This window comes from Cupressus sempervirens, chromosome 2, assembly GCF_028749045.1.
Source record: "Cupressus sempervirens isolate cs-2001-9-10 chromosome 2, ASM2874904v1, whole genome shotgun sequence".
Classification (NCBI taxonomy): domain Eukaryota; kingdom Viridiplantae; phylum Streptophyta; class Pinopsida; order Cupressales; family Cupressaceae; genus Cupressus; species Cupressus sempervirens.
Window position 1 is genome coordinate 622,480,893 of NC_143119.1, and position 288,358 is coordinate 622,769,250.

The following is a 288,358-nucleotide window of genomic DNA, read 5'->3' on the forward strand; positions in this document are numbered from 1 at the left end:
TCCAAAGCCATAAAGAAAAGAACATAATAATATGATATTTGTTTTTATATTAACGTTAAAAATTAAAATAATTAATGTTTACCTCCACTGAAGGTGTGTGACATGGTGCATCCATGTCACCCTGTGAAAAAGATTAGAAAGTCTTAGAAATTAGTAGCAAAATTAAAGTAATAGACTTACCAAAAAAAAAATAATAATAAAGCAGATTGTATATGTAAATCATTTGTCTTTAGTTAGCCACAAATTTGGTTTAACTAATGTGTATATCTAAAAATATATTTGAAATGTTCTATTTAATGTTTATATCTACACATATGGTTTGGAAAGAAAAATTTGGTCATACATGACCCCATCATAGTTGACATTGATCCTACTTGGAAATTTCATTGATCATCATGATCTTCATCCATGTCATCATCATCATCATCACCATCATCATACTTGTCACTTTGATCATTTTTGTCACCACCACCATCTTCATCGCCATTATCATCATCTTCATCACCATCATTGCCATGATCATCACCATGATCATGATCTTCATCAACATCATCTTCATTATTATCACCATTATCGTCAACATGACCAAAATTATCACTATCTTCTTCTTCATTACTAGGTAACAGCCATTCCTGATAATAATTTACTTTATCTTGTGCTTTTTCAATATCTTCTTCATCCATCATATTATACTTTACTGGCCTTCCTCTAGGTCATATCTAACAAAAAATTACCAACTTGGTTTGTGTGGAACACCAAAGTAAAACACTTGCTCACATTGGCTTGGAAGAACATAGGGCTCATCTCCAACTGGCTCAAATGACCTTGTATTAATCATAGTAAATCCACTATCATGTTCAATAATAGTCCTATCAGGATCATTTTGATTCAGTTGTAGCCTATACCATTTGATAGAAAATAGAACTATTTTTAATAAATTAAAGTCGAACTCAAGTACATCATCTAAAATGCCATAGTATCAATTTTCATATTGTTGAGGATGTATGTCAATTCTAGATGAAATATTAGTGACCGTGAAGAAAACACTTATCCTGATATCACACATTTTCTTCATTTCATCTTACTTTTTTGTGCAAAATTTATAGCCATGGTAGTACATAGCTTTGTGGTGTTTGACTTACAATTATTCAAACATTTCAAGATTATTTACATCCATCTATGAGTTGATATTAAACTTATGTCTCATGATTAGTAATCTTATGTGTACCTTTGTATCTCTTAAGCCATATACTAGATCAAGTACCATTGGCATAACATTGGGATCTCCATTACGATGAGCTTCTTTAACCAACGATTCAACACCATCCCATGTTAATGAGTGACCATTTTCTTGAGACTTTTCAATCCATACCATCATCTAATAAAGATTGTTTGCAATATACAAATGTAGTGCATCCCACCCATGACCAACTATAAAGAAGACAATTACACCAGTTAGAAACAACTTATATATATTGATGATGGATAAGAATTATTAAACTAAAAAAAAAAAACTTATAATTACCTCTCACTTTCCTCAATCTACCTTTCCCCATCAGGTACTCCCCTTCAAATTTGTCATTAGAGTTGGTATCTCAAATGCGATCTACATGGATATTTGTTGTAAACTTTGGAAGATATTCACTAATGTACACCATGGTCTGGTATACCATATATCCCTCTACCATAGAACCCTCAGGATGTTCTCTTTGTTAAACCAAGCCCTTCATAAATTTCAAGTGTCTCTCAACCATCCACATTGACTTAGTTTGTATAGGTCCACACAATTCAATCTCCTCAACTTGATGTATGACGTAGTGTTCTTGAGCTTTGAAAAAGGTTGGAGGTAAACACTTTTGCATTTCACACATAAGCTGTGGAATTTTTCTCTTCCAATATTTTATATATATTTTTTATCAATTTCTTTAGATGATAACCACCTAAAAGAGATTCAACACGCAAAAACACATAAATGAGATTTCAAATAAAAAACTACAAATCAAAGAAAAAAAACCTCTAACCTCATGTATTTTCCAAGATCACATATAACTTCTTTAATACTATTGTCAAACTAGTGTGGAAGGGATAGAGGTAGGACGTAATGCAATCATTAAAAAATGATCATTTCAATATACTATTAAATAATGCAATCAAAAGTACATTCAATTTTACAAATATATTGTAAATAGAGAACATGACTTACCTTGATGAAGGTATGCCAATCGTGTGTTTTCAACCCTAGCCCAAAATCACCTTTCTTTGATAGAAGAGTGCTTATATTTATAGCAAATCCTGTTGAAAATTTTTCTTTTTTATGACTTCTTTTAATGCATCACTTTGTTGCTTTGTTAATAACCAAGAAAGGGAAGTTGTATTTATGAGGTCTCTATTGTTATTTGATTCAATGGAATCTTTTAGTGCATGATTGGATTCATGACTGTTAGTTCAAATTTTGGAAATTTGTTCTCTATCATGCCTTCCATCCAACATTTTCCATAGTGTCTCTGTTACATTCTTTCCAATATGCATAGCATCAAACAAATGCATGATTGGGAGATCCTTGTAATATGTTAACTTACTAAATTGAGTAGGATAACTTTTCATTCCTCTAGGGAGTTGGTAATTGATGCCTTGACAACCTTCATGAGAATCAATTACAACATTAGTAAATATAAGACAATATCAAAATACAAATTTTAAACTTCGGATGACAAATTGGAGATTACGTTGATGATTTAGTCAATCATATTCCAACTTCCATAGATGAGGTTTCATACTTCATGGCCTTGATGGTGTCTCTTCTTTCCCCTTGAAAAGATTTTTTTGGCAATTCAATACCTATGATTATTGTGGAGAAAGTGCCTAAACTCATCAAACACCTTCTTTCCTAAACTTCTTGAATGATGAGATTTCATCTTCGAACCACAAATTGGACATGCAAATTTTTTCTTTGTCTAAAGACCTAAAATATCATGTACAATTGGATCATGTGCAACTTAAGCATACAATAGTAATGTGTAAGCACTATAACAGACCAAAAATATGTGATTTTAACAATATAACATAATGCAAAAATGAGTTAGCCTAAAGGCATCATGTATTGTTCATACAAGAATTGCATGAAATTGAAATTGTTGATGTCCTATCGATCTAAAAATTTCATACATAGTGATGCCATTCTATAAATTCAAAAATGCACCAATTAGGGGCTCGATATACATGTTCATATCTTTGACTTGGTACTTACCTAGTAATTGAATGAACATAAACATTACATAATTATTATGAACATTTTCATGCATTGTTTATAAATTAATTTAGATAACTATAAAATGAAAAAATACCTAGCACAATCATTGACAACATTATGTGCTCCCTCTTTATGAACATTCAAGGAGGAATGATATTGTTAATAACAAAAATAGTCCACACTAAGTAAATAGATCTCATATCTCCATATCTTCTTTAAAGTGTGACCATGTTTCTTCTCTCTTTAAATGTAGAACCATTAATTTCATCTTGACTTCTATTGCATGCATGGTAATCCATAAATTGTGCCAAGCTAGCACACCTAAATAATTTTTGAAGATGTGGAATAATGGGAATGTACTAAAGAACCTTGTGAGGCACCTTTTTTGTTATTTGATCTGACTGATATCTACTAATATGATAATCAGGGCATTTTGTTGTAAATTCATGTTGTTTATTATATAGAATGTGATCATTGGGACATGCATGTATTTTCTGATACTTCATTCTAATTTAATTCATAATGGTAGATAATTCTTGGTACAAACAAGGCAAAATGTTTGATGGTGGTAACAAAAACTCACCTATCAACCTACAACAAAAAATATGCATTATTAATATAATGAATAGTAATTGTATGTTAACATTGAAGATGACAAAAATGGCATACCTTAGCATACATGACATTGCTACATTGGATATACCATTCATAACCTTTAAGTTCACCAACAACACTATAGCCAAGAGTAGAGTTGTTTGGGAGCCTTCGTATAAGGGTTTGTGTGCCTTCTTAAGTAAAGGTATATCAAGACCATCTTCATCATCATTATCAAATTTGCTAGTACCATCATTGTGAGCCTCTTCATCACTTGCCTGAATAACATCTTCTTCAATCATGTCCTCTGGCACATTATCATCTTCTTTCATGGGAGTGTTATCCTTAGCTTGGATATTCACACCTCCATGTTCCTCCCGTAGGAAATCCACATTCAGCAATGGACTAAAATCATGGCCCCCTTCAACATGACCATGTTGTCTACAATGACTCTGGGCTATTGTGATTAGAATTCTTTGATTCTTTAAGCTCTTACACTTTTCATGAGGACAATAAAATTTATTAGGTTTTCTTTGGAACTGAGACCATAATGCAGCCATTGTCTCATTATTTTGTTATGGGTTCATATTTTTAGGTATGGGCTTTCTTCATAGGAAAATGTATCTGCAAATAAATTGGACATGTTGCAGTTAATGTTTATATCTGCACACATGAAAATTGTTGATTAATGTTTTCAAATGTATCTAAAATGATCCTATAATTTCTAGAAGGCCTAGATGTTTGCAAAATGTGGAGTTATAGACAAAGTATCTTGATTATTTGCAAAATGTCTCAAAGAGATGTCACAAGGTGAAAGTTACTTAGGTGCTATTAGCAACATGCCTTGACTAATCCTGATAGCAATGAAAAATGTGATTAATGCATCAACTAATGAAGATGACTAAAAGATTGAAACATATTAATGTATAGCAATATTTTTCTCAAGGAAATATATGCTCTTTAGTAAGATATAAAAGGAAATATGAATTAGATGTGATCTATTTGTGCTCTAGGTAGATGGACATTACCTTTTGAAAATTGTTCAATAGGGGCATCATATTTTCATCAATTTATTAAAAAGTTTGTGCAATTTGAGACTGGAGTAAGAGACAGTTATCATTGTTGTTGAAGATTATTATCCTAAGGACTACAGACTAAGTGTAATCAAACATTTCATTGTCTATGGTTTTACCAATCCTGGGAAGCTAGCTAGGAATATGAACTACTCTAGGAACATATGTGGACAAGCTTTTGGAATGAGACAATTCAATATGCTTGGCATTTACATACAACAATCTATTGTGATACTTTCAACAACTATAGTTCTCTTGTTTATACAAAACATTTTTTTAGAGCCTATATTCAAATTTTTGGGACAATCCACCATCATTGCTACTAAGTCTGCAGTTCTCTTAAACTGGATGCTTCCTCAACCATTTTCATTTGCCACAAATTTATTTGTGCAATTTTTTTTACATGAACAGGATTTAATTTACCAATAGTTTGAATTTCTAGAAAAGTGCTAATCTTCCATTTTGTGGTTTGTTGGATAACTTCTTCCACATATATATTAAGTCTCCCTAGTACTTTTATTGCAAAGAATATATCATGCTGATCAAAACATGAGAGAAAAACTTGAGTAAGCAACAACATGATATACTTCATATCTTAATAATCCTCTATTGTGGCACACTACGTGATGCTTTGAAACCATCTATGGAACTCTAGTGCATAAAGATGAAATTTGCAATTGGATCTCTTAATGACTATGGCACAACCCATAATATAACTATTCCTATATAAAATCATGTGTAGCCTTGGCATGCCATCTTAGCATCCTTATTTCATAGTTGACTCCATTGCTAGTTTCTGTGCAAAATTGTTGTTTCATAGGGTTTCATCTACCACTATAGTCAATTCAATTACTAATTAAATTAGTAAACTGTCAAATACTATTAGCCAAACTATCAGTCATATTTCAATATTATATAGGAATGGGATGCCAAGAAAATACCTTATGATGAAGTGATCCTAGAGAATATATTTTTCAGTGAAAAAAATCAAATACAAAGCTTAGTTCAAGTCCTATTAAAAATGATAAACTTTAATATTACCATTAGTCAAAATGCACACTGTCATATTTTGGATCATATAGTGTCATCTAAAACATTACCATTGTACAATGAAACCTACAAAAAATAATTCATTGATTTGAATTATGGAAATCTAATATTGCTAAATGAGAAATCTATTTAAAAATAGAATGCCAATGTGAAAGCAATCGCAGAGAATATATATTTGTCAATGCTAACAATCAGCTATAAGCATGAGGTTTTCAATTGAAACTAAACTATAAGCATGATACTCCAAACAAAATGTGTGATTGTGTGATGAAACGGTATGTGGAATTATAACTGAAGTGACATCTAGTGGTTCTATCTTGCAATTGTAAACATGATTCACCAAAATATTTTGGGCGTGAGAGCCTCAAACATAAATTCTATCATGGAAATGGTTCTATCTTGCAACCATAAACATAACAAGAGTATCACCTAATAGCTCTATCTCACAACTATTGTGGTGTCCACAACACACACCCCATTCCGCACTAGGAATGGGGACCCCCCCCAACTTTTTTTTTCTTTTTCTTTTTTAACTCCTGGACTCATAGTTTGAGAGTTGGGAGACAGGTGTTAGAGTTAAAAGTATTTGATTCATCAAAAATTTGAAAAAACACAAAAAAAATTTAAAAAGTTGAAAAAAAAATCTAACTCTAGAAAATTTTGAAGTTGGAAAAAAATCTAACTCTGGAGAATTCTGAAGTTGAAAAAAAAAACTAACTCTGAAAAATTTTGAAGTTGAAAAAAATCTTTTGGAAGATTCTGAAGTTGAAGAAAAAATCTAACTCTAGAAAATTTTGAAGTTGGAAAAAAATCTAACTCTGGAAAATTTTGAAGTTGAAAGAAAAAACTAACTCTGGAAAATTCTGAAGTTGGAAAAATGTCCAACTCTGGAAAATTTTGAAGTTGAAAAAAATCTTCTGGAAGATTCTAAAGTTGAAGAAAAAATCTAACTCTAGAAAATTCTGAAGTTGGAAAAAAATCTAACTCTAGAAAATTTGGAAGTTGGAAAAAAATCTAACTCTAGAAAATTTTGAAGTTGAAAGAAAAAACTAACTCTGGAAAATTTTGAAGTTGGAAAAAAGTCTAACTCTAGAAAATTCTGAAGTTGAAAAAAAATCTTCTAGAAGATTCTCAAGTTGAAGAAAAAATCTAACTCTAGAAAATTCTAAAGTTGGAAAAAAATCCAACTCCGAAAAATTCTGAAGTTGAAAGAAAAAACTAACTCTGAAAAATTCTAAAGTTGGAAAAAAAATCTAACTCTAGAAAATTTTGAAGTTGAAATAAAATCTAACTCTAGAAAATTTTGAAGTTGAAAAAAAAATCCAACTCTAGAAAATTCTGAAGTTGAAAAAACTTCTAACTCTGGAAGATTCTGAAGTTGAAGATAAATTCTAACTCTGGAAAATTGTCACTTAGAAGAATTTTTGGATTTTTGGGTCTTGTCACCAAGGTAAAAAAAGGCATCCTCAACTTGTCAGGGTCATAACTTTTGACCTAGAGCTCAAAATGCACAACCATTTACACCACTAGAAAGAAGAACTAAAGATCTAATTTCACTCCCTAAAACAGTGAACCTTTAGCTGCCCAATTTTAGGGATCGACAAAGGTTGCAACTTGAAATTTTGAGCAAAAGACCTCAAAAAAAGCCATTTAAAAATACTTAAAAAAAACTTGTGAAAAAATATGGAAAATTTTCAAACATTTGATCAATTTCGATGATTCGGTCTCTAACTGGGAAGGATCAGGTAGCTAGAGAGAAGATAAAGATCAAAGATACAGAGGTTGGACACATGAAGCAAAATAGGTTCCTCATCTTATGTAGCTATTAATGACAAGATTCAATGTAGGTGCCTTGGTATTTTAGATTAAAGAAGTAGGAGTTCAAGTTTATGAAAGTGATTAGCTATAAAGAGGGTATAAATCATCAAAAAGGGGCAAAGTATATACACAAAAAGTGATCTAAAACCCCATTTAAGAAAAATCAAAAAACTATTTTCAAAATTGAGAACTTTAATTTTTTGACTAATTAAGCTTCTGAGTTGCACAGCTTCGCATGTGCATAAGTCTGCATTTTTAGGAGGTGCACATTTTTTAGGTGTGTAGCTCCACATTTTCAAAAAAGTTCCATTGATAGTAAACTACTTGTTGCAAAAATAGTGCTTTCCATGCATCGAGAATGCATTCTTACGGTAGTTTAACTTTGACACACACTTAGTAAAGGACCATCTTCTATTGTTGGCACCTTCAAATGCTCCTACTTCTACTAAAGGCTTCCTCCTACTTTCTCTCTCATAATTTCTTTGTTTTTTACATGTAAGGGGCTCATGCATCCAATTAATGAATAAAATATGGATGGAGTCCCTCTAAGCACCAAATTAACTATTAGTCTGTATATATTTAGTTTGTTTTAATTTTTTAAAAGCATTTTATTACATGAAGATATCTCTCACTCTCAATACAAATTGAGGAGATGATTTCTTATAAATACCCCATTGTAATATGTAATAAGGGTCACCATTAATATGCAATAAAGTTATGTTTTTGGTGTTCACATTCGGAGTGTAGTGATTCTTGCCTGAATGTGTCATTGTTTTGTGAATTTTATTCATGAGATTGTGATTGAGCCAAAGGTTTATTGCATTGTTTATGGTTGTGCAATCTTTTAGTTCTGGTGTTTGTTAGAGATTTACAAATTTTGCTGACGTAACGAGCTTGAGAAGGGATCATCAAATTGTGCCTGCATAACTTTTTGTCTCACATGAGTGCACTTTTCATGGCCTTGAAATTTGATGAAAGGTGAAATATCATATGATAGTTAAATTTTCTCATGGACAATTGCATCAATGGATTCTAGGAAGCGGTCCTCCTGTTTTATTGGTTTCCTACCAATTTCTTCAAAAGTTTAACTCACAGTGTGTTGTTTTTTGTAGCTTATGTTCGTTTAGGATTTCAATTTCAAGTTATTTCAATTTTATGTTATTTTCTTTCAGCTTCATTATTTGCTTTGATAACCCCTTGTTAGAATAGGAACTCATTTTAGTTGCACTGTTAGAATTGCATTCATCGATAAACTAGAAAATACAAAAAAATATTTTTTTTGTATGTTATTTTGAGATAGAAAATAGATTTACTTCATTTTGAAATCATAATCAAAACCAAAAAAGGTCTCCTTGTGAATAATCACATTTATCTTCAACTAAGTAGATTTTGGTACATCACAAGACAAATACTGAACCTTGGAGTTGATCCCCAAAAGATTATCTTTTCAAGAGAGGAATTGCACAATGGATTCCGGCCATTGACCTTGTGCAAAATGACTACCCAAAAAAAGTGGTGCTAGAAGGAGGGCCCCTTTTGACTCCCAAAAAGGAAGAAAATTTGTTAAAGTTTTAGAATTTTTCACTTCTACAATAATTTGTGCTTTACAAAAGTTGAAAAAAATTTCTTAAGTTTTTGACAAATTTAGGTCCATATGTCTGCAGCTTCGTAGGTGTGCAGGTGCACAAAATTTAGAGAGGTGAGAAAGTGTACTTCTGCAGAGGTGCACTTTGTCCAAAATTGATGCAAGATGGAGGATATTGATCCAAAATCTCTATTTCAATGAGCATTAAGGTCTACACCAAGTGCACACGAGTTTCTCAAGCTTTCCCACTTCCACAAACCCTGCAGTGATAAAGGGATACCAAGAACTCCACCCATTCACATTACACATTCTAGCATTATCATCCACTTTACATTCTACTTCACACATTTCCATCATTATGCACCATGTCTTTCTTCAATTCCCAAAGTTCACCTTTGAACCTAATTGGATCATTACATGAATTGCCCAAAAATCCTGAAAAGTTTTGCCCATAGTTCATCTATGGAGAATCACAAAAAATAGAAGATCATATTAAAAATTTCAAGGAGATTTGTAATTGAAACTAGATTCAGCATATGGACATGGTATGCTACCTTTTTCTTTACACTTTGGAGAAAATGGCATTCAATTGGTACCTCAATCTGCCACCAGCATCAATAAGGGATTGGAACTCTTTTGAGAGAAATTTTTTGGAACAATTCAAGATCTATGTTGATCCATCTCTCCTATATCATCAATTCATCTCAATTAAGAGGGATCCTCATGAGACTATTTCACAATTTAATCATCGCTTCTATAGGGTGTATCAAAGAATGGAGTTTCCTTACATTATACCACAAGAGGCTATCATCCAGATCTATTTTGGAACAATGGATTCTTTAACTTCTATTTTTCTAAGAAGGCTCCCACCCAGAGACATTGATACCATTGAAAAGGTCTTCAAAGAGGTTGTTACATTCATGAAGTAGGTTAGTGTTGCTCGAATGTCAACAATTACATATTCAGGGTATGAGCCCCAAAAGACTATATTCTTTGAGCAAAAGACTTCTCCACCTTCTAAACTCAAGAACAATATGGCTACAAAATTTAAGGCCATGAAGGAGATGATGCCTCTTTTGTCCAATGAACTCATCAAAATAAAGTCAAATTCCTCAAGAAATCAAGGCGATCATCCAAGGCAACTTGCTACCCAAAACAATTATTCTCAAAATCAAAGAAATTTTTTTGGCCTTTACAATAATATCAACAATGAGAATAATGGTATTAGAGGTATGAGACTAAGTGAAAATGGGTATGGGCACAATGATGTTTTGGATTAGCCTCACCAAATCATGGAGGAACAACCCTTGCAGTTTAGTGCAATGGTGTTTAAATCACATGATAAATATGTAAGAGAAAACATTGATGAAGGTGATCAAGAGGAGTTTTTGTTTCCATTCAATAAAGAAATTCTTCCAAATTTTGATGTTTCAATAAGTCTAGATATGCCAAGAAATTTTGAGGATAGGGGAAATTTTGAAGTTCCAAAACTCCATGAAGTTGCAAAAAGTGATGGAAATGCAGAAGATCTTGAGGTTCGTGAGATTTTTAAATTACAAAGTAATCAAGAAGAAGACACCAATTCTTCCTACTATGATATTGATTCCCCATTGGATAATGATAAGTTGCCTCCTTCAAAGCAAGATATGTAATTAGAAGAGATGGATAGAGTGTTCAATTTGGACTCAAGCTTGACTAAGGAAATGTCTATTTGTGGGTATTCCACACACATATCAAACCATGAAATAAATGAGTCATGTAGAATCCATCCATTTGGGTTCCATTTAGAAGAAAGTTGCCCCAATTTCTTGTTAGCTTGGGAGATTGCAATGGAGGTAAAGTATGATTTTGAACAAGCTTCTTTAGGATATGAGGCAGAAAACATCTTGGTCAAGGATAGTGATGAATCTTGTAATTTGAAAGGAAGGTTGGTGATTGATTTTTTTAGTCTAAAGGAACCTAAAGTGTTTCCATGTGAGCTTGAAGTGGTGTACCATGAGACAAGACTACCAAAAAGAGAAATTGCAATGTGTGAGTGTACCCCTATGCAAGGGGACTCACTAGATCAAGTGATATATTTCCATTATCCCTCTTAATTTGATGATTTTCAATTTGAATATGATGCTAAAGGTAAGAGAACTTTCTTGTGGATTAATCATGGCCATAAAGAGTTACCACAACTTCTAATTTTGTGTGATTTGTGCTTGGTATTTGAACCAAGATGGCCCAAACTTTATTTTTCTGAGTAGAAAGACAAGTTAGCATTTTTTAGAACTATATGGGGTGGTTCATTACTATTGCACATAATGAGAAATCTACTAACAACCACTCCATATTCTTATTATTCAAGGTTTTATGTGGATAAGTTTTTGTTTTTTGTTTTTGTTTTTGTTTCTCCTAGTCTTTTTTAGTCATTCTAGTTAGGTGTTAGTTTGCTTTGAGTTGATTCTTTTGTTTCTTCTTTTCTTTTTTAGTCATATCAGTCTAGGGGTTAGGTGCAATCCAGATTTTATCTTGAACTATCTCATTAACTACTTTTTTGGTTCTGATTTCAGGAAGAGGTATTTCTTTGTCAAAACATTTGGACAATTGTGTGTTTTATAATAACTGAACAACCGACATTCCTTGTGGAATTAGGGGATTTTCAGTCTAGAAATTAGGATTCTAGACCAACAAGTTCTCAACACTTTGAAAATTTAAAATTTGATTATTTTAGGTGTTTTTAAATTGAAGTCAAAGATGACAAGGGATGATCCAAAGTTCAACTAGTTCAAATAGGAGGGGTCTTCTCGAAAGGTTGCTAAGATCATTGTTTGGCATGAGATTTTCTAAAAAGTTTTAAAAGAGGAATACAAAGGATGTTCATAAAAGATTGAATCCAAGAAATTACACCGATGTCTTGACTACATAGTCTAAGCATAGTTAGGATACAGAAGAAAAAAAAGATAAAAAAAAATACGGTGTTAAGGCTGAAGGATTCTAAAGATCTAAAATGGAAAAAAATATGTTTTCAAAACAAAGTATATTGTATTCAAAGTATTGCTTCATCAAAAGTAACATTCTGAATGACATGGAGAAATTATTCAAATAGCCAAAAATTTAAAAGAATGTGGCATCCTATGAAGAGCCCTCGAACTGATTCTCTCATCTGGTCAAGCAATTGATCGATGAATAGCCTTTGTAGAGATTCTGAATGAATGAGCCAGGAGGAATGGAAGATCATTTCAAGTTGTCAGAAAACTTTGATAGACTGCATCCTAAGATGTCAAAGGGAATGAATACACAACACACACATTGAGTTTGAAGGTTTTGAATTTTGAGATTTTGATTGTAAAGTCATCTGAAAGATGCTCGAGATGTTCAAAGTTTGGTTGGTGTTTGACACACGTTGGAAGAATGTTTGTTGATGAAGAAATGCCTTGGTCATTTCTTCCTTTTTTTGGGGCTATTTTTTGTGGTGTCCACAACACACACCCCATTTTGCACTAGGAATGGGGATCCCCCTACTTCTTTTCTTAACTCTCGGACTCATAGTTCGAGAGTCAAGAGAAAGTTGTTAGAGTTAAAAGTATTTGAGTTGTCAAAAATTTGAAAAAACACAAAAAAAATTAGAAAAAAATTTTAAAAGTTGAAAAAAAATCTAACTCTAGAAAATTTTGAAGTTGGAACAAAACCTAACTCTGGAAAATTCTGAAGTTGAAAAAAAACTAACTCTAGAAAATTTTGAAGTTGAAAAAAATCTAGCTCTAGAAGATTTTGAAGTTGAAGAAAAAAACTAACTCTGGAAAATTTTTAAGTTGGAAAAAAATCTAACTCTAGAAAATTTTGAAGTTGAATAAAAAAACTAACTCTGGAAAATTCTGAAGGTGGAAAAAAATCTAGCTCTGGAAAATTCTGAAGTTGAAAAAAAAATCTAACTCTGGAAAATTCTAAGTTGAAAAAATAATCTAACTCTGGAAAATTCTGAAGTTGAAAAAAAATCTAACTCTAGAAGATTTTGAAGTTGAAGAAAAAATCTAACTCTGGAAAATTTTGAAGTTGGAAAAAAATCTAACTCTAGAAAATTTTGAAGTTAGAAAAAAAATCTAACTTTGAAAAATTTTGAAGTTGAAAAAAAAACTAACTCTAAAAAATTCTGAAGTTGGAAAAAAATCTAACTCTAGAAAATTCTGAAATTGAAAAAAAAATCTAACTCTAGAAAATTCTAAAGTTGAAAAAATAATCCGACTCTGGAAAATTTTGAAGTTGAAAAAAAATCTAACTCTAGAAGATTCTGAAGTTGAAGAAAAATTCTAACTCTAGAAAATTGTCACTTAGAAGAATTTTTAGTTTGTTTAAAGTTTTAAAAGCATTTTATTGCATGAAGATATCTCTCACTCTCAACACAAATTGAGGAGATGATTTCTTATAAATACCTCATTGTAATATGTAACAAGGGCCACCATTATTACGCAATAAAATTATGCTTTTGGTGCTCGCATTCGGAGTGTAGTGATTCTTTCCTGAATGTGTCATTGTTTTGTGAATTTTGTTCATGAGTCAAAGGTTTATTACATTGTTTCTGGTTGTACAATCTTTTAGTTTTGGTGTTTGTTACAAATTTACAAATTCTGCTGATGTAATGAGCTTCAGAAGAGATCATCAAATTGTGCCTACATAACTTTTTGTCTCACATGAGCACACTTTCCATGGCCTTGCGATTTGATGAAAGGTGAAATATCATATGATAGTTAAAGTTTCTCACCGATGATTGCATCAATGGATTCTAGGAAGCGCTACTCCTATTTTCATTAGTTTCCTACTGATTTCTTTGAAATTTTAACTTGTAGTGTGTTATTTTCTATAGCTTATGTCCATTTAGGATTTCAATTTCATGTTATTTTCTTTCAGCTTCGTTATTTTCTTTGATAACCCCTTGTTAGAATAGGAACTCATTTTAGTTGCACTATTAGAATTGCATTCATTGAAAAACCAGAAAATACAAAAAAATATTGTTCTTTTGTGTGTTATTTTGAGACAAAAAATAGATTTGCTTCATTCTAAGATCATAATCAAAACCAACAAAGGCCTCCTCATGAAAAATCACATTAATCTTCAACTGAGTAGATTTTGGTACGTCGCAAGATAAATACTGAACCTTGGAGTTGATCCCCAAAAGATTAGCTTTTCAAGAGAGGAATTGCACAATGGATTTTTGTCGTTGACCTCGTCCAAAATGACCACCCAACGACAACCAGACACATGATGCTCCAAAATCTTTAAAGAGTTCAAATCCATACATTCTATCTTATGAAAATCTTGGTTGGTATGACAAGGGCCATGATCTAAGTAATCCAAGTGAACCCTTTAGTATTTTCCTTTTCAAATAGCCATGAGCCTTAGTGGCATGCATCTTCATAGCACATGGATCCTATAGTTTGCTACTAGTTAGAACATTTATTTCATTGGTTCCCATCAAATGATTTGGTTGCTAAAAAGTGCATACAATCCTGCAATTCATATAATCAAGAATGGCCATGGCATGCATTAACTCTTACTATATGTATTGTAATACTTGTTTTAAGGCCCTTTATCTTAGGAACCACACTTCTCTTTGATGGATTTGCTAAGCAAGATAAAAAAAACTTACACAAGATTTGTTGAATAAATGTACCATCAAATAGCAAGACATGTGAACTTTGAGAAACAAAAGTTTGTATCAAATAGCTAGCAGAAATGTAAAATTTGTATCAATACCATGCTATTTTGAGAAACAAAGGTAGAAGATTCTATGTATATGCAATTTTATACCACAGTAAATGTAGAGAGGAGGTGACAAAAGAATTCCCAAACCTAGAATTTGTGATCCCTGATATTTTTGTAGTAAACATTCTCACATTCCCAGAATTCCAAAACTGATAGGAAAATATCAAAATTTTCTCTGATGTCCTTATTCTCAATGGCTATGCTACAAAGGCTCTAAAATATCACTTTGCATATAGTGTAAAAGATAACTTCTTCAAGACCACAAATGTTGGTTTCATATATGATTTGAAAAAAGACTATATAAGAAATGTGTTAAGAAAGAGACTACAAAACTAAACAAGCAGAAGCTAGTGCGTAAATATAGGTTTGGCAAATAGGAAACATTGAACTTATAATCGGATCAACATGACTATGTACACAAGTCCAAACCCTCACCTATCCTACAGTTTAACAAATCTCCAAAAAATGAAGAGACAAGTAAATTGATTCATAGAGCTGACACATCCACCTAAAAGGGTATTTTTATTGGCAAAGCTATTCAAAATCCAAAAAATCATATCCAAATCTTAATTGTGGATAGAAAGGAATGTTTGCAAGCAGTTGCCTATTCTAATCCCTAGATTCTTGTCTCAAAACACACAATGATAGACATGTAGAACATGGATAGGAAAAATAATATAGGTCACAACTAGAAAGGAGTTTAGAGATGGTAAAGTTGATAGTCAACCAAACAACAAATAACGTGAAATCATAATGGAAAAGTGAACAATGGGTAATGCATAGTATGTGAAAAGGGAGATTGGAAAACTTGGAAGACAATGACCAGAAAGGAAATTCAAGACTAGTGAATAGCAAAATCAAATTTCTTATAATAGTCATGAGTGGCATTACAAGACTAACTAGAAAAATTTGTTTGCAAATGGCTATTACTTCCATTTATATTTCATGAAGGTAAATATTTATAGCTCTTGTGTTTTCTGATCTGGTATGGTCTACATAGGTCTGAAGCTATAGGGTTCTCAACCAACATACTAGTTCACATTAAGGGTTCCACTTTCCATCTTCACAAGGTACATGAATTTATCTTGGCTCCCTTAAATTTTTCATATTCTGTATTAGTTATGAATGCATTTCAACTTTTGTACATGTCTACATGCAGTTACCTTTGGTTTCCATTAGTGGATACTTGAATCGGAAGCTAAAGGAAGTCAATGAAATACATTTGAATTCTTGTCTAGGTGGGGTAGAGACTTTTGAGCTCATAGTAGCCCATTTCTATGGTTGGATGATACACATGGAGCCATCCACCATCTCAAAAATTAGGTGTTCATCAAAGTTTTTTGAAATGGCAGAGGACTACTCTAGAGGAAATATTTGCAAATGAAGCGACCGATATTTCAAAGATACAATATTAAAGGACTGGTACCATGCCATTGAATCCCTCTGATGTTTTGAGGAGCTTAATCCCATAGCCCAAGGGCTTAGGATAATTAGCACTTGTATTGAAGCAATATCACTCTTAACTTTCTTTGCAATTGAAAAACAAGCTCCTGTACTATTTCCATTGGCACCCATGGAGATCACATTTGGGGGCAACAACATGGAGAATCTGATCAATGACCTAATAACCCTTCCTTTGGACTATTTTAAGTAGATAGAAGAGTCAATCAAAAGGAATGGAATTTATGAGAAATTTATCTGCAGAGCACTATTTCTGTACACTGACAAGTGGGTGATCTTGTTGTTTTAAGGAAGCTATATGGGCTCTTGTTGTTCAAGGAAGCTATATGGGAAATAAGTCCTTCATGGATTACATTTCCACATTGCTTCTTTGAAATGAGAGAAAATTTGTTAAAAATAATTCAATGGAAATTTATAACACTAAAAAATACACTTAAAATGAAATTTGAATAGAGCTTTATAGTCCTTTGATGATTTGAGCTGATTTACATTTAGATTCATTTTCCTAGATTCTAATCAATCCTTTATCATTACAGATGTATATTTGATAGGGTGAACTTTCAAGGTTTAAACATGATAAAGGACTATACTAGGGAGCTTCTAGATCATAGCCTCCAACATATTTTCTAACATGAGGAAAATTTGTTATCTTGAAATCTAATTTCCAGTACCTTGTGAATGATATATCAATTCACCAAACTCTCTATTTGTATTTTCATGACTTTTACTCTATCTCACCTATTCATTGATTTTACTCCTAGCTCTATAGTAGATGGATTTGTTCTATTGGAATATATTGTGGAAGGTGTCACTTGTATCAAATGTCTTGATTTTGAAAAGCAATCAAACCCATAGAGAAGGAAATCCATAACTGGAGTATCGTCTTGTTTTAGAGAAGATGATGGACTATTAAAGACAATGTCATTATTCATGTAAACTAGTCACATTATATATAAGAATTTCCAAGGAAATTTATAAATTATGATCATCTAATAAATAGGTAGGTTAAAAGTAAAACTGCTGCAGTGCATATCATCCAATTTAGTATTTGAAAAAGTAGATTGTAACTTTTAGAACATTCATCATTGATGGAACTACCCAATTATTTGATAATCATATGAAAAGCCTCTTTGCAAATGCATTGCAGTGAAAGGGAAAATCATAAAATATTTTTGTCTAAAGCAACAAAATAATGTGCTTGATTACAAAGGTGATTGAACTTGATGAATGCCTATTGATTTACCATAATTCTATTTCAAGTACAATCATTGAGATTCATATGTTGTTTCAAGAAATTATGAATAGACAAGAGTCATCTACATTTAGGTCAACAAAGAAGAGTTTTTTACATACCTACATATTTTAAGATTTTGCTTATATCTATATGAATGATTTGCATGTAGTTCTTGAAAGAAGGTTCTATGTGTATGAACTAGTGGTTTCAATATATTTCCTTTGATGATGGAAACTATATGTTGCATGTAGTCCTTTCATTACTTGGCTTGGATATCATTTATGGAGCAACCCACTAGAAACTATAGGATTTACAAAGAAAACTGAAGCAATAGTGTAAGGAAACTCAGGTGCAAAAACAGCTTCCTACACTAATCTCATAAGGAAAGTATGATGCAACTCCTATTAAAATCTTCTACACTTATAGATTCAATATCATTTAAACAACAATATTGCAGCCAACCATGCATACAGAAAATAGACAGAGAAAGGAACACATAACACAAGGATTTGCTAGTGGGGACAAACCTTTCGGTAAAACAACCCCACCCCTTCAGAACCTGCACAATGTAATGTCCCCTCTTTAGTTCGACATGGCATTGATCATGGATTTGCCTATTCCAGACTCTCGTAGGCAAATGGTGTGGAAAGAGAGTCAATTCTGCGGATCAGATAGCCATATCTTGCTCTTGAAGAAGTGTTAAGAGGTTATATTTTATCATTATGTGATATTGGGGCCCACATGTTATAATTTTAATTTGAGTTGCACTTTTTATTTTATAAAATTACTTTATTATAAAAAGTGCATTATAATGAGAATTTATAAAGGATGTTTCTAGAAGTTCTAGCAACTTCTTAGAAAAGTGAATAAATAGAGGGTTGGGCCTCTCATTTGGACATGCTTGGATTTGAGAACTCTTCTACTTCTTCATTGTGAAGACATTTGTGGACTTTGGATCTGCAAATTATTATTCGATCTTTGGGAACGAATCACTCCCTTGGATTGGCGAATTTGAGGGTGTGAAATATCACCTGAATTGTTGCATAATTGGAGTTGGTATTCAGCCATCTCATTGGAGCTTATTGAGAATTCGTTGTTAGGGTTTTTTCGTGGTTGGAATAAGGGCTCGAATTCATCATAGCATTGGTGGATCATTTTGGCAAGGGTTTGAAGTCATAATTGGCACATTTTCAGAATTGCAACTCCAGGGTTTGGAATCAAATATTTGCTCATATCTCCTCAACCTATTGGGGAACTACTCTGTGCTTTTGGAAGGGCACAATATGACCCTAGGCGACCCCAATTAGGGCATTTTCGTCAGCAGTAAAAAAAACAAAAAATCAGAAATTGAATCGCAGTCTCCCAGCTACCTGGTACGGCCAAAATAGGGTTGCAGATTTGTCATAGTTGGAGGGCAGTTTGGGCAGATTTAGGGTGTCGACTTCATCAGCCGTCATCAGCAAATTAGGGCAGCGATCCAGGTTCTTTTACATTGCAATTGAGTTGATAGTTGATGGCAAAAAAATGTAAAAGTTGCATTGTATTCACTGCTGAAACAGTCATATATATTCCAATCTGAACAGTGATATCATAGCATTGTATTGTCTTATCAAGGATTTGGTAGATTACAATCAAAATTGCATAGTTAGACAGTTCATTAATATCTGCTATTTAATTTAGTCAATTTGTGTGTTCAAATCAGCCCTTTGTTGTAATCAGATTAGGACTGCATTTATAAGGGTTACATATGGTCTTCCATCTATAATCATATGCATTTGCACCACATTCCATAAATGTTGGTAATAGCAAGCTGAAATTTACCATAATCTGAATATTGTTGGTACTGTTATTATTCATTGGCATTGTACTTTGTGGTTTCGTTGCACAACAATTAGCCTTATTCGCAGCTTTATTCAGTTACATGCCAAGTGTTTGACAAAATTCCTTAGTTCAATTTGAGGGTTTCAGTGGCTCTTATAGAGAGGGCCATTACAGTGGTATCAGAGCCAAAGTCCTGCCATCCTGTAGGGAATTTGGAACAGCTGGGGAAGTGTTTGACGAAATGTCAAAACAGTAAAATCAGAGCATGCGACAGAGGCCTTATAATCTCCGCAATACCAAAGCAAGACAAGATAGGATTTCAGACTTGCAGAGCGAACAGTCTAGCTCATCTATCCAGGTGGACATAGAATCCAGTCATACAGACACAGGGGAGGTATTCTTTGATCAAGACTATGACTACAATATGGATAGTGGTGGGAATATTGGTCCAGATCAGCGAGAGGAAATATTTTTACAGTTATTAGACACTTTGGCACAGGGACAGCGATTAGCAGAACAGAGAGCACAGGAACAGAACCAGAGAATGGAGCTTATGATGCAGATGATGGCATGACAAATGGGGTTGAACGCTAACATAGGTGGAGGAAATAATCAGAATGGTCACAATCAGAATGGGAATAATCAGGATGAGATACATAATAGAGGCGAACAAATTGGGAACAATTTTGGTCATGCCCCCCAGCAAGCTAGGACAGTGAGTTCGAGGCCTATGATTCCTACGTTCCTTCCTAGAGCTCTCGAGCAGCTAGTACCAGAACCCCAGATCACTGACATACAGGATCAGCTGAGGAGAGATTGGGAAGCAGGAGGTCCAGATTTTACAGCTGCAATCACCTTTAGAGAGTATATGGATGTGCGGATGAAGCATATGCCCCGTGGACAAGACAGGACTCAGAGCTATGAGCTACGAAAGAAAGTAGGAAAACTACAGTTACCATATTATGATGGCTCGGGGAAGTCTATAGCAAGAGCTTGGGTTCAAAAGCTTGACACATACTTTCAATTGAACCCTATGTTTGAGGAAGAAGCTATTAAGTATGCAGCAATTCACCTGGATGGGTTAGCACACGAGTGGTGGCATCATGGTATGATCACTATGGGTCATGCACACATTACCTCATATGTGGAGTTTACGAAGAGACTGATTGAACATTTTGATAAGAAAGATCCAGAACTCCATTTCAAGGAATTAGCCCAGCTTAAACAGTGGGGATCATTGGAAACATACATTTCAGAGTTTTAAAAACTTGCAGTGTTAGTAACAGATGTATCTGAACGAAGGCTATTGGTTTTATTTATGGATGGGTTAGTTGATCCATTGAGAGGGTGGATTAAAGCTCTCAACCCTCCCACTTTGCAGGAAGCCATTAAGAAAGCTCGTGACATGGATTCCTCTTCAGCTTCTAAAAATAAATTTCAGGCAAAGAGTTTCCCTTCAGGAAAAGATAAGGACAGGAAACCCTTTCATAGAGAGGCACAACTACCTAAGGAAGAAAGTAAGAGGCTGGACAAGGAGACACTTAATGACTTGCGTAGGAAGAAGCTATGCTTCTATTGCAAAGGCCCGTATGAGTACGACCATGACTGTCCTATGAGGCCAAAAGGGAAGGCCAACCGGGCAATGTGGGCTTATTACGAAGGCTCAGATTCAGATGGTTCAGAACATCATGATGAGGATCCTGATGAAGCAGAGGGAGAGCAGGAGATAGATAGTGCAGGGCAAAGGCAGGAAACAGAGCTACATTTACAGGAAGCACGACTGTCTAGTATCCAGAGAGAGGGATCTTTCAGACTTCGGGGAGTCTTGGCTGGGCAGAAGGTTATTTCATTGTTGAACACAGATGCCACGCATAATTTCATTGATGCGCGATTCGTAGAGAAGCGTGGACTCATTACTGAGGAATTTGAGGGACTAAGAGTCAAGGTAGCTGATGGATACACTCTTCATTGTGACAGGATGGTACGAGACTTACCTTTGCACTTGAACAACTATGAGTTTAAGGCGGACTATCATGTGGTCAACATGGGTGACATGGACATAGTACTTGGAATGCAATGGCTACATTCATTGAAGGTGGTTACCCTAAGATTAGAGGATATGGAGATACAATTCGAAATGAATGGTAGGACTCATGTGCTAAAGGCTATCCATAATGGAGACATCAGGACTATCTCATTTAGGCGGCTGGAGAGATTAACTAGGCATAATGATGTAGAGTGGGCAGCAGTTTGTACTTTGATACCTACACAAGAGGAGCAACATAAGGCGGAATATCATCCTGATATTCAGAAGTTGAGGATTAAGTACGAAAAGGTATTCAGTGAGATTCCACCAGGCAGGCCACCGGACAGAGGCATTGAGCATATTATTGAGCTAGAGGAAGGTGCTAAACCTATCATGGTCACACCATATCGACATCCAAAGTGACTCAAGGATGAGATCAAAAGGACCATTGAGGAGTTGCTAGCGATGGGGCACATCCGACCCAGTAAGTCACCTTTTGCATCTTCTGTTGTTTTGGTAAAAAAGAAGGATGGAACGCTTCGGATGTGTATTGATTACAAGGCATTAAATAAGAGAACCATTAAGAACAGGTATCCTATTCCTCGCATTGATGAGTTGATAGATGAATTGCATGGGGCTTGTTATTTCACGAAAATTGATTTGAGATCAGGATATCACCAGATCAGAGTCCGTGAACAGGATATTGAGAAAACTGCTTTCAGATGTCATTGTGGGCACTTTGAGTTTGTAGTCATGCCTTTCGGCCTGACCAATGCACCTGCCACTTAGCAGCGAGCTCTGGTCAGATGGATATATCTCTGCGAGTATTGTTACAATACTACATATCATATGACTATACAGATGACACCCTTCATGGCACTTTACAGTTATGAAGCACCTAGTTTCTTGGATTTGTTGTTGAGTGATAGCAGGGTACCCAGTGCAGGTGAATTATTACAGGAGAGTAAGGATATAGTTGCTACCCTCAAAGACAATATTGCAAGAGCTCAGAACCAGCAGAAGTAGTATGCAGACCAGAAGAGAACTGAGCGTAGTTTTGAGGTAGATGATATGGTTTACCTCATGTTGCAGCCATACATGCAATCTACTCTTAAGAAGAGTGGTGCAGAGAAACTTAAGCCACGCTATTATGGACCATTCAGGATTATCATGCGAGTTGGTGAAGTGGCTTATGAGTTGGAGCTTCCCGCAGACAGCAGAGTGCACAATGTGTTTCATGTGTCACACCTCAAGAAGGCGTTGGGTCAGAATGTGGTGCCTTCTACAGTATTACCTCCTTTAGATGATGAGGGAAAATTGATTTTAGTACCAAAATCCATCCTGGAGAGCAGAGAAAAGCAGCTTCGTAGAAGGGTGATCAGAGAATACTTGGTTAAGTGGAAAGATTTACCTATTGAGGATGCTACTTGGGAGGGGGAGGCTATTTTGCAGCACCCGGCGTTGAGATTGCTTGAGGCCAAGCAATTTCAGGAGGGGCGGACTGTAATGTCCCCTCTTTAGTTTGACATGGCATTGATCATGGATTTGCCTATTCCAGACTCTCGTAGGCAAATGGTGTGGAAAGAGAGTCAATTCTGCGGATCAAATAGCCATATCTTGCTCTTGAAGAAGTGTTAAGAGGTTATATTTTATCATTATGTGATATTGGGGCCCACATGTTATAATTTTAATTTGAGTTGCACTTTTTATTTTATAAAATTACTTTATTATAAAAAGTGCATTATAATGAGAATTTATAAAGGATGTTTCTAGAAGTTCTAGAAACTTCTTAGAAAAGTGAATAAATAGAGGGCTGGGCCTCTCATTTGGACATGCTTGGATTTGAGAACTCTTCTACTTCTTCATTGTGAAGACATTTGTGGACTTTGGATCTGCAAATTATTATTCGATCTTTGGGAACGAATCACTCCCTTGGATTGGCAACTTTGAGGGTGTGAAATATCACCTGAATTGTTGCATAATTGGAGTTGGTATTCAGCCATCTCATTGGAGCTTATTGAGAATTTGTTGTTAGGGTTTTTTCGTGGTTGAAATAAGGGCTCGAATTCATCATAGCATTGGTGGATCATTTTGGCAAGGGTTTGAAGTCATAATTGGCACATTTTCAGAATTGCAACTCCAGGGTTTGGAATCAAATATTTGCTCATATCTCCTCAACCTATTGGGGAACTACTCTGTGCTTTTGGAAGGGCACAATATGACCCTAGGCGACCCCAATTAGGGCATTTTCATCCGCAGTAAAAAAAACAAAAAAATCAGAAATTGAATCGCAGTCTCCCAGCTACCTGGTACGGCCAAAACAGGGTTGCAGATTTGTCATAGTTGGAGGGCGGTTTGGGCAGATTTAGGGTGTCGACTTCATCAGCCGTCATTAGAAAATTAGGGCAGCGATCCAGGTTCTTTTACATTGCAATTGAGTTGATAGTTGATGGAAAAAAAATGTAAAAGTTGCATTGTATTCACTGCTGAAACAGTCATATATATTCCAATCTGAACAGTGATATCATAGCATTGTATTGTCTTATCAAGGATTTGGTAGATTACAATCAAAATTGCATAGTTAGACAGTTCATTAATATCTGCTATTTAATTCAGTCAATTTGTGTGTTCAAATCAGCCCTTTGTTGTAATCAGATTAGGACTGCATTTATAAGGGTTACATATGGTCTTCCATCTATAATCATATGCATTTGCACCACATTCCATAAATTTTGGTAATAGCAAGCTGAAATTTGCCATAATCTGAATATTGTTGGTACTGTTATTATTCATTGGCATTGTACTTTGTGGTTTCGTTGCACAACAATTAGCCTTATTCGCAGCTTTATTCAGTTACATGCCAAGTGTTTGACAAAATTCCTTAGTTCAATTTGAGGGTTTCAGTGGCTCTTATAGAGAGGGCCATTACACACAATGTATTATCTTCAACACTAGGTTACAATACACTTGTAATGCAAGTTCAACATCAACAACCGAAGACTCTAGTAGCTACTCACAGTACCAAAAATACACCTTTTTTGCATCGCATCTCTTCACAACCCTAAAAATGCTTATAACATGCGCTTCACTTTAGGGCTACTCCCAAAAGGTAAACCATATTAGGGTTGTACCATTCTCCAAGAAAATAGGAACCCCAAAAAAAAATTCAGGGCGATGCCCCGAACCCCACTATTGGGATAGAGTGTATAGTACTCAAATATCTTAGTTGCCACATGTCTTCACCTGTCATATAATATTCCTAACATAGCTCTTACGTGTCATAGGAATCTGTCATAACCATTTTAGTCATGATCTCCTTACACACAATTCAGGATGTCGACACATCAACATTATTTGCAAGAAATATATTTTACAAAACAAATAATAAGAATAAGAATTATACAAGGTTGATACGCCTTATTCCTAACATTCTCCCACTTGTTAGACACCTTGTAAGAGCAACAAGAACATAAGAGGAACTAACCGCTATAGGCCAAAAGGCCCATAGACTCCGAACACTATCTGAACTTCTTAGTGCCCACTGGTTTCATTAATGCATCTCCAACATTCTTCACAGTATCTACCTTTTCCAAATTTACCTTTCCATCTTCCACCATATCTCTCACAAAGTGATATTGCACATCAATGTGCTTCGCTCTGGCATGGAAAGTTGGATTCTTCGCAAGGCAAATAGCACTCTGACTGTCACACCAAATAGTAATCTGTTCTACATCAACACCAATATCAGAACACAATCTCTTAAGCCAAATGGCTTCCTTATAAGCATGAGTAGCAGCCATGTACTCAGGTTCTATAGTGGACAAAGCAACCATAGGTTGTCGCTTGCTCATCCAACTGATGGCACCACCAAACATAGTGAACACATAAGCACTGGTGGATCTCCTGCAGTCAATATCACCTGCCCAATCTGAATCCGCAAACCCATGAATACAAAATGAATGCTGAGATCCAAAAGCATTACCATGATAACATATGGAGTAATCTAATGTACCCCTCAAATATCTGAATACTCGCTTAACTACATCCCAATGTATCCGTCCAAGATTAGCCATAAATTAACTCAGGACTCCCACTGCTTGGGCAATGTTTGGTATACTACAAACCATAGCATACATAAGACTACCAACTGCACTAGCATAAGGTACTCTACTCATGTCCTCCATCTCACTAGGAGATTTTGGACAATCATCTACATATAACTTTGTTCCCACAGGAATAGGAACACATAGTGGTCTACAATCTGCCATGATGAACCTGTCCAACATAGACTTCACATACTTACTCTAACTCAACCAAAGTTTTCTATTAGACCCATCTCTATTGACTTCCATACCCAAGATGTACCTAGCTGCCTCAAGATCTTTCATCTCAAAATATTCTAACAACTAAGATTTAAGATTAGAAATCATACCCTTACCCTTCCCAAACAGCAACATATCATCAACATATAATGCAACAATAAGAAGGTGATCATTTTCAATTCTAAAATAAACAAAATGATCTGATTTTGATCTTACAAATCCAATTGATAACACAAAAGCATCAAACTTAAGGTACCACATCCTAGGAGATTGCTTCAAACCATATAGAGATTTCTTTAATCTGCAAACTAAGTATTCTTTACCTTTAACAATGTAGTGCTCAGGCTGTGACATATAAATCTCTTCCTCCAAATCACCATGAAGGAAAGTTGTCTTCGCATCCATCTGTTCTATCTCTAAATCATATGATGCAACAAGAGATAATAGAAATCTAATGGATGTCAACTTTGCAACAGGAGAGAATATTTCACCATAATCTATTCCCTCTACCTGTGAATACCCCTTTGCAACCAATCTAGCTTTGTACCTTTCAACACTACCATCTGCATAGAATTTCTTCTTGAACACCCATTTACAGCCAACAGATTTTCTCCCTTTAGGAAAAGGTACAAAGTCCCATGTTTTGTTTTTCTCTAATGAAGCCATCTCATCATCCATAGCCTCAATCCAGGAACCTGCATCTTCCATGCCCAAAGCCTCTTTCATAGATCTAGGCTCATCAGTGTTAGTAATCAAAGCAAAAGCACAACAGGAACTAAGCTTGAGGTTGTTCTTCCTCTTCTTTTGAACTATTAGAGCTGCAAGAGCTCTCCTCATCATTAGACCCAACATGGTCTCTTTGTTCAGTCTTCTCAGAGATAGGAGGTAACTGAACAACATCTTTTTCCTTTTTTTTTTCATCTGGTTGTAGCACAATAGGAGAAGATGTTAGCTCTCTAAAAATAACATTTCTACTATACAACACCTTACTAGTCACAGGATCCCAAAGTTTGTATCCTTTCACACCAGCACTATACCCGATGAAAATACATTTAACAGCTTTGTTTTCCAACTTAGATCTTTTCTCCATTGGAACATGTGCATAAGCTTCACAACCAAAAACATGAAGATGTCTAATTGAAGGCTTCTTACCAAACCACACCTCCATGGGTGTCTTACCAACAAGGGCTGATGTAGGAGATTTGTTAACCAGATAACAAGTAGTGGCCATAGCTTTGGCCCAAAACCTTTGTTCTAAACCAGATCCACTAAGCATACTCCTAGCCTTCTCCATTAGTGTCATGTTCATTCTCTCTGCAACTCCATTTTTCTGTGGGGTATATGGAGTTGTCTTATGCCTCTCGATACCTTGTCCTTTACAGAACTGTTCAAACTCTGCTGAGCAAAACTCACCACCATTGTCAGTTCTCACACACTTAATATTCTTACTAGTTTGATTCTCTACAAGGGCTTTAAATTCCTTGAATTGACTAAAGACTTGTGTCTTACTTTTAAGGAAAGAAATCCATGTCCTTCTACTATAATCATCTATGAAAGATACAAAAAATAAAGACTTGGATATTGAAGGAACTTTTATAAGACCAAATACATCAGAATGAATAAGATCCAAAACATCAGAAGATTTGTGAGAACTAGAGTAAAACTGAACACGATTTTGTTTACCATATACACAGTGTTCACAGAAGTCAAACTTGAGATTGCAGTCATTTAACCCCTCAAAGAGATTTTTATTTTTCAGGGTTCTAAGACCCTTCTCACCAATGTGACCAAATCTCAAATGCCACAACATTGTCTTTTCTGCAGGAAGCTTTCCTTCCAAAGTGTTTGCACCCTTAGGTACACTTGTTGCACTACCATCAAAACCACTAACTATAGTCTTCTTTACTGCTCGTTCAGATGGTGGGGATGACGTGATAGCTACTCTCTTCTTTGAAACAAAAGAGCTATTACACTGAGAAATGTGTGCATCAAGCTGAAACAAAGTACCTCTCCTAGTACCCTTAGTAAGCACCATAGCTCCTCTCATCATCTTACATCCATCTTTAGAAAAAACAACTTACACACCTACATCATTCAGCATACTTATAGATAATAGGCTTCGTGTCAAACCTAGAATGTGCATAACTCCATTGATTCCCTTTACTCATCCATCGGGTAATTTGATAGTGACCCTTCCACGTCCAACTATCTTTAGGTGAGAATCATCACCCAAGTACACCTTTCCACCATCATACTCTTCATATCTTGAGAACCATTTTTGATGAGAGGTCATGTGAAAAGATGCACCCGAGTCAACCAACCACACATCATCAAATACATGGGCTGCCAAAGCTACGATGAATGCATCACCATCTTCTTGAGATTTTTCAGAACCAGAATCTGAGGCTTTCTTCTTCTTCTTAGGCTCTTTATAGTCTTTACAAAAGTGCCCAATCTTATCACAATTCCAACATTTTTCCTTGGACTTATTGAAAGTCTTTGACTTCCCACGGGATTTGAATCTACCCTTATTGTCATTTTTCTTCCCTCTTTTTGTGGATCTCCCATGAACAGCAAGGGCTTCTTTTTTCAAAATAGAAGCCTTTCTCTGCATCTCCTCTGATAGCAGTGAAGACACCACATCATCCATTTTGAAGGTGACTAATGTGCTTCCGAGAGCCATCACAAGATGGTCCCATGAATCCAGTAAAGAACACAAAAGTGTGTAGCAATGATCCTCCTCCTCTAACTTGACACCAGCTGATGTCAACTGTGCAGCCAGTAGATTAAATGCATTTAAATGATCCATTAAGGATCCACCTTCCTCCATTCACAAAGAATACAAATTCTTCCTCAGGAACAACTTGTTCACCAAAGATTTAGCCTGATACACGGCCCCAAGTCTCTCCCACAAACTATATGCGATTTTCTCATCTAGAACATTCAGAAGGACTGCATTGGTTAAACAGAGTCCTATGAGACCCTTAGCTTTATGGTCTTTGATATCCCATTCTACTTGAGCTATAGTTGTTGGTCTTGTAGCACTTGTAGTCACTTCCCATAGGTAAAGATCTTCCAACATGTCTTCCATCTTGAGTTTCCACAACTCGAAGTTATTGCCATTAAATTTCTCCACCTCCATTCTTCCATATGATGAACTTGTCATCTCAATCTGCAAATAAGATTCAAGATGCTCTGCACAAGACTCCCACTCAACTTGAGATTAGCTCAAAAAACCCTACCCAACAACTAGGATCAAAAGTTGATCAAGCTCTGATACCACTTGTAAGGAAACTCAGATGTGAAAATAGCTTCCTACACTAATCTCATAAGGAAAGCATGATGAAAATCCTATTAAAATCTTCTACACTTATAGATTCAATATCATGTAAACAACAATATTGCAGCCAACCATGCATACAGAAAATAGACAGAGAAAGGAACACATAACACAAGGATTTGCTAGTGGGGAAAAACCTTTTGGTAAAACAACCCCACCCCTTTAGAACCTACACAATGTATTATCTTCAACACGAGGTTACAATCACTAGTAAATTTAGGCCTAATTTGTAACGTGAAAAGGTCTCAATTTTGACACAAGTTGGTCGCTAAAGCCACCAAAGTCATCGTCGGACAAATTTGGTCAATTTTTCACCACATTCATTGCATGTCAGAATTTTGACTACATAAACGTTGATTTACTGACACTAATTTCATCCATTTCTCTATCCATCCTAAACTGTTATTTTCCCAATTTTGACGTAAACTTGCCCACTTTTGAGTCAAAATTTTGACAACAAACCCTTAGCTTTCGATGCCAGAGCCATACTCACGACATAAATGTTGCCAGTTTGGTGTCTCAATTGCGATGAAGATTGGTCGCAATTGAGACGCGCTGTCCCATTTTTTTAAAAAGATTTTCTCTCATAGGAGCGTTCAAAATTGCACAAAACTTGATTATAAAGCGTAATTTCTTGATGCATGAGAGTCAAGGTATCATGCACATTTCTTCCTCCACACCATTATTTCGTTTGTCAAATGATTTATTTTATACAAAACAATGGGAAGGAGGAAGAAATGTGCACGATATCCTGTTTCCACCAAGCAATTATGCTTTACAACTCAAATTTTGTAGATTTTAGAAGGCTCCTATGAGAGCAAAGGATTTGCAATAATTGGCACAGTGCATCTAAATTTTGGTTCCTACAGGGAAGAATAAAATTAGGAAATAATTATTTATCAGGAATGAAAGCCAATAATTTTATCTATTTTTCAAACAGATAAACGTGACAAAAAAACTTATAGTCCCAATCACATCATCATAAGAGCACATATATAACTATAACTATAACTGTCTAAAACCAACATAATTTACAAATATCCACAATTCAAATATTATCCCTTGATGGTTTCTTTAATAATGCTCCAATGCCTAAGAGCATTTAGTTAGAAACTTCAAAATTAATGCTATCAAGTTAGATGTCATTTCATAGCCACCAAGGATAAGGTCCATAATAAGATTCAATATCTCTTCATCCATAATGTATATTAATGCTATCAAGTTAGTTGTTATATTAATAAGATTCGATATCTCTTCATCAATATACCTTTGGTTCTCAATGGAGACGTGCTCCAATCAATAGGAAATGTCATCATGAAGTAGGAGGTGAGGTTGAATGATTTTATGGAGGCATTCAAAAGTTAATTACAGAGGAAGAGATTTTAGCCTGGAAGAAGTTGTGGCCAAAAGAATTGCTAGAATGATTGATTGTTACATTAGAATTATCTTCATTTAACATTAAAGCTGCATGCATATTGGAATGGCTGACATCATCATTAAGTGCATTTGATGATAGCACATTTGTTTAGGATATACATAGAGAATGTCAAGAGTGTTGTTGACAACTTTTGTATTTCTTTTGGCTTTAACATTGATGATTGTGTTCCAACTATTTTGGGCTAATATTTGCTTCACAAATGGCTGATGTATATGAATCTTGTGCCAATAGAATGACTTTTGTTGAAGTTAACCATAATGTATACATATATTTGTAATCATTATAGTCAGGATGACAACTGTTGCAGTTCACTTGCCCATTGAAGAGTTGATTTTTTATGATGGCACAACAAAATGTTCTGAACCATAGATTGCTTATCCTAAAAATCTTTCATCATCCTTTGAAATTGATCAATAATAATGCAATATATTGTAGTATTAACTATTTAAATTATTCCTGCAAATGAGGAACTTAATATAATTTGATTGAGCAACCTTACATTTTGTACGTCGCCATTTTGTATTATACCTCAAACAAAAAAATGATGGTTCCATGTGATCAAGACAGCAAAAATCTCTATGGAATGTACAAACCTTGGCACTAGACTTCTTCTCCATCTACGAGGCATTCAATGCTGGAGACAGAACCTTGTATCTACTCCACAAACAATGTGCTTACTAAAGTTTCTGTGGCAAAAAGTTCTCATAGGTTAGTTCTAATCAGGTCTGGTGAATAATATGTGAAAACATCAATATAGCCAAGGCACTAATTTTGCCGCATTTTCCTCATGTATGAGAGCCTTGAAGAGAAGCTCAGATAAAAAGAAATTAGTCGTATGGATTAATTTAATAGTAGCAAAACTGAAGAGAAAAATTGTTGGCGGTGAACTACTTAAGCTGCAAATACAAGAAAAAAATTGATCACAATGTATGGGCTATCCTAAGTGGTAGAAATGGTCATAGTATAGTGAAGTTCACAGTTTCAATTAATCTAATTTGTAATTAAAAAGAAATTTCACTGTATGGAAATATGAGGGCTTCTTTTACAAACTTTTTTTCATTTATAAGGATTTTAAGAAACTTTTTTTGTCAAATTTTAAACCAAAAGGATTGCATTGAGCTAATGTTTGAAACTCTGCCAAGAGGAAATTGAACTAACGCATCCAAATCTTAACACAATATATTATAACAATTTCATAGTTAAGAGTTGTGCTTGTAGACAACATCCAAATCTTATCTGGTGGGTGCCTCTCATATTAAATTTTAAAATTATTTTTTTCTAGTTCAACATGGAATGACCTTTCATGTTGGTTAGTCTACTAACCCTAACTCATCTCATCTAGGTCATATCAGATCTTGATAAAGGCTAGTTTGCAAAAATTTAACTTCTAATAGCTAGTTTGTAAAGGTAATTAAAATAACTTGTTAGTAATACAATTATCTTCATAAGGAGGTCTAATTTGTATTCTCAGTACAACACTCACCCAAATATGCTTTCAAAAGGTATTTAAACAACAATTAGATCTTGACAAAATTAGATATGAAAGTGGAAATGATAATCAGGTCATGTACCTCTTCTTCATCTCGTTTGCGCTTGTTTTCCTTAACCTTTTCGTGAAGATTTGCAATGTACTTATCAAATATCTCCTGACAGAAGCTTTCATCACTAATTGCCCTGAATATTCATATCCAATATATTTATAGCTACTACTAGTGTAAGGTACATGATAACTACCTTTAATTACTCACAATAAGATTAATTCTTGATAGTGGCTCTTTTACCTATATGCTTCCGCATCTTTGAGAAAAGGTATGCAATCCTCCCATTCTGAGGAAGCAACAATTTCTTGAAATGGAAAAACAATATATAACTAATTTATCGTTACATAGATAGAATTTTGTTTATGATAAGAATAGAAATTCATTTATATTCAGGATTTTTAATGTACAAAACTCTGTGAAATTTTACTCCAAGTGTAAAAGTAGTAGAGGAAAAAGAGACTGCATTAGAAGGATTTTTTCCAAAATGAATAATGTAAACCTTCAGAGAATAAAGCAAAGCCATGAAATCATCTGCCAGCCTTTCCCTCCTTTTTGCTTCTTTCTCTTTCTTTTCCTTTACTTGTTCAATCACTTCTTCAAACACAAGCTACAAGCAATACACGGGATGTCAGTAAGACCTAACAAAATCATATATCCCAGAACAACTTGCATTACTTTCAACATTTGCAATTGTTTCAGTTTAACCTAATAAAAATCCATTATCCACTAATGAGAATAGACTAATGCATTTGTGATAGTGATTCACTTCCAACAACTACTTACTAGCGCAAATGAGTCAAAACATAATATAGCTGATGCAATGATCGAATCAGTTAGGAACCAGAGTCATATGGAACATAAGGATAAGATCCTTGTTTGTATATATAGTAGTTACTAGGAACATAAAAATATGTGACAACATTGTTCAAAGGAAAATACCAAATACTTTTATTGTGAAGTCTTTTGTAGCTGAGACAAAAAATCTAGAAATGTAACCAGAACAAACCTTAAGATTTGTTTCAGATGCAGCAGCCAAATCATATAGTTCCCCAATGGAGGCTTTGAACTTGTCAAGAGTCCATGCTAATGTTACTGTGAGCTACAATCATTACATCAAAAATATTACAATATATTTTACATCCAATGGAAAATCTTAAAGCACAAAAGGCACACCTTTCTTGACTCCATAGCATCTTTTATGTTTGATTTGTCCTCCTGGTACTGCCAAAGATACATATTCAAAAAATGGTTACATCAAAGGAATCAAACATACATTTCCTTGAGTAGTAATGATTGCAAGCCTGATTGTGAAAGTGCAATTAAATCCTGCAATCAAATCATTAAAATATATGCAACTTTCTTACATACTTCTTCATCCCTTCTGCAACATCTTCAAACAAATCCTTGGGTGGTGAACCAAATGTATTTGAAGCAGGCTCTTTGCTTTATGATCCTCTAGTTATTTGCTTTATCAAAGAACTGGAGGATCATAAAGCAAAGAGCCTGCTTCAAATGAAGTGTGTCTTTGCTGTAAGCAGGCCAGTTGCTTTATGATCCTCTAGCAATCTTTGAAATTCATCCCGATTTTTACGTTCTTTTTGGCATAGTTCTTCCTGCATTTAAAAATATTCAAGTCATTCCAATATACAAAAATAAGATAGATGAAAACTATGGAAGCACACTACTCTCTCATTCTAGACAACCTTTTGAATTGTTTGTACTTCTTCCTCCTCCAAATCAAATATAACATGTCAAAATTTTAGGATGTTCTTAGGTCATTAGGTATGAAAGCTTTTGGAAAGATAAGATGCTCGTAACCGAAGCCATTATCCACATAATGACAGAAAACTATTCATCAATCAAGATAAAAACCAAACAACTTTCCAAACATAGGCATTTCACATCTATGCCATCTCCAGTGCGCCTTCCAAATTTGAGTACAACAATATGGGTTCTAAGATTACACCAAAAGCAAGTCCAAAGAGAAAGTCAGATAAATTCACAGGTTAACATGTGTATTCAACACAAGATCACAATTTCCTACAGGCAAGACTTTAAGATAGAAAAAAAAGAATGTGAATTTGAGATTTGTTGGGATACCTTGCAAAGTCATTACAATTTTAGAGATTCTTGACTTTAGAATTCATAAAAGAAATGGAATAATGTTTTAAGGAAGATCAACTGGGGTTATAAAACCCAAGCATGAAATTGAGGAATAGGACAAAGAATGAAATGTCATTAGTTTATCAATCTAATTTTGTGTTCATGTTTTCTGCTCACCATAACCTTCCTACCCATCTCAAATATTATAATGTGAGAAAATGCCAAAAACTCACCTTGGTTGAGCAACTTGTCCACCCTTTTGATTCCCTCCACTATTGAAAGAACTAAAATATATCAACAAATTAAGTGTTAGTGAAACTACTTGAACAAATGAAAGGGAAAAGTTAACAAATTTTGTACAATCTAAGGGATTTATTGTGAATTAAGTAGACTTCAACATCATTTGATTTCTAACATATTATAATAGATCACACTATTAAAACATTGATATAACAAGCATACAATATATTGAAAAATAACAACAAAAAGCATTACATATTGTAAAAACAATAATATGTACCAGAGATGCAAGGGGTGAGGATGCCATCTCCTATAACCATACAAGTCCCCACAAGGACTAGTATTAACAAACATCTCTTGGAAAAGTTACTTTTTTCAAGAGCTTCCTTTATCCTAATGGCTCTATTGGGCTGTCTACCTACAACTTCAAGTGTATATGAGGAGAGTTTCATGTCTTCTTCCTGGTGATTGGGTATCATGCTAACATTTGCATGGCGACAAATCAAAGAATAAAGAGAAAACATTCCACCTGCAAAAGAAACTATCCCTTTAAACTTAGAACACATATTTTGACATCAAAAAGATCAAACTTTGACCTAAAAACAAAGTGAAACTAGAGCTGTTATAATCTTACCATCTCCATTATCATTGGCCCACAATACAATGAAGACGTATTTGATGAGGGGCAAAAGAGTGTGAGAATATATAATCAAAGACAAAGCCCCAAGAACGTCATTAGGATGTTTGATGCCATCTAGAAAAGTACTTGCATACACATAAAGTGGTGATGTTCCTATGTCCCCATAAACCACACCAATACTCTGAAACACCAATTGCACAACTGCAGCCATGCTCAACATCTGAGAAACATGATTTGTCATAAAGAGATGTTAGAATAGTTACTAAAATGGTCATAAATTATGTTGTTATAGTAAATGAATACTTTAAGAAAAAAACTATACAATATCAAAACATGATATCGTGCTTTAAAAGCTAAAAAGGTACCTGTAATGAAGAACTTCATTTTGACTTGCTAATTGGTTGTCACTATTAACTATAAGCTTATCTTTAAAGTTTGAGCTTCACTTGGTTTTGAGAATAGATAAATATTCTCTACTTAACAAGGCCAACCATGTGAAGGTGGAAGCTCATTTGGCCCCTCCCCCCTCCACCCTAACATCACTCTAAATTCCCCATTAACATTTAATAACATTCAATTCATCCATTTTTTAAATAGAACATTCAATCATTATAATCACATGATAACATTCATTAACACATAAAATTCATAAACACACAAGATTCACGAATAATTCATTAACACACAACATTCAAGAGTAAGTCATTCATGAATAATTCATTAACACAATATTCATTAACACAATATTCAAGAGTAAGTCATTCATGAATAATCATCTCTTTTTTTCTTTCTTGCCATTTCTTTTTTTCATAAAATTTCTAAGAGGAATATCAATGTCCTCATTAGGATCCCCCTCCTCTACTAGTTCTAACACATGTCTCCTCCTCATCCATTCAAGAACACCATGAGGCCGCTACACCAAAGGGGGATCTGTTGCAATAACCCACCATTTTATATTAGTGAATTACGATTTTTTATTTAAGTAAAAGAACTATAAATCAAAAAAATAATTTAAAAGAACAAAACATAGATTTTATTTACCTAAATGTGCCACATGATCTACTTGTTGATCAGTCTGAACATCCTCTAGCACTCGTTCAGCACGACATGATTCTATATCCTCAACACAAAAAGGTTACACCAAGTTCAATTAAAGATGTTAAATTGTATTAATAATTACATAATTAGTTTTAAATAAAAAATGAGAACCTCCATCGACTATACGATGCACATCAGGGGCTTCATGATGTTGCGTATGATCTATGTCAGGATTAATAGGCTGCATTGCAATGTCATGCACATTATTATCAAATAAATTGTTGCTCAAGTATTCAGTTTCTAATATATTTTTTGGCATATTTACCTATGCACATGATGTAGGAGACTGTTCGGTTGGGGCAATGGAAGCTTTCCATAGGCGTTCAGCCACCGCTGCATAGCCTTGCTTGAAGGCAATTTTTTTGTGTTATTCTGTGGCCTCCAGATTAAAATCAACACCCTGCATTTTTTTATTAATTAACAAAATTATTTTCATTTTATAAATAATATTTCTTTGCAATTCATTTATTGCTACTTACAACGCGTGCTTTGATTTTCGAATATCCCCCAGAGCCAAGTTTGTGCTGCCCAACCTTTTCCAGCCTCGCCTTTGTTTCCTTTGATGTGTCTTTCAACCTATGAAAAGTTTGGAATATGTTAGATGATATAAAGAGAATACTAGAATCATTGTGGAAACATTTACTTCACTTGGGTTTGATGTCTTTGGAGGAAAAAATGCACCATATGTATGGGTTCAATTTCCTGGTCAAAATTCATGGGATATTTTTATTGAGATCCTTGAGAAAGCACATATAGTTACAACTCCAAGAAGCGGGTTTGGACCTGCAGGTGAAGGTTTTATAAGGGTGAGTGCCTTTGGTCATAGAGAGAACATATTAGAAGCTTCATTTGTCAATATATCTTATGTAGGATTTATGCCCAGATTGAGATTGAGATTTATAAGTAATTGTGTCAGCATGTGAATTACATACCTTTCATATTTACAATAACAAAATTTAAATACCAAAATTGAGGATCATGCGTGGTAGTATGTTGGAGAAATAACTCCTATTTTAGGGATTTTGACAAAACAACATAGCGAGAAATACTAAATTCAAAAGGATGATAATGTGAAGGAACAAGAGGTGTAGGTGAAGGTTCAAATCACATGAAAAGTCATTTGTACACATTGTGAATTTTGTTGTACATTATGTTGTATTTTAAGAGTGCTCCCCCAAGGTAGATGTGTTAGGCTTGGTACTTTGTCTCTTTACTTCACTGATATATGTGTTTGAATTAGTCTACACACAAATAATTAACATGTTACCAAAGCTAATATGCCTTTTGTGAGCTTGCAAAGAGCTAAGGAACGGAAGAGAAAGATTGGAAGCAGGGTGATATCAAGAAAAATCTCTTAATGAGTTTCCATCTTTACAGTTTCCATAGGAGAAAAAGCAGGGATTCCCTAAAAAGGATAATCTATTAGTTGGGTATAGACACATAATCCATGTGATCAAAGCTTCAGCAACAACAAAAAATACTAAAAAAGAAGAAAGGATTTTAGATGTGGTGGAAATGCTCAGCTTTAAATTCTTTAGGATTCTCATACTACATTGTTATTTGAAGATAGAGATTAGATTTTGTGATGCTTCACACTTAAATCTAATGTATAGTGTATATGCACTTCTTTTTTGATATGCAACAAAGCACAAAATGGAATTGATGACAGTATAAAATAACAATCACTACTGACAACATTATATACTATTATCATAGTTAACAAAATACTACAGAATATGGGATTTGATATCTTCAATGATGGATTTCATCAGGGTTTACATGCAGATTAAGTACAGATTTGATGCACACATGACCCAAAAGAAAACAAGGGATAGGAAACTCAAGATAGCGAGCAATTATTGTAAAAGAAAGGGAAAGTCAACAAGTATAGTGGTCAAGGCATTGCCTATTTTTATGACTCAAAATCTAACATGGTACATCATATCACAAGATTCGGTTGTCACAACTTTGAGTAGGAATTTCTTAGTTGAATTAGAGTTTGAGTTCAGCGAAGATAAAATTTGAGAAAAGAACCCATAGGAGACATAGGCTCTAAAATTTGTCACTAAATATGAATAAAGGGCTTCATTTTGTCAATATATTTATGTAGGATTTATGCCCAAATTGAGATTGAGATTTATAAGCAATTGTGTCAGCATATGACTTACATACCTTTCATCAATAGATAGATTAAATTGAGCTAGTTGAAATCGTTGATACTGAAGTTGAACCCTAAATTTTCTCATTAATGTACTAGTAATTAATACTATTGCATACCTTTTTGGATTTTCTGGTGCACTTTCTTTTGGCAAATGTTGCCCTTTCTCCTTTGCATCCAAAATGAACTCATTCTAGTCCCTCACTGAAACAAAGGGAGGACGCTCGTACTTTGGGTTGTGGACGAGGCTCTTTCTATATGTGTCTGTCACAACCTTAAGATGTCTGGCAGCTTTTTGTAAAAATTTCTTATGATAAAAAATATTACTACCAAACTCATGCTCTATATCTTTGATGAGCTCATCTTTTAATTTTTGAGATTGGTAGTTCCACCTTTTAAGAAAAAACACAAAATTGTTAGATATAGCTAGTATAAGAAAAGACTCGAATGAAAGGAAAAATGTTGCACCAACTAATGATATGAAAAAAATTGTGGGATAAAATTAGTTCAGTTATGATGTACAACAACCTAGTACGTATGGTGGGCCCAAATCTTTGTAGCATGAGGTCATAAAGCCTCCTATAAAATGTATTGTTTCCTGCAAAAATGTAATGGGATAATTAATAGTAAAAACCATTAAAATGAATCATATGAAAGAAGACTCCCACTTTTGGTTCTCTGTAGAAAAATTAGTTAGTATCTTCTACTCAAAGCATGAAATTGCAATGTACCAAATTACTAAACTAGAGAATTACTGGTATAGAAAAAAGGTCATTGATAATTCAGATGATCCTACCAAACCCCTAATAAAAAGGAATTCCAGAATAATTAAACAACTTGCACAATACAACACACTAAAGGTCATGAGGCATCACTCCACATCAAAAGCCCTTGCATTCACCACTTCCTATCATGTTTACATCTTGCAAGAAAATCCTTATTACAATATAAAAAATAATTATTTAAAGTACCTGGAAGCTTAGGACATTTCAAAGGCATTAATTCATTATGGTTAATCAACAATGATGTCTCCATATATCTCGTACTAGAAACACGAGTAGCTCTAGGAAATGACGGTGAATTATCACCAATAGATGTACTATGATCCACATTTGGCAGCGTACCAGACGGTGCATCTCCTACCACAAAAAAAACAATACACTAGGTGATGCATCCCAAGATTAAAGTACATATTATCAACTCATAATTAACACAAAACCAAATATAGAAAAACAAGGATTTACTAGCTGGATGTCCCCTTGTTTCTGACATTATAGTCGGCAATCTCGTACGGGCATCCATCAACCTCGTAGGAGTCTCCTGCACTAGATGACTAGAACAATACATTGTTAGCAAAGATATTCTGAAATAATAAAAGTAAGAGTTAAGAAGTTTTGAATGTTCAAAATAAAAAATTCCTTCCAACTTGTCAACTAAAAGATTATTTTACCAGTGGCAGCCAGAACTCTACTACTACCGCCCTCACCGCATTGTCCTTGACCACGTTTTGGATCAATTCCCAAAAATTCCTGTATAACAAGAATTTAGTAGTTAAAGTTTCTTACAACTCTTTAAAAAAATTGCATCAATAAAGTATTTTTACACATATTACATATTTTACTTCACAACATAAAAGATTATAAAATATAAATCTTTATTGAACTTTTGTTATAACTAAATATTCATTGGAGCTTACTTCATAACATTGAGCTTGAGCTTTCAATTCTGATAGCCTCTTCCTCATCTCCTCGGGTTCCATATTTGCCTCATCCAAAATTTTCATTGCTTCTAAATTAATTTGCCTAATTTTTTTTTTCAACATTTTTATAAAATTGGGAGTATCAGCAATATCTGCCTCATCAGAATGCATAGCTAGTGGCTCAGTGGTCACTGCTACTGCTTTACCCTTATCCTGAACATCAAATTGTGAGAGGAATATCAGTAAAACTATCATAAAAACTCAAAAATTGTAAATAAAATAACGTAATAATATAACATTTTTCAACTATCTAATTTGTACAATTTCAAAAAGGTTTACCCTCACTGAAGAAGGGGTGGAAGTAGCATCCTACTAACCTCTATCATTTGTCAGATCCATATCATCCTGTCACAAAGATTAAACATAAAAAATTCAGCTAACTGAAAGCAATAGATAGCAAAAAAAACTTATTAACAAAATGGTAAATAGTAGTTACAGCCCTCATGATAGTAACATTGTTTGTATTTGTGCAATTTAAATGGTAATCAATTAGCAGTTCTTCCCCTACACTTATTCATTTTATTGCACAAACAAAAACTTCATTCCCCTCACGCACCTCAAATATGCAATTGGGTTGCTTACTAGTTGAAGCAGGTCACGTACTATTTATAAAACCTACAATATTACCTATTGCTTTTGGTCTCCCATCAATGTACATAGCAAATCTTTTACTTTGATCATTTTCTTTCTATTGTATATAATTAGTTGATACCCCATACCTATGCATACTTTTTTTATATCAAACAATCCACATCCAATCATTGTAATTATAACATGGACCGACATACTTGAACAATTCGACAACTTTTTTGTAACATACCTTTATCCCATCCATGGAAAATAGGCCTAAACCATGTAATGAGGATGGAGTAATGCGATATATCCTCTCATTAACACAAAAATCTGTGTTAATTGGAGGTAGCTCATTGGGTATCCATTCTTTCTTAATGTGTGAGTACTAAAAGGGCACCTTGATGTCACCTTTGGTCTCATCATTATAAGAACATGACCCCCCATTAGCAAGGAAAAATTGCATGCATTTATTAAATTTTTTTCTATTCTTTTAACCTCTAGTTGATCTCCCTCTGTTAGTCATACTACATGTAGAGCTTTCATCTACCATTTCCTCATTTCCCTCATTCGATGTAGATAGATCTGACAAGTACCTATTTGGTGGGTCCTGCAATCCATCAAATGGAAAGTGAAAGTGACATATATAAAATGTAGTAAGTTGAAAGTGATTATACAATTATATTTCTATATGGACCTTCTTTGTCTATATATACATTATATGATTATATAATGTCTATAAACAAGAAGAATATAAGAAAATTATGTCTATTTATTGACTTATACCTGCTGATCCATTCACTATGCACAATCCACGCCAAATGGGTCAAATCTCCTGTAGTCAATTGACTGTTTGCAAAAAGGGTGACAATCAGACACAATATAAACATTGTTAATTATAAATAACCTATGTTGTAATCATTAGAAATGAACACAATAAATATGTAGTCAAATTTCCTGAATGTGTTAATCATTTACCTTAAGTTAGCTAAAAATTACATGATACACGTTTGCTACAAATAACTTAGAAGATAAAATGAACAATAAGCAACATCGCAAACATGTCAACAGAAGGGGTGATGATGTACCTTTAGTCAATTGATTGTTTGCAAAAAGGGTCATAATCATACACAACATAAACATTGGTAACTATAAATAACATATGTTGTAATCATTAGAAATGAACACAATAAATATATAATCAAATTTCTTGCATATGTTAATAATTTATCTTAAGTTCGCTAAAAATTACATGATATGTGTATGCTACAAATAACTTAGAAGACAACATGAACAATATGCAACATCATAAACATGAACAAATTTACCTTATATATGGAATGCAAGATCATCAACAGAAGGGGTGATGACGTTTGTAGTCATTGATTATCTTCTTCTTGATCATCATCATCATCATCATCATCATCATCATCGCCATCATCATCATCATCATCGCCATCATCACCATCATCATCGCCATCATCATTGCCATCATAACCATCATCATCACCATCATCACCATCGCCATCATCATCATCATCACCATCATCATCATCATCATCACCATCACCATCACCATCATTGTCATCACCATCATCTTGATCTTCATCATCTGCTTCTTCATCATCTTCAATATCTTCTTCTTCCATAACATTATACTTTATCGGCCTTCCTCTTGGATCATGTCTAACAAAAAATGACCAACCCTATTTATTTGGAACCTCTGAGTAAAACACTTGCTCACATTGGCTTGGAAGAACATAGGGCTCATCTCCAACTGGCTCAAACGACCTTGTATTGATCATTGTAAATCCATTATCATGTTGAATAACCATTCTATTTGGATCATTTTGATTTAGTCGTAACCTGTATCATTTGACGACGAATAGAACTACTTTGAAGGTGTTAAATTCACACTCAATTATATCATCCAAGATGCCATAGTATTGCTTTTGAGATTGTTGAGGATGTATGTCACTTCTAGATGATATATTGGTGACCTCAAAAATTGTAGTTATCCCAGAATCACAAGTTTTCTTTGTGTCATCCAACCTTTTTATGTGAAATTTGTGGCCATGATAGTACATAGCTTTGTGGTGCTTGACCTGTAATTTTTTAAGTCTGTGTAAATTATTTTCATCATGAGTTGATATGAAACATACGTCGAGTTATGATCATTAATAAATTTATACGTACCTCTCCACCTCTTAAACCATTTACTAGATCAACTACCATCGGCATAACATTGGAATCTCCATTACATTGAGCTTCTATAACCAATGAAGCAACACCTTCCCATGTTAATGAGAAACCATTTTGTTGACATCATTTAATCCATTCTGTCATCCAATCAAGATTGTTCACAATATACAAATGTATTACATCCCACTCTCGACCACCTATTTCAAATAAATACGCCAATTAAAAATAACTTATATTGAAGATTTATATGAATTAATTAACTACAATAAAATCTTAGATTTACCTCTCACTTTCCTCGATCTACCTTTTCCCATCAAGTACTCCCCTTCAAATTTTTTAATTGAGTTGGGATCCCAAATATGATCTACATGGATGTTTACTGCAAACTTAGGAAGATATTCAGTAATGTACACCATGGTCTGGTATACCATATATCCCTCCTCCATAGAACCCTCAGGATGTGCTCTCTGTCGAACCAAGCCTTTTAAAAATTTCAAGTGCCTCTCAACCATCCACATTGACCTAGTTGGTACAAGTCCACACAATTCAATCTCCTCAACTTGATGTATGAGGTAGTGTTCTTGTGCATTGAAAAAACTTAGAGGTAGACACTTTTGCATTTCACACATCAGAAGAGGAATTCTTCTCTTCCAATATTTTATATCTTCTTTATTGATTTCTTTAGATGACAACCACCTCATGTTTTTTCCAAGATCATATATAACCTGTTTGACATTGTTGGCAAAGTGGTGTGGGAGAGATAGAAGTAGAACGTACTGCAATATTTGTAAAATGATCTTGTCAATATTTTATAAAAGAATGCAATTGAAACTACATGCAGTAAATAAATATATAGTGAATACAAAATAACATGAATTACCTTAATAAATGTATGCCAATCCTATGTTTTCAACCCTGGCCCAAATTCACTTTTATTTGATATGACATTGTTTATGTTCACAGCAAACCCTGTGGGAAATCGTATTTTTTTTTATTACTTCTTTTATAGCATTGCTCTGCTGCTCTGACAATAACCAACTAAGGGCACTTGTATCAATCCAGTCTCCATTGTTATTTGTTCAAATACCATTTTTCATTGCATGGTTGGATTCTTCAATGTCACTACAAGTTTTGACAATTTGATCTTTGTCACGCCTTCCATCCAAGATTTTCCATAATGTCTCTGCTACATTCTTTCCAATATGCATAGGATCAAACAAATGCACAATTGGGAGTTTCTAGTAGTATGGCAACCTATTAAATTGTGTAGGATAAATTTTTAGTCCTTTTGGAAGTTGGACATTGATGTCTTGACGACCTTCACAACCATCAATCACATCATTAGTAAACACAACACAATATCAAAATATAAATTTGAAACAAAAAGCATCAAATGGAATGACATGACCTCGACAATTTATTTTATTGTATGCCAACTTCCATAGGTGAGGTGTCATTCTCTGTGGCTCTGATGTAGTCTCTTCTAGACCATTGAAAAGATGTTTTTCGATAATTCGGTACTTATGATTTCTGTGCAGAAAGTGTCTATTCTCATCAAACACCTACTTTCTTAAACTTTTTGAATGATGAGATTTCATCTTTGGACCACAAACTGGACATGCAAATTTACCCTTTGTATGAAGACCTACAAGACCGTGTATAATTGAATTAAATGTGTTAACTTTGACATACCAAAAAAGAGGTGTCAAGAAGAGAACATACCACAAAAATGTGTTTGCCTAGGGGCATCATGTATTGTCCATACAAGCATTGCATGAAATTGAAATTTTCTTTGTCCTATTGGTCTACAAATGTCATACAGAGTAACTCCATTCCATAACACCACCAACTCGTTGATAAGGGGTTCAATATATACGTTGATATCTTTGACTTGGAACTTACCTAGTTGAACAAGCAAAAACATTACATAATTATTTTGATCATTTGATGGATTAGTAATAATAAATTAATTTAGATGACCACTAAATCAAAAAATACCTGGAACAATCAATGTCAACATTATGTGCTCTCTCTTTATGGACAACCAAGGAGGTATGTTATTGCTGATAAAAAAAATAGGCCACAGTGAGTAAGTAGATCTCATCTCTCCATAAGGATTGACACCGTCTGTTGCTAATGAAAGCTTGAGATTACAAGGTTCTTCTTTAAAGTGTGGCCATTTTTCCTCTATTTCCTTAAATGTTGAACCATCTGTAGGCATTCACATAATGTCATCTTGACTTCTATTGTGTGCATGGTAATGCATAAATTGTGCCAAGCTATTACACTTGAATAATCGTTTGAGACATGGAATAATGGGAATATGTCAAAGAACCTTGCGAGGCACCTTTTTTGTTAATTGATTTGATTGATATCTACTGATATGACAAGTAGAGCATTGTGTTGCAAATTCATGCTATTTATAATATATAATATGATCGTTTAGACATGCATCTATTGTTTGATACTCCATTCCAATATCTTTCATGATGGCAGATAATTCTTGGTACGAGCGAGGTAGAATGTTTGATGGTGGTAACAAACACTCACCTATCAACCTACGACCAAAAATATAATTTCTTAATTTAAAGAATATTAATTGCTACATAAATCCAATGTTAATTGTGAGGGAACTATGAGTAAAATAATGAAAGAAGATGGCATACCTTAACATACGTGTCATTGCTACATTGGATAAACCATTCATTACCTTCAAGTTCATCAATAGCAATACATTGGCAAGAAGAGTTGTTTTGGAGCCTTCATATAGGGGCTACTCTACCTTCTCAAGTAAAGGTACATCAAACTCTACATCATCATCACCATCATCATCATCATCATTATCATCTTGATCATCGTGATCTTCATCATCCTAATCTTCTTCCATGGTATCATTACCTTCTACTTCAATATTCACACCTCCATGTTCCCTCGTTTTGAAAACCGCATTCTCTGAATTGTCATGGTCCATAATACAAAACTCAGGGATGTTGACCTATATGAAAATGATGACCTTATATTAACCATGACCATGATGTCATCATCAAATCATGTCTCATGTAATTTATAAACTATTAAAATACATACCAATGGGCGATACTCGTTTCCTCCTTCAATGTGACCATGTTACCTACAATGTTGCTCAGTTGTTGTGATTAGATATCTTCGAGTCTTTAAGCCCTTACACATTTTGCAAGGACAATAACATTTTCCATCACCTTTTCTTTTTAAGTTAGACCGCAGTCTAACAATTGCCTCCCTATTTTTTTGTGCATTGATATCGTCAGACATGGTCTTTCTTGAATGGAATGACTCATTGGTGGAAGAAGGATGATTTGTTTGCAACTTGCAGATGGAGTAGTAAGAGGAAGACACATATAAAAAGGAGTTAGGTCTCTGAACCAAGTAGGAGTTAGGACATGCTGGAGTGGGGTCAGCCCAAGATATTTTGGAATCTTGAAGAACCTAGTAAAGGGTATTTGGAAAGGTGAAAATAAACAAGTATTTTTACAGTTACAAAGGAGGAATCGAGAGCATTATAAATAATGAAGAAGAAACTTAAATCCATACAACTTCACCTCTATTTACAATTTGACCTTTCTGCAAGTGAAATATGATAATATACAAAATTTCCAGTCATATTTTCACTTAAAAAAGAACACCAAATATACCTTTGCTACAATATCTTCTTCAAATTCTTCACTATTAGATTCTTCAGAATTGTAAGCTCCTATGCAAAAAAAAGATGAGATGTACTAAGTAATTTTTGATGGGAAATATTTAAACAAATCGACTATCAAAAAAACAATTTATGAAATTTAGTTGCTTTATTATGTACTGAAGACTTGGCAAGATGTTCCCAAGTCTATCTATAGAATGCCTATCTGCATGGTTGTTTGCAAATAGTCTAGTATGGTGCCACTTTTGAACAACAACAAATGTCACTCGGGTTGGTAATTTGGCTCAAGAGATGCACAAGCCTGTTGACACCACAAAAATTTTAGTTCATCATATAGCATTCAGCTGTCTTCTTTAACAAAATCCAAAGAGAATACAAACAAACTAATGAGCCGTGTCTATCTCAATTGAATAGAAAGTACTATAGTGAGTATTAGGAAACTGATCTTGCAAATAGCATCCAGTTCATAAAGTATTAGGAAAGTGACCTTGCTGATTAGTTTAACATAGATTGGTGAATAGAAAATTCATAATAAAAATCTGATTTTTTTCCACACTTGTTCAAACCATATAATGAAATGACAAAAAATGAATTATATACAAAGACCATATTGTAGGCTATCCAAGTTGAAAGTGAATAGATGACCTTTATGGGGTGTTGTACCAAGTGGAGCAAGTATGTGAGAGCTTGAAGATGAAGGGATCCTATTTTGGGGCCAATATTTGGTGGTTTCGAGGTGCCTAGGGAGAACCTTTGATGCTAAGTCTTAGTTATGTAGACTTTCACAAATCTGGTGAGCTTTCTACAAGTTTGTTCCTACTGTATCAGCAGCCACTATGCCCTATTCCAGACCTTCAGTATTCTAATTGAAATCAATTATAAGTGTGCATCCAGATGTTAGCTACAATTGATTGGGGTGTCTTTTAGTGTGTATCAGTCTAATTTGACATGTGTGATGGTAGTATCAACATGTTATCAGTATCTTACATTATTTAGAAGAGGTGTAGTTCAGTGGGTAAATGTTCGGTCATTGTGGGAATGGTATTCTATGCTTTCTATTAGGTTAATTTGTGTTGTTGTAGCAGTCTGACTTTATAATCTGAATGTTGTATCAGTTTGTTTCAATAATGTTCTTGTTATTTTGCTATATTGTAATGCATCTCACTATAATAATAAAAATAAAAAGTAAAAATATAAAAAATTAAAATAACATGTAATATAATTATAATTTAATTAAGTTTAGTGAATGATCAAAATGAATGCAATAAAGAGTTATGAGTATTGAAGGATTAAGATATAAAGGAGAGACCATTCAATATTTAAATTTATATTGGAAAAGGTAGAAACGAATACTTATTGATTTAACTCAATTTATAATTGTTATTTAAATATTTCTTAAAATAACATAATCCTTAATCTTTTTTTTAATTCTCTTCCAATTATCTCTATTTAGTGCCTACCATGTTTATGTGCATGTTTTTTATGTGTTTTGGATAATAAGTCTAATTTAATTTGTCTATGGACTAAGACCTTAAATTATTGAGTTTCTCTTTGTTTTGTGAAAACTATAGCATTCTCTACTTAACAGGGCCAACCACATGAAGGTGGAAGCTCATCATGGCCCCTCCTAGGAGTCTCTTATGACCCTTTATGACATTTTAAGAGCTCTAAGATTTATTCTTAGGGATCGTAAAAGGTTGTAAAGGGTCATAAGGGATCTTAGGACACAACAACTAAGAAATATAATTGTAAGCATCATGGTCACATTTTTTTGGAATCAATGTAATTGAGTTGTATACCCAAGCGACGAAGTGCATCTAGAAAATGAAACTACAACCTATTGGGATTGAGACAAACCTTATAAAACAAAAGTAGCTAGGAATGATCACTTGCCAATATCTGTTAAATAGATTTGTTGGAGGACCTTGTATTCATGAGCTAGGAATGATCGCTTTCCAACAGTTGTTGAATACATTTGTTGGAGGACCTTGTATTCATGAGCTACAGATGTATTCAGCAACTGTTGGCAAGCGATCATTCTTACAGATGAATTCAAGTTGGAATCGAAGGTGTGGAAGTTGCTTTGCATTGCTTGGGTACACAACCCAATTACGTTTCCAAAAAAATGTGACCATGATGCCTACAATTATGTTTCTTAGCTATTGCAAAATCTACATATTTGATAGGAGAAGCATTTGAATTTTATGTTGTGAATCCACTAAATAGGGTCAAGATTTGATTTGGGAATGTTGGTCAAATGATCTGAGAGAAAGAATGGACAGACAGATGGAGAGAGAGATAATACAAGTGGTAGAAAGAGCCATGCCATTTGTAGGATGCCACCATCCTTTTGGTAGATCAAAGGAAAACATGGTAAGGACTATAATGCACATTAACCTCAAGAATATTATCTAGGAGTCTTTCTATCACTTGTATTATCTCTCTCTCCATCTGTCTCTCAACTCTTTCTCTCAAATCATTTCTCTCAAATCATTAGACCATCATTCTCAAATCAAATCTATTAAATCAACAAAAATAAGTTTGACCCTATTTAGTGAATTCATAGTTTCTTTTGCATTCAAGACTAGGATTAATGCATACATAGTAGCTTGACACCAATCACCCATTACATGTCAACTATTAAAGCTTGTCAAACAGTTGCTGAGTTGTACATCATAAGAGTTAGGTGCTCCTACACCATAGACGAAGATGTTGATGCAAGGTATGATGTTACTGACTTACCTCTTAGCCCCCTCGTCCACCAACTCATACATGAAACCATGCAACAAAAAAGAAAAATGTTGGATTTAAAAGCTTTTTTGATCGATTATTAGGAGTATGAACGAGGTCTCCATGTCAGATTCGAATGAAGCCCTAAGATTCATTCAAAGCCCCCACACCAATATCAGCATGGAGGCTTCAAGTGAAGCCCCTTGGGACCTTCATTCAAAGATTTGGCTTCATTTGAAGCCCCTAAAATTTAGCTTCCCCACTTTCCATGATAGAAGCCAATTGTTTTACAAGAGTCAAAAATAGTTTGTCCTCCATTGTAGAAGCCACTTGTAATACGCAGTTGTTTCATGCAAATCAGAGTCCACAGAATTTACCATCAATCTCTTTCAATAGTTTAGTCCATCTTATCCACTGCACAATAATTTAGAGGACTATGCCAAGGCATTCCAAATCTTTGCCAATGTATAGACATGTGTCTTAAAATGGACCCACATATAGGATAAGATTCAATGTATATCTACACGAAATGAAGCTGAATTCTGAAACCATTTAGCTTTCATTTATTTCAGTATGGCCCATTTAATTTGCTATATAAATGTCAAAATGCAAGAGATATTGAATTGAGTAAAATAAAGTAGAGAGGAACAACGAATGTCTTTGGTAAATGCAGTGAAATTGAAGTGTGTAGCATTTGTTGGACTGCCATTATTACCAACACAAGTATCTCAGTGTGAAAGGAAGAGAAGGCAATCAAGAGGTCAGGTGAGGTATGCATTCAATGTGAGTTCAAGTAAAAGTGTGGAAGTGGAAAGAGAGGAGAGGATTGAGATTGTGGAAGAAATTATGTCTGGAGAGTGGCTTGAAAGTCTTTCTATACTCAATTTTGAGGATTTGTCTGTTTACTATGAACCACTTGTCTTCAAAGCTTAGGTAGATTTTGTTATAAATGTTTTTTTTATTATGTATTAAGTTTCAATAGATTCAAATCTAAGATTTCCAAGATGAAAATTTTACAATTTAATTTGATTGTCTCAAATTGCTTTTATCAATTTTTGAAATCACACCCATCATCAGAATTATATAGATCTCAGAAAGTAGAAAAAAATTATGAACTATAATTAATTTTCATGATTCTTAATTCAGATATATATATCAGAATTGAGGTGTCTGTAAGTGTAAGGAAGCCAAAACTTATGGACAAGAGATTTTTCTATTGAATGTTTATGGCAGAAATGATCAAAGGCCCTATATTTGACAGTCACAGGTTTTTGACAATTTGTATAAAGTTTTCCCTTTTATCTAATACAAGCTTATTAATTTTGAATCTATTTTAGTAAAAAGAACAGCAATACGAGCATCCACTTTGGCTTCCAATAGAATCCTAGGTGGATCCATTTACCACTCAAATTTATGTTTGCTCACTCCTTAGCTTTTTCCTTGGAGTCGAGATAAATTTTAAAGAAAATATTAATAGATTATATAAATAAATCTTTTAAATTCACATATGTGCTACTTTTAACATCTGAAAAATTTAGTTAATTTTTTTTACATTTACACTAGCCTATATCTTTTTCATAAGAAATATTTTGGTATTAATTTTTTTTTGTAAAGATTTATTTTTTTCTTATAATATATTACTATAATAAAAATATATTAAAGTAAATATTAATTGACATTATGGTGATCTATTTAGAGTTGGGTCAAAATAGATAGGTGAGGCTGTCATCAAGGTTCAAATTTTCACTGGTCCATTGTACTTATAGATTTGTGTCTATGTTGGGTGGCTATACTAAGGAACTCGAATAATTGAAGTGTTTGGCAGTCTTAAATTGAAAAAACAAATGAGTAGTCTAAAGTCTTAAAATTAAAAAATAAACACAATTGAATCTATAAAATTGGCATTGAAAAATGTTACCATAGTGACCTTACTTTCTTTTAAGAATTTTGTTTTGTCCTAATTGGCATGTAGTTACAAATTCTGAATAGGTGGTGGAATTAAAGATTTCTCTAGATAAAATGACAAGAATTAGATGGCAGGTTTCAAGGATTAATACAGGCCACCCACGTTGCAGCCCTATATGATTGCTTTCACAACCTACCATCTCCGTGCATTTTTTCTATATGTATGCTAATTTGATTTAAGGAACTGTCAAGCTATGTAATTGTATGATTTGACCATGAGCAAAACTTTGTGGAATAATGAAATATGATCAAGAAACAAGGAATATGCACTATGTTTCAATGAATTTTTTAAAATGTCAAGGTTGATTTTGCAAGATGAGCATCATAGAACTTTACAAAATTATGAAGACAAGGAAGATTTTGTGTTGTTGAACAAGAAAGCATATTTCTAACTGAATTATTGACATAAAAAGTTTAGTAACCATCCTAGAAAGTAATCTTGACAAAAGAGAGCATATTTTTAAAGTAGTGACTGGGTAGAAATCCATTAAAAGTATCCATTAAAAAACACAATACAGCCTGAATATGTCAGTATATCATAAAAAGGATGCCCCAAAAAAGAGTTACAGACTACAATCCTTATCCCTAATTATGTAATCTAATCTATGTCGGAAGCTAATCATGTCACTAAACATCTCTTTGACTCCCTAAAATCTCTACCCTTAGTTTCACCATTTTAAGATTTATGTATTCACCCATGTTTTATACAATTTTTTACATTTTTCTGTGCAATTTTCCAATCATTCCCTCAATAGACATACCTGTAGTATACAGTAATAAGTTGAAAGATTGACCACATGATGACCATTTTGACTTTGATGTTAAACAATGTCTTGCATGGGCTATATAATTGAGATATTGAATAAGTTTCAGGAAGGCCCATTTTTATTATGGTGTATGATGTGGTCTTGTTGAATAAAAGATTTGGAAAAAGATGTGCAGTGTAAATGGCATTCAACTATGAGTGTTGTGGCCTACCACCCAACTCATTTGTTCCCCAATACTATGAGAAGCAAGCTCTTCAAAGATTTATGTAATGTTGTTTGGCTTCCTATAAATGCCTATGCAACCATCTAATTCAAGTAAAATATCAGAATTTCAGAGATAAAAGTTGTTTCTTTGAAATGCAAACATATTAGTTCCTATCGTAGGCAGGATACTAATGGAATCACATGGAACTCCTCAAAATTTTAGACGTGCCCTCAAAATTTCTATAATCAAATGCACCAGATCAGAAGTGCCCTCGCACTAATGTTGATGGAGACCCTCACGCCAATGTTGATGACCCTCGCACCAATTTTGATGGAGACCCTCGCACCAAAGCCAGATGAAAATGATCTGTAGCAGAGCCAATAATCTATAGCAGAGCCAATGTTGATGGAGACCCTCGCTTGCGGCAAAGCCAAATGAAATGTTTTGCCCTTTTTTTTGCTTTACGCTTCCTTGTGTGTTGAAATTCTGACAAAACTAATTGGTCGCAATTGCAACCAACACGGGCTAGTTATTAAAAGAAAACAAAAATTTGCCCATTTAAAAAACTTGGTCACAATTTTTGGTCACAAAATGACCTCAAATGCTTAAGTGAATACACTTGCAATGCAAGTTCAACATCAACAATCGAAGACTCCAGTAGCTACTCGCAGTACCAACAATACACCTTTTTTGCATCGCATTTCTTCGCAACCCTAAAAATTCTTATAACATGCACTTCACTTTAGGGCTACTCCCAAAAGGTAAACCGTATTAGGGTTTTACCATTCTCCAAGAAAATAGGAACCCCAAAAAAAATTTTACCGAACCCCACTATTGGGGTAGAGTGTACAGTACTCAAATATCTTAGTTGCCACATGTCTTCACCTGTCTTGAATCTTCCTAACATAGCTCCTACATGTCATAGGAATCCATCATAACTATTTTAGTCATGATCTCCTTACACACAATTCAAGATTTTGACACATCAACATTATTTGCAAGAAATATATTTTACAAAACAAATAATAAGAATAAGAATTATACAAGGTTGAGACACCTTATTCCTAACAAATAGAAACAAAATTTAATTGATATATGTTCCTCCCTTGTAATATCTAAGTTGATATATATATTATATATATACCACTAAAGAGCATGTTCTTCTTAATCTATCCATAGAGGAAACATTTGAGTAATATATCTAGTTTTGATTCCTTTGTGCAAATACATTCACAGATATTAGAGACTGAGAGGACAAACATATGAAAAATGTTCAACTACCAAAGGCTGTTAGAAGAATTTTTCTTTAAGCCATAAGTAAATGAGTGGTCATGACCTATTCCTAAAATATATGTTATAAAATTCCATACAACTAAGTTACATCATAAAATTCCACATGAAATTGATATTTCAAATGTAATATAATTATGTTGTGGGATGTGTGTGCACCTATGCAATAATTTGATACTATTGACAATCAAGAAAATGACAAAAAACAAAATCAACATAAAAATAACTCTCCTACTACTCACACCTTTTTACTAGCTTCCTCCTAGCCTCCTTGTTTTCTATCCTGGCAGTTCCTTGGCTTCCCCCTTGCAATCACCATTTAAACATGATGAAATCATTCAAATAAATACTAAAAATAGTAGAAATTATTTAAATTTCAAATTTTACAAGGAAACTCGCATTTATTATAATTTTCTAGTTAATATGAGCTGGAACAAGAAATCACACTTTTAGAGGTAATAATGATGAATTCAATCTAAAATACGACAAAAATAATTTTCAGACTTTGCAATAAAATAATTTATTTATTTTCAAAAAGCTACATGCACATAGATTATATCATTGCAAAATAATGTAGAGTTGATAGGCAAACATCAGAAGTGAAAAAATTCCAAGCCCTGGAGAGAAAGGTTGTGTCAAATTATTGTCATGACTAAATGAGGAAAGGTATAGTTCAAGGTGACATTGACATAGGATTGTCAATCCATTGGAAATTCCTTAGGCACTTTGAAGAAAAAAGCCAACTTAATGACCTACTAATATGCAAGCTTTGTGAAGAACTGACTTGATATGGTTCCCAGTGAGAGGTGCATAGGTTGTGGTTAGGTGTTATACTAGTTTTTAAATGTCATACACAATTGGTTGAGAGAATAAACCAAAGTTGATAATATTCATGAGTAGGTGCAAGCCTGATAAAAAATCACCTTGGGAAAATGAGGGCTTTAAACCCTAGACAAGGATGACAACTAAACATACCAATTTAATGTCATCAAGAGCAATCACATCTGAATCTATTAAAAATGAAAAATGAATGAGCAGTGTGGAAGCTTGCATATACGACCATGGATCTTTAGTACCTTGAAAAACTTTGGCCCAAAATGGCATAGTAAGAGCCAAGTACAAAGTAGTTTATCTATTAGAGTACATGAACAAGCCAGATAAGCTAATCAAGTTTTCTAGGGTGCATCAAATTGAGATACCTAGGAGAAATTAGTAGCAACCACCTCTTCTAATGCTCTTACTAAGAATCAACTCAAAAGTCGGTGTGCCAATTCATATTGAATACCGCCAAAAGTATTCCTTATCTCTCATTTTTTAACTATCTATTGTGATGGGTACTCACTACTTTGCTACATGTTGGAAGAATGTGGGGGCCACATTTAGAGTGACAAAACCTTCTGTCACATCACATGAAAATAACACAATAAGTTGAGCACAAGGCCAAGCCTAATGGGTTCCATTGGGGTTAGCTCCACCATATAACATATAAAAAAATGTTGCATCTTCCCTCACATCTCAATCAATACTAATAATCTCTTTACATCACAAGATAGCAAGCAAGGCATGGGATCTGCATTTCTCTAATACCATATTGAGTATTGGTAGAGAAATTGAATGACTTAGTTTGCATAATGAGATATATTTATACATGAAAGTAGTGATATTTAACCATATTAGTTTGCATAATGAGATATATTTATACATGGAAGTAGTAATTAACCATGTATTCATGGGTATAAGAAATAAGTAGAATAAGTTAACAAATAACAACAAGCTAAAAGTAAACACTGACAAGCCCTATCACACAACATGCAGAGATAATGATGGAATATGCATGAATTTGTGCATCATTTGTGGTAGTTTAAATAGTTTAATAAAACAAATATTAGATTCCTCCTCTAAAGATATTGGTAGCAAAAAATTAACTCTCTTTATCAAACTCCTTATGCATAAAATTCAAACAATATTTTTTATTGCAGAAATTCTTACTTAATGATTTCAAAAAGTAATAATTTTCTTTGAACTTAATATTCTATTCGATGGGATTTAAAGTTCACCGTTGTTTCCTACTGCATCATGTTTGAGTGAGGTATGTCTCTGGTAACTTATTGAGAGTCTAAGATATTCATATTGATGTTTATGATCATTGATAAAAATTCTTTTGAAATATTGTGAGATTGGAAAACTTGAAGTTCCTTGTGGAGAAATGTTTTGCTAGGGAAATGTGGGATATCTTTTATGTGAATCTTGCAATAAATTAACAACAAAAATGGCAGAAAAATGTGATTAGTACAAAAGAAGCCATAAGTTGGGGAAACCATAAACCCTAGAGATAGAGAGGTAGTCAGATTGCAAATCATATTATTAAAATACCTAGAGAATGCATACAGGATGCTGAGGATGCCCTTAATCTTCTGGGTTGCTCACTCTATAGTCTCCTTAGCTTCCACAAGTATAGTTTTTTTTTTAAATACTCAACCCGTGACCTTCATAATCTCTCAAGCAGCTACCAAAATAAAAAAAGGTAATGATTTAAGGGTAACTTAGCACATAGCTCCCCTGCATGTGGAGAGAACATGTAAAGAAGCTAACTATTAATGCCATTTGTGCTGACGAGAACCTAGATGCCCTCTACAAAAAAGCTGGTGGTTTTGATCATTCCATGGGAATAGAGGGCCCAAGATGTCAATATCCAGAAAAAGTCTCAAATAATCCTAAGATCAAGGCCTCTTCCTTGATTACCACCTCTTCTCCTACCTTGATATTGTTAAAGTGTTAAATTGATCATGTTGTGAGTAATAGTTGATCACATTCACTAATTCTCGTGCTTGTGCTTGTGCAGCTCTCAACGCACTCCATGTTAAACATAACAATGAAATAGACTGAAAGCTAGCACAATGATAGTATTTATCAAACTATTTATAAATATTTCAACTAGATGGAAAATTCATAAACTTACCATAAATTGGTGCTTGAACATTTCAAAGAAGAGCAGTGACAACTTACCTGGACACTTGAGGAACAATGTTGCAATGATGAGATGTTTTAGGGGCAGGATCTTGGGGTTCAAAGTCAGGACCATGTGCGAATGACAATTATGAAGGAGTATAGAATTAGGAAAAATGAGAACAACTGATGTAGAATGTGGAATAGCATAAATGACCTAAACAAAATGCTCAAAGATGGGGACAAGACAAGGAAAGATCCCCTTTTTCATTTTAACATGTTAAGCTTGTGTTGGTCAAAATTTTGACCAACACGGGCATGGATTTTTTAAAAAAGATATTTTTCCTTCCATATTCCAACCAATCTAAAACATTTTAATAGATGGTCTAAAAATGGGGTCAAATGTACTAGTGAAACATTACATTTATATTAGAAAAACATTAGAAAATATTTTTAAAAACATTAGTCTAGAAAATATTAGAAAAATATTACAATGTATTAAAAAAATATTTAAAAATATTTTTAAAAGTGTAGAATATTAGAAAAATATTAGAAAATATTTTTAAAAACATTAGTCTAGAAAATATTAGAAAAATATTAGTTTTATTAGAAAAACATTAGAATAAAACATTACATTTAAATATTAGAAAAATATTAGAAAATATATTTAAAAATATTAGTCTAGAAAATATTAGAAAAGTATAAGAAAAAATTAGAAAAAACATTAGAAAATATTAGAAAAGTATTAGAAAATATTTTTAAAAATATGAGTCTAGAAAATTGGAAAATATTAGAAAAATATTACAAAATATTAAAAAAATAATAGTGTAGAATATTAGAAAAGTATTACTTGAAATATTGAAAAAATGTTAATCTACAATATTAGAAAAATAAATTAGTATAACATTAGGAAATATTAGTATAACATTAAAGAAAATAAATTAGTATGACATTAGAAAATATTAGGAAAAACATTACAAAATATTAGAAAAACATTATAAAATATTTGAAAAAAAATTACAAAATATTAGAAAAAAGTACTAAAAAAAATATTAGGAAAACATTAGAAAAAACAAAAAAAAAAATTAGTGTAGAAAATTAGAAAATATTAAAACTCTATCTCCAACCCTAACCCTAACCTTGAACCTAACTTTAACTCAAACTCTAATCTAACCTTAACTCAAACTCTAACCCTAATTTCTAACCTTAACTAAAACTCTAACCCTTATCCAACCCTAATTTGAAAACTCTAACCCTAATCTAATCCTAGAGTTCCATAACTAAAACCCTAGTCTAACCCTAGAACCATAACCCTAATCTAACTAGATAACCCTAACCTAACCCTAACTATAACTGAAACCCTAATCTAACCCTAGAACTCAACCCCTAATCTAACCTTAACTCAAATGCAAACCCTAATTTAATATTAACCCTACATAAAGTTACCCTAATCTAACCCTAGAACCTTAACTATAATCTAACCCTAAATTGAAAACTCTAGTTCCCTAGAATCTAACCCCAACTAAAACCCTAATCTAATCATAACCCTAGAATTCAAACCCTAAACAAACCCTAATTTAACTCAAACAATACTCTAAATAAAATCCTAATCATGTATTCTAATCTAACTTAAACCCTAATCTAAATCAAATCATAATCTAACCTGAATCTAACTCAAACCCTAATCTAATTCTAACTAAAAATTAAAACCCTAATCTAATGCAAACCCTAGTTTAAATCAAACCCTAATCATGAACCCTAATATAATTCAAATCCTAATCTAATTGCAACCCGAGAAATCAAACCCTCAAAACCTAATCTAACTCAAACCCTAATCTAAATGTGACCCTAGAAATAAAACCCTAATCTAATCATAACCCTAATCTAACTAGATAACCCTAACCTAACCCTAACCCTAACTGAAACCCTAATCTAACTCTAACTCAAACTAAAACCCTAATCTAACTCAAACCCTAATATAATCCTAAATGAAAACTAAAACCCTAATCTAACTCAAATAGTAATCTCATCCTAATGAAAAACTCAAACCCTAATCTAACTTGAACTGTAATGTAATCCTAATTGAAAACTCAAACCCTAATCTAAATTAAACCCTAATCTAACCCTAATCTAACTCAAACTCTAATGTAATCCTAAATGAAAAATCAAACCCTACTATAAATGAAACCCTAACCAAACTGTAATCTAACTATAACCCTAGAAATCAAACCCTAACCAAACCCTAACCCAAACCCTAATCTAACCTTAACTAAAAACTCAAACCCTAATCTAACCCTAACTAAAAACTTAAACCCTAATCTAATTCAAACCCTAATCTAAATGAAATCCTAATCAAACCCTAATCTAACTCAAACCCTACTCTAATTGTAACCCTAGAAATCAAACCCTAATCTAACTCAAAACCTAATCTAAATCAAAGTGTAATCAAACCCTAATCATTAACCCCAATCTAACTCAAACCCTAATCTAATCATAAACCTAGAAATCAAACCCTAATCTAACTCAAACTCTAATGTAATCCTAACTGAAAACTCAAATCCTAATCTAACTCGAAATCTAATGTAATCCTAACCAAAAACTCAAACCCTAATCTAAGTGAAGTCCTAATCAAACCCTAATCTTACTGTAACCCTTTTAATCAAACCCTAATCAAACCCTAATCTAACTCAAACCCTATTCTAATCCTAACTAAAAACTCAAACCCTAACTCTAACTCTAACTCCCATGTATGATATATTGATGTATAGATTAGGTTATGTATGACTACATATCTTTTAAATAAAAATTTGTGTACTAGACTACATGTATATGTATATGTGTATTTACAATATATATTAGCTCCATCATTGTAGATATGACTTCACATGATCAGGTTGCTCATCATCCCGAGGGTGATAAGGCTCTTGTTGTGACTCCTACTATTTTGGCTTTTGTTGCAGTTCCTACTATAGATCTTGCTATGGCTCATGGTGGCACTTGTGGTGGGGCTTCTATTGTGGCTCATGGTGGGGCTCATGTTGCATCTCATGGCAAGGCTCGTGTTGTGGCTCTTGGTATAGTTCCTTATGTAGCTCATGGTGTGGCTCCTGGTGTGGCTCTTGGTGTGGCTCCTACTGGGGGTCCTATTGCGAATCTTGCTAGAGGTCCTACTGTGGCTCTTGCTATGCCATGTCCATGCATCGATATTGATGCATTATTTGCATTTTCAGAGTAGGAGGTTATTAGATTATAGTAGTCTATATTGTCCTTTGATGATGGTTTATACAAATACATATGTGCGACCATATGTAGGAGTTTATATGATCTCATTTCTAGATTTAGAGCTCATCCTTCTTTTACCCCTAATGTATTAGTTGTCATATCTAGGGAACTTAGAGCTAAGATTTCAAGAGATGCATATTTTGATGACATCAAGAGGGTGGCCCCCAAAGATTTCATCAAATGAGATTTGTTTCCATTATATGAGGCTACACAGGGTAGGGTGAGAGGCTATCAAGTGACATGGTGCAGAGATCCTGTTATCACCAGTATGATCTATCCTCATTTTTTAGCCGCAAATGGTCATTATCCTAATAACGAAAAAATACCTCTTTATTTTGCATAGCAGTTGTACATTGAGTTTTGCATGGGGCTCAACATCAACTACTTAGATATTCCAAATTATTACAGACAAGGGCATGGTTGGATTGTAGACTGTGACTAGTATCGCAGTGTACAACATCTGCCACCTCTAGATGTGAGATAGTTTGTTAGATAGAGACTTCCTCTAGTGACTCCAGCACTAGCACCTATTTCAGATAGAGTTGTCATTGCTTTCCAAAGGGGAGCAATTGATAGTATTGAACACATTGCATCTACAGCTACTAGTATCACATCTAACTCTCTTGGTCACTATATTCACACTCAACGGAGTCATCCAGGTCAACCATCTTCAAAGGAATTGAGTAGCACTTTAGGCACCTCCCCTGATGAGGCATATACAACTACTAGACTACCGGTACTAGGCAATGTTCATGCTCTTTTTGGATAGTACATACATATGGATTTAGCATTGTATTTTTTGGAGGATCTATTATAGAGTATCAATTATATTAATGATACACAGGGGATGCTAGTTCACTCGGTGATGGACGCTATTAGACACCATCAAAGCCCCATAATTCCATAAGCACAAAGCACACCAGTGATAGTTGCCACATAACATAACTCACAACATTCTACACCAGGCTCACAATACTCTACAGATAACTTAGGCATACGAGTTGGAGATGTCAAGATCACAGTTGAGGGCCTTGATGAGTTTGGTGAGCAATAACAAGGGCTATCTGAGTTTGATACTAGTCTGAGCATGGGATTTTCATCATACATGGACATGTTATTCTGACCTGGCACTAATTCTACACCATTACCTAGTCAGTTACACACTCATCATTACTAGCAGTTGGATATTGTGGTGCTAAGGGTGGTTCAGTAGGTGTTGGAGTTTCAAGAGATGATGCTAGTGTATTAGGACGGGATGTTGACACTAGAGGTGCATTGATAGATGATACAATGGAGTCTAATGATCATCCTCCAACTCCTGAGACCTAGGTACATATATATAATATTTTTAAATTTAAATATATGAAATTAACAAATTTAGTTCAGATAGATATTTAAAAGTTATAATAAATCATGCAGGCATAGGTCACCGAGCACATGATTACATCTAGTGTTAGGTCAAGGCACATACGTCGAAGAGAGGAGTCTACTAAGACACCCAATAGTGCTTAGGTAGAAATTTTAAATAATTTGTAAAGTTATTGATGTTTCAAACTATATGCACTCATATTCATGTATAAATGTGTGTGTGTGTGTGTGTGTGTGTGTGTGTGTGTGTGTGTGTGTGTGTGTGTGTGTGTGTGTGTGTGTGTGTGTGTGTGTGTGTTTAGATAGTTCTAATGTCTATATATTTGCAAGGCTTAATTGTTGTGCCTCAGCCACTGGATGTACAAAAGACTCGACTAGAGGGCCATTCTGTTTGTATGCATCTTGAGGGGTCCCTCTAGTAGTAGTGGATTTATATTTTTTTTGATGCATTTATATAGTGGAGACTATATATATTCTGGAGACTTACATACATGTGTATTTTGATACCTCGATGACATGTACATTTCACTATTTATTTGACTATTCAGTAATTTAGTAGTTGGATGACATATATTTGACTTTTTATATTTTACTACATACATGTTTATTGGAGACTTACAATTTTCCTATGTATGCATTTCAATAGAGATATTAGATGTAGATGTTTATTCTTGAGACGTACATGTATGTGTTTATTTTTGTACTTTAATAGAACGTTCTTCATGAATTAGATTATAAATTTTAAACTTTTGATTTGTTTGTGATCATTATAAAATAATCAAATTAACTTCTCTACGAACCTAATTTATAAATTTGAAAATTAATAATGATATAAGGTGATTGAATTGAATTAATATAGGTGCTTAAAACTACTAAATTAACCCAAATGATTCATATTACAAATTTAAAACATTATATTTAGTTCTAATCATTATAAAATAATCAATTAGTAGGACTAAAGATACATATTTTGTAAATCAATTAGTAGGACTAAAGATACATATTTGATAAATCAATTAGTAGGGCTAAAAATAAATATTTTTTTTATGTGGATAAAAATATGCTAACTAGGTAAGCCAATACATTATTTTTAAAAACTTTTACAAAATATAATATTCTTAATAACCTTCATCCATAGTAATTAATATTATTGAAATGTATACATTTAAAAACACATTAATAAACTAATAAATTAAGAGTATGATCCTACAATAAACTAACATTAATATATAGCTTTTTAATAAACTAATGATAACTAGATAAAAATATGTTAGTAGGTAAGCCAATACACTATTTTTAAAAAAATTTATAAAATATAATATTCTTAATAACCTTTATCCATAGTAATTAATATTATTAAAATGTATACGTTTAAAGGTCCTAAAATTTGATATATCAAGGCAAACAACTTTAAATTAATTCAAATTATTATAAAATAAATCTTAAAAAGAAGAAGTAATATCTAGTTAAGATAATACTATTAAATTAATATAACATTCATCCCTTCTAATTGTCTACATTTAAAGGTCCTAAAATTTGATATATCAATGCAAACAACTTCAAACTAATTCAACTTATTATAAAATAAATCTTAAGAAGAAGTAATATCTAGAAAAGATAATATTATTAATTTAATATAACATTCATCCCTTCTAATTGTCTACATTTAAAGGTCTTAAAATTTGATTTAAATTAAATTATCTACCATCTCAGTGGTCAGTTCAACCATGATGTACACTTATAATATGTAATATCTTCTCATGATCTTCATTGTCTCATCTCCACTTGCGGCATACACACTTAAATTTGACTACATGTAGACAAAGCCTGGTAGCAATGACTAGGTGGTTGCATTGTAAAACATTTTTGTTAGGTTGATAATCAACAAAGTGTATTCCATGTTGGACTATTTTTTCTTGCTTCAAATATGTTCCCTATATCACAATAAAACCTGCACCATAAATTTAAATATTTTAAAATGTGATAGATATAAAGTTACCTATATATATATATATATATATATATATATATATATATATATACATGCACATGTATGTATAATACCTATGGGGAACAACATTTCATCACTTTATTTAGGATCATATAACTTTGTCCTCTCTAAAGTACATTGCAATAAATAATAACTAACACCTTCATGATTTTCAAGATCAGCAATCATTACAAAGACATCTCTTGCAGAACAAGTATACATACATGTGTACAATATATATAAGATAGTTCATTGATAATTAAATAACAAGTTGAGATTAATTTTTATGGTACTTACCCACTTTTACCAATCCAGAGATATGATTATAATCATTAGAAATCAATGGAATATCATCAAAATTTTCATCATCTTTACCAAATGTATCAATATCATCAAATGTTACCAAAATCCATGCACCTATATACCCATGTGTTTGATTGATGCATTTTTTATAGTCTTCATCAATGCAACTGTCATAAAAATATGAGTATTCTCTTGTCTTCAATGTCCAATTGTAATTATCTATAGTCATGATTGAATGTAAGGAATGTTTCTTTTCTATCCTCTTGCAACCATGCATGTTTTTTCTATTAAAACCTAAAAGTTCATTACATTGAAAATATGGACAAATTAAATTTAAACTTCAATGAATTGAAAGATAAAACTAAAAAATGAAAATGAAAATTTTAATTGCATAAAATTTAAACAAATGTACACATCTATACTTGTTATCTCCAAAAGACTATATGGTACCTATCAACTTGTTGTCGATGATGTCTCGACCTCATCTAATACAAAATGTGTCTTAGACCATTCAACAACATCATGTGCATCATTTATATGAACTCCCTAATAATTCATTTGATACTTTCATAGAGCGTGTTTGATGCAAGCGCCAACACCATCATGTTCAACTTTTCCATGCCCAATCTTGAAGAAATTCCATACATGTTTTATATTCTCATTATGATGACATCTACATAATGAATAAAATAGTCTAGACGATTTGAACTTTGTGGCACATCCATCAAAATGAACATAATGTTTATTAACATTTATGTCTCTTTCTTTCAAATAAGAAAATAACATATTGAAGCAATGTTCTATATAGTGAATGCCATGCTCTTTATCATCACTTATATAAAAGTGATATTTCTTTTTAATGACTCATGCTTTAACTGTACTCTAAACACCATCCAAATCTAACTATGCATGTCTATAACAAACATGTATCATAATATTGACCTTCTTAGAAAATAAATAATCTGATTGAATTTCTTTTAGATGAACAAAGGAATTTAGTTCTCTACAAAATCAATGATTGATACAATCATTCCAAGAAAAAAATTATCTCTCAAAGTTTGAAACTATTGTGCTTGCCAATTTGCAAAAAATGCGTGACAAATATAAGGTTGAATCAAATTCTTAAATATGTCCATAAATGTTACAATAGGTAAATTCTCTTCAACATATTCCAACCTTTTTGTCTCTTTCCCCCACTTTGTTTCATTCTTCACATACATGTAACTTTTGCAATTCAATTTTTTTATTAGATCAATATTTCCAATTTCCAAAGAAAATAGAGTCAATTCACAACATGTTTCACATAATCCTTTGATGCAATTTATTCAACTAGTTGGATCATCTATTTTGTCACATAGAATGGATGATATAAACTCACTTCTCCTACTAGGAGGAGCAAAATGAAAACCAGATGTGTCTTCTACAAACTTTCAAAATACATGATAGTGGAGATCAAACTCAATATGATGACAATAACAACACATCTCAAACACTTTGTTTGACCTCACAAAGTATGGTTTCAATTTTTCAAACAATGTTTGCCCAATTTTTACATTAGGATGTTCACTACAAAATGACACATATAACTCATGTTGTGTTCTGTCCAACCAATATTTTGTATGATGTTCATATTGATTAGATGTAATCCTATGCCTGATAACATCTCTACTATTTAATGAAGGATGAGTCTTATCAATCCGAAATGATATCACTAAATTTTTTAATCCCTCGTCAATCCTATCAAAATGAGGTGCTCTACACATGATTGTCCAATTGCATTCCACAGTACTATCATCCATAATTAATCTTCTCTTAACATATTCTCTCATTGTTTTCCTACTAAAACCCATTTCAAACAAAATTGAAGATATTTGTCTATTTTGGGTCATATTCTTATTTACAATAGACATCAGCATCACTTTCTTTCCATGGACCTATCTTTAGTTCAAGACTATTTTCCTATGTTTCTCAAACCTTGTTTAACATTTTTAATCACATCAGTTTGCGTGTTAGAAAATCTTCTCTTCTTTAATGTTGTGTCTACACCTAAAAAATTTAATGCCTCTTGCAACTTATTTTGTGTAAGAAAAAGTGAAAGCAATTGAGCTTGTTCAAGTGTTTCAATGTTACCAAATTTAGTCATTATTTCTCTTATCTTCTTATTCATTGACCTTTTCTTAGACAAGTTGAATAGTAGCTGCAAGTGTTCTCAATTTATCCACATCCATTTTAAGTAAATGATCTAATTTTTTATGACAAATTCCATTCTTTATAGATTGGACAATATTTATGAGTTCATCCATACTAGTTCTTGCACCTGATGCTGATCCTTCTCTGACTTTTGTTACTAGAATTTCTACAGGGAGCAATCTTGAGCCTTCTCCAAAATTCATTTTTTGAGATTCTACAAGGAATATTATTTGAACCTTTGTAGAGAGTGATCTGGAACCTTCTTCAATGTTCATTTTTTGAGATTCTATAGGGAGTGTTTGTGACCCTTCTCCCATATGCACTTCTACTTCTGTTGATCCTCCTTCAACATTTTCTTCACCTTCACCTTGTTGATTTTCTGCAACAAATTTATAAATAAATCAAATTAGATTAAAAATAATATTGATACATAATTAAATTCAAGACCATAAAAATAAATTAATTAAATATATATATAATTACAAACTTTTTTTTATTCGATGATAATGTGTCAAAGTCTACTAAAGATTTCTTTGTTTTTCTTCATGAGATCTCTTCCTTATATTTTTATTTTGTCTTCCTTTTTTCTTTCCAATCAAAAAATCATAAAAATCAAAAATTGGCCCTTGCCTTAATAATTTTGTAGTAACTTTATAAAATTTTCGTAGTAACTTTACAACTTTCAGCTTCACTATCAAACTTTTGTCCTCACTGTAGCTGACGTTAGCATTTTGTTTTTTGGCATGCTCACGTGAACACAATATTTTACATGTTCACGCAAACACAAAATATTTTACATGTTCACATGAACGCATTAAATTAAATTTCTAGTCGCCAAATTATTTATGCTTGTACGTTTGTGTGAACATATGTTTGTGCAAACATATAAATTATGTTCCTGTGAAAATAGTATTCGCACGAACACATTAATTTATAAAATTTTTGTGTTATTTTCTTTTAAAAATGAAATTAGTTTTTTTGACCCCCAAAATTGAGATTGAATGATCTCCTACTATAAAATACAAATTTCAACTTGTGCTACTCGGAGAAAGCTTTCCAATGACTATAATTGTAATACATATTATATTCATGAAGACTTTCAAATATGAGTTTAACTCATTATAGGTTTATTAAGAAATGAACATCAACTGAATTAGACACTTCAAAAAAAATTGTAAATTAGGTCAAAAAATTTTGGAAAATATCCAAGAAATAGGATGTTGAGATAGCTTTCTATTAAAAAAAAAAAAAAAGACTTATGATAAATTGAGTTTAAAATATCTGTGTCAAAATGAACGTATGTCTGAATTACAATTGATGTCAATAAAAAACTTCATAAACTATACAATATTCAACTGAATTGAATCAAACCAAATACATCCTCTAGATATTGATGTTATAAATCCAATACTGAAAGAATTACCTCATTATCATTTCTAAAAAAAAAATTATGCATGTCAAGCAGACTGTCACTCTTTAAAAATATTAATTTTTCATATGTGCCACTTTTCAGAGGAGATGATAAAATTTGACTCAAATAAGTATTTCTATTGATGAAGTTGTATCACTATCATTCTTATTCTTATCCTGGATATTTCTATTTAGATGTTGTATCTATGTATTATATATATTGCATTCTAAGATCCTACAGGATGATGTATTGTATTCTTGTACTTTTATTATTGTTACATACCCTATGAAATGTGCAATGGATATTGTTATTTGGATGTATTTAATTATATCAATTTTATTTATGTATTTATCATGAGACCGTGTATTTTTTATTCAGTTATGATATGGGTATTGTACTTAAGATTAAAACTAGTTAATGTAACTTTCTTAAACATGACTCAATGTCAAGGAATCTTGGAGGAATGGAAACTTTAATTTTAATAGATTATGTGTATTTGTATATTTCATCAACATTGTTTAAAGTTTAAAAAAATTAGTTTAGTGAAATTTCTAACATGTTAATTTTTTTTCTTTTGGATTACTAAGTGGGGCATTACAATATTCTTTCTAAGTTGTTCTCAAATCTATACATTGTTACTTCGTCTCTTTCTCTTTTTTATGCATAATTACATATGTTAAGTCTAATACGTGGGTAATGCATAATTTTTTTCTAAATCCCATATGTGGGTAATGCATCTAGAAATATATGCTAAATCTTATATATGGGTAATACACAACAACTTGCTAAGTCCCAATATAATTAACACATTCAAGAACAACATACTAAGTCCCATACATGGGTAACACATTCTTACACAAGGTCATGCCATGGTGATACGAACTACATATTTATGGATGGAACCTCAATGGGTTGACTAGTGGGTTACCATCCTATTATACTATTCAATGTCATCATTTGCAACAACTCTTCCTATGATTCACAATAAGGTGGCCATCTTACCAAGTGAGTTAATCACTTTTTCTCTCACTTCTCTCTCTTTTTCTTTCATAATAGTAGATATAGACCCAAAAGCTATGTTTTAATGGAATTTCTCTTTTATTTCCTATGTCATCATTTATACTCTTGCAATAGCTTTCCAAATATGATATTAGAGGGTGAGATATTTCTTCAACTAAGGTCTTTGTCACTAGTTGAATTGAATTTGTTTTAGTACTAACCCTTTTTTATGTCTTTTCCTTTTTAGATTTATTTATTTTATTTTTATGTATAAGCTAGTTCATGTATGTGAAGTTAGGACCCTTGATATTGGGGTCTTATTCCCTTTGACTAAGTGATGTTCTATCACATTGTGATTCATCATATTATTCTCTTCTTTTTTCTACTTTACCACAAGTAAGGGTTGACCCACACTCTCACTAAAGCAGGGGATAAATGTACATCTTAAATATGAAGAACCTCAATTTAGTGATGATTCAACACTCATTTAAGGCAAGATCATCATTTATTTGCACATTTCCTTCTTTCTTCCTTTTTCTATCCTTTTTCCTAGGTAGAATTGGGATAAAACCCAATAGATCCTCTTTAAAGATCCTATTTTCATGGTGTTAAGCTTGAGCTAGGATCTATCCTCCCAAGTCCTCCCTTACTTTTATTCAACCACTTAGAATCTTCTCTCTACATCAAAATGGCTATTTCTTAAACTTTGTGCTTGATTTCTGACACTTTCCTAGAGGGATCTTAGAGGTTTTGGGCCATAGTTGTTAGCGGTGCAGTGCACATTTTATCAATCAAGGATATAGTATGACCCCAATGTACCAATCAGGGCCACAATGCACCCCTGGTTGGGCCTTATTTTGGGTCCCATATTCATATAGCTTTAGGGTGTTAATTTCTAGGCATGTTAGCTTGCAAGATTTAGTCAATCCTAAGCTCTATATAAGCCTTTCCATTTTCTCCATTTCATCAATCTAGGAATCAATCTCATATATCACATCTACAAGCATTCAAGTTCTCATGTGTTCAAGAACTCTTCAATAATTCAAGATGTTTAAGAAATCTCTCCATTAAAGATAAAGGACTCATGCATTTAAGATATTCAAGGAGTTTATTTCATTTTTGACAATTAAGATCTCCTTTCATAAATTCAAGATCTATTATTAAATCTTGTACATTCATCCTCTCAAGGTCTACACTCATCTACACTCACTCATAAGGAAAATTTCAAGCACATTCATTCATGAAGGTTCTGATTTCATCTTCATTTTCTTTCAAGATTTGTAATGTTGAGTCAAGGCTATTTCATTTACATACTTGATTACATTCAAAATTCAAGAGCATATTCATATATTTACATTGCTTCATGTTAGATCTATCACTACTACTTGCTAGTACTCTATTTCTAGCTCAATTCAAGATTAATTCCTAAACTGGGGTTTGAATGAGGCACATCCCAATAAAAAACAAATAAATCCTTCATTTTGTAGGTTTTGGATCTTAGATTGGTGAACAAGTTGTTAATCTAAATACCTTTTTTTAACTTTCTATGGAACTGTGAAATTAAAATCAACATTGTACTCATTCCATCAAGGTCAATTGAGTCAACCCTAACACATCAAGGTTGACTAGGTCACCCCTAATCATGTAGTTTGGCCCAAACATATCACTAAATAATTTATGGGTTTTGTTCATCGCATAGTTTTCAGGCTAGATCCTAGATTACAATAGTTTCTTGCATAGTTTGATAGTCCATTTTAGGTTTGTATTTATAATGTATTCATCTTCCTCTCTTTGATTTCTATATACTTTATCATTTTTTCATATCTTTATATCCTAGGATTGTATTGTATATCTTCTTGTTTAAGTCCTCTTAAGGTGGAGGTGAGAGAAAAATAAACTTGAGTTATTTCTAATATGAATGGATTTCTCATCAATTCTAGTTAAAAGTAAGAACAAAACCATAGCCATTGGCTTGTGAGATCTATACAATATCTTGTTCTCCTTCATGTGACTATGTGTCTATTTTTTATTCAACTATTATATTGATCATTTTTACTTGATGTTTTCTTGTTTACATAAAAAGTAGTGAGTACATTCACCTTGAATCAAATATTTCAATTTGTACCTATATCCTCCATAGTGGGTGTTAGAGTAATAAGGCAATCTCTTATTAATTAAATCATTATGATTTAATTATTAAGTTACTTATTATCTCTAGTTTACTTAAGATAAACATTAGGCATATATGTAATGCCTCACTTGGGAGCCCAAGAGAAATTAACCTAATATGTCACAATCTTTACTGGACCATTTTTTTCTTCTAAAGTTTGCACAATATCAAAGTAACAATACAAAATCAATATATGCATACACATTAATTATATATGAGCCATTACAATTACAATTTTTGTTCCTCCAAAGTTCCTTCACATTGAGTCACATTTAAGAAAGTTTTACTAACTAGTTTTAATCTCAACTACAATGTTCATATTATAACTAAACAAAAAATATATGGTCTCATGAAAAAATACATAAATAAAATTGATATAGTGAAACACATCCACTGCACATGGCATGAGCTATGTAATAATAATACAAGTAAAAGAATGAAATGCATCATGTCGTAGGATCTTAGAATACAATATCTATACACATAGATACAACATCTGAATATAAATCTCTAGGATAAGAATAAAAATGATACTGATAAAATTACACCAATGAACATTCAACATCTTCCAATTTTAGGGGGGGCCAAATAGTAAGATGACTAACTTATGACTACGTGGTTACCTAATCAGGATCCCACTCCCAATATGTAAGGGAGATAATGTACAATCCACATATAGATATCAAATCATAAAATCAATCATTGTAGATGAATCCTTATAAGAAAATCTACCTCAAGGGTACACAAACTATTGATAAAGATAACCAAAGTTGAATAGACACTCAACCAATTCCAACACCACATACCAATTTCTACAATAGCTATCAAGTATCAATCAACTATTGAAATAAAGAGATACAAACACTAAAAGCATATAACTCCCCAATCAAAAGTCAAATGGAAAAAGTATAATAACTAATAGATAAACATTTGTCATTAATGAGAGTAAGTAACCAATCAATAACTTCAACAATAAATTTCACCACCCACAATAAATAAGATTCAATAATGAGTATCAACTCACAATAAATACATCCAATAAGTACGTGGCTAGAGGCAAATATAAAAATCACAATGGAGACTCAGGCTACATACTAAGGAGTGTCATCACATGAGCCAACTCTAAGGTTATCCTAATAGTCTCTCTAGACTCCAACCCTCTAGTGACTCTATGCAAAACCATATACCCTCTCATGAAAATGAAGAAACTAGTCATACCTCTCACTAGGTATCATCTCATTCCCATTCTTAGCCTATATAAGCACTCAATGCATGGACAATAAAATATCTCTAACATAACATTTTAGTGTGAATCTAAATATTTTAATAACTATTTTGTCACTTATTACACAACTTATAATGAGTTATCTTGGCAGCCACTTTGGGTTTCGACGCCCGTTGAAAGCCACTCTCATATAGTGCACCTAGACTACCTTACCAAAACTCATAAATCACAATTGTGTCCCATACCACAAAATATCGATAATCGAATTTGGTTCCATTATAGGAAACTCAAAATACATTAGTTCTCAAGATTCAAGTCATCATAAATGCTCATCAAAATAAATCTCATAAACATAAATCTCAATTTGAATCATAATATACATCATGACATCTAGTCAAATAATCATCATAAAAGAAATCTCAAACGCCTCTGGTGTACATCCTAGTGTGGCCAACTATACAAGTCACATAAAACCATCATGAAATAAATATCACAAGGCTTTAAACAAAACATAAAGAAATGCATAGTTTTTAGACATATGGTTTAACTTTGTCATTTTCTATGTTTAGATTGAGCCACGAGGATGTGTTTAGCAATAAACTAAGGATATACTTGTTTATATAAATTGTTAGGCTAATATACTTATTTAAATGTCAAACCTCTTTGTGCATATAAAATGTCATGCAACATTACCATGTTATTAATTTAAATAATTTTAAATCATAAATGACTTAATTAATAATATAAATGTATATTGTTAGATTAAATATTAATATCAATTTCATTTCTAAAATATTAATTTGACTTCTATTTAAGTCCAATATTAATATTTATCTTTTCTTTAATTCATAATGTAGTTACAAATTTAACTCAAATATGGAATTATAATTATAATTAAATTATTTATAATTTTTATCATACTATTAAATATTCATAACTAAATAGTTATATATTAACTCCACTATAACTTCTTTTAAAATATAACTAAATCACAAATATATATTTATTAACTTATAACTCCATTTACATTAGTAAATATATAATAAGTTATAACCAAGAGTTTTTTTAAAATATTAATATTAGAAATTCACTTATAAGAAAATAAGTAGTGTTTATTTATTTAATTAATTTAAAAAATAAATAAATACTATTTTTAATGCTTTTTAAATAATTTCTTTAATTATTGAAATTAATAATTAATAAATATTTTTTCAATAATAAATCTCAAAATTAAATTATATTTTTATAAAATAAAAATAAGTATGCAATTAGTGTTTCCACATGCCTTTGATTTTTCAAAAATATGCAAGCATAATATACTTTGTTCTCTATCTTGAACATATCTTTTTCCTCCAATTTTCTATTATTGAAATTCTCATATTAAAAGGGTTTTGAGATGAATATAAAAACCATAGTTTTTCAAATTCTCTAAATTTCAATGTGAATTTCTTACCGATTCATCAAATCTAGATTTTCCAATACAAATTTGAGCAACATGATTCTATTATTTACATCTCACAAGTTTCCCAAATAATACACAAATCAAATTCTATTTTTCAAAGGCAAACTATAATTATTCTAAAGATATCATCCTATAAATTTTAACAAATAAATTCCACCAACATGGCAGATATGAGGTAGATAGATTTTCCAAAATAATTTTCTTAGAAAGATTCTCAAACCCTACCTCAACATGACAACTGAAATTTTGGATAATCTAGTGAACACATGCAAATCAAATATTCTCAATATTTCAAAAATTCTTTAACTTCAATTCTATGTACTCAAATGACCAAAGTAACCTCTAAGAAATAGCCCTAACCCTACTTAGTAGAAACCTGTAATTTTGTAAAAGTCATTTTCTTTATTAAAATATAAGTATTTTGATTTTTTAATTCTTTCATGTACACTTAACGCATTCTTAATTAAAATAAAATTACAAGTAATTTTCTTTATTAAAATATAAGTATTTTAATTGTTTAATTCTTTCACGTACACTTAAAGCATTTTTAATTAAAATATTAATTTTATTTTCCTCATTTAAGTGATTAGTGCAAACACTTTTAAAAGTATAACTTATTATTTTAATTAATAATAAAAGTTTAAGCCCACCATTTCAGTGCAACTAATTATTATTAATTAAATAATTATAATGAATCAATATTAAATCTTTAATATTTTAATTTCTCTTTACCCAATTTTCCAAGTTAGACTTTAAAATCAAGTTTTATAAAATTAAAGTACATATTTAATTAATTTATAATTAATCATCATATTTTAATAGTTTCTTTTTAGTCAAATAATATTTAATAAATCTAATATTAATGATTAATCTAAGCATGATAATTAAATTATTTACACAGTAAATTACATAGTCAAATCCACATAAAAGCAACATAAGGAAAATTACACACAACCAAAATTAAATATTACACATAAAAGATAAACTCCAAAGTTTAAAATGGTAAGCATTCAAATACATGCCCTCCTTCGCATGACATGTAATTAGGCTATGTCTAGGATTAAACTTGAACAATATCTACCTATTCTTAACAATGAGTTATTGCAATTCAAGAAAGTTGATACCCAATACCTACAACCTACATTAAATATGAGCATGTGTATATATAACTATACTAAACATGCAATGACATGAGTGGTGCATCGTGTAGATTCTAACTTATAGGTGAATATGACTCCCTCCCTCAACCACATCAATCATGTCAAATAAAAATGTAAATAGACTCACACACTCATCATAGACATACAAGTATGGGGTAATTATAATAATAAATCGTGAATATAAATGATCATATTCTAACATAAACACATCATCATCACGAGGATATAATAAATATCTTTTGAAGACAAGTCATACGACATCATCATGAAGGTAATTTCATTAACTAACTAAGAGAAATTAAAGCATCATAAATGCAAGTACATAATCACCACTAACTAATATAAATTAGTTACTCTACAATCAAGATATTGCATTTTAAATATTCCTAAGTATTGCCAAGTTCATAGAAAAGCTGATAGGACTTAAACAATGAAATCTACAATGATATTAAAGGAGGGGTATTACATCCTCCTCCCCTTAAAATAGGCTTACTCTAATTTAAATAATCTTAAATCATAAATGACTTAATTAATAATATTAATATATATTATTAGATTAACTATTAATATCAATTTCATTTTTAAGATATTAATTTGACGTCTATTTAAGTCCAATATTAATACTTACTTTTCATTTAATTCATAATGCAACTACAAATAACTCAAACTTGATATTATAGTTTTAATTAATTTATATATAATTTCTTGTTTAATATTAAATATTTATAACTAGATGATTATATAGTGAACTCCACTTTAACTTCTTTTAAAATATAACTAAATCACAAATATATATTTATTAACTTATAACACTATTTATATTAATAGATATATAATAAATTATATCAAACTAAGAGTTTTAAAAAACATTAATATTAAAAATCCACTTATAAGAAATAAGTAGTATTTATTTATTTAATTCATAAAATGAATAAAAAATATTTTATTTTATATTTTTTTATTGGCAAAAAGCATATTGCCCTATATATTAATTTATTGAAAGTATTTTACAAATATTTTGCCCATGTTAGAAGTGCATGCATTGGGGAGAAAGAACAGGAAACAAAACCCCCAATGTAACCTAGGACATTATTATGTCTTGTATATGAAATGATACATTTTCCTTTGACTTTTATCAAAGGACTATGGGAGGGAATACCCTCCCTTACAGCATTACTATCCTTAGTTTGGAACAATTAGGAATGCATACCTTGTTACAAATGTAAATGGCGGAATACTTGAATGAATTAATCAGAGATCAAACTGATCTATATAAACAAAGAGGGGAGTCGAATAGAATAGAAACATTCTATTCTAGACTACACCTAAATATTAGAAACATTATAATATTTACAGAGATATAATAAGATATAATAGTGAGCATTAAAAAGAAACATGAAGGTTATTTTAATACCCCCCCTTAATGCTCAATCTATTTACCACACCAATAGATCCCCTGAATTTAACAAACTTGTCAGGACCAAGGGGTTTAGTGAAAATATCTGTTGATTGCTCTGAGGTAGGAACATAGCGTAACTGAATAGATCTATCTTCTACTAATTGTCGAATGTAATGGCAATGAAGCTCTATGTGCTTGGTTCGTTCATGAAACACTGGGTTCTTGGCAAGTTTGAGTACGCCTTGATTGTCTGAAAACAAAGAAGTCGAACCTGCTTGAGGAATATGCATATCTGCAAGCATCTACCGGAGCCAAATTGCTTCACAAGCTGCCTTGACAGCTCCTCTATGTTTTGCTTCTGTAGAGGAGAGTGCATGTGCTTGTTGCTTCTTACTGGTCCAAGTAACTGCTGCAGATCTGATACTAAACACATAGCCAGAAGTAGATTTCCTATCATCAACTGAGCCGGCCCAATCGAAATTAGTGAATCCACTGAGCTGAGGATTAGTACTCCTTGTGTAAAGAAGACCATAATCTAAAGTACCATGTACATAGCGTAACACATGTTTCGCTGCAATCCAATTATCAGTCTTAAGGTTTGTCATGAACCGTGAGATGTAGCTGACTGCAAAACTGAGATCAGGTCTAGTAGTAGTAAGGTAGATGAGACTACCTACTAGCTGACTGAAGAGTGTTTCATCTACAGGAGGAGAAACAGATTGTGCAGACAATTTTAGACCAGTCTCCATTGGAGTGGAGGCAGATTTGCAATCCTGCATTCGAAACCTATCAAGCAAACTTCTGGCATACTTGGACTGAGACAAAAAAATACTATTGTCAGTTTGCCAAACCTCAATACCTAAACAATAATGAAGCAATCCGAGATCTGTCATATCAAAAGTTCTGCATAGATCCTGTTTGATTTCTAAAATCAAATGTTCTGAATTTCCAGTAATGATCAAATCATCCACATAGACAACAAGAAAAAGAATAGCATTACCAGAGTGTTTAATATATAGATTACTGTCTGATGAACTACGCTGAAATCCTTGAGCAACCAAGTAATGATCAATCTTTATGTACCAAGCCCTAGGGGCCTGTTTAAGACCATAGAGGGCCATCTGGAGTCTACATACTTTGTGTTCTAAATTGGCAACCTTAAAACCTAGGGACTGCGTCATGTAGACTTCTTCCTGTAATTCACCATTGAGAAAGGCACTCTTCACATCCATCTGATGAACTTTCCAACCATACTGAGCTGCAATTGCAAGAAGAATGCAAATAGTGCTCATCTTGGCTGTCGGTGCAAATGTCTCCTCATAATCAATGCCTTCGCGCTGAGTGAATCCTCGAGCAACAAGTCTAGCTTTGTATTTGTCCAAGGTACCATCTGCATGGTACTTGACCTTATAGACCCATTTACAGCTAATGGGTTTCTTCCCAGGAGGGAGATCTGAAAGAACCCAAGTGTGGTTCTTTTGAAGACTTTGAAGCTCAGAATCCATTGCTTGTTCCCATTCTGAAATTCCTTTGGCCTTTGCATATATCTGGGGCTCAGGGATACTATGGATGTTGGCCATAAGAGCTATATTAACTATGTTGTGTTGAAGGCTCTTATTTTTGGAGGTTCTACCCTCAATGAGTTCATTAGGATGAAGATCACTAATCGTTTGAGCCCACCATTTTGGCCGAAGAGTCGAGGAGCCAATATCAGATGCTGACGGAATAGCTGGATGAGAAGCAGGAGCAGGAGTTGTATTATCTGGAAGTGAAAGAGGTGGTGTATCAGTAGCATCAGATGACTCATATAAAATAGAAGAACCCAAGTTAGAGATTGCTGAAGACTGAATCTCGAAATGTGGTGGGGAGTCAGAGAGCGAAAATGGTCCAAATTCCTCATCAAACACAACATCACGACTGAAGATTAAATGATCAGTATTTACATCAATCAGTCTATAGGCCTTATGTGTGTGACTGTATCCTATAAACATAAGTTTTTGGCTTTTGGAATCCAACTTAGTGCGTTTGGCATCAGGAATCCATACATATGCCAGAGAGCCAAAAACTTTCAAATGGTTGATCCTAGGTTTGCGACCAGACCAGGCTTCCTCAGGAGTCTTATGATTAACTGCAAGGGTGGGTGACCAGTTAAGAAGGTAGACAATTGTGGATACTGCTTCTGCCCAATATTTTTTGGGAACATTTCTATGTTCTAGCATAGTCCTAGCCATTTCTGTGATGGTACGGTTTCGACGCTCTACAACACCATTTTGCTAAGGGGTGTGAGGTGTGGTGAACTGACATCTAATGCCATGAGTAGTACAGAAGGTAGAGAAAGCAGAAAAACAGAATTCCCCCCCATTATCAGTCCTAAGAGTACGGATGGAGGAACCAGACTCTTTTTCTACTAGAGCTTTAAACTGCTGAAATACAAGAAAGGCATATGATTTTTGCTTAAGAAAATATACCCACATTTTGCGACTGAAATCATCCACAAAGAGTAAAAAATACCTGTTCCCAGTAATAGAAGGAGTATTCATAGGACCACATACATCAGCATGGACTAGCTAGAGTACTCTGTATGCCCGCCATGATTCACCATTCTTAAATGGTGTCCTATGTTGCTTCCCTGCTTGGCAAGCTCCGCAAACGCGATGGTTCTGGGTCTGAATATTAGGTAGGCCATGGACTAAATTATCTCGAGCAAGTTGTGCTAGATATTGAATGTTCAGATGACTGTATCGTTAATGCCAGAGACTGCTGAGAGCAGATGATTCGGCGATGAAGGCATGCTCAAGGGAATCGCCTGAATCTACAAGCCTATAAATACCATGATCCTCAAGATCGAAAGCAAGGGTAGTGCGAGAAACACGATCAATAATTGAACACTTATTTCCACTGAAAACGACATCCAACTGAGGAGAGTGCTTCATAATCTGACTAACAGAAAGAAGATTATGTTTCATGCCAGGAACATAACATACATTGAGAAACATGAGTTTTCTTCCTCCAGACTGAATCTGAACATTGCCCTTGCCGACAATATTGTATTCTTCACCGCCTCCAAAGATTACTAAGTCAGAATAGGGAGTGAATTTAACAAACCAATCACGCCTATGAGTGAAATGTCGGGAGGCACCAAAATCGATGTACCAAGCAGAAGATTTCACATGATTTGCAGGTATGCTGGCCATAAAGGCATGGTAGATAGATTCTTTCTGCTCTGAGTGTTGGGTAGCATTGGCGTGCTGTTTAATTGAGTCCAACTTTTGATGCTGCTGATACAGATGCTTATAATATGTGAATATTTCAAATGGCACAAACTTTGAGGTGAGAAAATGAAAGACCCAGAAAAATTGGAGAAGTAACCAGAAAAGAGCTCGAAAATCCCAGAAATAAAATGTTGTCGAAATTCAGATCCGCTGGCTCAAAAATTGAGGCACAAAAACGAGGCACCCACAAAAATCTGATGAAGACCCATTTGAAATTTCAAAAAACCCACCAAGAATATGTGCTCAGAAAATTTTTTCGAAGTCAAAAACTAGGGTTTCGAGCAAAATAATAGTCGGCGGCCAAAAAGGTAAAAAGGCAGAAAAAAGATGTTTGCAGGTGAAAAAAACAACAAAACCCAGCAGCTGAAACGCGAGCAGAATATCCAACAGGGATAGACAGACCCGTTTTTGAAAAAAACAACCAAAAAATCCCACTTTTTGAGATCTGGATGTGAACAGATTTGAAAAAATGACCTCCAGATTTGAAAAAATGACCTTCAGATTTGTGACTTATAGACTAAGCTACGGGTTTCCAAGAACGCCAGTAGCTGAAGACACAATTTTTCAATTGATTTGCACAGAGGGTTTAAACCCTAGCTCTGATACCATGTTACAAATGTAAATGGCGGAATACTTGAATGAATTAATTAGAGATCAAACTGATCTATATATACAAAGAGGGGAGTCGAATAGAATAGAAACATTCTATTCTAGACTACACCTAAATATTAGAAACATTCTAATATTTACAGAGATATAATAAGATATAATAGTGAGCATTAAAAAGAAACATGAAGGTTATTTTAATATACCTTCCTTTACAAGATATGTACATTACAAAATGTTGATCTTTGCTTTATCCTTTCTTGATATTCTTATAATTACATATAGAGATCACTTCATTAGATTTCATAGTAACTTCTCTTACAATTTTTTATTGCCTTTTTATTAGGGAGATCTAGGTAAGTTATCCTTCCTTTATTGCAATGGCTTTCAGTTTATGTGTTGTCCTTTATCGATGTTGCTGCAATATATTATTGTGATTTTTAGTTTTCTTATCTACTTGTTTCCTTGGCATAAGTGTTTAGAAGTGTTAGCTAGTGATTCCTTTCTTTTTTTGGTTCGAAAGTAGCTACGAAAAGAATGACTTATCTTGGTCAAGATCATAGTTAGTAATAAACCTTATCATAAATAATTGTAAAAGAATTGTCAAAATTAGTTATCAATCTTATCCTACACCATATCTTATACATTAGCTTATCAATTTTATGATTTAAGTCTCTTTCCTAATCATGGCTTTTTTTATATTTTAATTATGTTCAGGTTGATAATTGGCATAATTTAATGGATTTTGACATTTTGAAGTGGACTTTCCAAGTTGTTTGGCCTTGTATGTTGGAGAATAGTGTTGCTGAAGTTCTTGTATTTTGTCCAATTTTTTCTTGAATTCTTGTCATAGAAATGCTATTTGGAATTTCCATGACATACAAACTTGGGTTAGGATTCCTAATCTTAAATTTGTTTAATAAGATTCTTTTATTTTCTTAGTGACCTCTTTATTTATTTTTAACATATGATCTTAAGAGGGTTTTATTTAGTTGTCATTAGATTTTCAACCTAATACCTTAACTTGATATCAAAATAGAAAATGATTAACACATTCATATGGACATATTTTTTTACATTCTCATAATATTGCTTTTATTACATTTTCATTTTTCTTCTTTCTACAATTTGTTACACACTATTACATAGTACACAGGGAGCCTTAAACGTATGGCTACAAAAAACTATAAATAGATGGTTCCAGACTTTGGAAGGTTTACCTTGCCTAATTTAGGTGAAATATGATTTGATTGTTGTGGGTCTTTAGAGATTTTTAGAATATCAATGGACTTTTACTAACTTAGTTAGAAATGCCTTCCTTCTCTATCTTTTATGTGAATTTGATACGTCTAGGTTTGGATGTTTTGATTTGTATTTGTGGATTACAAGTTTTTTTTTCTTCTTATTCATGACTCAGGCCATCTTTGTCTCTTTATTCAACAATTTAGTTTGAGTATTTGCATTTGATCCTTTCTCTACCATATTGTTGTGCTTTTTTAGTATTTTGAAAGATGTTATGTCAAGTTTGTTTAAGGACACATATTTGATTCTGTCAGATTGGGTGTTTGATCCACTCTAAATAGAATTATGTTTTGGTTGCATTATTGTTTTTTTCCATTTACGATTTCCATTTAGTATTATGTTGTCATGGATTTAACTTTGGACCATTTCTAATTATGTTATTTCTGAATTCTAATTGGATATATGAGTTATATGATATTCTTTCTAATGGAATGGATAAATAACTAACAAAATTTTAATAGAGTGATTTTTGAGTGCTTCCTCAATTTGGTGTATCAATTAGTTCTTAACTTTATTTCTTCTTAATTGTTACAATTACTAGTTTTTTATGAATTTCTAGGTAGCTGAGATCCTCATTTAGTACTGCCTTGTCCATGTAATAGGTTATATATGTCCATATTTCCATAGTAGCTACTTTACATTTTATGCAAAGTTTTGGTTGAACTGTAGTTTATAATCTCAACTTCCAACTCTTATTATGGATGAATAGATAAGATAGATCTTATTTCACCATAATTAATTGTCTAGGTTTTATTGAATTTATTTCTTGTCTTTACATTTAGTCAGTTGTGTTCATGTTCAGGCTGGTTCGATATTAAGAACTCTCGGCTTTTAAAGGATTCTTTGAATGTTAAACAAACTCCTTATTTATTTTGTGTTTAGATTTTGTGTATCTTTTAGATTGTATCTTTATTAATTTCTTCATTATTGATACTTCTTAATTGATTTACAAGCCTTTAAACCATGCATTAAAAAATATATTATGTTTATTAATTCCCATGAAATTATTTTGGAATTGAACTCCTTGAAGAATTTAATAAAATTTCATGGCCCATAATTTTGTAGGTGTCTAAGATAACAAAACTCCATAATTTCTACTTAAAATACCATACTTTATATTATAGAGTCAATATTTAAATTTCCATAGTCTTGATCAAACTTGTGACTTGATATTTTTCTATTCTAATTTACAACTCTATACATGAGAAAGCTAAGAACTAATTGTCTACTACTTATAAGAATCTATCTACCAAGTTCAAAACTCATAGTGCCTACCCCTAGTTTACTTTTCATATGTTATTGGAAAATTATTTTAGGCTAGTTTAATAGTTATGTTTTATGATTTAGTGGTACTTGGTTACCTTATTTGATTGGATGTTATTTCATACTCAATGTATATATTTGATGAACTACTTGATACTTGGTTGTTTCGGGTGTTTATGTTTATCCTTTTGATGTTGATGTTTCATATGTTCATATAGTAATTTTAGTTATCTCATGATGATAGTTAGATGGATGATCTATATACAAGTTTTCTATGGTTACTTACCCCATACTTGTATGTGTATGGTGTACTTGTATGTTTTACTTTATGTTTGATGTTTTTGATGTGGTTGAGGAAGGGATTCATAGTCACTCGCTAGTCGGGATCTACACAATGCACCACTCCCCACCATTGCCTATTTAGTTTGGATTTATATGTATATGTACATGCTTGGCCTTTATGTAGATTGCAGGTACTGAACATCCACTTCGTTGAATTGCCAAGATGAGCATGTCCTATCACAGTATCTCAATGGTAAAGAGGGGAGATAGTTCCCGAGTCCAAATCCTAAATTTACCCTTCTAAATTTGTCAAGTGATGTGTATTCGAGATTTGACCCTTGAGTTTGATTTAGTACTTTCTCTTTATAATAGATTTTCTTATTTAGATTTGTGGGTTTGTTGTGATTTTTAGTTATAACCAAGTCTAATTAAGAGAATATTAAATGATTTATTTTAACAAAAAAAAAAAAAATTTAAATCATTTTAAATTAAATTTAATTAATTAAAAAATTAATTAAACAAAATAATTAAATTTAAAATATTTAATTAAAGTTCTTATTGTGGTGTAATTATATTTATTTTAATATAATAATAAATTTAGGAGTTTCATTTTTATAATAAACTCTAAATCTTATTATTATTTAAATTAATAAATATACTATTAAAGACGTCTTGTGATTTAATAAAAGAGAGAGTACACAAATTTAATAAAGTTTATTTTAATTAAAATGCAAAAAATTTACACATGAAATTAAAACAAATTAAAATAATAAAGAAAAGGATTTGCGTGTTTGCAAAATTGAAAACCTAAAAGGAGAAAGCTCTTTATTAAGAAATTAAAGCTCATTTCTCTACACATAGGTTTGGAGGAGCAAAATTTGAGAAAGATGTTTTCAAGAAGACATAATTTTTTGTGAGTTTTGAGCATTCATCTGGTTAGCATCATATTGAGGTAGGATCTTGTTGAGATTTGCAAAGTAATTTCCCTTCAAAATTCCTCTGTCTTCTCTGTATTTGCTATGGATCTATTTCAAAATTGATTCGGGTTGAAATCCTTGTTGTTAAAAATTATTGTTCTTCATTATTGAAAACCTCCGTGAATGAAATCAATTCAAAACCCATGTTTGAGAAACTCTTTTAGAAAATTGGATTGTTTTAGAGATTTTGAATCAGGATAGGGTTAGGAAAAGAAAACTAGTTTTTACTTTAATAAATTTGATTATTTGTAGTTATTTCTTTTATCAAATCCATGGTTGGAAAAGTATTATATATATATATATATATATATATATATATATATATATATATATATATATATATATATATATATATACACACACACACACACTAGTTTTTTGGTTTTTGGGAATCATTATTTTGTGGAATAAGAATCTTATTTTTTTTAAATGTATTTTAAAAATATATAATAATAGTGGGTGAGGGCCACCCCCCCTTCCTTCATTCTCCCTCCCAGCTGACAGCTCATGGTTGCCTAAGCAGACCATAACTTCCTAAGCAGTCTGCGACTACCAAAGGTAGCCCATGGCTGCATTGTGTGGACCGCGTCCCTTCATGGGTAGGTAAAGTAATTATTTTATTTAGTTTTTTTAAATTTTTTTTTTATATATTATTAAATATATTAATTGTTAAATTTTTTTATAGAATTTAATATTAATTATTATTAATAATAAATATTATTTATTGTTACTTATTATTATTAGATTTTAATAATGGTTAAATTATATATTTTTATTTTTGGTTATTATTAAAATATACATATATTAAATTGATAGTTGTAAATTCTAATTTTTAATTAAGAGTATTTGTTTTGAAAAGGTATTTCTCTGTTTATGAAATGAAATTTATACTATGGTGATTTTAATGGATCGTTGAGTCTTTTGAGATACTTGTAACTCGAAAACCTTAAGCAAAAGTGATACTTTGAAAATGAAAAACTTGAACCCAATTGTGAAAATTGAACTTGTAGTGCCTACCCTCGTTCACATCTTTTCTGGACATTGATGCTATTGTTATCAAAATATTATAGACTAGTTTTATGTTGATGGTTTAGTGGTATTGTTTTGACACTATTAGATATTATGATATGGATTTAGTTGATATATGATGAGATCATTTAGACTTTACATTTCATGTATGTATGATGATCATTACATTGTTTTCAGTTATTAATGATGATTAGTTAGATGGTATATTATCTCATGTGTTTTATTATGGATACTTACCCCATACTTGCATGTGTATGGTGTGTGTATTTTCATATTGTATGGCATTTCTGATGTGGTTAAGGAAGGGAGTCGTAGTCACCTGCTTAGTCGGGATCTACATGATGCACCACTTCTTGCCATTGTCTGTTTAGCTTAGCATTATATATATTATATGTACATGCATGGTTTTTTGCAAGTTGCAAGTACCGGGTATTGACTTCCCTGAATTGCTAGGATGAGCGTACCCTATTATACTATCTCAATGATAAGAGAAGGGAGATAAATTCTCAACTCCAAATCCCAAACCCTTAAACCATTTGTCCTAGTGAGTTAGGAAAAGTATCAGAGTTGAGTACCCACCGAATGTGTCGGATGACATATTTCGTGATTTTTAACCCTTTAGACTGATTTTGTATGATTTGTTCTATGATGGGTTTTCATATTTTTATATTGGAGGTCTATGGTGAATTTTCTATTAATTAAGTCTTAATAAATGGATTTAATTAATAAATTAATTATTTTGGAGAAAATTAATAAAATATCATGATCTTTGATATTTTGAGTATAATTAATTAAATGTGAATTATTGAAGAAAATGAATTAAATAAAAGAAAATTGGAAATTAAAATTAATAATAATAATAAAATCATAATAAAGTAATAAATAAATAATAATAATAAAAGTTACAAAAATTAAAATAAAAGTTATAAATATTTAAATAGAAATTATATAAAAAGTGGATTGGAGTTATAAGCTTGCATGGGAGTTAACGCACTTCTCTATTTCTCATGTGTCAACAACATGGGGGTTAGTGCATTAATTAAGCACATGGTGTCTACAACCCTATGGCTCATCTTGAAGGTTGGAAAAGACCCATGCTTAGTTGGTGACATCTTCCAGCTATTTCTAAAAAAATTCTAAAGGTTTCCTGGGAGCTCTTTATATTCAGGCATCCCTAGAAGCTTAGACATAGCGTTTGGAGTGCAATTGGAGCATTGGAGGATTCGAGTATTCTGAAGAAGGGAGCTTGCTCTGTGACTTTTCTGAGGAAGAGCGAATTAGCATTAGAATTCGAGTAGATTCTTGTGATTTTACTTATGCTATTTCTGCATCTTGCATTCCCTGTCTTCTTCGTGTCTTCCATATGTCTTCTGAGGAATTTCATATTTTTATTGTATGCATTCTCAATATGGGCAATTGAATTTATGTGGAAATCTTTATATGCATAGATCTAAAAGAAAATGGGGCTAGGGTTTAAATTCATAGCCAAAGCCATTAGATTATTTATTGGATAAATTTGAAGATCAAAGATTTAAAGGAAAATTTTGAAAATTAGAATTTCCAAGTAAACTGTGTAAATTCTTGAATCTGCATACACATATACATATATATCATTATATACATATATATATATGTATGTGCTGTGATGGTGATAAACTCTCTGTGTGTATGTATATATACACACACATATATATATATACATATATATACCCATATATATATATACATACATATGTATATATACATATATAGTAATCGAATGTCAAATCGCGATAGAGTTTCATGTTAATAGTATTTCATATCGCATGGGAACGTTTTTATAAAAAAAATGTTATTGAAAATCACGTTAAAAAAATATATATATATGATGTTGGGCTGGTATTATATACCTCACCCACCGTAGGCCTGCGAGATCGCAAGGTACCTGCGACCGCAGTGTACCTACGATCCGTAGTGTACCTGCGGTGCGGATGTATTGGGCTGCACGATTTTAAAATCGCATTGTGATTTGAGTTTGGTTTTAAATTATATAAAATTTTATTTGCAACGTTATTTCATATGAGATTTGGATATGAATCTCGATTTTGTTGCAATATCATTAATTATTAAATGTTATTATATATATATATATATATATATATATTTATTTATTTATGTATGTATGTATATATATATATGTATATAATTATATATGTATATATAATTAATTATAAATGAATATTATAAAGTTCTAAATTAATGGATCACTCTTTTAATGATTTTAAATATTTGATATTGAGCTTGTCAATTATGAAGAGATATTAATAATTAATTTAATTAAACTTAGTTTAATTAAGATTAGTTATTAGAATATATAATCAAAGTTTTGATTCATTGAGAGTGTCAATTTTCAAACAATGTTATATAAACAAAATATTATTAGATCAATTAGAAAATTGAGTCTAATAGTTTTGGGGAGAAACTTTTATCTATCAAACAAATACATGGGTTAGGAAAAACGTGAAATTTCTCCACTTAATATAACTTGGAAAAATGTAAACTGAGACTTTTAAATTCAAATTTGAGAACTTAGCAAAACCAAATCATGTGTTTACATTGTGTATTCTTTATGCCATTGTTTTGGGTTTTGGGTTGACTAGTGTTGACCAATATAGGACATCTACCAGAGGCTTGTGGGTTATGTGATTATGATGTCATGATGATGTTTTAATCTCAATCTTTATAAACCCAACCATGGTTTGTGATGGAATGCTCTATGTATTGGATGTGATTACTTATTGTTATAGTTGAGATTCTTGTGTATGAGAATCTTGACCTAACCATTATTTTGGTCATCGATCAGTTATCCTTGATTATTTTCTAGTCGCCATGATGGGACTGAGATGTGGATTTATTTTTGATGATGTCATGTTGTGACATGTTTGACTCAACCATTTTTGGAGTCTTCAATCAGTATGATTGAGATATATATTTTGGTTATTGAGAACCATTGGATAAATGATTATCAGTGATACTTCAGGTTGCCAATAGAGAGTTGTTGTGTTCATGATTTTCTATGGATGTTTTCTCATGGAGATTTGATGCTTTTATGCATATTTGATGATTTTATAGATTATCTTTTTTGATTTTGAGATTTATGAGTCCATGAGCATTAGGGTAGGATATCTACATGTAGTGACGGGAAGTGGCTTGCAATGGGGGCCGGGGCCCTAAGAGGCTACCAAGGTAACTCATTGTAAGTTGGATTAATAAGTGATAACATTCACACCTAATACTAACTGAATGAACTTAAAAAGATAAGATTTTTGTTCTCACCCATGCCTTGAGCGCTTGTACAGGCTAGGATGGGAGTAGTGAGATGCATGGTTGCGACCTTGCATTTCGTAGTATGCCTCGTTAGTATGAGAGGATACTAGTGGTTGCATGAAATCAGTATGGACCCATGGAGTTTAGCTAACTGTCAGGGTAACTTGTACGCGATAATTGCGATGACACTTTCCCGCTTGCATAGTAGGTTCCTACATGTCATTGTGTGCCTCTAGGATTAGATGTCAGATTTTTTGTTTGGAACCTTTGAGTTCGTATACTTTTAGGATTCTTGGACTTATAGAGATATGTGCTATGTGATTTTGATAGCTTTTTTGGGACTTGAGATTATCTCCTTAGCATGGTGGGAGTGGACCACTTTGGTACCACGCGATCGGGTGGTAGTGTATTTTCCACTCTTATCATTTTGAGATTTATTGAGACATCGTGGTTGATGCGTCCTTCATGATGGTGGATGTGTATCCTTTTTCATTGATGATTAGCATATGTTAGATGATGTTATCTTATTCTTTTATTTGCATGTTAGATTACTTCTACATATGTTGTATTTATTAGGAGTGACATTCCTACTATGTAATATCGATGATCTCTTCGGTGATTTGGAATGTTACGCACGGAGGGATGGCTAGGATCCACGATGGTCTAATGATGCTATTAATGGTTGGGAGGAACCGTGCACTTAGTTTATTATGTTTGATCTTTATGATGGATGTATATGTCTTCTATGATGATGTATCATGTGTATCATGTGATTATCTCTACTTTGATGTATCATGGATTAGAATAGGATGATGTACCTTATTCTACGTATGTATATTCTTTTGAGCTTGTCATACCCTGTGACATGTATAGTGGATGATTAAGTATTTGAAATTTAATGTATAAACATTGGACTTATCATTATTATTTCATGTGGATGTTGTACTAGATGGATTCATGTATGTAATTCAATGTTAAGGGATCTTAAAGAATGTAATCTTTTATTTATGTTATGTTTACTTTTAGATGGACATTGCTATTTCTTCCGTTAATGTGCATAAGTTATATGTGATGTTTACTTCTATAAAAAAAAAAATGTTAGTGAAATTCTAGGTTAATTCTTTGGATCCCTTGGCGGGGCATTACAAAACTTTTATGTTTTCAAAACCAAACAAATTATGAAACTACACTTGTTATATACTTGATGTGATGTATGTTTTACCTTGTGTTGGGTTTAGGTTTGACTTAGTACATTGACCAATTTTAGATGTTTTCCAATGGCCTAGGAGTGCTTATTTTATGATGGTGTATGTGATGTCATGGTTAGTACTTGATTTATGATGATCATTTGTTTATTATTTTGATCACGGTCATTTATTCTCAACCATTGTGATGCATTCGCATGTTTAAGTGATGAGTTTCATTTAGTTATCTTTTGGTAGTTTTTCATGTAGGAGCATCCTAGGTGTAAGAGCAATCTTGCATCACCCAAAAATATTTGTATTTTAGTCTTTTCTATTTTCATAAGGACTAGTAGACAAGTTGGTTACTATTTATGGGAACTTGCTAATTTTAGTAAGCTTTTTAGACAAGCTTAGAATGTTCTCATTTTCTACATGAAAGTTCAATTTAGAGTTGTAAGCCTACTATAAAAAAATTATTTCTCTAGCATAAGTATCAAAGAAGTTATTGTGGATTTTCGGTGGAAAAAATTACACAAAAATCTTCAAGCTCATCGTTGGAGGCTTTAGAGTTCCTGAATGAGGTCCAAAAACTTGATAGAAGGGCAATAACATGATTCTAAGCCAATAGATTAGGATTTTTTGTTTTTTAAAAATGGTTATAATAGCCAATCATAGCAATTGTTCAAGAGTTATGACCTTCCAAAGTTGGGCTACACGAAATATCTAAAATAATAGTCAAAGATGTATTTGGTAGACTCTATATGTACTGTTAGGGTCTATTGACCCTAGGTATTAAGTTTCAATGTCTTGAATCTTCCTAGGCGGCATAAAATTATATGTTTAAGAAAGGCCTGAACATTGTTTAGGACAGCTCTAGGTAGTAGTTCACAGCTTAGTCTTACAGATTACTATAATGAAGGCACTCGTGTGGGTTAGCATATTGTACTTGTGAATTCTATGATTCCACATTTGTGATGCAAATAAGAAGTCCATATTTTGTTCTTGAATTTTTTTTTGTTTCTTTGGTTTTGTTATGAGTTTATGGTTTTAAGGGGAGCACCCTTCATCTGCTTTCCAGTTGCTTGTATAGGACTAAGGTGATTATTGTGATTTTCTTATTGTAACCTTCAAGTTTGAATCGGTTTTCTTTTGGCGCTTTATAGTTTCTTGTATAGGGCTTAGGTGAATATTTTGATTTTATGTGTTGTAATTTTTATGAGCATAGGTTAGGATATCTATGTGTATGTTGGGAAGTGGCTTGCAAAGGAGGTCAGAGCCCTAAAGAGGCTACCTAGGTAACCCATTGTAGGTTGTTTTAATAAGTGATAATATTTCATTAAATGGGTTTAAAATGAATTAACAAGATTTAGTATTTTACCTCACTCATGGCTAGAGTGCTAGTATAGGCTAGGATGGGAGTAGAGAGGATGCTTGGTTGTGATCTTTCCTTATTAGTATGCCTTGTCTATGTGAGGCCTCACCCCAACCCATCGTAGCATAATGATACATTATTATTTTGATACTTATGACTTGATATGTCGAGACACTATTGGATACTATGAACATATTATATTATTTCATGTTGTGTGGAGTTTTACTTTCAGATATTTGGTTTCGTCACTTAACGTTTTATGAACATGTGTATCAAAGTAAGTGAATGAAAAATTAACTCTTTGAGTATGCAATTTTAATGATTGAGAATATGAGTAGAATGAGAGAAACCCTGATTAATTGAAAGATGTATGTTTTAATTTATGGATTTTATGGAGCTACTAATGTGTGCAATGAGTTTGTAGGATATTTTAGCCAAGAAACTCGGCAGAGGAATGAAACTAAACCCTATGTGCCATTTTTGGAAACCCTGTTGTTCATATTTTATTCGTATTGTGAGATGTATGAATGTATTATTTTGTATTAAGTAAATGTTAATGTTTTGTAACAATATTTTTATAGTGTCGCTTGACACTTGTGAATTGTATGTGTATTCTAGCATGCTAGTTAGGGTTAACTAAGTAACCTATGGACCTAAGTCAAACTAAGTTAGTGACCTTTTTCACTAGTCAGTTTATTATCGAGTTTAGTTACCCCTAATCCAGATTATATTTCATTAAATGGGTTTAAAATGAATTAACAAGATTCGGTATTTTACCTTGCTCATGGCTAGAGTGCTAGTATAGGCTAGGATGGGAGTAGAGAGGATGCTTGGTTGTGACATTTCCTTGTTAGTATGCCTTGTCTGTGTGAGGCCTCACCCTGACCCATCGTAGCATAGTGATACATTATTATTTTGATACTTATGACTTGATATGTCGAGACACTATCAGATACTTTGAACATATTATATTATTTCATGTTGTGTGGAGTTTTACTTTCAGATATTTGGTTTCGTCACTTAACACTTTATGAACATGTGTATTGAAGTAAGTGAATGCAAAATTAACTCTTTGAGTATGCAATTTTAATGATTGAGAATATGAGTAGAATGAGAGAAACCCTGATTAATTGAAAGATGTATGTTTTAATTTATGTGATTTTCTTGACACGTATATACATATGTGCATGTGATTTTATGGAGCTACTGATGTGTGCAATGAGTGTGCAGGATATTTTAGCCGAGAAACTTAGCGAAGGAATTAAATTGAAGCCTATGTGCCATTTGTGGAAACCCTATTGTTTGTATTTTATTCGTATCGCGAGATGTATGAATGTATTGTTCTGTATTCAGTAAATGTTAATGTTTTGTAACAATATTTTTATAGTGTCGCTTGACACTTATGAATTGTATGTGCATTCCAGCATGCTAGTTAGGGTTAGCTGAGTAACCTATGGACCTAAGTTGAACTAAGTTAGTGACCTTTTTCACTAGTCAGTTTATTATCAAGTTTAGTTACCCCTAATCCGGATTAGCGTTTAATCTACATTTTGGAGTTGTTTGTTAGTCCAAAAATTTCTAGCATTTTTTTGGTCCCAAATCAATCCCTAAGGCCTTAAATCATGAAATCTTAATACCCAAGGGGTATGGGTTTGGGTTGGGGGCATTTTCCACCCCCCTAGCCCCTTTTGTTGACTTTTATGGTCACTAAAAAAATCTATTTTGGCCTTAGTGCGAAAATTGAATGTTGTTACCATGGGTTGAATAACCTCAACTCCACTTAAAGGTTAACCTTAGGTTTAGTTGAGTTAGAAACTTCTAGATTTTAGGCAAGTGGGGGAAGTTATTGCCCTTTTTAGGTGGTTAATTTTGGATCTTATTTAGAGGCATTTTTGAGAAATTTTGGTTGTTACCCAATCTCTAGTTTTATAGTAAAGTTTTGGAAGATTGAAGGCAAGGAAAGAAAAGTTCTTCTCAACTTGTTCATTTTACCATAACCTTTTGTGAAGGTAGGAGTTCTTCATCTCCTTTGTTCATATTGTTCATATTATTTTTTCATGTTGCTCATGTTGTGTTCATGCTTGGTTCATGCTTATGTTATTGTGTTGTTCATTGGTATGCTTTAATGTATGTTGGGTATGCTTGGGAAGGATTGAAACATGTTTTCTTGATTGCTTTTTCTTTATGTTTTGCTTGAATTTTGAAGTTTTTTTTGTATGGGTGTTTTGGGATTACTCGCCCTCGGATAGGGTAGAAGTGGCCATTTTTGAAGAAAGGTCTTTAGTTGGACCCTAATAGTGTAGAGTCTCTTCTCAGGACGAGAAGAGGGAGAGAGGGTAGGGTGTTATGGGCCCCTACCTATCAGCACAAACCATGTATGAGTTTTGGCATGTAAGAATGGAAGAACGAAAGTTCTTGAATTATAGCCCCAATAAGGCATTTATTTTGGTGTTGTGCCTGACGTCTCCTATTGAAAAAATCCACCTTCTCCCTAGTTTTGACTCGATGTTGAATCTTGTTGTGAAAATCCAGTATGGAAATGAATGTCTAATTTTGTTCCTTGTTATGTTTGTTTGTCACTTGCCTAGTTTTCGTTTCCTCCACAATCTCAATGATGCATTGTAGAAAATGAAAAGGGATCCCTTGTTAAGGGCCATGAAAGAAATTTAAATTTATTGTTCAAATTCAATTATGTTTAGGATTTAAATCCTATGTAAATTGGTTTTGAACGTTTTGTTGTAGTGGCAACAATGTCGGCTTTTCTTCCTGTTCTTTCCCAACGGAGCCTTTCAATCAGGTTGTCAATAAAATAGTGTTTAAGTGATATCATTCTTATGAGGTTTTCATATTTTCTTTTTAGTTATAGGAATGAATATCAAGATAAGATAGAATGATGATGTTCAATTTTGCGAAATTTCAAGTGCAAATATGTTAAGGAAAATTAACAAATAAATGATATTATGTTATGTATGGAATGTTGATTCAATTTCATAGTAATAGGAAAAAAGATCAATCTTGCAATGTTGTTTAAAAGAATTATCCAATTTCTTGGCTTAACTATGTTTTAGCAAAATCCAATAGTATTAAAATGACATATAACTCCCTTGTTAGAAAAGCACATTTGTTTGAAAAATCATCACTTAGGCAAAATGACACTTAAAAAAATCCATCTCCTAGAGCAAATATGCTCTCTGGATTTTGTATGAAAAGATGAATTAATCCCTTGCTGATAATAGAGAATATTTCGATCAGATTCTCTTAGAAAATTGATTTGCTAAATTTAATTAATATCAAAAGGATTTTCAAACTAATAAATAAATGTATAAATTGAAATATCCTAAGTCTATCCTAAGTTTTCACCTAACAAACTTTTTAGCTTTATTACCCATTCCCCCTAAAGTCTTATCTATGTTGCCCCCACTTGTATCTTGTCTTAACTTTGGCATTGAATGAGATATTATCATTGATGTCATAGATGACATCACCCCACCTTTTACCCTTGCTAAAATGGGCACATGGCATCAAAATATCTTTAGGATGGGATTTGGTTTGATGGCTTTTGGAAGAATCTGTTTGAATAAACTTTCGCCTTATTCCTTTAGTGCCTAGACTATGATAGGCTTTGCCATGCATAGGAGGGGGGACAGACCTACCAAGGGTATGTCAGGACAGCACTTGGGCAGCATGTATGTCCTTGGGAAGTGCTTGGGTTAGGATGGGGGTGGGTAGTGGGGAAGGGTTGAGGATGGTTAGTAAACTTTTTTTTAAAAAAGTTTTAAGTTTTAGTTTAAGATATATGTTAAGTAGATTAATTTATTTATGTTTTTAGATATTAGTTTATTTTAGTAAGATATTTGTAGTATAAGTTAAATTTATTATTATTTCATGTTAGTAATTTTGAAATTATCATAATTAATGTTAGATGTTAGTTTGTTTATTATTTTATTTAGTTAGTATAGTTTGGTATATATGTTGTTTAGCTAGTTTAATTTTAAATATTTTTATAATAGTATATTTAAGTGTTTTACTTAAATTATAAAATTTAATAAATTAAGTTAGTAGAGTGAGCTAATTATTAGTTTTTAGTTAAATGTATTATTTATTAATTAGATAACTTAAGTTTAATATATTATTGTTTTATGTTATCATTTGTTTGTGATTTATTTATGCTGTAAGTACAAACATAATAAATTTGGTTTAAAGTAATGCTAAAAATTTTAGTTTATGTTTTGGTTAACTATAATTATTAGTTAATTATAGTTTTGATCGAAAAGATGTTTTGCTTATGTTAGATTTAATAAAGTTTAGTTATTTTAATGTTAGATGACCACATTATTTAGTTAGTCCTTTGGGTTTTCAATGTTCTAAAGGAGATCGATTTATCTTAATCTTTAAATCATTATTTGAATAATGTTAATTATACTATTTTAAAAATTATGCGATAACAAAACAAATGTCAAAATCAATATAATAATGAATGTTCAAATTTAATGAATTATTCATACTCATAGATTATAAACCTAAATGGAAATGTTAGGGCACTGTTGGGGGAACCTTGTTGTCATCTAGTAATGTACCTTTATCATAATTGTTTTAAACATATCAAACTTAGTAGTGTGATTAACCTTATTTAAAAAAAAATTCATGTGTTTTTGCCCTCATATTTTGGGCATGATAGTCTGTACAAAAGGATACTAATGCCACATAGATTCACTAAGGGGTTAGAGTCTAGAGAGGCTACTAAGGTAACCTTAGAGTCAAATCATGCAATGACATTTGCCCACTTACATAGTAGATTTCCTATGTGTGTTTGTTGCCTTTGGGATTAGTTTTTATTTGTGTCTTGGTAACTTTGAGATAGATTTTTATTAGGTGTTTCCTTGACTTAGAAATTAATTATGACTTTTGGGAATGATATCCATATGGGACTTCAGATTATCTCATCGACATAATAGGAGTGGGCCATTTAGATTCCACAAGGTTAGGTGGTAGTGTTTCTTATACCATTGAGATCTGACAGCTATATGTCATAGCTAGATGTACTTGTGTAGTTGTTCCTTTCATTCTAATCTTATGTTTCTATTGGATGGTTATATTATGTTGTATTATACTTGATTATCAAAGATCTTATGAGTGTTGTATTTATTCATGATGTATAGTCTTTGAGATTTTCATACCCTATGACTTCTGCAATGGATGATTATGCATTCAAGTTATGGCATGTGACATCTTATGTAATGGTTGTAGTGCCTGCCCCTGGTTCACATTTTGTTATCGTTGTTGAACTCTTTTAGAACTAATTTTATGTTGTTGGTTAGCAGCATTCTTTTGAGATTATCAGATATTGTGCTCTGGATTCAATTTATTATGTGATGTGATTATTTAGACTTTACATTTGATGTATATATGATGATTATTTTTAGTGTTCACAATTATTGATGATGATTATTACATTGCTTTCAATTATTAATGATTATTAGTAAGATGATTTATTATCATATGTGTTTTCTTATGGATACTTACCCCATACTTGCATGTGTATGGTGTGTGTGTTTGCCTTGCGTTTTTGCTTTTGTATGGCATGTCTGATGTGGTTAAGGAAGGGAGTCGTAGTCACCTGCTAGTCAGGATCTACACGATGCACCACTTCCTACCATTGTCTGTTTAGTTTAGTATATATTGTGTTTGTACATACATAATTTTTTATGCAGGTTGCAAGTACCGGGTATTGACTTCCCTGAATTGCTAAGATGAGCGTACCCTATCACATTATCTCAATGATAAGAGAGGAGAGATAAATTCTCAAGTCCAAATCCCAACCCTTTGAGCCATTTGTCCTAATTGGAAAATTAGGACAAGTATCTGAGTTGAATACCCACCGAATGTGTCGGATGACATATTTCGTGATTTTTAACCCTTTAGATTTATTTTGTATGATTTGTTCTATGATGGGTTTTCATATTTTATCTTGGAGGTCTATGGTGAATTTTCCATTAATTAAGTCTTAATAAATAGATTTAATTAATAAATTATTTATTTGAAAAAATTAATAAAATATCATGATCTTTGATATTTTGATTGTAATTAATTAAATGTGAATTATTGGGGAAAAGGAATTAAATAAAAGAAAACTAGAAATTAAAATTAATAATAATTATAAAATAATAATAAAGTAATAAACAAAATAATAATAATAAAAGTTATAAAAACTAAAAAAAAAGTTATAAAATTTAAATAGAAGTTATTTAAAAAGTAAATTGGAGTTATAAGCTTGCATGGGAATTAACATGTGTCAACACAGGGGTTAGTGCATCAATTAAGCACAAGGTGTCTACAATTCTATGACTCATCAAAAAGAATTGGAAAAGACCCATGCTTAATTGGTAACACCTTTCAGTGGTTTCAAGAAGCATTCCAAAAGTTTCTTGAGAGCTCTTGATATTTAGGCATTCATAGAAGCTTAAATGAAAAGCTTAATGAAAGCTACAAGCTTAATGGAAGCCTCGAGCTACAAGCTAAAAAAAAATTAGAAGCTTCAAAGCTTACATGCATGGGAGAAGATTCATATGCTCATATATTTTTTACTTGCTTCTATGCTCATTCTAGCACTTCTAATCACTTGGAGGATTCGATTGGCTTGGATTATTGGAAAAATTGTGAATGATGGAGAAGGAAGGGATTTTCCATGGACTTCTGAGGCATGGCAAATTAGCATCAGTGTCTAGGTGCACTCGTGATATTCTCATATTTCTTTTGCACTCTTTCTCTTCATGTCTTCATCATATCTGTTTTATGTGTCTAAATACTCTGTATTTGAAATTGGAATCTAGATATTTTATTTGGATGAGAAGAAAACAATAGAAAAACCCTAGTTCGAAATGAGAAAGAAATTAGATTTTAATCGGGTTTGGGTTTGAATTTATATTAAATTAGAAAGACAATGTGAGGCCTTGCCCCGACCCATCGTAGCATAGTGATACATTACCCTATTTTGTTATTCACGACTCGAGATGTCGAGACATTATCTGATGCTTAGAACATATTGTATTATTTCATGTTGTGTGATGTTATTTTCAGATATATTTGATGATTGTCATTTAATGTTTCATGTATATGTATGTTGATGAAATCAATAAAGGTAGGATCGAGACTTTGATTTAAGAGATTTTAAATGATTAAGAATTAAGTAGGATAAAGAAACTCTTATTGATGTATGTTTTAATTTATGGGAATTTCTGAATATGTATACATTTATGTACATATGATTTTACAGGATTACTAATGTGTGCAATGAGTGTGCAGATAATTAGCCAAGTAACCCTACGGAGGAACAGAACTGATCTCTTTGTGCTAATTTTTGGAAGCTTTGTTGTTCGTAATTCACGTATTGTATTGTGAGATATATGTATGTATCTTCTTTGTTCAGTGAATGTTAATGTTCGTAATTATGTTCTTTCAGTGTCGCTTGACACTCGTAAAATGGTTATGTGCTGCAGTGGCTGTTTAGGGTTAATTGTTTAACCTTTGGACCAAGTTGGTTTAAGTTAGTGTCATTTTTCCTATTAGGTTCTTAATAAAGGTTAGTCATCCCTTAATCCAGATTAGTGCTTATTTGCAAGTTAGAGTAGTTAGTTGGACCTATTTTATTCCTAGATTATTTTTTTGGCTCTAAAACCTCTTTCCTAAGGCTTAAATCATGAAATTATTATACCCAAAGGGTATGGGTATGGGTTAGGGGTCTTTTCCAACCCCTAAGCCCCTTGCTTTGACTTTTGAGGACACTCAAAAAGTCCCTTTTTGCCTTTGTGCAGAAATTGATCATGGGTATCTTGAGTTACCTCACCTCATCTCCACTTGGGGTTTAACCATAGTGTAGGTTGAGTTGGGAGTTTCTAGGGTGGCTAGTGGGTGAAAATAGTTATTGCTCCTTTTGGGTGGTTGAGTTGGAGGCTTATTTGGAGGCCTTCCTTGGACTAGTGTTTTTGTTACCCAATCTCTACTTTTAGAGAAGATTTTCTTGAAGCTTGAAGAAGGAAAGGGATACTCTACTCAAACTGGTTCATTTCCATTACCTCTTTGTGAAGGTAGAAAATTCTCATCTCCGTTATTCAGATTTTATGTTTGGTTTCATGTTCATGTTATCTTGTTGTTGCTTCACTGTTGTATGGTTGTGGGTATTTGGGAAGATTTGAAAACCATGTCTTTTTGGTTGTTTTCCTTCCTTGTTTATGTTTGCATTTTTTTTTGAGTTTTCCTTACATGGGTGTTTTGGTATTACTCACCCTTGGAGAGGGTAGAAGTGACCAATTTTGGGAAAGGTCTATTTAGTTGGACTCCAACCTATGTAGAGTCTCTTCTCAGGATGAGAAGAGGGATAAAGGGTAGGGTGTTATGGGCCTTTACCCATCAGCACAAACCTAGTATGAGTATGGCAAGTTTAAATGGAAGAACGGAAGTTCTTGGTTATTAGCCCCGATTGGGCATCTAAATGGGTGTTGTGCTTGACTTCTCCTGTTGGAAGAATCCACCTTTCCCTAGTCTTGATTCATTGTGAATCATATTGTGAAACCATGTATGATTATGCATGCTTGATGTTCTTTTGGTTCTGCTTGGTTGTCACCCGATCAGCTATTGGTTTCCTCCATGGTTCTTGAAATGAGATTCAGAAAACATTACAAACTCCTTGATTATGATCATGAGGAAAATTTGATAAAATTGTTAAATTTGGGATTAAGATCCTATTGTAAATTGTATTTTAAAACCTTATTGTTAATGGCAACAAAGCCGAGTTTTCTTCTTGATTCTTTCCCGGCTGAGCCTTGAATCAGGTTTGCCAATAAAATTGTCGTTATGTATAATTGCTTGTCATGTGATTTAATCATAAATTCTAATTTTGGATGGATGCATATCTAAATAGGATGGAGTTATGATGATGGATTAATCAAGCAAAATTTTCTAGTTCCTTTTATCTTCAAAATGAAAATTATGATTAAGGAAAGAATACAATGGCTATGGTTGATTTATTGCAATTCAAGTTATTTAGGAGATCAAATTTACCATACATTATTGTGACCGCCACCTTTGTGTAGTATAAGAACATCAAGGAAGAGAAGTCTGTTGCCATAATTTGGTTGTCTCATTGTCTTGGATAGAAACATCTCTCAAGAATTTAGAATACTTGATGTTTGAGAGATAAACAAAAGTATTTCCCAAACTAAATTTGATATCATAGCAGAGATAGTATTCATAGAAATGATTATCCTTGTTGATTATTATTATCATTTTGGATCTAGTGTATAGTAGCTGTGAATGTACATTCAAATTTAAATATGCATGAGATTATAATGTCAATCTTTGAGAAAGTGGTTTTTAAACTTCTTAATGCATAGATAGGAACAATTCAGATAGTTTCATATCAAGCCTTGTCATGGAATGTATATCCATTGTATTAAGTTTAATGTTTGAATGTTAAGTAAATCACCATTTTAAAGACTATACTTAATTTATAAATATCTCCAAATTATCCTTGCACTAACTTATCTTGAGTATCCTAGATTACAAAAGAAGAAAATCAAGTGAATATCATAAAATGAATAAGGGCAAAGAATAACTTGCTGTAGGTGTCCATTTAACTCTCTGAAAAATACATGAGGAGAAAATTACATTCCTTCCCAAACCACAGAGCATATTCTTGAAAGGATTCCTTCCTAAGAAAATAAATAAATTAAAGAAATTAATATCTATATTATCACCTACAAAACTTTATTGTCTTTAATGCTTGACCACCTTCCTTGGGCGTCAGTTTGGGTTGCTGTGTAAAAAGATTTTCCTTGTTTTAAAAAAAAAATGCCAACTGCCATCATAGAAGATGACATCAGCTGCTCAACATCCCATCACTCTGCTCTCCCTTAACTCTCACTGACCTTGTGCATAATTCTTTACCTTCCTTGGGATGCGATTTGTTCTTAAAGGCATTTGCACTAAATTCGATTTGTTTAAGGCAAACACCTTGCCTCTTTTCCATCGCCACCTTTCATGGAAGATTGGGATGGGACGGCACCGTTTTCCTTCCCTCGTGTTGCGCTCAGTCCTTCCTATGGGACGCTTGGGAAGCGCTTACGTGGCGGCTAGGGAAACCAAAGGGGGGGGGGGGTTGGTACAGTTAGTAGGTGTGTAGGGGGAGCTTAGAATAGGGGGCTAGTTGTAGGTAGTTTCATATTTAAGTTTCTTTTTAGCTTGTAATTAGTATGATTAGTTAGTTTATTAATTATTTTAAGTTGTGTTTTATTAAAATGTTATAAAATATGTTAGAGTATTAAGAGTTTAGTTAAGTTGTAGTTAGATTAGGATATAGGGTTTAGTTAGTTTTTAAACTTTAAGTTTAGTCTTAGATTAGTTAGTTATTTAATTATTTGATTTTAGTTTCGTTATTAATATTATTTTATATATATCTAGTTAGTTTAAAATGAAACTTTAAATTGTTAAAGAATAATTAGTTGAATTAATAAAGTTTAAGGTTATCTTATGTTTGATTAAGGACTTTTGTTGTAATTGTTAATAATTTTTAGTTACTTAGTTATGTTTAAATACTAATTTAGCTAGTTTTAATTTAAATGTACTCTAATTGTTTTAACCATTAAGTAGATTAAAATTATCGATTAATTGGCTATTTAAATAAATTTTAATGTAGGTTTGATTGATTTGTTATTGCAAGAAATTTTAGATCCGAATTCATGTACATTGTTATTTAAGTAAGTTTTATTGCATATCTTTATAAGTTGATGTAATATCATGATTTTAGCGGTATTAATCTTATAACGAAAGTTTTAAAATTTTAATGATGTTATCATCTTCATGTTTAAAATCTTAGGATTGCAATGAAAGAACCTATACTAAAACTTCTATCTCAATCATATCAGACTTAGAGCATGTTGAATTTTTAAATCAAAAAAATTTGTTGTGTTCTTGCCCTCATAGTTTGGGCATGACAAACAAGATTTGGAATTAAAATAGAAATTTTATGGTGAAAATTCAAATGATTAGATGTAATCTTTCTATCAATTATATTTTTAGATGCATATGAAAAAACTCTTTTATGGTTAAATTTAGAGAACAATTATTTTAACAGGAAATTCTTAATTCATCACAAATTGACCTGTCGCTGCCCCTTGGATAGACCCAAACTCAGTCATTCATAACTTTTTATCGAGATCGAATTTATTTGATCGCTCTAGTCAAAATTGGCACAACTTGGCTCTCTCCAACAAATTTAAATTTCAGCCCGATCCAACGGTTCATTAGGGCGATATGGCCATCGTACTGGGACTATTTTATTCAAGGACAGATATTTCTCTATTTCCCATAACCAAGAGTTATTTATGCTTAAACTTCACAAAAATAATATATCAAAGCATGGAATGAATTAAAGATATTATTGAAATCTTCCCTTATTAGAATCTTATTAATATGCATTAGTTTTATATGGTTTATTATCTAATCTAATTAAATCAAATTTAATTAAAATTAATTAATAGTAGAAGAAGTGTAATTAATTACTAGTCAATCTAAGTAAATGGATGACAGAAAATTAAAAGAAACAAGATACTAATGATTTAGTTGTTATTCATTGATTGGTTCGAATATCAATCATTATAATTGAATATTCAAATTATTAATGAGTTATTATTTATTAATAATTGTTAAGTTTAACAAATTATTAATGAAAGATAGTATATATAAGTTTATATAATTATTAATTGATTCAATTAAGTTCAATCTAATTGAGATTAGTTAATAATTGAAGTATAGTATTAAGAATTTAGTTAAGATCAAATTAAGGGGGGGGAAAATACAATGAAAATGAATTCATGTTATCATGAATGAAATTGTGATTAATGAAGTTGGTGATCATTATACTTAGAATCATCAAAGATTATTTTGGACAAATGATTACCTATTGATTATTGCTAAATCTTATCCGAGGAACGATTTTTAAGGAAGTTATATTTAATTTACTAGTGACATCATTGTTAGCAAAAATAATAAAGAATCTAGATTTATTTTAACTTGTTATTAGTTATTAAACTATTACTAATCCTAGTGTTAATGAAATGGAATATAGTTGATTGATAATTAGTTGAATCAAATGAGGTTTAACTAAATGATTATCAATAATACGGGTTTGTCAAAGAAAATTTAGTTTTCATTGATAGATGACGAATGTGGTCATTATAGATTTATTAATAAAATCTCCAATATAGCTTGTTATTAAATATTAACAAGTTATTATTATTGAACTATGAATATGAATATTTGTGTACTAAATTATAGATGACTTTTAACTTACAAAATTGTAGTTAGTTATTAGTCAACTGATATTAATTGGAACGTTGCTATGATTATGTAATTATTAATTAAATCAATCAATAAGAGTTAATTAGATTTAATTAACAATTAAGTTAAGTAATGAAGATTTAATTGATATAATTCTTTTAATAAGATTGTAGAAACATTGATATCAAGTTGATAGGTCTTATTTTTATGACTTGAATGATGACCTTAGATATTTAATGGTGAAGACTTAGTAATATTTAATTGAGGACTATTAAAATATGGACCTATGTTAATTGATTGATGTAATTGATCATTTTAAAAAAGTTATAATCTCTTATTCAAAGAATGATAATTGGTCCTCTTATAATATAATGAATAATGATCCTTGATTTATGTTAAAAGTTGAAGTAACATTAAAAAAGAGTTAATCAATTAGAATATGGATCATGGTTAAATATAAAGAGAAATTTAATTAAAGTCAATGATGATCAGTTTAGTGAATATTTATCCTTAAGTTATTCTTAGAATGTAATTCTTAATAATGGAAGGGTAATGCTATCAAGGAACAATTGAGTTGACTTGTAGGTCAAATGATGAAACTTAAAACACTTGAAGTATAATTGCAAACAAAAAATTGAAAACCCCTACACATTATTCAACTATGTGAATTTAGTAAACCAAAACATGTGTTTGCATCGTGTATTCTATATGCTTCTTGTTTTAGGTTTTTGGGTTGATTAGTGTTGACTAGTCCTAGGTTGTTACTAGAGGCTCGGAGGTTATGAGATGTGATGGCATGTTGATTTTATTTGGTCTTGATCTTTATAAGCCCAACCATGGTTATGTGATCGTATGCTCTATGAAATGTTTGTATTTGTTCTTTAGCCTTCATGTGTGAAGCTGAGATGTATATATATCTGAAATGCTTGAGCTAATCATTTTTGAGTCATCGATCAGTTATCCTTGGATTACTTTCTAGTCACCATGATGAGACTGAAATGTGATGATGTCATTTTGTGACATGTTTGACTCAACCATTTTGGAGTCTTCGATCAGTATGATTTTGAGATATTCTTGGTTGCTTGATGAGAACCATTTATATTGAGATATATTTTGGTTATTGAGAACCAATTGATACTTATGATTATCAGTGATGCCTTCAGTTGCCAATAGAGAATTGTTATGATCATGATTTTCTATGGATGCTTTTTCAGATGCTCATGGAGATTTGATGATTCTTATCTTGGAGATTTGATGATTCTTATTATGGATATTTGATGCTTTTATGCATATTTGATGATTTTATTATGGATTATCTTTTATGATTTTGAGATTTATGATTCCATGAGCTTAGGGTAGGTAATCTACTTGTAGTGTCGGGAAGTGGCTTGCAATGGGGGCCGGGGCCTTAAGTGGCTGCCAGGGTAACTCATTGTAAGTTTGGTTAATAAGTGATAACATTTACACACTAAATGGGGATTAAATGAACCTAAAAAGATAATTGTTTTGATGTTCTCGCCCATGTCTTGAGTGCTTGTACAGGCTAGGATGGGAGTAGTGAGAATACATGGTTGTGATTGTGCATTCCGTAGTATGCCTCATCAATATGAGAAGATACTAGTGGCCGCATGAGATCAGTATGGACCCGTGGAGTTTAGCTAACTGCCAGGGTAACTTGTACGTGATAATTGCAATGACACTTTCCTGCTTGCAGAGTAGGTTTCCTACATGTCATTATGTGCTTGTGGAAATTAGATGTCAGTTTTGTGTGATGGAACCTTTGAGTTAGTATACTTTTAGGATTCCTGGACTTATAGAGTTTTGTGCTTCATGAATTGATATCTTGTTTGAGACTTGAGATTATCTCCTCGGCACGGTGGGAGTGGACCACTTAGGTTCCACCGGGTCGGGTGGTAGTGTATTTTCACTCTTATCATTTGAGATCCGTCTGAGACACCGTGGCTGGAGTATCCTTGGTTGGTATTTATCTTCATTATGTTCTTGGATCATTATGATTGATGATATACTTTATGATGGATGTATTTACTGGTATGTTTCTTATATTGATGATTTGCATATGTTAGATGATGTTATCTTATGATTTACTTTGCATGTTAGTAGGATATTTTAGGAGTGACATTCCTACTATGTTTATATCGATGATCTCTTCGATGCTTTGGAATGTTACGCATAGAGGGATGGTTAAGATCCACGATGGTCTAATGATGCTATTTACAGTTGGGAGGAACCATGCACTTAGTTATTTATGTTTGTGATATATGGTTATCTTTTGTGATGGATGTTTATATCTTTTACGATGATGTATCATGTATGATATGTGGTTTCATTTATTTTATTGCATCATGGATTAATATTAGATGATGATGATGTACTTTATTTACTTGGATGTTTATTCTTTTAAACATTTCATATCCTGTGATATGTACAGTGGATGATTGAGCTAAACTAAAATATAATTACAAAAGGACACTTGTATATTGTTTAAGTACATTGGATGTATCATTGTTATTTAATAAGGATGAGATGTTAGATGAATAGGTAATTTAGATGTGATACAATGTTAAGGGATCTTTAAAGAATGTAGCTTGTTATGTATATATGTTATGTTTATTTTCATTTGAATTGTTGCTATTGCTTTTGCAAATGTTATGAATGGTTTTATCTTTCATGTAAAAAAAAATTGTTTGGCAAACTTAGTAAAATTCTTTGGATTCCTTGGTGGGGCATTACATTTGGTATCAGAGCCCGAGTTTCAACATTGGGAGCTCTAGGTATATTGGAATGCTACTAGTTATTAACTAGTTGAATAAAATGAAAACTTAAAACTATCATGTGTATCTTTTTCAAATTGAAAACTTGAAACTAGGTGAACTGAAACAGAACTTAAAACTGTTACTTGCATATTTTTTTATATTTCAACACTTAGCTTTCAAAACTAAAAATTTTACTAAAAATCTAAACGAAGGAAAAACTAAAAATTGAAACTCATTTTAGCTGCAAAACATGTATCTTTTATCTATGTTGTAAGGTAGTAAACCTCTGTTTATCTTTGCAATCATTAAGTTGCTCTTGTTTAGAATGAATTAAAGGATCTATTTTAGTAGTTGTTAAAAGAATGAATGTTGGATCGATATGGTTTTCGGTTTACCATTAAACCAGAATCATATTGCTCTAAAGGTGTTGTAATATCCTCAATAGAAACATGTTTCCCTACAGAGGGAAAGGGTTCAATGGGACCCACATAGTGAGTATCTTAGTATTTCATTCCTGTAGGCTTCCAGGAGTAAGCCTAATCCCAGAGGGGGTGGATGTAGTGCCTGCCCCTAGTTCACATTTTGTTATCGTTGCTGAACTCTTTTAGAACTAGTTTTATGTTGTTGGTTAGCAACATTCTTTTGAGATTATCAGATATTGTGCTATGGATTCAGTTTATTATGTGATGTGATTATTTAGACTCTACATTTCATGTATGTATGATGATTATTTTTAGTGTTCACAATTATTGATGATAATTATTACATTGCTTTCAATTATTAATGATGATTAGTAAGATGATTTATTATCATATGTGCTTTCTTATGGATACTTACCCCATACTTGCATGTGTATGGTGTGCGTGTTTGCCTTGCATATTTGCTTTTGTATGGCATGTCTGATGTGGTTAAGGAAGGGAGTCATAGTCACCTACTATTCGGGATCTACACGATGCACCACTTCCTACCATTGTATGTTTAGTTTAGTATATATTGTGTTTGTACATGCATGATTTTTTATGCAGGTTGTAGGTACCGGGTATCGACTTCCCTGAATTGCCAAGATGAGCGTACCCTATCACATTATCTCAATGATAAGAGAGGGAAGATAAATTCTCAAGTCCAAATCCCAACCTTTTGAGCCATTTGTCCTAATTGGAAAATTAGGACAAGTATTTAAGTTGAATACCCACCGAATGTGTCGGATGACATATTTCGTGATTTTTAACCCTTTAGATTTATTTTGTATGATTTGTTCTATGATGGGTTTTCATATTTTATCTTGAAGGTCTATGGTGAATTTTTCATTAATTAAGTCTTAATAAATAGATTTAATTAATAAATTATTTAATTAAAAAAATTAATAAAATATCATGATCTTTGATATTTTGATTGTAATTAATTAAATGTGAATTATTGGGAAAAAGAACTAAATAAAATAAAACTAGAAATTAAAATTAATAATAATTATAAAATAATAATAAAGTAATAAATAAAATAATAATAATAAAAGTTATAAAAATTTAAATGAAAGTTATAAAATTTAAATAGAAGTTATTTAAAAATTAAATTGGAGTTATAAGCTTGCATGGGAATTAACATGTGTCAACACGGGGGTTAGTGCATCAATTAAGCATAGGGTGTCTACAATTTTATGACTCATCAAAAAGAATTGGAAAAGACTCATGCTTAATTGGTGACACCTTTCAGTGGTTTCAAGAAGCATTCCAAAGGTTTCTTGAGAGCTCTTGATATTCAGGCATTCATAGAAGCTTAAATGAAAAGCTTAATGGAAGCTACAAGCTTAATGGAAGCCTCGACCTACAAGCTAAAAAAAAAATAGAAGCTCCAAAGCTTACATGCATGAGAAAAGATTCATATGCTCATATATTTTCTACTTGCTTCTATGCTCCTTCTAGCACTTCTAATCACTTGGAGGATTTGATCGGCTTAGATTATTGAAAGAATTGCGAATGATGGAAAAGGAAGGGATTTTCCATGGACTTCTGAGGCATGGAAAATTAGCATCAGTGTCTAGGTGCACTCGTGATATTCTCATATTTTCTTTGCACTCTTTCTCTTCCTATCTTCATCATATCTGTTTTATGTGTATGAATACTCTCTGTATTTGAAATTGGAATCTAGATATTTTATTTGGATGAGAAGAAAACAATAAAAAAACCCTAGTTCGAAATGAGAAAGAAATTAGATTTTAATCGGGTTTGGGTTCGAATTTATATTAAATTAGAAAGACAAGATTTGGAATTAAAATAGAAATTTTATAGTGAAAATTCGAATGATTAGATGTAATCTTTCTATCAATTATATTTTTAGATGCATATGAACAAACCCTTTTATGGTTAAATTTAGAGAACAATTATTTTAACAGGAAATTCTTAATTCATCATAAATTGACCTGTCGCTGCCCCTTGGATAGACCCGAACTCAGTCATTCATAACTCTTTATCAAAATTGAATTTATTCGATCGCTCCAGTCAGAATTGGCGGGACTTGGCACTCTCCAACATATTTAAATTTCAGCCTGATCCAACGGTTCATTAGGGAGATATGGCCGTCGTACTGAGACTATTTTATTCAAGGATAGATATTCTCCATTTCCCATAACCAAGAGTTATTGATGCTTAAACTTCACAAAAATAATATATCAAAGCATGGAATGAATTAAAGATATTATTGAAATCTTCCCTTATTAGAATCTTATTAATATGCATTAGTTTTATATGGTTTATTATCTAATCTAATTAAATCAAATTTAATTAAAATTAATTAATAGTAGAAGAAGTGTAATTAATTACTAGTCAATCTAAGTAAATGGATGACAGAAAATTAAAAGAAAAGAGATACTAATGATTTAGTTGTTATTCATTGATTGGTTCGAATATCAATCATTATAATTGAATATTGAAATTATTAGTGAGTTATTATTTACTAATAATTGTTAAGTTTAACAAATTATTAATGAAAGATAGTATATATAAGTTTATATAATTATTAATTGATTCAATTAAGTTCAATCTAATTGAGATTAGTTAATAATTGAAGTATAGTATTAAGAATTTAGTTGAGATCAAATTAAGGGGGGGGGAATACAACGAAAATGAATTCATGTTATCATGAATGAAATTGTGATTAATGAAGTTGGTGATCATTATACTTAGAATCATCAAAAATTATTTTGGACAAATGATTACCTATTGATTATTGCTAAATCTTATCCGGGGAACGATTCTTAAGGAAGTTATATTTAATTTACTAGTGACATCATTGTTAGCAAAAATAATAAAGAATCTGTTATTGTAGATTTATTTTAACTTGTTATTAGTTATTAGACTATTACTAATCCTAATGTTAATGAAATGGAATATAGTTTATTGATAATTAGTTGAATCAAATGAGGTTTAACTAAATGATTATCAATAATATGGGTTTGTCAAAGAAAAGTTAGTTTTCATTGATAGATGACGAATGTGGTCATTATAGATTTATTAATAAGATTTCCAATATAGCTTGTTATTAAATATTAACAAGTTATTATTATTGAACTATGAATATGAATATTTGTGTACTAAATTATAGATGACTTTTAACTTACAAAATTATAGTTAGTTATTAGTCAACTGATATTAATTGGAACGTTGCTATGATTATGTAATTATTAATTAAATCAATCAATGAGAGTTAATTAGATTTAATTAACAATTAAATTAAGTAATGAAGATTTAATTGATATAATTTTTTTAATAAGATTGTAGAAATATTGATATCAAGTTGATAGGTCTTATTCTTATGACTTGAATGATGACCTTAGATATTTAATGGTGAAGACTTAGTAATATTTAATTGAGGACTATTAGAATATGGACCTATGTTAATTGATTGATGTAATTTATCATTTTAATAAATTTATAATCTCTTATTCGAAGAATGATAATTGGTCCTCTTATAATATAATGAATAATAATTTTTTATTTATGTTAAAAGTTGAAGTAACATTAAAGAAGAGTTAATCAATTAGAATATGGATCATGGTTAAATATAAAGGGCAATTTAATTAAGGTCAATGATGATCAGTTTAGTGAATGCTTATCCTTAAGTTATTCTTAGAATCTAATTCTTAATAATGGAAGGGTAATGCTATCGGGGAACAATTGGGTTGACTTGTAGGTCAAATGATGAAACTTAAAACACTTGAAGTATACTTGCAAATAGAAAACTGGAAACCCCTATACATTATTCAACTATGTGAATTTAGTAAACCAAAACATGTGTTTGCATCGTGTATTCTATATGCTTCTTGTTTTGAGTTTTTGGGTTGATTAGTGTTGACCAGTCCTAAGTTGTTACCAGAGGCTCGGGGGTTATGAGATGTGATGCCATGTTGATCTTATTTGGTCTTGATCTTTATAAGCCCAACCATGGTTATGTGATTGTATGTTCTATGAAATGTTTGTATTTGTTCTTCAGTCTTCATGTGTGAAGCTGAGATGTATATATATCTGAGATACTTGAGCTAATTATTTTTGAGTCATCAATCAATTATCCTTGGATTACTTTCTAGTTGCCATGATGGGACTGAAATGTGATGATGTCATGTTGTGACATGTTTGACTCAACCATTTTGGAGTCTTCGATCAATATGATTTTGAGATATTCTTAGTTGCTTGATGAGAACCATTTATCTTGAGATATATTTTTCTTATTGAGAACCAATTGATACTTATGATTATCAGTGATGCCTTCAGTTGCCAATAGAGAACTATTGTGATCATGATTTTCTATGGATACTTTTTCAAATGCTCATGGAGATTTGATGATTCTTATTATGGATATTTGATGCTTTTATGCATATTTGATGATTTTATTATGGATTATCTTTTATGATTTTGAGATTTATGATTCCATGAGTTTAGGGTAGGTAATCTACTTGTAGTGTCGAAAAGTGGCTTGCAATGGGGGCTGAGGCCCTAAATGGTTGCCAGGGTAACTCATTGTAAGTTTGGTTAATAAGTGATAAAATTTACACACTAAATGGGGATTAAATGAACCTAAAAAGATAATTGTTTTGATGTTCTCACCCATGCCTTGAGTGCTTGTATAGGCTAGGATGGGTGTAGTGAGAATGCATGGTTGCGACTGTGCATTTCATAGTATGCCTCGTCAGTATGAGAGGATACTAGTGGTTGCATGAGATCAGTATGGGCCCATAGATTTTAGCTAACTATTAGGGTAACTTGTATGTAATAATTGCGATGACACTTTTCCGCTTGCAGAGTAGGTTTCCTACATGTCATTGTGTGCCTCTGGGAATTAGATGTCGGTTTTGTGTGATGGAACCTTTGAGTTAGTATACTTTTAGGATTCCTGGACTTATAGAGTTTTGTGCTTTGTGAATTGATATCCTATTTGAGACTTGAGATTATCTCCTCAGCACGGTGGGAGTGGACCACTTAGGTTCCCCGGGGTCGGTTGGTAGTGTATTTTCACTCTTATCATTTGAGATTCGTCTGAGACACCGTGGCTGGAGTATCCTTGGTTGGTATTTATCTTCATTCTGTTCTTGGATCATTATGATTGATGATATACCTTATGATGGATGTATTTACTGGTATGTTTCTTATATTGATGATTTGCATATGTTAGATAATGTTATCTTATGATTTACTTTGCATGTTAGTAGGATGTTTTAGGAGTGACATTCCTACTATGTTTATACCGATGATCTCTTCGATGCTTTGGAATGTTACGCACGGAGGGATGGCTAAGATCCACAATGGTTTAATGATGCTATTTACGGTTGGGAGGAACCGTGCACTTAGTAATTTATGTTTTTGATATATGGTTATCTTTTGTGATGGATGTTTACATCTTTTGTGATGATGTATCATGTATGATATGTGGTTTCATTTATGTTATTGCATCATGGATTAATATTAGATGATGATGATGTACTTTATTTACTTGGATGTTTAATCTTTTAAGCTTTTCATACCCTGTGATATGTACAGTGGATGATTGAGCTAAACTAAAATATAATTACAAAAGGACACTTGTATATTGTTTAAGTACATTGGATGTATCATTGTTATTTCATAAGGATGGGATGTTAGATGAATAGTTAATTTAGATGTGATACAACATTAAGGGATCTTTAAAGAATGTAGCCTGTTATGTATATATGTTATGTTTATTTTCATTTGAATTGTTTCTATTGCTTCCGCAAATGTTATGAATGGTTTTATCTTTCATGTAAAAAAAAATTGTTTGGCAAACTTAGTAAAATTCTTTGGATTCCTTAGCGGGGCATTACAATTGTATTTTATTTCATTTGATTTGTACTTATGGTTATTCTATGATGTGGATTTTTTTAAGTATTAGATTTAATATTAATAAAACTTATGTATGTGATTCAATGTCATGGATCCCTTAAGAGATATAATTTTTTTATGGATTATTTGTATGTATGTGAGTTATTGCTTCTACTATATTACCTCTTGTTGTTTTTAGTCTTTAAAAATAATGTTTGGCAAACTTAGTGAAATTTTGGGTTAATTTATTTTGTGTTCCTTGGTGGGGTAGTACACCTAGGAGTTCCTATACTATAACATTTTTATATGGTGAAAAATAGAAAAGAGGAACCATACAAACTGAATAAGAATGCTAAACAGGCATATGGATAGCTAAATAAAACTAAGAGAGACTAGATAGATCTACTATTATAGAATTACCAGGGTAGAATTGGTCTTCAGCAACAATATCATATCTCCTCCCAAGTAAACACCAAGATGTAGCCCTCTGCCTCATCCTCATCCTCATCAACGTCAAGTTAACCTGGCATATGGATTATTGCATTTTTCCTCTTCTTGATCTATTAAAGTTAGGGAAAACAAATTATAGCTTGTCCAGGTCACCATAATCTACTATAGGTGAAGGGTTGTAGTTGAATATTTGCAAAGAAATTAAGAACCACTCTTGGTTCCTATCTTGAATAATACTACTCCATATAAGTAGGAACTGGATGTTGGCTAGAATCTTGGGCAACTCTACATCAAAATGGGCAATATCCCTAATATAAAGAGTGGGACAACTATTTACAATAGCAATCAGAAAGCTTCTAGGAGGATTGTTCATATAGGTCTCTGAGTAAGATATTTATAAACCCCTATTAATACTTAACACTACATGCTCAAGACCTTTCAACCAAGTTTCCTCAAATATATTATTACAAAGGTGGATGATATCCTAATAATCTATCTTCATTCTAGCCATACATGTTATAAAATCTCCTACTACCTTGTTGATCATTCTCCAAGTAAATTCACAATCAAAGAACTTATCACCTAAGGCTTGAATAAGGGCTAATCTTGGCATGACATCAATAGGTCTAAGTATCATATTCCACCTCTTAGGTTTGACATACCCCTTAAAATCCATAGTCTAGTCTTCATAGGTATGAAACAAAATGACCATTGACTCCATATCAAACTAGGAAACATATAAAGAAAGATAGACTACAAACTGGCAACTCCAAACAAGACTAAAGGCAACCAAAACTAGAGCATAAATTTAAAAACTCCATAAAAAATGGACAATATATATAGACTAGGACTTGTTCTAGAAGACTCTCGAAGATAAAAGTGATTTATGGAGGAAAAAAAACAATTAATGATGGAAAGAGGGATCTAAAGATACTCTATAATCTACATTAATATTCCTAAGTAGATATGGAAGGCCTAAGTCCAAATCATGCTCTATCCAACTATCAAAACTTAAGAGAGTGCATCTCAATGATAAAACATAGACATGCCTCAAAATAATTGATTCTAAGAAGAGGTGAGAAAGGCTTAAGATCAAGCTGCACATTTGAAAGATAAATTCAATAAACTTAGATTATAAGCACCATTAAGTGTTCTTCAAGTTATGGCTATTAGGTTTATATTATATTACAATTATAATCTTTCCACAAATATACTCTATATTATAAGAATGCCTATTAATATTGATTTTGATTACTATACCCTACTTCTCTATTGTTTGGTAAATGCATGGTTTCCTATAAGATTGTCTGAAATTTCCTAGATGCTTATCTGAGTAATGATCTAGAATTTAGAAGATTATTATATGACCTCATTGTGAAGTTCTAAGATTTAAAAAGCTTCAATTATATACTCTACTAATGGTTGAAGGGTGGTTTAAAGAGTAGCTAAGCCAATGTTAGAAAGAATATAACTTTGGCTTAAGACTTGTGCTTTTTTTATCTTACTATAAGTTATTGTCTATTTACTCTTTTTTTGGATTGATTTTATGTGTCTCTTTTTTAGCCTTGTTTGAGCATGCTAGAGATCTCTAACAATCCTAATAATATGTTTAAATTGGGTATCAATCTATTATATCCCACAAATAGATTATAGTTTATATTTCCTTTTATTGGAAAGCAGATTTTCACCTTGATTTGGGTATTTACTTCTTAATGTATATATTTGATGATTTAAGTATTGTTTATATCCAGAGTCAAAATCTTAAAGGCTTAGGTTATTTAGTTAGTTTTTTAACATAACTCTATAGATTTTATTTTTTAATAAAGATGATTTAATTTAATGTTTTATGTTTATATAAATGAAAAAGGGTTGCCAATTTGTTCGATAAAGAGAAGTATTTATGCTCTTGAGTAATTATTGTAATAAAATTTCTATTGTTTATAAAGTTCAAAGAATCCTATCTTAATGAGGATATTCTTTTAGATGGATCAATTTGATATTTATTTTTCGTAATCCCCTTTTGATATATTGGTTTGGGATCTTTGCCTTAGTTGTCTATTCTCGAGAAGATATTGTATAGCTTGGGAAGTTTTAAGCTCATATCTTGGATGATTATGTTTAATTGTCATACTTATGTTAGAATATTTAGAATAAATGAGAGGGGGGGTGAATCAATTATCCAAGGTCCAGATGTACCAATTGAACAAACAAATACTAAAAAAAATTTAGATCTTATCATTATGTTGCTTAGCCTCTACTATAAACTATTTGCAACATTAGCTAGTTGTCCATTGTTCTAAAAATAAGAGACTCATAGAATGTAAACTTAAATCAATAAAGCATCATAATAACATTCACACAATTTTGACACTAAGATTTAACATGGAAACCCAATTTGGAAAAAACCATGAGCAACATGTCACCAATTTTCACTCTTCTGAAGTGAGCCATGTTATTAGCCAACCCTATTAAAGGTTACAATGCACATTGTTAAATGTGACCTTGTTAAAGGATTTAATCATCTTGTTAGGAGTGGCCTTGTTAGAGAACTTTAGAACATTCCATTAGAATGACACTTGGTTAAAGGATTTACATAGATTTTTAAGCCCTTATGATTGTTAAATCAACCCTAATTAAAGGATTTTAAATATTTTTCATGATGGTTAGAAAGTAAAAGCGAGTTTGATCTGTTAAGTACAACTCACTTGGTATGTTTAGATCTCTATTAATCTCCTAGTACAGATTCACTATTTGACCTCCATTATCATCTCAATCTTAGATTCACTTGGCAACTCTTCAAGCAATCACCTTTCACTTATTTTTACTTTAATTAAGCCTTCTACTTATATTTTCTAGTTAACAACATCAGTAATAGCTCCAACTCTTTGGAACTCCTTCTCACACACACTTCTCTACACTCTACACTCTCCCACATAGAAATTTTTCCTATGTTCCTCTTTAAATAGGTAGTTCTAATTTTTTTCCACTTAATCAACACCATAAATCTTAGATAATGATTCGATCTATCAGATATAGTGTATCTAATCACTGTTCTATTATCTCTTCTTTTATAGAAACTTCTTTGGATTCATCTCTTAGATCATTTTCCTAATCCTAAAATGAAATGATCTAACTCATCAATCCTTATCTTCAACATGTTTTCCATATCTTGAGATTAAGCTTAGTTGGCTAGAAATCAAGATTCCTCACAAATAATTAAAATGTTGTTCCTCTGCCAACACTAAGTTCTGACATTCATTCATCACTAAATTACTTAGTCACTGTAAGACTTCATACTTGGGATCAACACTGTCACTTGTTTGATACTAATGCTTGGTCAACACTAAATTTTTTTAGCACTTATTGTGGCTCTATTGATACTAGCATCACTCATCATGGTCATCAAAATTCCTTAGCCTTTTACTCTATTACTCATTCAAGGCTACACATGTGATCTATCTTTTATCACACTTTTAAGACATGAACATTACTATCTTCTCCTAAATCAACATGATTTAAAAAATCACTATCTTTCCAAAGTCTAACTAATCAAATGTCCATTTGTAGTTTCTTGTTCATAATTCAACCTTTCCTCTAGATGCTTTTGTTATGAACAAGTTCTCAAATCCTCTTCATGAATCAAATAGATATGACATTTAGATCATATGGTAGATTTTTTTACTAATAGATTTGACATCAATGATAACACAATAATTGTTTCAATTATAGTTTCCAATCGTCTCCCTCTTTGACATTGATGGCAACACCTTAACAAAATTATTTGCAGACACACTTCAAGTTACCATACAATCCAAAATTTGTATAGACTTCAAGTAACATGCTCAATGTGTCAGATCTTTTATTATTATTAATATCCTTAGTTTTATTATGATGCACATCTCTGATCTAGTAACACTTCTTAAAATTTAATGAAATCCCTCTAAGTAATCACTCCCTCTTACTTAGCATGTCTCTACCAACTTCCAATTTCTCCCTTTTTGAAGATAATCTCTCCCTCTAATATTTTATGCAATCTATGCAATCTCTTCCTCTTTGAAAAAAATACCAAAGACACTATCTCTTGCTCATACATCTTGATTATGTAGATAAAGTCTAAATTCTTCATTTATCATCTTCATATGACTAATCTGTTATATTTTCCTTCTTCACTACTACCTTAGGCAACTCCTAAAGTAGAATTATCTACATCAATGTGTAAGATAGTCTAATCATCACATTTGATGCAATGCATCTCTGTAGCTTAAGTAGCTTTGTCTAGGGGAATCACCCCCATTTTACCTCTAAGATATTCATGAGCATCCTTAGGTAAAGCTTTAGTGAATATGTCAGCAATTTTCTCTTTTGTGTTTACATAGTCCACTTCCACTTCTTTGTCTTGAACTAGCTCTCTCAAGTAATGATACTTGGTAGCAATGTGCTTTTTCTTTGTGTGCATAACAAGGTTCTTTGATATTTTAATAGCACTTGTGTTATCACAATAGATAACCACTTGATCAATAACCTCTTCCTTCATTCCTTTCAACAATTGTTTGATCCAGATGATATTTGAACAATTTATTGTTATTGCCACATACTCGGCTTCATCTATTGATGGGAAATGCAGTTCTACTTCTTTCTTGTCCACGATTAGTCTCTTTCCTAGAAAGAATGCACCACCACTTGTGCTCTTACTATCATCAACATTCCCTTCCCAATCAAAGTTAGTAAACACCTTTAGTTTAAACTTATCATTCTTCTTGTTGTACAATCCATAATCTTTTGTTCCTTTCAGATATCTCAGTATTCTCTTTACTACCATCATATGATTGCTGAAGGTCTAGCAACTATTCTAAGAACTAATACAATATCTAGTCTACTATAAATAATATATTTTATTTTACCAATCATTGATCTATATTGTGTTTGGTTCACATCAGCAAAATTGTCATTCTTAGGTAGTTTGTGTTCAATAACCATAAGTGTTCCTACTGGTTTGGAATCTTCCATCCCAAAATAATTTAGTATCTCCTCGATATATTTGGACTAAGTAATAAAGATACCTTGCTTCATTTGATATATTGGTAAGCCAATAAAGAATTTGATCTCGCCAAACATTGACATTTCAAATTCCTTCTTCATTTCATCAGAAATTGATTTGCATAATGATTCTTTTCCTCCAAATATGATATCATCAAAAAAAAAATCAGATAACAATACCTCATTATTATTTCCAATGTTCAAATATAGATTGTTTTTATCATTTTTCCTTGCAAAACCAATCTTCACCAAATAATAATGTAGTCTTTCAAACTATGCTCTAGGGGCTCGTTTCAATAAAGCTTTGTGCAACTTGCATACCATGTTCTTTTTTTCAAGTTCCACAAATCCTTCAGGATGATCTATGTATACTTCTTCTTCTACTATCTCATTTAGAAATGTAGATTTGACACCATTTAGAAGTAGAATATGCAAGTACTATTCTTACTCCTAATCTTTTTGCAAGGGAAAATGGTTCCTCATAATTAACACCTTGCTCTTATGCATATCCTTTGTATACCAATCTAGCTTTATTCCTCATTAATTCACCTTTCTCATTTATTTTGTTCCTAAATACGCACTTTTTTCCAATAACATTTTGTTCTTGACCATATTTTGTTCTTTTCAATATGCTCAACTTCTTCATTCACAGCTTGTATCCAATCTTCATTCTTCAGAGCATCTTTCAAAGATTTGAGCTCAAACTCACAAAGTAAACATGTATCACTTCTAAGTCTTTTTCTTGTCATAACAATATATTTTTTATCTCCAATAATTTATTTAGGTGCATAACATCTTCTCACACATTTTTCTAGCACGGGCTCTTTTCTTCTTTGTTCTTTGACAAGTTCATCTTGAACAATAATTTCAAGCTCATTATCTACTTCTTGTTTAGGTACTAGTTCAGGTTCTACATGCTCAGCATTGTCTTCCTTTTGTTTGGCTTACTCTATTTGTGACTTGACATCATTTATCTATTGATCAGGATCCATAATCTACTACTCAGCAACTGGTTGTTGTAACTTGGCCTTCCTAGTTTGTTGAGGATCTACAACTTTGATTTCTTGTTCAAGTGGAGTTCCTAGAGCACTATCAATCACATATATGAATGAATTTTAATCTTTAGGTTTTGTCTTGCATTCAACTTCATTTTCTCTCTATATATTCATCAACCTTCACATTTGCACTTTCCACAACTTTGTTAATGTTATGTTTCAAATACTTATAAAATTTTCTCTTGGTGGAATGCCCTAGGAATATACCTTCATCACTTTTAGCATGAAATTTTTCATTCATATTGTCTTTAAGTATGTAACATTTTCTTCCAAAAACTTTGAAATATTTAACATTAGGTGCATAACCATACCTTAATTCAAAAGGTGTAGCATTTGTACCTTTCTTGACTTTCACTCTATTCAAAGTAAAAATAGTTATACTTATAGCTTCTCTCTAGTATTTTGTGACATATTCTTCTCCATCATTAGTGTTCTAGAAAAATCCATAATTGATCTATTTCTCCTTTTAGCTATTCCATTCTGAGGAGGGGTCCTAGGTGCAAACATGTGCCTTTTGATTCCTATGTCATTGAAAAATATATTGAACTCATTGGAAATGAATTCACCACCTCTGTCAGATCTCAAGCACTTAAAACTCTCCCTTGTCTCCTTTTCAACTCTAGCCAAATACCACTTAAACAAATAAAAAGCATCAATTTTTTCTTCAAGAAACATCAAAATCATCATTCTAGAGTAGTCATCAACAAATAGAATGAAATATTTGTCTTCATAGTATTTTTTAACTCCAATGGGTCCACATAAGTCAGTTTGAACCAATTCCAAAATGTCATCAGATGATTATGTTTTGCTCTTGAAATTAGACTTCATCTTATTTTCCAATTGACATTGTTTATACATAGAATTTTCAAGTTTCTTCAATTTAGGAAAACCTCTTACTTTTTTTTATTTTACTAATGCTAACCAAATTATCAAAGTTTACATGACATAACCTCTTGTGCTATAACCAAATATCTTTATGTTGTGCAAACAAACATGTCTCACCAAATAAATCTGGGTAGAATCAGTTACCTCTTGTTTGATCACCACTTCCAATGAGTTTACCATCAGCATCAAATATTTTGGCCTTTCTATGATGGAATTCAACTCTATAACCTGATTTGTTTAACTATGAAACACTCAACACATTATAGTTAAGTCCTTCAACCCAATAAATATTATCACATTAATCAATTAGTTGAATTATCCCTTTACCTTTCACAAGACATGGAACATCATTACCAAATTTAATACAACCACCCTTGTATTGTCCAATATCATCAAATTTACTTCTACCCCTAGTCATGTGATTAGAGAAACCACTATCAATTATCCAACTCTCACTTTTGTTCACATAAGATATTAAAGCAGATTTATCATCCTCATCAAAATCTTCTTTCATAGCAAAATAGACTACGTCTTCATCATTACTTTCAAATTTAGTATCAATTTCTTCTTTATCAATATAAAAATATTTCTTACCTTTGTCTTTGCATTCCTTATTCTTCTTGAAGTCTTGGTCATCTCTTCTTCCTTTGTACTTGCTCTCTTTTATTTTATCCTTGTCCTCTCTATCAGAGCACCTTACAATAATATGACCAACCATTTTGCATGAGAAATATATTATGGAAATTCTACCTTTGTATTTTCCTTTACCTCTTCAAAATCTCCTAGCTATCAGTGCCTCAAGTTCACCTTAGTTCATGTATTGTAAAAAGCCTAATAGCATAAATAGGAAGTACAATTCTCAGTACCTTGTTGATTCTTGTTTCATCTTAAATCTGTCCACTGACTCCTTTAAGAGAATTGAAAACTTCTTTGATTCTTGTGCAATATTACACTATGTTCTCACCTTCTATCATTCATGTTCCATCAAACTTACCTCTCAAACTTTTTGATTTGGCTCTCAAGACATTGTCATCTCCTCCATAAATGGTCTTTATTTTATCCCATATTTGCTTTGAAATCTTTCATTCCTTTAGGTAATCAAACTTAGCATAGCTTAGGGTTGAAGCAATCTCCAACATTGACTTATTATGTTCTTATTTTTCTTTTAGTTGTTGAGCAGTCAAAGGGACTATTGTTATATCCACATATGCACCATCGAGAAAATTGAATGCAACATCACCAATAGTAGCTATATGTAGCCTCATCAACTTTTGTCATGTAAGAAATTTTTCTTTGTTCAACTTTGGTACCTCTCTCTTGTACATCATGATCTTTAGCTTTGAGTACCTTCAAACTTCTCTCAATAAGAATCAACATTGTGATATCAATTGTTAGAATATATATAATAAATAAGAGGGGGGTGAATCAGTTATCCAAGGTCCAGATGTACCAATTGAAAAAAACAAATACTTAAATAATTTCAAATCTTATCATTCCATTTCTTGTCCTCTAATATAGACTATTTGCAACATTAGCTAGTTGTCCATAGCTCTAAAAATATAAAACTTGAAGAATATAAACTTAAATCAATAAAGCATCATAATAAAATCCACACATGTTTGACATTAGGATTTAACATGGAAACCCAAGTTGGGAAAAACCACCGACAACATATCACCAATTTTCACTATTCTAAAGTGAGCCCTGTTAAGAGCCAACCCTATTAGAGGTTATAATACACATTGTTAAATGTGACATTGTTAAAGGATTTAATCACCCTATTAGGAGTGTCCTTGTTAGAGGACTTTAGAACATTCCTTTAGAATGTCACTCAGTTAAAGGAATTACATAGACTATTAAGTTCTTATGACTTTGCGTGAGAAATGTGGATCATCATGTATTTGCAAAACCAACACACTTCAATAAGACATTATATCATAGGGTTAGCACATATAATGAAAAAAAAATTAAGAATAAAACCCTATAGAACCATCATATTGTTCTCTAACTAAGGAATGAGTATATAAATGGAATTAATTGCTCTCAGAATTAAGACCAAATCAGTGGCAATAACACCCCTAGAATGAGAGATTCAAGCTAGCATGAATGCAAAAATTCAAACTTAGAATTGAAATATTAAGCTAGCATAGAGTACAATCAAGCTAAGAAACAAAGAAATTAAGCTAGAATTGAATTAGAAAAGAAGTGAAATGAATTAGAATTGAAAGAAAGAATGCTTAATTTAACATAGTTTCTTTGCTCTAAAATTGCCTCCCTTAGCTCTTAAAATGCCTTGTATTTATAGATTTTTCCAAGGGCTTGGGGTAGAGTTTGATCCAACCATGGTGAGATTGGGGGTTGATAATTTTATTCATGGTGGAGATCCCACTAGAATAAATAATGCAGAGTGGAGATCCCACTCAAAATAAACAATTTGAAGTGGAGATCCCACTCAAAATTGTTTAAGAATATCCTTGGACCCCATAAAGAATAAAATATTCATTTATGGATAGGGGGTTCCTTATCAATATTAAATTGATATCTAGAATAATGACTCATTAATTCTTATACTAAAATTAATATTCATGTGTCACAATTAAATAGGTTCAAATTGATTTGACTTGTTTGATTTATTTGAACCTATTCCATTCCAAGATGTAATTCTTTGTTTAAGGATGTGAGCAATTTTGGGTGATGACATTTGCCCCTCTTTGAATTGATGTGTGAGCAATGCATTGATTCAAAGAATAGTTTGATTTGAAGTGTAGAATAAGAATTGAGATTGGTTCCAATTTTGATTGTATGAAGACCGATTGATAAGATTTTTAGGACTATCTCAAGAACAAAGCTTAGTCCTCTAGAGTCAGGGTTAGAATGCCCCAATACCAGTCCATAAAATAGATGACAAGACCTATCATGAGTCATAAGAATATCCCTAGAACAAGGCTTAATCCTCAAGAGTCAGGGTTAGAATGTCCTGATACTTGTCCATCAAGATATGATTTGAGTTGTTATAATTTTGATTGAGATAATAGACAAAAAGTTAGTTGGTAGATCGATTGATAGCATAGATAGAAGATGGTGTGAGATATGGAGTGCAGATGCCCCTAGCAATGAGGACTTTGACTTTAGATCAGGTTGGCTTTAAAGCAAGAACTGATTGAAGAAGCAAGATATGATTGAAGAAAGATATTGAAGAAAATGTTGAGGAAAGATTTGAAGTAGAATTTTGAAATAGAATTTGAAGTAGAATTATGAGGTAAGATTCAATAATGTAATCATCTTGCCCCCTTGGGAGCAAAATCAAAAGATGATACTTCAAAAAAAAAGTGATGTAGAGTAATAGATGTAGATATGATGAGTGATTCAAAAGAATGTAGGTCATATTAGAATAGATTGTAGAAAGTTTTGAGTCCATTCAAAGTGATGTAAGCGTCCATATGACCAAGTTTGACCAAGTTTGACAATTGTTGTTTCAAAGTCAAAGAATATTAGATTTTGATTTTGATCTTGAAAATGGACTCATGATTATTAAATTGAAAAGGGGATGATGAAATGTAATCTATGTTGAATATTCTACCCCTTGTGTTGTCAAAGGCTAGTAAAAAAGCTATGGGAGACATATTGTAGTGCAAAGTTGAGCTGAATTGTAAACCTAAAATGAATGCAACCCTAGGACTTAGTCACTGAATCAGTATGGTTTAATTTTCATCATTGAGCAGTTAAAATATGATATAGTACAATCACCACTAGGTCAACCATGGAAATATGAATACTTTATCATTCTAAGCCAATATGTAGATGAAAAGAAAAATATTTATAATAATTAACAATATGTACAATAATTAAAAAATTGTCACAGTAAAACACCACAGTCAAAAAATGAAGAAAAAGTATATGTTTTTCATCCTGGCTTCTCTAGTCTCAGACATCATCGATTTGCTAGAAAAATCATGACTAAAAAAAATAAAAATTGTGTAATCTTCATGTGCATGTTTATTTGAAGAAAAATTATAAACAATAGTATGAAATTTGTCACCTTGCAAAAAATAAAGCCAGTGATAAAACCGTGTGCATTTCTCGGCAAGCATAAATAACAAACCCATTGTAGCAAATAGTTGAAGGTTTGTCTATTGTGATAATATTTTTGGCTTCTCATAGGATTCGAACAAGTAAAGATCGGATAAATCATTGTTGTAAAGAATCTTACAATTTTCGTTGCATGTGATGTCAAAGTGTGTTAGTTTTGGCTTGTTTGGAGGACAAGCATGAGCACACATGGGAAGCATTTTTTGGAAGAAACAAGAGTGCAATCGAACTATCAAAAGGCATTATGTTTAATGTATTGGCAAGATGAGGTTGGTTTTTGTGCAATTATTATGTGTCGTGAGATGTGCAAAAATCAATCAAAGTGGCATTATTGCGTGTCATTTTGAAAAAGATGGTGGACAACTCTCTTACTCCTAAGAAGTTGGTAGTGTATAGCAGAAGGTATTGAGAGTTTGTTGCCATAAATAGGTGAGAAAATCTTAATGATTTGATTCATAGTGTGTCAAAAGCATCAAAAGACTCCAAAAATTCATAAGAAGATAGTTGTATCTATTTGTGTGCAAAAATAGCCATGGCAGGATCACAAGAAAAATCACAACAAGAGTATCAGATGGGAGAAGCAAAGCTTGGAGGATGGGTGGACGATGATAGTGATAGTGTGGCAAATAGAATGTAGTGGAGAAGACACAAAAGAGTAAAGTGTAGCCGATTAGAAGCAAGTAGAGAATCCTCTCATAAAAATGTGTGTCAGTGTGAATGGGAAGCCATAGATGCAAGTAAAGGTGAACTACCCCAAGATACAACAAAACAAAATGAGGAGGATCTTACCCTACTATAGATGTTAGCTGAAAGTGCGATGCAGATTGTAGGGAAAAATGAGAAAGTGGAGGAGATTGAATCCCTAGGTGATGGGAAGCAACTAGAAGATAGCAACATGCGTGTCTACTTTACTAATAGCCAAACAAAAGATCAAATGCCTATAGAAAAGGCTACCCTAGTCATTGAGCAAGGAACTATGGTAAAGCTAGTAGCATCACCATTTGGGCATGGAAAGGACATCTTGGGGTGAATGATTGACTTATATATAGAGAAGGCAAGTAGTTTTGTTATGTCTTCATTTTGTCCTTTCAAAGAAGCACAGCCTGGTATTGTCTTGCAACCAGATCATGATGTAGTTGTGGTAGTGGAAGCAAAGCTAAAGAAAGTGTTGGTGATAGAGATAGAGTAGGCCAATAAAATAGAGAAAGATTCAAAGTTCTTTCAAGGTTTGATTGAGAGATCCCAAGAAGATGGAGCATGCGAGGAAGTGAAATAGACAGAAGCAATATTAGCAACAAAATGAGCACAAACAGAGACTATAGAGGCATCTCTAGCAGTAGAGTGGGCATTAGTGGAACAAATTTAAAATGAGATGGTGTTGTTATGACCTCAGGTGGAAGCATTTAGAGAAACTATGGCAAAGACTAATGCTATAGTGTATTGTTCACAAGATCAATTAAATGTTGCCAATGCAAGGATCACCCACTTCATGAATCAAATGCATGAAGTGAAGCATGAGCAGGAGTCCTAGAAAATGACTATGAATATATATAAGGTAGAAGAAGACATCTCTTAGTAGGCAACAATGCTACCTAGGGCAGTGATGCTGCGATTAGATATGAATGAAGTTCGAGAGCAATTAGAGAAGCTTGCACAAGAGGAGGTATACTATATAGGATTGTATCATCAGGAAGTCCCTCAAGAGCATATGAGAGGAATATCCTTCTCAAATAGAATGTTTATAACACAAATGAACACTATGGTGAGACATGGCCATATCCTAATTCCTATGGATATAATTTGGGAAGGTGCAAGATTGACACCAGAAGCTTCATCATCTAGAACTGTGGAAACAGGATTGGGAATGCCACCTATTGGGAATCCAAATATCCAACCTCCATGAGGAGGAGCTCAATGAGCATTTGTTTTATGTTTTGTCTTTTTGTGCTTGTAATTGATGCTTGTTATTAATAAAATCCATTTTTTTAAATTTTCCAAACATTGTCTCATATGTCTAGCATATTGTGAAAGTGTTTTTAACTTTAAAATGTAATTAGTTAAGAATATCAACTTGAGACCTCACCAATGTTTTCATATGAACCCAGTCAAGTTATGCAAACCTATCCTAAAGGAGAAGCAATTATAGATGGACACCAGATGGGTATGAAAACATTGGATCATCATATTTAATATTTTTAGCATTTTAAATTTAATGATAATAAAATGAATGTTTAGAAATTTTTGGAATTTTGTGAATGTTTTTGGGATTTTTAAAAAAATTTAATTTTTATTTTTATTTTTTTAATATATAGATGTTTTTGGTAGTTTTCAAAAGTAAAGCTCAGCATAGCTTAAACAATTTTAGTTTTTAGTTTTCAAGTTTAGTATAAGTGAATTGATGTCATGTTTGAAAGTCATAGTGTGAGTGTGAGAAATCTTTGTAGTAAAGCAACAGTAGACAATCGCAGTTAGAACAACTGGTGATTGTTGTGAGAGAGAGACTTTCTAAGAACACTAAAGGAATCTCATTGTAGTAGAGTGACAGTAAATAGACTCAATTAGAACAACTGGTGACTAACGCAAGAGAGACTTTCAGAAAGTATAGGACATTTCCCCATAGAATATGTAGGTTGCCCCGTAGACTTATGACCGATTTCAATCCATGTAGGTATGAGCAATATTTTGAAGTTAACTAAGAGTTTATGCACAAGTGAAGATAAAAAAGCTAAAGCATAAAACTTGCAAAGAGAAAATCACTCAAAGCAGGAAAGAAAAAAGACAATTGTATAGGAATGTTGAACATTTTTTTGGAATTTTTTTTTTTTGAAGTTTTAGATTTTTTTAATTTATTTTTTGGTATTATAAAGATGGTTATTGCTAGGTTTTCACCAAGATAATGATTTTTTAGGACATTTTGAAATTTCTAGACTTTTTGAACATCATATATGATTTTTTTTTTTTTGGATTTTTAAGAAACATTAAGAGATCACTAGTTCTCAAGCAAGATCACATCATTTTGTTCCATTGTCAAGCAAGGTGTAGGACATGATGCAAAAATGAGTTGGTGGATAAGCAGAGATGGATAGGGAAGGAATATGAAGAAAATGAAAGTGATCCTCACAGATTGACTCCTCAAGAGTACCCAAGCTAGGTAAAAGGATAAAGCAATATGGTGTAATGGAAGGTAGCATGTAGGATATTGACATAATGTCATGAAATGTAAGTTATCCAAGAGAATGGACATGTCAAGAGGTTTCTAAGAACCAATTTTTATTATTATTATTTATTTATTTTATCAAGACCAAAGGGTAAAGTGAATAGGATAGCAAAGTTTGGTATAGAGGCAATGAGATCTGGGATACACAAGATCATCATAGGGAAACCAATAGATAAGATAGCCAATGCTCATAGGTAGATCAACATTGTCAAAATCAAAGGGGAAAGAGCGAATAGATAGGTGATGGAAGATTATACATGATGCTTGTTTGCCAAGTTTCATCATGGTACTTGTCCAAAGTGCCACATGAAGTGGTTTTCACTATAGGACATTATATATATATATATATATATTGCTACCAAGGTGCCACAAGAAGTGGTTTTCACCAAGGCACTTTTTTTTTTTTTGAATTTTTTTGAATTTTTTAGAAAGAGTCCAAGCCTTTTTCAATTTTAATAACTTGCTCCTTTTAGAAGGATAAGTCATTATAGGCCAAGACCATAGAAATGTATGCTCAAAGATACTGATAGGGTAATGTAAGGGACATTGTAGGAAAAGGAGAGATAGATGGATGATAAGTTTGTAGGTTTTGGATAGATAGATGGAGGATGGATAATAGGGAAGTGTAGGCTTCAAAATATTGTAGAAGGGTAGGTTTGAAAGTGGGAAAGATCAACAAAGACACACACCTTGAAGGGTAGTGGAATGATTGAGGAATCATGGATGAGATAGCTAGAGGTTTTAATGTAGGAGATGGTAGAATAGTTTTAGAAAAAGATGGAGCAGAAGATATTGAAACCTTTTTAGGAAGATGTTTGGAAGAAGATGGAGTGGAAGCCTTTGGAAGCTTGAATATCAACTTTGATTTTTTTTCAATATTCAAGTCCTTCAAAATAGACTTGGGAATCTATATAGCTTTAGGCTTTTCTTCACTTTTGAATGCTTTAGATTGTATTTCTTTCATAATGGATTTAGGAACCCGTATTTGCTTTGATTTTGCAACAATGGACCTTTGTGGTCTCTTTTGTGTATTTCATTTCTTAACATTTACATGTCGATTACAAGATACATAGTGATTATTTTTAAATGGATTCTTGTGTTTATTTTTAAGTTGATCATCATCCAACTTTCTTCCAAAAGACTTGGGACTTATGGATGAAGAAGGCAGATATGGCTGGTTTAGATGGAAAGCTTTATGTGAAGGACTCAAGGATTTGTATCTTTGTTGATCTTGAGGTAGGGTAGGAGAAGTAAGTAATGAGCTAAGAGTGGAATTAGGATATGGAAGAACATAAGGTCCCAAAACAGATGGAAGGTTTGAAGTCTTTAGCTTAGATGGATAAGGACCAAAAATAGATTTAGAAGATACAAAGGGATAGTGGATAGGGATATCAGCATCCTTAGAGTGAGCAACATGACCTAGGCCATTAATAGACTCATAAATAACTTTAATAGGAGCAACACCTTTTATATGAGCACTTATACCTTGAGTGTATATTTGAAGTGGATGTAGAGAAGTAGAACAAGAGGGTGAGGGAATACTTTGATCTTCATAAGGAATTTTAGTTATCATAGGAAAAGTATCCTTCTCTTGATCTTTACTAATCTCATTAGGGATGGTGGAAGGAATATCATGATCTTTCCTAGTAGAGAGGCATGATATGGGAGATGGAGGACTATGTGGTTTTTGAGATGGAGGGATGGCATCTTCATGGAGATGAGAGGGTTCTTGATTTGTATCTTTAGCTTTTTTAGAATCCTCTTGACATGGATCCACTTCTAAGGATAAGGTAGAATGTGTAGTTTGCATGGTAGGCTCTTGAAGAGATAGTGAAGGACTAGCTGGAGTGGGAATAATAGGAGTAACAACACATGAAGGTTTTGGATCTTTAGTAAGAGTAGTATGGAAGAGGTTTGCAGCTAGGTCAAGATTAGCTTGGGTTTCTTTTAGAGGCAGCCCTTGAGGGTACACATAGTCAATAGTGAAAGTAGTGGGTTCTTTATTTGATAAAAGTATGTTGGAAAGCTTAGGTGCTTTAGAAGGTGATGGTATGTTGGAAGAAGTAGAAGTCACATTTGAACCATTTCTAGACATGGTTTCATGATGTTGATCAAGCTTGAGAGTAGTATCTTTGAAAGATAAGTTCTTAGGTTTTGGAATTATGCCCTCATCAAATAAATCTTGGATTTTATTTTTCAACTCCATGCGATGTGAAGTTTTATGTAGATTATGTCTATGATAGGCACAATAGTTACTCATAAAGCAGACTCCAGCCAAACTGACTTTAGGTAAAACAATGAGTTTTTTTTCAAGAAGTTCTTCCAAAGTTGATTCATAATATTTTCCCAAAGGGGTGAAATCATGCTTTGGTTTAGGTCCCCAAGGTTTTCCTTCAAAGATAATTCTAGATTTCTTGGGTGTTTGTGCATTGTTCTTAGATGGCTTGGATTCAACATCATAAGAAGTTAATGGTTTGCTATCATTGGTGCAAGGAGAATAATCTTGCCATGAGAATTTGTTTGATGATGTGTCATCTTCTTCCTTTAGGCCCCATTTGGTTGCTGGAAGATGAGGGCCAAAACCGGGTTATCAGGGGTAAAACCAGGTTTTGCAAAAAAACTTTGGTGTTTGGTTGGTTAAAATCATAACCTGGTTTTCAATTTCATCTTCCAATTTTGGTCAAAAATTGGAAGAAGTCTCTTCCAACAAAAAGGTGGAATTCAAAATTAAAACCAGGTTTTGAATTTTATGACAGTTTTTTTAATAATATTGTGGGGTCCATGGTATATTCATCTTCCATGTCAACCAAACGGACCATTGGCTTTCCAAACCACAAAACCAGGTTTTCGAAAACCTGGTTATAAGATAACCTGGTTATGGCACAAATTTATCTTCCCCAACCAAACGGGGCCTTAGTCTTTGAAGTTGAGTGCTCATTGATTGGATTTGTTTCTTCATGTCTGCAATAAGTATGGCTTCTTCCTCAGTAGGAATGTTGGATTTAGTGCATTTGTTGTTATCCATTGTGATATCTTGCTTAATGTGAAGCAAGAAAACTCTCTTCCACCCTTAGTTGCAATAGTCACAGGTAGAAAAAATTTGATAGGTTTAGACCAAGATCTTGAAGGGGTCAAAGTACAATAACCCAAGGTGCAAACAAGCTTCTAACAATGGGGTAAGTTTCCTAATATGAACTGGATCAACCTAAGAAGACTAGAAATAACAGGATAGAAAAGTAGTTTGATCATAAAGTCTTGATTTAGGAACTAAAATTTTATTCGTTTTAAATATCCAACTAGCTGTGATAAATTTTCAATCATAAACCAAGTATGCAAGACAACAATTAGGGATTTCAAGCAAACATCTTCAAACAATGAGCAAAGGACAAAGTAACCTTGCACATAAACAAGAATAGTGCCATAGTACCAATCTAATCCCTAGAACCACCATTGTGTATGTTCTTAAAATATTTTCCAATTACACACATAGTCCTAGAAAATAAAATTTGGTAGCACTATGGTTCTTAGTAATGTTCAACTCTACAACTTTTGCAATCTAGAGTGGGCAAAATCCAATCCTAGTGCACTAGGGTTTTGACATATTTTGAGAATTTAATCAATCATAGATACTAAGGAGAACTGAAAACCCAACAAAAGACTACACTTGTGAGGATTTCCCCCACAAGGACATTTATATAGCGGTTGCTACTACCACATTAAAAATGGCTATTACCGCTTGAGCTTTCGTCCACATGGTTGACCCAATAAAGGGAATGTCCACTATGGTTAACCCTCTCTAATCAAGGAAGACTCACAAAGTTGTACCACATGGAACATGGTTTGGATTCAAGGGTTCCAAGTTTCTGATGTACCTAGAAGGAAATAGAGTATAATCCTCTAGCTTCTTCACCTTACCCAAACATAGCAAACAAGATTCTTTGACACGCTAATTCAAAATCACCTCACCAATTTTTTTGGAAAAGCTAATAACAAACACCACCAATCTCAAAATAGAAAGTAGTAATGGATGTTGAGGACAAACCCAAGTAGAAATGTGAGATAATAACAAATATCTTTCCCTACCTATAGGGGGATCTATCATTGAGAAGAGCTTCCCATGTAAGGCAAGAAAATGAAGCAAATTCCCTCAAGAACTTCACAAATAGTGTTCATAGGGCATAATTACTATGTGAAACACATATTCATGAAAGTAAATCTAGATCCAATTTTAGAGCAACAAATGAAGTGTGAGTCTATGAAAGCATGTAAAAGCACTGAAGCCAAACACATGAGAGGGTTCATTTCCTTTCCAAATCCAAATTTTATAGAGATCCCAAAAAATACCTGATAATCCTTGTAATGCATATTTTCTCTATTGTACCTTTCGTTTACGCTTGAACACTTGCTCACAACAAACAAAGCAACAAGCAAAACAAGCGAACACAAGATATGCAATATATATCCAACTTATGCAAAACTAGAGTTAGATCTAAAAATATTATTTTAAACAATGATAATAACCAACAAATAACCAAATAAAAGCTCACATCATGCATTGATCCATGTAAAAATTAAATGCAAGCTATTCATCAAATGCCCTTTTTTTAATATTGATTTTTGACCTAGTCAACAAGATTTGATTTATTTCTTATGATTTTGGGTTCAAAAATAGAAGTAAAAAGAAGAATTCCCTACTAAAAATTAGAGAGGTTTCTAAAAAAGTACGAATTTTGGTCGTATCTGCCCATTTTCTCTTATGGGACCCACTTTGTCAAAATAGACTAATTTTGGTAAATTGACTATTTGAGCATTGATATAACATGTAAACTAAAAATACAAAGAACAAACCCCCTCTACAATTTTTAGCCATATTCAAAAATGCTTAGTTGATTGAAAAATTCACTCATTTGCACCCAAAACCCTATTTTAATGAAAACAAATGAAATTGTTACAAATCATGAAAATGAATTCGAATAAGTTTGAATTTTGGATTGAAGACTCTCTAGACTATCACCACCTGACAAAAAATAATTCAGATCTGTATCCCAAACGGTTTGGAAGATATGAGTAAATATTTCAAAATGTAGAGTTGTAGCCTTCAAACCAATCTACATATGGGTTAGCCTTAAAACCAAAGCAAGAAACCTTCAAAACTACTTGGTTAGATGCAATAGGTTGCTACAAAAAAACAAAAATGAGAATACAACTAAAATACTAGCAAGAAAATAGTGCTAGAAACTTGGTTCTTTCCCCACGGTGGGTTCCAAAAATGTGTGTGAGAAATGTGGATCATGTATCTGCAAACCAACACACTTCAATAAGACATTATATCATAGGGTTAGCACATATAATGAAACAAAATTAAGAATAAAACCCTATAAAACTATTGTATTTCTCTCTAACTAAGGAATGAGTATGTAAATTGAATTAATTGCTCTCAGAATTAAGACCAAATCAGTGACAATAACAACCCTAGAATGAGAGATTCAAGCTAGCACGAATGCAAAAATTCAAACTTGGAATTGAAATATTGAGCTAGCATGGAGTACAATCAAGCTAAGAAACAAAACAATTAAGCTAGAATTAAATTAGAAAATAAATGAAATGAATTAGAATTGAAAGAAAGAATGCTTAATTTAATAGAGTTTCTTTGCTCTAAAATGGCCTCCCTTAGCTCTTAAAATTCCTTGTATTTATAGATTTTTCCAAGGGCTTGGGGTAGACTTTGATCCAACCATGGTGGGGTTGGGAATTGATTATTTTATTCATGGTGGAGATCCCACTAGAATAAATAATGTAGAGTAGAGATCCCACTTAGAATAAACAATCTGAAGTGGAGATCCCACTCAGAATAAATAATCTAAAGTGGAGATCCCACTCAGAATTGTTTAAGAATATCCTTGGACCCCATAAAGAATAAAATATTCATTTATGGATAGGGGGTCCCTTATCAATATTAAATTTATTTCTAGAATAATGACTCATTAATGCTTATTCTAAAAATAATATTTATGTGTCACAATTGAATGGGTTCAAATTGATTTGACTTGTTTGATTTATTTGAACATGTTCCATTCCAAGATGTAATTTTTCATTTAAGGATGTGACCAATTTTGGGTGATTACAATGATTTTTAGGTCAACCTTGATTAAAGGATTTCAAATACTACTCGCAATAGTTAGAAAGTAACATTAGGTTTGATCTATTATGTACAACTCACTTTGTATGTTCAAATCTTTGTTTAGTTCCTAGTATTGATTTTCTACCTGGCCTCCATTTTCATCTTAATCTTAGGTTCACTTGGTAACCCTTCAAGAAATCACTCTTCACTTCTTTTCACTTCAATTATGCCTTATTCTTAGATTCACTAGTCAACAACATCAGTAACAACTCCAACTCTCTGGAACTCCTTCTCACACTCATAGCTTCTCTACACTCTATACTCTCCCACATAGAAATTCTTCCTTTGTACCTCTTTAAATAGGTAGCTCATATCTTTCCCCTCTTAATAAACACTGTAGATCTTAGGGTTCATGATTTGATCCATTAGATACAATGTATCTAATTGTCATTTTGATTATCTCCTCTTTTCTAGAAACTTCTCCTTGAATTCATCTCTTAGATTGTTTAGCTAACCCTAAAATTAAATGATCCAACTAATCGATCCTTATCTTCAACACATTTTCCATATGCCAAGAAATCAACTTGGTTAGTTGGAAATTATGATTCCTTGCAAACAATTAAAATGTTGTTCCTCTGCCAACACGTAGTTCTAACACTCGATCATCACCGAATTACTCATTCGCTATAGGACTTCTTATTTAGCATCAACACTATCACTTTTTTTATACTGATGCTCGATCAACATTGAATTTTCTTGGCACTTTATGTGGCTCAGTTGATACTAGCATCACTCGGTATGTTTGTCAAAATTCCTTAGTCTTTTACTCTATTACTCGTTCAAGGATACATAAGTGATCTATGTTTTCTCACACTTTCAAGACTTGAATATTATTGTCTTCTCCTTTATCAACATGATTTAAACAATCACTTTGTCTTGTCAAATTCTAACTAATCAAATATCCATTTGTAGTTTCCTCTTCATAACTCAACCTTTCCTCTATATGCTTTTGTTATGAACAACTTATCAAATCCTCTTCATCGATCAAATAGATGTGACATTTAGTTTAGATAGAAAATTACTTTACCAATAGATTTGACATAAATGACAACACAAAAATTATTCGAATTGTAGTTTCCAACAACTTTTTTTATTACAATTTGCCTGTCATTTTAACTAGGCTATCTTGTTGAAACGTATGTTCCAAATAGAACTTTGAAGTTGAATTTTTTTTTTTATAAAGCTTGTTTAAAGAATACTATAAAACATCTATATCAATACAAACTAAATGAAATAATGAAGGAAGGTCTATCTCAATACAATATTAACTAAGGAAGCAAGGTTAGCCTCTAGAATACTAAGAAAACCAAGATAAATAGGGAAAGACTTTAGCTAAGGGTAGACCTAACTGAGATAATAAGGAAAGGTATAAATAGCTATCATCTAAAAATGAAATACCTTTTACCAAGTTTGTTTGACTAAATGAAGGCTATGTGGTCTCAACTCCATGGAGTATTTCTAAAGAGATCTAAGGTTGAGGTAAATTATACTGTAAACTAGTGTCTTTTTGTTGTATTTAAGGTGGTAAGTTGTCTACCTTTAATCAAAAATGGTATAGTTTTTCTAGAACTAAGATATATTAGAAGAATAAATAGAGAGAGATGATGGTAAGTTCTAATGTTGATATCTATTGCCTATGTAGATGAGCACTTTAAGTATTCTAATATTTTGTTAGAGATTTTATCTTGTTGTAGAGGCTCTATTAGATTTTTTGTTTTATTCTTATTTAAGGTTTTTTGTAGCTTATTTTTACTATTGTTTAGTTTATTATTAATTTATCCTCCCCATCTGCTCCTAAATTGGGCAATTTATCAATTTCTTTATTTTCTTCCCAAAAAATGTGTTTTATCATAATTTCTTCAAATGATTTAAGAATTTTTAGTGCATATTCTATTTTAGACTACAATTACCAGTTAAGTTGCTTTCTTTTCTGATAGCATTTAAGATAATTTGTGATTTTTTGTCTATTATTAATTTTGCTATCCTCAAGTCCTTGCAAATGTCGATTCCTTCAATTAGGGATTCCATTTCTACTAGGTTACTAGAAATATCCCCTAGAGGTTTTGCTCAAGATGTAAGGCATGAACCTTTATCTGAATATAGGGTACATCCTAATCCTGCTTTGCCCAAAATTCCTCTTAAGGTGCCATCAAAGTTTATTTAACCCATCCTAGGGGTAGTGAGACCCATTTGCATTATGTTCTAACCAATTTATTTTCTTTAGAATATAATAATGATGGTTTAATGAGGTTATTCCAATTATTACTCATCTCTACATCCTAATCTATGAATCCTTCTTCTTTGTAAGAATTTCTTAAATTATTGTTTGTGACTTCTATAATGCTTGCCTCCACTTTGTTGAGGAAGGAAGGGATCTCCATGGGTGTGTTACAAAATATTTTTTTGTCTCTTTCTTTCTAGATTTCCCAAAGTAATATTGAAGGGGATATGAGCCAAAGATAATTATAAACTCTCTTCTTTCCATTTTTGGGCCAACTTTTAAGGTGCTCTATTAGTGTATTTGGAAGATTTTTTTGCCAATTTAAATTTTGGTGTAGCCAAGACCAACATTCTTTTGTGTAAGGAAAGTTAAATAATAAGTTTTCTATGGATTCTAATGTGTCTTAATATAAGGGGTACCTGGATGGTCCTTTAAACCCCATTTTGGTAAAATGATACATTGTTAATATTCTCTTCTAAAGCTTTTCCCATAAGAATATACCTACACTTTAGGGAGGCATGCCTTATCCTAGCATAAGTTTAATGGAATCTCAATTTCATGCCATTTTTGGGAGTTAATGCTCCTAGCATAACCTTTTTTAACAGTGTAATTACTATCTTTTGATGCCCTCCATATTAACCTATCTTTCCTTTCTTTATAACTTGTTTTTCTTTGCTTTATAATTTTTCCAAAGATATTGTTTTCTTGTTGAGTTAATTGAGTTTCTCCAAGTGATTTTCATTACTAACATCTTTAAGATGTTATCATTTATTTTGGTTTTATAATCACTTACTTTTTTCCCCCATAGGTTAGTGATTGTTTCTTGGATATTTTTAGGTAGATTCAAAGAGACCAAGGGGGGGAGTCCATCCCACAAATCTTCCCAAAATAAGGCATCCTCTCCTATTCCTATATCCCAAGTAAGATCATTTGTTATTAATGGTCAGGAATTCATCATGAAATTCCATACTCTTGATCATTTAGGGGGGTTAAATGTCCTAAAAATAATAGAGGTTCAAAAAATTCTAGGTATTTGGAGTATAAGATTTTATTCCATTTTATTCCTTGATCTTGGTACATCCTCCATACCAGTTTAGCTCCTAATGCTTCATTTTTCCAATTTAGATTTTTAATTTTGAGACCTCCATATTCTTTGGGTTTACAAATATTATCCCATTTTATAAATGCTTTTTTCTTTTTCTCTTCCATCTCATGCCAAAAGAAATTCCTTAGCTTGATTTCTAATTTTTTTTGATACCTACTAGAAGAGGAAGACAACGCATTTGGTGTGTAGAGATTGGTGATAATACAAATTTTATCATTGTAGTTCTTCCTGCCTTTTTAAGCCACTTGCCTTTCCAACTTTCTATTTTCCTATTTAGTTTTTTTAGTTATTGGTTTCCATGCATTTCCTTCCCTAGTCCCTTTTTCTAATAAAATATCTAAATATTTACAAGGAAAGTACCTTTCTTGTGTTGGAATTACAATAGGAAATGTGAACTTCTGAGGGGGAGAGGGGTTGGTGAATCAGTGCTTTAAAATTTAACCCATAAAATATTCACCACACATCTATCTCACATATTCAATAAGTAAACTAAAATACCATGTAAAGCATATACATCTAAAATATTTAAACAAGTAAAAATTCACACATACATGACACTACACATGATTACCCAGAAACCCTTTGATGAGAAGGTAAAATTGGGGTGGGGATGAGACCCACAAATCTTCACAACTACAGTAGTAAAGTGTATCCAATGAAGGTTACAATGTTTGATCATGAAACATGATCTACCCTATGAAAGGTCTACCTTTTTAAAGTCTTACAAAGACTATTAGGTCTCAGCCTGTTAGAGGATTTCAACATGCTATTAGAAGTGTTCTTGGTTAAAGGAATTTAACTCACAATTAAGTAAGCCCCTTGTTAGAGGATTTCAATACAACATGTTAGGACTACTTTGTTAAGAGATTTAACTGATTCACCTATTATAATGTCTCAACAATGATCCTATTATTAGCACTTTGATGCTTGATGATAGATCACCTCTATTTTGATGTATACTTGATCCTTCTTGATCAGATGTCTCTCTGATGTTCATTGTTTCCTTCCTTTGTTTTCCTTTAATTGATTCTTCAATTCAATTCAGATCATAATACCTTCATCACCATGAATGTCCTTGTTTATGCATGAAAAAATCTCCTTGATCATTCATTCATTCCCTTCCACACACATTATAAGTTTAGGGTCTATCCTCCTTAAGAGTACCTAGGTGACTTAGGGTTAGGTATGAATCAACAGCTATGATTCATCCATATTGCTGCTTAAACCTTCCCTTTACCTAATTGGGTGCATGTAATACATAGGGATTCCCAATTAAGATTCATCCTTATCACCAAAATATCATAATTCAATATTTAAGTTGGCCCAAAAATGGTTTACATAGTAGTTTGTGCCAATACAAACAACTATGACAAAACTATGTTACTCAACATCTAAAGTCCCTAGTGCTTGGCACATATTGTGACTTCAATGTTGTCACTTGGCATCTAAATGACTTAGCATGCACTACTTACTCAGCTCTTGAATCACTTAGCACATACTATTTTCTTAGCACTTGAGTGACTTAGCATATGAGTGACTCAACACTCACTGTTTACTTGACATGCTCTAACTTATATGTTGTGCTTGACATATGTTACTAGTTTGACATGAACTAAGTAAATGACATAAGTCTATAGACACTCACTTGTCAAAATCAATTTGAGATTAACAATCTCTACCTTTGACATGAGTTTCAAAAATACTTGGTCATACATTAATACTCTTTTTCATATGAGCATAACATAAATGACTATTTGGCTTCTATAAAAAATTTCAAAATATCAAAAATTTGCAACATGACTTATACCTCAAAATCTTATAACTCCCCCTAAGTTGTTTGATCTATTCTTTTTGTATTCTATATCAAAATCTCTCTCCTACTGAGAAGGTTTGCCTCAATTGATACTCTTTCTCTATTTTCTACTTGCTTTCTCTTACTCCCCCATTCTTGCTCCCTCTTAGCTCTTACTCCCCCATTTGACACTGATGTCAATGGGTTATACACTAATATTGTATTTGTCCAAAAAATATTTATGGACCTCAAGAATAATCTTCAGAGCTACATCATAATTATCATATGCTACCTCCAAAAACTAAATTTGGATGGCCAGATCGGTAGCAAGGTGTAATAAGCCATCTAATGTAGAAAAATTGGGGTCTTTCTTCATAAGTGCTTCTTCATAGCCTAGCTCCTTGTATAAAAGATCCATGTGAGGAGTCAATGTAGACTAGATGCTAATTAGTTTATCCCTTATGTTGGCTTCATCTGCTTGTAGTATTGCTAACTGACTTTGGGTTTGCAGCAAGGTCCTAAAGTGTTTCTCACTTTGAGTTGGAGTCATGGACAATTTAGCTCCAGATGAGTACATTTGACTTTCCAAGCTCAAGATTTATTTCCTTATCTCCTATGTGAAGAGTGTAGGATTACACAGTTTGGTGTATAGAGAGAAAATGTTCTCTAGTACCTTCTTTACAATTTCTATCTTAGCTACCAATGCAACTTGTGTTAGTGCTATATCACTAGATATCTTCTCATTCACTTCATTTTGAAACTTCTTCTCAAACCATTCTAATAATTTGGCATAGTATACAAGTCTGTATCACTTACTCTCTCTACTATATTGGTCAATTGTTCAATGATTGGCTTTGTTTCATTTGGAATAGGTAGACTGAATGCATCTAAGAAAATTTCTTTGATCTCAATCAAAGCTTGCTTCTGCCTATGCTCCCTTTTGAGTAGTTCTTGATGTTTCTTCCTTGCTAGGGCCTCTTGTAGTATAACCATCTACTCAATTGTTATTATTACATAATCAAACTTAGGAAATACAATTTCTTCATCTAGGCTAACATTTCCATAAGTTATTACCTCTTATGCCTTAGATAGCTAGGACTTGGCACTAAGAATTGCAATGGTGTTGCATCTATGCTCGGCCTCTGAAGAGTTTGATTAGAAGGATTTCTTGATTCTAGTAATGTCGCCAGTGCTTGAATTTCTACTAGCTCCTTAGGCTTGGGTTTCAAATCTATCTCTTTAGGTTTGTCCTTTTCCACCTCTTTGATTTTAGTTGCACCTTGAACTTGTGTTGGAGGTGCAGGTACATCTACCTGGCCTATTTGACTTGGGGTCCCATCATTGACTGGTGTTTCCATCTTATCTTCTCCAATTGTCTCAACCTTGTCTTTTTCAGGTTCTTGAACATTTTCTAAGACTAGAGTGTTTTCCATGGGTGTACTAACAGTGCATCCTATTGTCTCCTTCCTATGATATAAAACTAAGTGTGGTGAAGGTTGTACACTTGTGACTTGAGGAGAGATTGAAGATGTGTCTTGTATTTTCACTTCCTCCCTTGCTGTCATAGACTTTGACTTTTGAATTTCATCAATATTTACCAATATAGGGTTGTCACATAATTTGGCCTGTAGTGTGGATTGGACAAGTATTCTTTTCAAATCTTCCTCTATTAGGGGATTTATGCTCTAATCAATAGGATTAGAAACATCCTTTACTATCATAGTTTTAGTACTTACACTTATTACTTGTGGAGGGTTGGCACTCGACATTTGTGTAACTTGTACACTTTGATCTAGTTGTTGCTCTTCCTTTGTTGTTGCCTAATCATCAATATTCATATCAGTGCCTCCCTAAACTATGTCTTCTTCATTTTTATCCTCTTCATAATCTTTGGTTGTGGCTAGTCCATATGTAAGTTTTTGTATCTGTTTGGACTTCTTTACAACATCCTTTATGTTGTTCTGTAATATGCTAAATGCCCTATACTCAAGTACACATCTCATAGCATATTTATTTATGTCTTTATACATTTGTGCCTTGCTAATTTCTAGCATAGCTTGAGCAAGGGTTATCTCCCTAATTTTCTTCTCTTTGTCAAAACAATAATGTCATTTCTACTCAAATCTATCATATAAGCTCTTAGGTATGGAGTTGGTAGTTTCTAGAAGAGACTTCTTAAACATAGCCATCATGGCATATATTACCTCCTCTACTTGATTTTTCTCAATCTTTCCAAGGTTATCAAATTCAATGTGAGAGAAACCTAACAAATTAACATTGTTTCTAATGTTCTCACATAAATTATCTAGGACTATGACTCACCACTTGGAATTGGTTGTTGTCATCAGATTCAATCTTCTCTTCATCAAATTCAACCTGAGCAACATACTTTCTTCTTGGTCTTTTTTGTGTTCCACCTTCCTTATCTTTAGGCTTGGCTACCTCTTTAGCCTTTTGTGTAGTGACTCTTGTACTAGCCCTTGTAGTAGGTGTTGTTGGTTTAGGCTAACTTGGTTTTGTAACCTTCTTTGGTTTTGTCACTGCTTGTGTCTTTGCTTTTGTTTTCTTCTTGTTAGTAGGAATAGGTTCTTCCTCGGCTTCTTCTTCCCTGGTACCTTCTTCAATTTCTATCTCCTCTTCTTGTTGATCCTCTCCTTGACCTTCTATTAGATCCAATGGTGCTTGAACATGTGTATCCTTGTCTTCTTCTTCAGCTTTCTCTTCTTCCTCTTCCTCAGCTCCTTCACCAAATTTTTCTTTTAGTTTCTTCACCAACTTTTTCTTCTTCTTGATCATAGAAGAAGTCTTCAACTCTATAGTGATTTTTGATTTAGCCAATTCATAGTTACCAAATACCTTGGCTTCTTTGTCCACTTATTTTGCAAGTAATGTTGTGATTGTTGTAGAGGCCTCATCAACATTTATCTCATATCCTAATGGCCTTAGCCATCTCACTCTAGGAATTTTTGCTTGAACATATGTGTGATCAATGTCAACTAGGAAGCAAACATCATCATAATGTTTCTCCACTAGTGAGACTAGTATCATTAATCTCTTCTTCATAGATTGTTTGAAATCTTCAAAATAATTAGTCAGTCCTGACTCAAAGTTATTACCTGATTGTTCAATGAATTCTCCTATCTTTACTGCAATTGATCTATTTGTCTTCCATTCAACCTTACCAAATGTAGTAAATGTGTTCTGCACATAGAAGAAAATACATACCAAAATAGATCCAAATTTGTGCTGAGCACTCTTTTTTTTCCTTATTGCTCCTAGATTTTCAATCAATTTCTACAACTGCAACTCAGCAAGATCATAAGTATGATCTTTCTTCACAATTTTATAGCCCATGTCCACTGCAATGCAAGGTACACTATTTAATCTTCTTTATTCATAAAACTTATGTTCTATTACCCTCACTACAAAAGCTATCAGGGGATTTTTGATTGTGTCAATGTTCATTCCCCTTTTGTTCCATACAACCCCTATGTTCTTTTCAATGACTTCCTTTGACTCACTTCTCATAGTCTTTGGCTGATCTAGGGTTGGATACTTTGTTACCCTATGAAAAAAATTCTTTGAAATTTTAACTAGCCGATTCTCTAACCATACTAAGCTATCATAAATTATTCTTAACATAGTCTTAATCCACTCAATTTTGAAGACATTTGGAAAATCTAGGGCACAAGTTAACCCTTTCTTCTCAACAATGTTGTATTCCTCCTTCAATACTCCATTTTCACATAATCTTCCATACTCTTCTCTAATTTCCATGTCACCTATACTTCCAATCTTACAAGTATAACAATTCTTGACATCTTGAATCATCAAGACTCATGGTGGTATCATAGACAAGGCATCGAAGGGATCCTTCTTATATGTTATATCTGGAATAGCCTTGAAAGTATGTTCTTTAATATAATTGTGGATTAACTAAGCTTTTAAAACCTCTTTTCCCTCTACACCTTTTTGTTTAGAAGAATTAGATGCCTTTACATATATCTAGGGTTTGTGAAATTTGAAACTGCATAGCTCAGCACATGGTAAATAGCTTACAAATCCTAATGAAATGATGTCAAACAGCCATTCAAATCTCCTACAAATGCTCAAATGAAATTCTCTAGATTTCTCTTAGCTAGTTGTCTTCTTTCTTGAATTCAAATGATATTTAATGAGCAAAAATTGATCAAATAGCCCTTAAAATATTGTAATTAATGCTAAGTGCTTACACAACTATAAGCTCAGCATTAACTGATTTATGGCTCACTCAGCATCCACATGTCTTTCCGTTCACTCAAAAACCATTATGAGCTTAGCCTCAACTAACCAATTTTATTAGCTCGGCATCCACTAATAATTTACTCAAAAACTATAAGAAACTTTTCATGCTCGACAGTAACATGAAAAAGCTGACAAAAATTTAAAGATTTTTCCTTGATTTCTAATAACACTTTGCATCTTTATTCATGCATATGTAATCTTTTCATAATTAGATCCTTGGAACTATTGGATGGTATAACTTTTAAATATCATTCACACATACCTCTTGATTTCTTAGTTTGATGAAGCGTGATCACCTAACCCATTAGGTGAAGTGATCCCATCTACACTTGATGTGATGCAATCCTCCTTTCTCTTCCATGTCTTGTTCATCTCATCTTTGATATTTTCAATATCTACCTTGCCTTTGGCTTTTTTGAACTCACAACTTGGTGCCTTTGACCTTGTTGGACAATATCAACTATTGTGATCTGTCTTCAAATAGCTAAAGCATGTGGTTTGACTCAACCACCTTTTGTAGTTGCTTCTAAAGTGTGTTCTAATATAGTTCTTAGGAACATGTCCATATTCTTCATAGTAGTGACAATTATACCTTGTATTATAATCCCAATTATAAAACTTTCCATTTTTCTTTACCCTTTTTTGCTTTTTTGATGACCACATGAGTTTCGATCTGCACTCAAAAGCTCTATGTCCATACTTTTGGTAGTTATAACAATATCCTTCAAATCTTTGAGTGTGCATGGTCTTGGTTCTACATTCATGTGCCTGATGATCTTGTTTGTTGCACTTATGGCAGCGACCCATGCTCTTTTACTTAACATTTTGAGTTTACAGTCTTTCTCCTACACACATTAGCAATATGTCCTTTCTTAGCATAATTATCACAACTAGGTTTTGAGTTCTTACCTTTGTTACTTCTTTCTTCAAAACTTTTGAATTATTCTCCTTCTTTAGTACTTGTGTATCCCAGTCTAGATGTGTCATTGTTAGATCTAGGAGATATCATCAATTGTTCAAAGTACTTGATAGCATCATTTAGTTTATTGAAACTTTTAGCAAACTCTTTTTCCCTTTTCAGGTCATTGCTCAACTATTCATTTTGTAGCTTTAGTGTTGTTATCTCAATTTCCTTGGCATTTAGTTCATGGTTTACACTCATTATTTGACCAAAAGTTTCTAATTGCATGTTGGAAATCCTAGTTACCTCTGATGATTTATCTTCCAGTCTGCTAGTCAAAACTCTTTTTTCATCTTCAATCATGACTTTGTCTTCCAAAGATTTCTTTTTATGATCGATCACCTCACATAGTAATATGACTTGTGATTCTTGTAGATCTAATGGAAAAGAATAGAGTACTAGCTGAAGAGATCAAAAATCTTAAGATAGAACAAGAATCACAAGTCATTGGAGTTTCCATTTGTAAGTAGATTAGTAGTGTCCATCTCTTAGTATTTATGTCATTCTCCTCAATAGAAATTTCCTTCCTTCTTCTCAATGATTTCTTTAGATCATCTCTTATTTTATTCAACTAATATAGAATGAGTTGTATTTTAATCTCTTGGTTCGCAATGATCTTTCCCAACTTGTAAACTTTCATTTCCAAGATCTTTCCTCAAAGCTACAAAGCTTCACTTTTAGAGAACTTTTCTCTGATACCAATTGTTAGAATGATAATAGGAAAGGTAAACTTCTAGGGGGGTGAATCAGTGCTTTAAACATCAACCCATAAAATATTCACCACATATCCATCTCACATATTCAATAAGTAAACTGAAATACCACATAAATCATATACATCTAAAGTATGTAAACAAGTAATGATGCAGGAGCATCTAGAGGTATAAGGGCAATCCTGTGTCACCCAAAAAAAATGTACTTAGACTTAGTTTCTGTTTCATGTCTTTACATTTTTGGATACCCATTTGGCTCAAATAAAGGTTCCAACTCTCATAGTTCAACTATCAGTGCATTTGAAAATCCTAAAAAAAAGGAGCATGTATTTGGGCCATCATTTCAGTAAACTAGAAGTTGTGAATTGGCTAGATGAATGTAATCATGATTTAGAGCATTCCAAAAAAAGAATCAGGTCAATAGGCCGCATGGTTTGAAAGTTATTGCAGTTTTTTGAGTTTTGGAGACCTCCTAAGAATGCTTCAAAGTTAGGTTTGGGGCATTAAATGACCTTGAAAAGGGTTGAAAAATGGGGGACAAGCAAAGCTGGTCCATAGGGCTATAGAGCACTTCGAGAGCTTTCTAAAAATGTAAATGGTTCGTCAATCAGAGCTACGATTCAAAAGTTATGCCTCCCGAAAGTTCGGTTACCATTTCTGGATTCTTCTAGATTTGCACCGACTTCTAACACAGCTTTCGAAACCTTCTATTTCGTCAGTGGATGCCTACTAGCACTTTCTAGAATGTACTCCTAGTCCTTAACCCTCTGGGGTCTATTTAAGGAGATTTTTGGCATTGTAAAAGGTAGTTCGGAGTGGAGTTTGAGAGGAGGTGCTAAAAGGAGAAATATTCTCCAGATTTATGCTATTGTAAGCCCTTAGGGCATGTTCTAAATTTTATTTTCTCTGTACTATTTGTACTAGCTTATTTTCTCAGTTAATATAATTTCCCTTTTCTGTTGTGTCCATTCTGTTCTTGAGTTGTGTCCCCATCAAGTAAGCATTCACACATACATGACACTAGATATAATTACCCAAAAACCCTCCAATGAGAAGGTAAAATTTGGGTGGGGTTAACACCCACAAATCTTCACTACTGCAATAATAAAGTGTATCTAATGAAGGTTACAATGTTTGATCATGAAACATGATCTACCTTGTGAAAGATGCACCCTATTAAAGGCTTACAAAGACTCTTAGGTATCACCCTGTTAGAAGTGTGCCTAGTTAAAGGACTTCAACTCATAATTAAGTAAGCACCTTGTTAGAGGATTTCAATATAGCCTATTAGGACTACTCTGTTAAGAGATTTAACTGATTCACCTATTAAAATGTCTCAACAATGATCTTGTGATTAGTACCCTGATTCTTGATGATAGATCACCTCTATTTTGTTGTGTACTTGATCCTTCTTGATCAGATGTCTCTCTGCTATTCACTGTTTCCTTCCTCTAATCTCCTTTAACTGATTTTGCACTTTAATTTAGATCATAATGGCTTGATCACCATGAATTTCTTGGTTTGCACATGCAAAACTCTCCTTGATCATTCATTCATTTCCTTCCACACACATTAGAATTTTAGGGTTTTTCCTCCTTAAGAAGACTTAGGTGACTTTGGGTTGCATATGAATCAATAGTTGTGATTCATCTATATTGCCACTTAACCTTCCCTTTACCTAATTGGGTGCACGTAATACATAGGGATTCTCAATTAAGATTCTTCCTTATCACCAAAATATCATAATTCAATCTTTAAGTCGGCCCAAAAATGGTTTACATAGTAGTTTGTGCCAATACAAACAACTCTGACAAAATTGTGTTACTTGGCATCCGAAGTCCTTGGTTCTTGACATATACTATGACTTCAATGATGTCATTCAACATCTAAATGACTTGGCATGCATTGCTTGCTTGGCTCTTGAATCACTTGACACATATTTTCTGCTCGCAACTTGAGTGACTCGGCATATGAGTGACTTAACACTCATTGTTTACTTGGCATGCTCAAACTTATATGTTGTGCTCAGCATATGTTACTTGTTTGGCATGAACTAAGTAAATGACTTAAGTGTATAGACACTCACTTATCAAAACCAATATGAGATTAACATCTTGTAGCCCATTAGGTTACATGTGTTATTCTCTATGTTTGTGCTTGTATTTAGGGAGAATGTTTCTGATTTGTTGGCATTAAATTTTTGTGACATAGTACAAGGAAGGAGAATCCCCAAAGGAGATGTCCTAGCCCCTAGCAAATAGCCACATAACGAAAACAAACAATAATGCAAGATCTGATATCACATCAGAACTCTTTATTCATAAAATAACTGATTACATGCAATGTGACAAGTTGTAAGGCCTTCGATGTTATGGCCAAATACAAAGCAAGTAATAGTTTTGCATGATCCCTCAATATCCAATCCAAACTCTAGCTATTCTAGATGCACACTCTATTAGAAACCTCCAAGGAAGATCTAAACTTGTGCTTGTAAGCCCACCAAGAAATCTCCTTGTTTCATAACCCTTAACTACTATCCCTTCTCAAGATTTATCCAAGATATAGGTGTAAACTGTCTGACATTCAGCTCTCTATCCACACACTTAGGAAAACTCACTCACTCAGCTACTCCATCTTCTCCAAGTTTCTACTAAGAAGAGATTGCATCTTGATAACTTGATTACAAATGCTCATATGCCTTGCTTAAATAGCCACTTACCACCCAAGATTTTACAAACACAACCAATGTGGGATAAAATGTAAATAAAAATACCTTACAACAAATATTTAGTTCCAACCCAGATACAACTAAGCACCACCATGTGGCCCAAAAAATATTAAATGCACAATTTAAGGAACTTTCCACAAACTTTTAGAATTCCACCTACATACCTCAATAAATGGAATGACAACCATTTTTATTTACCCCACCTATGCACCTTGAAAATATAAATTCCTCTTTTTCTCCTTTTTCATTTTTTAAAACTATTTTTCCTCTAATTTTTGTCACTTTCTCTCTCCTCTAGTCTTTTTTCACACCCCCTTTTATTTTGTGATGCAAGATGCTCTTGCGTTATTTTTTTCCTTATAATATCATTAAGGTTCTTATTGTTGAAAAAAATTATTCAATTATATATTGTCATTGATATTACACAAATGTTACATTCTAACAGAATATTGTTAGTAGTAACCAAGTTTAGTAATCAAGAGTTAACTGAGCTAGGTTACTCATTGAAGGATTCTTGTGTAAATTGAGTCAGGTCAGTTACCAAAGGGGTTGTTATGATTCTTTAGAATAACTGAGAGGGGGGGGTGAATCAGTTATTCAAGGTCCAAATTCCTAATAATTTTTTTTCTATTTTCTCTACACATCCTTAATGGTGCATAATTGAACTTATCATGCATGCAATTTAAATATTGAAACAACTAAGAAAAGTAAACATGCATCACACCATAACACTAGGAATTTGATAACCCAGAAACCCTCTAGGAATAAAAAGGTAAAATTAGAGTGGGGATGATACCCACAAAATAACTGCACAATTGATTTTAACCACTTCTGATGGTCTGCCCTATGAAAAGCCTGCCCTATTAAAGGCTAAAACACATTATTAAATGTGACCTTGTTAGAGGATTTCACCAAACTGTTAGGAATGGGCATGGTTAAAGGACTTTGAAACATTCACTTGGAATGTCACCCTATTAAAGGATTTACAACATGGCTATTAAACCAACCTAAGTCTATAGGTTTTATCTTAACTATTACAATTGCTAGAAAGTAACAACAATAGCTTTGATCTGATTCAACTTACAACATAACTTGCAGATTACATATCACACTTTAGTTCAATCCTTTGCTTGGCTTTTAATCACTTCGGTTTTGTTAGCTTATCTTCCTCTCAAGCTTTGTTTCCTTGAGTCTTTTTTACTCATCAAACCAATGCAATCATATCTGTGGTCATCCAGTGAAACAAAGTATTCTTTGTTCTCTTACTCCTCGGCACTTTTCTTTAGCAGCTCATGATTTCATACTTTCTCACCACCACTCTTCTACTTCGTGACCTTATGACTTCTTAAATAGAAATCTCAAATATCTTTCCTGCTCAATTCTCCCTCTCCAATTTTAGGGTTTCAATGGATTAGGTAGGATACAATGTATCTACCCCATATTTCTTCTTCATCTAGAAACCTTGTCTAGCATCTAGAAACCTTGTCTAGAAACCTTGTCTAGCATCCAGTTGTATTCACTAAAACCCTTTTACATGGTGTTCTGTGCCACCAACTCATCACTCTTATCTTCTATTTGGTTTACAAACTTCTAGGTAACAACCTTGCCAGCTCAAATCTAGCGAATCTTTGATTTCAAAATAATGCAGCAACTCGACATTATTGGTTTACTGATACTCGGCTTGTTCTGTGTTACTTGGCACTTGTATCCTACTCAACATCTATATCTTTACTCAGCACCTATTTCATGCTCGACACTTGATGTTTACTCGGCACTTTTTTTTTATTCGGCATCTATATCTTTACTCGGCACCTGTTTCATGCTCGGCACTTGATGTTTACTCGACACTTGTTTTCTATTCAGCACTTGATATTTACTCAGTAGACTCTAAAATTGAACTTTCTCGGCTTCAACTCAAAATCTACTTGGCACTTACTTGCTTGCTCGGCTCTCTCGCTCTAATGAACTTAGTTAGACTTAACAAATGACTTAGCTAAAACTTTACATCTTTGATATGTTTCAATGTGCCCATTCTCTGTGTCTTAGAGTATGTCATCAATACACTTTTTCATCAATGGCTTAGTTAATCCTTGTATTTCATTAAAACATCATAACTTCAACCTTTCTCTAGGTACTCTAGTTACATCTTATTGATTGCCTTCTCTTTGTCAATCAACCAATTGATAGTATTTGGATTACTAAAGCAATTGTCATTCCTGCAAGTAGCAAGTTTGACATCAATGAAAAAACAATGATTGAGAACATCTTTTATCAGTTCCATTACTTTTTATGTATAATCTCTTCAGTTGTTTGAAACAATCTCCCTTATGATCTTTTTCAATCATTTCCAACAATCTCCCTCTTTGGCATTGATGGCAAACCAAACTGATCATTTGATCGACTTAGTTACCATCAAAATTACATACATTTTCCTGCCACTTTCTATTTCTCCCTCTTTTGTTGTAGTTTTACTACTCATCATATATCTTTACTTTCAGTTTCTCATAAGTCTCCCTCTTTCATATATATCTCCCTCATGAGTATCTTTCTCTTATTTTGTTTATTTTGATCAGTTTCTTCATATCTCCCTCTTTGACATAAATGCCAAAGATGTAGAATCTTTAACATGTGAAATATAGGATTTGCATCTCATATTTTCTCCCTTTGTCACCATGCTTGTGACTGATTTGGAGTTTCTACTCCTACTATCATCCTATGCATCATTCTTCTGATATTTCAATGGTTTTTTCCTGTTGATGCAGGGCAGCTTCCTTGTTATTTTTTATACTGCTTGAGTTAGGGGTATTACCCCCAACTTTCCTCTAAGATATTCATAATCATCCTTGGGTAATGGTTTGGTGAAGATATCTACAGTTTGTTCCTTTGTGTGAATATACTCCATCTTCACTTGTTTGTCTTCTACCAATTCTCTGACATAGTGATACTTGATTGCAATATGCTTTGTTTTTGCATGCATTACTGGATTCTTGGATATGTTTATAGCACTTGTGTTATCACAATACAATATCACAGGTTTGGTTACCTCTTCTTTCATTCCTTTCAATAAATGTGTGAGCCACACAATGTTTGTGCAATTGACTACTGCTGCCACGTATTCTGATTCTATAGTGGACTAAGATGTGCATGTTTGCTTCTTGCTGGTCCAAGTAACTAATCTTTTTCCTAAAAATAGTGCTCCTCCACTTGTGCTTTTTCTGTCATCAATGTTACCTCCCCAATCTGCATCAGTGGATGCATTGAGCTCAAACTTTTCATTCTTTTTATAATATAGACCAAAGTTATTAGTTCCTTTGAGATACCTCATTATTATTTTTACTATTATGAGATGATTTTCTTTGGGATTAGTAGAGAATCTAGCCACTATTCCAACTGCTAATGCTATGTCTAGTTTGCTATGTACAACATATTGTAGTTTTTCAATCATGGATCTGTACATTTTTTGATTAACTTTGGCTGATACATCATTTTTGGATAGCTTATTTCCTATTTTTGTTGGTGTGCTAACATGTTTGGAATCTTCTAATCCTAATTTTTTAAGTATCTCTTTGATGTACTTTGATTGTTTCATAAATATACCATATTTTAGTTGATGTACTTGCAATCCAACAAAGAATTTGATTTCTCCAAACATAAACATTTCAAATTCATGTTTCATTTTTTTAGCAAAACTTTTGCAAAGTACTTCCTTTCCTCCAAACACTATGTCATCTACAAATATTTTAGATACAATAATGTCCTTACCTTCTTCTGATTTGATATACATGTTGTTGTTGTCATCAGTTCTTTCAAATCCAATTTGCACTAGATACTTGTGAAGTCTCTCATACCATGCTCTAGGTGCTTGTTTTAGACCATAGAGTGCTTTATGTAGTTTATAGACCATATCTTTGTTGTTTTCATCAACAAAACCATCTAGTTGTTCAATGTCGACTTCCTCTTCCAATATACCATTCAGAAAAGCAAACTTTACATCCATCTGATAGACTTTAAAACCTTTATATGTAGCATATGCAAGTAAAGTTCTTACTCCTTCCATTCTTGCAACAGGGGCAAATGTTTCCCCATAGTCTAATCTTTCTTCTTGAGCATAACCTTTACATACTAATCTAGCTTTGTTTCTGGTAATTTCTCCATTCTCATCTAGCTTGTTTCTAAATACCCATTTGGTACCAATCACATTTTTGTCAACTGGTCTGGGAACTAAATTCCAAGCTTTTTTCTTCTTAATTTGATCAATTTCTTCTTCCATAGCTTTATACCAGTAACCATCTTGTAATGCATCATACACTATCTTAGGTTCAATTTTTCTTAGTAGACATGATTCATTTCTTAGTCTATTCCTTGTCATTGGTCTTGCATCTTTGTCACCAATTATCTATTCAGCAAGGTGATGCCTCTTTACATATTTGGACAATCTTGGTTCTATCCTTGTTTCCATATTTGATCTTTCAGATTCAGGATCACTATGCACTTCATTTTCAGGTAGCTCTACATCTCTGTCATGTGTATTGACTTTAGAGTCAAAATGAGCATTTTCTTCATTCTGCAACTTGGCTTTTGAATGCAACTCGGCATTCATTGGTTGTGAGTTGGCTGACACTGAAACTTTTTGTTGAATCCCAGTTTGATTGATGGTATCTTTTTCAATGGGCATTCCTTCATAAGAATACATGAAGGTTTTGTAGTCATCCATTTTCTTTGGTTTTTCAACTTGGACATCTGCATGCTCATCAAAGTTTACATTTGCACTTTTCACAATTTTGTCAGTGTTAGTATTTAAACACTTGTATGCTTTACTTCTAGTTGAGTATCCAAGGAATATGCCTTCATCACTTTTTGCATAAAATTTTCCATTTCTATCATCTTTAAGGATAAAATATTTGCAGCCAAATACTTTGAAATGCTTTACATTGGGTGAATGACCATACCATAATTCAAAAGGTGTTGCATTTGTTCCTTTCTTGACTTGTACTCGGTTTAGTATATGAACAGCCACACTTACAGCTTCTCTCCAATATTTTAGAGCAACAATCTTTTCCATCATTAATGTTCTGGCACAGTTAATCATAGATCTATTTCTTCTTTCAGCAATTCCATTTTGTGGGGGAGTTCTTGGGGCTGATGTTTGTCTCTTGATTCTTTTTTCATTGCAAAATATCTCAAATTCATTTGATTTAAATTCACCACCTCTGTCTGATCTCAAGCATTTCATACTTTTTCCTATTTCCTTTTCAACTCTAGCCACATACCACTTAAACATTTGAAAAGCATCAGATTTTTGCTTTAAAAACATAATAGTCATCATCCTAGAATAATCATCAACAAACAACATTATATATTTGTCTCCTTTGTAGCTTTGTACTTCCATTGTACCACATAAGTCAGTATGGACTAACTCAAGTACTTCTTTAGATGTATAGTTTACTTTTAAAACTTGACTGGGTCATCTTTCCTAGCTGACATTGTTTGCACATGATATTGTCAGGTTTCTTCAGTTTAGGTAAACCTCTAACTTTCTTCATTTTACTGATATTGACCAAATTATCAAAGTTGACATGATATAACCTTCTATGCCATAACCACACATCATCAAATTTTACAACAAAACAAGAGGTATTTTCTAGATCAAGATAAAACAAATTACTTCTTGTTTGATCCCATTTTCCTATCAGTCTATCATTAGTATCATAGATTTTTGTACTTTTATTTCCAAATTCTACTTTGTAAGCTACATTGCCTAACTATGAGACACTTAGCAAATTGTAGTTTAGTCCTTCAACATAGTATGCATTATCACATGAAATTTGTTTAGTAAGATTAATGGTACATTTTCCTTTGACTTGACATGGAGCATCATTACCAAATCTAACACAATTTCCATCATCTTGAGTAAAGTTAACAAACTTACTTTTGTCTCCTGTCATGTGATGTGAGCATCCGCTGTCTATGATCCATTTATCATTATTGTTCATGCATGTTACCAGTGTTGTTGGCTCTTCTTCATTAGATTGGTCCTTCATGGCCACATAAACAACTTTATCATCATTATCATCAGAATCCTCTTCAGCAATATAGCACTTCTTGCCTTTGTCTTTGTAATCTCTCTTATCGTCTTCTCTTCTATTTTTGTACTTGTTGCCTTCCTTGTATTCCTTTTTTTGTGTACACCTTGCAGCAATATGTCCTACTTCATTACAATTAAAACAAATGATAGGCATCTTACCTTTGAATCTTCCTTTGCCTTTGTGAAATCTTCTAGCTAGTAGTGCTTCCAATTGTTCCACATCTTCCTCATCAGTGCTACTGTCACTAGATACATGTTTCATCTTTCTTCTTTCTTTCTTTGATTTCACTTGATCAGCATCCTTTAATGATAGCTTGGCTTTGAAAGTAGATTCAACATTCTCAGGTTTGTAGTTATCAAAGTTAGATAACTCAAATTGAGTGAGTCTATCTACTATGCCTTCAAAACTTAGATTGTTTCCTGGCACACATCTTAGCTCTCGTATAGCTAATACTCTAATAGCATAGATAGGGAGAAAGGTTCTTAAAAGCTTAATATCAATAGTATCATCATCTAATTGACCATTCAAGCACCTTATTGCACTTACCACTTCCTTTATTCTAGCAGCATACTGAACAGCATTCTCACCTTCTTCCATTTTCATATCATCAAACTTTCCTCTGAGACTTTCTCTTTTTTCTCTTTGGACATTCTAATCTCCTCCATAAATGTCAGATAGGGCTTTCCACATTTTGAATGCAGTGTCACATCCTTTGATGTCATCAAATTCAGCATAGTTGAGTGCATAAGCAATTTCTAGCATTGTTTGATTGTGTTCATGTTTGTTTTTTAAATCTTCTGCAGTAGGAGCACCAATTGGATCAACATGTTCAGTATCAATTGAGTTTCAGGCATAATATCCTATAGATCCAAGATGTAGCTTCATCAAGCTTTTCCAAGTAACAAAGTTGTCTTTTTTGAGCTTGGGAGCTTCTCTCTTAGGCATTTTGATCTTTTCTGCTTTTGGTCTTTTAAACTAAATCAACAGTCGAGACGCTGATACCAATTGTTATATTTCTTTAGAATAACTGAGAAGGGGGGTGAATCAATTATTCAAGGTCCAAATGCCTAATAAAACTTTTTCTGTTTTTTCTACACATCCTTAATGGTGCATAACTAAACTTATCATGCATGCAATTTAAATATTGAAACAACTAAGAAAAGTAAACATGCATCACACCATAACACTAGGAATTTGATAACCCAGAAACCCTTCAAGAATAAGAAGGTAAAATTGGGGTGGGGATGATACCCACAAAATAACTATGCAATTGATTTTAACCACTTCTGATGGTCTACCCTGTGAAAAGCCTGCCCTATTAAAGGCTACAACACATTGTTAAACGTGACCTTGTTAGAGGAGTTCACCAAACTGTTAGGAATGGGCTTGGTTAAAGGACTTTGGAACATTCACTTGGAATGTCACCTTAGGATTTACAACATGGCTATTAAACCAACCTAAGTCCATAGGTTTTATCTTAATTGTTACAATTGCTAGAAAGTAACAACAATAGCTTTGATCTGATTCAACTTACAACATAACTTGTAGATTACAGATCACACTTCAGTTCAATCATTTGCTTGTCTTTTAATCACTTTAGTTTTGTTAGCTTATCTTCCTCTCAAGCTTTGTTTCCTTGAGTGTTATTTACTCATCAAACCAATGCAATCATATTTGTGGTCATCCAGGAAAATAGAGTATTCTTTGTTCTCTTACTCCTCAACACTTTTCTTCAGCAGCTCATGATTTCATACTTTCTCACCACCACTCTTTTGCTTCATGACCTTATGTCTTCTTAAATAGAAATCTGAAATATCTTTCCCGCTCAATTCTCCCTCTCTAATTTTAGGGTTTCAATGGATTAGGTAGGATACAATGTATCTACCCCATATTTCTTCTTCATCTAGAAACCTTGTCTAGCATCCAGTTGTATTCGCTAAAAACCCTTTTACATGTTGTTCTGTGCCACTAGCTCATCACTCTTATCTTCTATCTAGTTTACAAACTTCTAGGTAACAACCTTGTCAGCTCAGATCTAGTGAATCTTTGATTTCAAAATAATGCAGCAACTCAGCATTATTGGTTTACTGATACTCGGCTTGTTCTGTGATACTTGACACTTATATCTTTCTCAGCGTCTATATCTTTACTCAGCACCTATTTCATGCTCGGTACTTGATGTTTACTCGGCACTTGTTTTTTGTTCGGCATCTATATCTTTACTCGGCACCTGTTTCATGCTCAGCACTTGATGTTTACTCGACACTTATTTTCTGTTCAACACTTGATATTTACTTGGCACGCTGTAAAAGTGAACTTGGTCAGCTTCAACTAAGAATTTTCTCAGCACCTACTTGCTTGCTTGGCTCTCTCTCTCTAATGAACTTAGTTAGATTTACAAATGACTTAGTTAAAACCTTACATCTTTGATATGTTTCAATGTGCCCATTCTCTGTGTCTTAGAGTATGTCATCAATACACTTTTTCATCAATGGCTTAGCTGATCCTTGTATTTCATTACAACATCATAACTTCAACCTTTCTCTAGGTACTCTAGTTACATCTTATTGATTTCCTCCTCCTTGTCAATCAACCAATTGATAGTATTTGGATTACTAAAGCAATTGTCATTCTTGCAAGTAGCAAGTTTGACATCAATGACAAAAAAATGATTGAGAACATTCTTTATCAGTTCCATTACTTTTTATGTATAATCTCTTTAGTTATTTCCAACAATCTCCCTTATGATCTTTTTCAATCATTTCCAATAGGGTTTTAGTGTAAACTGAGTTAGTTTGGTTACCAAAGAACTTAGTGGTAACTGAGTGACCTAGTTTTAGTGTCAGACGATCTGTCATAGAACAATTTTGTTTATACAAGCTGACTTGGTGGATGTTAATTATTTATTTGTAAGGGTATTCAAGATGGCTTTACATTGGTTTTTGTGTATATGAAAGGTCAATTTGTGGATTTAAATAATAAGGTGTGGAAAAGAATTAGATGAAAATAAAGAAGGATATATGATTAAGGATCAAACATCCAAGGAGCTACAAAGAATATTCTAATCAAGAAGGATCCAAAGGATAAGCCAGAATAGTGATCTAAATCTACAAATTAGTTACTTCAATAATTAGTTCAATCATTGTTGCTCTCTAACAATTTTAGTAGTGAAGAAATCTCTTAACAGAGTTGACTTAACAGTCATTTTTCTAAATCCTCTAACAAGATGGCATTTCTAGATTGATGTTTTGTAAGACCTCTAACAAGGCCACTCCTAATATGGTGATTCAAATCTTTTAATAGGGTCGCTCCTAATAGTTTATTTTGTAACTTTTAATAGAGTTGGCTCCTAATAGGGCTCACTTTAGAAGAGTAAGAAGTTGTAACTAGTTGTATTGGTGGTTTTCCCAAATTGGGTTTCCACATTAAATCTTGATGTCTTATGTGTTCATGTTATTTTCTTATGACTTTATCTTTCTACAATTAAATTACTAAAGGTTAATACACATTAATATCTCAAGATTTCTTTTTTAACTAAGTTACAATGAATATCTAGTTATAACCAAGTTGTGCAAGGATTTGAGCTAATAAGAAGTTTGTATTGACATCTAAGGGATTTGTAATTTTTTTAGTGGTAATTGATTCACCCCTCCCCTCTCAGATACTCCTCTTATATTTTTAATAATTGGTATCAAAGTTGTTGGTGCTTGCAAAATAGGTTTCAAGGACCTAAGCTAAAGATAAAGATGTCTTATAGAAGAGAGAATCCTAAGTTGAGCGGAGAAAACTTCAAAGCATGGAAGGAATTCATGAAGCTACACTTGGGAACCACTGGAGATACAAGCCTACACTTCTTGGAAAACTAGTATGTGGCACCTCCTAATCCTTTGACTATGTATCAGATGGTAGATAAAAGAAATTACAACACTATTATTATTGACTTTGCTACCTCTCTCAACTATTCCAAATTAGATGAAGTCCAAGAATATCATACTACCTTTGATATGTGAAATAAACTAGAAAAGATCTATGGAGGAGATGATAATGTGAAAAGATCCAAAGCAAAAAGTCTAAGAGGCCAATTTGATCAGATGAGAATGAAAGAAGATGAAAACATTGTTAAATAAAGTGAAAGAATCAAAACAAGCATGAGTGCAATCAAAGCTATAGGAGGAACAATAGATGATGTGATAGTAGTTAACAAGGTATTAAGAACTCTTCTTCCTATTTATACAATTAGAGTTTTAGCTATTCAAGATATCAGATGTGATCCCAAAAATGATATAAATTTGGATACACGAGTGGGAAGGTTAACATATTTGGAGATGGATAACTTTGATAACTATCTTCTTGCATCTTGCAACATAGAATCAAAATTCAAAGAAAAATTGACTCTTGGTAAAAAGGGAGGAAACTCAAAAGGCAAATAGACTGACAGTGAAGAAGAAGAAGAATTGAATGATGACCTTGAAGCTATTGAAGCCTTGCTTTCAATAAGGTTACCAAAAGGAAAAGGTAAATATAAAGAAAAAAATTCCATTAATTTGTTTCTCTTGTGAAGAATTTGGTCACATTATTGCAAGGTGTCCAAACAAGGAAAACAAAGATGATAGAAAATTCAGCAAGTTCAAAGGAAAGAAAGATTTCAAAAGCTACAAAAACTACAAAGACAAAGGTAAGAAATCTTGTTATATTGCTAAATATTTGGATAATGAGGATGAAGATGAAATGGTATATATTGATATTAAAGATGAGTCAGATGATGAGGATAATAAAAAGATGGCACTTATTCCTCATGTTAGCAAAAATGAAACATGGATAATAGATAGTGTCTATTATAATCACATGACTGGTGATAAAACTAAGTTTGAACACTTGGAGCACTATGATGGTGGAAGTGTTAAATTTGGAAACAATGAACCATGTTATGTGAAGGGAAAAGGATGTGTTGCATTGATTGATGAACTCAAATGTGACAATGCTTACTAGGTTGAAGGACTAAGACACAATCTTCTAAGTGTGGCATAGCTAAAAAATATTGGATACAAGGTAGAATTCATGAGTGGGAAGGCTAGGCTACTAGATGGTAAAGGAAATCTAGTTGGAACTAGAAATAAGACAAAAGGTAATCTATTCTATTTAGATATCACTTAAAGTTCATGCTTTTTGACACAAGTAGAGGAAAGTTGACTATGGAATAAAGGCATGTGCCATGTAAAATTTGATAATATAGTTACTATAAGTAAGAACATAAGAGTAAGAGGTATCCCAAATTTGAAGAAACCTTAAATGGCCATATGCAAACAATGTCAGATTGGAAAGATGGGTAAAACTATCTTCAAAAGTAAGAATTACAATACTGAAGACGTCTTGGAACTAGTTTGTATGGATCTTTATGGACCAATAGGCGTAGAAAAATATAGTGGAGATAAATATTTCATTTTATGTGTTGATGATTATTCTAGGATGATGACAATAACATACTTAAAAGAAAAATTTGAAGCTTTTCAAAAGTTCAAGTCATATTTGGCTAGAGTTGAAAATGAAACAGGAAAGAATTTAAAATGCCTAAGGTCAAATAGAGGATGAGAATTCATCTCTAATTAATTCAACGAATTCTACAATGAAAGAGGAATCAAAAGATAGGTATCTGTACTTAGTACACCTCAACAAAATGGCATTGAAGAAAGAATAAATAGATCCATCATGGATTGTGCAAGAGCACTGATGATAGAGAAAAATGTTTCATCCAAATATTAGAAAGAAGCAATTAGCATAGCAATTCATACCTTGTACTGAGTTCAACTAAAATAAGTTACAGACCAAACACCTTGTGAACTATGGTATGGCTATAAACTTAATGTCTGTTATTTCAAAGTATTTGTAAGCAAGTGTTATTTCTTAAAAGAGATAAGGAAGGGAAAGTTTGATGTAAAATGTGATGAAGGCATATTCCTAGGGTACTCCAACAAGAGAAAATCATATAAATGTTTGAATCTTGTTAATCACAAGGTTATAGAAAGTGTTCATGTAAAAATTGATGAGTTTCCAAAAAAGAGTGAAGAACAAAGTAACAAGGAACTTGAAGACTACAGAAATTTTGTTTGCTTTGAACTTGATGCTTTACCAAAGGTACAAGAAAATTTGATTGGGCAATGGCATATACAATCACTCCAGCAATCAACACCACCCAAGTCACCTAAGTCTACTGTGAAACCAAAGTTGCAACCAGAGAAAATTGAGTAATTGTCAGTGCAAACTTAGTTGCAATTAGCAAAAAAGGAATCTGAGTCACAATCAAAGGAAACTCGGTCTCAAATAGTGGGAACCAAGTATAGTTTAGATTTTCACAAAACCTTTGAGTGTGGTGAACCAAGTGAAACAAGTCTAGAATATAGAAGTAAGGAAACTATACTTGCTAGATCTTTCAAAAGCCGTCATGCACCTAAAAAAATAATTGGAGATCAGACAAAAGTGTTGAGTTGTCATTTTGCATGGTTCTTAACAACAAGAATCCTTTTGAACTCCTCTCTTGAAAAGCTAATCTGGGATCAACTCCAAGGTTCTAGGTGATCTTGTGACCTACTATAATCTACTCAATTGAAGATAAATGTATTTTCTCATAGGGAGGCCTTTGCTGGTTTTGACCAATTTCAAATAAGATTTAAACCTACTTGCTGTCTCAAAAGAAAAACCACACAAAAAAGAATTATATTTTTGTATTTTTACATTTTTTAATGAATGTAATCTAACAATGCACCTATATGAATTCTTAATTTAACCAAGGGTTAGTAAATAAAATAATAAAGATAGGGTAACATGAAGTTTAAGAAAATAACTTGAAAAGTAAATTCCTAATGGACATAAGCTATGGAAACAACACATCTACGAGTTAAGCCTTTAAAAAGATCAGTAGGTAACCAATGAAAATAAGAGTAGCACTTCCTCAAATCCACTGATGCAATCATCAATGGGAATTTAGTAACCATAAGATGTTTCACTTTTCATTAGATCGCAAGGCCATAGAAAGTGCACTCATGCGAAACAAAAAGCTATGCAAGAACAATAAGGTGATCTCTTCTCGAACTACGCACTTCAGTAGAATTTGTAAACCCATAACAAACACCATAATTAAAAGATTGCTCAATCAAAATAACACAATAAAACTATTGGCTCCATTATATTCCATGAACATACATTCACAAAATATAACACACTCAAGCAAGAATAACTACACTCCGAATGAGAGCACCAATAACATATATTATTGCATCAAAATAATGGCCCAAAATACATGTTACATTCTTGAATTTATAAGAAATCTTCTCCTCAATTTGTGTTGAGAGTGAGAGATCTCTTTATGCAAACATATGCTTCTAAACTAATAAAACAAGTCTATTTATATACAAACTGACTCTCTAATTGGTGCAAAGTAAGACTCCATCCATATTTATATTATTAACTAGATGTATGATCCTTTACATGTCTTAAAAAAAAGAAAGCATGAGAAAATAATAAGAAAAAAGCCATTAGATGATGTAGGAGTCTTTGGATATACCAAAAATAGAAGCTCCATCTTCACTAGGTGTTTTTAGGAGTTAAACTGTCATCAAAATGTGTTTTTGATGCATGGAAAGCTCTAAATTTGGAACTGGTAGTTAACTGTTGGTGCACCTTTGACTTGCTCAAAAAATTTGGTGCACCTTCAGAGAAGCGCACTTGAAAGTCGTTCACCTAGTGCACCTGAACACCTCAAAAGCTAGCACACCTTAGAACCAAGTCTAAAAAATGCAAAATTTTACCAATTGTCAACTAAAATTCTAGCTATTGGGTTTTGTTTTGCTTTATTCCATAGCTATGTCTGGGTATTTTCTCTTGAATTTCTCTATAATCTCAGTGACTTGGGTCACATCCATAAAATCTAAAGCTTCATATTTTTCCTTCACTTTTTTCCTATAGTTTTCCACCTTGATGTGAGTCTCTGCAAAATCTCCTGATTTTACATCCAAATCTAATAATACCTCTTCGGTTCTAGATGCATGTCTAATAACATCATTAGTGGAGGCTTCTTCAAAAGTCTTCCGAAATTGTTCAACAACTACTTATACAGTCATCAATTTCTCCCTTGAATCATCTTCAAAAATGTCTAAGCATGCATCATTGTAATTTTTCTCTGCCTCCAAAATTTTCTCTTGGGTTTGATCCTCGAGCTTATGAATATCTGCATGTAATGTTTCCATTACTTTATTGCCATCTTCAATCTTCTCTATCCAATAATCAATTTTATCTAACTCATTCACCGTGTATAGATCTATTAACATTTGATACATTTGACCCTTTATTGATTGCAACACTTGCAGGTCTTTACCCCAAGTATGCACTTCGTCCATTAACCCAAAATCTTGGTTCAATATAGCCACTAGCTTATTTGCATTTTTCTACATATGGTGTAGTAGTTTAAGATTTCATTGTATGATCTGCACACCTTTCTCCTCAAAACTTTCTCACCATTATTGACAAGCCTTCAAAAATGGATCTAACTACACATTCTCCTTACCCCTCTTCTCAAGTGTTGCATTTAGTTTGTCTTCAAGATTTTTTGGATCCAATGGACCAACTACTTCATTCAAATATCCCCTTAGGATCTCATTCTACTTCTCTCAGCCTGCTCTGAGTGCCTAAACACTTCTTTGATTCCTATTGTCACCATTAATTTAGCAGCATCCACGGTGGGTTTCCCAAGCACGACCTCCCTAATTTGATAATATTTTAGAGCCAAGTCCTCAATTTCTACATGTGGAGGAGGGATAGCAACATGGGCAAAAAAGTCTTGATTCTGATCACTCATTACAAAGGCCAATGTGCGTGCATCTTTTACAGGTGACTCAAGCTTCGAGAGAGCTTCAATTAATTCTTACATTCCCTCTTCCTCAATGGAATATTGCTACCTTTTGTTTCTAATCATCACCTCTTTCCTCAATCATCTTGGGTTATGTTCCATCAAAGGTTTACTTTTTGAAGAAGAGTGAGTTTGTTCTGCTAGGCCTTTTTCCTTATCACTCCTCTCTAGAGTCTTCTCCTTTTGTGAGAGATCCACTTCGAGAGTCTCTATATCTTTCAAGTCCATAGTTCTCACCTCTATGTCTTGGGAAGTCTACTAGGTTGCCCACATATTTATTCTTCCTCTGACACTTCATCGGTAGGTATTTTTTGTGGCTCCTCTCCACATTCAACTTTAACTTGTTCTTCATTACCTAGAAGGAGAGGAGTTAATGAACCTTTGTCCACACAAAATGACTCCAAATTTGGTGATGGTGAACCTATTTTGGGTCCTTGTGGCTGAGGTGGAAATTGAATCCAATCCTCTTGGTGAGGTTTATTAATTAGAGTATCCCTTATCTTATCTCCCACCAACTCAGTGCTAACTAGCATAAAATCAAAATCTAACATCTGAAATACATCAACCCCTTCATCCTCCTGCTCAACAATCCATTTTTGTAACTCATCCTTTAAATTCATAGACCAAATAGGCTATGTGGGAATGGATGGTAGTGTAATGGTGGAACTTATTCTCCATTCTAACTTATTTTCCCTCCCAAGACAAGTCCTCTAACTCAAGGGAAGGTTATCTTCTTTGTCTTCATCGTCGTCTTCTTTCTTCTTCTAGAATAACTTTTAGAACTGATGGCAAAAGGATAACATTTCTAATCACCTTTTGTCTCTTCTTGACTAGATTTTATATCTTTCTTCTCTTAGGAGTGGATGGGGAGGTTTGTATCTCTTGTTTAGGTGGAGATACTTCTTGTATTTTTTCTTTAGCTCCTCCTTTGCCTTGTTCTGTTGGTGGCACTTGAGGATTATCCTAGGTTTGTGTAACTTCAACAATCTCTACCCCATGTTGTTCTGGTGCTTGAGTTGTTCCTTCTTCTAGCTCAGCTTCTTCAGGAAAATTTATTTTCCTCTTGCCTTTACCCTTCCAATACCTATATTATCCAACTTCTCTATCAAGTTGATGCACTATTTTTGGCCTTACTAGGGACTAAGTTGTGAATGTAGGCACTGTCACCTTTGCTCCTCTTCCTTTTATTGGGTAGGTTGTAGCTTGAAAAACTATAGTTTGAGAAATTGGACCTAGCTTGAAGGGTCTTTTGATCCAAGCCTTGGTCATTTGGATGACGTGCCTTGCCCAATGATTAATATCTGAATTTTCATCTTTATCAATACCCACATTCATGATAGGTCTATCAGATATCTTATCTTTGTTGTAAAAGGGATCTAGGACATCTTCAGTGTCTTGTTGCACTATCTTTAAAGGAACCTTTATCTTCAATGCACTACCTACCAAATAGAGAGTCATCCTACAATAATCTCTTATTCAAATATTGTAGTCATCCACTGCATTCATCCAATGGTCCTCAATGGAATCTTTATGTTGAAATTATTTCACCACCAAGTACTACACTCTGCCAATGTTATCAAAGAATGGATGAGGAGAATTATATTCATCCAAGGGATACTGATCCCACTCAGACTTGAAAATCAAAATGTCTTATTTCTATACCACACTAAATGTTCCTATTGTAATGGGCCATAGGTCCAATTTTTCTTGTGTTGCTTCCTTACCCTCTCATACACAGACAAGAGTTGACATGTAATCTCCAGTAGTATGAGTCTATCACATGGATACCTAGGGAGCTTCTTTGGATTGATAGTTGTACCTGCTACCCTCAAATAAGTGAATGTTTTAAATTGGATGTAATAGGCACTTATTTCTATAATATTTGTTGCTACCTCATCAGACATCCTTTTCGCATAATCCCCTTTAATGAACTAGATAATTACAAAAATAAGGGCATCATTCTCTATTTGGTATTCCTTATTGTGCTCTAAAAGCTTTTTCTTAACCAACTCGAAGTATACTATATAAGGCCATGCATTTCCATCTTCCATGCTACCCCTTTTGAACAATCCCAAATAGTATTTTGCTCTTGTAGCTAACAAGTACACCAAATAGGATGTCATATAGAACTTCTAATTGTTCTTTACTACCACTATTTTCTCATCCAAGTTCTCATTGAGAACCAAAGTGCAATCAATTGGCATCTTCACTATTCTAATGGTCTCAATTAAATGCACCATCCATATGGTCAGGTGTCCTAATGCTGGTAACCCCATGACTCTCCTCAAAAGTACTATAGAATATCTGATATCATCTTTCATATAGCCCCTTCTCCTGTCCACTTTACCTATTTTGTGTCTAAGAGGAGTCTTCTCAATGAGATATGAGGATTGAATGATTTTAGATGCTTCCTCTCCATGTTTACTGTACCATCTTTCTGCCTACTGATATGTCAATCTAATATATTGATCTTCTCTTGGAAGATGGAATACCTTTTCTATGTTCTTAGGTCTCAAATCTAGCATGATCTCTCCAATTATTCTTTTCATGACCCTTTCTTCTAAGACATAGTTTTCTACCAGTGCCATGATCAATTTTGAAGACTATACCAATATCAGGTGTGATGTTGCATTGACTAGCCTTGATTTGATAAGAGAAGATATCATCAAGGACCTCTTAGTAGGTTTGTTGCATAGAATTAGGAAAGTGTTCCAATCAATTTGGCTGATTTCAATATCTTGGATCTCTGGATATTCATCTTGGAAGCGTGATTTTGCTAGAACACCTTGAAACTTGAAAAAAAAGGTTTTTAGAAGCATCTTTACAGGGAGGGAGGATGATGAAGAAGCCATTAAATCTACACAAAATCACATCCATTCATCTAGAAGTGAAGAAAAATCAATCTACATAAACCCTAATAACAACCAAAATATGACCCAAAAATCCTAATCTTCAAAACTAACTAAAAACATCAAAAAACCCTATTTCTAACCCTAAAAGACAAAAAAGAGCACACCTTGTGCACCTCAGAGGTGTGCTAGGTGCACTTTTTTCTATGCAATACTTTAAAGAATAAGGGTGTCCATCTTGTGCATCTCATGGGGTGTGCAAGGTGCTCACCCTTACAATGCAAAGGGTAAGATAATAAAAATTAAAGGGTGCACACTTAACGCACCCAATGGGCTGCACTAAGTGTGCACCCTTTGATTTTATGGATGTTTGAATCTTAGTAAAGGTGTGCAATTGCACACCTTAGATAGGTGTATGACTATGCACCTTTATCTTTGGAAATTTTTTTAGTTTATATTTTTAAGTGTTAAGTAAATGTAATGGTGCGCACCTTGTGCATCTTTTCCTTAGCTTATTTAAAGTGGGTTGTGTGTGCAAGTGGTGGAGTGAAGCAACACACATCAAGTGGTGCGGAAATGTGGGAGAGTGGATCTAGGAGGGAATGAAATAAAGGTGAGGATAAGGGTAGGGGTCCTGGGCTTTATAGGCTTGGGACCTAGCGCAACTCTTGGAGGTGCACAACTGCACTGTTGCACACTTCCAAGAGGGAAGTGCTTTCCTCAGTATCTTAGTGCACTAGCACACCTAGTGAGGTGTGCTAGTTGTGCTAATGCACCTCCTTATATGCAAAAAAATGACTTTCTATTTTGGAATCCTGGTTTCTAGAATCTAGATATTTAGGCAAAACCCTAAAAAAGACTCAAACCTCAGACTAGGGATCTAGAAAACTAAAAAATAAAGTAGGTGGTCCCCATTTCTAGGTGTAATAGGGTGTGCATTGTGAAACCTCAACAAGAAAAAATAATGACAAGGAATGAACTAAAAGGTACATGTTTGATTACTGAATTTGAACCTAGAACTATTAAAGATGCTATGAATAATTAAAGTTGAATAGAGACAATGAATGAAGAGATTGACCAAATTGAAAGGAACAATACCTGGACACTTGTTCCTAGACCCAAGGACAAAAATGTAATTGGTACAAAGTGGGTATTTAGAAATAAATTGAATGAAAATGGTGAAGTATCAAGGAATAAGACAAGGCTAGTGTGTAAAGGAAATGCTCAAGAAGAAGGTATAGACTATGGAGAAACATTTTCTCCTATTGCTAGACTTGAAGGGGTCAAAGCACTACTTGTATATGCTACATTTAAAGGATTCAAAGTGTATCAAATAAAATTTAAAATCATCTTTCTTGAATGGAATTATAGAGGAATTTTATATTGATTAGCCTGAAGCTTTCAATGATCCAAATCAAAGAGACATGGTTTGTAAGTTACAAAAGGCTTTATATGGTCTAAAACAAGCTTCTAGAGAATGGTATGAGAGGCTACATGGATACATGGTAAAGATTGTTTTTCAAATAACCAATTGTAATAGTAGTCTATATATTGACAAAGGACCACAAAATAAGATATTGTTAACAGAAATATTTGTGGATGATATAATATTCATAGGTCATTATGACTTGTGTTAATTGTTCTCTAAATAAATGAGCAAAGAATTTGAAATTTTAATATTTGGATAGATAAAATTCTTTGTTAATTTACAAGTTCATCAAATGAAGGATGGAATTTATCTTACTTAGTCAAAATGTATCGAGGAGATATTGAAGATCTTTGGAACGGAAGATTACAAACCAGTTGGAACACCTATGTGTTTTGGACACAAATTTTCTAAGGATGGTGATTAAAAAGAAGTAAACCAGACTACCTATAGATCTATGATTGGAAAACTTCAATATGTTGTTCACACAAGGCCTAATATTGCATTAGCACTTGGTATAGTTGCAAGGTTTTATGCAAATCCCAGAGAAAATCATATGGTGATAGTCAAAAGAATTATGAGATATCTAAAAGATACTCAAGATTATGTTCTATGGTACAAGAAAGGAGGAAACCTTCAGTTGAAAGTGTTTACTAATGTAGATTGGGATGGAATCATTTATGATAGAAAAAAAACCAATAGAGGAGCATTCTTTCTTGGAAAGAGGATAGTGTCATGGACTAGTAAGAAGAAGAATTGCATCTCTTAGTCTCAAACAGAGGCAAAATATGTTGTTGTAGCAGTTAATTGTTCCAACATAGTCTAGATCAAGTAATTATTGTCAAAAATAAATAAAGAAATCAAGGACTAAGTGGTTATCTACTATGGTAACACAACTTCAATCAACATATCCAAAAATCCAGTGATGCACTCTAAGACAAAACATATTGCAATCAAGTATCATTTTTTGAGAGAATTAGTTCAAGATAAATAGGTTAGATTGGAATATGTGAAGACAAAGGAGTAGGTTGCTAACATATTTACCAAACCATTACCTAAGGATGCATTTTTATATCTTAGAGAAAAGCTAAGGGTTATTCCCCTATCAGATACTCACTAGAGTATAGATTAGTGATGCATCAACCTAACTAAATTGAAGATCTATCTAGTTGATGCAAAGAAGTCAAAGCTCATTGCATATGAATCAGTACATTAGGTACATTATAAATTTATTGTAAAAGTCTTTGGGATTTGATGTCAAAGAGGGAGAGATTGAATATGCCATGTTCATATCAAAAGAATTGAGGGAGATTGATTTCATGAATCAGAGGAAGAAACTTGTATATCAACAAGAGGGAGAACTTGATCGGATGGAGTCTAAAGATAAGATGTCATAGGGAGAATATTAGAGGGAGTTCTCATGGATGAAGAATCAGAATGAAACTAAGGATATTATAAAATCTTATGAATCATTTATATTTCTCTAAGTTTCCTTTTCTTATGACATGTTGTGTTGCCATCAATGTCAAAGAGGGAGATTGTTTAAAATAATTATTCAATTATATATTGGCATTGATGTTAAACAAGTGTTACATTCTAACATAACACTACTAGTAGTAACGAGCTCGAATGACTCCAGTATCAACCAAGAAGAAGTTCATACTAAGCCAAGTCTAGTGATTAAGTGTTAATTGAGATAGGTCAATCATTGAAGGATTTGTGTGCAAACTAAGTCAAGTCAATTACCATAGGGGTTCAGTGTAAACTGTGTCAGCTTGGTTACCAAGGAATACAGTGGTAACCAAGTGACCTAGTTTCAATGTTAGCCAACCTATAGCAGAACAATTTTGTTTATGCAAGCCAACTTAGTGGATGATAATTGTTTATTTGTAAGGGTATTCAAGCCTACTTGAAATTGGGTTTCATATATATGAAAGGTCAAGCTGTAGATTTAAATAGGAAGATGTGGAAGAGAATAAGATGTGAATAAAGAAGGATATCTGATTAAGGGCAGAGCATCTTGTTGGGCATTCATTTTGCACGAGATCAATGGCAGGAATCCATAGTGTAATTCCTCTCTTGAAAAGCAAATCTTTTTAAGGACTTACTCCAAGGTTTAGTGTTTGTCTTGAGACGTACCAAAATCCACTCAGTAGAAGATAAATGTGAATGTTCATGAGGAGGCCTTTGCTGGTTCCAAAAAATCTTTTACCTTGGAATCAAGTAAAATCTATTCGCTATCCCAAAATATCACACCAAAAGAACAATATTTTTGTATTTTCTATTTTTCAATGATGCAACTCTAACAATGCAGCTACTATGAGGTCCTATTCTAATAGGGGGGTTAGCAAAAAAAATAATGAAACTGAAAGCAAATAACATGAAATCAAATAACTTGAAATTAAAATTCCTAAATGGACATAAGCTACAGAACACAACATGCTGCGAGTCAAACCTTTGAAGAAATCGGTAGGAAACCAATAAAAATAGGAGCAGTGTTTCCTAGATTCCACTAATGCAATCATCGGTGAGAATGTTTGACAAATCAAATGATGTTTCACTCTTCATCAAATCGCAAGGCCACGAAAAGTGCGCTCATGCGAGACAAAAAGCTATGTAGACATAATTGGGTGATCTCTTCTCAAGCTCGTTACGTCAATGGAATTCATATATCTATAGCAAACACCAGAACTAAAAGATTTCACAACCAAAAACAACGCAATAAACCTTTGGCTCAATCACAATCTCATGAATAAAATCCACAAAATGATGACACATTCAAGCAAGAATAACTACACTATGAATGCTAGCACCAAAAGCATAACTTTGTTGCATAATAATGGCGGCCCTTTTTAAATTTTACAATGGGGTATTTATAAGAAATCATCTCCTCAATTTGTGTTGAGAGTGAGAGATATCTTGATGCAGTAAAATGCTTTTAAAATATTAAAAGAAACTAAATATATACAAACTGGTAATCTAATTGGTGCTTAGAGGGACTCCATCCATATTTTATTCATTAATTGGATGCATGAGCCCTTTACATGTCAAAAATAATGAAAGCATGAGAGAGAAAGTAGGAGGAAGCCATCAGTCAAAGTAGAAGTGCATGGAGACACCAAAAATAGAAGTTGGCCCTTCACTTGATGTGTGTCAAAGTTAACTTTCCATCAAAATGCATTTCTAATGCATGAAAAGTGCTATTTTTGGAACTGGCAATCAACTTTCAGTGCACCTCTGAATTGCGAAGCTACGGACCTACGAACCTGTGGAACTACAGAGCTGTGGACCTTGACTGGTTCAAAATCTCAAAATTTTACTGAGTGTCAAAATTGAAATTCTGCCATCTGGGTTTTACTCATCTTCATCCTAAAGATATGTTTGGATGTTTGCCCTTGAATTTCTCTATAATCTCAGTAATATTAGAAGCATCAAGAAGATCCAAATCCTCATACCTATCTTTGACATTTTGTCTGTAGTTGTCCACCTCAATTTGAGTTTCTACAAAATCTCCAAGTTTCATATCCAACTCTAACAATGCTTCTTCTGTCCTGAAGGCTTGTTTGATGTGAAGGCTTGTTTGATGTCTTCATCACTGGATGCTTCCTCTAAAGTTTTTTTGAAGTTTTCCACAACTACCTCAACTGGTAAAAGCTTATCTCGTTCTTCATCTTCAAAAAAATCCAAGTATGAATCACTATATAACTTTTATGCTTCCAAAATTTGCTCTCGAGCTTGGCCCTTGAGCCTATGTATCTCATCATGCAATGTTTCCATCACCTTATTTCCCTTTTCAATCTTTTCTATCCAATCATCTATCATTTCTAGCTCTTCTTCAGTATATACATCAATCAGAATGCGGCACCTTTGTCCTTTTATGGCCTGTAGAATTTGCAAATCCTTGCTCCAAACCCATACCTCATCCATAATACTAAAGTCCTACCTTGAAATTGCCATGATCTTATCAACATTGTCTTGTGTAGCATGTAAGAATTTCAGACTTCCTATAATTATAGTGAAACCCCTATCCTCAAGGTTGTCTCGCCAATCCTAACAAGCTCTCAAGAATGGACTGAGCGGTACACCTTCCCCTTCTTTAAGAATGGTAGTCAAAGTCTCCTCAGGGTGTTCAGAATCAAGAGGATCAATAATTTCAGCTAGATATCCTTTCAAGATCTCAACTTGCCTTCAAAGTGCTCTGATTTCAATCTCATCACATTCCATATGGTTAAGAACCTCTTTGACTCCCATAGTCATCATCTGTCAAGAAGTATCCCATGTAGGCTTCCCTAAAATGACATCCTTCACTTCATAGTCCTGAAGGCTAACAGCTTTTTCATCTGTACCTTTCAAAGGGTGAGCCACTTGTGCAAATAAGTCCTGGTTCTGAGTAGTAGTAATGAATGCAAATGGTGTTGCATCCTATAATGGAGAGTCGGACTTGTTCAAAATCTCTACAATGTCACAAATATCATCCTCTGAAGCAAGGATTTGATGCTTAGCACTTCTCATTATTTCCTTTCGAAACCATCTCAAAATATGTCTTTCTATAACCTTGGCTCTAGATGATGAAGGGATGTGTTCAACTACCTCCTTATTTCTATCACTCTTTCTTGGAGTCTCTTGTTGTGAGGGTTCTTCTTCTATAGTCTCAGTTTCTATAGATCTCGTAGTTTGATCCTTAACTTCCTAGGAAGGCTATTGTATACATTCCATAACCTGTGCCTCTTTTGATGGCTCACTAGTAGTCCTTGGTTCTAGTTCTCCTTGTAATGATGATTCCTTCTAAATATTTTCCTTTGAACTCAGAGGTGGAGGTGTCATTGAAACCTTATCTACCATCATAGCCTCAGGTGAAGATGGGGGTGTTGGATGAGGACCTTGTGTCTCAGGTGGCATCTACATCCAATCTTGCTGTTGAAATTCACTTGTAGGAGTATCTCTAATCTTATCTCCAACCAATTTTGTACCCACTGGCATAAAATCAAAATCTAGAATGGAGAGAATATCATCACCTAACTCCCTTTGCTCATTCACCCATCATTGTACTTCATCTTCCAAAGAAGAGAGCTCTACTATTTCAGCTTGGGTGGGTGGTGGGGTATTTGTGACATTCTTCTTTCTTTCCAATTCTATGGCTTTGGCCAGTTGGGTTCTCCCTTGTAGAGGCACTTGCTCTTCCTCCCCATCTGACTCTGTTTCATTCTCATTTGATTCTTCCTCGAGAATGGTTTCAAGAACAGATGGATTAGGCACTAATCTTTTACAAACTCTATGCCTCTTGTTCATTCTAACCTTAACCCTCCTTTGCTTTTGTGGAACCATAGGAGAATCAAGCTCTTCATGCATCAGATGAATGGATGTCTTTGGAATCTCTCCCTCTTCTTGTTGGCTTGAAAAAATAGGAGGTAATGGAAAATCAGCCTAGATATGAGAAATTCTAGGTCTCGAGGGTCTTGGGGAGTAGATTCATGTTGCTGCAAAGGGGCCTGTTCTTCAACATGCTCTGTCTAGATCCTCTCAGGAGAAGCTCTATTCCTCTTTTCTTTCTTCTTCTCTAAAGGATGGTAGTATCCTACTGGGTGATCAAGCTAGTAGACTATTTCTAGCCTGATAGGAGACTAGAGCACAAAGATAAGAACTGTGACTTTCCTCCCCTTTACCCTTTCTGGGTGAGCATGTGCATGGAATATCACTGTGTCTAGAATTGAATCAAGTGGAAAGGGTTTCTTGATCCAACTCTTTGTCATTCTGATGACATGTCTTGCTTGATGATTAATATCATCTCCTTCCTCTCTATCAGCTTCTACATTCAAAATGGATCTCTCACCAACTTTATCTATATTGAATAAGGGATCTACTAGCTCCTGTGAATCCTGTAACCTTATCTCATCTAGGATGGTCAAATGGAGAGCCTTCTCCACTAAATACAAAGTCATTCTATAATAGTTCTTGATACGAACATCATAGTCATTTTTGGCATTCATCCAATGATCTTCAATGGCGTCTTCATGGTAGAACTCTTTTTCTGCTAGATTTTCCACTTTACCAAAATTGTTAAAGAATGGCCAAGGAGAGTTATATTCTTCAAGAGGATAATTTTCCCATTCCCATTCAAAAGTCAGGATATCCTGCTTTCTCTTTATCTTGTATGCTACTATTACAAAAGGCCAATCCCAACAAGGCCTTCATTGTTTCTTGATCCTCTCATAAGCTGACTCAATATGTTGAGAAATTTCCATTAGAACCAACTTGTTACTTGGGTACCTTGGGAGCTTCTTTGGATGGATAGATGCACCACCAACCTGAATGTATGTGAATGTTCAAAACTAGATGAAATATGCACCAAGAGCTATGATCTGTGCCTTAGCTTCATCAGACAATCTTTTCCCATAATCTCCTTCAATGAATCGAATGATGGCAAAGATGAAGTCATCATTGACAATCCTGTACTCTTTGTTTTGTGATGAGAGCTTCTTCTTAACTAGCTGAGGATAAACTATATACAGCCATGCATTAGGATCTTGCATACTACCCTTCTTGTATAAATTGAGATAGTCAGTGGCTCTTGCTACAAGTAGATATACCACATAAGAAGTCATATAGAACTTCTTCTTGTCCTTTACTGTCCACAACTGATCACACAAGTTCTCACTAAGTGTGGTGGCCCAATCTAGTGGCATCTTGGCATATCTGATGGTCTCAGTAAATTTAACCATAAATAGAGAGAGATGACCCACTGCAGGCAATCCCATAACTCTGCTCAGGAGAATGATTGAATATCCAATGTCATCCTTCATGTATCCTCTAGCCATATATACTTTACTGATTGTCTTTCCTTGAGATGGATTCTTAATGAAGTATGAGGAATATATGATGTCGATGGCCTCTTGGTGTTTATCCTTATGCCACCTCTCAGCTGCTTCATATGAAAGCCTGATAAACTGATCAGCTCTAGGTAAGTGAAAAACTCTCTCGATATTATCAGGTCATAGATCTAAGACCACTTTCCTAATGACACTCTTTACCACCCTTTCCTCAGGAACAAAATGTCAAGATAAGGTCATAATCAATTTAGCTAACTGAACAGTCCTAGGATGTGATGCTGCATTTACCAATCCAGATCAGATTAAGGCAAATATCAAAGAAGACCTTTCAGTTGGGTTGTTACAAACCCTCAAAAACTCTCCCAAGTTCGTGTGTCCAAGTTCTATGTCTTTGATCTCAGAGTGTTCATCATACAATCATGACTTCAGGGTTATGCCTTAGAATTTTTACACAACTAGCTTTGTTGTTGATCCGAATGTGGATGACATTTGATTATATTACCTACACGTCACAAAGAAAAAGAATGATTAATTACTAGATGCGATACCTATAAAACATTAAAAAATGATATTCTAGAACTTATTTTATTTTTTGTGATTTTTTAATTTTTTTTTCTTTTTGGGTTTTTGAATTTACACAAAAAAAAATAAAAAAATTAAATAAAAATTGTTTTTTAAAACAAAAAAAAAAGGCGGGTTAAAACGAGGCAGCGGTGGCCCAAAGGGCATGGCGACGGCCATGGCGGTGTGCTCGCACATCCAGAAGGGCACCGCAGTAGCGGTGGCACCACATGCCCAAAAAGGTGCGACGATAGTGCCACGTGCCCACATCTAGAAGGCACGCACAGGGGCAACGTTGTGCCAAACACACAGAAGGGCACGGTGGTAGCAGTGGTGCCGTGCACCCAAAAAGGTGCGGCGACAATGTCGCACTGTGCACACTCCCAAAAAGGGCATGAAAGCAGCACCGTGTGCATGCCCAAAAAGGTGCCACGGCAACGCAGCATCGCGGGCGGCCCAGAAAGGCACCATGGTAGCGTGCGCACATCTTCTCCTAGTCGCGCACGCACACATGCGTGAGAAGACTACATGGACATAGAGGGGTGGCGTGGGGAGGTTTCATACCTTTCCCTCTCAACACTCTTAAAAAAAATGAAGTGAAGGAAAAAAAAAAAGGGAGGAAGGGGGTTTTATAACCTCCCTTCCTTCCTTGACTTTGCAAAGCACACGCCCGAGATTTTTATTTTTATTTTATTTATTTTTTTTGGACTTTTTGATTTTTTGACTCTAACTTATTTAACTAAGATTTCTTCTCCTTACTCCTGAACTATGAGTTCGAGAGTCAAAAAAAGTAGGGGGACCCCATTCCTAGTGAGGAATGGGGCATGTGTTGTGGATACCACAACACATCCAAGGAGTTGCAAAGAATATTTTGATCAAGAAGGATATAGAGGATAACCTAGAATAGTGATCTAAATTTTCAAATCAGTTGCTTTAGTAATCAGGTCAATCATTGTTACTCTCTAACAATTGTAGTAGTGAAGAAATCTCTTAACAAAGTTTATTTAATAGTCATTTTTCTAAATCCTCTAACAATGTGAAATTTCTAGATTGAAGTGTCCTATAACCTCTAGCAAGGCCACTCCTAAGAGGGTGATTCAAATCTTTTAACAGGGTCACACCTAACAATGTATTCTGTAACCTTTAACAAGGTGGGCTCCTAATAGGGCTGACTTTAGAAGAGTGAAAAGTTGTAACAAGTTGCATTGGTGGTTTCCCCAAATTAGGTTTACACATTAAATCTTGGTGTCTCATGTGTTCATGTTATTTTCTTACTACTTTATCTTTTTGCAACTAAGTTACTAAAGATTAATACACATTAATATCTCAATATTGCTTTGTTAACTAAGTTACAATGAATATCTAGATCTAACCGAACTATACAAGGATTTGAGTTAATAATAAGTTTGTATTGACATCTAAGTGATTTGGAATTATTTTAGTGGTAACTGATTTAACCCTCCCCTCTTAGTTACTCCTCTTATATTTCCAACACTTATAATGTTTTTGAATTTTCATGATTCCTATATTGTACTTTTTCTAGGGAAAATTATATCATCCACATATTTTTGGTGGGTTACATTAGGGGTATCTTGAGTTGCTTGTATCACTTTAATCATATCAACCCTTTGTGCTTCTTTAATTTCTTTACCAAAGGCTTCATCCATAATAATAAAAAGAAATGGTGAGATGGGATCCCATTGCCTTATTCCTCTTGATATTTTAAAGAATCCTTTTAGTGTTCTATTAACTAATACAGATATTTTGGGTGAGGAGACGTAGTTGAATATTAGGTTTATATATTGATGGGAAAAGCCAAATTCTTTAAGTATTTTCTATAAGAATCAAAAATCAAATTTTTCATACACCTTATTAATTTTCTAACTTCATTATCATATATGGTTCTTTGTTAGTATGAGATGAATGAATTACTTCCTAAATAATGATAATTCCATCTAGAATTGATCTTTTCACAATAAAACATGTTTGATCTTTTGAATTATTTTTAGGTAATAATTTCTTAAGTCTATTAGCCAAATCTTTTGATAAGATTTTGTAAATAGTGTTATAGAGAGCTATTGGTCTAAAATCTCCTAGTTCCTTGTGGGTGGTTTTCTTTGAAATAAGTGTCAAGAACATGTTATTGCTTTCAGCCAATAATAATCTAGAGCTTCTATTCGCCTCAATTTCTTCCCAAAGTTCCTAACCTAATATGTTCCAACTTTTTTTTAGGAAAGCTTGGAAGCTATTAGGACCTAGTGATTTATCTAGGTTGAATTGAAAGAGTGCTTCTTTAATCTCTCCTTTGGAGAATTTTTTATGTAGACGTTGATTTTCTTCATCTGTTATAATTTTCTGGATGTTTTCTAACATCTTATTTTGAGCTATTAAACTTGAAGATTCATATTTATTATAAATCTCATTATAATAGTTTACTAACACTTCTACTATTTTATTAGGTTCTTCTATTATGTTATGATTGATGTCCTTGATCTTAGATACTCTATTGATGTTTGGATTATTCATCATACTATTATGATATGATTTTGTGTTCCTATCTCCTTTCACTAGCCAAGTTTCTTGAGACTCCTGCCTCCTTAAAACTTCTTCTTTAGTGAGTATGTCTTCTTGGATTGCCAACAATTCTTTTTCTTTTTGGTATTTGGTGTTGTTTGTACCTTCTCAAATTACTTCTTCATTAAGAGATTTGAATTATTGTTCACTTTCTATTTTAAATTTGAAATATATTATTTAAATGATCTTTGTTCCATTTCAATATCTCATCTTTTACTACCTTAAGTTTTGATATAAATTGAAACATTCTTGAACCTTCAAACTCTTCTTCTAGCCACCATTTCTTTAGATTTTTAATGAACACTTCATCTAAGAACCACATTTTTTCACACTTAAATGGATTTCTAGGTGGGTTTTATATTTCTACTATGTTTAATCTAATGGAGAAGTGATATGATTCTAAGTGAGGTAAAATTGATGTATTAAAGGAAAAGTTAAAAGAGGTGAGATCTCCTTTGAATATGAATCTATCCAACCTTTTAGCTATATTATAGAAACCTTTTATTATATTGTTCCATTTAAATATTCCATTACTAGTAGGAATGTTGATAAAAAATTTCTCTCTAAACCAATTTTTGAAGTCTACCATAGCTTGTTTGATTTTTGATACCCTTCATGCTTTTTCTTGAAGATTTAGTAAGGCATTGAAATATCCTCCTAGAAACAATTTTGATTTTGATTTGTTTCAAAAACTCTACTAATCTCTTTCCATAATTTTTTCTTATCTCCATTAGGTATAGGTCCATAAACATTTATGAGACTAAAACTTAGTTTGCTTTTTAATTTTCTTACCTTGCCTCCCATCCAATTGTTATGAGATTCTTGTCATTCTAATTTGACTTTTCTAGGATCCCATAAAATTCCTAGGCCTCTCAAAGCACCATCTAACTTATGTAATGCCAAATTCCATAAGTCTGTTCTCCTTCTGAATTTCTCTCCTTCTTTATTTGATTTCATTTCTTTTACTAAAATAATTTATGATTCAAAAAATTTAAGGTTAAGCTTTAGTAAGTGTTTCTTGTTAGGGGAATTTAAGCCCCTAACATTCCATGTGGTTAACCTCATGTCTCTGAGGAAAGGAACTTTCCCTTTCCTACATTAGGAAAGTCATTGATCTTCTTTTGGTTTCCTGCCTGGCCTATTTTACTTTTGAGTTCACCTATCGATTTCCTTCCACACTTTTTGTTTTTTTTACCACATTTAGGGTACTTGATGCCTTATGTATTTGTTTTATGACTAATTTTCCTCAATTTATACTTGCATTCTGAGTTCTTTCTAAAATAGTTTAATCTTCCCTCTCAATTTCTTTTGTTAATTCTTGCATTATTCTATCATTGATTTCATCATCTTGTTTTCCATCTCCTCTTCCAATCCTAAATATTCTATAAATTCCTTCTTTGTATCTTCTTGCAGTCCAAATTTATCCCAAGACTATTTTATAGCAACTTCATTTCCATTTATTTTTCCCAATTCAAGTTTCACTTCTACCTTGTGACATAATAAAAGTCTCTACTTTCAGAGGTATTTGGCTATAGCTTAGGCTTCCCTCTCTATTTTTTTCTTTTTTATGCTATTCTATTATATCTTCTTCAATCGATTTTTTCCCATCGCTAGGTGTTTGCCAAAACTTAGTTATCTTTTTTCTTTGTTGGCATGATTTTTTTTTCTATTTCCTCTATTGTTTCTACTAATTGACTATCTATATTCCTTTTAGGAGTTTTATCTATCTAGTCTAGTTTTTCTAGGTACTTTGTATGCTTGCCACTATTTTCATTCAAGTTTAAGGGATTATGTGTTACCTCAATGTCTTCTTTTAGATAATTAGTTCCTTCTAGTGATTGATACACCTTTCTTCCAGTTGTAAGATCTTTTCTGCTAAATTTAGGAATCAATTCATCTTTATCTAAACAAATATGTTCTTGAAGAGAACATAAAAGGTATTCAATATCTATCTCATCATTTTTTTTATTAGTTTTTTTCTTCTATGATCTGATGTCCTTTAATATCCTTTTTTTTTTTTGTAGCTACTTCTAAGTAACACCTTGTTGATCTCTCAACCTATGTTGTCGATCAGTGTCCCAACACTTAGTTATTTCCAAGTCATTTACTAGGCAAGGTTACAAGGTCATCATTGGGACTAAGTTATCTAGTAATGGTTGAACATACAACACTTATACCAAGTGAGATAGTGATTTTTTAGTATTTATTAAAGGCTAAGCAGATATGTGAGTTGTGGAATATAGAATGAGCTGAGCATATTTAAATGTTATTAAGAGCCACTTGAAAATAGACATATAGGAGCTGAAAAAATAGACATATAAATGTTGAGTAATAGCATAAATTTTTATGCATGACCAAGCATCAGAACATTCAATTATCAAGTTTTGGGTGACATATCTATGAAACTTAATATTTTTAGAGCTAAAACAAATGTCGATTATGTGTCATTACAGAAGGTAATGATCCCTAAGCATACAATTCAACCAATTAGAGAAAGGGATGTAAATGAAAAAACATGATAAATTTTAATTTGTTGATAAAGATCTAGAAACTTCACATAATGTCTATTTAAGGATGATTCTAACCCTAGAATCATATACTATATAATACAATGACAATGTGTAAGGGATATGTACAAGTGAATGAGTAAAGTGAAGTTTCATAGGACGGATCCAACAGAGAGAAATAAAAGTAGTAAAGGACTGAATAGACTTATTAGATTAGGAGAATCAGATCATAGATAAAGGAAATAGGAGACCCAAGATCAACTATAGAGAAAATTGAGAGTCGGGTATTGAATCAGTTATTTTATAATTGAGACAGGGTAAATCTCTTAATAGAGTGGTCCTAATAGGCCTATGTAAATCTTCTAACAGATTCCTTACTTTATTATGAGTCTAAAATCCTCTAACAAGGTGAGACATAATAGTCTCTTAAGCTTTTAATAGGGTAGACCCCTCATAGGTTAGATCGTGTCTTATGGTCAAACATTGTAACCTTAATTGGTTAACTTTATTGTTAGAATAGTGAAGATTTGTGGGTTTTATCCCCACCCCAATTTTAGCTTCATCTTGAAGTGTTTCTAGTAACCAAATCATTGTTTTATGTGCTGAACTTTTATGGATGTGATGTATTACATTTACGTTTTAGTATTACAATTTCATTGATAGATTTGTGAAATGATTTTGATATGAATTAAATGAATTTTTTTTATGACAAAAGTTAAAGATTATGATTCATCCACCCCACCCCACCCCCCTCTTAGTATCTTATTTCCCATATACATATTAAAACAATTGGTATCAAAGGTAGTTCTCTTATCAAGAAGCCTAATAGCTTGAGAGGATAATATCATGGAGATGGAAGTGTATAAGTTGGGAAAGGTCATTGAGAATCAAATGATTAAAATCCAGATTAGGTTGCAACAATTAGAAATAACAAGATAAGAGTTAAATAAATCCCTAAGGAGAAGAAGAGAGATGGTTATATAGCTTAATGATAATCAATATAGAGAAGTTGATACAGAAGGACTATTGGACAATGGAAAGACTGGTAACAAAGATGGAACAATGATAGAATTGCTCAAAAAGAATAGTGCCCTAGTGAAGGAAGTAAAAGATCTCACAACAGAACAAGAAATTCAATTAGTTTACACTTTGTGAAGCTATTGAACAAAGGAAGAAAGGAATGGAAGATTAGCTCATGGCTTAGTAAGAGATAAGATGGATAGCTAGCATACTTGAAGAAACATGATTTGGAGTTTAGAAGCTTATAAACAATTAGGTTAACATGATAAATCAAAAGGTAATTGCAAATCAAGAAGAAAATAGAAAGGATGTGGAGATCACAAATCTAAAGTTATAGATTAAGAAATTGAAAAATGAGTTTAAGGCATGAAAAAGAACTCGTGGAGAGGATGAACAAACCAAATGAAGCAATCAAGAATTTTGAAGATATGATGAAGTCACCCTAGAAAGGTATCTATATTCCAACGACATTGCTACAACTATCAAAAATATGGACATAAAGCTGATAAGTGTAGACTTAAGAAAAAGTCACACTAGTCACCTGAGAAACAAACTCATACAGAAAAGAAAGAAAACTCCTACAATTGGGATTATAACACATGATACAGTTATCACTAGTGTGGAGAGTAAGGGAACATTCTAGAGAATTGCATCAAGATGCACTTTGGAGGAAACTACAAGAAGTGGCTAAATGTAGAGATAATATACTTCAGTTGTCTCAAAATTGGACACACTAGTAAGAACTACAAAGCCAAGACACTAGCACCAGCACCAAGCAATGGAAATGACAAACCAGAAGGAAAGAAGACATGGATAGAGATAGTAAGAATTGGAAGTAGAAAAGTAGAAGACACTATGATCAATTCCTAGAATAGAAGTAATGCAAATCCATGTCTTCATAAATCAAGATGCATTGAGTAAGAAATTAGTAAGTATCAAGCATCAATGGTATAGTCTATATTGACCAAACCTTGTGGTATAAACTAAGTGATCAAGAAGGTTTTCTTATTACCGAGTGAATAACCTTGGTCAAACTAAAAGTATAGACTAAATTAGCTATCATACTTTATCTAAGTATGAAGACATGAATTACATACCTAAAATGAAAAATCAAAGGTATTTATTGAATTTGGACATTCATTTTCACTCACCAAGTGATCAGAGATCTCACGAGAAGATTTAAAGGCAGTAGAAGTGATTTCAGTGACTAGAGCAAATCATCTCAGTAAGATATTATAAAATTTGTGAAGTGAAGTATTACTCTCATTACTGAGCAAGGTATTTAGTGAAGGTATTTTGTGAAAAGATTTTATTGAAAACCCTAGGTCATAATGGCATCTGGTAGTAAAATGGTAAAGGATATCAGTGTATAAATCATTAGGAATGATCAGGAAACTCCACCAAATTTTAGAAATTTAGTTAACATTGAAATGCCTATTGATGATATTGGAATATTCTCACCAATTCCACCCAAAGTCTTGACTGTTCAGGATATTAGATCATGTTATCAATGTAAGTTTGGAGATATAGGAGATTATGAAATAAGAGCAGCATATGACAAGCTATGTGTTGATGGAGTTTTGAAAGATGACTTCAACATTGTTGCTGACAAAGGGCTTACCTATGCCCTAGGTTTTCCTAAAGTTTTTAAGATCTAATGGAACAAGATTGTGCTCAGCCAAGTGCATAAAATGAAAATATGGTTGGAAGCGGGACCCATAAATATAAATAAGGAAATCATTCAAAGGGTAACTAGTTACCCTTTATTGGATCAACTAAATAGCATAGGGAGAGGAACCATGAATTAGATTGAAAACTTGACCAAGGCGAAGTAGAATGGTCATGGAATGTCAATCAATAGTATTGAGGATCCACTAATTAAATTTTTTGTTCATGTGATTACACACAAGTTCCATCAATCGAGAAAATTGAACAAGATACCTTGCATAGTAGTTGATTTGGGCTACAAAATTGTGAAGCAAGATTATTCGTAGGACCTTGCTAAGTTGCAGTTGCATAAACTCATAGACAACCTAGAAGCAATAAGGAAAGTGAAGAACTCATCTTGTAAGTTTGGCTCCATATTAGTTTGTATATTTTTCTATGTACAAGATTATTTCCTACCATTGGAAGGATTGGATGGGGTAGAAATAGAACTATTGTGGAACAATTAAATTAACTAATAGATAGGTTGGCAAAAAAAAATTGAGATAGTGATGGGAAATTATTTCAAAGATTTTAAAGCTAAGATGAAGAATTGGATGAGGATTCCAAAGTCTATTGTAGACAAATATTATGATGAAATATGTTTCATGGTACATAGATTTTGTGTATGCACAGGAAGTATTGTTGAGGGTATCATGGCTAAGGTCAATGTACTATGAGGTATGTAAATGATTTTATGACTGTAGTTACTACACTATTGGAAGGAGATTGATGCTAGTGCCAAGCAGTTTGGCACATATGAGACTATTATTTTTGAGATAACTGCAAATGCCAGCACACCTAAGGTGAGAAAGAAAAGTTGTCAAGGCTAGTAGGATGGAACAAGCAGAAGGGTCTGGAAAACCCTTAGAGGCTGAGGAAGGCAAAGGAAAAAAAATTTGTAGTTGTGAAGCCTAAGGCCACTAGGAAGAAAAAGGTTGTAATAATTGAACCTAAGGTGAAGCAAGATCTTCAGAAAAACATGCAAGAAATGGTGACACCATCGAGGCCAAAAGGAAAGGTGATCATCACCAGAAGAAGGTTGACACAACCTACTATCGAGCTATTACCAAGAATTTAATCAAATAAAAGGAAGCAAGCATATATGCAAGTCAAACTAGCAAGGAAACTAATTGTTGCACAAGAGGAGGAGGGAGATAAAGAAAAGGCAAAGTTTGATGAGGCCAACAAACTACTAGTTGTAAAGTGACTCCCTCCAATGACTATAGATCACTCCCTCCAATGACTATAGATTAGGTACATGAAAAAATTGACAAAATCAAAAAATATTTTGGCACTAAAAAACTTATAGTACGATTCTTTGGGAAGTGATGATCAAGTCAAACTTGAAGGTGCAATAATTGATATATTAATTAAGTTCAAGTGTATACCCATGGAATTGGGAACTCGAGTTCCAATAGGATTGTACAATAGAGTGGATGCCAAGTGGAAATGGGCATTGACACTAAAAAGAAAATAAGAGAAACAACATTGGCACAAGTTATGCCACACTTGGGAAAGACATACATGTTTATAGCCCTTAAATATTTTGTTAAGAAGTTTATGCCAAGGGACGGGGAATATAAAATCTTGAAGAATAAAGCTCCTAAAATTGAGCAAGACACTAAAAGAGTATGGAAAGAAGCCCTTGGAGTGATTACTCCAATAGTACAGGAGAGGGAAGGCCAAAATGCTATAGAATTTGAAGATGATTATAAGAAAGAAGTAGCCAAGCTAATAGCAAAAATTGAAGAAATTATCAGTGGATATGAACTAAAGAACACTATCACAATTGAGGATGACACTGACACCTCTCTACCTAATCTTAATATATTGACAGAAGAGGACATTCAAATTTTAATGAAGGAATAAAAAAAACTCTGTATAAACCCAATTTTTTTATAGATAGTTGAATATCCAATGCTTGAAGTCAAGAAGACTAATGATATTGTAGTCACACCAATTATTGAGGTTATAAGTGCTAAGCAAATTGGTAAGGTATTAATTGTATATATGCTACCAATCTATATGAAAACTTTGAATAAGGATATAAATTTTGAGAAATATTCATGCACCCAAATGGCAAAGGACAAAGTCATATTGAAAGAGCAAGAGGCCACTCAAGATCTTATTCAATTTCTAAGTGCAAAGGTTGTTGAACCAACACATGTGACACCTATGTAATAGGTGATATCTACACAAATGTATCAGCCAAAGAAGAGATAAAATGAAAAGAAGAAACAATTGTGACTATCACTACCAAGTGATACACCCTTCAGATCTTAGGATACGACTCATGTAGAGCAGGAAGATGATGAATTAGTGGATCTTGACGAGGTAATTACATTGCCTAAATATATTTTGAATAATCTTACACTAGATAAAATGCAAGAATTAAAAGTCTTGTTGAGTCGTAAGGAAAAACAAGAACATCTAAAAATACATTAGAAGAGAAGAGAGGTATTACATACTATCAAAGATGTATTTGGAATTGTATATGTAAACAATCAGCATCCAATTTTGGACTAGCTGGTATATGTGGTTGACAAAATTCAGATAGATGATATAGAGACAAATGAGAAATTGTTATATGATCTGAAAGGAGAATGAAGCATAAAGTATTATAGAAAGTCTCGCATGAACTAAAATAGAAACAAGTCAAGCTTTCTACATCTATTACATAGTTGGAAACAATTTCACACATTATCAATTCTTTATATGTAAAATCATGTGATATATATTTCTTTACAGTGGATACTTCATGCTCATTAGAGCTATTACATGCAAGTATGAAAGGTAATGTTCATTCATTGGGAAAGAACAAGATTTCAAGATCATCTTCTTACAATGAACTTATATTCAATCAAACAAGGTTAGCCAAGGTCACCACTAAAGATGTAGTGATAAGGCATAAGTTGCCATTAATTCAACTTCAACTATTTTATAGCTAGAGCTATTTTGAAGAAAGAGACAAATTTTTTAGAGATTGCAGGATTTATTCAGCTTGTTGCAGTGCTCGAGGTTCAATTTCAAATTTTGGATTAGGTAAAAGAACAATGGAATACTAGTTATGCCAATATTGTGGCTACTAATAAATAGTTTTTTTAGGAATATCAACTCACCCCAATAGCCCCAAGTTCCATCACTGAAAAAAACAAGGTGGAATGATGAGAAATGAGGAATGATGAGAAAGGATGAATAAAAAATGGGGGAGATATCCAATAATATGAAAGGGGGAGATAACAATAGATTGAACATAAACAATTTTTTTGTCTCAAAGAGGAGAATACATTTTGAATGAAATAATTTTATGACATGGTGTTTTGTCCACTAATGTCAAAGGGGGAGATTATTTATCTCTAAGCCTATGTTGTAGATTAGTGTACCAAGACTTTGTCATTTGCAAGTCATTATTTAGGCAATATTACAAGGTCATTACTATGAACAAGTTATCTAGTAATGGCTAAGCATACAACACTTATACTGAGTGAGATAGTGATTGTAAAGCATTCAGTAGAAATTGAGCAAATATGTGAACCAAAGAATATAGTATGAGTTGAGCATATTGAAATGTTATTAAGAGCTAAGAAAATAGACATATAGAAACTGATCAAATAGACATATAGAAGTTGAGTAACAGCATGAAGGTTTATGCATGACTGAATGTTAGAATGTTCAGGTGTCGAGTAATTCAATTTTGATATACGAGTTTGTAATGGCACAAAATCATATATAAACTATTTTGGTTGACATATCTATGACATCTAATATTTGTAGAGCTAGGTCAGATGTTGGTTACGTATTATTATAGAAGGTAATGATCCCTAGCCATACCATAAAACCAATTAGAAAAGGGGATGTAAATGACAAAAGATGATGAAGTTTAAGCCTTCGAACAAGAGCTAGAAAATTCACATGAAATCTATTTAAGGAGGATCCTAACCCTAGAATCATACACTATACAATACAATGACAATGTGTAAAAGGGATATATGCAAGAGAAGAAGTAAAGAAAATTTTCAAAAGGTAGATCTAGTAGAGAGAAATCAGAGCAGTAAAGGATTGAACAGACTTATCAGATTAGGAAAATCAAATCAGAGATAAAGGAAAGAGGAGACCCAAGATCAGCTTTTAGAGAAAACTAAGGGTCAACTACAAAATCAGTTATTTTGTAATTAAGACAGAGTAAATCTCTAAATAGAGTGGTCCTAATAGGCCTATGTAAATATTCTAATAGAGTCCTTACTTTATTATGAGTGTAAAATCCTTTAACAAGGTGATACCTAATAGTCTCTTAATCTTGTAACACAGAAAACTCCTCACAAGGTAGATCATATCTAATGGTCAAACATTGTAACCTTAACCGGTTAACTTTATTGTTGCAATAGTGAAGATTTGTGGATTTCATACCCACCCTAGTTTTACCTTCATCTTGAAGTGTATCTAGATAACCAAGTCATTGTGTTATGTGTTGAACTATTATGGATGTGATGTATTACATTTATGTTTGAATATTAAAGTTTTATTGATAGATCTATGAAATGATTTGGATATGAATTAAAGGAATTTTTTTATGAAAAAAGTTTAAGAACATGATTCACCCCCCCCCCCCCTCCCCCCCCCCCCCCCGGTGCCCGGTATCTTTTTTGCCATATACTTATTCCAACACACCTTTCTCATCTAGTGATTGTTTCCTTCTCCTTTCCTAAGTTTTCTTCTCCCTCTCTAATTGTTTCTTAGCTATGTTCTTATTTTACTTTACCATTTGTCTACTTAGGATGATGTTCAAATGCTCTTTGTGAGCTACATCCCATAGAATAATTTGATCCCCTATATCATTATGGATCAATAGAAATTCACTTATGAGATGATAATATTTCTTTAGATTTTCTTTTATATCACCTACAAAAATATTTTTCTTTATGCATTGCTCACATTGTTGTAAGTTTCTAAATCTTCCTCATATATATTTATGCTCTCCATGATTCCTTCTACCATGGTTTTTTCCATAGCCCCTATTTGTGGTTGCTCCTAGCTACTATATTTACCTATATTTTTGTTAACTTGCTCTTCATTGTTTTCCTTGTTGTCTGACTAAAGATTTTCCTTCACCCTAATAATTGTGCCTTCCTCTCTGTCATCTCCTTTGCTTTTACTTTCATGTTGAGTATATATTTGATTCTTTGTTGACACAAAATTGTCATGTTTCATCCTTTTGTGCTTATCAAAATCTCTCTTAATCAAACTCGGGAGCATTTTACTTGGATTAGAATATCAATGTACTAGTTTAAATCTAAAATAATTGAGTCCTTTACTATTTTCCTTGTCTAAAATTGAATTGTTCTTAAGATATCCTTCAAACTTTGAATATTGTAGCTAATAAAGTGAAATGTTTGTGATCATTTCAATATTATTTTATGGCATGATGCCAAGGTTCAAATTTATTAATAAATTAATTTCTTTTTTGTCTTTTTTTTCTATGTCCACTCCAATAAATTCTCCTAATGATGAACCAATCCTTTCCAAAATGTGGGAATGACTAATTTCTATAGGGATGAATTTTATAACTATCCAAGTTGGGAATCTTAAGAGACTAGTTTCTTGCTCATTAATGTTAGAACTCCATTGAAAAAAAAATTAGTATAGACTTTATAAAAAGATGTGCAATTGATAAAATTTCACTTCTAAGTATTTTATTTTTACAGTGTAAAAAAATAAACAACTAGAGGGTATGTGCAAGATCATGGTGTGCCAAAAAGTAGCAATGTGAAAAATATGTAGTTTTGAAATGTCTATAAGAATTTCAAAATGTTCTTTGACTTTTTCCCTACCCATCTCGATACCAAACCAAAAATGCAATACCTTGCCTTATCGGGTACGTGATTTGAGAATGGGCACCTGATTTGAGAATGGGTATCCGATTTGAGAATGGGTATTCAATTTGAAAGTGGGTGCCAGGTTCCATAATAGGTAACTGATCTATGTGCCCAAATCATAGTGCCAAATTCAAATTTAAAGGGAATGGGGACCAATGTTTAAGATAAATATCAATTTTTAATTACCAAACTCAAGGGAGGGGACCAATTTTTAAGTTATATTATCCTAGTATAATATAGTTATAACATAATTGTGGGGGTTGGAGCGGCAATTATTATATATAGTTACAAAAATTTATTATATAGTATTAATTATAATTATCATTTACTATATAATAATTTTATATATAAATATTACTTATTATATATTATTATATTATTATATATCATATATATTATATATATTAGTAACCTAAGTTAATAAACTATATGATGATGTATGTTCCTAGGGGTCACCCTAGGGACATACATGTGTTCTGATGAATCCAAATGGGTCATGGGATATTCTATGACCCCTTTCAACCCATTCTATGGTAACATATGTTTGTAGGGGCCATAAGATGCTTAGGGATATACATCTTGTGCTTCAATGGGTAGAAATGGGTTATAGAGTATCTTATGACCCCTTTCAGCCTATTACATGATAACATATATTCCTAACATATATTCCTAGGGGTCTTAGGACCCCTATAGACATACATGTTGTGTTCCAATGGGTCGAAATGGGTCATAGAGTATCCTATGACCCTTTTAATCCATTAAATGACAACATACATTCCTAGGGGTCATAAGGTCCCTTGAAAAATATGTTGTCATGTAATGGGCCAAAAGGGGTCATAAGGTATCTGATGACCCCTTTTGATCCATTGGAACACAACATGTATGGCCTAGGAACATATTTTATCTTATAATGGGTTGAAATGGGTCATAGGATTTTGACCCATTGGAACACAACACACATGATGATAAGTGTCCCAGGACCCCTAGGAACTTATGTTCTCATATAATGGGTCAAAAGGGGTCATAGGGCACCATATGACCCCTCCCTACCCATTGGAATATAAAAGGTATGTACCTAGGGGTCCTACGATCCCTAGGAACATATGTTTTCATACAATGGGTCCAAAGGGGTCATAGAATACCCTATGATATCTTTCTACCCATTGGAACACAACATGTATGTCCCTAGGGGGCCTAGGACCTATAGGAACATAAGTCATCATTTATTTGATTAAAATGGGTTATAGGTTATCCTATGATCCCTTTCAACCCATTTGCACACAATATGTTTGTCCCTAGGAGTCTTAGGACCCACAAGAACATATTTTTTCATGTAATGGGTCGAAAGGGGTCATACAATATCCTTCAACCTCATTCAACCCATTAGAACAAAACATGTATGTCCCTAGGGGTCCTAGGAAACTTAGGAACATATTTTATCATGTAATGGGTCGAAATATGCCATGGCATTCCCTTTGACCCCTTTCTACAAATTTGAACACAACATGTATGTCCCTAGGGATCCTAAGACCCCTAAGAACATATGTTGTCATGTAATGGGTTGAAAGGGGTCATAGAGTATCTTATGACCCATTTTGACCCATTACAACATATTATATATGTCCCTAGGACCTTGAGGACATACATCATGTGTTTGAGTAGGTCAAAAGGGGTCATAGGGTTCCCTATGACTCCTTTGACCCATTAAATGATAACATATGTTCAAAGGGATCTTATGACTTCTAAGAAAATATATCATGTGTAAAAATGATTTGAAAGGGGTCATAGAGTACCCCATGACCCCTTTCAACACTTTATATGAGAGCATATGTTCCTAGGACATAAATCATGTGTTTAAATAGGTCAAAATGGATCATAGGATAACTATCCTATGACCCCTTTTGACCCATTAAATGATAACATATGTTCCTAAGGGTCCTAGGACCCCTAGGAACATATATCATTTATTTGAATGCATCAAAAGGGATCATAGAGTACCCTATGACCCCTTTTGACATAGTTCATGATAACATATGTCTTCAGGGGTATTAGGACCCCTAGGGACCTATTTTATTTGTTCGAATGGGTTAAAAGGGGTCATAGATCATAAAATAACCTATCACTCCTTTTAACACATTTCATGACAACATGTGTACTTAGGGGTTCTAGGACCCCTAAGGACCTATTTCATTTTATTTGAATGGGTTAAAAGGGGTCATAGAATAACCTATGATCCCTTTTGATGCATTTCATTGCAACATATGTCCCTAGGGGTCCTAGGTCCTCTAGGGACTTATTTAATTTGTTCAAATGGGTTGAAAGGGGTCCTAGGATAGCCTATGACCACTTTCAACACATTTCATTACAACATATGTCCTTGGGGGTCCTAGGACCTCTAGGGACCTAATTAATTTGTTTGAATGGGTTGAAAGGGATCATAAGTTAACCTATAACCCCTTTTGACACATTTCATGAAAACATATGTTTCTAGGGGTCTTGGACCCCTAAGGACCTATTTTATTTGTTTTAGTGGGTCAAAAAGGGTCATAGGATAACTTATACCCTTTTCAACATATTTCATGACAACAAATGTCTCTAGAGGTCCTAGAACCCCTAGAGACATATTATAATTATTTAAATTGGTCAAAATGGCTCATAGGATAACCTATGACCCCTTTTAGAATATTTCATGACAACATATGTCACTAGGGATCTTGGGACCACTAGGGACATATCTCATTTGTTTTAATGAGTTAAAAGGGGTCATATGATAACCTATGACCCCTTTGGACACTTTTCATGACAACATATGTTCCTAGGGGCCCTAAGACCCCTAGGGACTTATTTTATTTTTCCCAATGGGTCAAAAGGGGTCATAGGATAACCTATGATCCCTTTCAACACATTTCATGATAAAACATAACCCTAATTGTTCATATGAGTCGAAAGGGGTCATGGAGTACTCTAGGATCACTTTAGACCATTAAATAAGAACATATGTTCCTAGGGGTCATAGAGTAATCTAGGCCCCCTTTCGACCCATTATATGACAACATATGTTCCTAGGGGTACTAGGACCCCTAGTGGCATACATGGTGTGCTTGAATGAGTTAAAAGAGGTCATAGGGTATACTATGACCCCTCTTGATCTAGTATATGACAACATATGTTCTTAGGGGTCCTAGGACACCTAGGGACATACATCATGTATTTGAATGGGTTGAATGGGGTCATAGGATACCCTATGAGCCCTTCTGGTCCATTAAATGAGAATGTATGTTCCTAAGGGTCTTAGGACCCCTTGAACATATATCATGTGTTCAAATGAGTCAAAAAGGATCGTAGAGTACCCTAGGACCCCTTTTGACCCATTATATGACAACAAATGTTCTTAGGGGTACTAGGACCCCTAGGGACATACATCATGTGTCTAAATGTATCTAAACGGGTCTTATGGCATGCTTTGACCCCTCTCGACCCATGATATGACAACATATCTTCCTAGGGACATACATCATATGTTTTATGGGTCGAATGGGGTCATAGGGCTCATTATGACCCCTTTTAACTTATTAAATGAGAACATATGTTCCTAGGGGTCCAAGATATTTCATGTGTTTGAATGAGTCAAAAAGGGTTATAGAGTACCCTATAACCTGTTTCAAGCCATTATATGATAACATATGTTCTTAGGGCCCATAGGACCCCTAAGGACATACATTATGTATTGGAATGGGTCAAAAGGGGTCATAGAGTACCCTATGACCCTGTTCAACCCATTATATGACAAAATATATTCATAGGTGTACTAGGACCCCTAGGGACATACATCATGTGTACATCATGTGTTTGAATGGATTAAAAGGGATTATAAGGTACCCTATGATCCTTTTCAACCCATTATATGACAACTTATGCTCCTATGGGTGCTAAGACCCCTAGGGACATAAATCATGTGTTTAAATGGATTAAAATGGGTTATAAAGTACACTATGACCCCTCTCAACCCATTATATGACAATGTATGCTCCTAGGGATCCTAGGACCCCTAGGGAGATACATCATGTGTTTGAATGGGTCAAATGTGGTCATAGGTTGTCCTATGACCCCTTTTGACCTATTAAATGATATCATATGTTGGAACACTTATCATGTGTTCAAATGAGTCAAAGGGGACCGTAGAATACCCTATGACCCCTTTCGATTCATTATGTATCAACATATATTCCTAGGGGTATTAAAGCCCCTAGTGACATATATCATGTGTCTAAAATGGTCTAATGGGGTCATAGGGTGCCCTATGACCCCTTTTGACCCATTCAATGAGAACATATGTTACTAGGGGTCTTAGGATCCTTCTAAACACATATCATGTGTTTGAATGAATCAAAAGGAGTCATAGAGTACCTTATGACATTTTTGAACATATTATGTGACAACATATGCCCCTAGAGGTCCTAGGTCCCTAGGGACATAAATTATGTGTCTTAATGGGTTGAATGGGGTTATAAAGTTCCCTATGACCCATTAAACAAGAAAATACATTCCTAGGGGTCCTAGGAACATATATCATGTGTTCAAGTCAGTCGAAAGGGGTAATGGAGTACCCTATGACCCCTAAGCACACTTAATGTCATTGAAAAGGTCAAAAGGGGTCATAGGGTATTCTAGGACCCCTTTTGAACCATTAGATCATATCATTTTTGTGGCTAGGGGTTCTAGGACCTATAAGCATACATATTGTGATTGAATGGTTCAAAGAGTGTCAAAGGGTACCCTATGATTCCTTTTGATCCTTTAGAACCATTATTTGTATGGTTAAGGGTCCTAAAGCCTTTAAAAATATATACTAAGGATCCTAAAAAAGGGTCATACTATTATATTAAAATTTTGAAAAAAAAAACTATTTTTTTATTTTTTATTTTTTAAAAATAAATTAAGAATTAAATTTGAAATTTGAAAAAGTTTTAGGAAAATCAGGTATCTAATTTGTGAATGGGTATCCAATATTATTGGGTACCAGATTAGACTTGGTTTTTCTTCGGATGCCATGCCTTCATGGTCAACAACAAAATAATCCCAAAAACATGTTTTTGGCTTGTTATTGTCTATTTTTTACTTTGACCATTTAGCTAGCATCTTTTTTTAATCCAAATTTGATGAAACAAAAAGGGTTTCTTGAGAACATTCTCAGCTTTTCATCAATATAATTTATATTAAATTATTACTTATTTTCTATGTAATTATTAATTATTTTCTATGTAATTATTACTTATTTTCTAATGGAATTAGCTACAAAGTGTTGATTGACATATTGATTGAAAAATAGCTATAACTTTCAAACCGTATAATATTTTTGAAATCCAAAAGATGTGTCACATTCTATGCTTTGACTACTATAAGGAAGAAAAAAAGAAAAAATAATTTTGAATTTTTTGAATTAGTTAAGATGGTCAGACACGAGAGTTTTTTTATCCTAAAAAATGGTATAGTAGAAAATTCATAATTAACTATTTTTTTTGAATAAAAATACCCAAAAATGTGTGTCATATTCGGGTATGAGTGTACTTCTTATATCTAAAATCTTGTTAAAAATATATATATCATTTGATTTTGATTAAGGTGGTCAGACATATGCCTACTTCTTATTTTTGTCTTGAAACTTTTGTACTACTGCATTAAAGTCCAAAATTTTGACCAACCAAATTTATTTTTCTTTAGATAACACCTAGTAGTTTAGAAACTACATTTAATTTCCTACATATTATTTTCTTACAATTTTTTGATATAAAGTCCATAATTACTTTTAAATTATGTGTCAAGTTGACATAACCCTGAATTGTTGGTTTTTCACTACCACTTAAGGGCATAGTCTGGTTGACCATGATCCCACATAGACCTAGAGAGGGTTAAAAACTTACTTGTTCCATATTGAATGATCCTAGTCATTCCCCTAGATTGGGATTTCTAGTTTGAGGCCTATTCCAATATGCATAGATGCCACAATCTTGACATTTACAACATCTTTTATTGTTAATTTTGTTGCTTATGATGATGAAATTCTTATGATCAATTAGTTGATGATCTTGAGAATTTGGGGGTTTTTTTACTACTATATTCTTAGAGTTGACTACTTCTTTAGTCTTGGGATTAGAAAATGCCCTTGTTTTTTTTTTAATGATCTAAGATCTTATACCTTTGGCATTTTTTTGCTCTGATTGTGATTTTTTTGTCCTTATATTCTTTTTTCTCTCCTATCACCCTTTTTGATACTTTGTTTAGGTTGCAAATCCATGGATCTGATGTTGAAAGATTGATCGTGAATGAAGGTTTTTTCCAATGTTAAGCCTACGATCCAAACAACTTTTCTATAGGGTGGAATGTAGATATTTTTTCAAGGGTTGCTAGAGGAAGGGGTTTGATTTCCTTCTACATTAAAGAGGTAGGGGGGGAATCTGATTGTGCAGGATAGAAAAAATTATTTTGGTTCGAGCCGAGAGGGATCCTATTGGCTACAAAGATTTGATTAGGTTTTATGGGGGGTAAGCCTAGCTTGCTAGTATTTTGGGTAGGATAGATGGATCGATGATTTTTGTTAGTTACTAGGATTCACTCCTCTTCATCACACTTCTCTATTGATTTACTGGGTTTAGCATTTGTAACTAGAAAATTGTCCTTCTTCCTATGATTTGAGATGTCAATTTTACCTATGGCTTTTGTCTTCCATGACTTTGTTGTTGGCCTTGCCTTGACTGATGCCTCTTGCATTGATAAGAAGTATTTCATTTTCACATAGTATCGCTGTTGATTTTCCACATCTTCATTATGAGGGGCTTGCAGACTATTTATTTCACTGCTACATGGTTTGGGTCGATCGCTTCCCTTTTGTGGGGTTTTACCCATTGTAGAATTTTGCAATATTTCAAACTTGTTATTAGTCAAGAAAGAATATTTGAATGCATATTTTGTTTTAGCAAAGTGAGCGCCATTGTAGTTTACATATGAATTCACAAGTTGGAGTAGAGCCTTTTTTTGACACAGTTATAATATTATAACATACTACTATAATATATATATATATAATTCTTTAATTTTGAAATTAATAATTAATTATATTTTTTAAAAATAAATTCAAAAATTATATTATATTTTTATAAAATAAAATAAGTGTGCAATTAGTACTTTTTTATACCTTTGATCTCCTAAAAAATGCAAGCATAATATACTTTATTCTCTATCTTCAATGTATTTGTTTTTGTCCAATTTTCAATAGTTGAAATTCTCATATTAAAAGGGTTTTGAGATGAATATAAAAATCATAGTTTTCTAATTTTTCTAAATTTCAATGTGATATTCCTACTAGTTTCTTAGATCTAGATTTTCCAATACAAATTTTAGTAGCATGATTCTATTATTTACTTCTCATAGAGATTTCCAAACAAGACATGAATTAGATTCCATTTTCAAAGAAAAACTAGAATTATTCTAGAGATGTCATCATATAAATTTTAACAAATAAATTCTAGCAATTTTGTAGACATGAGGTAGACAAATTTTTAAAATAATTCTCGTAGAGGGATTCTCAAACCCTACCTCAATCTAACAGCTCAAATTATGGACAATCTAGTGAACACATGCAATTCAAATATTCTCAATCCTTTAATAATTCTTTAGCTTTAATAATCCTTACCTCAACTTATGCCTTTTGCATTGATAAGAAGTATTTCATTTTAACATAGTATCGTTGTTGATTTTCCACAACTTCATTATGAGGGGCTTGCAGAGTATTTATTTCACTGCTACATGGTTTGGGTCGATCACTTCCTTTTTGTGGGGTTCTACCCATTGTAGAATTCCACAAGATTCCAAACTTGTTATTAGTCAAGAAAGAGTATTTGAATGCATATTTTTTTTTAGCAAATTGAGTACCATTGTAGTTTGCAGATGAATTCACAAGTTGGAGTAGAGCCTTTTTTTGACACAGTTATAATATTATAACATACTATAATATATATAAATAATTCTTTAATTTTGAAATTAATAATTAATTATATTTTTGAAAAATAAATTCAAAAATTATATTATATTTTTATAAAATAAAATAAGTATGCAATTAGTACTTTTCCATACCTTTGATCTTCTGAAAATATGCAAGCATAATATACTTTATTCTCTATCTTGAATGTATTTGTTTTTCTCCAATTTTCAATAGTTGAAATTCTCATATTAAAAGGGTTTTGAGATGAATATAAAAATCATAGTTTTCTAATTTTTCTAAATTCCAATGTGAAATTCCTACTAGTTTCTCAAATCTAGATTTTCCAATACAAATTTTAGTAGCATAATTCTATTATTTACTTCTCACAAAGATTTCCAAACAATACATGAATCAGATTCCATTTTCAAAGACAAACTAGAATTATTCTAGAGATATCATCCTATAAATTTTAACAAATAAATTCTAACAACATAATAGACACATTTTTAAAATAAATTTTGTAGAGGGATTCTCAAACCCTACCTCAATCTGACAGTTCAAATTATGGACAATCTGGTGAACACATACAATCCAAATATTCTTAATCCTTTAATAATTCTTTAGCTTGAATTCCCAAATCACTCTCCTAAAACCCATGTGCACTCAAATGACCAGAGAAAACCTCTAATCAAGATCCCTAAACCTATTTAGGGTTTCTAACCTCTAATTTTTTAAAAGCCTTTTGGTTTATTAAAATTTAAGTATTTTAATTGTTTGATTCTTTTATGCACACTTAGAGCATTTTTAATTAAAATGTTTTTTTTCTTTTCTTAATTTAATTAATTAGCACAAGCACTTTTAAAAGAATAATTTATTATAAAACCCATAAGCTAAGAAAGGAAATCATCAAATAATAAAAGTCCATAAATATTAATATTTTAGCAAGATTAATAGGTGTAGCAAAAAAAGGCATCCACAAATCAAAAGAGATTAGTAGGGATTGGAAGAATCAACCAATTGGACAAATAAAAAGGGGTGATTGTGGGAGATCAAGTATTTGTAATCATAGTTGTACAAACAATTTATGGCATGTGTGTAGCTTAACAAATGTGTCAGCACCTTGTTTAGTCTACTGGCACGTAATCACATAAATTTTAGAAGATCATTGAGTCATCATTCACCACTTTGGTCATTTTCAAATTTCTCAAGCTTTAAAAATTGACTTGTTTACACCTGGTGCAATACAGGGGTGAATGTGAAGTGAATGTGATTGACTCAGAATGAAGGTGAACGAATATTGAAATTAAAATGAATGTGAATGAAATTATGAGAGAGATTAAAGTAAATGAAAATTGAATTTAGACAATGATTTCAAGCAAACAGCTAATATAGTCAAGGAGCATAAATTTATATTCCCATGATATCAATTATTTTAACCAAAGAAGCATTTGTTTATGAAATATCATTTTTGGTGGATTTTGGTTGGGAGTAATCAATTGGAAGTGTTTGTGCATTTTTAATATCCCACAAATCATAACCACAATTTACTTGGTGGTAGAAATATTGCTTGGAATTTTTCAGGCATATTGTTGCGATAACAAATTGGCTTCAAGTTATAGTTTTCTAATTATGATTGCAAATGGCTCTACAAAAAGTGAAATACCAACACGTGCATATGCTTCTTACTTTGTTAAAATGAAATATGTGATATTGAAACCCTTATCTACATTCAACAGATATAAAATATTGTGAAAGCTAGAAGAATTTTCAAAGGTTGGAAGAGGAAAAGGGAATAATCAAATCAAGGTCAACAACTCTTGTCAATCAAATAAAAAACTAACATTGACATCCATTGAAAAGAAGAAAGGAAATTTTGAAAAAACCAAATATCATCATAAGGAGAAGAAGGAGATGAAAATTGTAAACAATCACAAAGCATCACAAGTTTCAAAAGGGATATGCGAGATCTAGCAATATCAAGAGAGAAGAACCCTAGAAAATCATAAACAAAGTAATAGAGACTTGATCACAATAAACAAAAGAAGAAACAACAAAAGGAAGGATTTTTAAATCTTAAGGATCAAATCCTTTGAGTGCACAAATTATGTCTTAGAAGCAAATAGGGTTCCTATAGAAACAACTCACAAAAGAAGCAATGTGAAGGATCTAAAGAGTTGACAATCGTAGATCCCACATAAGACAATTCTTTTAACCATAGAGAGGGGTGAAATTATAATGTGTATATTCTACCTCACAAAAAAATTGTAAAAGATGTAGTTAGGGAAAAATGTACATTCAATCATAAAATGGAAGGATGCCCAAAGAATCAAGAAAACATATCAGGATTAATAGATCAACCAAAATCAAACTCGACAAATAACAAAGAGAATGAAAATATCTTGATGATCAATGACAACTACAGTGAAACTAGATGGTCCAAATGTCAAGATTTGGGGCTATCTACATATTGGAATGGGCCAAAAGCAAAAAATATGAATTTATCTAGATGGTTGAAAGATCATTGTGCTAAATAGGTAAGTATATCCTCCCTATCTAACAAATTAGTACACAATCAATGTAAAGAAAAAATAATTAGAGATTGTCTCCTTTCAAGTTCTATCTATTTCTATCAAGGTTATTTTGTGAAATTCATAAAATGGATCCCAAAGGTTAGTGATTGCAATGCTTAAAAACTATGAATCCCCACTTGGGTATCTATTAAAGTATTACCAACTAGGCTTTTTCATATTTAGATATAAAAATGTTCTAGTCAATCTTTAGGAGAACTGGTAGGGTTTGAAGAAAATTATAAGAATTCAAATGATATCAAAATCCTAATAATATGGAAACAAACCTATAAAATTCAACCCATTAAAAGTAATAACAAACAAATCAATTTATAACATCAACTATTCCAAATACTGTGGCTACATTCATGACATTATCATTTTAGATCCTACCCAAAACCCTACAATAGCTAATTTTAAGTTTTATGAAAGAAGCTCTAACTTGAAATAAGTATTTCCCTTTTTAATCAAATGGAATAAAAAACAAAATAGAGATCTAACCCCATTAAATTAGGAGAATATATTGATAGAAAGTATAAAAAGGAACTGAGAAGAGCTTAAATACATCAAGTGTTAAACTAGCTAGTAAGATATGCCAACACATAAAGGAAACAAAGGAAGGAGACATAGAGGAGGAAGGAAAGAAATTAGGAGAAACTCTTAGTTTAACCAAAAAACAGTCAGATAAGGATACAGGGGACCAAGAGAATGGAGAATAGTCTATGGATCTAGGAAACTTATTTCCAAACTACAAAAAAGACATGGTATAGTATGTAGATGAGGAAAATATTAATAGTTTACAATAATCTAAGATATGTGTAAAGAAAAATATATCCATACAAGATATTAGAAACAACTTGAAGGTGCATGAAAGATTGGTTCATGACTTGTTATTAGTTTTGTATCATCTTAAAATGAAATTACTTCCATGTTAAGAGTGTTTAGCCCTCTAGGTAAGTGGTCTAAGGTCATGTCAAGCATCTTGAATGGGTCTTTGCATGGATTTGGCTATGTTCCCCCTATTCTACTTCTCTCTCTCTATTTTTAGCCTATTTCTGATAACTTTCTTTGTGAAATTGAGGACTTTGACTTTTTGGGCCAATGATGACCTTTTAGGTCAAGGTTGACCTCGACCTTGACCCAAGTCCATTTTTCAATTTCTGGGAGTCTCAAGATATCGATCTTCAGAAAGTTTCATTTTCCCAATTCCAAGTTGGCTATTTTAGATTTTGAAATGGAAGACTCTTAAATTACATTTAATTTAGGTCCATTTCTAGGGGTTAAGGTTAATCTATATTCAGTGCTCCAATTTTGGCCTTCTCTAGAAGTTTTTCCCTAGATCTCTATATAAGGAAGCCTTCTTCCCTCATTTTGACATCTAAAATCTATCTACTATCCATGATTCATAAGCACATCCATGATCTATTGCAAAGTTATTATCTACTTTTTTATCAAGAGCATCTACAATCCATTATCAAGCATTCAATTTTCCATTGATGACTAAGGATTGAAGCATTCAAGCCTTTGAGGGGATTTGGTTCAATCATTCAAAATTCATCATTTAAACCCTAGATCTAACCATCATGGCACTACGATCTTCCTTCAAGATCCTTTGTTCATCTTCAAAGATCTATTTTTTCTTCTAACTAAGGTGGATTCTAAATATACAATCATGGAGGCTTTGAGTTACATTTTCCAATGTTATGTTCAAGCTTTCATATCAATATAATTATTTACATCTTGAATACAATTGCATAGCTATTGAATATCATAGCTTCATTGTTGGATTTATTTATACTACTTGCTAGCATTCCTTATTCCAATTCCATTATTAAGGTTGATTCCAAACTAGGCTTTGACCAAGAAAAACCCCTCATCCAAACAACAAAACCATTGTTCTTGTAGATACAGGTGTGGAACAATGAATTAAAGAGAAGATTTGGATATCCTTTTCATCAAACTTATAAGATCCACAAACAAAAACTTTGTCAGAGCAGTGTAGGTCAAGGTTGACTTTTCAAGGTACAATTGTGCCCCAAGGTAAGATTTTCCTTTGTTATTAGGTTCAAGATTGACCTCCCCTCAAAAGGACAATTTTTTTATGGGATTCATCTATCCTGACATTCCCAGTCTGAAATAGGTTGCAGAGATACCCAAAACTATAAATAGACTCCAGAAATCAACATTTTCCAAATTTATCCTACTTCAAGGTAAGTATTTCTCTTTTATCTATTCAATATTTAACCACATACTTCTCAAATAGAAATACCATATGATATGCTTTCTCCCTCTTCTCCATTGCATTATCAATTTGTGCATTGATCACTTTCTTGTGCTTAATCAATTTGGATCATTCCTCTTGGGAATTCAGGTTGAGGATAGGTCATATTTTCTTCCTATTTAGGTTCAAAGTGAGTTAAGTGATTAACTAACCCTTTGGGATGAAGTACATAGAGGTCATTTATTTATCCAAGGTGATGGTTAAGGTAAGAGTCATAAACAAAATAATGAAAAGAATAGTGTGAGTGTAGCGCCCCTACAACTAGAACCTATTCAAGGAAATGAGAAAACATATACAGAAAATAGATCATTATCAGACTTAGAGAACACACCAACCAAGGATTTAGAAAGTGGAAAATAAATATTAAATATAAATAAATCTAAAAAAGATCTTAATAAGAACTCAAAAGAAGGAGAAGATTTTGAATAGACCAGCAATCGGGAAGAGATAAAGTCACCAGAGACAAAGATGGGAAAAAAAGAAAAAATCAATATAGATAGTGATACATAAAATAATCCCATAGAAAATATTAAACTTCAAGTTATAGGATAGAAATAGTAGAAGAAGAAAAAAGAGACTATAATGATATAAGAAATAGAGCTAAGGAGTCCAAGAAAAAGTTCTACAAATTTTGGCAAACACCTATCAATGGAAAAAAAACTTTTAAAGATTTGGATAGAATAACTCCAAATATGACCCTTAAATCTATCTTGGATAGAGTTGGCTCAAATAAAGAAGATAATCTTGAGGAAATTGAGCCTAATTTAGAAAATGGGGAAAATGAAGAAGTGTTAAAGGAAAAAATATTGTTAACTGAAAGAATTATGGAAAATGATAAGGAAGATTTTGAAGATGAAGACCTAAAGACTAATACAGAAACTCTCAATCCTATTAAGGGTATTAGTGAGTCAAAGTTAGATATAGTTATAATGATAGGAGAAGATATTCATTTAATACCATTAAAAGAACAATATAAACTCAAGCAAAAGGATTCATACTCTATTTTAGATTATAGAGGAAATGCAGAAGTATGAACTAATAGTTGTAATTGTATTCCTATAGAGGTTGAGATGTTTTTAAGATAATATAAATTATTAAATCAAGAAGAAGACTTAGATAATGGGAGTTTGGATATATTAGAAAATTATAAATTTAGAAGTCAAAATTGGGAAGAGTTTGGGATTACAACAAGAGAAGGACAGTATAAACGAAGTAAATTGTTAAACTTCAAAACCAATAATCAAAGAAGTGGTAAAAAATAAAGAAATAAGTAAAAAAATTATGAACGAATTAGAAAAATATTATTTAGATAAAGATGAAGATGATTTTATTGTTAAAAGTGTGCAGAATACAAGTAATAATCTAGATAACCTAGGTATTAAAGCTAACATACAAGGATTGGTTCAACCCAAATGTCATAATCAAAGTAGGAAATGAGGTAAAAAATCCTTAGCTAAACTTAGAGTAGCTACAAGTCTGGCTGGCAACCAAAAAAAAATTAACATGTTGAATGTAGGAAAGGGGAAACTCCCTTCTACTTAATCGTGACATTGACAACTTGGAACATAAGAGTTATTAATGCCCCTAATAAAAAGAATTTAGTAAAATGTGACTAGTCATTATTTGGATCTGATATAAGTTTAATTCAAGAAATAAAACTTCATAAAGAAGAAGGAGAGAAACTCAAAAGAGAATTAGGGTTTTTGAAAATAGAATTGGTTGAATCAGCTAGGGCATCTGGGGGATAGGTATTGTATGGGATCCTAGGAAGGTAGAATTTAATCCACTCATTTCAAGAAGTAATTAGATTGGGGGAAAGATAAAAGCTTTAAAAATGAAACTCAATTTATTCTAATAAATGTATATGGATCAGCTCTAGCATAGTATAAGAACGAAATATGGAATGAAATATGTAATTATCTAGAAATACATCCCTTAGAAAATATTTTTATTCAAGGAGATTTCAATGCTATCCTACACTTTGGAGAAAAAATAGGGGGAACCTCAACCATTTCCCAAGTTATGTTAGACTTCAAAGATTGGTTTATGAAAGAAAATGTTATAAATATCCCAACAACTAATAGAACTTTCACTTGGAACAATAGACAAGCATGTTTTTGTAATATGGTAGAAAGATTGGATAGATTTATATTCAAAAGAAACTTAATTTCCTTTAATCAACCTTTCGGTACAGTCATTCTTCCTAATAAAGGATCTAATCATTAGCTAGTTAGGCTAGAAATAGGTGAACCACATAAACTATTAAGAAATCTTTTTAAATGTGAAAATGTAGTTTTAAGACAAATATATTCTCAATAACATTAGACAATGGTGGATTGAAGAGGATTTTGATGGATAGTGAATGATCTATTTTATATCAAAACTAAAATATTTAAAATTAAAAAATTAAAAATGGAATAAAGATCACTTTATGACATTTTTAAAGATAAATTTGAGAATGAAGAGGAACTAAGAAATTTAAATGAAGAAGTTATCAAGGGAGGACTGGATAATGATAAATTTATCAAAGAAAAAAAACTTTTGGCTAAACAAGAAGTTATTGTAATGAAAGATGGAATATGTTGGAAACAAAAATCAAGAGAGTCCTAGTTGTTAGATGAAGATGAGAATATAAAATAAAATCATAATAGTACTATCAATGGAAGGAATATAAATAGAATAGTAAAAATCAAGGATCATGTACGTAGGGTAATAGAAACCCCTAATGAGATAGCAAAAAATTTTGTTAAATATTATATTAAAATTCTTAATAATTATGAATCCTCAAAATTAATAGCTTAGAATAAGATGTTAGGATTGATCCCTAAATAATAACTTTAGAAGATAATAAGACCTTAAATAAGAAATTTATTAAAGAATAAATTAAAGATGCTCTTTTTCAACTTAATCCTAATAAATCTTTAGGACCAGATGGTTTTCAAGCCTTTTTTCTTTCTAAAGTGTTGGGATATCCTAGGAGATGATCTCTAGAAATTAATTGAGGCAACTAAGAATTATGGATCTCTTTTGACAAAAATTAATAACACCTTCTTAGCTTTAATTCCAAATAAGTTAGAATATGAGGATCTAAGAGATTTTTGGTCCATAGCTTTATGTAATACAATTTACATGGTCCTCTCAAAAGAGTTAGCCAATAGACTTAAAAGCATTCTTCCAAAACTCATTTAAGAGAAACACATAGGTTTTACTCCTAATAAGTCAATCTTTGATGGTATTGTTATTATTCATGAATTAATTCACTCAGTACAATCAAATAAGGAATCTTGTATGCTAATGGAATTAGATATTCGAAAGGCTTATGATAAAGTAGATTGGAGATTTCTCTATAAAAACTCTTGAAGTTTTTGCATTCTCTCATCAATAGATCAACTTAATATACATTTGTATTTTGACTCCAAAAATATCCCTTCTTATAATTGGCACAGCTAATATTTTCTACAAGGATTAAACAAGGGGACCCTATTTCAACTTTTCTCTTTATAATTATGGCAAAAAAATTGGTAGAGCAATAACAAAGGCTCAAGCTGAAAGGAAAATAAGAGGTATTATATTTACTTAAGATGTTCCTAAAATAACCAACCAAAAATTTATGGATGATACTATTTTACCAAGAGAAAGTACTAAGGGAGAAGCTCAAAATTTTAAATAGATAATAAAAAGTTACATGGAAGCTTCAAGACAAAACATAAATGAAAATAAGTTAGAAATTTTCTTCATTAATACAAAAGAGGAAGTGGAAAGAGACATCTGTAGAATTATGGGATATAGAAAATGAACCTTCCCTCGTAAATATCTTGGGATTCAACTTGAAAATAGTATTAGAGAAGGTAAAGATTGGGACTCAATTATAGAAAATTAGATTTAATAATGGGAAGCTGGAAAGGCAAATGGTTAACTAAAGCTAGAAGAATGTCTTGTTGGAAACTACAATTGGATCAATTATTATATTGCCATTGATTTCAAACTTATTGGTAAGACAGAATGTCAAACCAAGTGGAGAGATATTTACTAATAGTGTAGAGTGTCATATCATTTGATTGGTGAAGAGGATTTGAAAAGAAGAGATAGCAAGCTAAGCTAGTGGTGTTGAAGTGATGAGAAGTTAAGTATCATGGAAATAAAATGGCACTTGATAAGTTAATCCTTGACAAGATAATGTATTGTTCAATAAATACATGAAATGAAGAAGATAGTTGGATGAAGCTTAGATTTGGAACAAGTCAAAAGGATAGGCTTGACCAAGAATGAGTAATGGATGGTCAATGAAGGAGTTGAAGCAAAAGGTTAAGGAACTTAAGTAGAAGCTGAACAAAATGGTTCAAGCTGAGTGTTATTTATTATCAAGAAAATATATAAAGAAGTGTTAGTAGTGATTAGCCATATTAATGGATGAGTGAACCTATTGATTTTGAGTGAGATAGTGTATTTTGCACCAAGCTACATAGTGTTGACCAAGCAAAAGAACACAATTATCACTAAGTGGCAACAAAAGTCATAGTTTGAGAAAGAAATGAATTTAAGGCTGACACAATTGGAATATTGAATTAGTCAAAGAGAGTGGAAGATAAGGATTGATGAGATGGTGTATTTAATACATGAGGAGAGTTTTTCAAGTGATAAAAGGAAAGGATTTGATAAAAAAAATTCTAGAAGAAGGAGAACAAAAAGATGGAAGGATTTGATGAATGTGACCTAACTCTAAGATCAACGATAATGTTTAAGCAAAAAATTATCAAAATTAACTATTTAAGAATGCATAAGAGATGTTTTATGAAGTTTTTTCATTGTTGATTGGTGATCGTAAGGAGAATCTAAGAAGAGAATCACAACAGAGGTGAAGTGTGAAGAGTTTGGTGAAGTGTGATTACTTGAGGAGGTACCAAGCTGATTAGTGATGGAGATGTCAATATAGGCCAATCAATGAACCAATAGATGAGCGAATGCAGATCTAAATTTGCAAAGTGAGTTGTACTTTATAGACCAAACCTATTGTTACATTCTAACCATTGTATCAGTTAAAATCCTTTAATAAAGGTTGACCTAGAAATCATTTTATAAATTCTTTAATCAGGGTGACATTCTAATGGAATGATACAAATTCCTCCAACAAGGGAACTCCTAATATGGTGATTAAATCCTTTAACATGGTCATATTTAATAGTGTGTTGTATAAAATTTAATAGGGTTGGCTCTTAATTGATCTCACTTCAAAAGAGTGAAAAATTGGTAGCATGTTACTGTGTGGTTTTTCCCAAATTGGGATCCATATTAAATCCTAGTGTCAAAGTATTATTTTCATGTGTGGATGTAATTTTCATACAAAAAATATTTTTACAATAGTTTATTTACTGGCATTTAGCACATATAGAAATAGAGAGTTAAGTAATTGCATGAAAATTTGATTTCCTAATAATATACTATATAGACCAAGTGGATTTTTGAGATTGATTAAATTGTTCAAAGTTAGCAAAAGTTGAATTGGTACATCTACACCTGGGGATAATTTATTCATCCCCCCTGCCCCCCCTAGTTATTCTAATTCATAATAAAATTGGTATTAGAGTATTTGGTGCTTGTAAGGAAAGTTGTAAGGGACTCAAGCCCAATATCAAGATGTACAAGAGAGAACTACCTAAGTTAAACAATATGAACTTCCTAGCATGGAAAAGGTTGATGAGATTGAAATCATATGGTATTGGAGACTCCAAATCTTACTACTTGATAATTAATACATTGAGGCTCCTAGACCTATGAAAGTTGAACAAATGAAAGAGAAGAAGGAACATAATCAAATAATGATTAAACTTGTAGTACCCCTGAGTTATGTAGAACTTGATGTTGTGAAGGAATGCACTATAGCTAAGAAAATGTGGGACAAATTGGAAAAAATCCATGGAGGAGAAAAAAATGTGTTGAGAGCTAAGGTACAGAGCTTGAGAGGAAAATTTGATGAAATGATAATAAAAGAAGGTGAAACTGTTACATAGTATTATGGCCAAAGCAAAGAAGTGGCGAATGCTATCAAAGGAGTTGGAGGAGACATATCTAATGAGACTATGATAAGTAAGGTATTAAAACCATCAATGCAATTAGATTATTTGCAATTCAAGAACTGAGATGCGCACATTGTAATGATCTCACCTTGGATAGTCTGATTGGTGGACTTGCTGCATTTGAATTGTCAAACTTTGATAATTATTCCCTTGCTAATGTAGAATCTACGTTCAAAGCACAACTAAACCTTAATGGATCTAAGAAAAAAGAAAAATTGCAGGTATTTAGAAAGTGATAGTGGATATGATGATGACCTTGAAACATTTTTGGCCAGAAGACTTCCTAGAGGAAAAGACAAATACAAAGGTAAACTTCCAATTAGTTGTTTTACATGTAAAAAAGTTGATCATATTGCTGCTAGATTTCCCAATAGAGATGAGAAAGAGGAAAGGAAAGACTTAAAGTACAAATGAAGGAAAAATGATAGAGACAAAAGAGGCAATAGAGATAAAAGAGACTACAAAGACAAAGGCAAGAAATCTTTCTATATTGCTAAAGAGGATGGTTCTAATGCTAATTCTAATGATCATGATGAAGAAGTTGTTTATGTTGCAATGAAATATGATTCTAATGAAGATGAGAAAATTGCATTGATTTCACATGTGAGTAAGAATGATAGATGGATAATTGATAGTGGTTTCTCACATCATATGATTGGTAATACAAGTAAGTTTTATAAGCTAGATCACTATAATGGAAGTAGTGTTAAGTTTGATAATGATGCACCATGTTATGTGAAAGGTAAAGGATCAATTAAGCTAAGTGATAAGATCAAATGTGACAATGCATATTGGGTTGATAGTTTGAAATATAACTTGTTGAGTGTTGCATAGTTGATAAGTTTAAGCTATAGAGTTTATTTCTGAAACAAGAAGGCAAAGATCTCTAATGCTACTAGTGAACTAGTTGGAAGTGGAGAGCAAACAAGAGCTAGCATGTTCAATCTAGACCTATCTGAAGATACTTGTCTATTTGCACAATGTGAAGGTGTTTGGTTATGGCATAAGAGGCTATGTCATGTGAACTTTAATAATTTGGTAAGCATTAGTAAGATGAAAAGACTTATAGGGTTACCAAGACTAAGAAAATCTGATAAAGTGATGTGCAAACAATGTCAAATGGGTAAAATGACAAAGTCTAGTTTCAAGAGCAAGACCTATTCTTCTAATGATATGTTGGAGTTAGTTCATGTTGACTTATGTGGTCCTATTGGAGTGGAAAGCTATTATGATGATCAATTTTAGAGTAATAAAGTATTTTGTTACTAATTAAATCATAATGATTTAATTATTGAGTCATTTATTATCTCTAGTTTATTTAAGCTAAACTTTTGACATATAATAATAAATTCTTTTATTAATTATTATCATCCAACCTAGGTTTTACTTTTTAGGGTCTTCATCTCCTTTATAAGGATGATCTTTCTTTATAATCTTGTTCATTCACTTTTGATTATACCAATCTCTCTTTTTCCTCATTAAGAATGTCTTATATATGAATTAGAAATTCTAGCCTCCATAGCTTTTGTTTCTCTCTTTTTGTGATAGGTGTTTGCATGCAATTGGTTGTTGAGAGTTGTGGGCTTGATCTTTCATCAACTTCAACATGGTATCAGAGCTCTAGATCTTCATGCCCTTGTTCTGTTTATGAGAGGTTTGACTTGGCTTTCAGATCTATCCTTTTTCTTTCAAAGGGTTTCATTTATCAAAGTCTTTTGTATTGGATATGGGGGTCACCTTTTTTTAGTGCATGTTGTGCCCAAACAGACCTCATCGTTCTACTTAGAGCACCCAAAACCCCTATTTTAATATAAAATTTGTCCAATTTGGACATAATTGGAATCTGAGGCAAAAAAAAAATTCTCTGAGATTTGGCACATTCCTTGAGGTGGTGATTTTATCATTTTTGGCACATAAATTGAGTTTTTGGGCATGGAAATCAAGGTTTTCTAGTACAAAAATCAAGATTTTTGGCATAGAAATCAAGATAGTTTTGGTAAAAAATTGACATGCTTCTTGAGGTAATTTTGGTATAGAATTGAAATGCTTCTTGAGGCAAATTTTAAATAGAATCAACAAAATTCCCAAGGTAATTTTGGTATGGAATCAGCACACTTCCCTAGGTAATTTTTTGTGCTAAACCTACACGCTTCCTGAGTTAGTTTCAAGTACAAACTAGCACACTTCTTTAGGTAATTTTAGTACTGGCAAGCATGCTTCCCAAGATATTTGGCATGGGAGTCAATGATTTTTTATTTTTCCCTTTCGGCTCTTTTTTGAACTACCTGTGGATGTTTTGTCATAACTTGCTCATCCAGACTCTTTTTTTTACAAACAAGATATCATTAGAAAGCTGATTATGAGCCCGTCATGATATTGTAATTTATTTATAATTTTGATGCCATTTGGTTGCTAACTTATGTAGTCAAAGTTAGAGGTTCTATTTTGCACTCCGGGAGACATATCTTGAGACATTATATTTTCTAGATTTTTCTCCAAGCACATCGCACTTAATTGTTCTCCTTTTTTGCACTCTAGTGGATATCTTAGTTGTTTCAAGTTTGGGGATCAATTTTATTGCTTCAAATGATTTTTCATGGGTTGTATTATCTCTTGTATCATCCTTATATCTCTTTTGACCTTTGTTGACATCCTTTTGTAGTATTTCTGCAAATGCACTGAGATAAAGTATCACTCTATTACATTTCAAGATCTTGCACATCTTTGTGTTTTGTTGTACTTGCACTATATTATAAAGTGTCTTTGGGGGTTTCATGTTGGCCATATTTTCCATTGTCCTTTGTCAAGTGAGTGTTCCTTCCATGACATTGGCCTCATGATGTTTTATTATAAATGTTTCTACTTCTTTTGCACTCTTGTGTTGGAAATACAAGAGGGAAGTAAACTCTAAGGGAGGGGGGGGTGAATCAACACTTAAAATTTCAACCTCAAAAACCATTCACCACACATCCTCTCACAATATATTCATATAAATTAAAAATATCAAATTAAGCATATACATCCATAGCATGAAAGTAAAACATTAACAGATGTAGGACACAAGATATTTGGTTACTCATAAACCCTCCAAGGAGAAGGTAAAATTGGGGTGGGGATGACACCCAAAAATCTTCATTACTATATTATTAAAGTTTATCTAATGAAGGTTACAATGTTTTGATCATGAAACATGATCTACCCTGTGCAAGGTTTACAAATGGTTAGATCATACCCTATTAAAAGATTTCAACACCCTACTAAAAGTGTGCCTGGAAAAAGGACTTTAACTTACATTGAAGCAAGCACCTTGTTAAAGGATTTACAATAGCCTGTCAAGACTACTTTGTTAAGAGATTTAACTAATTCACCTATTAAAATGTCTCAGTAATGATCCTATAGTTAGCACTTTGTTGCTTGATGTTAGATCACCTCTTTTATGATGTATACTTGATCCTTTCTAATCAAATGTATCTATGTTGTCTTTTGATTCCTTTCCTCTATTCTCCTCTAACTAATTTTGCAATGTAACTCAAATTATAACTCGTAGTTAGCATGAATGCTTTGTTTGTGCATGCAAACTTCTCTCCTTTCTACTTACACATTCATTAAAAATTTTAGGGTTTGTTCTCCTTAAGAATACCTAGGCAACATAGGGTTAGATATGAATTAGTGGTAGTGATTCACCCATATTGCCACTTTATCATTCCCCTTTTCTAATTGAATGCATGTAATGCATAGGGATTCATAATTAAGATTCATCCTTATCATCAAAGATCATAAAACAATCCTTAAGTTGGCCCAAAAATGGTTTACATACAAGTTTGTGCCATTACAAACATCTATGTCAAAACTATATAACTAAGAACTTGAAGTCCTTGATGCTTGGAATAAACTGTAACTTCAATGTTGTAACTCAACCTTTAAATGACTCGACATCCACTGATCACTCAGCATCTAAATAGCTTGTCATATACCATCTTCTCAGCACCTGAGTGACTCGGCACTTACTAGTTACTTAGTACATACTAAATATCTATCACTCATCATATAATATCTAACAACTTATGCTTGACATGTATTACTTGTTCAGCATGAACTAAGTAAATGAGAAGTGTATTGTCACTCATATGTCAAAACCAATTTGAGATTAACATCTTGATGTTCTTGGTTCTTCTTTCTATAGGAGATATTGCATTCAGTTTTAGTGTTCATGTATTACCTCTCAGCATTATGGGGGGGTTATGTTGGTTCTATTGTTTTCTTGGTTTGATGGAGTGAGTTATGTATTCGTTATTTTATCCTATGTACTAGGCAATCGTAGTGTGTGCATACCTATGCATTTTGGAGAGATGTATCATTTACCATATAGATATTCTTTCATTCCAATTTTTGGAGGCCATGATGATACCTTCCATCTTTGATTAATTGGTTTGTCATACTTATTCTTCTCTACCTAGTCATGTTCTATATAGTGAATGTTCTTCATATTAGTAGTTTGGCAGTGTTTATAGCTTAATGCTTAAGTGGTGTTCTACATGATCATTTTTTTAGAGATTTGGTCGTGCTTGGGTACCTAATCAAGATTTGTTGCCAAGAACCAAATTTACTTTCATGAGTAGTAATTTCTAAATTTTTAGCTACTCCCTAAGTTTATCTTAAGGGAGGTGTTAAAGTGATAAAGTATTTTCTTATTAATAAAATAATATTAATTTAATTATTAAGTCATTTATTATCTCTAACTAAACTTTGGGCATATAATAATAAAAAAATTATTAATTATTATCGTGCAACCTAGGTTTTACTTTTTAGGGTTTTTATCTCCTTTATAAGGATGATCTCTGTATTCGCTTCTGGGTGTGATTGTGTATGTTTTTTATGGATTGTGGAAATCTGTTACAATTAAGGATGATCTCATTTTTTAATCTTATTCATTCACTTTTTATTATTGCAATCTCTCTTTTTGTTCATCAAGAATATCTCGTCTATGGATTTGGGAATTCCAGCCTCTATAGCCTTTGCTTCTCTCTTTCTGTGATAGGTGTTTGCATGCAAGTGACTCTTGAGATATGTGGGGTTGATCTTTCATTGACTTCAACAATAAATATTTCATTTTGTTTATTGATGAATTTTCTAGAATGATGATTGTGATATTTCTTAAAGAAAAATCTGATATATTTCAAATGTTTAAGTGGTACTTGTCTAGAGTTGAAAAAGAAACAAGAAAGAGTCTGAAATGTTTGAGATCAGATAGAGGTGATGAATTCATCTCATATGAGTTCAACACATTTTTCAATGACAAATGATTCAAGAGAAAAATGTATGCACCAAGGACTCCACCACCAAATGGTCTAGCCAAGAGAAGGAATAGATCAATTATGGATTGTACAAGAACAGTAATGATGGAGAAGGATGTTTCACAGAAGTACTAGAGAGATGTTGTAAAAATTGTAGTCTACACTCTGAATCAAGTGCAAGTGAATAAGGGATCAATCAAAATGCTTTTTGAACTCTGGTATGGTTAAGAACCAAATATGAATTATTTTAAATTTTTTGGAATCAAGTGTTACATATTGAAAGATGCATGAAAAAGTAAACTTGATGCTAAAAGTAATGGAGGCATTTTTTAGGTTATTCCACTAAGAGAAAAGCTTATAAGTGTTTTAATTCTAATATTAACAAGATTATGGAAAGTGAAAATGTTAGAGTTGATGAATTTATGGAGAAGAATGAAGAAGAATGCAAGAAGGAACCTAAATACTATAAAAAGTTTGTTTATATCTATAAAGGTGAACTTAGCACCTTACCTAAACTAGAAAAGGTGGTTGTCAAGCATCAGCAACTAGACACTACCAAGATTCAATAATAGAGTTTTTCTAAGCTTTAGTAGACTACCAAGCATCTGGCTACAAGAGCTGAGTTATAGATAGTGACAGTCGACCATCAAACAAAGGAAGCTAATTTGTAGCCAGAGATAATAGGAGAAGTTAAACATATTAAATCTAGTGAACAACAAGAACAAGAACCAAGATGTTAAGTTGTATTGAAAAATTATGTGAGAAGACATCATGCACTAGATCAAATCATTAGAGATAAAGATTCAAGAGTTGTGACAAGAAGAATAATGAAGAATGATACATTATTATTATGTGAGTTTGATCCTAATTCTATCAAAGATGCTTTGGAGAATGAATATTGGATCAAGGCAATGAATGAAGAAATTGAGCAAATAGAGAGGAACAATACTTGGACATTCATTTTGAGACCAAAGGATAAGAATGTGATTGGAACTAAGTGGGTTCTTAGAAACAAGCCGAATGAGAAAGGTGAAGTTACAATGAACAAGGAAAGACTAGTTTGTAAGGGATATGCACAAGAGGAAGGATCACCCCAATTGAAAGGTTGGAAGGAGTGAGAAATTTTCTTTCATATGCTCCTTATAAAGGATTCAAAGTCTACCAAATGGATTTAAAATCTACATTTATCAATGGAATTATGGAGGAAGAAGTCTACATTGAACAACCTAAAGGATTTGTTGATCCAAACAAAAGGAATATGGTATGTAAGTTACAAAAAGCTTTATATGGTTTGAATAAAGCCCCTAGAGCATAGTATGAAAGGTTATACAATTATTTAGTGAAAAAAAAAAATTCAAGGACTAATGACAATAGCAATTGTATTTGAAAACACAATATTTCTAACTGAAATTTTTGTTGATCGTTGAGGAAGTCATTTGTTGATCAAATTAAAAATGAGTTTGAGATGTCAATGTTTGTAGAGATTAAATTATTTGTTGGATTGCACATGTATCAAATGAATAAAGGTGATTTCATTACTCAATCTAAGTATATCAAAGAATTTTTGAAGACTTTCAGAATGGAAGACTCCAGACCACCTATGGTGACTTGACACAAACTATCAAAGAATGATGATTCTACTAAGGTAAACCAAACATTATACAGGTCAATGATTGGAAAACTATAATATGTTATACATAGAAGACCTGACATTACATTAGTTGTTGGAATTGTTGCTAGATTCTCTACTAATCCTAGAGAAAATCATATGATGATAGTCAAAATGATACTAAGATACCTAAAAGGAGCATAATACTATGGAGAATGGTACAAGAGAAGTGAAAAATTTGAACTAAAGGTTTATACAGATGCTAATTGGGAAGGAAATGTTGATGATAGAAAGAGGAAAAGTGGAGGAGCTTTCTTTTTAGGAAGAAGATTGATTTCATGGACAAAGAAAAAGCAAAACTATATTTCACAATCTACAGCAAAGTCTGAATATGTTGTTGCAATGATGAATTGTTCAATTATTGTATGCATCAAGAAATTTTTGAAAGGAATGAAGGAAGAGGTTACTAAACCTATAGTGATATATTGTGATAACACAAGTGTTATAAAGATATCTAGAATTATGTGATGCATACAAAGACTAAGCATATTCAAATCAAGTATCATTACTTGATAGAGATGGTACAAGACAAAGGGGTGAGATTTGAATGTGTGAATATAAAAGAATAATAAGCTAGAATATTTACCAAGGAACTACCTAAATTATGCTTACGAGTATCTAAGAGGTAAGTTAGAGGTCATTCCCCTACCTAATGTAAACTAAGCAGAGATGTTGCATTGCATCAAATGTTTTTCATCATAATATCGTATACATTGATGCAAAAGGTCACACTTTAGGACCTACCTAAAGGTGTGAAAAGAAAGACATTGAACCATGAGTAGATGAAGTTACAAAGAGTTAATGTTGAAGTGGAATTTCTATATTAGTCAGATAAGTGACATAATGATGTATAAGAGTGGTTGATGTCTTTGACATTGCTTTCAAAGAGGGAGATATTAGAATGATTAAGGTACCATACAACATTGATCAAATAAAGAGGGAGAGTAAGATTAGGTTAGCATACAAGGATAGATACAAAGAAGGATATGTATGGTAGTTACCATTCATATGTTTAGGGAGAGAACTTATGCATAGAAAATCGTCAAGAGGGAGACATATGTTGTTAAACTTGTGAGGTGTTGCTACAATGAAAGAGTATGTATTGAACTAATAAAGGGAGCATCCTAAAACTGCATGTATGAGAATCAAAATGAAAATAAGAAAGAGAGAAACACAAACATAGAGTGAGCTAACAATATTGTTACAAATAGGAAATACTGGGGGGGTGAATCAATATTCTACAAACTTTTGTTGCCAACTAGATATTATCAATTACTTTGAACCATACATAAGAAAGTAAAAAACTAATGTTGAATAGTAATAATAACCATTCATAAAGAGAACTCATTACACAATATTATATTAACTAGGGAAACCCTACCCAAGAGAAAACCCTAATGGGGATGATATCCACTAGATAATACATTGATATATATGTTCCTTGTTAGAGGATGGACTCTGTTAGGAGTCAATAATAAAATTTAGCATAGAGAGTCCCTATTAGGAGACTTTAAATCCCTATTAGGACATTCCATCCCTATTAATATTTGTAGTACAATGGATGCAAGAAGAGCTCACTAACCGAACATATACTTCCAATTACAAGAAGAGCTCACTACCCAAACAAGTAATTAGTCCTTAGTTATATAGATGTTGTATCATCTTCCTTGACTAATGTTTTTCTTCGGCTCGATCTTGGATCACAAAATCATGTTCACAAAAAGTTTGCATATCACTTATCACACTTCTTCTTGTAAATTTCCTTTGTATAAATATCATGCCTTTTTACAAATTTTTGCTAGGTCGGCTAAGATCACAATATACTTTTCCAACTTAGAGTAAACATCTAGGATGTCAGCCTTAATTGGTCAAGTAATTATTTTGTAAACAAAATAATTCCTTTACCTTTAATTCCATTGTTCCATTTCACTAGTAAGTCATGAATATCTACTTTTTGTACTATTGGTACTAATGTCTAAGGTTATACATGTCATAATCAACATGTATACAATCTCCATCTATCTTCACTAGTCATAATATGATGTCAGAAACATTTTTCATATAAAACAATGTACTGTTGTAAACCAATTTTATACTTAGACAATTTTATGAGTACCAAAAGCTAAGTATCTTTATTACTAAGGTTTTTTGTAATTAAGTACATCATATGTTTCCATTAATGGAAACAATTACATCACTACATATATAGCCAATTGTCAACAAATATAATATTGAAGATTTTGGATTGCATGGTAAATAGTGAAGTATACGATGTGTTCTCACGAATGCTAAAGAGGGAGATTTTTGGAAACTACAATTGGAGCAATTATTATATTGTTACTGATGCCAAACCTATTGGTAAGACAAAATTTCAAACCAAGTGCAGAGACATTTACTAACAATGTAGAGTGCCATATCATTTGATTGATAAAGAGGGTTTGAAAAGAAGAGATAGCAAGGTGAGCCAGTGGTGTTGAAGTGATGAGAAGTTAAGTATAATGGAAATAAAATGGGAACTTTATAAGTTAGTCCTTGACAAGATAATGTGTTTCTCAATGAGTACATGAAGTGAAGAAGATAGTTGGATGAAGCTTAGAGTTGGAACAAATCAAAAGGCTAAGCTTAACTAAGTATCAGTATTGGATGATCAATGAAGGAGTTGAAGCTGAAGATTAAGGAACTTAAGTAGATGTCAAATAAAATAGTTCAATTCGAGTGTTATTTATTGCCAAGAAAATTTATGAAGTGTTAGGAGCATAGTACTGGTTGAGCGAGCTTGTTAATGTTGAGTGAGATAGTGTAGTGTGTGTCGAGCTATACAATGATGACCAAGTAGAAGAACATGGTGATTACAGAGTGACAACAAAAGTTATAGCTTTAAAAAGAATTAAATTTGAGGCTGAAATAGTTGGAACTTTGAATATGTCAAAGTGTGTGGAAGATAAGGATTAATGAGTTGCCATATTTAATGCATGAAGGTTTGATAAGAAGTTTCTAAAAGAAGAAGGAGAACAAAAAGATGGAAGGATTTGATGAATTTGACCTAACTCGAAGATCAATGGTGATTTTTAAGTGACCAGTACAACATTTGGGGTCAAATTACAATGGCAATTTGCGATGATGGTGTAATTTGTGGTCATTTTCATTTTTTTTTTTGCAATTTTCCCCAATGTCATCAGAATACCCATGTCAAAGTCAAAAATTTGATGCCCTCATGAGCATAAAAGGAAAAAAAAAAAAAAAAAAAAACACAACAATCATTTCTCATTTGTTTTCATTTTGGAGAGCTACACACAAAAGAGGTGGAGAGCTCTGAATGAGGGTGGAGAACTATGAACATTGTCATGGCCCTTGTGATCAATGCATTTGGTTGTTGTGACCTCATGATCTCTTCATTTCATTTATGTGCCCTTCCTCTACAATTTCATTATCATGTCATGCCATTTCTCTATGATTTCATTGTCATGTCGTGCCCTTGCTCTGTGGTTTCATTTTCATGTCATGCCATGCCCTTGTGATCTATGTGCCCTAGCTCTGTGATTTTCTTAAAGGGTGAGAAGAGGTATGTATGTAAAAAAAAAAAATCTTTTCCTTGTAAACATGTATGTCTTTATATTTTCTTCTAAACATGTATCTCTTTATACATTTAGAGAGATCTTTTTCGAGGTGCTTAATACATATATGATCTAGTTACATACATATTCCAGAATCCAAATAATAAAATAATAAAACTCACTCAACCCATCCTAAATGACTTATCTCAAGATCCTACACAAAAATAATGCAGACCATGAAAAATGGGCCAAGTTTGTAAGAAAATTTACAAAAACATATCACAACAGATATTTTTAGGGAGAAACAAGCCATAACCAATTAAATGGGCCTAGTTGTTGATTAGTTGGGTTGATATATACATATATTTAACTAGGTTATGGAATTTGCAAGGGAATGACCCTCATGATTATGCATATATATTTGGTGCATTTCGTTCATGTGATATGTCTCTACATTTGTTGTTGTGCCTTTGCTCTATGATTTATGTGTCATGCCCTTGTGATTTATGTGTTGTCATGCCCTTGCTCTACAATTTTGGTGTTGTGCCCTTGCTCTATGATTTTTTGGCCATGTTATGCCCTTTCTCTGTGATTTCATTTTCATGTTATGCCCTTGCTTTATAATTTGTTTCCATGTCCTAGCCCTACAATTTTCTTCAAGGGTATGCAAATGTTGGTTTCTTTTCCTTCTAAATAGGTATCTCTTTATATCTCCTTTTGAACATGTATATCTAGAGATCTTTTTTAAGGTGATTATTAAAAAAAAATTGATCCAATCACATAAAAATTCTAGAATCCAAATAATCATAAAATAAAACTCACTCAAAATGTGCTAAGTGACTTACCTCAAGATCCTCCACAAAAATAATGCAGACTAGGAAAATTGGGTAGAGTTCACAAAAAATTTAACAAAAACATATCATAGCATATTTTTTGAGAAAAAACTACCCATAATCATGAGGTTCATTCCCTTTCAAAAGCCTCTTCTACAATGAGATTACCTCTAAACCTTGCAAAGGATGTTGAAGTGGTTCCAACCTTGAAACACTCTTATAAGCATTTGATATTGAATCCTTCAATGGCTAACAATGGATCTCCTTGATAAATCTTGAATGCTTGAACACTTGAATTCTTGAATGATTGATATATACTAGAACTTCACTTTATAGTAGGTGAATATGCTCATGAATTTATGGATGGAAAGTAGATGTCAAAATGAGGGAAGAATGCTTCCTTATATAGAGATCTAGGGCACTAACTCCTAGAGAAGGCTAGCATAGGAGCATTAAATCCCAATTAACCTTAATCCCTATGAATAGAATTAGATTAAATATAATTTAAGAGTCTACCATTTTGAAACTTGAAATAGCCAACTCGAAAGTGGGAAAAGAAACTTTCCAAAGCCCAAGATCCCAAAACTTCTAGAAATTGAAAATTGAACCTGGGGTTAGGGAGGAGGTCAACCCTACCCTAGGTCAAGGTTGAGGTTATCCTTTACCTAGCTCAAGGTTAAGGTCAATTTTGACCTACTAGGTTTTCCTTGACCTAGAAGTCAAATTCCTTAGTTTTACAAAGTAGGTTGTCAAAAATAGGCTGGAAATAGAGAGAGAAAAGAAGAACAGGGGGAAAATAGCCAAATCCATACAAAGACCCATTCAAGCCATTTGAAATGACCCCAAACCACTTACTCAGAGGGCTAAATACTTTTAACATGAAAGTGCTTCCATTTTAAGATGATACATTTAGCCCCCACTTTAGCAAGAGTATGGACACAATGAAAACTCTTGGTAAAGTAGATCGTAATGAAAAGATAATCTTATTATAATCAAAGAGACAAAAGATATCCTCAAGCCCCTAGAGACTTAAGTCTTTCTCAACTCTAAGATCATAATAAGAGATACATCTCTAGAAAAAATAGAAAAATAAAAATAGTTTGATTATCTTGCCCAATCAGAACTTATGTCTCATTGTGAACCACACAAGGAAATTGTGCAACTGGAAAGATGGACTGAACTGCCTAGTAAATATGGCTACTCACTAGTCAACCCATCAAGGATTCACTCTTAATAATATTCTATTCTATAAGAGTAACACCAAAAAGTAAAAAAAGATCCAATCTTAAGGACACCTTTGACCTTAAGGGATCAAAAGTATATTTGAAACTGGAGGGATCAAGAGATCCTAAAATTTAAATCCATGCTTTAAGGATTAGTCACTAATCCAAAAAGGGCGAAAATGTATCTTGAAAGATAATATATATGTATTGAAAAGTGTGTGTGTGTGTGTGTGTGTGTGTGTGTGTGTGTGTGTGTGCAATAGGTGAGCAGAGCATATGCCCCCATGTTAAATTCATTGCTAACACTTTAATAGGAGAAATGGCTTTAACGGAAATATAAACAACTCCATTGATCATATTTCCACTATGAGATGCCCCCAGACAAAGACAATTCAAGAGAAATAGTACATAAACATATAGAAAACATAGAAGGGATCTACCTACTGTGGGGTCAATATGATCATAAGATTTTATATATATGATATTATTGAAAATGAATTGACATCATTCCCCAAACAATGTAGCACTACAATCACAAAGGAGGAAAGATCATATCTGAATTAAAAAGAAGAATATTTTTGGACCATGACCTAGAGACCAAAAAGAATCAGTGCTACCAAGTTACAGATCCAAGAAGATTACACAAGGAAACATGCATGAGCAATAGCATAGGTACAACATAACATGAAACAACATATGAAATAATAGAGATTCATATAGAGGAATAATACAAAAAGTTCAATTTTTTTATTACCTTGCACCAACATAGCAACAAAGATCATATAAAATAGTCGAATAACATTTATCAAATACATCACAGGAGAAGCATAATACAATAGACAAACACACAAAAGAGGCTACCATGAAGGACTAGCCAATCAAATGTGCCACCTACTCTCCCCATCTTGTTGTATACCATTTAGAGAAGGTGGATAGTTCACAAGAGGGACTATATCCAACATATTAGGAATGATAGTGAGATCCAAACAAGGATCCTCTTGAGAATCACAATGTTCAATATTAGGTGTAAGTGTTAATTGTGAGTAAAGCATACTAGGTAGATCAATGTCAATGTCAATAGTTTCATATTCATCATTAACATCATTAAGAGTATCTTCTTCATCTAAATTAGTCAAAATAGGATCTAATATATGAATAGCATCATTAGGATCATGCAACTTAACATCATTATTAGCAACAACTTCTTCTAATGCATCATGCATAGTTGTATCCAAAGAAAGTAAAGATTTTTGAATAACAAAATTACAAGCTTTAGATTGAGAATGACACTTCTTATGGCATTCATTATAAGATCAATTATATTTTTCCTTACTTGAAATTTTTTGAGAACTAGGAGGAACAATTATAGGATCCTTCATAGGTTCTATAGGAGGATTAATAGGATTATCAGGAGACTAACAAGAAATAGGAGGAGCTTGATTAATAGATGTAGAAGCCATAGATAAAGGATGCATGGAAGGTGTAAGCAAAAAACCATGATTAATATCCATAGGAGGTAAGCTTAACTCAATAATCCTATGATGCTTATAGACTTGATATGAATGGAAAAGATGATTAGGTTGAGAAGGACATGAATTAGGTAATGAAGGCCAAAAGAAGTCAATGGTAAGAGAATCCCTAGGCCTAGAGGTATGATATAAACTATGATTAAATTTCTTCACTTCATCATCATAAAAAAACTTAAGAAATTCATGAATAGGTGAAGCAAAAACATACATGTCAATTAACCACGGTAAACCAAGCTTAACTTGAAATTGATCAGAAATAAGAACAACAAGAAAAGGTGGTGTTAACAATTTTTCCACAAAGTTGAACTAGTAAATCAATAGAACCAAATAATGGATAAAGAAAACCATTAAAATATTGAATCCATACATCCAATTTATCATAAAAATCACATTGAAAACATTTCATAAAAATATTTTTTCTATAATAACATTGACTAAGGAAGTAGGATCAACAAGACAACCACAAGTGGGTATCTCAACAATCTTAGCATAAATATAAAGGGGACCATCATGAGCTTTAATAGTCTTAGAATCATCAAAGGTAATCAAAAGTTCCCAAGGTCATTTTTTCTTAGTTTGTTGTCAGGGTTTAGGTTGAGGCTTCAATTTAGGCATAGGTTTTAGTTGAGGTGTAGCTGAAAATTGAAATTGAAGCTAAGGTTGAGACTGAAGTGGAGATACAGATTGAATCACATTCTAGGGGAAATATAAAGAGATACATGTTTAGAAAGAAAAGAAAATAAAATTTTCATAGGTACCTCTTCTCCCCTTGAAGAAAATCATAGAGCAAGCACTACTACATTTGGACCCAAACACCACAAATTACACTACCATTGCAAATTTTCATTGCAATTTGACCCAAAATGTTGTAGTGTTGCAAAGGGCACAAAGATCACAAGGGCACAATATGGAAATGAAATCATAGAGAAAGGGCATGAAGATGACAAGGGGATGAAAACAAAATGTAGGGATCACAAGGGCTTGTCAACAAAATCTTAGATCTCCACTAACCTCCACCAAGGGCATGGCAATGAAATGCAAAGATCATAAGCGTATGACAATGAAATGTAGTGATCACAAGGGCACAAAAATGAAATTTCCATTGACATTCAAAGCTCTCCACCCTCTTTTGCACACAGCTCTCCATAATCAAAAAAAATGGGGAATGATTTATGTCATATTTTCTTTCTATTTTGTGTATATTTAAAATCAACTTCACATTGTGTTATAACTCTGCCATAGGTTTTTGATCCTTGATGGCTTTTATTTCAGCATTTCAACATTCAATTTTTCAAGTTTCCTCTTCATTATATAGTCTATTCCAACCTAAAAACCACTTTTTTACTTCATTAAAATTAGGACTTGAACAAAATAAATCATAAAACAAAGCCCATATTCTAGAATCCAAATAATAAAACAATAAAACTCACTCAAATCGTGCTAACTAACTTAGCTCAAGATCCTCCACAAAAATAATGTAAACCAAGAAAAATGTGTTAGGATTCTTTTAGAATAACTGAGAGGGGGGTGAATTAGTTATTCAAGGTCCAATAATGTCCAATACAAAAAAAAATTTTAATAAAACTATCATGCAATTAAACAATCATGAAAAGTAAACATGCATCACCATATAACACAAAGATTTTGGTGACCCAAAAACCCTCCAAGAATAAGAAGGTAAAACTGGGGTGGGGATGACACCCACAAAATAACTGTACAATTGATTTCAACCACTTCTTATGGTTTTCCCTATCAAAGGCCAGCCCTGTTAAACACTTTACACATTGTCAGGTGCGACACTGTTAAAGGATTTCTACACCCTGTTAGGAGTGTGCCTTGTTAGAGGACTTAAGAACATTCAACTTAGAATGCCACCCTGTTAAAGTATTTACATAGAGTTGTTAGGCCCACCCAAGTCCATGGGATTTTCAATCGCCTTCTCAAAAGGATCTCTTATCCCTCACCTAAGGATCTCCTATCCTTCTCCTAACGATCTCTTATCCTTCTCCTGGGGATCTTCTATCCTTTTCCTGAGGCTTATCCACGTAGCTATTAAGCTAACCTAGAAATGTAGGATTTCAATGTCTAATACAATGGTAAGAAATTATTAGAAAGGTTTTGACCTGATAAAGATTGCAACTCTAACATTGCAGATTTTAGATCACTTCTTCAATTCTTTTCTTTAGTTGACTTTTCTTCCTTGTAGTGTTGACAGCTTGTCCACCCTTTAAGATCTGTCTCCTTGAGTTCTTCCACTCGTGCCAATACACTCTATGGTCACTTGATCAACTCAAAGTCTTGATGCTTTGTGCTTACTCCTCACTGTGTCCTCTTCTTTTGACACTTCACACTAGCCTTCTCTTGGCTTCTTTGTACGACCACACTTGTGACCAACTCACTCTCTCATTGTTTTGATCTCTGACTTGTAACTCCTTATAAAGAAGTTTTGTTCTTGATTTCCCTCTCAAATCTTCCCGCTCATCAATTTGATTTGATATGAGAGAACAATATTGTTTTCACTCCAAATTGTTTCTTCCATAAACTTCATTATAAGTCCATCAGTATTCGCCTTGAATTGGTTTGCATGGTTTACATAAATTTTTGTGACATCTACTCATCATCCTTATCATCCAACTAATTCACAAAATTCAATATAACAAACCTATCATTTCTGATCTGGCAAATCTTTTGACTTAACAAATAATGCAGCAACTCGGCATCATTGGTTTACTGATGCTCAGCATTAATTAGGTTGCTCAGCTTCTACTACTATTTACTGATGCTTGACACTATCTAGCTTTGGATTTCTCAGCATCCTCTATAGTTTCTACTTTATTTGGCACCTGAAGCTTTCATGTATTGCTCAACTTCTATTGTTTTCTTGAATCACTTAGCTTCTATTTACTTCATAGTGCTTGGCTCGTGTTGGATCCTGAGTTACTCGGCACATGTTGAATTTTGTATAGCTCGGCATATGAACATCTCTATTACTCGACATATACAATTTTTTGGATCACTCGATTCTTGAATGATTCTTGATTTTCTTGGCATCCATTACCTTTTTCTTATGCTTGACACCTAAAAGATTGCTCGACACACACTGAATTTGAACTTGCTCAGCTTTAACTAGCTTGCTCGGCACTTACAAATGAACTTAGTCAAGTTCTACAAATGACTTAGTTAAACCTTATGTCTTTGATGTGTCTTAGTGTTTCCATTCCCTATGTCTTAGAGTATGTCATCAATACACTATTTCATCAATAGCTTAGCTGATCTTTATACTTCATTACAACATCATAACTTCAACCTTTCTCTAGGTGCTCTAGTTACATCTAATTGATTTCCTCCTCCTTGTCAATCAACCAATTGATAGTATTTGGATCACTTAAGCAATTGTCATTCCTACAAGTAGCAAGTTTGACATCAATGACAAAAAAATGATTGAAAGCATTCTTTACCAGTTCCATCATTCTTCATTCATGATCTTTTCAATCATTTTCAACAATCTCCCTCTTTGGAATTGATGGCTAACCAAACTAATAAATTGATTGAGCTTATCAACTTAGTTACCACCAAAATTATATACCAAATAAAAAACTTGTTGTCATTACATATCTTCTTTTTTGTATCATGTCTCCCTCTTTTGTTGATAGAAATTGAATCCTTTGTTTTACTTCTCCCTCTTAACTACTACATCCTTACTCTGTATTCCTAATCCTTCATAGCTACTTGTTGATCAGTGTCTTATCTCTTCTAAATCTCCCTCTTTCATCTCTATTTTTTTGGTCTACTTCTAATCTCATACATTCTCATACATCTCCCTCTTACCTTTTATTGATCAGTTTCTCATAAAGCTCCCTCTTTTACATAAATGACAAAGATGTAGCATCTTCAACATGCTAAATATAAGCTTTGCTTCTCATGTTTTCTCCCTCTATCACCATGCTTGTGACTGATCTGGAATTTTTGTTCTTGTTGTCATCCTCTACATCATTCTTCTAATATTTCAATGATCTACTTCTATTGATGCAGGGTAGCTTCTTTGTTTCTTTAAACTAATTGAGTTAGGGGCTTTACCCCCAACTTGCCTCTAAGATATTCATAAGTATCCTTGAGAAATGGTTTGGTGAAGATATCTGCAATTTGTTCCTTTGTGTGAATGTACTTCATCGTCACTTGTTTGTCTTCCACCAATTCTCTGACATAGTAATACTTGATTTCAATATGCTTGGTTTTTGCATGCATTACTGGATTCTTGGATATGTTTATAGCACTTTTATTATCACAATACAGTATCACAAGTTTGGTTGCCTCTTCTTTCATTCCTTTAAATAGATGTTTGAGCCACACAATGTTTGTGCAATTGATTGTTGCTGCCACATATTATGCTTCTACAATGGACTGAGATGTGCATGTTTGTTTCTTGCTAGTCCAAGTAACTAGCCTTTTACCTAATAATAATTCTCCTCCACTTGTTCTTTTCCTATCATTAATGTTGCCTCCCCAATCTGCGTTTGTGTATGCATTGAGCTCAAACTTCTCATTCTTTTTGTAGTATAGGCCAAAATCATTAGTTCTTTTGAGATACCTCATTATCCTTTTTACTGCCATGAGATGATTTTTTCTAGGATTAGCAGAGAATTTGGCCACTATTCCAACTACTAATGCTATGTCTAGTCTGCTATGTACAGCATATTGTAGTTTTCCAATCATAGATCTATATATTGTTTGATTGACTTCAACTAATTCATCATTTTTGGATAGCTCATGTCTTGTTGCCATTAGTATGCTAACAAGTTTGGATTCTTCCAATCCACACGTCTTGAGTATCTCTTTGATGTACTTTGATTGTGTCAAGAATATACCATGTTTTAGTTGATTTACTTGCAATCCAACAAAGAACTTGATTTCTCCAAACATAGACATCTCAAACTCATGTTTCATTTTGTTAGCAAAACTTTTACAAAGCCCTTCCTTTCCTCCAAAAATTATGTCATCCACAAATATTTCAGATTCAAGGATATCCTTACCTTCTTTTGATTTGATGTGCATGTTTTTATTATCATCAGTTCTTTCAAATCCTATTTGCACTATATAGTTGTGAAGTCTCTCATACTAAGCTCTAGGGGCCTTATTAAATCCATATAGAGCCTTATGCAATTTGCATACCTTGTTTTTGTTATTTTCATCAATAAATCCTTCTGGTTTGTCTATGTAGACTTCCTCTTCAAGTATACCATTCAAAAATGTGGACTTAACATCCATTTGATAGACTTTAAATCCTTTGAAGGCTACATATGCTAGTAAAGTCCTCGCTCCTTCCATTTTGGAAACTAGAGAAAAAGTTTCTCCATAGTCTAGTCCTTCTTGTGCATACCCTTTATAGACTAGTCTTGCCTTGTTCCTTGTGATTTCATCATTCTCATCTAACTTGTTTCTAAACACCCACTTGGTTCCAATTACATTCTTGTCAGCTAGTCTTGAGACTAAGGTCCATGTCTTGTTCTTTTCAATTTTTTCTATTTCTTCTTTCATAGCATTGTACCATTCATCATCTTTTATGGCTTCACTAACTATTTTTGGTTCCATTTTGCTAAGCATACATGTCTCACTTCTGATTCTATTCCTTTTCATTGGTCCTACCTCTTTGTTTCCAATAATTTGATCTATAGGATGATGTCTTCTTACATACTTTTCCAATACTGGTTCTTTCCTTGTTTGCATGTTGTCTCTTTCAGAATTTGAATCTTCATGTGTATTTTCATCAAATATTTCTTTATTTCCTTCATGTTTATTGTTCTCATAATCTAAATGAACATTCTTTGTATTATGTAGCTTGGCTTCTGAATGTGTCTGCTGACGACATTCACTATCTGTGACTCAGCAGATATTGGATTTTGTTGTTAATTGTCATTCTGAGTTGGAACTTCACCATTATTAGGTATACCTTCATAAAAGTATACAAAGGTCTTGTATTCTTCTTCTTTCTTGGTGTCCTCAACACTTGAACTTCTGCAAGCTCATCAAATTTCACATTTGTGCTTTCTACTACTTTGTTAGTGTTAACATTCAAGCACTTATAAGCTTTGCTTCTAGTGGAATAACCAAGAAATGTGCCTTCCTCACTCTTTGCATCAAACTTTCCATTTCTAGACTCTTTATATATATAGCATTTGCATCCAAATATTTTGAAATGTTTTACATTAGGAGAATGCCCATACAATAATTCAAAAGGTGTTGTATTTGTACCTTTCTTGACTTGAACTTTGTTGAGTGTGTAAACTGCAGTACTTACAGCTTCTCTCCAATACTTGAGTGCAACATTTTACTCCATCATTAAGGTTCTCACATAGTCAATAACTAATCTATTCCTTCTTTTTGCTATACCATTTTGAGGTGGAGTCTTAGGTGCTAATGTCTACCTTTTGACTCCTCTTTCATTGCAGAATTCTTCAAATTCTCTTGATGTGAATTCACCTCCTCTATCAAATCTGAGACATTTTAGGCTCATCCCAGTCTCTTTTTCAACTCTGGCCAAGTACCATTTGAACATTTGGAACGCATCTAATTTTTGTTTTAAGAACATGACTATCATCATCCTTGAATAGTCATCTACAAATAGCATTATGTATCTGTCACCTTTGTAGCTTTGCACTTCAATAGGACCACACAAGTCAATATGAACTAGCTCTAATACTTCATTAGAAGTATAAGCCTTGCTTTTGAAAGTTGACTTGGTCATCTTCCCTAGTTGACATTGTTTGCACATGGTGTTATTAGGCTTCTTCAACTTTGGTAGACCTCTGACTTTCTTCATTTTGTTGATGCTTATCAAATTGTCAAAATTTACATGGCATAGCCTCTTGTGCCATAACCATACATCATTAGTTTGAACAATGAGATAAGAAGAATCTTCCATGCTTAGGTAGAACAAATTACTTCTAGTATGGTCACCTTTTCCTATTAGACTTCCTTGAGAATCATAAATCTTAGCAACTCCATTTTCAAATTCAACCTTGCATCCTATGTTGCCAAACTGTGAGACACTTAACAAGTTATAATTCAGGCCTTCAACATAGTATGCATTATCACATGATATCTTTTGAGTAAGCTTGATACTACCTTTCCCTTTGATCTGACATGGTGCATTGTTACCAAATCTAACACTATTGCCTTCATATTGAATAAAGGTAATGAACTTACTTTTATCTCCATTCATGTGATGAGATAATCCATTGTCTATAATCCATTTGTTATTATTGTTCATGCAGGTTACTAGGGCAGTTGCTTCATCTTCATCTGATTCATCTTTCATAGCCACATAGACTACTTCATCATCATTCTCGTCAAAGTCTTCTTCAACAATGTAGCATCTTTTGCATTTACCTCTGTAGTCCTTTTTGTCTTCTTTCTTGTTCTTGAGGTTGCCTCCATCCTTGTAATTTTTCTTTTGTGTGCATCTGGCTGCAATGTGACCAACTTCATTACAATTGAAACAAATGACTAGCAACTTACCTTTGAATTTGCCTCTTCCTCTATGAAATCTTCTTGCTATTAATGCCTCCAATTGGTCTACATCATCTTCATCAGTGTTGTTGTCGCTAGATACATACTTTTCTTTTCCACTCTTTTTCTTTCTTTGCACCTCCCCGTTGTCTTTTATTATTGTCTTGGCTTTGAATGCAGATTCAAAGTTTTCTGGCTTGTAGTTGTCAAAGTTAGATAGCTCAAAGGCAATGAGTCTTCCAATTATTCCTTCAAATGACAATGTGTTGCTTGTTACACACCTTAGCTCTTGGATGGCTAATACTCTTATAGCATAGATACGAAGAAAAGTTCTCAAGTATTTGCTACATACCGTTTCTTTTGATAACTGTTGTTCTAGGATTCTTATGGCATTACCACTTGTTTCATCCTTGCACCGTAATGAGCAGCATTCTCTCCTTCCATTTTCATGTCATCAAACTGTATTCTTAGGCTCTCTCTTTTGGCTCTCTTGACATTATCATCTCCTCCATAGATGCTTGAAAATGTTTTCCACATCTAATATGTAGTACCACATTCTTTGATGTCATCATACTCAACATATTTTAGTGTTAAAACAATCTCTGACATTGCTTGATTGTGCTCCTTCTTCTTGTTCATGTCATCTGCAGTGAGGGGTCTTGCAAGGTCTACATGATCAACTATGATTGAGGTCTATGCATAGTTACCTATTGATCCAAGGTGTAACTTCATTAGACTTTTCCATGCAACAAAGTTGTCTTTGTTTAGATTGGGAACTTTTTTCTTAGACATCTTGATCTTCTATCCTTTTCCTGAGGATTATCCACCTAGCTATTAAGCTAACCTAGCAATGTAGGATTTCAATGTCTAATACAATGGTAAAAAAGTATTAGAAAGGTTTTGACCTGATAAAGATTGCAACTCTAACATTGTAGATTTTAGATCACTTCTTCAGTTCTTTTCTTTGCTTGGATTTTCTTCCTTGCAATGCTGACAGCTTGTCCACCCTTCAAGATCTGTCTCCTTGAGTTCTTCCACTCATTGTGCCAATGCACTCTATGGTCACTTGATCAACTCAGATTCTTGATGCTCTGTGCTTACTCCTCACTGTGTCCTCTTATTTTGACACTTCAAACTAGCCTTCTCTTGGCTTCTTTGCACAACCACACTTGTGACCAACTCACTCTCTCACTATTTTGATCTCTGACCTATAACTCCTTACAAAGAAGTTTTGTTCTTCATTTCTTACTCAAATCTTCCTTCTCATCAATTTGATTTGATCTGAGAGAACGATATTATTTTCCCTCCAAATTGTTTCTTCCAAAAACTTCATGATAAGTCCATCAGTATTTGCCTTGAATTGGTTTGCATGGTTTCCATAAAATTTTTGTGACATCTACTCATCATCCTTATCATCCAAATAATTCACAAAATTCAATGTAACAAACTTATCATTTCTGATCTGGCGAATCTTTTGACTTAACAAATAATGTAGCAACTCAGCATCATTGGTTTACTGATGCTCGGCATTAACTAGGTTGCTTGGCTTCTACTACTATTTACTGATGCTTGGCACTATCTAGCTCTGGATTGCTCGGCATCCTCTATAGTTTTTGCTTTACTCAGAACCTAAAGCTTTCCTTTATTGCTCAGCTTCTATTATTTTCTTGAATCACTCGACTTCTATTTACTTCATAGTGCTCGGCTCCTATTGGATCTTGAGTTACTCAGCACATGTTGAATTCTATATAGCTCAACATATGAACATCTCTATTACTCGACATATACAATCTTCTAGATCACTTAGTTTCTGAATGATTCTTAGCTTTCTTAGTTCTGAATGATTCTTAGCTTTCTCAGCATCTATGACCTTTTTCTTATGCTTGACACCTGAAAGATTGCTTGGCACACACTGAAGTTGAACTTGCTCAGCTTTAACTAGCTTGCTCAGCACTTACAAATGAACTTAGTCAGGTTCTACAAATGACTTAGTTAAATCTTACATCTTTGATGTGTCTCAGTGTGTCCATTCCCTTTGTCTTAGAGTATGTCATCAATACACTATTTCATCAATGGCTTAGCTGATCTTTATACTTCATTACAATATCATAACTTCAACCTTTCTCTAGGTGCTCTAGTTACATCTAATTGATTGCCTCCTCCTTGGCAATCAACCAATTGATAGCATTTGGATCACTTAAGAAATTGTCATTTTTGCAAATAGCAAGTTTGACATCAATGACAAAACAATGATTGAAAGCATTCTTTACTAGTTCCATCATTCTTCATTCATGGTCTTTTCAATCATTTCCAACAAAATGGACAAGAAATTTTAGAAAAACATATCATAGTAAATATTTTTTTAAAGAAACAAGCCATAACCTAGTTAAATTGGTCTAGTTGTTGATTAGTTGGGTTGGTTACAAATTCCTGTAGAATTGTCATCAGATTAGTGCAATAAAATGAACAATCAATTTTTTCCAGCTAGCAAGATCAAATATAGTTTTCCAAGGTGATAAAATTGCATATGTAGATGTATGTATGTAGGTATGATGTATCTATTTTCATGTATGTATACATGTATGTGTGTGTGTGTGTATGTATAAATATATATATAGAGAGAGAGAGAGATCTTGTGGATTGTAGATATCAATGGAGATCTAGGATCTTATTGTCATGTCCTTGTGATCTCTGAATTTTGTTATTGTGCCCTTGTGATCTCTACATCTCATTACTGTGCCCTTGTGATCTCAATATATGTATGTATGTATGTATGTCTATATACATATGTGTGTGTGTGTGTGTGTGTGTGTGTGTGTGTGTGTGTGTGTGTGTGTGTGTGTGTGTGTGTATAAATAAGGAGATCTTGGCACAATAGGAAAATAATAAAACTCACTCAATAGGTAGCATTGCCATAGGTATTGTCACAAGATTTTAAACATAACTATACAAGGAGTGAGTTAGGATGTATATAAGTTAACCTTACATTAACTGTAAACTACAACACAAAGGTTGCACTAGGGTGTTACAATATTATAATTATAGAAAACCGCATGATTCGCCTGAGTGGGTGTATGATGCCAAATAATTGTATTAGGTGAGTAAAGGTCACCAATGGTTATAGGAATATAATTACATCCAAAAAATTAGAAACTAGAACTACATATTCATTAGAGTGGGTATTTCAAGGGTCTTGATCTTGTGGATATGGGTATATATGTAGCCCGGTAGGCGGAGTATGCCTCTAGTGCGCAAATGTCTTGGACATTATTAGGTAGCACTTAACAATTTTGAGACATTATATGTACCTAGTGTACCTAGCTTTTGAAAATAGAAGGCTAAACTCTACATTTCAGCATTAACTTGACTGGTCTATTTAGATCCATTGATTATTGTCACAAGCTTTTAAATATAACTATATAAGGAGTGAGTTACGATGTATATAGGTTAACCTTACATTAACTATAAACTATAACACAAATGTTGCACCAAGGTATTACAATATTGTAATTATAGAAAACCACTTGATTCACTCGAGTGAGTGTATGATGGTGAAGAGTTGTATTAGGTGAGTAAAGCTCACTAGTGGTTATAGAAATACAGCTATATCAAAATAATTAGAAACCATAACTACATATTCATTAGAGTGGGTAGTTCAAGTGTCTTGATCCCATGGATATGAGTATGTAAGCAACCTGGTAGGTGGAGTATGCCTCTAGTGTGCAGACACCTTGGACATAGTTAGGTAGAACTTAACCATGTATGTATTATTGTAACTATTCTCTAATTAATAGTACCATCCACATGAAGAGGGCAATTGAGCTTGCACCTTTTGTAATACTTCATTTCCATTATTTGCGCTATCTGAATCAAAGGTATATAACTTTATCACTTATAACTATAATTTTCAAAGAATACAAACCATAATAGTTTCTTATAATTTTATGGTTCTCTTTGTAAGTTTATAAAATTGAAGTTTAAAAATTAATTGCAGTTATGTACATCTTTTTCAGGTTTGATAATTCTCATTTTCCTAACTCACTATCCAACTATAATTTTTCAAAACACATACTAACCGGTTAGAGATTGAGCCAAAAAATGGTAAGAAGGATTGTGCCAAAAGAGCTAAAAAATATGATTGGTGTATGATAATCATCTTTTCATGCTCTTTTTCACACAATTGTTCTTACATTTTATGATTTTTGGTGATAACAAATTTCCAAACTAATCAGGTAGGTGATCCAAAATTAAATCATAATTGGTTGAGGTATGTTTATATACCTTATTTCACATGTTATTTAAAGTTATATGTTTGTGTGATGTACTATTAATGAATGTTAAAGGATGAACTAATGTTAGATGTTAGCTTTGGACATTATGAGATTATTTTATGGATACTCATAATTGTTTTTTACTTCATGTGATATTGAATGAATTCTATATTTAATTAATGAATGAATGTAAGATCCATATCTTCTTAGGTACTCTTTCTAGGCTATTGTACTAGTTCTTAAGTGCATTACCTCTATCTAGATGTTTCAACAAGGGGAAGGTAAGTCTTTCCCTTGGAAATTCTAGACAAATCCTTTGTAAGGAGTTTCAAAACAGAAAGTCTACTAGGATTCTCTACTTACATAATTTACTCCCTTGTCTATAGATAACTGAGCTTCCATCTTGTCTTGTGATAAGACCTATTTCTTTATTTAATAATAATTATATAAAAACATAGATTATAATTCTATATTGTTTTTTTAATTATTAAATGCAAGTATACTGTACAGACAATTGATGCATGTAAGCTTTCTTGACACAAGTGCATTATGAAATCTTCTAGAAGTGTTTGACATTGTGACCAAAGAGAGTCCTAAATTGACATTTCTTACCCCTAGAATGCCATGAGTCAGAGATTAATCGGCATATTTCATTATGAATGTGCATTGCAAGCTAACAACAAGCATCAACTATTTGAAAGAGAAAAGATTATCCAAATTATAAACAGCTATCTTATCAAAATTAAGATTATAAGAGCTCAAATATAAAGAAAATAAAGATAAATTAAGAGATTTTAGATGTTTTTGATTTCATACAACATCAATCAATTTGGATTAAGTGAAATGGGTGTTCAATATTTTATCTACATTCTAGTTGTTGATGCTCATTTAAATTACTAGCACTAAAATTTGTTTTCCCAATCGAAAATAGGAACTTTGTCCACTCCCTCCTTTTTTCTACCAATTTTAAGCATAGTATAAAACTTTTGACAATATCACTTTGAATTCTCTATTAAGATGCATCTAATTTTCCCCCAAAGAAGAAACCCCATTAGATAATTTGTTGTCTAATAAGCTGAGATAAAGTTTTGACAATGTAGGAACAAATGATATTTTCAATGGCATGGAAAAATTGAGTTGATTTTTATTTTGTTTTGGCTAATACAAACTTTTATTTCAAATCTTTATTTTTTTTTTTCCAAATGCCATGATTTCTAATAAGAAAATCTAGCTAAAATATGGTATAGAAATTGTAGAATATATCTAAGTTTATTAAGGAAAAATGTGTTCATCTTTTTAAAGAGTATCTGTATTTAATGATTGCTTTCTTTTGCAATGGGATTTGAAATATGTTTAATTTTCTATGCCTCTTAATTATAACTATGTATTCTATGTGCTCAAGAAATATGAGTTTTTGAAATTCCAATTTGACTTCAGCTAGATTCGGGAAAATTAGCTAAGACAATGTAGGAACATATTGGAAAACTTAGTGGACTATGTTATTATTTGTTCTATTTTTTCCAGTAAATTTAACTGGAATGTTTGGATCTAGCAAACTTGGTATTTTATACCTATCTTATTAAAGGTTTAAAAGAATTGTAGTAACTTGATTTAAATTATGTGGGTTTTGAATTGTATTAGTATGCTCTCCTTATGAGGATCCCAAGTATCTACTAGTGTTATTAATTTGGTCTAGTTGTTGATTAGATAGGTTGATTACAAATTCTTGTAGATCTATCATCAGATTAGGTACAATAAAATGAAAAATCATTTGTTCTCAGCTAGTAGGATCAAATACAGTTTTCCAAAGTGATAAAATTGTATACACAGATGCATCACTTGAATGTCAGGCATAAAGCGCATTCCCCAATTAATAATGAATGGTTGGATATAAAGGCTCCATATGCTGGCCCAACAATGGAAGCCAAGGATGTAACCATGCATGTATTGGCATAGTCTTCCTATGAGGATCCCAAGTATCTAATGTCATTGTTAATTTGGGCATTACTATATGATCTAGAATGTCATGAAATGCTAAAGCCGATAGTAACTTCTCCCATGTCTCTAGAAAACGTAGCATAGGTTTAGGGTCCCTTGGCTCCAAGGAATTTATAGAAATTATTCTCATTGCTAGAAGAATAACTTTGGTTAAGAGTTGAGTGTAAGGATTTGAAGAAGCAAGTTTTTCTTCTGTGTAAATGTCAAAATCATGAGGCTCATTCCCTTGCAGAAGCCATAACTATTAGTTTGTGGTGACTAATCAGGGAAGTACTATAAATACTTCATAAATTCTTTAGACTGTGGCAAAACATTGTAGCCAACATATGGCTAACATATGGCCGACATGTTGTAACCCTAAAGTGGCATAAAATTACTTGTATAATAGGTCTTAGGGTTAGGAATTTCTTCATTTGGTGTGATGCAAAAATTGGTTCTTGTGGTAGTATTGAGCTGTAAGAGTTTATAGATTGTAATCAGGTTGTAATCACTGGATTGTAATAATATTGGACTTACTATTTGGTGGATGTAGCCTAGGGATTGGGTGAACCATGTTAAATCTTGGTGTCTCGTGTTCTTTTCTGTGTGATCTATTATTTTTTGTTATTGGTTATATTAGCATGTAATTTTTATTTCTACCTATGGTTTAATCCTAACAAGTGGTATTAGAGTGAGGTTGTTCTTTCAGTCATCCTCTATAGGAAAGTCTTATGGTTGAGTGGGAGCGATGGTACACTTGGGTAAGCTAAGGGTTAACAAGTTTAATGGGTAGAACTTTCAATAATGGAAGATGCAAATGGAAGACTATCTTTATCAAAAGGATTTATGGAAGCTATTGGAAGGCAAAACCAAGAATCAAAGATCTATGTGAAATGATGACTAGGATCTTTTGGACAAAAAGGCACTTGGAAGCATTTCATTGTGCTTGGTACCATTGGTGGCATTTAATATTACAAAAGCAAAGATGACAGAAGAGTTGATGCAAACTGTAGCAAAACTATATGAAAATCCCTCTACTTCAAACAAGGTATTTCTCATGAAGCATTTATTTAATATGAAAATGGCAAAAAGTGGATTTAATGCAAATCATTTAAATGAGTTTAATACTATTACTAGTCAGTTATCTTCTATGGGTATCAATTTTGATGAAGAAATTAGGGATCTCTTGATTTTTTGTTTTTTGCCTGAAAGTTGGAGTGGCTTGGTAATGGCTAATAGTAATTTTGTTCCTAGATCTAGTACCCTAAAATATGATGACGTGATCGGTGTTATTTTGAGTGAGGAAATTCATAAGAAATTCTCAGGTAGATCTACATCTAGAAGTGCTTTGAATGCACAAAGTCGAGGCAGAATGACTAAGAGAAGAAGTAATTCTAAAAATCATGGGAAGCCAAGAGGAAAGTCAAAAGAGAGGAGGTCTCAATCGAGAGGACTGAACGACTACTAGTACTGTGGGAAACTAGGCCATAAAAAGAAAGCTTGTTGGACTTGAAAGAAAAATGGAGATAAACCAGATGGAGACAAGGAGGCAAATGTGGTAAGTAACAAATCTAAAGAGGATGCTTTTCTTCTATCTTTAGAAAGTGTTGATGATTCATGGGTTTTAGATTCTAGTGCTTCATTTCATGCTACATCTCATAAAGGTTATTTCATTGATTATGTCCAAGGGGATTTTGGGCTTGTTTATTTGGAGGATAATGAACCCTGTCACATTGTTGGAAAGGGAAAAATTAAGATTAAGTTGCAGAATGGGAATCATTGGCTACTACATGAGGTAAGACATGTTCCAAGGTTGAGTATGAATTTAATTTTAGTAGGGAAACTCGATGATGAGGGTTGTGTAGTTACATTTAATGATAAAAATTGGAAGGTTCCAAAAGGTTCCCTTGTACTGGCAAAAGGTGTTAAAGTAGGCACCTCATATCTTTGTATAGGTCATGATGTTCCTTATACTTTAATTGTTTTAGAGAAAAATTAATTTTTAGGAATAGTTGCTACAGTTGAGAAGGGAGAAAAAATACCTATTGTAGATTCTGATACCACGCTATGGCACAACAGACTTGGGCACATGAGTGAGAAAGGTATGAAAGTACTTCATTCAAAGAAAGTTTTACTAGGTTTGAAATGTGTTAATATGGATTTCTGTGAAAGTTGTATGTATGGAAAACAAAAGAGAGTGAGTTTTGTGAAGACTGGGAAGGAAAATAAAAAGGAGAAATTAGAACTTGTGCATACCAATGTATGGGGACAAGCTCAGGTATGTTCCCTTGGTGGCTCTCATTATTATGTTACATTTATTGATGATGCAATTAGAAAAGTATGGGTTTATTTCCTTAGACAAAAATTTGATGTATTTCAAACTTTTAAGAAATGGAAATGCCTGGTTGAAAATGAGACTAATAAGAAATTAAAATGTCTTAGATCTAATAATGGTGGTGAGTATTGCAGTCATGAATTTAAAGATTATTGTTCCATTAATGGTATTCATAGACAGAAAACTATTCTAAGGACTCCATAAGAAAATGGAGTGGTTGAACGCATAAACAAGACTATAATAGAGCATGCAAGGAGCATGAGGTTGCGTGTTGGGTTTCCCTTACACATGTGGGCAAAGGCTGTCAATACTATTGTATATTTGATTAATAGAGGTCCCTCTACTCCTTTGGGTTGTGGTATTCTAGAAGAAGTATGGACTAGTAAGAAGGTGAGTTATTCTTTTCTCAAGACCTTTGGTTGTGAAGCTTTTTCTCATATAGATTCTAAAAATAGAACCAAGCTAGAACCTAAGTCAAAGAAATGTGTATTTTTTGGATATAGCATTAATGAATTTGGTTATAAGCTTTGGAATTTTGAAAATCATAAAATTGTAAGAAGTAGGAATGTCATATTCAATGAGAAATTGTTGTACAAAGATATATTGTAGCAACATGAGAAGAAAGAAAATGATTATGTAGTGCTAGATGATACTCCAAAAGTTGATGTTCCATCAATTCCTCATGATGTGCAACAACTGTAACAACAAATACCACACAACCCTATGAATGTTAGATGGTCAAAAAGGCTAAGTAGACCTCCAGAAAGATTTTCTCCCTCTTTGTATTCTATTTTACTTACTGATGTTGGTGAACCTAAATGTTATAATGAAGTTGTGTAGGTGGATACTAAGATTTAGTGGGAGTCTGCAATGAAAGACGAAATGAACTCTTTGCTGGAAAATAAGACATGGGATTTATGTAAGTTGTTTGCAGGTAAAAGGGTTGGGTTTACAAGTTAAAAGAAGAGGATAGAGGTAAGAAAATATTTACAGCTAGGTTAGTTGTAAAAGGATTTGCACAAAAAAAGGGCATTGATTTTGATGAGATATTTTCTCTTGTTAAAATGACTTCTATTTGTATTGTTTTAAGTATTGTGGCTATTGAAGATTTGTATTTAGAGTAGCTTGATGTTAAAATAACTTTCCTTCGTGGTGATTTGGATGAAGAGATATATATGGCTCAGCTATAGAGATTTGAGGTCAAAGGTAAGGAGAACTTAGTGTGCAAATTAAAGAAAAAATTATATGGCTTGAAACAAGCACCTCGACAATGGTATATGAAATTTGACAATTTTATGCATGACCATGGATATAGTAGGTGTCATTCAAATCATTGTATTTACTTTAAGAGGTTTGATGATGATAGCTACATTATTTTATGTTTGTATTTTGATGATATGCTTGTAGCTAGGTCTAACATGGATCATATTAAGGGGCTGAAACATGAGTTAACACATGCATTTTCTATGAAGGATTTGGGGGCAAAAAAAAAAATTCTTGGTATGAAGATTTGTAAAGATAGGAAGAACAAGAAATTGAGACTATCTCAGGCTGATTATGTTGAGGTGTTGCAATGTTTCTCTATGGAGAATGCTAAAGCTATTAGTACACCTTTCCCTAGTCATTTGAAGTTGACTAAGGAGATGTGTCCCAAGAAACAAGAAGAGGAGGATAAGATTTTCAAGGTACCCTATGCTTATCTATAGTAAGCTTTATATATGCTATGGAATGTACAAGGCCAGATATTGCACATGCAGTGGGAGTTGTTAGCAGGTATATAATTCATCCAGGAATTGAGTATTGGAATGTAGTCAAATGGATTCTCAAATATTTGAGAGGAACATCCAATAAGTGTTTACACTTTTGGGGTTCTACTACTGATTTAAAAGGCTATGTTGACTCAGATTTGGTAGGGGATATTGATACTAGGTGGAGTACTATTGTTATGTATTTACTATTGGTGGAGCAGTAGTGAGCTAGGTTTTTAGGTTACAGAAGGTTAATGCTTTATCCACTATAGAGGTAGAGTATATTGTTGCTATAGAGGTAGCCAAGGAGATGATATGGATTCAGTTCTTCTTGGAAGAATTAGGACACCCTTAAAAGGATAATTATTTGTTTACAGATAGCCAAAGTGTCATTCATCTTGCAAAGAATTTAGCTCTGCATTCAAAGATCAAACACATACATTTGCGGTACCATTTCATTCAGTTAGTTTTGGATGATGGATAGTCAAAGCTAGATAAGATACATACAGCTAACAATCCAGTGGATATGTTTACCAAGGTAGTGACAAGGGAGAAGTTGAATGCCTCTTTAACTTTGGTTGGTCTTCTAGACTAAACATGAATATTAGAACAACATAGTCCAGGGTGGTTTGATTTAGTGGGAGCCCCATGTGGTAGCAGTATTGCAATAGGATCAGTCTCTAAGTGGGAGATTGTTAGTTTGTGGTGACTGATCAAGGAAGTACTATAAATACTTCATAAATTCTTTGGACCATGGCCGATATTGTAGCCGATGTATGGTTGAATGGCTAACATGTTGTAACCCTAAAGTGGTATAAAATCACTTGTATAAAAGGTCTTAGGATTAAGAATTTCTTCATTTGGTGTGATGCAAAAATTGGTTCTTACGACAGTATTGAGATTTAAGGGATTACAAATTATAATCAAGTTGTAATCACTGGATCATAATAATATCAAACTTGCTATTTAGTGGATGTAGCCTAGGGATTGGGTGAACCACGTTAAATCTTGGTGTCTTGTGTTCTTTTTTTTGTGATCTGTTATGTTTTGTTATTGGTTATATTTGCATGTAATTGTTATTTCTGTCTGTGGTTTAATAGTAATAATAACCTAGTTAAATATACATATGTATACAAGTCATAACCTAGTTAAATGGATCTAGTTGCTTATTACCTAGGATGATTTAAAAAATTTATAGAATTGTCATTAAATTAGGTACAATAAAAAGAACAATCAATATTATTTTTGCACAGGATCTTGAGCTAAGTCACCTAGCATGGGTTGAGTGACTTTTATTGTTTAATTATTTGGATTTTGAAACATGTATGTAGGTGGATCAACTTTTTTTTTGTGCTAAGGAGTAATAAGCACCTTAAGAAAGATCTCTCTATACATACATACATGTATACATATGTATGTATACATGTATGTATGTATGTATGTACATACATACATGTATATGTATGTATGTATATATCATGTGGAGATCTAGGACTTCATTTTATTGCCCTTGTGATCATTACATTTCATTGTCGTGCCCTTGTGATCTCTGCATCTTGTTGTCATGCCCTTCTAATCTCTACATCTCATTCATTTTATTGTACCTAATGTGATAAAAATTCTATAGGAATTTGTTGCCATGCCCTTGTATCTCTACTTCCTAAGTATCTACTATTGTTGTTAATTTGGACATCACTATATTATTGAAGTTGATGAAAGATCAACCCCATAGCTCTCAAGAATCACCTACATGCAAACACCTATCACAGAAAGAGAGAAAGATAACCTATGGAGGTTGGAATTGCCAAATCCATAGATGATACATTCTTGATGAGGAAAAAGAGAAATTGCTACGATCAAAAGTGAATGAATAAATTAAAAAGAGATCAATCCTTATAAAAGGAGATCAAAACCTTAACAAGTAAAACCTAGGTTGCATGATAATAATTAATAAAATAATTAATTATTATATGCCTAAAGATTAGCTTAAGTAAAATAGAGATAATAAGTGACTAAATAAATAAATCAAAATGATTTAATTAATAAGGCAATATCTTATCACTCTAACACCTCCCTTTAAGATAAACTTAAGGAGTAGCTAAAAACCTAGAAACTACTACTAAAAAAAAATTGGGTCCCAGCAACAAGGCCTAATGTGGTACCCAAGAAAAACCATATCTTTGAAAAGAGGGAAAATATAGAAAACCACATGGGAAAAACCCTACTCCAAAAAAGATGGAAAAAATGTTCCAAAAGATGGGAACAAAAGAATGATCATGAAGAACACCATTGAAGCATGAAGCTACAAATACTACCAAATTGTTGATCTAAAGAACCTCCACTATATAGAACATGACCAAGTAGAGAAGACCAAGTCTAAAGATTTAATCAATCTAAGATGAGATAAATCTTTGTGGCCTCCAAAAATAGGAATGAAAGAATGTCTATATGGTAAACGATCCATCTCACTGAAATGCATAGGTATCTAGCTACTACAATCACTTAGTACATAGGATCAAATACTGAATACATAGCTCACTCCATCAAACCAAGAAAGAAATAGAACTAACATAACTCCCCCATAATGCTAAGAGGAAAGACATGAACACTAAAACTAAATGCCATATCTCCTACATAAAGAAGAACCAGGAACATCAAGAGAGAAAAAGAAGTACAAGCACCTATAATGGCACATGTTATCAACACATCATGAGGCTAATGTCATGGAAGGAACACTCACTTGACAAAGGAAGATGGTAAATCTAGCCAACATGAAACCCCCAAGGCACTATATAATATAGTGTGAGTACAACAAAACACAAAGATGTGCAAGATCCCAAAATACAATAGAGTGGCACTTTATCTCAGTGCATTTGCAAAAATACTACAAAAGGATGTCAACAAAGATCAAAAGAGACATAAGGCTGATATAATAGATATTATAACCCATTGAAAATCATCTGAAACAACAAAATTGATCCCCAATGCTGAAACAACCAAGATATCCACCAAAATGCAAATTTGCAAAAATACTACAAAAGGATGTCAACAAAGATCAAAAGAAACATAAGGCTGATATAATAGATATTATAACCCATGAAAAATCATCTAAAACAAAAAAATTGATCCCCAATGCTGAAACAACCAAGATATCCACCAAAATGCAAAAATGCAAAAGACTAAATAGAATATGTTTGGAGCAAAATTTGGAAAAGTAGCTAGCATCAATGGAAAGTTCTTGGAAAGACCTTTCAAATGATATAAAGAATTTCCAAATCATAGATCAGATTCTCAAGATATCTCTCCCAAAGTGTAAAATAGAACTTCTAGCTTTGACTATGTAAACAAGAAACCAAATAGCATCAAAGGTCCAAATAACCTACACCATCATGATAGGATTGGAAAGATATTTTTGACAATATAAGATTCATCAAAAAATACCTCTATATGACAAATATATGACCAAAATACCAAAGGTTTCTCAAAAGGGTAAAACAAGTCAAATGCACGATGATTAAAAGACCATCAAAATTTTCCTCGAATTTGCTGACATCACCTTAACTATTGTCAGCATTAAAAGACTTCCACATGAAAGCTTTTTCATGTGACTTAAGAAAGAAAGCACTTTTTTAAAAAAGTTACATGAAATTTTGCATGCAATAAAGTGTTTTCTTTTGAAAAAAATATTTTTCCAAAAATCTCTTTGAAAAAATGAAGGTTGATTTTTTTAATTTATTTTTTTGAAAAATAAAAACTAAATATCATTGTCTTGGGAATCATTCTTGATATAGGTGTAATTATGTTGCCTCAAATTTCAACTCTGTCCAAATTGGACAAATTTTATATGGAAATAGAGGTTTTGGGTGCTACAAATCCAACGGTGAGGTCTGTTTTGGCTCAAAATGCATGGAAAAAAATGACCCCCCAAATTCAATACAAATTAACTCTAAGAAATGAAACCCTCAAAAAGAAAAAAGAAATATTTGAAAGCCAAACCAAACCTCTCATAAATAGAACAGAGGCATGAAGATCTAGAGCTCTAACACCATGTTCAAGTTGATGAAAGATCAACCCTGTGGCTCCCAAGAATCGCTTGCATGCAAACACCTATCATAGAAAGAAAGAAGGAAAACTTATGGAGGTTGAAATTTCCAAATCCATAGATAAGACATTCTTGATTAGCAAAAAGAGAAATTTATATTCTCAAAAGTGAATGAATAAATTACATAGAGATCAATCCTTATAAAAGGAGATCAAAACCCTAACAAGTAAAACCTAGGTTGCATGATAATAATTAATTATTATATGCCTAAAGATTAGCTTAAATAAAATAGAGATAATAAGTGACTAAATAATTAAATCAAAATTTTTTAATTAATAAGGCAATATCTTATCACTCTAACATATATGATCAGAATGTTATGAAATACTAAAGTAGGTAGTAACTTCTCTCGTGTCTCTAGAAAACATAGTGTAGGTTCAGGGTTCCTTGGCTCCCAGGAATTTGCAGCAGCTATTCTCACTACTAGAAGAATAACTTCAGTGAAGAGCTGAGTGTAAGGAGTTAAAGAAGCCAGTCATGCTTCTATGTAAATTTTGTAATCATTAGGCTCATTCCCTTGTAGAAGCCATAACCCAATCAAATATACATATATATCAATCCAACTAATTAGACCCATTTAACTAGGTTATAGCTTGTTTCTTTCTAGAAATATCTGCTATGATATGTTTTTGTAAAATCTCTTGCAAACTTTGCCCATTTTTCCTATTTTGCATTATTTTCATGGAAGATCTTGAGGTAAGTCACTTAGCACCTTAAAATATTTCTCTCTCTCTCTCTCTCTCTCTCTCTGTGTGTGTGTGTGTGTGTGTGTGTGTGTGTGTGTGTGTGTGTGTGTGTGTGTGTGTGTGTGTGTGTGTGTGTGTCTACTCTTGTGATCATTGCATTTCATTGTTATGCCCTTGTGATCTTTGCATCTTGTTATCGTGTCCTTGTGATCTCTATATATGTATGTATGTATATACATATATATATACATATGTATATGTATATGTATACATATGTATATGTATATGTATACATATGTATATGTATATGTATATGTATATGTATATATGTATATAAACTGAGAGATCTTGGCACAATAGAAAAAAAAAAAAAACCCACTAAACAAGTAGCATGGCCATAGATGTGATGGCAATGCCTATTGGTAAGTAGATTCCTCTTTCTCTCTCTCATTTTTCATGTGTTTATTTCACTTGAGCTATTATTTCTTAGGAGGAATTTTCTAATATTGGATTCATTTTATGTAGGAGGCAATGAGGACATTCTTGGATGTACTTGTGTGATGAATTGCTCATGAGAAATGAAGATGGACTTTCTCCTAAGAGTAGCAGGAGGCAATGAGGACATTTCAGGCACTTTAAAGATTGATCCTTTCTTAAATATTTTTGATGTTAATAGGGAATTCAAATATTGGGGGGGGAATGAGCTTCCACCTTCACATGGTTGGCCCTGATTAGTAGAGAATATTAAACTATTCTCGAAACCAAGTGAAGCTCAACAATAACCTATAATTATATGACAACTAATTGAGTGAATATCTTGATTCTAGGCATTGCAAAAGTTTTCCATAGTTCAATATGCAATGTTAATTCATATGCATATGACATCAAGTAGAGCTAAAAAATGCAAAAGGTTTGCATTTTTGTTAGAGGTCTTTAATTAGACATTTTAAGTTATAGACCATCAAGAACATTATTCATGATGATGGTCTATAATTTTAAAAACTTAATAGACCTATAAAATAAATGTAATCATGTTGTGTTTTATTAGCTTCGCATGTTGTCCATGCATTTGAATACAACTGCATGTGTATTCTTGATTTAGAGTGGCAAAATCTTGTTTTGGATGCGATGAAAAAATGACATGCACCAAAGATGGGAAAATGATGTCACTTTTGTAAGTTTGGAACCTTTTTTTGTACTTTAAACATTTATCATTTCTTAAAAGGTTTGCATGTTAATGGGGAATTTAGATGTTGGAGTGGGGTGGGGCCAAATGAGCTTCCACCTTCATGTGGTTGTCCCTGATTAGTAGATAATATTAAACTATTCTTGAAACCAAATGAAGCTCAATATTAACCTATGATTGCATCATAGCTATTCAACATTTGTCACCATTTTTTTTATTAATACTACACATCATCACAATTGCAAGAACTGGCCATCAATCCCATAGAATTCCTACCACATGCCCATCTCAATTGTGATGGAGGTTTTTGAAGGCTTGCCATGGGACCCATAGCATTTCTATCACACGGGCATTGCAACTATGACAATGTCTTTCACAAATTTTTATCGCAATTCTTATAGTGAAAATGAATAGTTTACCAGAATGGTAACCCAATTTATGACACATGTAACTGTCGTAATTGTGATGGTAACCCTTATCATCACAACTTGTGATAGCAAAATTCTAATGCTCATTCGATGGGAGCCAATTCCAACTGATGTCGGTTGGGCGATAGATTGCTATTGTAATTGTGATGGCCTACCGTCGTAATTTGGGCCCAAATGTAGTAGTGGGAAAAAGATCAAAATTGATTATTTAAGGATGCATAAGAGATTTTTTATAATTTTGGTTCATTTTTTATTGGTGATCTTCAGGAGAAGGTGAGAAGAACAACACAATAGAAGTAAAATCTGAAGAGTTTGGTGAAGAGTGATTTCTTGAGGAGGTGTCGAGTAGATTAGTGATGGAGATGTTAATGGAGGCTAGTAAATGAACTAACAAATGAATGAATGGAGATCTAAATTTGCAAAGTGATTTATACTATATAGATCAAACCTATTGTTATATTCTAACCATCTTATCAGTCAAAATCCTTTAACCAAGGTTAACCTAATAGCCATTTTGTAAATCCTTTAATCAAAGAGACATTCTAATAGAATGATCCAAAGTCCTCTAACAAGACCACTCCTAAATTGGGTGAATAAATATTTTAATAGGGTCACATTAAATAATGTATTATATAACCTTTAACATGGTTGGCTCTTAACTAAGCTTTCTTCATAAGAGTGAAAAATGGTAGCATGTTACTTGGTGGTTTTTTCCAAATTGGGTTTCCACATAAAATCATGGTGTCAAAGTGTTATTTCCATGTATGGATGTAACTCTTATGTATGCTATATTGTATAGTAGTTTATTTATTGGCAGTCAGCACATATAGAAATAGAGAGTTAAGTAATTGCATGAAAAGTTGATTTGTTGATGATATGCTATATAGACCGAGTGGGTTTCTCGAGATTGATTAAGTTGCTTAAAGTTAGTAAAAGTTGAATTGGTACATCTGGACCTAAGGATAAATGATTCACCACCCTCTTAGTTATTCTAAATAATTATAAAATGACTTTCAGAAGAGCAACTATTCCTATATATCATATGTCATGTATACCACTACCCAAAGGTGTTAAAAGGAAATTAGACTCTAAACGTCAAAAATTCTTCTAGTAAGGAACTAAAGAAAAGAAAAAACAAGCTTTGATAAAATGAGATATAATGTGTACACCTAAAGAGTAGAGAGGCTTAGGAATTAAAAACTTCAGTTGACAACATGAAACATTAGGGACTAAAATTGTATGGAGAATGTTCAAAGAATATAATAGAAAATGGACCAAATTTTATAACATAAATATTTAGATAGCAGTAACCCTTTATCTCTATTTAGAACAATAAATCTTCCAAAAGGATCAAGAATTTTGAACTTTATGTTAAGTTGTCATCTTTTAATAGCTAAAACTCTAACTTGGGATATTGGTTTAGGATAGGAAGCTTTATTTTGGGAGGTCTTTTTAGATTGGCTTCCTTCTCCAGATAATGCAAATTTACCATTGAACATAAAACATATATTGACAAATATATATGGGGTCATTATGTGTGTGATTACAAAATTAAAATAAACAATAACCTATATGGAGAATGGCAATGGAAATCTTTAGATGAGACCCCTTTATCAGACTAGGAGAAACCCATATTTAGTTAATATTAAAATAAAAGACAACAAGTTATAAAGAAAGGGGAGATAAACTAATTTGGGGAGCATTGAAATATGGAAAGTACGAAGTTAAATTAGGGTATGAAAAGATAATAAACCTGAAACAATGGAACATGATCGATATTCCTCTAAATTTATGTTGGAATCTAGTATGTCTTCCAAAATAAGACATCTTCCTTTGACCAGCTCTTCAAAGGAAATTTCTAATAGCAAATAGGTTTACTAAAATGGGTTTTGAAGGACCATCAATATGCCCTCTCTAGGAAAAAGAATCTAAAACTGTTGAACACTTATTTTTTGAATGTTCATTTTCTAAAGAATGTTGGTAATGGTTATGTAAGAAACTAAATCAGAATTATGCATTTCCTAAATTTTTTTTTAAAAAAATTAAGTAGTTGGTCAGAACATGGAAGTTCTAATATTTATAATAATCTATGGAAAATATCGCAATCTATTCTTCTATGGGAAATATGGAAAGTGTTGGTCTGGTTTTTTGCATCTTTTAATTTATTGTAAACTTATAGTGAAAAAATTAGTTATTATATTGCAATTAGGGACTATGTGTCTTTTAATTGGTTGTCCCCTAGAAAAATCCCTAATTTGTGTTGTCCTAATGTCCATTGTGCCCTAGGTTCCTACAAAAATGGTTTTGGATTATTCATACTTTCTAAATGTGTGTGAGAAGATTTTAAAATAATAATTGTGTTGTTTCTACCCTACTCTAGTTCCTTACTTGTTAACCTAAGATCTCATCAGAATACCTATTTCTCTTACAAGGGTTACCTTTAATTTCAAAGATATAGTTAGATAACAACAATCTTGATCTTCCTTAGGATCAAGGGTTGTCATTTTGTTGCTTGTTTTAATCTTAATGACATGGCAATAGAGTGACACATGTCTGTGGGACCAACTGTAGAAAGACTTCAAGAATAAATCACCACTGTAGATCAAGTCTAAAATCCATGGTCATCACTATGTGATTAGTAGAATTTGTTTGATCTTTAACTATGGAAATAAAGTGACATGATGACACATTTCCTAGTGGGCCATCTCCTTTTATGATTGGTGGGGTTGTCAAATGAGGTGACAGTTGTTCATATTTTATTGGCAGTTATGCAAAGTAAGTCAAATCCTTGAAGTGTTCTATTCACCATTGATTTGTGGGGTAATCAATGGATGTCATTATGTCACTATGTAAATTTGTGTGATTTTTAATTGTAGCGACATAATGATAGTAGGACACATGGAATTGGTAGGACCCATTTTTTCTTCTCAAGCCACCTTTTTGAGATAACTAAAGAAAATCATGAGGATCATCAGATCAAAGGGTGATCGATGGTTGTTTCTTTATCATTATGTAAATATGTAGGTGTTTTAACCATAGTGAGATAGCAACAAGGCAACACATGTCCTAGTGGGCCCATCATAGTTCATAATATGGTTTATGTTCTGCTGTTAAATTGAAGATTGATCAAAGGTTGTCGCTATGTCCCTAGCCAAAATTACAAGGTTGTTAACTATAGTGACATGGCAATAAGTTGACATATAGCACAAGTGGCCCACTTTTAAATAAGGTTGAAGTCTTAATTCTCAATAATCATATTTGTGGAAGATCTACGGCTATCGCTATGTCATTAGTAGGAGTTGCTCAGTTTTTAATCCATGTGATATAACAACAGGTTTACATATGTCTTAGAACATGTAATCAGTATGTGGTGAATGTAAGTAATGTAAAAAAATTCCATGTGTCAAATTTTAATTGGTTTGAGTACCAGCTCAGAGAATGGAAGATGAATCAAAATAAAATTTGAGTTCTAATCATCCAATTTTTGTAAATCAATGGCTCTTAGTCATATTTTAAGAAAGCATGTCATCCATTTCTCTGCAACATATTTCTGGAAATTAAAGACTCTTCATGTGAATTAATAGAAAGGTTGCAATGGAAGGATTTGAAATTTATTCTACAAATAGATTGTCAAAGAAGTGAAGTGTGTTGCTTGTTGAAGAATTATTACTCAGTTAAGCCGAATTGAGAGCCTCTACATCAAAAATCTACTACAAAAATGAGAAACAAATTAAATAAAACATGTCTCTCTACCTGCAAAGCAGAATTTGGGTATTTTGTGTCTGATAGTTACAATGCCTCCAAAGAAGGGTTTTTTGAGAAAAATGATAATGCTCATAGAAATGTTCATGATTTCTAGAGAAATTGAGTGAATAAACTAATGAGGTTGTACAAATCAAAAAATTAATCCTTGTAAGCCCTAGGTTAAAGATAGCATAGGATTTTTATGATAGAGGGAATTAGAGTCGAGATGTAGTGACATCCAAAACCGAACTATAATTGTTTAACAAACAGTTCTTGTTGTCACTTAGGTTTGCACCCTTGTCCAAAGCCTATGCGTGAGGACAACCTAGTGAAACATGGAAACAACCTCCAAGTTGTGGGACTTGAATGGTGAGGTTGAGTCTTCGGAAAAGGCCGGCTTCCTCTTACTATCAGGATGCACCGAACTACTCTTGGAGAGGAAAAGGGAGAAGGAGAGCATAAAAGCAAATCTACCTAATCTAGTCTAAAGAGGTGATGCACCAAAATAGAGTGTTCAGACCAATCTCTGCCCATATATGCACTATTGAACCAGAATGAAACTAAGGATATACACATTCAGACTTGCTTTAATCTAATAATCACATGCAAATCATAAAACCAGAATGAATGACACAAGGAAAGAGAAGATTCACTTATATATCATTCACACGCCAGAAGAGATGCAGTCATATAGATTACAGACTTCCACAAAATAATGGTGAAGGCAAAGAGTTCTTGCACTTTCATACCAATGGCTGAAGGAGATAAGGCAAAAGTCATATAGTTCAGAGGAAAAGGGGATTTTTTACACTGGAATTGCAGAGAAACAGCAGAGAAAAGTTAGAGAAGGATCGACCTTTACAAAATTTGCCTTTATAGTTCAAGCATAACTGAGACCTTTTCCAACTGAAGTTACTCTACAACCACCACCATTAAGTCCTGTAGGAAACAATCATGGGGATATGAAGAAAATCTAATATTTGTTGCAAAAAAGTGCCTTGAGAGGATAGAAACGGTTCCATAACTGTGCTCTAACCAAGTAGATGGGTCAACTGGGGTGGTGGAGTGCTCTTCCCTCATTCAGCATTCATTCTGGGTTGGTCGGGATTGATTACAGAGATCAAATCATGTGGCAAAACCTATTTTCCCCTATTTTTGTCTCATGAATCAGTAAAGTTAGTAGGTCAACATAACCCTAGCACCGGGATGAGGCACATGGACCAACCATTCTACCTCATTTTTCCACCTTGCAATTCTTCAAGCAGTTGACCATGCCTTTTAACTAACTGTGCCATCTTTTCTCTATAAATCTTGACCATGATGGTATACTAACTGCCAGCCACTAACCGTCGATGCCTCTACCAAACCCACTAGACATGTGTCACCTAGGTGCTATGTCGCTATGGATATCCTTTGAGCACTTTCTCATAGCAAGATAGCGCCCAACGTTGATCTTCCTTAATCTGATGATTGTGAAGGCTCGTTGTTTTTTGCGCTTTGCCTTTAAACTTCTAGGCCCATGAAACACTGTCAGCACACCTGGCACAACCTAGCATCATCCCTACTATTTCATAACATTTGGCCCCACCCTACTACGTGTCAAAAGGATGCTATGTCGCTATGGTGAAAATCCTTGTAGTTCTCGATAGTGAGATAGTGCTTGTCGTGGATTTCCCTCAGATCTGACAATGATTAACAAAAATGCATGACTGCACACTGAGCTGGTTGGGTGGACTAATGAAAAAATTCCACCATACATATGACCCACTTGATAACTACCATGCAGATGAGCCACAATAATGCTTTAGAGAAGGGTGGGCCCATTACGTCATTTGTGGCAGGCATTGCCGACGTGCTATTTCACTATGGTTAAAATTCTCGCAGCTTTCCATAGCAAGATAGCACCCGCCATTGATCTGAACGAGATCTGACAGTGTGCAAGATAGACCTGACTTATTAGTGTACCAACCAATAGAAACTGGCCACGTGCCAGCCTATCTGACAACCCTCATTTACGGCCTGCCAAGTGAAGTAGGACCCACATTCTGCACAGTCATTCTTTAGCCAATGAAAATTGATCAATTGCCAACGTGTCTGAAAAATTCATCATTGGTATCTAACAAGACATACCTGGGACCCATCGTGTTTCTAAACTTCATCGCAGTAACACTTTCTGTCTAGGCGCTATGTCGCTAACGGCAAGAAGAACAAATTTCCTGATAGCACTATAGCGCCCACCATACTTAGCAAAACCTAGCACCGAAGAAACAATCAAGGAAAGGGAGGACCCACCTAACATGTAGCAAAAGGGTGCTATGTCACTAACGCAAAATGACGTGCAACTTTCAATAGCGACATAGCACCAACCGTTGATCATGATTGATCTAATGATGAAGAATTTGCGGGCCTGTAGAAACGTTAAAATGCACAAGGAAGAAACATCATAAGGTTAAGCGTAAAGTATTTTTTTGATATTCCTTTGGATGTTTAAAATAATATTACAAATAGGAAGTGACCATTGGCGGGTAAGCATTTAAAATTCAAATTTTTGGTGAGGGCACAAAAATAAGCAACAGTTCTCTAAGAGGAAGTTTTTTGCGCCTCATAGCAATATTTGGAATTTTGACCTAGGGAAGCTTGCAGTCACAAGAGTATTCATGGCCTCCGACCTCCTCACTTCTATAGCTTGAAATTATGACTCTATAACCTGCACGATAAGGGGAACGAATGGAGAATGCTTCATAAAAATTAATGCTAAAGAAATTCAAGAAGTGTTTGGAATGGATCCCTCTTCACAATACGTTGAGGTCATTGATTTTCAGGGTTCGAAAAAATAGTATATATCTAACAAAGATCAAATTAGGCAAGGGGCACTAAGAGGAGATTTAGCCACTATTGGGAATCTAATGTTAGTCACAGCCTCAACTAAGGAACCTTTTAAAAAGAAATTTTTTAATTCCAAAGCCATAGAAATATACATCTTTATGTAGGGTTTTTGGTGAAGATGAGCAAGATTTCATGCCCATAATGTTTATGTACATGATGATTCAGATTTCAACCTTTGGGGTTGATGTTACTTTCAATTTTGCATCTATTCTTGCTAAAGAAATTTATGTTGGAATTGTTAGGATTGAACCATAGACAGAAATAAAAATTACATGCAAATATAACCAATAACAGAAAATAATAGATCACACAGAAAAGAACACAAGGCACCAAGATTTAATGTGGTTCACCCAATCCCTGGGCTACGTCCACCAAATATCAAGTCCAATATTTTTATGATCCAATGATTACAACCTGATTACAATCTATAATCCCTTATAGCTTAATACCGCTGTAGGAACCAATTTTGCATCACACCTTATGAAACAATCCCTAACCCTAAGCCCTTTTATACAAGTATTTTAACCACTTTAGGGTTATAATTAATAATTACATGTCACCCCAAAATCCCAATAAAATAGGGCCCAAAATAAAATTCAGGCTAATGCCTCGAACCCCAAAGAATTTATGAAGTATGTACAGTACTTTCCTAATCGGTCACCACAATCTAACAGGATTGGTAGTGATTACTAAAGGAAAATTTGAAAAAACTTTTGGACTGTACTCTATGTTAAAGCATATGATTCTTTTTAAGGGAGTTCATTATTTTGAGAGAGATATAGAATTGACTAGAGAGCATGAAGGAGAGCCTTTACCAGTCCAATTATGGAGTGCATCTATGACCTAGGATGCAGAAGAAGCTAGCTTTGTGAGATTCGATAGATACTTTGCATCTAGGTTAAGGATCCTCTTGTCAAATGATAATCCTAGGATACCTAAACTATTATTAGATTTTATTAGACCTATGGATTTCCTTAACAATTTGAAAGTCTCCCATAATTAGGCAGACATTATTAGATATCTAGTGTATATTATTTTTAGAGTATATGGATTCCAGGGAACCCCACATGTACTACCCTAACAAGTACCTTTTAAGGTAGGGATAGCTGAAATTCTGTGGTAGATAGGTGGGTTAGAAGAGGCAGAGTTGAATGGTAGATCAAGGGGTTCCATTTTTCTATCCTATACTATGGCCCATTAGTTTGTAATTACAAAGTGTGGTTGGATTTTCCTTTATGAAATTTTGAACCCTTATAAAATGGCATTTTCCCGTCCTAGATTTAATGACAAATTTTTAGATAGAGGGCCAAAGCCAAAGCTCACAAGCATGAATTTTATTTTCCAGAGGATATAATAACAAATAAGTTCTCCTTGCAAGAACAAGAAATAAAGAAATAAAAGTGGAGAGTTTATTCTAGACTTTTAGAATTCATTAATTATTTTGAAAAGGAGTATAGTCCATTGAAAGAGGCTAAGACATCAATTGACAAGGTAAATAAGTTAATGATGACTTTTACAAAAATCGTGGACACTATGAACAAAAAGAATGCCCTCCTTATCAGGACTTACCCTTGTTGTAGGTACATGAAAATTGATTATTTAGAAGAAAAGTGGTTACAACATAGTCATAATTAGGGATCATGTTAGTAACAAGGGGAAGGAAAAGATAGGATCAAGCACCAATGTCCTAACAAGGAAACTTCATCAAAGGCCTTCAGAACCAATACCCAAGAGGCAGAAAATAGAAGGAAAGTAATTTTTACAAGAAGAAGATTATACACCATCCCAATCTCCCCTAGATATAAGAGAAGAACAACTTACTGGTGAGAAAATTGAGCAACTTAGATCCCAAGGTGGAGTATTTATCTCTATGGTAGAACTAGAAGAAGGAAACCCTAAGGAACCTCCTATGCCTAGCTTAGAATTGATTGTTATAGATTTCAAAGGTAAAGAGATAGATCTTGTAATTGAACAGGCTAGCCATGCAAAAAAAAAATTATGATAATTTTATTAAGTCAAGGGCCTTTTATCAATTTTCATGGAGAATGAACATTGAAAATTTTGAAGAAAGATGTAACAAGAAGAAAATTGAACAACCAAAGAAAGAAGACTTGGCAATATAGAATGAGGTCAAAGAGGAAATCATGCAAAAGTTCAATAATGTGACTCTATAAGAAGGAAGAAAGATGATCAAATTAGATTGAGCTTTACTTCTTCCTAATTGGGACATTATAGATGCAATGGTGTTTAATACAATTAAAAAGGAGTTGAAGACTAAAGAAAAAACAAAAAGGGCACTTGGTGGTGCTAAATATAGTGAAGATCATGTTGCCTTAGTTATCTGATCATTGAAGAGAGGATCTAAGACAAATTCTTCTAATCGTGGTGATTCTGATCTAATGAGAAATTTGATTTTCAAAAGATTAGAGGACACCTCAAATGAAGAGGTGACAAAATTAAATGTTGGAACAGCAAATATGACTTTAGCTACTACTAAGAAAGAGAAGAAATATGTGCAGGAGCTACAAGAGAAATATGAACAAGTCCTAGCTTCCTATGCTAAGGAAGTCCAAAAAAAGATTAGTCTTGAAAAAAGGGGGCCAAGATATAAAGGCTGGCAAAGCCAGCTTAGGATCACTCCTCCTCCTCCCCCAGTACCACCTTTTAACACCATTCCAATTGTAGAAATCCCAATTACTCCTCAAGAGCCACAAATCTATACAAAAGGGGAGCTTGATGAGGAGAAAGAAAAAATATGGTCACTACATGTGGAATTGGGTATTAAATATGAAGATAGAATCAAAGATACAATTTTGTATCTAGTAGACATAGTAGGTTGGCCCTTATTTTATTTGGAATTATCAAAGTTAATAGAGATATGGAATGAATTAATAAATAATAAGGCAACCTTAAGGCTAATTTTGAACAAATGGGTTAGTAGGAATGATGACATAATAGCCCTTTGTTGTCATGTCATTATTTTTTTTGATGAATAGGTTAAAAAAAAAATTGACCAAGCTACTAATCTGTTAGATTTTGATTAGAAGAGAAATTTGTTGTAGAGAAAGATAAATAATTGTTTCTTGAAGTATCTTGGTAAAAAATTTGATCTCTTTCCACATGCACTCAGGGGCATGAATCAAATAAGAGAAAAGGAGGAATGGGCCAAAGAACTAAATGAATTGATTAGCATCAGGCTTAATAAAGTAGTAAATGATGAAAAATATATTTTGTTTGCTAAAACTACTAAAGAAGTTGTACAAGTACAACTATTTTTTATTCTTTCAAGAAAGATTTTTTTGAGATAAGTAGAATAGGAAGAGAGGTCCTAAAGAAAGAACAAGAAATATTAAGCTTCAACTGGCTTGATGATGCACTTTTTGACAAGTGGATAATAGATTATTCACCAGCAACATAGTTGTTACAAATGATAGTTGAAATAGAGAATATGGGCAAAGCAATTGCCATTAAAAAGGTGTAGCTATTTGATAAGTAGTTTAGACATATAAGAGAGAGAGAGAGAGAAACCAACATGGACATGGCTATTCAAATTGATGATCTAGCAAAGGATCAACCAACTGTGATTAATATCTAGATTGTTGAACTTGATACATCATGTGCAAGCCAAGTGGTCCCATAGCTGGAAGAGCAATAGATACAACAGGACCAATCATCAAATGTAGCAGATCAACAAGAAATTAATGCAAGAAAATTGGTCCCTATTGATCTAAGATTGGTTTTGACAAGTGAGTGTCTATACACTTAAGTGATTTACTTAGTTCATGTTGAACAAGTAGTATATGTTGAGCATAACATATATAAGTTAGAGCATGTCAAGTCAACAATGAGTGCCAAGTTACTCATGTGCCAAGTCACTTAAGTGTCAAGCAGAGAATGTATACTAAGTAATTCAAGAACCGAGCAAGCAGTGCATGCCAATTCATTTAGATGCCAAGTCCTAATATTGAAATTAGTATATGTCGAGCATCAGGGACCATAAATGCCAACTAACATAGTTTTGTCATTGTTGTTTGTATTGGCACAAACTACTATGTAAACCATTTTTTAGCCGACTTACAAATTGAATTATGATATTTTGGTGATAAGGATGAATCTTCAATTGGAATCCCTATCCATTACATGCATCTAATTAGGTAAAGGGAAGGTTTAAGTGGGGAAATGGTTGAATCATAGTCATTGATTCATACCTAACCCTAAGTCACCTAGGTTTTCTTAAGGAGGACAAACCCTAAATTTCATAGAAGAGCAAAAGGGAATGTATGAATGTTTAAAGAGATTTTTTCATGCACAAACTAGGACATTCATGGTGACCAAGGTGTTATGATCTAAAATTGCATTGCAAAATCAGTTAAAGGAGAATAGAGGAAGGAAATAGTGTACACCAAAGAGACATCTAATCAAGAAGGATCATCAGTTTAGAGGTGATCTATCACCAAGTAACAAAGTGCTAATAGCAGGATCAATGTTGAGATATTCTAACATGTGAATTGATTAAATTTCTTAATAAAGTAGTCCTAATAGGTTGTATTGAAATTGTCTAATAAGGTGCTTACTTAATTGTGAGTTGAAGTCCTTTAACAAGGCACACGTTTAATAGGGTATTGAAATCATTTAACAAGGTAAGACCTAACAATCTTTGTAAGCCTTTAATAGGGAAAACCTTTCATAGGGTAGATCATGTTTCATGACCAAATATTGTAACCTTCAATGGATATATTTTATTGCTCCATTAATGAAGATTTGTGGGTGTCATCCCCACCCTAGTTTTACTTTCTCATTGGAGGGTTTCTGGGTAATCATATCTTGTGTCATATGTGTGAATGCTTACTTGTTTACATTCTTTACATGGTATTTTAGTTTACTTATTAAATATGTGATATGGATGTGTGGTGAATATTTTATGGGTCAAATTTTGAAGCACTAATTCAACCCCCCCCCCCCCCCCCCCCACCAGAAGTCTACCTTTCCTATTGTAGTTTCAACAATTGGTATAAGAGCATTGGTTCTTTGAAAGAGAAGCTTTGCAACTTTGAGAAAAGATCTTGAAATGGAAGTCTACAAGTTGGGAAAGATCATTGAGAATAAAGGAATTGAAATACAACTCATTTTACATCAGCTGAATGAAGCAAGAGATGATCTAAAGAAATCACTAAAGAGAAAGAAGGAAATTTCCATTGAGGAGAATGACACGCAATATAGAGAGATGGACACTACTAAGCTATTTTCAAATGGAGACTCAAATAAATTTGATGTAGCAATTGTAGATCTAAAGGAAAAGAATAGAACTCAAGCTAAAGAAATCAAAAATCTCAAGTTAGAGCAAGAATCACAAGCCATACTACTATGTGAGGTGACTGAATAGAAAAAGAAAGTAGTGGAAGAAAAAGCCATGATTGAAGATGAAAAAAGAGTTTTGACTAGTAGACTGGAAGAAAAATCATCAAAGGTAACTAGGATTGCTAACATGCAATTGGATACTTTGTGTCAAATGATAAATGCCAACTATGAATTGAATGTCAAGGACATTGAGGTTAGAAAATGAGCAGCTGAATAATGACCTAAAAAGGGAAAAGAGTTTGTTGAAAGTCTCAATAAACCTAGTGAATCCATCAAGTACTTTGAATAATTGATGAGATCCCCTAGATCTAACAATGATACATTTGGACTAGGATACACAAGTACTGAAAAAGGAGAATCATCCAAAAGTGTTAAAGAAAGGAGCAACAAAAGTAAGAATTCCAAACCTACTTGTCATAATTGTGGTAAGAAAGGACATACTGCCAATGTGTGCATGAGAAAGATTGTAAATTAGAATGATAAGCAGGAGAGAAAGAGCCTATTGAGGTTAAAGATGATGATAAATATGAAGGCATAGTTAAGGGAGCTACTAAAATGAATATAGTTGATTAGGCAACAACTGAGAAAGAGCAACAAAATTGTACAAGATACACAAATATCAAATGTCAACCCTCCATAGATAATAGGTGTAAGTACTAAAACTATCATAGTAAAGGATGTTTTTGATCTCACTATTCAGAATGTAATCTTCTAACAGAGGAAGACTTGAAAAAGATACTTGACCAATCTACACTATAGACTAATTATGTAACAAACTTGTATTGGTGAGTATAGATGAACTTCAAAAATTAGTTACTAAACCTACAAGGGAGGAGGTGCAAACACAAGAACCACCTACCATCACTCCTCAAGTCTATAAGAATTTGGTATAGCTCTCATACCATGTAAGAATTTAGTATAGCTATGATACCATGAAGATTTTTCCTTAGGGAAAAATAACACCAAGATCAAGAAGCACAAGACTAGCACAATATGGACTAAATAATGTATGATTAGAATAACAATATGAGAATGAATATTTGATTATATTTGGATATCAAACCATTCAATAATAGATAAAATTGATGTTGTACAAGTGCATTAGAAGTGCATGTATATAAAGGCCTCTAAAATGACTAGAAGTTAGCAAAATGATAAGCCTCACAACTAAGCACATGTCCACCAAGAGTGGATTATCCTCCATTGAGCACAGGAGTTAGTTTGATGATGAGAGGATAAGCCTACATACATGTAAAATTATGTTGTAGACACCATGTATTTAATTAGAGTGTGAACAACTATGTTGTCTACATGACAACTCAGTATATTATGCAAACTCTAGTGTTATAGACACCATGTGCTAAAATAGAGTTACTAACTCTTGTGTTGTCAACATGAAAACTCATATGAGTATGCATACTCCTAGGTGTCTACCTAATAAATAATAAAATAATGCATTTATCCTAAGTAAACTTAAGTAAAGTGTAAATAATATTTATTTACACTAACACTCCCCCTTAAGTGCAACTTAGGGGAATGCACTTAAGCTCACAAAAGCTATGATGAAATCCATAATGAGTCTTAGCTTAGGTACCAAAGTACAAATGCAATGTGGTACATACAATGTAATCCAATGAAATGCAATCTCTCTAAAAATGGAGAAAGAGGCAAAACCTCATGGGAAAAACCCCTTCCCCCAAAAAGAGAGATAAGTACAATAAACAAAGATGCATGTATGGATGGAGTAATCAAGACCCCTCCATTATAACATACATCATGCATATACAATAGAGAATCCCTCCATGAAATCCCCTCTTTAGTGAAGGATCTTGTGATGGTAAGTGCTTGAAGACAAAAGAAAATCTAATGTCGAAAAACAATATTTCTCCATTTAGGAAGAAGAAACACCAAGTATAGGTGCAAATATGCTTCCCACTATGGATAGGAAGATGGAAGAGGGATCCATATGTAGTATGGTGTGGATGTTGTCTCTGAAGTCTGCTCATATGTCGATAAGTCCTTGATGAATGTAGATGGTATGAACCAATTTGGTGGATGCCCAAAAGAAGGTGGCAAACAAGATAATGTGTCCATGGATGAAACTGAATCAACCTCCAAAGACCATGAAGCATCCTGATAGGAAGATATGGGAAGAGAAGTAAAGTCACCTCCCCTCAATGATGTATGTACACCCCTAAAATAAGCTCCTTGATGACTAAAGAAGTTACACCATGAAAGTTAAATGATGTTCCTCCTTATAGGAAGAAATGGTGCCATAGGTATAGTAGAGAAAGCTCCCCAACTAGTAGGAAGAATCCTCAGAAGATATGATGTCTAAGGAAACTAGTATACAATCTCCAAAGACTAAGATGTCTCCTCTAAAGTGAAAGAGCCCTCTAACTATTGTAAAGAAGTGTCTACAAGTATGTCAACCTCGAAAGAAAGCTCAAGTGGATTAGGGTTAGAGTGTACCCTCACAACAAGTGAATAAGTCTCCTAAACAATGAGAAGATTGATGTCATCAATGATGTCTCCCACATCTTCAATGTAAGACTCCACAAATAGCACTGCAATGTCTGGAAGGAAGTTATCCCAGGAAGCTGAAGTAGGAGGACATGGTATTTCGTACTGCACTGAATCAGGAGCATCTATAGCTAGAATTGGATCAGTAGAAGCAATAGGAGCATCAAGAGATGGGATCTCATCTGGAGTTGTAGATACCATATCTGGAGTGACTAGAGGTAGAATGTCCTCTGGAAATGAAGGAACTATTGGATCTTCATATGCTTTCCAAAGAGCCATCAAAATGTCATAAGGTTAAATGAACTTGTCAATGACATCAAAGCAATAAGCATTGACACTAAAATAAATGACTGACATAATTATTTTGATAGGGATCGAATCATCAGAGGGTAGTTCTTTAGAACATAGATAAGGAAATACTTCCTTATGCTCCCTTCTTAGATAATCAATTATCAAGGCACTCCATTTCTGATAGTTCCTCTTTGTCAACCTTGGTCTTATACCAAATTGGCATGTGAAACAAAACTCCATGAGATCAATATATGTATGCACCCCCCAAAATGTGAAAATAATCAATGACCCCCCCCCCTAATGTATGATTTGATATTTTATAGGTAGTGTGTTTACAATAGGCCACTTGCCAATTTTGGCCTTAGTGGACTTCTAATTTTGTTGTTTACAACCACCTCTTGTAGTTCAAATCTAGAACTTAGCAATTTAGGTTAGAGATACAACAATTTTGAAGTTTGATCTAAGCGATACAATGCAAAATAGTTACCATTTTCAAAAGTGGTATTTTATCCACACAAGCCTATAATCTAATTGTAGATCTGGCAAGTAGATGAAAAATTATTCACTTTCAAAAAAATAGAACATAAAAATGTGTCCAAATGAGCCCGTACAAAGCGTTTGAAGTTGCAAAATGAAAGATTGGATAGGTACAATCACCATAAACTAAAATTTCTAACAAATCTATGCACCAAAACTAGAAAATAATAACACCACTAAAATTTTTAGGAAATTCGAGCCAAAATCAAAAAATTGCACCTGATTTGGAGTTCGGATGACTAAGATATGGGCTCCTAAAGTCAGACTATCAAATCAAAACATAATCTAGAGAGGAGTCTGATCAACCAAATACTATGTTAAATTTGACACCCAAACGGCCATCACAGCAATACAATTTGACCTGTTGAGGATGATCAAATGGTCATCAATTTTAATGCAGTAAAAAGGTGATGTCAGCAAAAGATGCCCTCCTTAGATGATGTGGCAGGTACGAATTTTGATGTCAATGGTACAGAATGATGACATCACATATAGAAGGGGCTGATGTGGTAGGGCCACATGGCTGCTAACATGGGCACTGCTAGGTTGTCTGGGCGGTGCCAATGTGGAGCTTTGCATGGTATTTTTCGCATACATGGTGGCCACGTATATCTGACTATGTGTGCTTATGTGCAAGCTGACATGTGGAGGACGTTGGCTTATCTATAGAGATGGAAGGTGGACATGGTGCTAGCATGTCTTATTGCACTGAGGTGGCAGTACACTTGGCTCGTCGAGGGGCTATCAAACATGGTGGGTCCGTGGGCTGAGGTGTCACTAGGAAAGTGTGATGTGGCAGTTGGAAGCAGAGATTGCCTGTGACATTTTTTGGGGGCTGGGGAAGTTGACGATAATAGTCGATGGCTATAAAATGGAAGTCGACAATGGTGGGTGTTCCACATGGAAGCCATGTGGACCATCTGGAGAATGCCACATAGAGGAGGGGCTTCAGATGTTGAGCAAATGTGGTTGCTTTCATCTATCACTAACGAGGTTCAGACGTGTTAGAAGATGGAATCTGTTAGAGGGTTGACAAGCTGGAAAGATCACTAATAGAAAAATAAAAAGATGGAGGTGGATGTGGGATTTTTAATCCCACATTCGCCAAAAATGTGAGCATCGATCTCTTTAAATGGAAGAAGTCACCAAGTTTGAATCAGTGTAAGGGCCATCATGGTTTTTGAATCCTGTCCTGTGTTGCGATCACTAAAAATGTTGAAACCCTGTTTCACTAATAGGAAATGGAATATCCAGCCAGTTATGGAGGAGATACCACCAGATTCTAAGAAATATTCCTTTGTGAGGGCCAAGATTTGATCACCTGGTTTCCTATAATAAATTTTCTCTACAGACCTATTAGGCCAAAAAAAAATCTAAAAATATAATCCAAAAAAATACAATAATTGTAGATAAAATAAAATGATAAATTTGAAAAATAAATTCACAGATCTAATAGATCATACCAATTTCTACAAATCAAGCCTTCAGGTGTCCATTTGCAAAAAAAAATTGTCTCAATTTTGACTATGGCCTAGGGTAGGAAAATTTATAGTCAAAATTCATCGAAACGATGCTTTAGATGCAATGGTGAGGTCTACTTTGACTCTAGACACTCCCAATGACTACAGATTCACCGAATCTAAATTAGCAGCCCTTTGAGAGGTGAAGCAAGAATGGTCTCCAATGCCTATGAAATGATGCTCCTATGGCTCTGATACCATGTAAAATTTTGGTATAGCTCTGATACCATGTAAGAATTTGGTATAGCTATGATACCATGAAGAATATGCCTTAGGGAAAAATAATGCCAAGATCAAGAACCACAAGACTAACACAATATGGACCAAATATAGAATAAAAATATGAGAATGAATATTTAATTATCTTTGTATATAAGACCATTCGATAATAGATAAAATTGATGTTGTACAAGTACACTAGAAGTTCCTATATATAAAGGCTTCTAGAATGACTAGGAGTTAGCAAAATGATAAGCCTCAAAACTAAGCACATGCCCACCAAGAGTGGGTTATCCTCCATTGAGCACAGAAGTTAGTGCAATGATGAGAGGATAAGCCTACATAGGTGTGTCATGTAAAATTATGTTGTAGACACCATGTGCTTAATTAGAGTGTGAACATTATGTTGTCTACATGACAACATAGTTGATTATGCAAACTCTAGTGTTGTGGACACCATGTGCTAAAATAAAATTGCTAACTCTTGTGTTATCAATATGACAACTCATATGAGTATGCATACTCCTAGGTGTCTACCTAATAAATAATAAAATAATGCATTTATCCTAAGTAAACTTAAACAAAGTGTAAATAATAATTATTTACACTAACAAAAGTCACTAGTGTTAGTACACACATAGGTGCCACTCCAATCTCAAAAATTGTAACCAAGGATACAACAAATAAGGTTGAGAAAATTGAAGAAGATAAGGTTGAAATACAGATTCAAATAGGTTAGATAGATTCATCTACACCTATAGCACAAATTCAAGGTACAATTCAAAGTAATGAGGCAGACATAGACAAGCCTAAAGAGACTGAGTTGACACCCAAACTGAAGGAGCAAGCAGCAATTCAAGCATTGGTAACACTACTAGTATCAAGAACTCCTTTTAGTCACACTCTTCAAAGGTTGAGCATAGATGCAACACCTTTGCAATTCTTAATGTTGAGTCCAAGTTCATCAAAGGTAGAAGAGGTAATAACATATGGAGATGTAAGCCTAGATGAAGGAATTTTTTTGCCAAAATATTATTATGCAACAATAATAATTGAGCAGATGGGTATACTTCAAGAAGCCCTGGCTAGAAAGAAACATCAAGAACTTCTCAGAAGAGAGCATAGGTAGAAGTGAGCTTTGCTTGATATCAAAGATATCTTCTTAGATGCATTCAGTTTTCCTACTCTAGATGAAACCAAGCCAATTCTTGAACAATTGACCAATATAGTGGAAAATGTAAGTGATGCAGACCTTGATACTAATGCAAAGTTATTTGAATTATCTGAAAAAGAAGTTTCAACATAAAGTGAATGAGAAGATATCTAGTGAGATAGTACTTACACAAGTTGCATTAGCAACTAAGATAGATAGTGTGAAGAAGGTACTTGAGAATATTTTATCTATGTACATGAAACTATGTAATCTCACAATCTTCACACAAGAAATAAGGAACCACTGTTAGATACAACTATTCAATTGTGTGTTGTCTTTGATGTCACACAAATGTCATATCAATCATCAGATAAAGTCTACCAAGCTTAGAAGGTCAACAAGGCAAAGGACAGTGTCTACTGAGCTTAGAAGGTCAACAAGGCAAAGGATAGAGTCTATAGAGCTCAAAAGGTCAGCGAGGCAAAAGGACAGAATCCACCAAGCCTAAGAGGTTAGTGAAGAAAACTTGCAGTATCTACTAAGTAAATAGTTCTTACCAAGCTCACTCAGTTATCAAAGGAAATATGGCAGAAATAGTTCTTACCAAGCTCACTCGGTCATCAAAGGAAATGTGGTAGAAGTAGTTCTTACTGAGCTCTCATGAAGGAATTCAGTTCTTAATGAGTAAACTCAACAACCAAAGGATTTTATGGATATTGCAATGTTAACTGAGTCAAGAAGGTTAACTAAGGAAATTTCTTGAAGCAGTATTTATCGAGCAGGGTTGGCCAATAAAGGATTTCATTGTTTTATGAAATGATGTTTATTTGTTTAGAGTAATATTTGTAGCCGACTAATGTATGGTTTATTGGTAAATGTAAGATGTAAATGGGTTGACTTGACAATCTGAATGGTATAATTAAGAGGTCAAGTTGTGAATTCTAAGTGTGAAGAGGAAGTGTGTGTGGAATTAATGTAATATGAAGACTAATTATTGTGGAAGAAAATTGGAAGGATGATCAGAGATCATTGAGGAACAACAAAGCTATATTTGATCAAGGAGGATCTAATAATGCTAAACAGAGACCTATAGTCAGCAAATTTAGTTGCATCTTGTTCAGGTCAATTGATTGTTACTTTCTAACCATTATAGTAGTGATTTCAAATCTCTTAACAGAGTTGGATTGACAGCCATTTTGTCAATCCTCTAACAAGGTGACAGTTTAGTTGAATTGTTCTAAAGAGCTCTAGCAAGGCCACTCCTAACAGGGTGATTAAATCCTCTAACAGGGTCACACCTAACAGTGTGTATTATAACCTTTAATAGGGTTGGCTCCTAACAAGGCTCACTTTAGAAGAGTGAAAAATTGGTGACTAGTTACTTGGTGGTTTTTCCCATATTGGGTTTCCACGTTAAATATGGTGTCTCTTGTGTTCATTTTGTTTTCAATTACATGCATGTTTGCTTGAAGATAAGTAACAGCTTAATTTACCAAGTTACAAAATTTTTGTTATGTTTACTGAGTATCAGTAGTAACTAGATCTTTAAGACATCTAAGGGATCTGTGAATTAATTTTTGTAAGTAACTGATTCACCCCCCCTCTTAGTTACTCTACCTATAATTCCAACAACCAAATTCTAAGCTTGGAGAGTCAAATGCAATCATCCAGAGCTAAATTTCCCATTACTCCAACTCAAAGTGAGAAACACTTCAAGACCCTATTGCAAACCCAAAGTCAGTTAGCAACACTATCTACAGATGAAGCCAATATAAGGGCCAAACCGATAAGCATCTAGACTACATTGACTCCTCACATGGAGATTTTACACAAGGAGATAGGCTATGCAGAAACTCTTATGAAGAAAGACCGCAATATTTCTACATTATATGTCCTAGTTCACCTTGCTACCGAGCTGGCCATCCAAATTAAATCTTTGGAGGTAGCTTGTGACAATTGGGATGTCACTCTTAAGATTATTCTTGAGGTCCATAAATCTTTCTTGGACAAACACACTATTAGTGTATAACCCATTGACATCAATGTCAAAAAGGGGGGGTTAAGATAAGCTTAGGGGGAGAAAGAGCTAAGCTAAGGGGGAGTAAGAGCATGGGGTAGAAAGCATGGGAGAGAAAGCAAGTGAAAGAGTATCAGTTGAGGCACATCTACTCAATAGGAGTAAAAATGTTGAGTACAAAATAGGTCAAACAACTTAGGGGGACTTATAAGATTTATAAGATAATGCAAATTTTTGATATTTTGAAATTTTGTCTAGAATTTGAATAGTTATGATATGTTATGATCATAAGAATAAAAGTATTAATGCATGACCAAGCTTTTTTGACACTCATGTCAAAGGGGGAGATTTTTGATCTCATATTGGTTTTGATAAGTGAGTTTCTATACACTTAAGTCATTTACTAAGTTTGTGATGAACAAGTGGTATATGCTGAGCATATATAAGCTAGAGCATGCCAAGTCAATAGTGAGTTTCAAGTTACTCATGTGCTAAGTCACTCAAGTGCGGAGCAAACAGGGTATACCGAGTGATTCAAGAACTAAGAAAACAATGCATGTCAATTCATTCAGATGTCGAGTCACAATATTGAAATCAGTATATGTCAAGCATCAAGGACTACAGATGTCAAGTAACACAATCTTGTCATAGTTGTTTGTATTGGCACAAACTACTATGTAAACCATTTTTTAGCTAACTTATAGATTGAATTACAATATTTTGGTGATGACGACAAATATTAAGTTGGAATCCTTATGCAATACATGCATCTAATCAAGAAAAGGGAAGGTTTAAGTGGAAAAATGGATGAATCACAGCTATTGATTCATACCTAACCCTAGTCAAAATTGCATAGAAGGGTGAAAGGGAATGTATGAATGTTCAAGGAGAGTTTGAGTGACCAAGGTGTTATGATCTGAAATTGCATTGTAGAATCAGTTAAAGGAGAAAAAAGGAAGGAAATAGTATATAGTAGAGAGACATTTGATTAAGAAGGATCAAATGTACATCAGTTTAGAGGTGATCTATCATCAAGCAACAAAGTGCTAATCACAAGATCAATGCTGAGATATTCTAACATGTGAATCAATTAAATCCCTTAACAAAGTTATCCTAACAGGCTATATTGAAATACTCTAACAAGATGCTTTCTTAATTGTGAGTTGAAGTCCTTTAACAAAGCACACTTTTAACAGGGTGTTGAAATCCTTCAATAGGGTAAAATCTAACAGTCTTTGTAAGCCTTTAACAGCACAGACCTTTCACAGGGTAGATCATGTTTCATGATCAAACATTATAACCTTTATTGGATGCATTTTATTACTACAGTAGTGAAGATTCATGGGTTTCATCCCCACCCCAGTTTTACCTTCTCATTGGAGGGTTTTTGGGTAATCATATCTTGTGCCATATGCATGAATGCTTACTCGTTTACATGTTTTAGATGTACATGCCTTACATGGTATTTTAGTTTACTTATTGAATATGTGAGATGGATGTGTGGTGAATATTTTATGGGTCAAAGTTTGAAGCACTTATTCAAACCCCCCCCCCACCCCCGCCCCCCCTCAAAAGTCTACCTTTCCTATTGTAATTCCAATATTCCCACCACAAGAAAAGTAGTGATAAAGCCATTTTGTTACAAAGATGCAAGCAAGTGCTATTTTTTGTATTTTTGTGATAGAAACAACATTTTTCCTGTTGTTTTTCTTTTGTTCTAAGGACAACTTTCCTTTTCCCTCTACGCCTATATCTTGTTTCATCTCACACTATATAAGTGAGTTCCCAATGCTAGACAAGGGTCCGAAATCTATATATTTTTAGTTTTATGCTATTTTGAAGTCAGTATAGTTAGTTTATGATGTATTCATTTTTGTATTCTAAGAATGCAAGTGAATCTAGAATGGTAGTTATGTCATATCTTGAGTTATTATTGAATTTATACCAGTGGTGTATTGTTTTCAAGATTAATATAAAGGAATGTTCTGTAATATCTGTGTCTCTTAATTTTATCTCCATTTCCATATGTCTAAAATTTTGGGATTGAAATGAACAAGGTTCTTTCATTTTATTACCATTTGGATGGGTTGTATATCTTTTCATTGATTTCTTTTAATTCAACGAGTTATGTAAATGCTTTCATGAATTGATAAGGTTTCTAGAAATATGGGAGGGATATTATAAGAATGAAATTCAGGGTTAACTGCTAATAAATCTAATTGCAAGGAAATTAAAATAGTTAAGTGTTTACTAGTGTGACTCTGTGTAACAATGGATAAGGCACTAATCATCAATTTAGATGCAAATTGTTAAGTTCACATCATTGCACAAAGCACAATTAAAATCAAATCAATATTTACTTTTATGTATGAAGAATCAAATTTTTGTTCATTACTTGTTTGTAATAGTATTCCTCTAAATTATAGGTAGCTACTGTAATCAAGGAGTCATTAAAAATCTAAGAAGAATTGCATCCATTTTCTGCTATCGGGGATAGATATGAAGAAAATAGTGCAACTGAGTGAGTTCTGAAGAAAATATCCAATCATTTCCATTCCTAAGGTGCACCCACCTTGGCCCTGTAGAGCTTAAAGTGTAGAGATTCCTTGCAATTCTATTGAACTTGGTCCATATCTTAAGAAAATCCTATTGAATATGGGATCTAGCTAGTCCTTAGGCTCATTTTTGTCTTCTACATCATGGTAATGGGTCATTTGCAACCTGATAGTGTTAAAACACCAACATAAAGAAAGGGACAAAAGATTTTTTTGTAACTCAAAGATAGAACTATCATACTTCTTTAATAAATTAGAGGTGTACATAAGTGAGGGAGCCAATGATAATCTTAGAAATTTGTATAAGGAGGAGGGATCCTTTGCAGATTGGGATGCAAAAATATGGAAAAATTGGTTTAATCTAATAAACACTCAAATGATTTATGCTAAAACAAATAAGAATGCCAGGAAAGAATGTAAATGGGAACCTCCTCCTACAGGATGGTTAAAATTAAATTTTGTTGGGGCTTCTAGAGGTAATCCATGATCAGTAGGCCTAGTATGTACAATTTATTTAGATAAGGGACTATGTCTAATTAAATGTGCCAAACCCTTAGGATTGATTTCTAACAATCTAGCAGAATTAGAAGCCCTAATAAAAGGCTTAAGACTTAGTCAATATATCATAATTTAGAAACTAATTATAGAGGGTGATTCACAAATTATTTTAAATGTGTTAAGCAAAAGGGAAACACCTAACTGGATCCTAAATTCTAAACTTGAGTATCCAATACAAAGGAATGTTCTATAGTGTCTGCCCCTAGGTCGCATTTTTGTTATCATTGTCAAACTCTTTTATGGCTAGTTTTATGTTGATGGTTAGCAGCATTGCTTTGAGACTATCAGATATTATGCTATGGATTGAGTTGATATGTGATGAGATTACTTAGACTCTACATTTCATGTATGCATGATGATTATTACATTATTTTCAGTTATGGATTAGATAGATGGTTTATTCTGTGTGTTTTCTCATGGATACTTACCCCATACTTGCATGTGTATGGTGTGCATGTCTGTTTTCTTTCTGTATGGCATTTCTGACGTAGTTAAGGAAGGGAGTCATAGTCACCTACTAGTCGGGATCTACACGATGCACCACTTCCTGCCATTGCCTGTTTAGCTTACCATATATATATATAGTATGTACATGCATTGTTTTTATGCAGGTTGCAAGTACCGAGTATCGACTTCCCTAAATTGCCAGGATGAGCGTACCCTATCGCATTATCTCAATGGCAAGAGGGGAGATAAATTCTCAAGTCCAAATCCCAACCCTTTAAGTCATTTGTCCTAATTGAAAATTAGGACAAGTATCTAAGTTGAGTACCCTTTGAATGCGTTAGATGACATAATTCATGATATTAACCCTTTTGGTTTGATTTTGTATGTGTTTTTCTATAGTGGGTTTTTCGTATTTTACTTTATGAGTCTTTAGTGTATTTTCTATTAATTAAGCCTAATTAAAAGATTTAATTAATGGCTTAAATTAATGGAAAATTAATATGGTATTTTAATATTTATTTTATTTAATCAATTGGAAAATTAATTAAATAAAATAATTAAATTTGAAGATAAAAGTTATAATTTTAAAGTTGGAAAGTGATAATATTTATTTAAGTTAATAAATATTTTAGCAATTAAGTTTTGAAAATGAATTTAAAAGTGAAAAAGATATTAAAATTATTAAAATATTATAGGTTGCATATATATATATATATATATATATATATATATATATATATATATATATATGTATATGTGTGTGTGTGTGTGTGTGTGTGTGTATATATGTATACACACACACACATATACATATACATACATATATATATATATATATATATATATATATATATATATATATATATATATATATATATATATATATATATATATATATATATATATATATATATAAATGTTGTCTATAAAAATCTGAATATATATTAAAAAGACCTGATTCACATATAAGGGAAAATGTTTTATAAAAACGTTATAATAAAAAAATGTTATATAAAAAAAAAATTATGGGGGGGCGAGAATTTCATACCCCACCCCTACATACCGCAGGGTCTGTGAGATCGTAGAGTACTTGCGATCCGTAGTGTACCTACGATCTGCAAAGTACCTGCAGTCCGCACTCATGAGTGGCCGGCATGATTTTATAAATCGCCTTTTTATTTGTTATATAGTTTGTTATTAATATTATATATTATATTATATTAAGTTATATATGTTATTAAACATCATTTATTAAAAAATATAAATATATTCTTCAATTAATATTAATATTTGTCATTTGAAATGTTATTAAATATGTGTGTGTGTGTGTGTGTGTGTGTGTGTGTGTGTGTGTGTGTGTGTGTGTGTGTGTGTGTGTGTGTGTGTGTGTGTGTGTGTGTGTGTGTGTTAATATTTGTTATTATTCTTATTTTAAAATGATAAATGTGGAACATTAATTTAATAATAGTTCATTAATTATTATTAAATTAAATATAAATATTAGTTTCTTGAATTAATGAGGGATTTAGTTTTGGAGATTTAATAATTAGCCGTATAATTGTTAAATAACTTAATACAATTTCAATCACGATCAACTTGCTAATGGAGTTATATAATATTTGAATCATGAACGAAATTGTGATTAATGAAGTTGGCGATTATTAAATTTAGAATCATCAAAGATTATTTTAGACAAAGGTTCGTCTTTGAGGTGCCTTAAAGGAAATTATAAATTATTTATTTGGTTATTAACAAGTCTTATCCTAATGACTCGCATAATGGGGAACACTTCTTAAGGAAGTTATATTTAATTATTAGTGACGTTGTTAGCAAAATAATGCAATGATTTAAATAAGTAGCTTGCCTCTAGAATGTTTTTGGAGAGTTGATTAAGTCAAGAAGGGTAATTAGGCCTTTATTTAATCTGAGAAATGGCCCCAATCTTTATGCAATTAAGTTTTAATTAAAATGATCTAGAATTGTAATATACAAATTATATACTTTATTAATTAATTTAATTAAATGTTATTTAATTAAGATTAATTAATGATAGAAGTTGTTTAATTCAAATTTTAAAAATTATTGTAATATTGGTCTCTTGGAAATCAAAGGACAATGTTTTAATAATTTTGAATTATAGATGGTTACTTATCCTTTAATTGTTTTCAAAGGAATTAAATAATAAGGAAATTTTATTCAATTAAACATTGATTCTAGTAAAATAATGTGAATGATTTTATTAAAGTCGATGGGTGCCAGTGCAATGATTTAATGAGTAAATATTTATCCTTTAGTTATTCTTAGAATGTAATTTTAAATAATGGAAGGATAATGTTATCAAGGAAACAAACGGGTTGACTTGTAGGTCAAATGATTAATCTTATATACTTGAAGTATACTTGCAACAGAAACTAAAACCTCCATGCTCAATTTGACTATGTAAATTTAGTAAACCAAAAACATGTGTTTGCATTGTGTTTTCTCTATGCTTCTTGCTATGGGTTTTTAGGTTGACTAGTGTTGACCAGTTATAGGACGTCTACCAGAGGCTCGAGGGTTATGATTGTGATGTCATGATGATGTCTTGAATTCAATCTTTATAAACCCAACCATGGTAATGTGATGGTATGCTCTATGAGATGTTTTTAATTACTGATTGTTATTGCTCATCAGTCTTCTTGAGTGAAGCTGAGTTATATGTATCTAAGACACTTGACTTAACCATTTTTAAGTCATCGATTAGTTATCCTTAGGTTACTTTCCAATCGCCATGATGGGACTGAAATGTTGATTTATTTCTTGATGATGTCATGTTGTGACATGTTTTGACTCAACCATTTTGGAGTCTTCGATCAGTATGATTTTGAGATATATTTTGGTTATTAAAAACCAATGGATACTTTTGATTATCAGTTATACCTTCAGTTCCCAATAGAGAACTATTGTGGTCATGATTATCTATGGATTCTTTTCATTTGCTCATGGAGATTTGATGCTCTTTTTATGGATTATCTTTTGGTATTTCTTTCCAGTCACTTGTATAGGACTGTGGTGATTTTGTGATTTATGATTCCATGAGCTTAGGGTAGGTTATCTACTTGTAGTGTCAGAAAGTGGCTTGTAATGGGGGTCAGGGCCCTAAGTGGCTGCCAGGGTAACTCATTGTAAGTTATTTTAATAAGTGATAACATTTACACTAAATGGGAATTAGATGTCAGATTTGTGATTGGAACCTTTGAGTTAGTATACTTTTAGGATTCTTGGACTTAGAGAGTATTTCTGCTTTATGATAGTGATTTGTTAACTTGTTTGGGACTTGAGATTATCTCCTCAGCATAGTGGGAGTGGACCATTTAGGTTCCACGCGGTCGGGTAGTAGTGCTTTTTCACTCTTACCATTTGAGATCCGTCTGAGACACCATGGCTGATGAATTCTTTATTGACATCTATCTTCATGGATTATGATGGTGGACATGTATCCTGACATTCATGATTTGCATATGTTAGATGATGTTATCTTATGTTTTACTTTGCATGTTAGATTACTTTCTGCATATGATGTAGTATGATTTAGGAGTGGCATTCCTACTATGTTAATGTTGATGATTTCTTCGATGATTTGGAATGTTACACATGGAGGCATGGCTAGGATCCATGATGGTCTAATGATGCTATTTATGATTGGGAGGAACCGTGCACTTAGTTAGTTATGTTTGTAATTTATGGTTATCTCCTATGATGATGTATCATGTATGATTTGTGGTTTCATTTATGTTATTGCATCATGGATTAGAGTTAGTATGATGATGTACTTAATTTACATGGATGTATATTCTTTTAAGCCTTTCATACCTTGTGGCATGTACAGTGGATGATTGAACAATCGAAAATGTAATTTGTGAACATTGGACTTTTCATTATTATCTTATGTGGATGTAGTACTAGATGGAAACATTGATAGTTAGTTTAGATGTAACTCAACATTAAGGGATCCATGAAGAATGTAACCTATTATGTCTGTTTATGATTACTTTTAGTTGATAAATGTTATTGCTTTTGCTACTATGTTATGTATGGTTTTACTTTCATGTTTTAAAAAAAAAATTGTTTGGCAAACTTAGTAAAACTTTAGGTTAATTATTTGGATCTCTTGGTGGGGCATTACATGTTCTATAATATTTGTGTCTCTAAATTTTGTCTCAATTTCCATATGTGTGAAATTTTGGGACTGAAATGAACAAGGTTCTTTCATTTTAATACAATTTGGATGGGTTGAATATCTTTTCATTGATTTCTCTTAATTCAAGGAGTTATGTAAATGCTTTCATGAATCGATAGGGTTTCTAGAAATATGGGAGAGATATTATAAGAATGAAATTCAAGGTTAATTGCTAATAAATTTGATTGCAAGGTAATTAAAATAGTTAAGTGTTTACTAGTGTGACTCTGTGTAAAAATGGATAAGGCACTGAACATCAATTTAGATGCAAATTGTTAAGTTCACATGGTTGCACAAAGCACAATTAAAATCAAATCAATATTTACTTTTATGTATGAAGAATCAAGTTGTTGGTCATTACTTGTTTGTAATAGTATTCCTCTGAATGATAGGTAGCTATTGTAATCAAGGAGTCATTACAAATCTAAGAAGAATTGCATCCATTTTCTGCTATAGGGGATAGATGTGAAGAAAATAGTGCAAGTGAGTGAGTTCTAAAGAAAATATCCAGTCATTTCCATCCCTAAGGTGCACTCGCCTTGGCCCTACAAAGCCTAAAGTGTAGAGAGTCCTTGTGATTCTATTGAACTTGGTCCATATCTTAAGAAAATCCTATTGAATATGGGATCTAGCTAGTCCTTAGGCTCATTTTTGACTTCTGCATCCTGGTATTGGGTCATTTGCAACTTGATAGTGTTAAAACACCAACATAAAGAAAGGGACAAAAGAATTTTTTGTAACTCAGAGATAAAACTATCGTACTTCTTTAATAAATTAGAGGTGTGCATAAGTGAGGGAGCCAATGATAATCTTAGAAATTTGTATAAGGAAGAGGGATCCTTTTCAGATTGGGATGCAAAAATATGGAAAAATTGGTTTAATCTAATAAACACTCAAATGATTTATGCTAAAACAAATAAGAATGCCAGGAAAGAATGTAAATGGGAACCTCCTCCTACAGGATGGTTAAAATTAAATTTTGTTGGGGCTTCTAGAGGTAATCCATGATCAGTAGGCCTAGTATGTACAATTTATTTAGATAAGGGACTATGTCTAATTAAATGTGCCAAACCCTTAGGATTGATTTCTAACAATCTAGCAGAATTAGAAGCCCTAATAGAAGGCTTAAGCCTTAGTCAATATATCATAATTTAGAAACTAATTATAGAGGGTGATTCACAAATTATTTTAAATGTGTTAAGCAAAAGAGAAACACCTAATTGGATCCTAAATTCTAAACTTGAGTATCCATATATATATATATATATATATATAGTGATATTGCTATCAAGATTTAACTATGTGATTTTTAGTCAAACTCATTGACCTATGTTTCATGAGTAGTGATTCAACATGAGTCCATCTCTCATGAGAATAAATGGAACACTTAGCACTCATTGGATCTAGGTGATGTTCATAGGGGTGAAGCACTGAGACTTCCCTGGAGGTCACCCATCCTTGTACTACTCCAGCTTGAGCGCGGTTAACTATGAAGTTTCCTCCATTGTTAAACCCAAATATTGCAACCCCATTTACAAAACCTTCACCAAGTGTTGTGCCTTATGAACTATTCATTAGAAAGACCCCTAAGCTCATCAATTGATAAGTAGGAGATAATTTCCATAGAAATTCAAATTGCGATATTGCTATCAAAATCACACAGTTAAAGCCTGATAGCAATATCATGATTTTACTTGCTATGGAAATTATCTCCTACTTATCAATTGATAAGCGTAAGGGGCTCTTTAATGAATAATTCATAAGGCACAACACTTGGTGAAGGTTTTTCAAATGAGGTTGCAAGCTTTGGGTTTAATGATGGAGGGAACTTCGTAGTTAATTGCGCTTATGCTAGAGTAGTGTTGGGATGGGTGACCTCCCAAGAAGTCCCAATGCTTAACCCCTATGAGCATCACCTAGATTCAATGAGTGCTAAGTGTTCCATTTATTCTCATGAGAGATAAATTCATGTTGAATTACTACTCATGAAACATGGGTCAATGAGTTAGACTCAAAATCACACAGTTAAACTGTGATAGCAATATCACAATTTGACTTCTTGTGGAAATTATCTCCTACTTATCAATTGATGAGCTTAAGGGGCTTTCTAATGAATAGTTCATAAGGCACAACACTTGGTGAAGGTTTTGCAAATGGGGTGGCAAGATTTAGGTTTAACAATGGAGGAAACTTCATACTTAAGCACGCTTAGGCTAGAGTAGTACTGGGATGGGTGACCTCCAGGGAAGTCCCAGTCCTTCACCCCTATGAGCATCACCTAGATCTAATGAGTGCTAAGTGTTCCATTTATTCTCATGAGAGATGGATTCATGTTGAATCACTAGTCATGAAACATAGGTCAATGAGTTTGACTCAAAATCACACAATTAAACCTTGATAGCAATATCAGAATTTGACTTGCTATGGAAATTATCTCCTACTTATCCATATATAGTCAATAATTTTGAAGAAACTATCATCAAACATCTTTATAGAGAAGGTAATAAAGAATTAGATAACCTTGCTAATAAAAGAGCAGATGAAGAGGAGATACTAATAAGATAAAATTGATAAATTAACCATTAGAAAGACAGTTGCACTTAAATAATAATAATAGTAGAGGGATAAAATTTATTTAGGATTTAATCTAATAAAGATTAAATATAGATGTTCTAAAACAATCAAAAGAAAAATAAAATATAAATATAAATATGTATAGTCAAAATAATTTTGTAAAGCATTTTGTTTTGATAGATAAGAGGCAAATGCCCATTTTATTAATTTCAAAAATATTTACAAAAAAACTTGTTCAAGTGCAGGCATCGAGGGAAAAAGAATGGGGTTAATAAAACGCTTGGTGTAGCTTAGGACCAAAGTTCTATGTACATACAAGAGTCCCAAATAGGACGTAGAAAAGGGCATTCCCTCTTTGACATGAAATATTAGGGGACATACCCCCTATTACAATATTTTAGAACATGATTACATTCTTAAGCAATTACAAAGGAGAGAGGAAGAATTGTCATTCTTCATAGTAGCAAAGACTAGGAGAATGGCATTTATGCAGAGATACTAGCTGAATTGTTGCACCTGACACAAAATGAAATTGAACTAATAGGAGAAACTATAAAGCCATTTACCTATGGATTCTCTATATCATAAGAATTTGGCATCAAAAAATTCATAGGCTTAATCCCTTAGTGTTTTATATCACCCAAAGTGTTACCTCTAAAATTATTCTTTAAACTTTCAGTAGGGAGGTAGGATTTAGACATTTTCTAAGAAGCAACCATATTCATTTTCAATTTGAAACAAAGACAAGTAAGCTCAAAGGTCTTACCAAGACCCCTAATTCAAAGAATAAAGAGGATCCCTGGTTAAGACCAAGCCCATGTAGAGAGGCCTCTAGGATTCATAAACTATAGATGAGATTAACATGCTTTCAAGCCAAAACTTGAATGAAACAAAGTAACTAAAAAATACTCATAAGGCTTCCAACTTTCAACACAGACTCTAAGAGCATTATTTTATAAAGATAAACAATATGAAAAGTAAGAGAAGGATATCTAGTTTTTTCAAAAAAAAAAACTATCTCATGAGAATTATCATCCTTTTTGAATTTTATAGAGTCTATATAAGTTATCAACTGCATTATAATAAACTTGACCCAGAACTTACCCTAATAATTATTAGTTGTTAAACCTCAAAGGATATTGATAGCATATCCAACTAGAATGTTGACATAAAAGAAAAGATCATTCTATAACCATATAAGATAAAATATTATATTAATTAAATTCTTAAAATATTTAAACTGTTAGAAGTATAAAGATTAAATGAAAATTTAAGCCAATTGTCCCAAAAAATAAACCAAAGATGGAGAAGTTCATGCAAAAGGTTTTGGAGGGGGGGGTTGGTTGGGGGCGGTGATAGTAGAACACTATTCATCCCTAAAGGCTTCTCATAAGTCTTAAGAATGACCTTGAGGGTTCTTTCTTGTAGAATTTCTTCTTCCTCGAAATATTTTTCCAACCAATCTTTCCTCTAGTGGGTCTAGTAGAGAGTAAAGATGAAGGAGGAAGCACGAATTTCACTTGTAAATATCACCCTCACCCCAAAACCTGGCCAAATTATTGGTAAAGATGATTGGGTAGGTATTTATAGGCTCCCCTCTAACATATACCATATTTTAGTTATCTACCAAAGGGATTGTAAGGTCATCCTGAATATTTTGAAGAATTGTATCTTAGTTCCCAACCATAACTTCTTTGAATAGACCTCAGCATAGACTAGCAATAAGATCATGGTCAGCATAGAAGTGATGGGATACTACAATAAACATAGAGATAATTTCTAGATTAGACCAAAATCTATTGGGTCTATTTATATATTGAGTCCCAAGACATCATAGGACAGCTCTCCAAATTACCTTATTCTTAACTGAAACAATTTGCATAATTCTCTCAATTTTGATAGGCATATCAAATGTTATAATGCAAGAAGGGAATGAAAGCTTGATTCAAGTTTCCATGGCTACTAATGAAGCCAAACTTTGCAATCATCTAGAATAAATAAGGATGGGAAAGTTTTCCACCCTATCAATGAGTAATCACATTAAAGGCTATAGCTTTGTGTGGAGTAAAAATTGTGTGGAAGTGTATGCCACTCTAAGTATTAATTAAGTATATGTATATCATGGCACTAGATATTAGGATATAACATGTGGGATGAAAATGCTACCAACTACACACTTTCATAATTTGAGGCATGAATTAACAACAACGATATAGGGTGAAAGTCAATGCATGATAAAATTCAAAAGAAGAAAACACTCAATTGGTTATAAAACTACTAAAAGCCATCAAGACCAAGTCAAAAATAGAGGAAATATAATTAGAGAGTTAAAATAAGAATAAGATAAACAATGAGGGTGAAGGATAGTTTCATTTTTCACATCGAGTCCCTCATTTTCTAGTTTGTCTTCCATACAATTACCTTCTTAGTAGATATGATTAGTGGTAAGATAATGGATATTTTTGGCCAACTCTAAAGCCTTAGTTAAAAGGGAATTTAATCTCCAATTGGGCATTGACTATCTTCTAAAGGCATTGACCAAAATTGCAGAATCCCCTTTAATTTCAACTTGGTTTAGTTTAAGTTTGATACATAGCCACAACCCTTCAATAAGGGCTCATAATTCAACCTCATTGTTAGTGGCCCTACCAATCAGTTTCATGCAATGAAACAAAAGTTCCCCTTTATGATTTCTTATGCAACATCCTATCCCAATTATACTTGGGTTGCCTCTTGAAGCCCCATCAAAGTTAAGTTTAACTAGATTCTCTACTAGAGGTATCCACCTACATAGGGCTCTTTGCCTTTTGCTTTCCTCACCCCCTTTTCCATAGATAGCTAGAAGTTTGAGGCCTAGCCATTTATTCTTAATTTTTTCATCCTATACCATCATTAATATTGAAGATCCATTGAGGTTTAGAAGTTCTCTATTGAGGCTCTCAATGATAAGAGCCTCTATTTTTAAGGTGAGTTGATCCCAGGACATGTTGGATTTTTTTAAGCTCCTTCTATTTTGTTCCTTCCATAACTCCCAAAGAATTATGAAATGATAAATTGTCCATAAGCCATGGTAAATGCTTCTTGAATACAAATTTGGCCAAGAAAACATAAGGACCAAAATTGTATTAGGGAAAGCCATCTTGAAGTTCAATTTTCCATAGAGCCAGTACCAAAATTTTGATGCATAAAGGCAATTAAGAAGGATGTGATCCACATCTTCTTTAGAGGATTTACATAGGAGGCAAACAGGTGGGCCCTCAAAAACAAACCTTCTTATTATATGTGTTGTCAAGATTCTTTTTTGAAGGTCCAACCATGAGAAAACCCCAACCTTTGGTAGAGATAGGGAGCCCCAACACTTTGGAAATTCAACCTTAGGATGATGTTTTAGATTAGAAATGTAATTGTAGCCATCCTTGGTGCTCTATTCACTAGTTTTCAATCCATCCCATATGAGCATATCTTCTAGTCTGGTAAAGGTAATGTTTCTATCTTTCCAAATATTCATAAGAATTATTTCTTCCTCTATGATGATATGAAAGACAAAGAATGATTTTCATTTCCATCCAAGTGAGGAGTCATTATTCATCTCTACATAATTGATTAGGAAGGGTACTAATCTTTCTTGTAGGATAGATCTAGTTGAGTAGATTTCTATATGTCTACTAATAATTGAACAACCTCCCCAAGAATCAATCTAGACCCTTACTTGGTTACCTTTCCCAATTTTCATGTGACCTTGTTTGATATAATAGGTCTATAGGATAGCATGAAATTCCATAAGTTAGAGCCCATCAAGGGGTTCTTTGTTCTAAGAATACTTAAGGTGACATTAGAGTGTAAGTATTTTTTAAATAATGGTTTTGTCCATTTTAGGTGAGATCATCGAATCATTCTCTAGATCAACTTATCTCTTAAAGCCATAGCTTGATCTTTCATGTTCTTGATTGCCAAGTTCCCTTCTTGCCTAGGGAAACATATCTTATCCCAAGCTAATAGAGAAATTTTATTTTTATCTTTTATTAGGTAATTCCTTTTATGTGCAGGAAACTCTAATACTGATAGTTGTTAAATTGGGATACTGGAGAGAACTAACTTAATCATAGTAATTCTCCTAGCAAGGGAGAGATATTTTCCTTTCCATTACTAAATTGTAGTCTTAATCTTATTGGTTAGGGCATCCTAGCTAGAAGACTTCTTCTTTCCCTATTCTAGGTGAGCACCAAGATTCTTGCATGGGAGGGTACCTTTCTTGAGATTCAAAATCTTGCATATATCTTGTTCTTGGGAAAGAGTGGTGTTAAAATAGAAGATCTCATATTTGGATAGATTGTTCTTCTAGCTGGAAGCTAACATGTAAGAATGAAGAATTATTTTTAAGGCTTTTATTTCTCTAATGTTGATACCCCCATATAACATGGTATTGTCAAAAAATTGTTGATGGGTTGTAACCTCTTCCTCTTGGGATATCTGGATCCTTTGAGGGAGTGGTTGTTTCTTAATTTACTCAATGCTCTTCCCAGTGATTTATACATGATAATCAATATAGAAGGAGAAATGGAGTCTCCTTATCTTAATCCTTGAGATGGAGATAAGAAGCCTTCAGGGGATCTAGTAACCAAGACTGAAAATTTGGGAGTAGAGATACATTCATAAAGAAAATTACCCAATTTTTAGAGAAGCCAAAGGCTTGGAGACATATGCAAAAGAACCTCCAATCCACCTTATCATATTCTTTACTTATTTCTAATTTGATCATCATACTTGGAACCTTGTTGAAAGTAAATGAGTGAATTACTTCTTGAGTGATTACAATTCCATCATAGATGGATCTACTAAGGACAAAGCCAATTTGTTCTTCACTAATTAGTGCTAGGAGGAGATTAGTTATCTATTTAGCTAGGGTTATAGATAGTAAGTTATATAGAGTGTTACAAATGGAAATAGGTCAAAAATATTTGAAGCTTTTTGTTGAATCTTTTTATGGAATCAAATCTTGGAAAGTATGATTTACCTCTTTAAGGAGGCCCCTTGATTTTCTAAAACTCATCTGTAACTTCATCACCCATAAAGTGCCAGCATCTCTGAAAAAAAAAAACATGTAGGGAAACCATCCAGCCCATGAGATTTATTTGGGGCCATTTGAAAAAGGGCTTTTGTAACCTCATCCTTTGATATTTTCTATAATAATACTTTATTCTGCTCCTCTAAGATGATTTTATGAATATTATGTTGGGAATATAAGAGGATTAATTGAGAAGGGAGGGGTGAATCGGTTACCATAAAAACAAATCCAAGATCCCCTAAGATATCAATACAATTCAAAACCAATACTCTGCTGAAATTGAAATGTTGTTGTAACTAGGTTAACACAGAAACGCTCAGTTTACACTAAGAATTATTGTCACTGGGAAAACACTAAAATAATCACTTCTTAAGATGTTTAGTATTTTTAACCTTAATTAACTTAGTTGTAGAATCATAAATAAAATAACATGAACATAAGACACACCAAGATTTAATGTGGAAACCCAATTTTGGAAAACCACCAATTACAACTAGTAATTGTTTTTCACTCTTCTGAAGTGAGCCTTGTTAGGAGACAACCCTATTAAAGGTTACAAAACACACTATTAGGTGTGACACTATTAAAGGATTTAGTTCACCCTATTAGGAGTGGCCTTGTTAGAGGTCTTTAGACACTTCAATCTAGAAATGTCACCTTGCTAGAGGATTTGGCAAATAGTTGATAAGCTAACTTTGTTAGGAGATTTGATTCACTGCTACAATTATTAAAGAGCAACAATGACTTGACTCAATCACTAATGCAATAGTCTTTTCTAATTTTAGATCTTTGTTCTAGCTTAAATACTTGATCCTCTTTATTATAATGTTCTTACAGTTCAATTAATTTGGATACTTTGATATCTTTCCAATTTGATTCCTTGATTTATCTTTTCAATCTCATGCTTCTTCTCTATTCAATTCTCAACTTGGCCTTGTATTTATATGTTTTACCTTATCAAGTCAGCTTGAATACACTTTCAAACAAATGAAATTCATCCCATGAGTTGGCTAGAACTAACCAACAAAACTATCTAATCAAATATATTGATGCAGGAAAGTCCTTCTTAGTTGACCCAACTCGGTCAACACTAACTCAAAAAAGACTCTCCTTTAAACTTCCTTTGGTAACCAAGTGAGCTTGATTAATATTGGTTTCATGCCAACTTTTATTTGGTGACTAAGTGAACTTGGATGACACTATCTTCCTACAAATTCCCTTTGGTAACTGAGTGAGCTCGGTTAACACTGGTTCCATACAGACTTTGCTTAGGTGACCGCGTGAGCTAGATAGACACTGAATTTGAACTTGGTTAACATTGAAATTGCTCATCATACATTAGAATTTTCTTTGACTCTTGAGTAAGCTCAACATACACAGTTGATTGCATGGCATATACTTGACATTTATGTAACATCAAAGATAACATACAATTAAATGATTGTATCCAACAATCTCCTAATTTGGCAGTGATAGCAACACAACATGTCATGATACATAGAAATTTTAGAGAAAAATAGAAGTAAGGATAATATCCTTATTTTCATTCTAATTCTCATCCATGAGAATTCCCTCTATCAATGTAAACCCCATCTGTAATCAATATTTGATTGCAATGACCGCAATATCTCCCTATGACAGGAAACTCTCCCTCTTTGATATCAACTTAAAATTTTGGATATGACAAAATGAGAAATTGTCCCTCTTTGACATCTCAAACATTCACAAAAATTTCTCTGATATATGATAGCAAAACTCTCCCTCTTTGACATCTTATGCCAAAGACAACAATCAATGAAGTTTCCATGTACCTACTGTACAGATTCATATGCAATCTGCTCTGACAATACTACATCAACTTGATTGATCTTCAACATGTTTGGTTGGTGTATCACTAAAATTTGATTAATGAGCTTCAAAGAGGGGAATGACCCCTAGCTTACCTATTAGATACAAAATGCATCCTTAGGTAATGTCTTGGTGAATATGTCTGCAATCTGTTCTTTTGTATTCACATATTCCAATCTCACCTCCCTGTCTTGCACCAATTCTCGCAAGAAATGATATTTTATTCCAATGTTCTTTGCCTTGGTATGTATCACTAGATTCTTAGATATGTTAATTGCACTAGTGTTATCATAGAAGATGACAATTGGGTCCTTGATCTCCTCCTTCATACATGACAACAATTGTTTGAACCACACAATGCTAGAACAATTGACTATTCTAGCAACATATTTTGCTTCTACTGTAGACAAAGAGATATAGTTATACTTCTTTCTTGTCCAAGATACTCACCTCTTTCCAAGAAAGAATGATCCACCACTAATGTTCTTCCTGTCATCAACACTTCCTCCCCTATCAACATTAGTGAATGCTCTCAATTCAAAGTTGTTTCAATTCTTATACCACAAACCATAATCTTTAGTACCTTGCAGATACCTCATGATTATTTTTATTGCCATCATATGATTTTCTTTAGGAATAGTAGAGAATCTAGCCACCGTACCAACTGTTAATGCTATATTAGGTCTTGTGTGCACTGCATACTGAAGTTTTCCAATCATTGATTTGTATGTAGTCTAAACTATCTCCTTGGAATCATCATTTTTGGAAAGCTTATGTTCAGTAAACATAGGTGTTTGAACTAGTCTAGAATCCTCCTTTCCAAACTTCTTCAATATCTCCTTGATGTATTTTGATTGAGTAATGTAGATACCATCCTTCATCTATTGAATTTGCAAGCCAAAAAAGAATTTAATCTCTCCAAACATTGACATTTCAAATTCCTTACTCATTTCCACAAAAAAATATTTGCACAAATCATCATTTCTAGTAAATAATGTATTATCCACAAAGATTTTTGCCAACACAATCTTCTTATCTAGTTCTTCTTTTATTATAGGTTGTTGTTATCATTATTTCTTTGAAACCCAATCTTTATGAGATAATTATGTAACCTTTCATGCTAGGCTCTAGGGGCTTGTTTGGGACCATACAAAGCTTTACATAGTCTAAAAACCATGTCCCTTTTACTAAGATCAATGAAACCTTCTGGTTGCTCAATGTAGACTTCCTCTTCTAAGATTCCATTCAAGAATGTTGATTTCACTTCCATCTAATATACTTTGAATCCTTTGCGTGCTAGATATGCAAGGAGTGTTCTAACACCTTCTAGTCTAGAAATAGGAGCAAAATTATCTCCATAATCAATATCTTTTTCTTGAGCATAACCCTTGCAAACCAACCCTATCTTGTTTCTTGAAACTTTTGCATTCTCATTTAGCTTATTTTTGAATACCCATTTTGTGCAAATTACATTTGTGTCCTTGGATCTAGGAACAAGAGTCCAAGTTTTGTTCCTTTCAATTTGATCAATCTCTTCATTCAATTCTTCAATCCATCTTTCATTTTCTAATGCTTCTTTGATAATTCTAGGTTTAACTTTAGTAAGCAAAAATGTACTTTTTATTGTGTTCCTTGTCATTGTGCCTTCTAACTGATCTCCAATGATTTTCTTGGGTGCATGATGCCTTCTGACATATCCAAAAAGTCTAGGCTCCTTTTTGAATTCACTAGGTTCACAATGATCTTCTAAATCATGCTTGGGTCCTACTATCTATGACTCGGATCAATCAGATGACTCAATTTGTACTAGCTAAAACTCGGGTCTTTCTGACTGTGACTTGGGTTGCACTAGTTGTAGCTCAGGTTGAATTGGGGATTTTGGGGACTTGAATGGTGAAGACTATTGATTGCCATTTTCTTGAACTTTAGGTAAAGTATCAATCTTATAGTAAAAAAAGTTTCTATAGTTTTTAGGTTCTTTTCTACTTTGTTCTTTACACTCTTATGCAAATTCATGAATCTTTACATGTGCACTTTCTATAACTTTATGAGTCGATAGATTCAAACATTTGTATGTTTTTCTCTTATTGGAGTATCCCAAGAATATGCCTTCATCACTTTTCACACCAAATTTTCCTTTTCTAGACTCCTTTACGACATAACATTTGCTTACAAATACTTTAAAATAATAAACATTAGGTTTATAGCCATATCATAATTCAAAGGGTGTTTGATCTGAGTCCTTCAGCTACACTCAGTTCAAGGTATGAGCTGTGGTACTGATTGCTTCCTTGTATTTGATAGCAACATTCTTCTCTATCATCAGTGTCCTTGCACAATTTATGATTGATCTATTCCTTCTCTTAACTATGTCATTCTACTGAGGTGTACCAAGTACAAATATCTCTCTTTTGATTCCTCTTTCATTGTAGAATTCATTGAATTCATTTGAGATCAATTCGCCTCCTCTATCCAACCTTAGACACTTTAGTTTCTTTCCTATTTTTTTCTCAACTCTAGCCAGATACCATTTGAACTTTTGAAAAGCTTCTGATTTACCCTTTAAATATATAATTTTTATCATCCTAGAATAATCATCAACAAACAAAATAAAATACTTATCTCCACAATAGATTTGTATGCCAATAGATCCACAAAGGTCTATATGAACTAGCTCCAAGACTTCTTTAGAATGATAATTATTTCTTTTGAAACTTATCTTTCCCATCTTTTCAATTTGGCAATTCTTGCACATGCTCATATTAGGTTTCTTTAGGCTTGGAATGCCTCTAACCCTTTTATTCTTGCTTATGTTGACTAGATTATCAAAATTCACATGACACAACATTTTATGCCATAACCAACTTTCTTCTACTTGAGCTATGAAACATGAATATTTAGTTAGATCTAGGTAGAATAGATTACCTCTTGTTTGATTGCGAGTCCCAACTAGCTTTCGATTTCCATCTAGTAGCTTGGCTTTCCTATTCATGAATTCTGCCTTGAATCCAATGTTATTCAATTGTGCCACACTAAGAATATTATGCTTTAGTCCTTCAACCCAATAATAATTATCACATCTAAGACCATTGGTTAGTGCAATACAACCTATTCCCTTCACACAATAAGGTTCATCATCATGCAGTGAGAACAACCACTATCAATAATCAATGTATCATTCTTAATAACATGAGAGGTGAGGGCCATCTTATCATTCTCATCATTTGATTCATCCTTAATAGAAATGTAAACCATTTCATCTTCTTCACTACTATTAGAATCTTTAGCCACATGTAACAAGATTTCTTACTATTTTCCTTGTAGTCTTTGTAGCTTTTGAAATCCTTCTTTCCTTTGTACTTGGCATGCTTATTTTCTTCTTTCCCTTCTTTATTTGGACACCTTGCAACAATGTGACCAACTTCTTCATAAGAGAAACAAATCAAAGGAATTTTGCCTTTATACTTTCCTTTGCCTTTGGGAAATCTTCTTACAAGCAATGCTTCACTGACTTCAAGATCATCATCAAAGTCATCTTAATATTCACTATCAAACTTCTTACTTTTAGACTTTGCATCTTTCTTCTTGAGTGATAGTTTGGCTTGAAATGCAGGCTCAAGGTTACTAGAGTTGGGAATATAATTACCAAATTTATCTAACTCAAATACTATCAACCTTCCCACCAATGCATCCAAAGTCATAGAATTCTTAGGATCACATATCATTTCTTGAATAGCTGACACTCTAATTGCATAAATAGGAAGAATTGTTCTGAGTACCCTGCTAACCACTATTACATCATCAATTTTCCCACCTAAGGCTCTGATTGCACTTACACTAGCTTTGATTCTCTCACTGTACTGTGCAATGTTCTCATCTTTCTTCATCTTCATTTGATCAAATTGACCTCTAAGACTTTTTGCCTTGGCTCTCCTCATAGTATCATCACCTCCATAGATATCTTTCAGTCTATTCCACATTTCATGAGCAATACCACAATCTTTGACTTTATCAAATTTAGTGTAATTGAGAGTGGAAGCAATGTCAATCATCATTATGATATGGTTCTTCTTTTCCACAATCAAAGTTCTAGTTGGTGCCACATATTTGTTCTCTAGATATTTCAAGCATGTGTCACCAATGGTTTCCAAATAGAGCTTCATAAGTTCCTATCATGCTTGGAAGTTATCTATGTTCATCTTAGGAATCTCCCTTATGTAAGACATCTTGATCTTTAGCTTAGGTCCTTGAAACCTTCTTTGCAAGCACCAAAATCTTTGATACCAATTTTTGGAAATATAAGAGGAGTAACTAAGAGGGGAGGGGTGAATTAGTTACCACAAAAACAAATCCAACATCCCTTAAGATGTCAATACAATTCAAAACCAATACTCTTCTAAAATTGAAATGTTGTTGTAACTCAATTTACACTAAGAAATATTGTCACTCAAAAAACACTAAAATAATCACTTCTGAAGATGTTTAGTGTGTTTAAACTTAATTAACTTAGTTGCAAAATCATAAAGAAAATAATATGAACATAAGAGACACCAAGATTTAACGTGAAAACCCAACTTGGGAAAACCACCAATTGCAACTAGTAACTATTTTTCACTCTTTTCAAGTGAGCCCTATTAGGAGAAAACCCCGTTAAAGGTTACAAAACACATTGTTAGGTGTGACCCTATTAAAGGATTTAGTTCACCCTATTAGGAGTGGCCTTGTTAGAAGTCTTGAGACACTTCAATCTAGAAATGCCACCTTGTTAGAGTATTTGGCAAATAGCTATTAAGCTAACTATGTTATGAGATTTGATTCACTACTACAATTATTAGAGAGTAAAAATTACTTGAACTCATTATTGATGCAACTATCTTTGCTGATTTTAGATCTATATTCTAGCTTGAATACTTGATCCTCCTTGATCAAAATATTCTTTGCATCTCGGTCAATTTGGATACTCTGATATCCTTCCAATTTGCTTTCTTGGTTTCTCTTTTCAATCCCATGCTTCTTCTCCATTTAACCCTCAACTTGACCTTATATTTATATGTTTTACCTTATCAAGTCAACTTGAATACACTTTCCAACAAATGAAATTCATCCCATGAGTCGGCTATAACTAACCAACAAAACTATCAAATCAAATATACTGATGTAGGAAAATCCTTCGTTAGCTAACCCAACTTGGTCAACACTAACTCAGAAAAGACTTTCCTTTAGACTTCCTTTGGTAACCAAGTGAGCTCGGTTAACACTGGTTCAATGTTAACTTTTCTTTAGTAACCTAGTGCACTCGGTTGACATTATCTTCCTGCAAACTCTCTTTGGTAATCAAGTGAGCTCGGTTAACACTGGTTCCATGCATACTTTCATTAGGCGACTGAGTGAGCTCGGTAGATACTAACTCTAAATTTGGTTAACATTGAAACACTTTTCCTATACTAGAACTTCCTTTGACTGTCGAGTGAGCTTTGCATATAGTGATTGCTTGGTATATACTAGACATTTGTGTGACATCAAAGATAGCATATAATTGAATGATTGTATCCAACATATTATTCAACAAAGCATCTTGAGAATTTAAGGGAGATCCCTCCTAGTTGTTTGACATATCTTTGAAGTAAGAAACTACCTCAATAGCAATATCAAAGGGTAGTTCCACTGGGTTGTCATTTTTATTGTTAATTTTGGTTATTTTGTTAATAACTCTTCTTTGTTCGGTGTTGTTATGAAATAATTTGGCGTTTTTGCAACCCTCAACCAACCAAGTGTCCCTTGATTTCTTATTCTAATGTATCACTTCTTTGGCCAAAATGTCTTCTAATTTCAATGTAAGGTCTCTTTCCTTGATGAATAATTTAGCATACATGCCTCTAATCATGACTTCTAAATTAATTCCTAGACTAGATCAGCTTCAATTACCCTTTTAGAATAAATGATTTTTTTTTGATAGGTAACATTTTGGTTTTTGTATTGATATTAAAGAGGGGAATTATGTCAGATTATCATATGCATAAGTTGGCCAAATTCATTACAAACATATATCTACCCTACTCCATAGATAGGCATAAACGTATAAACATAGAAATAGGCATTAACACCCTACCAAAAAACAACAGCAACCCAAACCCACAAAACTAAAAAAAAGGGAAAATTTAGGTGCCCAAGACATTGTCACCATCCACCTCCACCAACCACCTATGATTAATCCTTGAACCATTGATTTTCCTCCTCCCTTGTGAAATTTTGTGTGGTTTGGTCATCCTATACTGACCTCGACCTTGGTTTCATGAGTGGAAATAGTACCTTGACGACACTTGCTACTACTTGCTCCCACCTCTTCAATCAAGGACATGTCTACGCACATTCCTTTCACTATGGATTTTAGTGTTGTAGGGGCTGCCCTAGAGCACTCAAACTCTTGTGTGATGTTGCCTTCATAAATCTATGCCTATTGTCAATTGACACCCATATCTTCATCTACAGGAAAACCACAACCTTATTCCATCATTTATCTTCTTATGGGATGTGCACCCCTTTTGGGTTTGCCAAAGGCTAGATGATCAGGGGTTGTACAGAAGTATCCCCTCCTCTAATCAGTATCCATGGATCCTAACCCATCTCTAACCCCACACCCATAATAGCTTATTCCACAATCTCTTCCAACCCTTGCAGACATTGTGGGTCGATACAAGTTGCCACAACCCTATTGACCTCCTCCTTGGATTCACCCACAACCAGCACTAATACCACAAAGAGTGGAGTCACATCCAAATTTGAGCATATCTTCCAATAAGAATCTAAGTACTCCATTCCAACTATTTGTTGTATGCCCTCCAAAAATTCTGATCATCAAACATGAGAATGTTCTTCAAATGTCAGACTATAATCTTCCCTTCATAAGTTTGTGTCTAATTA